Source organism: Pempheris klunzingeri, chromosome 8, assembly GCF_042242105.1.
Source record: "Pempheris klunzingeri isolate RE-2024b chromosome 8, fPemKlu1.hap1, whole genome shotgun sequence".
Classification (NCBI taxonomy): Eukaryota; Metazoa; Chordata; class Actinopteri; order Acropomatiformes; family Pempheridae; genus Pempheris; species Pempheris klunzingeri.
This window is the reverse complement of record NC_092019.1, coordinates 11,846,209-12,074,733: the sequence shown is the minus strand read 5'-3', so window position 1 is coordinate 12,074,733 and position 228,525 is coordinate 11,846,209. Positions and strand designations below refer to the sequence as shown.

The 228,525-nt window shown below is 40.0% G+C and overlaps 10 protein-coding genes across 14 annotated transcripts; 4 read left to right on the top strand and 6 right to left on the bottom strand.

The window, feature by feature from the left end:
* The first annotated feature begins 4,760 nt into the window (after nucleotides 1-4,760).
* Nucleotides 4,761-13,246, top strand: LOC139205121 (protein tyrosine phosphatase type IVA 3-like). 4 transcript variants are annotated; one of them, XM_070835231.1, is made up of 7 exons: nucleotides 4,761-5,110; nucleotides 7,727-8,209; nucleotides 9,348-9,465; nucleotides 9,652-9,744; nucleotides 9,862-9,992; nucleotides 10,387-10,461; nucleotides 11,054-13,246. In XM_070835231.1, the coding sequence occupies exons 3-7, from the start codon at nucleotides 9,370-9,372 to the stop codon at nucleotides 11,169-11,171; spliced, it is 513 nt and encodes a 170-aa protein (XP_070691332.1). In that variant the 5' UTR covers nucleotides 4,761-5,110; nucleotides 7,727-8,209; nucleotides 9,348-9,369; the 3' UTR covers nucleotides 11,172-13,246. The 4 variants fall into 4 exon arrangements, with proteins under 4 accessions (XP_070691332.1, XP_070691334.1, XP_070691333.1 ...); XM_070835233.1 differs by lacking the exon at nucleotides 4,761-5,110 and adding an exon at nucleotides 5,520-5,652; XM_070835232.1 differs by lacking the exon at nucleotides 4,761-5,110 and adding an exon at nucleotides 5,638-5,769.
* A 1,702-nt stretch (nucleotides 13,247-14,948) lies between these two features.
* zfat (zinc finger and AT hook domain containing) lies at nucleotides 14,949-26,228 on the top strand. Its single transcript, XM_070835895.1, has 24 exons — nucleotides 14,949-15,078; nucleotides 15,947-16,105; nucleotides 16,411-16,578; nucleotides 16,871-16,999; nucleotides 17,213-17,326; nucleotides 17,541-17,663; nucleotides 17,785-17,861; nucleotides 18,380-18,465; nucleotides 18,700-18,786; nucleotides 19,089-19,237; nucleotides 19,684-19,775; nucleotides 19,890-20,038; nucleotides 20,133-21,039; nucleotides 21,236-21,362; nucleotides 21,457-21,689; nucleotides 21,789-21,870; nucleotides 22,052-22,171; nucleotides 23,229-23,402; nucleotides 23,614-23,702; nucleotides 24,148-24,286; nucleotides 24,562-24,668; nucleotides 25,285-25,372; nucleotides 25,570-25,667; nucleotides 25,746-26,228. Exons 1-24 carry the CDS (start codon nucleotides 15,060-15,062, stop codon nucleotides 25,944-25,946), a joined length of 3,717 nt encoding a protein of 1,238 aa, XP_070691996.1. The 5' UTR covers nucleotides 14,949-15,059; the 3' UTR covers nucleotides 25,947-26,228.
* Nucleotides 26,229-27,272: 1,044 nt separating this feature from the next.
* Nucleotides 27,273-55,097, top strand: mtbp (MDM2 binding protein). Its single transcript, XM_070835720.1, has 23 exons — nucleotides 27,273-27,339; nucleotides 27,619-27,702; nucleotides 27,800-27,873; nucleotides 28,909-29,057; nucleotides 29,249-29,307; nucleotides 30,138-30,282; nucleotides 30,836-30,950; nucleotides 34,704-34,820; nucleotides 41,104-41,198; nucleotides 41,554-41,620; nucleotides 41,848-41,965; nucleotides 42,501-42,680; nucleotides 44,413-44,526; nucleotides 46,571-46,735; nucleotides 48,594-48,687; nucleotides 48,767-48,925; nucleotides 49,840-49,935; nucleotides 50,116-50,379; nucleotides 50,555-50,718; nucleotides 52,346-52,458; nucleotides 54,174-54,287; nucleotides 54,706-54,771; nucleotides 54,858-55,097. The coding sequence occupies exons 1-23, from the start codon at nucleotides 27,273-27,275 to the stop codon at nucleotides 54,894-54,896; spliced, it is 2,658 nt and encodes an 885-aa protein (XP_070691821.1). The 3' UTR covers nucleotides 54,897-55,097.
* A 10,782-nt stretch (nucleotides 55,098-65,879) lies between these two features.
* Nucleotides 65,880-99,744, bottom strand: sntb1 (syntrophin, basic 1). Its single transcript, XM_070835769.1, has 8 exons — nucleotides 98,884-99,744; nucleotides 88,250-88,490; nucleotides 81,470-81,587; nucleotides 81,210-81,299; nucleotides 78,699-78,835; nucleotides 78,013-78,209; nucleotides 70,502-70,734; nucleotides 65,880-68,336 (listed from the first exon to the last, which is right to left on the bottom strand). The coding sequence occupies exons 1-8, from the start codon at nucleotides 99,428-99,430 to the stop codon at nucleotides 68,244-68,246; spliced, it is 1,656 nt and encodes a 551-aa protein (XP_070691870.1). The 5' UTR covers nucleotides 99,431-99,744; the 3' UTR covers nucleotides 65,880-68,243.
* Nucleotides 99,745-105,214: 5,470 nt separating this feature from the next.
* Nucleotides 105,215-107,085, top strand: LOC139205599 (zinc-binding protein A33-like). The gene is made up of 2 exons (XM_070835861.1): nucleotides 105,215-105,312; nucleotides 105,443-107,085. Exon 2 carries the CDS (start codon nucleotides 105,445-105,447, stop codon nucleotides 106,702-106,704), a length of 1,260 nt encoding a protein of 419 aa, XP_070691962.1. The 5' UTR covers nucleotides 105,215-105,312; nucleotides 105,443-105,444; the 3' UTR covers nucleotides 106,705-107,085.
* Nucleotides 107,086-108,862: 1,777 nt separating this feature from the next.
* LOC139205359 (CCN family member 3-like) lies at nucleotides 108,863-112,441 on the bottom strand. The gene is made up of 5 exons (XM_070835548.1): nucleotides 112,258-112,441; nucleotides 111,612-111,840; nucleotides 111,164-111,418; nucleotides 110,441-110,670; nucleotides 108,863-110,264 (listed from the first exon to the last, which is right to left on the bottom strand). The coding sequence occupies exons 1-5, from the start codon at nucleotides 112,306-112,308 to the stop codon at nucleotides 109,971-109,973; spliced, it is 1,059 nt and encodes a 352-aa protein (XP_070691649.1). The 5' UTR covers nucleotides 112,309-112,441; the 3' UTR covers nucleotides 108,863-109,970.
* Nucleotides 112,442-123,333: 10,892 nt separating this feature from the next.
* On the bottom strand, nucleotides 123,334-133,035 carry LOC139205333 (secretagogin-like). Its single transcript, XM_070835509.1, has 11 exons — nucleotides 132,839-133,035; nucleotides 132,371-132,441; nucleotides 130,899-130,991; nucleotides 127,715-127,804; nucleotides 126,948-127,004; nucleotides 126,465-126,542; nucleotides 125,915-125,970; nucleotides 125,741-125,786; nucleotides 125,527-125,586; nucleotides 124,504-124,572; nucleotides 123,334-123,940 (listed from the first exon to the last, which is right to left on the bottom strand). The coding sequence occupies exons 1-11, from the start codon at nucleotides 132,906-132,908 to the stop codon at nucleotides 123,812-123,814; spliced, it is 819 nt and encodes a 272-aa protein (XP_070691610.1). The 5' UTR covers nucleotides 132,909-133,035; the 3' UTR covers nucleotides 123,334-123,811.
* A 1,097-nt stretch (nucleotides 133,036-134,132) lies between these two features.
* Nucleotides 134,133-200,715, bottom strand: LOC139204954 (F-actin-uncapping protein LRRC16A-like). 2 transcript variants are annotated; one of them, XM_070834994.1, is made up of 38 exons: nucleotides 200,429-200,715; nucleotides 196,125-196,222; nucleotides 175,699-175,749; nucleotides 169,386-169,445; nucleotides 167,825-167,946; nucleotides 166,943-167,040; nucleotides 166,766-166,836; nucleotides 166,471-166,544; nucleotides 166,162-166,237; nucleotides 161,657-161,745; nucleotides 160,581-160,675; nucleotides 159,873-159,959; nucleotides 158,267-158,370; nucleotides 157,545-157,622; nucleotides 156,816-156,892; nucleotides 155,579-155,683; nucleotides 155,317-155,386; nucleotides 153,305-153,386; nucleotides 153,126-153,225; nucleotides 152,726-152,780; nucleotides 148,143-148,315; nucleotides 147,329-147,397; nucleotides 145,942-146,035; nucleotides 145,682-145,780; nucleotides 145,369-145,497; nucleotides 145,114-145,245; nucleotides 144,663-144,838; nucleotides 144,424-144,511; nucleotides 143,973-144,113; nucleotides 142,534-142,600; nucleotides 142,090-142,316; nucleotides 141,759-141,868; nucleotides 141,380-141,628; nucleotides 141,072-141,282; nucleotides 139,255-139,291; nucleotides 138,853-139,128; nucleotides 138,419-138,568; nucleotides 134,133-136,934 (listed from the first exon to the last, which is right to left on the bottom strand). In XM_070834994.1, exons 1-38 carry the CDS (start codon nucleotides 200,466-200,468, stop codon nucleotides 136,756-136,758), a joined length of 4,239 nt encoding a protein of 1,412 aa, XP_070691095.1. In that variant the 5' UTR covers nucleotides 200,469-200,715; the 3' UTR covers nucleotides 134,133-136,755. The 2 variants fall into 2 exon arrangements, with proteins under 2 accessions (XP_070691095.1, XP_070691096.1); XM_070834995.1 differs by having other exon boundaries at nucleotides 138,853-139,125.
* Nucleotides 200,716-201,386: 671 nt separating this feature from the next.
* LOC139205520 (tumor necrosis factor receptor superfamily member 6B-like) lies at nucleotides 201,387-204,576 on the bottom strand. The gene is made up of 5 exons (XM_070835765.1): nucleotides 204,558-204,576; nucleotides 203,344-203,734; nucleotides 202,780-202,950; nucleotides 202,576-202,657; nucleotides 201,387-202,445 (listed from the first exon to the last, which is right to left on the bottom strand). Exons 1-5 carry the CDS (start codon nucleotides 204,573-204,575, stop codon nucleotides 202,211-202,213), a joined length of 897 nt encoding a protein of 298 aa, XP_070691866.1. The 5' UTR covers nucleotide 204,576; the 3' UTR covers nucleotides 201,387-202,210.
* Nucleotides 204,577-207,947: 3,371 nt separating this feature from the next.
* LOC139205385 (tumor necrosis factor receptor superfamily member 11B-like) lies at nucleotides 207,948-227,500 on the bottom strand. The gene is made up of 6 exons (XM_070835584.1): nucleotides 227,432-227,500; nucleotides 218,133-218,360; nucleotides 216,754-216,898; nucleotides 211,532-211,747; nucleotides 209,356-209,580; nucleotides 207,948-209,274 (listed from the first exon to the last, which is right to left on the bottom strand). Exons 1-6 carry the CDS (start codon nucleotides 227,477-227,479, stop codon nucleotides 208,883-208,885), a joined length of 1,254 nt encoding a protein of 417 aa, XP_070691685.1. The 5' UTR covers nucleotides 227,480-227,500; the 3' UTR covers nucleotides 207,948-208,882.
* Between the last annotated feature and the right edge of the window lie 1,025 nt (nucleotides 227,501-228,525).

Here is a 228,525-nt window from a genome sequence, read left to right as displayed (position 1 = left end):
TTACTTTAATACTCTGCCAAACCTCAACATTTTAGAGCCGGTTCTAGATATATTTCATTATCTAGAGAATCACCTGTCCTGTTGTACTACTGGTTTGTATACATGCACCTGTGTTATTGTACTCTGACCAGTGCCTTTACATCTTTGGTTACTTTGATTCAGTGACACTCTCAACTCAACAACACCTCATTGTGGTAGTAGACTAATACCCACTGATAATGAATGCAAACCTCTCTCCTACCACAAATACTAGTGCACAGTGAAAAAAAGAGAAAGCCATTATAAATGTAATCCTATTAATGAACTGGTGGTTTATGACACACCTGATTTTAGGGGGCGCTGTAGCCCCCTCAGCTCTTCCTGCGTGTCTGTTCCAAAACAGAAGGGACGGACAGTGAGATGGAAACTAAGTTTGGAAAGGCAGAAATCTCAGCATATGGTGAAGTGATCCTTGAGTTTCAAGTTTTAATATGTAACCTCCTACATATCCTGCTGCACATGTGTTATAGAAACTGTGTCATGGGTGAGAGAGAATCTCATATATTGCTTCTGTAACAACAGGATGTACGGGGGCATGAATCCTTCACTTTCCTGTCTTTATTCATTCTATTACTGCTCCTATTTCTTCACTTCAGGGTGCCCAGGTAATATACGGTATGCACATTTATAATGTAGCTGGTACAGCATGGTTGTATTGTCATGCTGAAGGCTGGTTGCCATGGAAACCCTTCAGTCTGCAGGTGAAAGTCCTGCTGTCCGACTCTCAGCTTTCAAAACATTCTAATTATACACACAGCAGCTGCTGCCGCTTGCCACATGCTTGACTGTGTGTGTGTGTGTGTATGTATGTGTGTGTTTGTTGTCGTTTGTGCATGTCTGTATGTGTGCTAGTATGTAAGTGTAGGACTTTGCTTCGATTTGCGCCTTGTGAAAGTGTGTGTGTGTGTGTGTGGGTGTGTGGGTGTGTGTTTGTGTGTGTGTGAGTTCTCCTGTAAACATATTTCTCAGGGTGTGTGTGTGTGTTGTGTGTTGTTAATGTGCAAAAAATACACAGGCCCTTTCCACAATTCCTTCCATAGTATGATAGATGATGAGCTATTTGCTTCATGACTGAAGTTTTGTGGTGGAGTTTAGGCTCGAAAGTTTGATTCCTGAAACAGTTTTCTAGAAGTAAAATGTGAAGATCCTCTTTTTTTTTATGTGTTAACACAAAGCAGTATCTTGTAACCATCATCAGTTCCATATGTCTACAGGTTGTGATCAGATCAACATAGTGGTGGTAAAACTATCCAGTTATTCACAAGACAAAAGGGCATTTAAGAAATGTTTGATATATACGAACATACATTTGGGCAAGATAATGTTTTTTTCTGCTGTCATATCAAAGACCCCTCCTTCTAAATTGCAGTCATGTGTAAACTGATCCTCCGTGAGGAACACTGACCCACGTAATCATTTGCTTCCACGAGTAATCTTGTTGAACTGAATATTAGCATGGCTCAGAACAGGAAGCCCCTGAAATATCATTTGATCCGACGCAGAGCATACTGCGGCTTCTCCGCCATCCACTCCTGGCCAATGAGGGGCTCAGTTTTCCAGCATAGTGATGCACCTGCTGCTACATCACGTCCACTAAACACGATGAACCTGAACTTAAACGTTGTATGATTGTGTGCCGTTCAGTCAGTCACTAACATGTTCTCAGTGTGTGTGAAACAGGCAACTTAAGATATAACTGTTGGGAGAAACTATGCTTCCTCTTCATATCCAGTTTCTACTTATTGCTCTGGGAATTACAAAGTATTTCACACTGTTAGTAGTAGTAGAGCAGAGTGCCTGAGGGACAGAATTACAAAATACTGTTGTGGCTGTAATAGTTGATAGTAGATAGTAGATGTAGATACCCTTAACGCTATGAAATAGGCTGACTGTTAATCAGTTATAATGTATACTGTGGTTATCTCACAGTAGCTCAGACAGTTTTTTTTTACCGGAGACTATGTTTGTATTCATCAGACGCAAATACATCAGAGTGAGACGAGAAGCTACTGGGCCAGATTAGTGCTCTTCTATAAAGGCGATAGGAGGTTTAAATAGCACCAATCATTACATAATGCCAAAAATAGCTTACCAAGAAGAATCCAGCTCAACAACTACAGGTAAACACAACTTTGTTCAAACATATGAAGCATGATTCACCAATAAATGTGAAACACGCAAAACAACAAGGTTGTGTTCATTATGTCAAATCTCAGTCAAGTGCTATGGCCATATTATTTAGCCATGCAATTACCGGTGCTGTGCTTAAGGAGTTGTTGCACTGAAAGATTCGATATGAGAAAACAAGGTAATAAATTATCTCTATTCATAGTTACAGCTTTAGTCCAACTATGGCAGGTGAGCCTGAGTGTAATGATTCCTTATTACCGTGATCGTCCCTACGAGCAGGGTTTGGTTTATAAAAAGAACCCTGGATCACTTCCTTGTAGATGTGGTAAAAGGATTGAGTGCTGCAGTCTTTGTAGGTCAGCCCATTGCTTTCATCTGGATACAACCAGCGCCAAAAGGGTTCTTTAGGCTCCTCAAAAAGCACGGGACTGCCAGCTGAGGGTTGACCTACAAGGTGTCAGCTCACATTTCCAGAAACCATTGCAGCGACCCTGTTTAGGCCAGTGCGCTGCTGTTTGTAGCATCAAAACAGATGGTCACACTGGAGCGGACTGTTCCTCAGCAGGGTGAGATAGAGGAAGCCTCGAGAGGAAGAGTATGTGCAGTTGGGGACCAATTACAACGTTTAGACAGTGGGAGGATGTTCCAGCTGTATATTAATTTATATATTACTCAAAAGTTCAAATGTGACAGATTAAAATACATTTAAATGCAAAACATTAAGACTGTAGACACCTTTTTGGGGATTAAGTAGTCAATACATCATATCAATTAACTCCAGTAACTTTAAAAGGATGTGTTCAAATGTCATTGAAATTGACACACAGATTCTTTACACTTTTGATGTGAAAACATTTGAAATATGTGAAAAAGCGAGGCTGCATTAATCGGAAGGGTTTTGTTCGTAAAATGTGCAGTAAAAAGGGCATTCATCATAATTTGCCAAATATGTGATCAAACTTCATGAAATAACAAGTCTTCTGTGTCATCTATAAATGTGAATTTTTCTGTCAGCATTTAAATATTCCACAATATTACAGTCCCTTAACAATAGAAGCTTTTTCCATACTTACGAGGATATACTGATCACCTGTTAGATACTTAATGTAATGCTAATTTGTTTTATAGTTAAGCGCCACAGTAAGTGGTTGTATATATAACTCAGGTAACATTTATACTCTAAACTGGTGAAACAATAAATATAATGAGACTATAATGAGACTGTGAAAGTTTGCCTTGTGGTCTGAGACACAAACCACATCCCACTTTGATCTTTTGTTACATGCTAGGCTACGTTCCCGTCTCTCTCGACACCTGTGCTTTAAAAGTTGCAAAATGTGACCATATTCACTTCCATTCTATGTTTAAAAGTTATTTACAGTCAAACTCTTCATTAAAAGACATCAGGACAAAGTAGATCGTCTCTTTTTCCATTTTGTTCTTCTTCTTTAAGGAACTCTTTACCTGTCTGTCACTTTATGTTTGCAACCCATTAATCACCACTTGTGGCTATATTTACACTTATCATACGGAATAAAAGAAGGTGACATGTCACCATAATGAAAATCAGAGGAGGGATGGCACTGGGCCATGATACAGGAGCCATACGTTTGTCGCCATGATGCATGCAACAAACAGAGTTTAAAGAAGCACATAGAAAACAACTTCGCTATAAGCAGCAGTCATGATCTCGCCCGTCAAATTTAAGTGTGGAAATCGATCGAGTGGTGCTTGAGCTAATTTTAGCTTGCAGGACGTGGTTTTTTTAAAGCTGTGTGTGTGGGTGAACAGTCATGTTAACCTCCACTCAAAATGATTGATAGTGAAGTGAGGCCCCAGCTAGTTCTGCTTTAAAAAAGCTTGTGTCTTTGACAGTCTTGTGACTCTCTGGACTCTCATATCCTTACCATAACCTTGTGTGCAATCGGATAGAGCAGACAACTTAAAACTGAATCCTACAAAACTCCGAGACCCAAAACTGCATGAACATCAAGCAACTATGCCTTAATGGATGTTACTTTTGAAAATGAGTCAATTTTCACTCTTTGGCTGACACAACAAGACACTGGCTTCACACAGTAGTTTGGCTCAAGGAAAGCAGCAACAGCAACAAACCTGTTGCTATTGTCAGTTAAAGAGAAGGTTAATTCCATGAACTAAGACTGAAAGGTTTGACTGGTCCAATCGGTCTGGTAGCTCAAAGGACTGTCTATTTTTATGTGGTTCAGGGAGGGGAAGGGGGGTGAGAAAGGAGGAAAGGAAAACAAGAAGGTCCAGACAGATGTGTCACAGCAGAAAAAGCTCATTCACTTACAGCCTTGCAAAGTCTGCGAGTTACATTTGTGAGAAACATGAACTGGAAACACTGATCTACGTTTGTTTTGTCACTGTGCAGCGTACTATATGTGAGGCAACAAACCTCCCTGAGTGAACCTTGTAATCATCAGCCTGTAGGAAGGGTGAGCAGAGGAGGAATGGTGGGGGACAGCACCTCTTCTTTGCCCTGTGAGAGGGGAGGGGAAACGGGAGTCGAGTGGATGAAGAGGAGGAAGAAGAGGAGGAGGGAGGGAGGGAGGGAGGCTCCTCTCCTCTCTCTCTAAGAGCATTAACTGTAGAGTGTTCTGGTGGTGACAGGGCTGTCAGGGTCAGATGGCTGCTCAGCCTGATTAGACCAGCTCACAGCAGATCCTCAGCCCAGCACACTGCACTGCAACAGCAAGGCAGAGCAACAATCTGCCACACGCAGTAGTCCGCAGTGGTCACTGACAGGCCAGGAGAGCTGGATAGCTCGTGGGGCAGAGCTACAGGTTGTTGCAGAAGGACTTCATTTTCTGCTGCTCGACCATAAGACGTTTCTGCCTCTAGGAGCAGAGCTTTATTGTGGCAAAGCAGCACAAGACCTGATGGTGCTTCTGTGCTTGGAGATGACATTGAAGAGCAGGTAAGATAACACACAATAGCTGTTGTATTTGTTTTGTTGCTGCGAATTACAAAAAAAAACAAAAAATAAAATGAAAAGTATTGGTAGTATTTGGAAAAGGTTCCTGATGCTGTCACAAAGCCAGAAGTATGGCACCCTGCTGTCACAGATTATTTAACCTTTGAGGGCATTAATTTGATGTGATAAATGAATGATGGAGACTTTATACAGGAATTCACTTCCACAGCAGTGCTACTAAAGGCAGTAATCAACCTGATCACATTCTTCACTGAAGCAGACAGACAGGTGTGGACTAGCACTGGAGACTGTTGTTTCCACAAAAATGTGATGTGTCACAGAATCAGCCGCTAGTACAGATACAGCTATAAATACAGCTGCGGGGTGTTCAGTGTCTACAGGGGTTTACTATAACAGGCAGTCAGCTGGTTGTATGTCAGCGCCCACACTGCTGTGGGGCTGCTGCTGCTTCTGCAGGACTTCGGTGTAACTGCCAGTCAGTGCTTTGTGGATTTGCCTGTTCATCCGCCAAACTGTCAACTGAGGTAAGAGAGAAGGCTGGATACTGGCGGCTTTGAGAAACAACTCAATTTTATCTTCTTCTTGACTCGTGATTGCTACAGAAAACCTCCCCTGTGGTTGTTAACTGGGCAGCAGAAGAGGTGAATATACTGTAACAGGATTTATCCTATTAGGGGCCACTACTAACCTGCCTTGTTGTTGTCTTTACTACTAACCTACAAGCTTACTGTGTCTCATTCAGCCTCACATTGCAGGTACTGTAGGAAAGTTTTGGCAGCCTAACGCTGCTCTAAAATAATAGCGAGATCCATTTTTAACTTCTTTGGGTCCTGACCCAGCCTGTGACAGGGAAACAGCCAGGCAGCCAGACGACCAACTGGGGACGCACCTGTTTTTACAAACCAAACTGCGCTCTAAGGTAACAGGGATCGGCTTTACAGTTTCAACTGGAATTACTGTTACCAGCCATTTCCCTCGTGCTCCTTTATGCTTTTATATGTTGTTTTTATATTAGGTCACTTGGCTTTAGATATTAGCTAAATGTCTAAAGTGACCATAGTACTCAGTATCAGAGTTAATATTTAAATTTGTTTTGTGTTTAGATGCTTTAGAGCTTCTTTTTTTTAATGCCTAGTCTGTCTCTCAGTTTCAGTGAATTTACTGTTTTGTCTTCTGTGAGTTCTGTCATGTTGCTTTGTGTGATACTAGTTAGTTTTTATCCTGCTAGTTTTAATTTTGTTTTGCTTGTGTTATACGAGGCTGTCAAAACATTAATTGCATCTGTATAGAATCCCAGTAAAGTCAAATAAATGTTCTTTTTACTCTTTCATTTGACTGGATGGAAAATAATTGACCTCTATCCTGATTAGCGGTAACAGTGGCGGATAAATTCCTAATTATAGATAGTCAACAACCTGGAATAGACTGCTCTCTTCTGGAAGAGTTAGTGAGTAAGTCGGCATGTGATTATGAAGTGTGTGTGTGTGTGTGTGTGTGTGTGTGAGTGTATGTGTGTGCGTGTGCATTGTCAGAGCTAAGGTGAAGAGGTGATGGCGGATTACCCAGAGTGCTTCTGGACTTTCCCTTGTTGTTTGTCTGAGTGTTTGGGCATGTAAGGGAGAGGAGGGTTACATCTTTGACCACCTTCAACTATGTCCAACGTCCAACTATTTGTATGACAAAATATGCCAAATAAATACATTTTTCACAAATCTGATACACATCATCATTACATCAAAGATGCAATCAAAGAACTCCAAGTTTCTTTTGGAGCTGGTTGCACTTGGATGGATAAATCATTGCAGCCCTAATCTGGGAGGACCTGCCCTTCTTAAAGTAGCAACTGAGCTAACTTACCTCTTTACTTTGTTTTACAGTCTGTAAAACTCCAATACGTGGCCTTTTGTCTTAAAGCCTGAAAAACTGAATTAAGATTTACTTCTCCTCTACCACCAGTTTTCAGATTTTCCGTTCGGGCGAAATTTAATTTTGCTGATATTTTGCAGACTAATTTAATGAAACTGTCCATATTTTGTGAGTCACATCGTGAATTAGATTTTCCAGCTCATGCAGCATCTGTCTGCTTTCTTGTCCATGCCATGTAAGTCGAGACACTTTTGTTTACAAACTGCGTAAGATCATAGTTACTCATTCAGTGGACATGCACACAACTGACTTCTCAGACTTACTTGCAAATATCAGTGGTCTTGGTATTTGGCCGTCTTTTGCTTGTTAATTTAAAATCTCAGTTTAAATAATTTCAGGGACCAAATTATTTCCACTCAGGGCCATTAGTGATGGACAGTGATAGTCAGATAGGTGATAGGCCATGAACAATGTTTGATTTTAGTAAGTATACAGTACGCACACACACACACACACACACACACACACACACACACACACACACACACATATAAGTGTGCTTGTGTTTTTCTCTGAGCTGTCCTCCTGTCCTGCCATACGAGTGTATTTGCCATGCAGTATGGCCTCATTGAAATTTCATTTGCACACACTAAGCACACACAAACACACACACATTTCTGTGATAGTTAATTATTTAAACGGTGATTTTTTTTAATGTGTTTTGTACTTTAGAACTGCTGGTTGATGGAGTTTGTGCGGCGGAGTGGTGACTATTGCCACGCCCAACACATTTAGACCCTATCTGGGATGAAGCTACACCATGCACTCCTGCGTCCCTGAAACCTGAAAGACCGTTGGCCTTTGCCCTCTGAACCAGCCAGCTCATGGGGTAACAAGTTGAGCCTCAACACTGAAAGCTATCTGGAGAGCGAAGGAAAGAGAGAGCAACTGAGAGACAAAGAGAGAAAAGGACCAGACAATCAAAGAGACAAAAACACAGAGTTGAGCAGAGAGAGAGAGCTGACACTCTGTAGCCTCCTGGACTATAAGGATACAGTCAGCTGATGGAGTAATACAATACTGAAGATACCAGAACCTCAGGATTGGGAAAATACTTAAAACTTTCTAAATATCAGCAAGTTCCACAAGAGGCAGGAAGTCCAGAGTCTTCTGGAGACCTGATATAAACTGAAGACAAAGCAGCTGGAGCTAAAGGTGAGAGATCATCAGACACTGACTAATTACAGCGATGCTCCAACACCTTTTAACTCTTGCACTTTACTCACTTGTTCTGGCATTCCACATGTGGCTGGTTATACATTGTTTTCATGTCCCATCTTTTCCCCAATTTTCAGTGCTATTTCAGGTTTTATAGAGCTTGTTATGACAGGAAAAACAAAGGCTGAATTTCCCTCATTAAAATCAGAAAACAATGCAATGACAAAGTACATCTAGCATGCTGCTAACATCAAAAACAGAGCTCATCAGTATTTGTAGAACAATTAATTCTGCTGTGTTCTTGGGACGTATTAACCTGTTGCTGCAAAACTTTGCACTGCATAATTTAATTTTTTCACATTTATTTCGTTTTTTGTATGTGAGCACATACCACATAGTTTTTTTTCAGTGCTCTAACAAAATAGTGGCTGTGCATGCCTCAGGAGATGCGAATCATCCCTGAACTTTGATTACTGAAATAAAAATTCCTTCCTGAAATACAATTTTTGTTTTGCATCCAGTATACTGCATGCTGCTAATGTATTAAGTGTACTATTACACTTATTAGACTCATCTTTCAACACTGTTGTTTTCACTCTGTGCTGTGTGAGATTTGCATAAAAGTAAATATGTGATGACGTTTTGACATGTCAGAGTAGGAAAAGCACAGATGTTACTAATAACGGTTCAGTTCTGTTCAGGCGTCCCAGTGAGCCGTGACGGAGTGACAGTGAGCCACCGTGCACAGTAGCAGGACCCTGACACTAAAGCAGCTACATGGAAGCCATCAGTAATTTTATTATTTGCACCTGTGCTTCTGCTGCTGTGACATGTCAAAATGTCTTCTGTGAAAAGGCCTTGGCCTTTGTGTCAAAGACGAAGATGATAGATGATACTTAATGGGCCACAGTTTTTATCTTGAGGTAAGTTGAGGTAAGCTCTTCAAGACCTGATGGGGATTTTTCCAACTTCATGTGGTGTCATTTGTTTTTATCTTATGAACAAACGTCTAAGGACATTAAAACGGTGCACCAAATGTGGCTCAAATATATTACATTGTGTTCAGTTTTTATTTATATACAGCAGATTTCCCCCTGACTTGAGCTTATGACTAACTAACGTCTCACATGCAAAGGTCGGAGGTCACACTGGCCACCATGAACCGTCCAGCTCCCGTGGAACTGTGCCACAAGAACATGAGATTCCTGATCACACACAACCCAACAGACAGCACTCTCACCTCCTTTATAGAGGTAGGAAACGCGCGAGTGTGTGTGTGAGAACTGGCAGATACACATGCACATGAACACACACCTCATGTGTAACCTGTATTGTTTGACTTGTTGATGACATGTGAACTGAAACAATAGACTTAGTTTGTAACTGGCTTAGTTGTGAAAATGTCAGATGTCATGTCCTACCACTGTCGACTCTTTCAGGACCTGAAGCACTACGGTGCCACCACAGTCGTTCGAGTCTGTGATGTCACGTATGATAAAACGCCATTGGAGAAAGTCGGCATTAATGTGGTGGTGAGCACACACTAAGCACACACGAACAGACACACATATTTAAACTTTAAAATTTTTACAAAAACACTTAAAATACGAAGTGCCATAAGCAGTATAACTGTTCTGCTTTTCTTCCAGGATTGGCCATTTGATGATGGAGCCCCGCCCCCCAGTAAGCTGGTTGACGATTGGCTGGGCCTGCTGAAGAAGAAGTTTAAGGAGGATCCTGGATGCTGCGTGGCTGTTCATTGTGTGGCTGGACTGGGGAGGTGAGAGGCAAACTTAAAGAAAATAATACAAATGCATACACCTTATACAGACGCACACACCTACATGTGCACAGCAGGGACTGACATGTAGAAAAACCTGAAAAGTAATGATATAAATGATAGTTAGTCACACTGGTTTCATGTGTCTAGTATATTCCGCACATATGATGACATTGTTCATGTCACTTTGACATTTCTACATTTACAGATACCGGTTGGCTCTGCATGGAAAAATGATTTAACATGATTACAAAACCAGTAGCTGTAACCTGATCGTTCTATTTCTAAACCGCATTTCTGAAAGTTTTTTTAAAGACGCAGTTGTTATTTTTACTCAGACATCAGAGTCAACAGACGTAGACATGACTCTGTGTGTGTTTTTGCATGCACACAGGGCTCCCGTGCTGGTTGCTCTGGCTCTGATTGAGAGCGGAATGAAGTATGAGGATGCTATTCAACTCATCCGGCAGTAAGTACATTAATATACTACATTGTCATCGTGCAATAATAACAAATTTCATGGTGTAAGAGCACTTCATGAATAATAAAGTGCAGTATCTTTATAATAAACTAGAATATTATCCTAGTGCTCAAATAGATTGGCTGAAGCATGATGTCTTATTCTAATACACTATACACAGGAAAGCTTTGAATAATGTGTTAAGTTCTTAACATGCTTTAGGAATACATCTACAAACAAAAATACATCTTTTCTTGGTTTTTCCTCCTCTTTCTCCTCACCTCTCCTGTAAGATGTAAAAACAGTTTAAAATACACAATTACAGCGCAGTAAAGCGTGTGTAGGATAGCTAACTAGGTTTGGTCTTAGGTTACTACTTAAAGCAATTTTGTGTAGAAATTGAAATTGTCGTCTTTTGGTGCCATCTGCTGGCGGTGTCAAAGCAGTCAACATCCTTTTATTATGGATCAAGATCAAATCATCAAGTAGATGATTATAGCAAATGCATATAGAAACACTGAGAAGAGCATTTTAAACTGTAACTCCCATGATTCCCACCGAACAGTGTTTGTCTGTGTGTGTGTGTGTGTGTGTGTTTCAGGAAGCGTCGAGGAGCCATCAACAGTAAACAGCTAACCTTCCTGGAGAAATATCGATCCAAGCACAGACTCCGCTTCAAAGACTCTCACGCGCAAAAGAACAAGTGCTGCACCATGTGAACACACACACCACACACACACACACACATATACATATACACAAACACATGCACACAAACACACATACACAGAAACACACACACACTCTGACATCTTGTACCCCTCAACAAACGCTCTCAGGAATCCACTTACAAGCCTTGTGTCACCATCACAAAACACTAAATATAAGGGCTTCATGAGCTTCATTTGAATGTTTTAAATCAATCTTATCAGAACCCGTCTTTCTTCCTTCGTTTGTAATGATTTCTTGTAAAGGTTATTTGATTGGAATGCTTGCTTCATGATATAGTTCACAGTGAAGAAAGATGTTATGTTGTGTAGCTAATTGCTGAGGCATGTCTGCTTTATTGGATAGTTCTGGAATAGACACAAAGCTGGATCAGGGATAATGTGTTGAGGCTTGTGAATCGCATTGGAATAAAAAAAAATTTAAATTCCATAGTATGCACCTACTGTATAGGGACACCTCGACATATTTGGTGTAAGACTGATTTAATATGATAAAAACCTGTTTTGTTGGCCTTCAAAACCTCAAATAATACTGGATATTTTTCTGAAAATACCACTGAATGGTTGTTGATGTTCAATATGTTTAAACACCCCCAATATTGTCACAATATAAAATTACATGCTGCGTTTCTGTGTTTCTTTCACATTGATTTATGGTCTGAATGTCACCCTTGTGACATACTGTCCGTTAATCCTTTTTTTTTTAAATAACTTATTCCTGTTGGCATCTATTCTGGACATATAAGGGCTCATTTTCATCCTAGCATTTTCTGCATTCATCTACAATCACTATGAAAATCACCTTCAAAAATGCTCAATGAAGCGTTTTGGTAAACGAGAAGCCTTGGCTTGGTTTTGTCACAATCACTGTTTTAACATTACTTTATTGTGCTCAAGTTATCTGTTTACATATCAGTGTGTGCATTATATCATGCTCTGTTTACTGACACTCACAGAATGAAGCGTCTTTGTTAGCAGCAGCTGGTTTCAAGCCAGGTTTAAAGTAGCCTACGTATGTTTATTCAAAAAAGAAATATCAATAACACTACAATAATGATAGATTTCACATTCGAAAATGTAAACTAGTTGTAAATAATATTAAATGAGGTATCTTTATCAGTTTTAATCTCCTAGAGGTCAGTCTGGGTCCCATTCATTGAGAACAAAAGTGTGCAAATAAAATGAAATCATTGCAGGTATTACAAATATATTTTTTATGTTCATGTGTCAGGGAGGAGTTTTCACCTTATCAGCAGCCGATGACACAATCTCTCAGTTTTAATCCAGGACCTGATATGTGGATAAATTGAGTCATTGGTCTAATCCTTGCACAGATATTACTGCGCATCATCACATCTAGGTTACAGTATCTTACGCATATTTTCTTGTGCTTGTGTTTACTTATTCATTTGTATTGTTCCTGAATGTTGCATGTGATCAACTCCTTTAAGCACTTCTTTCATTTTTCATAGTCATAGTTTATTCATTTTTACCCTCTCTCCCCGTGTCCCGTCTGTCTTGTCACTCTCAAAAGAACAGAAAGAAAAGATCTTTATTAATCCCACAAAGGCAAAACTGTCCAATAAAGGCAAAAACACCAAAATATATTATCTAAATATTTTTGTGATTTTATTTTTGCTGATGATTGAGCATGCATTTAAAAAAAAATTGTTAGTAGGTTCTGTGTGATAGTCTCCTCTTCGTCTGTGTTGTAAAAAACATCTTCAACCTGAACTAATGTCTTGAACAACAACTTGTGAGAAAGAAATGAGAGCAGCGGGTGTAAAACAGAAGTAAAGAAGCAGCAGAGAATTAGAGGGGAAAGAGGATCTACCATCTTTATCTCAGAGCTTAACTTTTATAAACCAATTGGCTACAGTTTACTTGTTCATATGAAATGTGTGCGTGTGTTTGTTTGAATATGTGTGTGTGTTTGGTAGTCTTTAGCTGTTGTAAAGCACTTGGACTGGCCTGAGCTGACACTTTTTTAATGTAAAAACAAATGCTGTAAATGTCTGTATGTCTGTAAATTCTTGCATTGTTTAATAAAGGTTTTGTCACCTATATATCTACTAGTTTTTCACCAACTCCTCTGTCTGTCTTACAAACTATGAAACCTAAAATCACAAAAAACACTTTATACTGTAGGCAAAATCCAAGACATTAGTTAAACCATGTTAAGGAGAATAAATGAGCCATTAAAAGAAAATAAATCAGTGGAAAGCAGCAAATTGAATGATCGGCTTCACTTCTTTATGAGCTCTATAATAAAAAAAAGATTCACTATTGTCGCTACTAATGGATTTATAAGTATAAGTATGCACTTGATGATAAACAGTTTACTTTATAACAATACACCATTATAACAACATGAAAGCCTTCATCAGAGAGCAGTGAACGATCCTCAGCAGATTACTCACCTAAAATGACTTCATGCAGCAGTTTCCCACCTAAACCCAAACACTTTAAATCCCTTGCTGTTTATGCAAGAAAACGTCAAAACAAGAAAAAAACATAAATGAACAAAAATGTATTTATATGCATTCACTGCAAATCTTTCCTTACATTCCTGTAACTCATTAATTTGCAGTTAAAAAGTTCTTTCTTCATCAAATCAAGCGTTCCTCATAGGAAGTGGGTCCAGGGCCTAAAGGAGGATAATTCATCCTACTCACGTCTCCTCCTAGAGGCTCCTTTGTACTCCCACACTTCAGTATCGTGGCTAACTCCATTAAGTGAGCGTGCCTGTAAACTATTATGAAATATAAGCAGCAGTTAGTTGTTTTTGAGGTTTGTTGCTGTTGACAAGGGCAGTTCAAACTCAAGCTGTCTCAAATTTGTACAAGTAATGTTTTGAAGTCACTATAGTTAGTAAGAACTATTCTGTCTGGAGTCTGCAAGATAAAAAATGTGTCTAGTCTGTTCTGTACGTCTATTTTGATTAAAGACTTGACAGCACTTTTCCAAATCAGTTATTGATCAGATGATTGGCCTGTAATATTATAATGCATCCTTAAGATTTCATATGATTAAAACATGGAGAATCCACTCCAATCGCTCCAATCTATATAAATACAATGATTTTGCAGTAAATCTTTTATTTAGAATAAGAAAAACTATTTTCAGTACTTAGGTGTCAGACATTTCAGCCATAATTTAGCTCTTGTCCTGCTAACAATCACTTTTGATTTTGCATAGTCTCCTCATTACCTCCACAATATGTTACATTAACTGTATTTTGCCATTTTGTTCCAACACACAACCACCATAAATGTTATACCATAGAACAACTCTATGAGATTCACCGTATTACCCCCAAAACATGTACTAAAAGTACTGAGACCTGCTGACAAATATAAAACAAATTAAAGATGTTACTACAAGATTTTGTTTGTTAAAGTATGTGTTTATGTGTGTGTAGACCACACTGCACCAAAAATGACAACAGCAGCACTATATTGTACACCAACAATGCAATCTATCAATTCATAACAATCTCACTCTGAGTAATATATTTATTAATCTTTTTACCTTACCTCACAATGTGCAATATCTCCCATTTGTGCACTATATAGTTTCTATTTTTATACTTTTTTATTTCAATTCTATCAAATCTTATTTGATCTTATTTATTTATTTTTTAGGAAAGCTGCAGTTCACCTTTCAGCCGCAGTACAGTCCTCCGGCCACAGGGGGCACTGCTCAGCCGGCTGCACTGTCACTGGGTCCTGTCTGCTTCCGCTGGTCGGAAGGATTCGTGTGGCAGATTCGACAGAAATTTCTACCTGCGTAATGTAAAATTACGTCTCTAAATCCAAATTCAGGGATTATATTCAGTCTATATATTAATGTTCCTTTCTTGTTTTGGATGCTGGAGTCATGGATGGACAGAAAGCAGGTGAGAGTTTCAGCGAGCTTCAACTCGAATATGTCTGTCGGGTCTTCATATTAGTTTGGGCCAAATCAAAATAAACAAACGTGTTCAGTTTAAAAGATGATTTTCAGAGTGTTTTACTGTTTTGTTCACAGTGGACAGCTGTTTGTAGGCTTAGACGTGTTTTCGACTGGGCTCAAAGTGTCACTTGATTACTGTTAGCCCCTCCAGCTCAATGATATTAGATTATAAACGAGGAAAGTCAAAAGTTATAGACCTTATTTGAAACGGAAGCACATCAACTAACATTCAAAATCAACGGTGTAGCTCAAATTTAAAATGTTTTTTTCCTCATGGTCACGATTATGATCAGTTTTACAAAAAAGAAAAGCAACATATTACTCTGTTTGAGAAAACTTAACAAGCATGACTGAAGAATTATCCTGTGCTATAAATTGTGAACCATATAAGTTACATCAACAAAATATGAATGTATAATACTATATTTAATACAATGCTGATATTTGATATTCTAATTTAACTTATTATGGGTCTGAGCCCCCCCTTAATATTCAATGCATTTCCTATCAAGAGACCGGCTGTGAATAAGACTGGTGGTTTTCATGAGCCCAAACAGCCTTTTCTGTTAGAGCCTGATTATGAAATTACAGAAACCAAATCAGTGGCTGAAACTCGAACATTTTTTCTAGCAAACATACATGCCACCCTCTGTTACGTAACAGTGTATGAAATGCAAAAAAGTTGCACACTCTCTCCTGTCTTTACTTAATTTTTAACTCTGTTTCATGTGCTCCAACACTCCCTTTTAAATCAGTCAGTTCCCCTCTGTCTGTCACTTAATCTGCCACTTGTCCTCTCCCTGTCTCTCCAGCTGGTTCTGTGTTCATGTGTCGGCTGTGCAACCTCTTCTCTCCCAGTCGCTCTCAGCTGCTCGCCCATTGCTCCCTGCTGCACCCCCAGCAGGAGCCTCCTGATGGCATCATTATTGTTCTGCAGCCGCTTGAAGGAGAACCTGTGGAGACACTGGCAGGTCAGAGTAGTGTGGTATTATTTCCATGATAACTAGCACTTGATTATCAGTGCAAGATCATTAGTATAGTGCTGTATTTGACGCAAGCCTCTTTCAAATTCATAAAAAGTTATCTACAAGAGAATTTAAATGCTTTTTTCAATCTGTTTTCATTATATTTGGGGGATAGCAATGGCATTCTATGACAAAAGACATAGTATAGTGAATCAGGCTTTGGCTACGTGGAAAATTGATTCTAGTCTCTTAGAGAAATTTGTTAATAGAAATCTTCTTCTTCTCTGTTCTGCTATGTTGTTATCGTACAGAGGGCCCAGTGAAGCGAAAACGAGGACGACCAAAAGGCTCTACGAAGAAGACACGCACAGATTTAACAGGGGGCAAGGCTGGCTCCACCCATTCTCCAAAGGATAATGTTCAAAGAAAAGAAGAAGGGAACAAAGAGGAGGGAGACAGACAATATAGTACAAATGAAGGTAGCACTGTTACCATTTTAAATCCCTTAATTCTTTCTTTTCCATGCTGATGACAGGATAAGTATGCATGAGAGAAGATAGTTGCTCAGAGTTGATAGCCTATTTTACAAAGTGTCTATGTAAAAAGTGTAAAAGTTGTGAATATCACCTTGCTGCTTGCTGGCTGAGTGACAACGGACACACAGTTTTATTTGCTCACAAATCATTCTGCTCGTTTTTTTTGGGCAGCTAACCTAACTTTTCTTAAAAGTCACTTAATAGTCTGACTCTACTTTTTGTTTTCTTTTTCTAGGTGAAAACCATGAGGGGATACTGGGGCTGGAATGTAGAGACTGTCATCGTTCGTTCAGCAACAGACGACAGATCCTCAAACACATCTGCCTGAGAGAAGATGAAGAGGAGGAGGATGAAGAGGAGAACAGTGAGGACTGAAATGAACTAGAAATAGAAAAAGTTAAAATGTGCAACCAAGTTAAAAGAGGCCACCAAAAAACAGTAAAGGGTGACCAGAGGGAGCATGTTGGGGGGTTACTATAAGTATAGATTATTAAATACAGAAGAATATAATTTACTTGAATGCATTGTTCTTGTAAATTCAGGTGATTCTGATTAATAAACAAATGATAATTTTCAGGAAGCATCTGTGGTGCAGCAGGAGTTGTGGGCTCTGGGAGTTTGGATCCAGGGGGAGCTGATCCAAATCAAACACAACAAAACTCAGCCAGACCAGGACATGTGAGAGAAAAGGGTACGTTTAAGATCAGCACATGGTTTCATTAGATTACTTCTTACCAGGAGAGAGATTCTCTGCTAAATATGATGTGTGGTGAATTACGAGAGCGAAGATTGTGATGGATGTTTGCTGTGATGGGTATTTACTGTATATCCTATAAGGACAGTAAAAACGTCAGCAGTCAGATAATGTGTTAGTGTTGTTACTGTTTCTTGCTCTCTGCTCGTAGACGTGGGCGGCTCAAGACCCCCGAGAACCAACCGAAGCCGCATCTCCAAAGAAGGAGGCCTAGCAACGGGAAACAAGAAGTCGGTCATCAGTGTTGTTCTGACAGAAGATGAAACACTTCCAGGTTAGTCTTACAGAGCTTGTTTTCAGGCTACTTTTTTTTTTTCTACGTTTTAGCTAACTATACATTCAACTGTTGTAGACAACATATTTAAAAGCCAGATGTGTTAACCTCAATTCAACAGGTGTTTCCAAAATGGTTCCAGTGGAGGACAGTTCGGCACAAACTGCTGAATCTGTGGCCATCCAAGCTCAGCCTCAGGTAGGCATAAGAACACACAGGAACATTGAAAAGTTGATGCATACAAATTTAAAATCTCACCCCTAGCATTATCGAGCCAAAGGGTTTTATTTCCTCTGGTTTTAGATATGTCTCAGATTTATACTTCCACTATATAATAATGCTATATAATAATATAATAATTGTGTATAGAGTTAAATTTTTGTGCTCACATTAGTGAAAATTTACATACATTACTCTGGACAGCGTGTAGACCTTTTTCTAGAGCAATTTATACAGAAACTTCTCTCTATAAAAAACGTTCACAGCCTGTATAGTGATATAAAGCATCCGCTGATGTTGGCTCAAAAGCAAAATATAATAATTTTATAATGCACATTGTTTTAGCATTTTTGCAATTCAACTGAATTTCAAGTGTGATCATTCTGTAAGAAAATGTTTTTCTTACCTACCTATTGTTCTAATTTCTAATTTGAATTGATCTGTGAATCCCAGTGTTATATGGGTTAATTTATTGAGTTTTTCTGGGCCGTCAACAGTCTGCAGTCTTTCAGACTGAGTCACAAGACCTTGCAAGTGAAGCCCCTGCCTGCGAAGGTAACTCTAAAACAGATCAGGAGCCAAGGTAATTTTAATGGAAACTGTCCTATAATTCTTTGTATGTAAAACATATTTAATGGTCATGATAATGAAAAGACTGTAAGTTTGATATAGAAAAACAAAAATGATATAAAAAAGTTTGCGTATAAACTGCATACTGCATAATGTTGTAAAGGTCCTGCTAGTTTCTTTGTGTAGCTTTGTGACCCATCAGTGTTTTCGTCTGTCAGCAGTCTGATCCCTTCGTTTTCTGTCCTAGCTCTAACCCGACCTCCACAACAGCAACAACAGCAGAAGCACCCAGCAAAGGCTTCCAGGAATATTCTATCAAGCAAGATGCTACCAAGTACTGTATGAATATGTTTTTAATTAAATGTATGAATACTAATTTTATTTTATAGAGGGTGTATCTTTGTTTGGAGGTAAAGTGCAGCTGAGTTCAGCTCTGAAGAGAGACATTTGACTTTGTTTTTCCTATTTTAAAAGTTGTCTAGTTTGTTTGCTTCTTGGTAATGTTGTTATCTGTGCAGCCTAGAGCCAGACGAAGAGATTGATCTGTTGTATTAGCAACATAAACAATCGGATATTAGTGAATACAGTGACACTGGCCAATGGTTACATTTATTATTGTTATTCTCTGTCTCCCAGTTTACTCCAGAGCCAGTTGAAGATCTTTGCCTGTGAGTTCTGTAATAAGATCTTTAAATTCAGACACTCACTGGTCGCCCACCTCAGGACACACACCCAGGAGAAACCGTTCCAGTGTCCACACTGTGACTATGCATCGGCCATCAAAGGTAAATCAAGGCTCACCGGCACATAGGAGAAACTGCTTTTGAGTCCACCTAGAAATTTTACCTGGATAAAGAGATTTTTTTTCCTTTATGAGATAGTATAAATTAATGGTGATAGTACAGTTTCTATGTGTTGCTTCATGGGTGGTAGGGGGCTGGTGAGATCTTTAGTCTTAACTGCTCCTTTAAACATATAATCAAGTACCTTTTTAGTTATTCATAATGATTATTGTAATCAATAAGGGATAAGGGAGTAATACTCCATACAAGGAAATTTGGAAATATCAGTAGTTACCAACAAGCAACATAGAGTTACAGGGAGCATTTGTAAAACATATAGCAGACCACAATAACTTCTGCAAATCTTAAATGGCAAAATGATAAAACGTGCAGTTAGAAACTATTTAACATTCCTGTCACTCATTAAGTTACTTCATTTTCCCTTGAAGCCAATCTGAATGTTCACCTGAGGAAGCACACAGGAGAGAAGTTCAGCTGTCAGCACTGCCCTTTCAACTGCCTCAGCCCAGGACACCTAAAGGTACCGTCCTTGATATAATTAGTTACACTGTTATATCCTTAGCATAATTAGTGCTACATGTGAAGCCCTTTTATTATTATTTTTATTTGTAACTCTGTGTTTGTGCCAATGCAGGTCCACATAGAGCGAGTCCATATGAAGGTGAAGCAGCACTGCAGTTTCTGTGAGAAAAAGTACTCCGATGTAAAGAACTTGCTGAAACACATGGAGAAACGACATAACCTAAAAGACCCTGCTGTCCAACAGAGCTACCAACAACTCAGGTTTATTTCACACAATATTCATAATTTTATCCTTCTATCTACCTTGTTTAACAACCACCTGACACCTGACACCTAATCTGTCCATGTTGTCCAGGTTAAAGACTCGTCAGGGCCTCAGACAGCTCCTCTACCACTGCCCCACCTGTAACCGACGCTTTAAGAACCAGCTTGAGCGGGAGCGCCACCTGTTGGTCCATGGGCCCCAGCGTCCCTTCGCCTGCCTCCTCTGTGACCATGCTGCAACCAAGATCGCCGCCCTCACTGCCCATGTCAGGAAACACCTCTTCCTGTACGTGTGCTGTGTGTGTGACGGGAAGTTTGTCAGCTCTCAGAGGCTGAAGACTCACCTGAAAGAAACTCACCTTGAGCTGGACCAGGAGCAGGCCTTCGCCGACTGTATCAACAACAGCTACTATCTGATGCAGCCTGGAGGAGGCATGTGGGAGGATAAGGAGAGGGAAGCCACAGATGAAGGGATGACGGAAGAGCACAGGATAGAGCAGGACGGTGGAGGTGAGAGGACGAGAGAGGAGGATAGTAGAAATGGTGAAGGACAGGAGGAGTGGCAAGATGGGGAAGGTGAGCAGCTGGAAGTAGCAGAGAGCGAAGATGTGGAGCAAAAGAAGGAGGAGGCACCAGTTCAACGTCAGGATGAAGGTGCAGAAGAGGTGCAGATGATAGACGGACAGACGGAGAGAGAAAATGGAAATGCACAAGAGGGTTGTCAAGAAGTGCTCTATCAAGTCATTTCTATGGAGACCACAACTTCCTCTGACAGACGGGATGAAGCAACAGCCGGAGAGAAGTCGGAGGACTGTGCGGCGGACTCACGCACCTCCGCAGCTGAACACCATTCAATAGGAGCACCGCCAGAAAGCGCTCACACCACTCTGTTGGAGCACGGGACTCAAGAAAACACACACCCAGCGGATGAGAACACACACACATCTTCGTCATCATCACCTCGCGAGGAAGATGGACAAACTCCACATTCTGAAAAGGTAAATTAATTCATAAACTATTAATTACTCCTCGTGATTCTTATATTAGGAGTATTGTATTTAAAATGATCATATTATTACATATTATAGGTTAATTCATTTATGTGTCTGTACTACATAACTAATTTTACTTTTACTATGTTGTCCTTAGCTTTGCTTCTGGCAGTCTGACTTGTCCTCTGTTTTCTCCTGGTAGGTGTCGGAGGTTTCCCATCAGAGTGCGTTCCAGCAGGTGTTCTCGACTCTTCCAAAGACTCGGCTTGATATGGAGTCTTTCCAACGGCTCAGGAAAATTTACGGAGACCTGGAATGTCAATACTGTGGTGAGACAACGAAACCCCCTTGAGTTGGCTGGTTTAGTTTTGTCCTGTTATTTTTAGGCTTGAGTGTTAAATCACATTTCCTTGTGCTGCACAGGTAAACTATTCTGGTACAAAGTCCACTATAACGTCCATGTACGCACACACACCAAGGAGCACTCGCATTACTGCTCAAAGTGTAACTACTCATCCATCACCAAAAGCTCTTTAAAGCGGCACCAGATCCAGAAGCACAGCGGCTTGCTGCTGCCTTGTTCGATTCCCGGCTGTAAATACACCACACCGGACAAATACAAGCTTCAAGCCCATTTGAGGACGCACCAAGAACAGGTGAGCAGCCTAGACTCTCCTGGAAAAATAACTCCTATTGGTTTCCCTTGTTGAGGTTTGTGAGATGTATTCATGTGTTTGTCTTGCTGTTGTTTGCAGGGGAAGAGTGTGACTTGTCCTGTCTGCCAGCAAAGCTTTCCAGAGCACAGACTAAAACACCACATCAAAACAGCTCACCCTGGTAAAGAACACACAAATATATCTACACACACAGACAAACACACACCACCTGTTAGTGTTTGTTCTCTAAAAACAATTTCAACCCCGCCCCTCTAAATCACTGTGACTTTTATTAGCATTTGTTCAGTCTCTAAATGTGATCTCATTTTGCGCGTCTATGTTTGCATGTATGTGTTGGACAGACACGCCACCTGTGCAGGGTAAAGGAATGATGGTGCAGCGTGCAGAAAAGTGCCCCTACTGTGACTCCTACTTCCTGAAGAACAGCAGCGACTTTCAGCGGCACATCTGGGCTCACCAAGGTGTGATATTCCTCTGCGTCTTCTCTCTCCAACAACGATCGAGCACATACACGCACCACAAGTATGGAGAAAACACATCTGGGCCCATCCGTGTCCACATGCAGAATTTCACTGCTTGATTAACGTGTGACCTGAGCTTCCATCTGTCTCTCTTCCTCCTGGCTGCCCTCCAGGAGGATGGACTAGACTGAAGTAACACTGCACATGTAGTGGAAGGAGTAAATTGGCCAGTTGTTGAAGCTACTTGAGGAATGATGAGAGCACACACAGAGTCCTCCATGTGCATGCTGCTGGCAGTGTCTCAAAGAAATCTGCCGATGAAGTTATGAGATATGCTGTTCTGTTTTTCTCTTGCAAAGGTCTCTTGGTCTCTGCAAAACATGTGTGACTTTTGACCTGTATGCTAAAATCACAGTACGGCTGACGAATACATGGTTGTTATGCTTTGATGTAATACATAAACCATGTCTACATTAGCGTTATTGTGCAGTGTTTAATCTTGAGGAAGTGAGTTGTTAGTCCCACTCCTCTTCCCCCCAGTCGCTGCCTTACCTTGGTGAACTGTTTACCTTGAAGTTACATCTGTCCTGAGGCTGGTGGAGCTGGCAGACATAAATCCAGCACAGGTGCAGATGAAGGTCTCTGCGAATGTTTTAGTGCAGCTTTCTGCCACTGTCCTTGTCACTTAAGATTTTCATTCCTGCTGGCTGCTCCCATACAACTAAGAAGCCAATTTATGCACGTCTATCACGAGGTTGTAGACTGTTTATTATATTGTCATTTTGTTGCTGTTTATGTTATGTTTTTTTATTAATCTGCAGAAAATGTAATTACAAATTTAAACATTTTGTCCTGTCCTCTTATTTTGGGCAATGTTACGTCAAGTACCTTCATTCACCAAACCACTGTTCTCTGCTGTTTCTTTACACCTTTATATCACTTATATGACTCAAAAGAGTATTTTTAGCATGTTGTTGCTGTCTCATGGTTATTCTTTGTCTTTGGTGAGCTACTGTGGATCTTTCAAATGTGTGTGTGTTTGTACGTGTGTGTGTAGGTTTGAAGCCATACGTCTGCAGTGTGTGTGACTATGCAGGCCGCAGTAGGAGTAACCTGAAGACACATATGAACCGACACAACACAGAGAGACGTCACCTCTGTGATCTGTGCGGTAAAAAGTTCAAATCTAAAGTGACACTGAAAAGCCACAGATTGAGCCACACCGACGAAGGTACGAACACTCTGCCCAGTCAATGATGAGGGTTTTTGTAATAACGTTGTTGTCGCTGATAATTTGCTAGCTATTTATTATTTATCCATTTATTATTATCTATGATATAATTGATTATGTACTATATGTCACAAAAGTGCTGACGGACTAGCAGAAATTTCAGGTGCAAAGTGATGATGAATACAAGGGTAATTGTTCTGTGTTTGTTCAGGAAAACGTTTTCAGTGTTCGGAGTGCGACTTCACCTCAGTCTCTAAGCCGTCGTTGCTCAGACACATGGAGCAACACGCTGAGTTTAAGGTCAGAATACACACACACAGCTTACAGCCTCAATATGTAGAAATACCCCTAATACTATGATATGCCTGTGTGGATGCTAAAATATGAATAGGAAGTAAATAAAAATGTCACTCATCTCCCTTGTGGGAGGATTTAATTTTAATCCAAATCTCCTTTAAAATGTATTTTGTGATAGACAGAGGCTACAAATGTGACCCAACAGTAGTATTTTATTTTTCCACATTATCTATACATGATTAAATGTGACAAAATGAGGCAACTGTGACTCCATTTTATCACTTTGTTGGCCACAATGAAACAACAATGCAGCTCCACCCACAATCAGTCATTTTTTGAATAAAATGATTGAGAAGTTAAGAAATATCAATGCATTATTCTATGATATCAATACATTACAGATATCTCATTTGCATTAACATGTATGTGTTTTCGTTTCCCCTTGCAGCCATTTCGTTGTGCCCACTGCCACTACTCCTGTAACATCGCCGGTCCCCTGAAGCGACACTACAACATGAAACACCCAGACCAGAAATATCAGAATGCCGGACCTGGACTGCCCAACCCTGATTCTCTAAAGCAGCAAGGTCCAATCTGTGCTCCCATACTGTCATGTCTAGATGTTCTTTATAGTCACTGTAGCGAGACAGCACTTGACAGACTTTAATAGCTGTGTGAACTGTTATCTACAGTGTCTAGTTAGTATAAAATTACTCTAAATAGTGACATGCAGTACTCATATAGTATTATCTGTAAATATAGTTACTCTAAGGCAAAATTTGACATGTGAGATTTGTACTATACTGAACAAAAAGTGTGGTCAGGATATTCTAACATAGCCGTTGTGTGTGCCTGTGTTTAGGTGGTATGAAGTGTCCTGAATGTGAATTTGTTTATGGCACCAAGTGGGAGCTGAACCGCCACCTGAAGAGCAAGCACAGCCTGAAAGTGGTGGAAGGCACCTGGGAGGTAACAGTGTACACAAACACAGACTAGACACAGTGAGGAAAAATGCATTGGGTTATTTTTAGTGACATTGCTAGATGGAGGCAATGTTGGTCTTCGGTCCAGTCTGAAACTGTTGGATGGATTGCTATGAAATTTTGTACAGATAGTCACAATCCCCCGAGGATGAATTTTACTGACTCGGGGGATCTCCTGAATTGTACCAGTAGCGCCACCATCAGGTCAAAATTTCATTTTGTCCATTATTTGCAAAACTAAAAACATTACCAACAGCCTCAGCTGTACTTTGTGCTTAGTGCTAATTAGCAAATATTAACTAACTAGTCAATACATGCTAAAGATTAACATGATAGCGTTATCATTGTGAGCATATTAGCATTGCTCACTTGGCTTTAGACTCTTAGTCATGTTTCTGCACCATTATCTGGTCATTGAAAATTTTGTGTCAGATTTAGAAACTTAAAAACTGCCGCCAAAACATCAGAGTTCCTCAGACTCACTTGCTAGCTCAACTATATTAGCATGTAGTATAAGTATCAATAAATTTTACTTGTCAAAGCCAGTATTTTCAGGATTTCAGGATATTTTCAGGATCTCTGCTGTCTGTATACATATCCAGGTGGGGGAGGAGGTAGAGGCCCAGTATATTCCTGTGGAGGATGAAGAGCAGCTGACAGAAGCACCTGTAGCAGCCCTGCAGGATGACGGTAACAAGACCAACAGTGATAAACATACAAACATTGATACCAGACAAACCAACAGACTCAGTTTTTTAAATGTTACCTTCACATGTAATTGGAGGAAGTCCTGCTCATGGCTATTCTTATTTATGTTTGCTATTTAAGTGCTTTAGTATATGTGCTAATGTGATACATTATTATAAATGTGTGTCTTTTGTGTTCAGTTAATATCCAGCAGATCACTGAATTCACTTCAGAGACTCACGACGCCGTCACCTCCATGGTCGCCATGGCTCCAGGCACTGTTACGGTCGTACAACAGGTAAACAACATCACATCACATCACTCAGGAAACCATGAGTGGTTACAACAAGGTGCTGACGCTGACTTGCGGCTGAAGTTGCAGGTGGCTGATGAGCAGGAAGTTGGTAGCTGCAGCAACCAGCTGATGGTGGTGAACGCAGACGGGGGCCTAACCGGTAATCAGGTCATGGTGGTGGAGGACGCACACGGCCTGGAGGCTCTGACAGTCCTCACTCAGGGAGAAAACGCTCACCACTATATCGTTTACGTCCAGGAGCACACTGTAGAGATCAACTAGTACTGCTAGCATTTCAACATAAGGCTGCTGATCCATCAGCAGTGAGAGGATCAGTGAATGTCAGTAGATCAGAGGTAACATAAAATAAATATCAAATATCAAAATAAGCAATACAGTCAGGATTTAGTGAATGTTTCTCTGTGAAATCATGAAGAATTTCCTTCATCAGATTTATTATTCATTCACTTGTTATTATGAAAACAATAAGTGCAATCGTGTGATTATGTGACATATTTTGTACTTCCAAAGTATATTTAAATAAAATATCTGTCCTGCACTGCTTATTGGAGTGGCTTCATTTTCTAAAAAAAGATATCTCTAAATTGTCGATTTGAGTTCAGTTGTTCAAAAAGTTTTGTCAAAAGTTCTTAAATGTTTTCAAATTATGACACACTTTTGAGATGTGAGAGGTGATGTTAGACACTGAAAAGTCACTTACCACCATGGCAATCAATAAGAAGCCTTTTTAGCATACATTTTACAAACATCATACTTTTTTAAGTTTTTGAAAAAGAAAAAACCCAAAATATGTACCGTATGCCCTTTCCTTTAGGTTATTATGAATACAATACATCTACATGCTGTTAAATGATACAGGTTTGAACCTGGGGTCTTTCTGTGTGGAGTTCTCCGGGTACACCGGCTTCCACCCACAGTCCAAAGACAGGTTAGGTTAATTGGTGACTCTAACTTGCCTGTTGGTGTGAGTGTGAGTGTGAATGGTTGTCTGTCTCTAAGTGTCGGCGCTGTGATTGACTGGAGACCAGTCCACAGTGTCCTCGCCTGTCGCACAAACTCAGCTTGGATGGGCTCCAGCCTTCCTTCAACCCTTGAGGATAAGCGGCATTGACAATGGATGGATGGATGGCAAATTTATACAACTACGTGATCTAACACAGAGATTTTCACATAAACTAGGTGTTTATAACGGAACAACGAATAACATAGTCAACCAATTCTGCCAAGAAAGCATATATTAATGCACTCTGTATTGTATAGGAGAGAAAGTTAGACAGATTCTAGTGAATTAAAATGAATGTTTTGACTGTATGACCTGTATGGCCTGAGGCAGACTGCTGTGGTTTCTGAGCAGCAGCAGCAGCAGGTCCATCCGTAGACTGTGGGTCTCTGTGGTAGTTCAGTCTCTGTCCAGTAGGTGGCGGTGGTGGTGGCGGTGGCGCTCTGTGGCCTCTGCATTTTTCAGAAACAACAGAAGAAGAAGAACCGGTGGGAAATTTGACAGTGCGCGAAATCCCGTTGTCCTCAGCTGATCGATATTTCACTGCTAGCAGACATTAACCGTGAATTTACCGATGTTTACAGGACATGGACCGGTACGTGTTGGTTGTGTCTCTTTGCCAAACTGATGCCGACCTGGTGGAGGAGAATAAATGTAAGTTTTAACCAGCTAATTCCCCGTTTGAAGCATATTATACTAACATAATAGCTAACGTCAACGCTGCTAAGCCAAGGTTTGTTAGCCAGTGGTTTATAAAGTGTGTATTTATGTTATCTACTTTCACATTCACACATAGGTTACATTTCTCGAGCTTGTAAGCGTTTATATTATCCAGTCAAAGCAGCTCTACAGTAAACTAAATAATGTGATTAGTAAAAGTTAAAAGCTGGTCTGTTTTAAGTTGTGATGAAGCTCACTTGTCATCGCTCACAGGTCTGGAGCCAGTAAAGCAGATCTATGACAGACTAGTGGACATCTCAACTGAGGAATCAGAGAGAGGCATCTCTTTGTTTCCAGGTATTGTGACTCAGGCACTGAGGACATCTTTCACCTTCAGGCTGTAGTTTTCACACAGCTTTCCTCACCTCTTTCTTCCCTCTGTATGTTTTCCCAGCATGCTCTCTGGGCGGCGGCCCATCAGCTCAGAGGTGGTACTTTGCTGTTCAGGCCTGCCAAGGAGCGACGCAGGTGAGACATTTGGAAGATTTAAGTTGGTTTTCAACATTCAAGATGTTTATTGTCACTCTAGTTGTATAAGTGCAGTCCTGTGAAATTCTTTGGCTGGGAGCTCTGCTACAGAAAAGATACGATAAAGGGAAAAAAATATATATACACATATCAAATATTGCACAGATGAGTGAAATATTGCATAAATGTGGTTTATATTGCAAGGATCTGGACTCAAGTACATATATCTGTGCTTACAGCCATTTTAATTTTGCAAAATAGTAAAAGCTGTTGTCTATAAATATGAAATGTAGCAGAAAATGCTGTTCAAATGATAAATAAAACATTAAGAACTCAATTCGTTGAGCACTAAGTAGGCTGATTTTGAGTCACACCTGGGTTCTTGCTATACATACAAACCAACACTCACTGCTAGACTTTTCTGAGGCAGAAGCTCACCCTCGTGTAATATGTTTGGAAATAATTGCTTTATGTTAGCATACAGTCCTAAAACATTTAAAAAGGTAAAACACAAGGTGACAGTGGAAATGTGCCGGCTTTTAACTCACCTTATCAAGTTAAAAGGTAGAATACTTTATATATCAATGTTGCTGTTGTGGTATTGGGTTAATGTCTTCAGTAATTGAATAATACAACACTTAAAATCTTCTGTTTATTTATTTTTGTTAATACAAAGTGTTTTTCATAGAACCTGCCAAAGCCATTTTATACTGAATGCTGTCAGTAAAATGACAAAACACACAACTTTCCCATCACCATACTTTGCCATCAGATTTCCAGGTAGTGATATTGTTTTACATTTAATATCAATAACTATATAACTATAAATAATATCTACTTGTTTGCTGATCAGCTTTCATGTGAAAGATGCTGATAGAAGTACTCATTTGTTTTGTCCATCTAATCCACTCAAACTAAGAGGGAGATATTAAATTTAAATGACCAAATGTATAAGGATTTTACCATACCAACTGATGATGCATGGATAAAGGAAAAGGAGCTGGTGTTCTTAAATCTGTATCACTTGTGTTGTAGTTTTGCAGCTCAGAGTGGGAAGAGCTGCGGACAGGCCATCAGAAAAATGACGGTGAGGAGGAGAGGCCCACTGCTGTGGGGTCATGTCTCCATTCTCTGAATAATCAGGAAGCACCGGACCAAAGGGCTGACCAGGCGGCACTGACAGAGTGAGTACCAGATTAGATTTTTCTGTTCTTTATTTGAATAGTATGTGTTTTTCTGTTCTGAGTTGCAGGTATGTGACTGATAGTGTTCATTTATGTGAGCTCATAATGAATCGATATTTTCTGAACATATTAAACATGAGCCTGCAATGGGCTCTTCTTTCCGATCCGAACTGAATGTCTTTATTGAACAGGCTGTTAGAGGAGGCTGCAGAAGGACTCCATCTACTGTCAGACAAGCTGCCACCTCCAGGTACTTATTGTTGTGCTCACTCACTTTATTTATTTTACCTTTCCTTAGCAGCTGTAAATCATCGTATCATTTTTTTTTATCTGTCATCCATGAAAATGTTGACTATGTGCTCAGTACAGATGTCATTTTTTCAAAATATCTTGTTAGAATAAATGAGATCATGAAATATATTCAAATTGATATGAAAGCACAATTATTCCATCTATGGTGTCGAATCCGAAATGCCTCCATGCACTACTTCTCAGAGGATTTTGACTGTTATGATCTTCTGTACAGCAGAACTCACTAGTTAGTCGCTAGTACACCAATTGTGTAGTTTACTGAAGGGGCAACAAGTAAGAAGTTAGTTCACTGCACAAAGCAAAGTCTCAAGTTTCCAGTAACAAGGAATTAAAGTGTCTTTACTGGAGCCAAACTCCTCAGCTATGTGACAAGGATCCAGACAAATTTCAAGCAATTAGGATTTGAAAATCTACCTGCTGCAGCCCTGTAGAAATGGACTATAGTACTTCATAAATAAATAAATAAATATGCACTCACAATTGGGAGGATGGCAAAGATTTTTGTAGCACAACACCTTTGTAAGAGTCACCCTCCATCGTCAGCTGGCCCGAGGAGCTGGGGTCACTACGGGCTGACAGATCTTGATATTTAGAATTTTCAGCAGGCAATTGTACCCAGAACTTCTTGTTAAAAAGATAGTGTCAGTGGACCATCCAGCTCAGTTCATTGACCTCTCATGAAATTCTGTCGAAGCATATATATGAAAAAGAAAAGCAAGAAAATGACTAATAAATTCCCCCATGGTTTGTCCCATTTCCTCCTCTCAGGTAAAGCCTTGTTGGATGTGTTGGTATTGGCCTTTGCTGAGCAGTCGCCTGCTATTAAAGACCTGCTGCCTGTGCTGGGAGCCCTCAAACACATGTCCTGCTGGCATGCAGCTAAGATCACTGTAGTCACACAGCACACCAGTGGGTGAGGAGACGAAAAAGATACACATGCATTACATTTCTTGAATTGCACAAATCATATAATGAATATACTTTAAAACAGATTTAATATATCAAGAACCTCGCTAAAATTGCATGAGCAGGATACTTGTCCGTTCACTGGGTTTGTCCATACGCCCCACACATGCAAACAAACACTGTTAGTTCATTGACGTATGATAGGCACAAAAGGCTGATAAGAAATGCAAAGACGGCTCTAAATGCACACATCGGTGTTGTGGGAATTTGTAGGTATTATTATTTGGGAAATGCTCACAGTTCACCACTAGGGAGTGTTAAAACAGTACATATGAACAGGTGTCGCCTTACAGGATTGGATGAGTGGTCATTGTAATCAGTGAACAGTAAACTAGATGGATTAAATTCTGGATAATATATTGCTCTTGTACTTGCCTAAATAAGAGATTTAATATTAATCAGGAATTTAATTCCTAAGTTACTGGAATCAGGAATAAAAGTTTCCCAGGTTTCCCCCTTGCTGGTCATTGATTGGTTGATTGGCTTTTTTTCTTGCCCAGGTGGCAGAAAGCAGCATCCTACCTGAGCGCCGCTCTGGTGGAGCCTGCCGGCCTAGACAGCTGTATCGGCCATAGAGAACTGTGGAGGGGCGGCCTGGTTGTCAGGGAGAAGAAGGTAAGAAACTGGAGCGTGTGTGTGTGGAAAGAAACATTCAGGACGCAGCTCTTTTTGCATAATTTATTTCACATTTGTCTTCTTTACTCAGCGTAGAAAGATGGAAGAGTTAATGGAGAAAACATGAAGTCACTTGAGCAAATACAGCTGCAGCAAAGTCCAGCAGTATTAGTTATTCTGTTGATAACACAATGTAATGGTTACAAACACAGAAGAGACGCTGTTGGTGACACAGGACTCCGGGGTTGGGGCGAAAGGAGGCAGCTGATTAGAGAGAGGAAGCACAGGGATTTTAAAGCAGTTTGTGTTTTTACGTGTACAATATGTGCATGGCTCAGCAATATGATAAAGCTGTTTATTATTAACAAGAAGTTAGGCTACATCCACGCTAATACTACTTCATACACATTTAGAGAAATGTGTATGTGGGTGACAGCTGTTTTTCCTAAGAGAGGAAAGTAAAGATTTATCTGTAAGTCTTTTATATATACTTGTATGAATCTGTATATATGCATTAAAGCACTGTAGGTTTGAGTGATCATTTAAAAGTAGCAATGAGGGGAAAACATCTTATCAGTTCTGTGTTTCTATCTGTGTGTGTGTGTGCTTGTGTGGATATACTGAAGAAGTACTATAGTATGCATAAAAAAAAAGCTTTATGCTTTGAAACTTAGATGTTTGCTTGCCCAGAGCTTTTTATTATGAACATTGTTTTCTGTGGGCTGGAGCACATACACACACGTAGCTCGGCTCAGTGAGAGATGGTGAAGAAAAACAGTGTTTCCTCAAGAACCTTCTGTACTGGGGCTAATCATGGTTAGGAGACCTGATTCATGCCTCAGTGTTTGTTCCTTTATCTTTTTCATATGAAATTACTCATGCAGGGCACAGGAGGCCATAGGGTACATTTTCACATTTTCTTTTAAATTGAGTGAATTTTTAACTTGGTGAGGGATGAGGTTGAATGAATCTAGAGGTATTACTGGAGGTCACTGAGGGGTCATGGGAAAAAGCTCTGTCTTGCTGGCATTACTCCGGCAGAGCTGACCCGACCCAGTTTAGCCCCACCCTGACTCGACCCCGCTCCCCGAGGAGTCGGCTGCAATTGATTATTACTCTGGATTTAGGCAAAGGACAAATGTTAGAGAACGCCTCCGCGCAGTTTCCGTCTGTATAGGTAGGTGTTATCGAGATTGCAGGTACAGTGCTTTTCCTTATTTTTTTCAGGAATTTAAAGTGTAAAAGTACATTTAGATAAAAATAATGGCACTCTACCTCATTCTCTTCACTAAAAAGATGGGTGGGGGGGGTTAGACCAGTCTACATTAAAAGATTCTCTCCAAGCAAGTTTATAGACACAAAAATAATCTGCTTTAAATAACAGTCTATGAAGAGACTTTCCATTTCCATTGTTCTCCCTCATTAAAAAAAACTTCAGAATCTATCAATATGCAAATATGTTGGACACAAGATGTCTTCACAGAAAAGTCCATTTTCAGTGTAAAGCGAATCAGAGATTTCAGCTGATAAATGTGGGAAAAAAAACCCATTGTTCTGTACAGTGATGCTCAAACATCACAATGAAGTAAACATTGTTTTTGACTGGAGAGGGACTTTAAAGAAACAAGTGCCTTCAATCAAGATAAGTTGTCAAAATAAGAAATAAATAGAAGTACGTCAAAAATAGGTTTTTCAAAGGAGGCGGTAAAGTTTTTACTGCTGATAGACCGAGGGTGGATTCTCAGTTCTGATGCTCAGAAATATGAGAGCCCAAACTGAATGAGCATTTTCACGCACCGCCATTTCTAATCATCTGGCAGGATGGTGACGGGTTGAATGGATGATTGCTTCTTTAGATAACATCTTTGCAGCCCGGTACCCAACACAGCACACCATACACACCATTCACAAAGCCAGGTCCATAAAGAAATGGTCTGCCCGGTTAATTGTGGAAGAACTTGACTGAGGCCTGACCTGAACCCCATCCGACACCTTTGGGATGAACTGGAATGCTTCAGTGATGCTCTTTAGGCTGAATGGGAGCAAATCATGTGGCAAGTCTTTCTAGAAGAGCAGAGGCCATTGTTTTGGAACAAGATTTTAAATAATGAGATTTTTATTTTATTTTTTTTTTAAATATCTGGGTGTGCACACACTTTTGGCCGTGCAGTGTACTTTATTTCCTGCTTTTCTGCAAGTGGCCTCACACAATGCCTTTTAGTGTCAAAGTGAATGGGTTGAGGTGAGTTGACAGCATTTTTTGGTTGGTACTCTGGAGATTAGGCCTACTTTACGCCCACTTCTTTCTCATTAATTGGAAGCCCTGGCAGGTGCAGTAGTTTTCTGTCTCTGGACAGAATTGGCGAATTTGTGCTATTCTTTCTCTGTTATTTCTCAGGGGAGAATCAGCAATCTGTTTCAAAGCAGTTTCCCTTTATGTCCCACACTGTTGGTGTCTGTTTGATCTGGCGCCGATTTTCAGTTGCTATTTTATGATCATTTTAGGGGTTAAGTTACCTGATAAATATAAACTGAGGTATCCTAAAAGTTATACCTTTATTTTAAATGTGTTTTTCCGGAAAAAAAAGACAAATGAGGGCATATCTATACTGTTAGGTGAAAGTTTAGGAATTTCTTTAAATAGAAACCTGTTAAGAACCAAACAGTCTTGTTTTTTGCTTTATATTAATTTTTAATTTATATTTAATGTAACACAAAATGTTTTCACAGTGTTTTAAGCCCAAGAGATTCAAAATGCATTTTTTTCTGCAGCTGTAGCTCTACCAGCAATACCTTTCACAGTATACATAACAAATTGATCCACAGATTTATATAGATTGATTACTGTAATTTTTACAAAATAAATTATTTGATTGGTGAATGATTTGTGACTCTGAATTAAAACCAATACAATGGATCCTTATCCTTGTAAATATCCCCGTTGTGGGACTAATAAAGAAATATCTTAATTTGAAAATGTTGAAAAATGTTAAATTAAACTTTTATTGGCTGATTTACCCTCATCAGATTTTTTTAAACTTTAAGACAAAAACTTTTATTGGTTTCCACCTTCAACCCTGTGGAGCTTGAAAACGTTCAGGAGAAGAGCGTCTGGAGTGCCCTGCTTGAGCTGTTGCCACCGTGACCTGACCCCGAATAAGCAGAAGATGATGGATGGATGGTTTCAACCTAAAAAAAAATGTACTATACTACTATACTCAGCTGAATTTTTATCTCAGTCAACTGGCGACGCTATTGCATACTTTACTGAAGTTTTCTCCAGCCATCTTTACTCTGTCTACTGAGCTCGGAGTGTGCTGAGGCAAGCATGCAGCTTCTCCTTCACTAAAGTGACCTTTTTTAAGTTACTGCCTTCAGAAGTGAGCAGGCTCTGGCAGCCAGTCAGTAAAAGCTTCACTGTTGGAGAGAGGTGGAACAAAGGAGAACTCCCAAAGGAATAAAAGCCTGTCTGAGAGCAGCCACCACCACTTTACAGCGGTGTAATACATAGCATAACAACTAATACGTGTGCACGTGTACCATTAACTATACAGCCATGTGACAAGCAAACCGTGACTATATTTGCGAGTTCATTTGAGGACAAAGACTCGCTTGGCCAGTTTGTGCATCTCTGCTCCAACAACTAACGTCCAGCTACAGTTGGACCGACTGCGAGAGATGGTGTGTAATTTGATTAAAAGAATAAAATCACTTGCTTCTATGTGACCTTTTCTCTCTGTGTGTTTACTTCAGTACGTGTCAGAGCTCCGTTTCGATGGATTTTCTCTGAGCTCTCCACTGCATCAGATATCGGGGTCCAGTCTATTGCAAGCTCCCTACACCACTACGGACCACAAACTACAGTCTGAGGTGAGTTCTGAGTTCCTCAGTACCTCTCCTGTCTTTGACCACTAGTGGTGCCATGGAGCAATGAATCCATGAGTGGGTCCCTGTTCTGTCTGTACTGTACATGCACATGCACACAAGGCGTGCGATTCACGCCTTGCCACTAGTTACGCGCTATGCAGGTGGCGGTAACATGCGAAGAAACACAGGGAAGACTAAGACTGCCATCAGGTAAACAGGGACGTAAACAACGCACAGTTTGATGTACTTTAAAAAATGGCTTTGCAAGTGTTTTGTGAGGAAAGAAAAGCATTCAGTGTGGTTATTAGATAGATTAACCACAATATGTTTTGGTGAGAAGCAGTGAATTTCAACACGTTCGCTGTGTTCAAAGAAACGTGGAGACTGAAGAGTTATTATTTGTGTAAGTTCACGTGCAATTATCATAAAGCTGCCGGGCTGTGTCAGAGACGCATCTCATTTAACTTTTCCAAACACCTCAATTAATATAACCTTGGTTATGTTTATCGAGCTTATTTTCAGGAAATTGCACTGTGGTCTCAAAAGTCCAACTGTTTGCCTCATTATTTCTTGTTTCCTCTCTGACAAAGATTTGTTCTCCAGTGTGTCAGCAGAGTGCTGTGGGCCATGCACTTGATCCAAATGTTGTCACTGAAGAAATCTAGTTCAGAGAAACGTAATGCGTTCGAGGACGTTCTTTTCTGCAGCTCGAAAGAAGACGATGAATATGATGAAATTACATCCGAGTGTCCGTGTTCCTACAAACTACAGAGCAGGTTTTGATTGACAGGATGTTGTGTAGATAATGAATGATAATGAATTTTCATTTAGGGAAGAACTGTTCTTTTAACCCCAGTCCAACCCACACCTCCCTTCTAGCTATAGAGTTGAATGAGCTGCACACAGTACCATCTCCTAATGATTTCTGGTGGCTAGAGGGAGATGAGTTCAAAAGGGACACTTCCTGGTTGCCCTTTAATCACACCGAGGCACCTGTGACAGAAGAGCCATCAGCCCGATAAATCAAATGGATTTCATCAGCCAAATGAGTGCCAACCTCTTGTACCTGTGATCACCTTGTAGCCAGCTGTAGCTGTATTCAAATCTAAATTCATCATCTCATCACAGAAGGCCAAAGCCTAAAGAGGGAAATCTGTAGTTTGCATTCACGTTACTTCCTAGATTTTATTCTCATCCTTTGCCCATCCATCTCTAAATACCGTTTTTATAAACTCAACAAAGCTCCCCTTCATTTGGCATTCACTTTTTGTGCTAAGTTGCCAAATCTTTCACTATTCAACTATCTAGCTTTTTTGTCGGATTGTGTATTTTACATTTTTAATGGAGTGGCCCAGAGCTATTTGCCTTGAGGTGATATGAATCACTTAGTGGTACTGAGAAACTAGAGTGAGCTGTCAGCTCGGTGTAATGTCTTCATACACGTGTAGTTTCAGTTAATGTATCAACAAATGACACAGGTGACTTTATGTCAAAACTGTTCCTTTAAGCGCAAATTCATTAAAAAAAAAATGACATTGTTAATCCATATCTTTTTACACTTAAATGTTTCTGTTCTCTTACTTTGTATTTAACCCAGTGATTACAGAACTGGTTTAGGGTGTTTTCACATCTGCCTTGTTTAATGCGGTTTATCAGACCTTGAGGTGTTTACCCCCTTGGTGCAGTCTGCTGACCAAAACAACCAGACTGAGACCTCCTCTTCAAAAAGGTGTTGGTTCAGTTGTCTTGTTCAGTGCAATTTCAAATCAACTCTGGCACGGTCAATTTGTGGTGCGAGCGTTTTGCCTTTTTGGATTAAACCAGCTACCGTAGCCAGCTGCTCTGTACCTTCTCCTTTCATTCATGAACTCTTGTGCGCTCTCGGTGATTCCAGTTCATCAATCATTATTTTCCAGCAGTAGCTTTGCCTCATTTTTAAACTGTATCGTTTGCCTAAACTGATAAATGCAAACAATGTAATAAATGATGACGAGGGCCAAGATCCTCCTCATGTAGTTGTCCTTCCATTGTGACATTGGAAAGTGGTGTGTTAATTTATTTCTCAGACAGAACAACATGAGTTTTCTCGTATGGAAATTCTGACTAATTGCAGAGCAGTTTTCCAAATTTCCAACACAAATTTGAGTCTGCTTGTAAAAGAGTAGACACAAAGTCCAAGCAATATGCAACGCTGTAACAAATTATTCTGCCAGTTGTATTCTTGACCAATTCTTTTGGTGTAGAAAATGTCAGAAAGTAATGAAAAGGAGTTTCCTAGGGTCGATATGAGTTCTTCACATCTTATTTTGTCCAACCAACACTCCAAATCCTAAAGATACGTTACGTTTGTGAAGATGTGAAACAGAGAAAAGCAGAGATAATGCCATCATCAGTTAAAAATGTACCTGTTTTGGTTTTAGACCTACATAAGTAATGGCATTCTCATTAGCCTGAGCTTTTCTTTGTGTTAAGTGCTAATTAGCAAACGTTAGCATGCTTACCAGCTAAACTAAGTCACCATCTCACCTCATCCTTTGAGGCCTTTACATTGCGCCCAATACATGTGCCTCTCAGAACCTCAGAACCTAATTGAGCGTTTGCCCACTCATCATTTTGACACTGCCACACTCTGAGATGAAAAACATGTGTACAGTTTATTACCCAATTTTACCCAGAAGTAATAAAAGCCACAGCTTAATGTTAGCATGTAATAGTTTAATCTGTGTGTGTTTCTTTGGAGAAGATAAACTTTGATTGTGTATTTGTGTGTTGGTGGTGGTTGTGTGCAGAGTAAAAACCGTGTATACTGTCTATTTGTATAGATTGTGTACTCTGTGTGAAACTAGGTCTTTTATAATTGTTGTTATAGTTTAGTTCTGTAATGAGTTTTCTTAGGTCGATTAATATCCATAACAATAAAACCACACTGGAGCAGCATTATGGCCTGATATGGGGTCTATATCACACATGTACACGCACACACACACACACACACACACACACACGGTCTTTATTGGCAGTATTTGCATTAGTATTGAAAATAACCGGTTGAAAGGATGTCTGTTGTGCACATTAAAGAAATACAGAAAAGAATCATTAGCTCTTGAGGAAAAAGTAGTGATACAGTGTAGCTGTTTTTTTTTAATATTGTTTAATATGTTGTGTTTCTCTTCACCATTGTCTGCTTTTGTGACTTAGTATGTGTTTGTATTGTTGTGTGTGCTCATTATTTAGTTAGCGCTGCGGAGCTCCATTGTTAAGTTGTGTGTGTGTTTGTGCATGCTACTGATTTACACGTCTATGGAGAGTGAGATGGTGTGTGTGTTTGGGCGTGTGTGTGATCTCATCAGATCCCAGTACAGAGAAGCAGATGGTGGTGATTGTCTTGGCACACAATTAAAAAAATAACAAACTCTGAGGACAACAAAACTATCACATCTCCACACTGCTGGGATAACTGACTGTTAAGTGACTTACACACACACACACTCACTCTGCCTCTGTAGGCATGGAGGCCACACTGTGCTGTGTGAGCACCAAACCTGAAGTGTTTGTTCAGTGTGATATTTATGAAATCTGCTGCACATTAGGAAAAACCTGCAAGCAAGTACGAAGTCTAGACATGCTTATGTCGCACACTTATAATATCGTTGTCTGTGTCAATGTTATGATATTGATGTTTATTACACAGCTTTGTTGAATACTCTATTCGGATTGGCCAATTACACAACTCCATGGCCTGTATTTTCCGTGTAGCAGTATATCAGACCGTTGCTATAGTCTGATAGCAGAAACGATGATTTTCTTTTAAACCAATAGAATCGTTTTAGATAAATATTTTGTGTCAAATTGTTGATGTCTTTAGAATGAAGCTGTGTAATAAGCTTGATAACTACAGCGGGCAGCGGTCATTATTGCAAAACGCTTCACATTGGGCTCCTGCATCATCCTGTCTGGGTTTGTGTTGCAATAATGACCCTCTCGCTGTACATTATCCCTTACATATCATAATACAGTACATTTTTGCGCTAAATCAGGACATTAGTGTCTATAAAAAGACACTGTTTATAGACAAAATATTGAGATGAGACTCTGCACTAATGTAGCGGATAAAATACTTGTCAGATCAAGTTGCGTAATTGTATTGATGCAAAAATTGTGTCGGTCAGTTTTTTCATAACAGTCCATTGATTTTCAGCACCGCTCACAATGGCGTAATACAACCAGAGATAGTGGAAGAATAAGTGCTACCTTGTGTGGGACACGGAGCTTTTTTATTCTGCAGTGATACTAACAGTTTCAAGACTGAAAACTGTTTCTGTTCAAATTCAAGCGTTTGTGTAAGAGTGCAAGTGAAAGAGAAAATAAAGATTAAAGGAAATGTTGCAAACCATTGTACACATTTTCAAAGCAGAAGGAAACGTTTCTAAATCATGTCACAGTCGCCTTTCTTATTCCTCTAACTCTGTTATTCTCTGGGGATCTGTATGTGAGAAACTTTTTGGTAATCGTGTGCGTGTTCTACACAGATCCAGCTCCCCTACAGCATATTTAAACGTCGACATTTAGTCTCTTGGAGTGTCCTTTTTAAAAGCACCTCAACCCTGTTTAGCAAAGGAAGGAAACCGCTTCACATTGAACTAAATTTTCCGATTTTAACCGTCTTCTGTCCACAAGATTTGTATTCAAACACTTCCCTCCCTGTCGTTAGCACCTAAACCTGCAGCAAGTCATGCATCAGTCTGTCACTGCTGGAAACGTTTTCATTTTTGTCAGAAACATAACAAACGGCCACTACTGCTGGCTGACATTACAGTGTAAAAGAACTTTACTGATGTGTTTTTCAGGGCGTGGAAATATATGTGCAAGATTTCTTTTGTATTTGTGAAATTTGACCCAGTGGGCCAGTGAAGTGTCTTCACAGCAGCCTGTTATATTTGGATGACTGTTACACAATGTAGCACAACAATGGACTGCTAATGAACAGCGCTCACTGTTAAACACCACTCATCTGTTCACAGGGGAAGCACATAGGACACAATTACAGCAATCTGTGTACAAGAAATAACTAAAGATAATGCGTAATGCTCCTGCAATGAATAAATCACCACTGGAATGAGGATGAAGTCACTTTTGCAGTAATTGCATGTTGAATCACCCAGAGTTAAGCTTAAACTTACAAAACCATTTTAACCACAGACGTCAGTTTAAACCATTACAAAGGATGATTTCAACGTACAAAGACAATTAGATATTGGAGGTCTTAATGAAGTGTATGGGTCATCTCTCCAGTTATTGCATTAGTCGGTCTCTTCAATCTTTGGGACATGTGAGTAATAAACTTTCCCAACTCGGAATTCAACCTGGGATCATTAAAATCTTGATCTACTCTTAATCTGTAGGAGTCTATCAGAAATAGGTCGGCACTTCATTCTTCGTTCCAGATCAATAAATTATGAGATTGAGATTTCAGTCTTTCCTTGGTATTCTTATAATTTTCTGTATACGTAAATGAGCAGTTTTTTCCATGTGACCAATGATTTATATATTATTGATGTCCTCGTAACATAATGAGCTCCTTAGATAAGTAGGACTACTACAGACTGTTGAAATGTGGGCCTTTTTGAAGCCAAAGTGAGCTGCAGTGTGTTGAGTACCTGAAGGGTATTCTCAGAGTTTAGGTGTGTAGTAATGCTGAAACACCTAGTCAGGTGATCCATCAACAGGAAGTTATTCCACAACTTTGGTAATCAATTAAGTCATTAATTGAAAAAATGAGTCAAACATGTTGGATGCTTTTTTCTCTTTTTCTGACATTTTATCAACCAAACAGTTAAATTAATTGTTAATGACAGTAAGTGTTAGCTGTAGGCAGAGTGTTTAGGTAATGTATAGTTTAAAAGTGGATGTCTGTGGTCTGTCTGTTTTTCTCTCTTCCTTTCCTCGCCCACACTACCAAAGTATTATTTAGCTGACATTGCCAGTGAAACTCCAGTTGCAACCAAGGAAGATCATATTTCAGGGTCGGTTATATAACGCCACCTCTGAACTGCTTAGGGTTCAGTATCTTGCTCAAGGACACTTTTATCTTAGTTCTCCAACTGATGGATGGTCTCCAACTCCTGAAGCTGTTGCCTCTCAAGCCACTGTGATACTTTAAACTTTGTAGATGCTGTTCTGTGTGATAACCCTGTTGTTTTTTTGTCCTTCATCCTCATCTCTGTGTTTGTTTCCATCTGTCTCTCCTCCACCACCCTCTGTCTGTCTGTCTGTTCTGTGTTTGCAGGTCTTCCATTACTACGCACCAGTTTTAGATTTGGTTCAGATGGTTAATCTGTCAGACCTGCCCTGCTTTCTGATGTCCACGACCCAGTTTGAACTGTATCCTCATTGTTTGTGTGGATGTGTGTTTGTGTGAGTGTATGTCTTTGGAACAAAAGTAAGATCATTTATACCTCCATCCGTATTGAAATGTACCCACTGTTGTGAAACTAAGATTGTATGTTCAATATATTATAGATTGTATTGCGTAAACTTCAATATATTGATAACATGCAGCGTTAGGTACAAACTGCAACTGAGTGACCAAACCTTTTATCCATACATCTAGATTTAAATACACTTGATAACTTAATTCAATAAAGCTTATATAATGCAGCGTCTACTGTTCTTACTGCAGCACCTTGGGAATGTTCCCTTCTCAGTAATGTGTTGTTCCTTCACTACCAACAAACAGAAGCCTGTCGGGGAAGTCAGTGAAAGCTAAACTTCTGTTGGATCAGCTGAGGTCACTGCGTGGAAAGGTATCGACCCCTAAACTGTGCTCTTATATGTACAAATATAAAAGATTTCAGCCCTGACACTTTGGAATTTCACATGAAGTAAATTAATTTCTTTAAAACTTAGCTTTCTGCATGAGAAGGAGATCTGTTTACTTTAGTCCCCAGTCAAACATAAGTCAGACAGTAGAAGATGTGTTTCTTGGGACTCAGGGACTGTGTGTTGATGTTTATCCACTCTCTATCTCCAGGTTGGAGCGTTGTTCAGCCTGTCCTGTACACTCACCCCCATCGCCCAACCTGCAGCCAGCCAACTCAGCTCCCAGCGCTGGAGAGAGTCTATAGCCAGGAGACCAAAGTCCTTACCCGGTGAGACATTTGTTTTATTTTTAAGTCTGTTAAATGGATGACCGTTTGGCTACAGCAGAGAGGAGCCATGCCACCTTCCGTAGGGAAATACTTTTGTAACTAGGACTACACTGATGTAGATAATGAAGCCCTCCATTGGGGAAGCAGGCTCAGAAGTGGGACTGAATGAATTTGGAAAACACTGCTGGAAAAATCGGACAAAAAATCATGAGACAAGATATAACAGATACAGCCATGCCCTGGAGGAAATTGGATTGCTGCAGCATATAGTGAAGGATAAAAATAAGAATTAAACAGGTATATGGTATACAGTTAGAGAATGATATCCACCCATCCATCCATCCATTATCTATGGCTGCTTGTCCTTTGGAGGGTTGAAAGTCCCAGCTGACATTGGTTGAGAGGCAGGGTACACTAGATAGTAATGAATTAGGAGGCATAATACAATAAGTTTGTAAAATATGAAAAAGTGAAATGCGTCCTCTGTCGTGAATTAACTTGTTGTAATGTCTCTCCCTCTGTCTGTGCCCTGTAGTGCCAGACGTAGAGGTGAAAGGTGAGAGCGCTCACTACTTCCTGTTGGTCCAGGGCTCGGACGACGTTGGCTGTGGAGCCTGCAGGGTCAGGATGCTGCACTCAGACAGTCAAATTAATGGAGCGGCTGCCATGGCAACCGCCTCTGGGTTGCTAAGAGAGAAGTCTCTGTCATCATCAGGTATATTAAGCTGTCATGGTCGTATATGTGTGCATTTCTGTGTGTGCTACAGCTACAGCATCTTGGACATGATAGTCTTTGTGAGAGAGAAACTGTTTTCTCAGAGTGCTGCGGGGGTTTTCTGTGCTAAACTATGGGTGCCTCCTTCAGATAAAATCAGCCACCGCAATAGCACTAGCATACACCTGGCAGGGCTCCAGAGAAATGTTTTCCACTAGTAGCACTGAAAATTTTAGGAGCACCTCTTAATTGACATGCACACAACACATGCATATTCATCGGCTTGATTGGAGTAGAAGCCCTGCTGGCTTCATTGACAGAAGTTGTCATTGTTCATCGGGCAAGGCTGTATTTCAAAAACTGATGGGTCAAATACTGCTGGCCCTTCTGACTCCAAAGATTTTCTTGATTTAGGCTACATATCTCTCTTTTCCTCCTCCTCCCCCCTCCTCACTGATTCTCCTCCCTTCTTCCCTCATATCTAACAGCACTGGAAAGTTGTGACTGTTAGTAGATCAATGAGGGATGAGAACCGTGGCTGGTTATGGCTGACAAGAGGGACAGATTTGTGAATCTCTCACTGTTTGTTTTCTTCCCTAAACTAAAAGCTTCTTTCCTGATGAAAGTCCTTCATTGTTCTTGGGCTTTATATGATATTCAAGAGACCTACTGGTGTGTTTCCTCTCGGGAGTTCTTGCTGTTGTTAACATTTTATGCAACCTTCAGGAAACATTTTTGAAAAACTTTTAAATGCAGAGCAAAACTATAAAAAGGTACCCTAACCGCTGCAATGACACAGCATGAGTACAGCACAGTTTTCAGTAAAAATGAAAGTCTTGAGGGTTGTTGCACCTGAACAAAAGCATGAAATATTCAATATACCTTTGTGTCCTGTGCTAGGATAAGGTTTCTGGGTGAGTTTCAAGTCTTTTGCCTGCAAAGGGGTTACAAATTTAATTTGTCAAGCATATGTTTACAAAAAGTTTTGGAACAGCAGTAAGTGGGCATTGGGCTCTGTTATTATACTGCCAATTCAATGGTTCTCAGCGATTTTACCTTGTGATGCCTTAAAATGAAACATTGTCTACTTGTGATCCCTCATAACTTGTCACACATGTCAATGAGTTCTGAGCAATTCCACCCACGACTGAGTTTTTCCTCTCTCAGATTGTTTCATTTCAAAATTTTGAGACTTGAAGAGGTAGAAGTATACAGTTGTTTATGACCCCTAAAGTTTTTCTGTCACCCTCGTCACACTTTTAAGGGAGTCACTATATTCATTTTTAAAATATATTTTCAATAAGAATATTTGCAGTAGGAAAGGTTGAGAATGTAGTAGAATCTTTTGTTGTCAGTTTTTGTCTGCTGTGTTAAAGCAATTTATCCAAAATAGTAAATATTCAGTTTTGAAACTGTAATTTTTCACTGTCTTGGGTGGGAGTTGCCTTTTGGTACGACAGTATTACACATCTGACATGCTAGCAAATGTTGTGATCCCCCTCTGAATATTAAATCCTCATACTACGAGTTTTTAATACAGGTTTTTGTCAAATATTTGAGGTAAACTGACCTTTTTGTGTGAAATCAGTGGAGAGCCCCTTAAACTCTTTGTTGTCCCTGATCCTACTTGAGAAATATCAAAATATTTCTACGAGTTCCACTCAAACAATACACATTTTAGGTTTGGGAATTCTCTTCTTTTTTCATTCACTACTTCTCTGTCTTTGGCCAGGAGGAGCTGTAGGCAACATCCTCTGCCCCCTGCCCTGTCTCCAAGGAGACGGCCTGCTGAAGAGAGAGAGAAAGGTGACCCAGGTTCAGACGCTTGTACTCAAAGAATATCTCAGTAAGTGATACATTTCAAGAGCTCCTGAAACTGAAAACGCATCTCAGCATATATGTTGTTCTGTGAACAAAAAGTAGGTAGTGTACTAAGTTGATCATTATGTAGACACTGCAGAAAATTATAGATTTTATCACCATTTTTGTTGTATTTTAGCGCTATGCTTTTATTAATTGCTTGCATGCTAATGTATGGTAATAACTAAGACAAGCCCCCAGAACAGCACCCTGAGCTCAGTGAGATATGTCAATCAAAATGTTATGTCCCCAAGCAGGGTGGGAACGTGACCTCTCACACAACAGTAGAGGAGAGAGCGGATTTGGGAGTTTTATGGGAGCACACATGCTTACCATTTGTTATTTGATAATTACAAAAAACAAAGATACTTTACACTTTGTGTTGACTTAAAGACACAAGCACACAGAAACGTGGCTGACCCTGCACACTGGTCAGCAATCATTTTTACAGTATGGTGGGCATTATTTGAGAAGGATGTGTTTCCTGAGCCCTCTTTAATTAGTCCTTCTCACCGTCTCATTGTCTTCATGTTATTCAGACTGACATAAACACTCACACCAAATATTAAATGTTTATGATTTGGAGATCAAAAACACATACTGTACAATTTGTAATGTCATGGATGGCAGAACACATCATACTATTTGCTTCACACTAACCGTTAAGTTGATCTGTAAAAACAGTGGCAGCTATTATGATAACTGATGAATACTAAAATAATTTAATCAAAATGATTGTCTTTGGTTTTGGACTGTTGATTTAATAAAACAATCAAATTAAAAAGATATGTCATCTTGGGCTCTGGGTAATTGCAACAAGCAATTTTCTCTATTTTCCAATATTTAATAGACTGAATAACTAAACCATTTTAGAATATAATTGTCAGATGAATCAGTAATGGAAATGATAAGCAGTTGAAACTTATAAAAAAATATGTAATAATTGCATGTAATAATATAATAAAAGATATTTCCTTTAAAACTAGTGAAGCCAGACCAACAGTATACATGTTGCCAGGAGTCCTCAGTCTTGACCCCTAAAGTAAATTAATTTGAGATCAAATGTCACTCTTTATGGTCAACATGTATATCTGAGACAAAGCCAAATGGACTGAAGAGTCGTATCAGCTTTCGGGGAGCTTCCTGTCCTGTCGTCAGTTTGAGCTCTCAGCTCTCTCCAGCCCTCAGCACAGACGGGTGCACAGAGAGAGTCTGTTGAAATATCATTATTTTACAGACACACATAATTTCCCCTTGGCAGGCATAGATAGTGAAACACCAGTGGAGTGGAGCCAGATTAAAGGAAGTGGAGAGAACTTCTTCAGACTTGAGGAAAAGCAATAGGGCTGTTCTTTGAAAAGGCCATGAGCAGGATGAAGAGTCCTGACAGACCACTGCCCTTAATGAAATTCATCACAGTATATTCTCACTTGGCATTAAATTGGGAAAAGGCATGTTCTTTTTAAATTGCAAAAGTTAGAGGTACTGATTTTTCTCCTTATTTTTTTTTCTTTTTTCTCATTCAGATTTTTTAAGTTACTTCTTCTTTTGAAAGATGTATTGATTATTTATGTAACATACTTTCTACTTTCAAGCCAAATTTAATTCCAAAAAGTTGTATATGTTACTAGGGCTAAGCAGTATTACCTCAAATCCTTATCATGGTTAATTGTCACATTTACATTGGTCAGTAGGTAAATGCATGAAGAGGCAGTCTATAAATGCTAGCCTGTATGAATTAATTAATTTACTATATATGCCGACAATAAATGAAATAAAATTGTTGTTGTTCAGGATTACCAACATGCATTATTACCCAGTGCTGCTTCTTTCTGTAAAACTAAAACTAATTAAAGGAGACCACTTATATAATGTTTTGGATCAACCCAATCATTTAGTAACAACCACACAAAAGCAAAAATCCTGCAACATTTTACCAATTTTAACAAGGTTACCAAATGAGCCATGAACTCAATCTGAGATCTGAGTGTGCTAAAACCACCTCTGCTGCTCTGTTCCTCTGTGTCCAGGACAGAAAGAAGAAGCATCGGCCTCACCCTCGATCCCTGTCAATGACCTGAGGGTCATTCTGAGTCTGGCCAGGGAGCAGTATCTCAAGATGATTGACTCCAGTCTTCCCTCTGCTGCCATTTGTATAACAGATGAGCAGGAGAACACGGCCGCCAAGAACCCAGGTATGAACTGAAAAGAGGCACAAAACATGTCTATTCAGTATATTCACATGCATTCAAAGCTACAGTAGATACATACACAGTTATAATGTGTCAGTAGCCTGGTCAGTCTTTCTCATGTAGACACCAGAACCACTCATAGACCCCTTTCTCTACATCATCTTGTTTTTCCACCTTAAATAACACTTTCTTTGACTGTGTCAAATATCCAATTGCTTTACATTAAAACTTAATTGATTTAATGCCTTTTTTGAAAATGCATTTACACTATGTTGGCAGATAGGCAAGAACAGGCGTGGGAGTGTTCATGTATCATTCCAAGATGGAGTTTTACCTATTTAGAGCAGTTCATTAAGACATGAAACCAGATCTATACAAAGTATTGGCCCCTTTAAAATAGCTGAATTGATAGTATATGTGTTAATGTAGGATATTATTTAGATGTAACTGCTAGCAATGGTGGATTTTACAGCCATCCCAGGCAGGAAATATTGGCATTGTCAGAATTTCCTGATATCTCCAAACCCAACGAGGAGGCTAACATCAAAGGTTTTTTCATATTGGCTGCTTATACAGTAATTATGATCCGATGGATATGACATTAAAGCGGCAAACGCAAGCGCATCACAGGATGACAGTTTTAGGAAACAATGCCAGCTAACAATACGCAAATTAAATCAATCTGTTGGGCTAATAGACCTGCATGTCAAGCAGTTTTCATGCCATAAATGCTCTGCATTTTTTGAATAATTATTTTTAGAGTTTCTGCAGAGCATTGTCTGCCAGATTGTTTATTGTGTAATTATCTGTTTGTCTCAGCACGTGTAATTTTGTTAGAATAGACAGAAACAAACCAACACCTTTTAACAGCAAAAGTGGCACTAAAACAGTCCACACTGTAATGGTCGTGTCTTTGTGTGCATCCTTCTGATTTTATATTCATTTCATGCTCTCGAGGACCTCACATAAAGGATATAGTTGAATTTCTTAGAGGTGAGCCCATAAGCGGATGTGATGATGGATGTGAGCATGTAGAGACACACAGTCTAGGGTGCAAATCAGGTTATTTTTTTCCACAATCCTTGCCCACCCCCTGATCTGGAGATGGGAATGTCATATACAGCAATAAACAGCTTCTGCACTCCATTAGGAATGTCTTTTGCATTTATGTATCTGCATCGCCTAAAGGTGTAAATAACTTTGTGTGGGCTGTCAAATCGCTGACGGAGAGCTTCATTCTCTTCATATAGCACACGAACAACCTCAGGCCATTACTGTACATGAAACCCCCTCATTTCATCGGGAACCCGCTGTAAACAGTTTCATCACATTTCTGTCCTCCGTGATAACATAACGTACAATCTTCTTGACAAGAGAAAAAGTGCAGAGTGGTGATATTTTGAATGCTGACGTTTCATCTGTTCAGGTTTCTGGCTGCCAAGAGGCCAGGATAAGTACATGGTGCCCATGTTGTCTGTGCCTATGTACTGGGTCGTTTCTCTGCTGTTTTAAGATATAATGCCACCTGTATCATGTGTTACATGTGTGTTTTTTTTACCAGGCAGTGCTATACCCCATTTCCTTTAAGGTGCTATAAATGCGCATCCATGAGCATTCTAAAACTACTGTGAGCTCCAGCTCCAGCCAAACAGTGGAAAAGCATCTGAGACCATTTTAGGCGTCTCCATATGAGACAACTAAAGCCTTATATACACAACTTAGTATCTTTCTATTCAAACTTAAAAGCTCATTGAATAGTAAACTGATTTTGGGTCACAGTGCACATTTGTGTGGCTGTGGTTTCAATGGAAATAAACCTATGGCAAAACCTAAGCTAAGCTTCCTTGTTTTGCCATTCAAGATTTTCAGACAGTTTCCCACCTCCAATCTGACTGGCCCGAGAGAACCGTGCTCCACAACATAGAGAACCTGCAAAGGAGACGACAGAAGAGGAGGTAAATGAGATTTAAATAGAAATATGACTCTGTTGTTGTTATACTGTATTTGATCTACAGTGCATTTTGTGTGTCTCAGGTTCGGCCTGTTAGGTCCAGGCTCCAGTGACAGTCTGCTGGGTCCTAAAGACAGTCAAAAGGCCTCCCCTGCTTTACTGGATGCCAGAGAACTTCTAAAACACTTCACATCCGATGGCCTGCCCACTGGGGAGCTACAACCACTGGCTATCAATAGAGGGTATGTTTGGTCAGTTCAGAAATTGGACTTTCCAAAGTGTACACTGACTGAAGCCATTTTATTAGGTAGCCTCAAGGTACGACATGTTGTGCATTCAGAGACGCTCCTCTACATTCCTTGGTTGGAATGATTTGGCTTACTGTTGTCTCTATATCAGCGTGAACCACTCTGGCCATTCATCTCTGACCTCTACCACCAACAAGGCATTTTCCTTCAGAGGACTGTCGCTCACTGGACATTTTCTCTTTTTTAGACCATTCTTTGGAAACCCTAGAGATGGTTTTATGAGAGAATCCCAGCAGATCAGCAGCTTCTCAAATACTCAAACCAGCCTGTTTGGCACCAACAACAATGCCACATCCAAAGTCACTTAGATCACTTTCTTCCCAATTCTGATGCTTGGTTTGAACTTCAACAGATCTTGACGTGTTCTTGATCATGTCTACATACCTAAATGCATTGAGCTGCTGCCACATGATTGTCTGATTAGATATTTGCGTTAATAAGCGGTTGAACAGGTATACCCGATGAAGTGTCCTGTCAGTGTATATAAATGACCATATATAGTGTAGTCTAGTAAGCAGTCTCTGTTGTTTTAGGATGGATCTGAATGACAAACAGTTAACAAGGCCATGATGAGGGTTTGGTTATGACCATTAGAATGCTATAGTGAGCTTACAACCTTTTACAGAAAAATTGATTTGGGTTGAAGAAAAAAGCATTACTCTGGAGCAGAGCAGTCATCAGTTAGTGCTAATAATTGTGTGTGTTTTAATTAGTGAAATTTGTATTGGTGGTTTAATGAAGAGAATGTTAAATTGATTCATTTTCTCTGACAAACACTTGATTTGTTTCTCCTCTCTCTCCGTCCCCCACCCCTTCTCTTTTTTTCTCCACATTCTTTTTCTGGTCAGTAATAATGTGTTTCAGCTGTCACCAGACCTTTCTCCCAGGAGAGTCAGCCAGATGCCCTTCAACAAAGCATCAGCGTCACACTACCATGGCATAGAGTACGTTTCTACTAACTATACAGGGGCTGTTCAACTACTGCAGTTTGTATTGTACAGTACAGGCAGCTATGAAAAATGTATAATTAGTGCACGCTCAGACAGTAACAAAGCACATAAGTGTCTATTACTTCTTAATTTATTATCATTATTATGTTTTATTTGTTTTATTTGTTCATCTAGATTCTGCCTGGACAATCAGCGGGCCTTGGACCGAGACCAGGCCTTTGTAAAACTCCAGTCCCGTCTGATTCGGTACGAGACCCAAACCACTTGCTCCAAGGAGCTCTGTGCCCTCCCATTCGCCCTCAGCCCCGCCCCCTCCCCTGCTGTGATGTCAGAACCAGGAAGTGTGCCTGACGGAGAGACTTTGCAGAATGCTGACGTAGCACGATTGAAGCGCAGGTCATGGGACACAGACGTTAGCGGAGGTTATCCGCGCAAGAGGTATGACGGTGGTGAAAGTTGCTCCTCGTTGGTAGCAAAAGGGTGTATGTTTGGATGATACGTTGTCGGGTGGATGCCTGGGTGGATCTTGGCATTGTGGTAAGTGGGATGTTGTCGCTTGAGTGTTAATAATGTTGACTGTTTGTGTCTTTGCGTGTTTGTCTGACTGTTCTAGGTTGGTAAAGTCAGAGAGCAGTGACTCCCTCTGCTCTCAGAGTAGTGGCAGCAGTGGGACACACCCCGCCATCAGGTGTCTACGGCGACAGCCGAGCAGATCCCAGTCCACCTCCTCCACCATCAGCCCTTCCTCTTCTTTAGCAGCAAGACGGACATCCACAGGTACATCAAAAACAATCAACCTTAAGGCTGTCATATGTAAGACCATACATCTTGTGCCCTTGATGGCACATTGACTTCTGTCTGTTTCCATGAATTCAACATGACTTAAGTTGTTGGTATGGAGTTGTGAGTGGAGAAGACACTGAGAACACAATTGACTTTACCCAATATTTATCTATCAACTCTTCTCATAACAAATGTATGTCAAAAGATATAATACTATGTTGTATTTCTGTGGCACACTTTCACATATTATTTATTGAATACATTTAGAGGCCTAAAATTTCTTCTTAAATGTGATTACAGCATCGGAAAGCTACCAATTAAGCTATCCAATTATCACTCTCAAATCCTCTCATATTAGAGAGGATTTGCACATGATCTCATTTCAGTCCTCATCCATACTTTACAGAAATAGATCCTGTTTTTAAAACGGATTCCAACAATGCTAGTCTTTCATATTCATTAGGTGGAATTTCAGAAAACCTTTCTCATTTCTGAATGAACGGAGAGTCACTAAACCTGTTAAGTGCAGTTTATTCTTTGCAAAGAGGAGCAAACTGTAACAGCGTGGTCATGCACTCTGTTAGAGAAGCTCCCAGAACTTCACCAGGCGTTGCCCTTTATTGTCGTAGAACCATGGGGGGTTACCTGCAGACACTTTCATCCTGTAGACCTAATTACACTTTTACCCCTCTTTGTTCTGGCCAGGGCACATCCTGTAACACAACAAAAGACTAGGGCTGTATTGGAAATGGCATACTATACTGGCAGTTTGGATTGAATAGGCCAAAATGTAGTATGTCTTATGCAGTTTGCAAACAAAAGCAAGATCTGCAGCATGCATGGGACCAGTCCACTTCACCTGCTGTGTCCCACTGTTGTATGAACGTTTCTTATTTCTCCTGAGCGGTCCACCAGAAGCTGTTAGTGATACAGTGACCTGAGCCCTCACAACTTGTTTTTGTGTGTTTTTAGCACACATTTACCTTGATTTGTTATTTTTTTGAAAAGATGTGCAGTGGACAACAGGTTCATTGCATCCAATAACGCTGTGATTCAGTGACTTGAGCTCTCACAAATGAAGAGACTAAATATTTCTTGGCAGATACCTGTACTTGTTTTTGTTCTTTTGCACAGGTTGCACTTTATTGTTGTTGTTTTGAAAAGATGTCCAGTGTAAAACAGGTTAATTGTTGTTAATAGGTTGTTGTTGTATTTGTTGGGTTTTTTTTCTTGCACAAATTGCAAATTTTTCTTCTTTCAAAAGGGGGCCTGACAGAAAAAGTTTGAGAACCACTGCTGTAAACCATCTGTCGCTTTTACACCTCTTTGTTCCCTATCTTGCAAATTCCATTACAGTGTGTAAAATTACTATGAAAAAATAAAAATCACCAAGGGGAAACCAATTAAACTGACTGTATTGACTCTCTACAGGGGATCTTTATACCACATTTGACACACATTTTATCAACATTTGTATTTATATTGATATTGTTTTGGTCCATATCAATATAAAAAAGTTAATTTGTTATTTTTTATTTTCCATTTACACTCAGACGTGTGATAGTTTTGTACTGCCATGATGGTAATGCCTCATTATTCTTTTCCTGACATCGCTGCCCAGGTTTGGTGACGCTTTCCTCCGCTGACAAACCTAAACCTCAACAGAAGAAGACAAATCATGGAGAAAAAGAGGATAAAACTGCCAAAGAGTCACGCTCCCAGAAACACAACAGGGTGAGTGTTTCTGTGTGCGTCTTATTTTGGAAAAGATGAAAACCTTAATATAATTATTATTACCTAACATACATTTTTTTCTTATTTGGAAAGACATTCATGCTTTAAAATTGTGATGAATAAATCTTCAAAGGAAAACGATGGTTTATTACAACTTGGGTTTTATTTTTGCTCCTACCATTGGTTCGTTACTTTTCTCAAAGCCACAATGATATCTATCTAATCTAATAATATCTAATATTACAGCTACAAACACCTGACAACGTGTTTGCCTTGGATTTCATACCTAACTGAAAATTTCCATGTATTGCGAATACACTTTAAACAGAATAAGTGACGTGAGGGAGATAAGATCCCTGGTTTGCTAGCCTGCCGTGGTCACTGTAGTCCTGTTTGACAGGTAAAACGGACAAAGCATTGTGTTTAATGAAATAAAATTGCTGATGAAGGCAGGAGGACTGTTCTGTGCTCACGTTGCCGCCTGAAAACAATAGTAACTACGATAATGACGATATCAGCTGTTATCATCTATATATTTCACCATTGTATAACGTAAAGCTATTATATTGGCACACTTCTACTAACGATGACGTACTTATTGTTCCTTATCACATCGCTGCTACTTTTAGCAAATATTTATAGCTGTTGCCACATTCTGATAAGATTTGACAATTACTTTGGTAAAACACTATTTAAACCGACAGAAACATTTTAAAACATTTAAAACACAAATTGAAATAAACTGCAGTTTTCCTGTAATGTTTGTTTCATAAGGTGTGAATTCAATAGAATACATCCCTTCACTTTTGTTAGATTTCTTCTAAAAACAACTCACTCACCACAAACTTTACAGACAAAGACACAACGGCAGACAGGCACACAACAAAACACTCGCTCTCTACTACAAATAAGAGTTGTGCAACAGTTCCAGGAAAGATAAATGTTTAATGTTTTGCATGTGATCACTGTGAATATGTGGGCTGCATTATAATATCGCGGCAGAGGCACTTTAACAACTATACCATTATCATATCACCTGCTCGCTTCCTCCACAGACGCACACACACACACACACACACACACACATCTTTGACGCATTTGTGTGCAGTGACAGAAATACACATGTGCACGCGGACACACACACCTGCACACTTTTTCCTCTGTCCCACGCACAACTCACAATCTGCATCCCGACCTTGACTTGTTCTGATTTGTGATTACTATGCAAACAGGCTTATCATCCAAACCCAAGTACAGGAAAGAACAGTTGGCCCTATTCAGAAATAATGATAGCAGTTTATTCGGGACAGAGATTAAAAGCTGCCTATCTCCCCCTCATGAGACTGAATGGCACGGATGATTCCTCACAATAATTTATGGTTTTTCCTCAGAACAGTCGCTGTGACAAAATTAAAAGCGCATCTATTTATGTCCGGAATGCGTTTTCCCTGTCGACACTACCAGTAAAATGTTTGTATGTTGTACCTGCAAGCTCACAATGGTGGATGTGAAGGTGATTGCGTGGTGGAAAAAAAGGATGTCTCCCAAAGTCAAGACATTTTCACATCCCTTCCTTTTAAAACGGTGCTGCGCTAAAATTTGTTTCTCTGAACCGGGTTAGCGTCAGGTGGTAGGGGAATAAACACAACTAGATTTAATGTTTTGACAATTGTGCTAATATGAAATTGTGTGTCTGCTTTCTTTTGTGTCCTCAGATGCTTCTGGAGGTAGTAGCTAAAACGCTGAAACACCACGGGATCACTGCCGAGCACGAGTGCTTTGAGGCCTGCAGCAAAAGACTGTTTGATATCTCCAAATTCTATCTCAAGGTCAGTCTTTCTGCTGCCCACACAGTCAGCGCCGCTTTCATGTGTATGCTTCAATGCATCCTGCACTTGTACTGCAGTTTTTGACCATATGTTGTGTTTTGTTATAGATCCTCGCAACAAATTAGAAAAAGTAATAGGAACAGTTTGAAGACACCATTTGTCTTTCCTGCTGTTTTTTGCCAACACCCACATTTTCATCTGTTTTCTTCTGTGCCACCTTGTGAATTGAAATCAGGTGCTCTTGTTTGATAGAATATAAACCTGAGGAAAAACTGCATTGCATGCCTGCGAAGGTGGACAAAGTCCTTCACTTAAAAAGTAGCAGTTCAACAATGTAAAAATCCCTCTGTAAAGACCACGTGAATGTACCTTACTGTGTCAGTTTAAATGATCCTGCCCTTCTGTTGCTGGACTCCAGGATCTGAAGACGTCCCGAGGTCTGCCTGACGAGATGAAGAAGGCAGCCAGCAGCAACGTTAAACAGGTAACGCCATCAAATACCAACCATTCTTCACCTGGTTTAGATCCTCTAAACCTGGACTTCCTAAAGGGTATTTTCTGTTACTGTAGGTCATTGACTGGGTGGTGGAGAAGACCTCAAAGAAGTAAAGACAGTCTTGAAGAATAAGTGGGGAAAAAACCTGTTTCTATTGATATGATATGATTTTGATTATGATTTTGTTTTTTTATTTATATTAGGGGAAAAAACGACATCTTGTGTCACATTCCCAAACGATTATAGGAGTGTTTACTTTTAAGCCTTCCTGCTTAGTTTTAAATTGTTAGATTAAGGCTGTTTTAAATAACTTAATCCTTTCATTTAATTTGATCATTTCTTTCACTAAGTCGACCATAAAGTGACATTTTCAGATGTATTTTTATTTATTTTTTTGTTTTTAGCTTGTGTTTCTGTGCAGTTTGTGCACATCTATTCTGATATACTCCCACTGCTCCCAAGCCTTGAAACAGACTAACAGAAACAAACGGAGACAAAATCGACATGGTACACTCTGCTCTGGCTTCAGTCACTGACAGTCCAGGAGGGCTTCGATGTTGGCTTCAGGCTACGGTCGTCTTTTCTTTGTAGCTGTTTTCAAACTTGATTTTTAAATCCTTTCCCACTTGTTCCTTTTGTTTCTAAACACAATAATAATTTTATCGCTTTATAAATGTACATATTTTATCTTTGTGTCTCACATTTTACCGTTTGTAACACAATAAAGTGTTTTGGAATCTTATTTTGTGCACAGTGTAACTTTTCGATTACAACCTGAGCCAGTGGGGAAGTGTGTGTGTGTGTGTGTGTGTCTGTGTTAAGCAAAAAGGATATCGGAGAATGTGCTGTCTCTAAGATATATGTGCTGTATTATCAGCTGTAGCTGTTGTTCCAGGAGTGAAAACAAAGCCAAGAGTTGTGCAGTGTGTTATGCAGTGCTGATTATCCCAGAAATCAAATTTTTGTTTGTGCAGTCAGTACAGACACATCAGGATCGCTGCTAAGATTTCTGGATCCCCATGGTGAGATGTAACCCGCGCAGCCAGTCATCTCACCAATGGCATCATGTTGTCGCTTCTCTAATGCGAGCCGGCTACAGGTTTCTAACAAAAACATTCTCTCCCATGCCAAGATAACATAAAATGATCTACTGTTTGTGAAGAACTTCATAACAAAAAGCTTTAACTTAACAACAGTGGGTAGAAATGTCTTTCCTATGTAAAAGAGGCAACTTTATGCCAAATATGGTGAGGATATCTGATGGACTGGAATAACTTAATCCTAGTAAACCGCTCTATTTATACCCAATCAAATATTAATTTAGTAATATTTTCCAGGAATCTTTATTCTTTACATTTGTTGTATACTTTCCAAATTTGACATTTTTTGCATGATCTGCTGTCCACAGTCTAAAAGACATTGAATAAATTGAACAAAATTTTTTCCTAGATTTAATATTAAATGACATAGTTCTTGACTAAATGTACAGTTACATCACTGTACTGTACCACTGAGATCTAGGTGATTCTCACAGTTCTGTGGAATCAGCCTATATTTAGCATCAGGGTCGGGGTACCATTGCCCTGCTATAACTAAACATAGAGATGAAGGCAAGTGACGCTACTTTCTGTTCAGCTGATGGTTGAGAATCAACATGAGACTATCCAAATATAGTGCCTCTGTTTTTCACAGCAGTGATACTCTGCTTGAGGGTATTAAAGGGCATCTAAACTGCCTAACCTGACATTTTTGGTGTGTCTGTTTTGGTGGGAATGGACTGAGTGTGTATCCATCGGTGTGTAGGAGCACCGCTGAATGTCAGTACGAGTGCAGATAATAAAAGTGTATTATCTGCATGTGCTGGTTGTATCGCAGTGGGCCAACAGAGGAGATAATACAGTTTACACTGCACCTTGTTCATCTGCGTCACACACAGAATGCTTGGTAGAAATGACCAGAAAAGGAAAATACTGTGTGGCTGTGCAGAGAAGGCTCCAAATGTGGCAATGTGTCATTAGTCCTTGGTATAAAGTGATTTGTGTAACCTCGCATTAGCCTCCCAGGATACTTTGTATAACATTTCTGAATTTTTGTAACTTACTAATTTCAAAAAATGACTGGAGCTCCAGGACTTCTGTGGAATAACACATCCACAACTAAATATTCCAGCATCTAATGTATCACATTGCTGTAGTAGATGTTTGTTTGGTTTTAATTCCAGGACCCCAAATGATTTACAGATATGTTCTCCAGGCTCATTAAATGAATACAGCAACGACTAGATGAGTTGGCCATCTGTTGTCTCAGCTTGTTGCAACATGTAAAATAAATGTTATTAATGGCTGTGAGAGGTTCTTGTTCCAGGGACTTGAGGCCTGTCTTTTGACCGATAGAGGGATGAGAAAATGAAATTAAAGAAGAAAAATTAGAAAACTAAGCTTAAACTGATTTATGCATTTAAAGAGGGAAGAGAAGTCAGAGGGGAAAAGGACGGTCTTTTGTCTTATTTATACTGTGTCGTTAGACAAACTAAGGTGTGAAGCACTTTCCGCCCAGTTACCACTCTGTTGCTTGTTTGCCAGGAAAACAATTTAATCTGCGTTTGGAGAAAAACAGAACATCTGTCTTCATGACAACAGGTATAAAAGGCTAATTCACTATGCTAGTATAGTTCCTCAGATCAGTAGTGTGTACTGACAAGCTAATTCATACATTATGGTATTACATTGTTATCAACCTTTTTGTGTAAACCCATCCATCGTCAAAGCCGTTTCTTGATAATGAAACTCTACTACAATGCATCTTCTCAGCCATGAAATCAGCAATAAAAAGCTTTACTTCCTTTTGCATTTGCACCTTTTTCCAGTTTGTAATAGCGCTGGCTAATGACATTTATTTTAAATTAATACTGCATGTACTGACACAACCAGTGTCTGCAATACTGCTGTATGATCTTATCACAGTTGATGCGAACACTGACAAGTTTAGAAGTTGCAAAACAAGCGTAAGTGGAATGAGGGCTGGTTTTTCTGAAACCTCAGTGCCACGTAAAATCACATAGTGAAATATTTATTATAATAGACTAAAAGCTGGGATTTATTTTTCCATTTTCCTGACAAGATCCTGTTTTATCTCCATTTATACTTTTACTCCCTCTTGTTGGTTACTTTACATACCAAGCTTACTCCTAAAACATTTCTAACTGTCACGGCATTAAGACTGAAGAGAGAGCTAAACTTTTGATACTGGAGTGTTTTCAAAGTCCTCATTTTTCATGTCTGTGAGGTGGAGTCACTTAGAAAAAGTGTAAAAATGCTCAAAATTTCAACTTGACAATACCTTTGTCTCAGTTCGCCCACTGTGAATCATTTAAGTCTTTGCATTGACCTTATATGCAGTGCAATATGCAAAATACAAATTTTCACTTATTAGTCTTGTAAATTTTATCTCCCTGCAGTAATGCCATAATGCTGTTTCAAAGCGCCCTCACACTGTTGCACTTGTAATTGTGGTGGATAATGCTAAATCCCTTTATTCTATTTTAATTTACGTTTTATCTAAAAAGCCAACTTTTTAATTATTTAGTCATTAGTTCTGAAGTCATTACACCCCCTAAAATCACACAAATATTACAGAGGACACGACCCTCTCTGCTATTCCTCAATGCAACTTACTGAATGTTTTTGTGTAGGTTGATGGAGAATAATTTAACTGACATAAGGTAAAAATATGAACCTACATTGTAAGATTCATTGCTCAGACTGGGTGTTTCAATAAGAGGCTTCCTGTATTGTTATCAGAAGGACCTGCCGTTGTCTTCAGGCAGCCATGTTGATGTTTGACCTCACATGTGAGAAACACTTCCAAAGCGATGATTGATACTCTATACCTTTTACTGGAACAGTAATGAGCTGAAAGTTAAAAGAAACTGAAGTCCCCAGAGAAATAGGCTGACACAGACTGCTGCGTTTGTACATTTTATAGAACAGTAATTAGTGTTGAACAGACTATAGGAAGCCACTCTGACAGCCTCAGTGTGCATGTGTGTGTGCGTTTGATTTTGTGTGTCAGTGTGGGTAGGTGGCTGATTTTGTACGAGTGCATCAGTGTGTGACAGTGCTCATTTTGGTGACTAAACCAGTAATGCAAAAATAGACATCAACAAATGTTTTAGAAGGCTTGATGAAAATGAGGAACCATTAAGTTAAAATTACAATCATGATTGCCATCTAGCCCGCAAAGCCAGACGCCATCTGTGCCGAAACTTCCTGTGAGACGATACTGAACCGGCCAGACCGTGACCAGACAACTTTTCACCCACTTCTGATATGCAGCTGTAAAGGTTATTATACTTCATGTCTCTCTTACTTCACTTTTTGCTTTTTAAAAAAAATAAACTTAATTATTATTTCTAAATTGTAACATAAAATAATAGTTTGACATTTGGTTAATGTGCTTTTGTCCCCCAGAGTTAGATATACATCTAAATATGCTACATCCAGGAGACAATTAGCCTAGCTTAGCATAAAGACTGGAAGCAGGGGGAAACTGCTAGCCTAACTCTGAGGTAATAAAGCCAACACCTCTAAATGTCACTTATTAACACGCATATCTCACTTACAAAAACAGAAGTTGTATAAATATTGTGTTTTTATGCAGCGGTTAACTTCTGATGAGCTAACATCAGCTGTTATTACCAGACTTTGTAACAAGCAAAGTGTGTCTTAAACTGTGACTAAGCTAGGCTAACTATGTCCCCAACTAGGCGTATCGATTTTGTGGTGTATCTCCACGTGTTCGTTCTGAAAGCATAAATTAACATCATCCTGGATCTGTCCAGCTTCGAAAAGGACTCTGAGGAGAAGATTACCCCCGGTGTTATTTTCAACCATCCATTTATTACCATTACCATAACAACTCCCAACATAACTCCCGGTAAGTATTTGTGCGTGTGTCTGTCTTTACATACTTTCATCGTGGGAATCATGCAGCTGTAAACACGACTTTTTCTTCTCTTGTAGCCGTGAAACTTTGACGAAATCTGCAGAAGCTGAAAGCAGCCCATTCCAGCCAGCCGACCCCAGCACGAGCTAAACCCCTGACCAGGGCACCAGGCAGCTCCAACCAAAGAGATCATGATGAGGACCCGTGATAATAAGTGAGTGTCATGTCAAGTTGGGCAAAATGGGATCAACGACGTGGATGTTCGACTTTTGCTGCAACACGGACGACATGGAGAAGCGAAACTTTCCACCAAGGTTTTGTAGCAAAACACCCGATAACTTGCTCTCAGATGTTTTGCTACAAAATATTCATAGATCAAGTGTTAGTATTCTGGAAGCAGGCTGGGTAAAAGTAGTCATAGCTGTTCCAAACGTCCATGCTCAAAGGTGGAGTCAGACACTATAATCATTCAAATGTGGATAATGCCGCATGCTTTCAGACAATCTTTCCTCAAAGGCATTCAGAGTGCTGCCCTTATTTATACAAATGGAAATTGACAGAAGTAATCACGTGACGACTGAAAAAAGAGCTCTAGAGAGGAATTCAAACCCTGTTTACTTTTAACTCCTAAGTGGCTGACTTGGCAGCATATGGACACCTTGCAGGGCAGCATGGTGGCTCAGTGGGAAGCCTTGTGGCCTCACAGGAGCAGATTCTGGTCTTTTCTCTGTGTAACTAGGTCTATGGGCAGGCAGCACACAGTGGGGTTTATCAGAGCTTTTCACTGAAAACAGTAGCCTGCTGTGGTTATAAACTACACTGAGGAGAACTTTGAGGGGGAGCCAAAGCATCAAAGTTGCAAACATTGAAACCAAATTAATTAGCTGAATGGCGCTGATACCCTCTATGCAGCTGAAGGGGAACTACAAAGTTGGCGATAATTCTCTGCACATTTGTCACTCCAAACAACACTTTTTACATTACACATAATCATATATATATATATATATATATGTGTGTGTATGTGTGTGTTATCTATGAATAATCAAGCTACTTTTGTGCGGATTTTCCCTGTTAACTTGTGTCATGCCCTCCCCCCCAATGCTCCTTCTGATGCGTATTACCGCAGTGCATCCTGCCAGTGTCACAGTGAGGGTGCAATGATTTGCTTTGTAATCTTGTCGTCACGTGTCTCCTGCATGTGTACCTGTCCCCTCTCTCTGGTTGTGTCAGATCAGATATCGTCTGCCTGAGGTCGTTTGGGATGTTCGCGGTGTCTTTCTCCCTCCCACATTTCATTAGCATACAAATTTTGACTATAAAAACTGATCATGAAAGAGGAAACTCAGACAAGTTCACATATGACAAGGTCCTGGATTTTACATGAACCCTGTGCATGGTCCTGGTCCCTGCTTATCAGGAGGGAGGTCCTCTGACAAGCATGCTGGTCCAGTTGAAATCCTGCTCTTATGATCAAATAATCTTGTAATGACATGATGTTCCTGCGATGCTTGAACTGAACAGAACATCACCGCTTAAAACTCCCGCTGGTACTATTTTCACTGCATTGACAGCATGGTATACCTGTGGAATACCAATACCTTTCACATGTGCAGGAAGGCAACACACACACACACACCCACACACACACACACACACACACACACACACACACACACACACACACACATTTATTACACATTTATCAATCCTTGTCCTTGTGTGCACAGCTTCACGTGACAGACGAGAACACAAAGAATACTCTGCCAATGTGTGTGTGTGAGAGAGAGATGGGGGTGCATTCAGGGGTACTGTAGGGACTTGGCAGTGGCATCCTGAAACATTCCTTTCTCTCAAACACACACACACAGACATACACACACAGAGTCCTCACCCCACGTCTCTTTTATCATCAAGTTCCCAGAGACTGGTACTTTGTATTTGTGTGTGTGAGAGAGAGAAGGAGAAGGAGAGGGGCGGGGGGGGGCACAGTGTCTCCCCCTCACTGCCAAAGACAGTGAAAGGGTAGGTTGTGTACAGTCAGCTGGAGCACATAGTTTCATGATATGAGGCTGCGTACGTGTAGGCCTATAGGTTACGTGTGGGCGATTGTTTTTGAGAGTAACAGAGCTTAAAGTACAGCGCTTGTTAAGTGGGAGGGTCACGACATCACCTCACAAACATGCCTCCGTCTGTCATCTGGTGTTGTAAAACAATGTGTCCTCCTGTGTGTGTTTGCGAGCAGTGTGTGTATGTTCCTGAGAAGGTTACTCATCCTCTTCTTGTTTAATAACACATAATAACGGGGAGGAGATGACCCAGTTTCTTTCTCTTGCAGTACCTACAAAGTAAGCTTTGTCTTATTGTGAATGTTTTCACCCAGTCTCACTTATAACACATAAGAGACCTGCTGTGTCTGAGTTATTAGCTCAGATATCACACTTGACATACAAAGTGGTCCATGTACTTACTGCTTACTAAATAGCAAAAGTGGCATTTTTAACTAAGCGAGTAAAGTGAAATAAAACGCTGTGTTTTTGAATTACGATATACAATATCAGGATTTCTATGAACTGCTATAACAATACAATAGGATATATAAATCTGTCAGCGCTGTGACCGTGAGATAATGCCTATAGAGAAAACTTTTATTAATTTTAGCTGACTGATGAGTCATTATCATTATAATTAAACCGAGCCAATTAAGCTAACATTGGCAACTTTGTATTAGCATGAGGTTATAGTCTGTTGCTACCAAATATTGTGCTGTCAGTTCTCGTAGCTTTAGTTTATGCTCAGTTATTTTTAGCGACAGTTAACTAACTTTAAGATAGCGTTGCTAGATGATAGCCTATGAAACACTTTGTGATCTGCCACACTTATCCTCATGTATTCATATTTATGCTGCACTCTCTGCGGGTACTCCAGCTTCCTCCCACAGTCCAAAGACATGGAGGTTAAGTTAATTGGTGACTCTAAATTGCCCGTAGGTGTGAATGTGAGTGTGAATGGTTGTGTGTGAGCCTGTGACTGACTGAATAATGGACGAATATTTTTAGTAAAGTATATATGGTATATAGTAGAAACTGGATCTTTGCACTTACCAGAGAGTGAACAAAATAATTTCTCAAAATGTAAAGCCATTCCTATGACATACAAATAGTTTTACAGATAACCTGATATTGTCTAATATTTGTTCATTTTGTGGCAGAAGAAATGGAAATTATCATTCTGAGTAAGCATTTTTCTAAGCTTTGTATTTTGGAGTAACATTTTCATCAAATAAACTGAGTGTATGCTATGTGCTTGGCACTAAACAGTATGCGGGCAAAATTAATGACTAGCTGGTGATCATAATGGAGCACGCAGCAACTAAAGAGCCAGATATTTTCCCCAGAAGTTGGAGGAGACCAAAACAGAACTAAAAGAGAGTTACTTCTTTAAATGTCTTTGAATATCTTACTTTTTAATTGATTTAATTAATTACTTTTTTAAAATTAAGCCTTATGCTGTGTAGCCTTAATAATATTAAGTGCTAGTTACAGGTAGTTTAACTTGTTAACTGTGCAGCATAATGAAAGACTTCAAGCATGTTTTATGCCCATTGTTACACTCTGAAAGGCCCAGTCCGTCACTCAAAACTGGCAGCTTGGAAAAACCTTGAGCACTTGAATTATGTTCATACACCTGTAGACAGCTGGACAGCCCACAGTGTGACAGCTGTTTAGCCATGACTAGCTAACTAGCTGTTTGAGGAGGCTGCCCAATGCCAAGTGACACTTCAGATAGTGTTACAGCAGCAACTACATTATGAGAGTCATGGTGTGTATCACATTGGCAGAAAGGTTTAATGTACCTTGAGTGAAAACCTTGAATAAGCCTTTATGAATTTGATCAGAATGAGGACGATGAAGACTTAACAGATGAGTTTGTACGGTTGAGGATTTTTGTGTGATGCTCGTAGAGTAGAGTGAGGTCCACATGCACTCTGCACCTGGCAAGCTAAATCTTTTTTTCTTTTCAAAGACCTAGAGCGAAAAATGCCACAAGGAGCCACCCACAAACTGAAGCACAGTGATGTGGCCAAGTGGTCTGTTGTTTTGGACACATGTACAGTAGGACTGCTTTTTAAAATTTCCACCATGAACTGGAGTTCGGAGTTCTGTGCTGTAGAGACATGGGTTGGATGACTTGGTCCACATCTGGGACTAAATACTGAACTGAAAAGAACACAGCCTGGGCAAAACCTGCCAACCCAAGTCGGTCATGCTTGATATTTGTGACATGTCACCAACCTCATTGTTGCTCTGCTTTATCTGTGTTTCTTGAATTCCAAACTAGATTGAAGTAAGGACCAAATGGATGTAAGTTTCCCTTTCTGCCTCTGATATGTGCTCTGTATCTCTCTCTGTCTTGCTCATTTTCAAACAAAATATAAAGACTTGTGTGTGTTTGAGAGAGAGAGAAAACATGCATGATTTCTGAACATATGTCTAAATCCACCTTGCTTCCTGTCCAGTATGTTCTGGTGCCAAGGGGGTAATTTCTACTCAGGAAATGGACGACAGTTTCCAACAGATTATCGAGTAGTGTTAAATGCATGTTCAGTTGAAATGGTACTTGTTTGTGTGCTTTCCCCTTCCTCTTGCTGCCCACTTTTACTCTTCCTCTTTTTGCCTGCCATGTTCTCTCCCTCCCCCATCACTAACACAGTTTTGATGTAAACTCAAGCACATGAAGCTGTACATGCTACAAACACACACACACACACACTCAGAGAGGCAGTCCAGTACCTGTGAGGACCTGCCACAGAGGAATGCAACAGGGGACTGAGCCAAGGATAAAGCTATTCATTCAGAGCCCCTTTTTGTGCGCGCACACACACACACACACACACACACACACACACACACACACACACACACACACACACACACACACACACACACACACACACACACACACACACACACACACACACACACACAACAAACAAACAAAAAACCTTTGCAGAATGTATTTGCATGTCACTGAGAGAAGTATCCAGTGTGTGTACATGAACACAACTCTGGACATTTATTAGCTCACACACACAGTTTGTGGCTGATGGCTAATTGATCTGGCTCTGTTCCAGCCCCTCAATGAAAAGCTGACAGTCCTTGTCAATATGGCCCTTTCTCTCTCTTTTGCGCTTTCTCGATGGAAAAGCTGGCTATTAGTGAGCATGCATGCTTGTGTGATTGTGTGTGTTAAAATTTAAACAGTAACAGCGTTGGTCCATTTGTGTGTGCTTTTAGGTCTTAAGATGGTCACAAACACAGCTTTCTGTCTGTCTCAGAAGGAGAGTGGACCTGGAGAGTTTTTTGCGTGTTTCTTTCACATGATGCAGCAACCGCTGTGTGCCGACGTTTACTGTCCCACTGAGAGTCTGACTTAATTCAGTAACGACCTGAACAGAAGGGAAACGGTGATAAACGCAGAGAGGTGGGAAAATCTGCCGGTGAACAATGTCAACTAGTTAACAATGTCAAGAGTTATGACCGTGTTTGATGTCTAAAGGCCTCATTTTCAATAACACGAACGTGCTCATCCATCCATCTGTGCGCGTGCGTGTGTGAGAGGGAGAGAAAGGATGCGAGCTCATTACCTAGCAGCCAAGTAAACAATGTCAAAAGAGTTACGATTGTGTTAAGCTCTGCCTGAAATCCAATTAATCTCAAGCTCCTCAGCTAAAGACACATGAATTCTTTCTGCTGAGCTGGCCAATAAAACACTTCCCAAATCAAGCTGAAGTGTCACTAACGCTCAGTAAATAAGTACAGCACATTTAATCTCAACTGTCTCCGAAATAAAATAGTGCCTGTTTCTGTCGCGCTGTAGCGAACGTGTGTTCACAGAGTTCATTTCAACTCTGGGGGAATAGAGGGGAATAGCGTAACATTGTACTAATATCATAACAAAACATAATTAAGTACCAGCATAATTGGCAAACAAAATGTAGATGTGATTTACATCTTAATATGATTGAAGTGAAATTGAAACTCTCACAAGGCCACGTTTTCTAAGCTGCTTCTGCTGATTTGTATTTGCTGTTGATGAGAAACAGATAAATAATAAATTGAAGACAATAAAAACAAACTCACCATGTCACCTTTGTTAAATACATGATTTATGTGCACCGTTTGAGTTAAAAACTATGCTTTGTCATTCTGAGTGACAGTACAGTAGCTGCCGAAGGCATCAGAGTTTTCTACATATCAAAGCAGCCTTTTCTCAAAAAGCTTCTCCCCACTTGAGGTTATCAGTCAGTGCTGGATTCTTAGCTGAACAACAGTGTTACAATGCCTGCACTATCTTTTAGTATCAACAAAACGGATGATATTTGCTCTACAGTGTGGATTACAATGTGTAAATCATTGTTCACAGTGTGTGTGTGTGTAAATGGTTATTGGAAATGTGTATGTGTTGGATATAAAGGGGAGAACAAAGTTACTGCTGGTTGAGTATTTCTGTGCTCACAACTAAAAGTAGTAGATTGTTGCTCCACCCCTACGATGTGATCTGCATGATTAAGTTCTTTCAAAATTTCAATTATTTTCTTCTCAGTCGTCTGAAGGCACGGGGAAAGACCTGGCAGCCAACCATGTTAGAGACAGCGCTGTATACAGATTTGATCAGCTGAATAACATCCAAAAAGATAACGACCTGCATGACTAAAGCGGGATTGAATGATCCCATGATCGCTACCTTGCAATAATAAAAGGATGAATAATATTTGACTGGGTGATTGTGGCACCGTTTGACTGAGTTTCAGTTTTCAAAATGAATATTAGAAATAATCATGAAACAATCATGAGTAGGTCACCGTCCACTCTTAAGTAAAAGGAGGAGGGTCCATTAAATATAAGGCTATGGCGAGTAACTGGTTAGCTTAGCATAAACAGTGAAGGAGAAACAGCTAATCTGGTTTTGTGCTCGGATACATGGCAGATTATTTCTTGGACAGGGGCAGTGATCGTCTTTATGCTAAGCTAGGCTAACCAGCAGCTGTAGACTGTTCTCTCAACTGATGTCTGACAGACTTTGAGAGAGATTCAAAACATTATCTTATCAGATTTATCTGTTTACAGACTAGCTGGCTACCTGGTTCTGTCCAAATTTATCTAAATCTGCCTACTAGCACAGTGCAGATTAAACAAATGAGATATAATGTGTTGATTAGTGACCTTTGGAGGTGCTGGTAGTTTGATTTTGTTATCTCTGGACAGAGCCAGGCTGGCTGTCTCCCTCTCTCTGTTGCCAGTCATTAAGCGAAGCGAAGCTAACCGCCTGCTGGCTGTAGCTTCATATGTAACACAAAGTCATCTAACTCTGCAACTAAGTATTGCTTTTAACTATATTGTCAAAGTGTGTTTATCAAGGTATTGTGAGCATTGCCTCATAGTTTGGTACTTTAAAAAACCTTAAGAAAAAACTGAATCATATGCATCTTTATCCTTGTTGTGAATGTAATGTGAATGAATTTCTGAGAAAACTGAAGTTGATTAGATCGATCAGAAATACATGAGTAAATGCTGCCTGGATCTGTTGTGGACAAGCTATACTTAAATACATGAATCAGGTATGAGCTGTTTCCTGTTTTTGAGTTATGAACAATAGCCTACATGAAAAAGCATCTGAATGCTTGAGCCAATGATAACACGATGGCGGTTATTTGATTGATATCTGAATCAAAACGGACTTCAGATCAATGTCAAAACAGTCAAACACTGAAATACTTTAATCACTAGATGGTCACTGTGTGCAACCTGTTAAAAGAATACTGTGACTCTTTGAATTTGAGTCAGCTGTCACGTTGATGGAAACTGTGCAGGCGACTGTGCCTCCCAGTTTCAATGATGGATGCTGACACAACTAACAAGACATTTCAGGGAACGCTAACAAAGACAAATGCATAAAGTTTTTCCACAGTGTGTCAAGTGTTTGGTAAAGAAAAATGACAGAGTAAGATTCAGAATGTCCTTTCAGAGCTAATGGTGAATAAATTATATAATTGGTAAATGGAAGGCAGTTTGCCATTACATTTTGATTGGATTAAAAGTGAATTCATCTCAACCATGCTGCACAAGTCCTGTCCTTCCAACCCTGGACGTGACAGTAATGCCCAATCTGCTCCTTTAAACATGTCCCTCTGTCAGTTTGTATCATCCCTCTGCTCCTTGTCCTGTTCATGTTTTCTTCTGTGGTTCTTCAGGCAACACTTCAGTCCATGCAGCCCTGAAAGGGAGGGTTTATCCCAAAAAGCCTGTCCATTTGACCAAATCTGGATTGGTTTGTCTGGGGTTTCTTTAACTTGGAGTTGGAGACCCATAAAAGGCCAATGACCAGATAGAAGCTACATTCACTCAACTTGGGACCCCGACTGAAGGAGCTTGACGTGGTTTGCTGCATGCAGGCTGCAGAGAGGTGGAAGGACAAGGTGGATTTCAAGGAGATGACATGCCCCTTTAGAGAAGTCAGGCCACTAGACCCAGGCGGGAGATCTTAGCAGAGAGGAAGGAGTGGAGGATGAACACGATCGGCTTCGGACACGAGTGGAGGTCCAGTTGCTGGAGGAGGAAGGGAAAACAACAGAATTAAATAGTACAACGAGACAGAGTAATGCAAAACATGATCAGGGCAAAGCAGAGACAATATGATTTAAAGATGTGAGTTCGTCAAGGCAGACGGGGTGACAGAAAGAGTGAGAGGTGTGGGACGGAAAGAGTAGAAAGACTTTGCTAAGAACATGAAACCATAACAAATATTCAAAAATAACTATTCAGTCAACATAGTTCCCCGTGAGGGAAGGATTAGACGGGCCTGGTTGGAGCTTAACACTGTACTCACACACAAACACCACATCCCTGTGAACAAAGCTCTGTTCATAGCCTGAATCAACAGAGGGTGATTTCACAGGTACTATGACTCACATCCTCTTCCTGAAGCCTGTAGGGAGATTTAACCTATAAATTCACACTTAAACTACTGTTTTGTTGGTCAGATTTGACATGGAGGAAGTTTTAGAGGCTACCTCATCACCAGCAAAGTCAGTGCAATGAAATCTGAGCAGACTACAACTTTTTTTTTTTTTTTAGCCATGCTAATGCAGAAGCTTTACTTTCACAACAATGTCAGTTGAGGATCCCCTGACTTTTCTTTCGGCAATCCCATCAGCAACATTTTGTGGTTCAGCTAATAGTCGTCGAGTGAAATTTAGCACAGGTATTCACTTTCTCCTCAGGATGAATTGCTATAACTGTGGTGATCATTGCATCAATTTGTCCAATACTTTGGTTTATGACCAAATAGCTGCAAAAATGTGAAATTAGTATCAGCCTCGCTTGTGCTTTGTGTTTAATGCTTATTAGCAAATATTGGCATGCTAACACCCGACACCAAGAGGGTGAAAATGGTAAACAGTGCTTTGTGCTACAAAGACAATGCTAGCATACTGATTTTAGCGGATACACTATGCTTTGTTGAGTGTGTATATAATTTTTGTTTTCCAAGCCATAATCAATGGTTTATCTTGACCCGAGCTCCATAATACATTTTCTGTATGAGGCAGATAAACTGTCAATTGCTGTGATAAAATTAGACATACATAGTCCCTGCCAACTAATGACAGTGTAGTTGACACTTTGAAAAAAAGCCCAACTGATTCTGCTTTCAAATGTTGAGCTAATGAGCCATCAGCCACATCCGCAAGTGCCTTGGGATTTTCATAAATCCTCCACAATGGCTGTGATGGGATTCAGAAATGTTACCGACACCAAAATCTGTTCTGCTAAGGTAGCCAACAGAGGGTTTTGAATCAAAGCTCCAAAGTCGTTGCTTATTTGCCTTCAGCATAATCTGAGCAGTCAAACACAAGTGTATCTGACAGAACTTTTATATGCAGTTGGACGTGGAATGTTATACAGACTGTTCGAGGCGTAGCTATAAAAAGTCTGAGTTTACAATTTCTGAATCCCATAAGCCTAGACAGTAAATATTTTAGATGTCACTGTCACTTTACTTTCAGCATATAGTAAATCACAGTGCTGTGGCTTTATGAATGATGAAACATCAATGTTGTTTTTCTGGGTGAAACCAGTTTGTATAAGTGCCAAGGGAAGGTAATAAAAGAGCTACCGGAGCTCATCCCCTTGACACCAACATTGATATTCATCAGAATTGTCAAATAAGATCAAAGCGACTAACAACTGAATTTTTAAAAACAGAAGTGATGAGGATACTGTGCAGCGAGAGTGGTAGTGTTTGCACTTGCAGTTGTTTTCAGGTAAAAACATCGATTGGTCCTGGACCTCCACACAGTGAGCTGCTGAGTGGTGTTAACAGATTAAAACTCTTACAGTAAGTGACAGGTTATTTTTAAAGAAAACTCCACTCTCCAACGCCCGTTAAAACCAATGACTGTGTGAGGGTTCGTTTCATTTCAGGAGTTATTTTGTGATGAAGTGCTGCAATTACTTTCTGCTGTACCATTTTTGCTCTGCCCGTCTCTCATATAGTTGTACTCCAGTTTGTGTTTTGCCTTATTTCCCAGAAGGCCCTCTGAATCCCCCTGAGAATGGGCATGAACTTGTTCTATTTCCTGTGACTAGTACAAGACCACAACAAAGCAAGCTTGATACTGAATACTTATTTTTTTCTTTTAATCCATCAGCACGAATTGTCTAGCTACATTTTCTGTGTCACAGCATAACGCTTTAAAAATGAAAACACTCACGATCTCCCCCTCCTTCCCTCCAAAGTCAAGGAAGAGCATGCGGACGCCGTCATCTGAGGACATCTTTAGTTTTTCGTAAGGGTAGGAGAGAAGCACCCGGGGTTTGGTTGGTGTGTGAGCTCCTCTCTCCTCCCCATTCTCCCCCTCATCTCGCAGTTTGGGGTCAGCCAGCACAGAGAAGCCCTGTTCGTAGTGAATCACCAGCCGGCACTCCTGACTCCTGTATAGACAACCTGTATGATAAATAGACAGGATGTTTGAATTTTTGATTATTAGATAACAAGATGCTCATGAACAAATCCTTTTCTTTTCATTTATCCTGCATTAATAATGTTTGGATGACAGGAATAACACTTAAAATGCTAGTCAGAGTTTGAATCATTATCGCGGTTCATGCATTATAGAATAAGAAATTACAATAAAAGGTAAAAGTTAGACTCTAAATCACGGACATTTATGTAAATAGCAGGACGACTTTAAAAGCAAATTGTTGACCTCAAAAGTGCATGTCATCCCTGTCCTTAGAAAACCTTTTCTCGTCTTTACTTTTAGGGAGGATATACATTACCTATTGTCTAATGACTTAAGTGCCAAGTGTCGGCTTGCATCGGATGGGCAGGCGCATTCAGTATGATTAATGTGTTACGTTACTAGGTTGGATGTTTGTGCTTCATTAGCTCCGCCAAGGAGGCCATGTTTCCTGTGCCATTTGTTTGTCTGTTTGTCAGCAGGATTACAGAAAAAACGCTGGACCGTTTTTTATGGAAGTTGGTGAAAGGGTGCAGTGTGGGCCAAGGAAGGAGCCATTCTATTTTGGAAGCAACAGTATTGACTAAATTGTAACACCTTAACATACAACAAATGTTTTTTTTTATGTTTGTCTCATAATTTTGGAAATCTATCCAGACAAATACAGGCTAGTGGTTGTGCTTGCAGATTTGCATATCATAGAGGACTGGATCATTGGCTTTGGTGTAGGTCTGCGCTCTCCTATGCCCTTCTAGTTTCCTACAGTATGTTATAAATATAAAAGACGAATTACATCGATATGCTAGTTCTTTTTTCATCTAATTCATTTGATACAGGTGATCATGTGGCTAGACAAGGTGCAAAATCACAAAACAACCAAACATTGTGTCCAATGCCATAACATGAGACATTCAATACATGAGACAGCTCTTCCACATGTAAAATAAAAAAATCAGTAACTTGTTTTTAAATACAACTTGCTCAGAAGCATTAATTTTGGCTACAGTATTTTATAAGGACAATAATGTAGTATGATACATGCCCACTGACAAATACGCCAATTGATACATTTTGAATATTGAATTTTTGGCTGCTTTTACTGTTCAGAAGGAATTTACTGTCTCTTTAGATGAGACGCCTCTTATATAGCATTAGTTTTAGCTAGATGAACCGAATAAACTTGCAGCTCACTATAGATTTATAATACTGAAATATATTCTACAACTTTCACAACTGATTTCTCATCAATACATTAGTTATCTATCAAAGGGACCCCCGGCGCTGTTCCAACTCATGTCTCATGTCTATTACACATTACGACTTAAAACATATCAGTGACAGACTACTCTCTTTACATGGAGACGAACCCGCTGACAGCACAGTGTAATTTCTCCGCTCTACAGTACAACATTTCTCTTCTGTTTCTCTCCCGCTCTCTTCACAGCATGAGTCTGGCTGAAAGCCGAGTGTACTATCTTTATCTGCTCTCCCAATTTACGCATCACTTTCTCCCTTTAATGACAAACCTGTCTCGTCTCCACACAGTGTGATCTAGCTGCATTTTGTCTTTCACCGCTTTGACGGCAGAGCGCCCCCCCCCCCCCCCCCCCCCAAGCAGACACGAAGACTGTGTGCTGCAAAACTTCATTTCCAGCATAAGCTCCTCTCTCTTGAGGACATGTGATCTACTGAGCGACATGTTTGTGTGACAAAGAGAGAGAGAGAGAGAGAGAGAGAAGAGAGTTGTTATCTTTCCATTGTTTGCTGACAGCCTGAGCAGGATATGTGTGTGTATAGCATGTACAGGGAGGGGGAGTGTGTGTTTACATGTGTGTGCAGTGAGGGTGTGTGTAATGCCTCTGTGGTGGTGAGGAAAAGAAGTGCATTTGCGTGTATATATGACAGAGAACACACACTCATATATGCATCTCCATGTCTCTCTCTTTAGGGGGTTTCAGAATACCTATGTGTGTTTCCATTAATGTATGTGTGTGTTATTACTCTCTGTGGCGTGCTTCAGTCTCTCATGTGCGACTATCAACAGGCAGATTCTCTGACTACTTATCCGTGTCGTCAGTCAAGACACGCTAATCACCACATACACACCTAAATCCCTTCCTCTGTCTTCTCTTTATCTAAAGGCGATTATGAAACCAAGGTTGGCAAATGTGTACGCAGTAACACACACACACACACACATACCACGACTATGGTCAGACACAATTTGCATATAATTCTTGTGTGTAATTTGCCCTGCGCAGAGTAGCAGATGGATGAGTTGTATTTCACAACAATATAATCAAGTCCTAGAAACACATGCCAAATTGATTTAGTGTATTTTCTGTTTTAAGCATTTTTGAAAACCCGACATTTGTCCCTCAGCAGAGAGATAAAATAAAAAACACTCACTGTGACATAACTTTTCACAGTCACAAGCACCACAACAAAGGTGGGCCATATTAGGTTTACTGCCACTTAGTAGCAGTTGTACTGTAAAGCAGTTGTATAAATAAGAGACCAAACTGCAAGTGTGCTGATAAAATAAAACTGCAGATTTATTCATTACATGAAGGGGAAACTGTCAAAAATAACAAAAGGAGCATAGCTTTAGTTCAGGCAGAGCGCTGAAATCATCAGCTGCTTGACTATCAGCTGACGAGTAGTGTCCAATCATATACATGCAGGTGTACTGCGCATGATGCTTCATGCAATCGCAGTTGGGTTGGCTGTTGCAGCTCTCTTTGCCACCTCCTCTTTCTGCTTACTGTATGTGCTATATTTTTAGCATTTAATATTCATGTATCTGTTTGTTGAGGGGGGGTGGAGGGCCGGGGTATACTCAGTCAGACCAAATTCTTACTACGTGCTATGTGACCACATCGGAAATCATAAGCATTTATAGATGTTATTGCAAACTTGATGGTGCAGTGAAAGGCTGACCATCATAGAGAGGGGGAGCATAATCATTTAAAAATGGGGATAACGGCACACATTGTCAGACAGCTTGATTGTACACGTGAAAAGTAGTGAAAAAATAAAGCTAAAGGGAGGCGTTTATGCTCCGGCTCCTTTGTCAAACTTGACACAGCCAATTAATCACAGCGAGAGGTTGGTGTGAACGTTGGACGTCACGTCACAGAAATGGTTCCCCCTTAATCCAACGTCAGACGGGTGTGGGGGCTATTCAACCATCCGACAGTTCTGATAGAGCATGCTGGCCCCTTAATGCTTCCCAGCAGAATCCTTGTTGCTGCTCAGATTTTCTGAGACCACCCACAAAGAGCACAGCGCTTTCCACGAAATCTCACTGTATAGCTGTTTTCTATAAGAGGTCAGTTTCTTTACGTGTCTGACTGAACTCTCTTTGTCAAATACAGATAAACTGCTTCAAAAGACAGAAACATCTCTCTTAAGCTACACTGTAATAGAAATATCATGGACATTTTCTCAGTAGTTGACCTGTTACACAATTACTATACTGTTTTGTATTGTATCAATAATCTATTGTGATACACATTATTCTACATGCTATGTTGGTATATTGGAGATGTTTGGACCAGTGTGGGTTGCGAGTGTGGGTTTTAGACCCTTTTTTGTCAGGAGTAGAGCACTATATAGCAGTAATTTCTCCTGCCCTTATCACACACTAAACACACTAAAACAACAGAGGGGCGTTGATTACAAGTTCATGAAGCAATGTTGATAAGAGGAACACTGTGAATCAAATAGAAAAATGAGGCACAAAGTCAAATATACAGTGTAATATCCCCAGAACCCTGAAGAGACATCCCATTCATGATGAAAAATGAGTCTCATAATGCGTAATGTTACTCTAATGATGTATAAACAATCTGGCAGGACAAATGTTTCCCTAATGGCATAACAGTTGTAAATGGGGCAAAGAGTGCCGGGTCTGCTGTGTTCAGGAGTGAAAATTAGAGCTGAAACTTTACTCTTCTACCTGAGAGCCTTGATCTGCAGGGCAAGCAGGGTTTCCCACCAGAATACACACACAGAGAAAGGGGCTTTTCAGGCTGAAACAAAAGCCCTTCTCTCTGCCTGACGGTGAGTGAAAAAGACAGAAGGAGGGGCAAAGAGTGATAACTGAGAGACAGATAGAGGAACTGACTAAATGAGGGACAGACAGCGACAGTGAGAGAAGGGAGACACTAACTCTGTTACCCTCACGACAAGTGGGAACGCTAAGAGGTTATTAAGGGACAGAAACTCTGCTTTCACTGTCATTTGTCTTAAACTGGTAAATGACATTAACAGCAGGTAAAGTACTTAATATTTTGAAACTGCATCCTGCTGCATTAAACCCCAAGTGCCACAGCAGGTTACAAGGTTAATTTTCCACAAACACAGAGGTGGAATTGCTTTTTTAGAGTCCTCCAAGTCATTAAGCTGTTTACTTGTTCATTAAAGAGACCCAATCGACCTCTAAGACAATTGAACACGTCTTTCAGCTGTCACCTTTGACAGCGTTAATGAGAAGGCTGGTTGTGTGTGCGTGAAGAAAAAGATGATTACTGGCTTTAAACAGATCCGTCTGAAGCTGGTCATAAACTAATGTTTTAAATCTGTGGCTCAAACTTTATTCTTGACCCTGGAAACAGCGGTTGATAAAACAATGTCAACACGAGGTTCATTTAGTAGTTCTGGGCTCTTTCCAACAGCTGGTTAACATTGCTCATCATAAAGACTGTCACTGCACACACAACCCCCTTAAACCTCGACCGACTTGAGGTTTATACAGAGATAAAACAAGAGAGACATCGCGTGTTAATTAGTGAGCTTTAGAAGTGCTGGACGCTAGATTATGTTAACTCTGGACCACGTCAGACTGGCTGTTTTCCCAAGTTATGAACTCTCAAACTATTTCCTCAAGATAGAAAAAAAACAAAAAGTAAACATGAACTTCTTCTGGGCACATGATTGTTTTCTCAATTAATGTTTGAATATTTTAAAAGATCTGTTCATATTCTGCTATGTGAAACACTGCACAGGACTGTCTGATTCTTGATGACTTGATTAAGGCCACAGTAAGGTGAGACAAGCGACTGAACTGAATACGGGGAGAGCAGATGTGCGAGAGACATGAATGCTGCGACTACAGGATCGGGCGCTACCTTACTCTGCTAATTGCTCAAAATATCAGTATAACCTCTGAAAAGTTAATGTCACCTTGGACATAATAAGAAAAGAAAAGACAGCAGGCCAAGTGGCAGGGAAATTTGAATTCACAGCTGAACAAATTACTTTCCCCTTTAAAGTCCGCCTAAGAATGGCCTGCTGCCCGGTGAGTGACTGAAAGTTGATCTATCTTCAGAGCAAATCTTTCTCACGAGCCTCGACGGTGAATAAACCATCAAAATGATTTATCAGAATGTTACACAGATAAACAGCTGACAAGGTCGGTGCAACAACTCCTCCAGTGGCAACTGCTGAAAAATGAGTGCATGCACTTTGTATGCATTATCACACTCCTCGCGGAAGTGTAAATTACTTTTCTACTTCCATAACAACAAACTGAAGGCTTGGTGCTTACATCAATCTGTTTCTGAAACGCTACGGGATCCATTTCAGTCAAATGTGAGCAATAAATATCCAAAACCATTCTCACATTTTCTTATGCTTTTGGCCTGTGTCACTGACCTGTATCCTAAATCAGTATTACAGGATCAAATTCAACTTGCTTTAGCAAATATTTTTAGCCGTGGCTCTATGGATGGTGACGCCTGTCTGTTGGTCCACCACTTCGGTCCAAAATGAAAAATCTCAAACGCTATTGAACTGATTGCTGTGAGATTTTGTGGATGCATTCATGGTTCCCTGAGGATAAAAGATTTTGATAGAGTTTGATATTGTGTGACATGTGATAACTATTGGAAAGACTGCAATTAAATTCATTACAGAGGTCCATGTCTTCATCAGGATGAATTTTAATACCTTTGTTGAACCTCTGAGAGTTCATGTATTTTCATCATCATTTGGTTCATAACTAAATACATGTAAAACCACCTCTGCTGTTCTTTGTGTTTAGTGCTAATCAACAAATGCTAGCATGATCACATGGTAAACATTAGGTCTACAGGTCCTAAACATTGTCAGGTGAGCATGTTGCCATGCTGATGTTAATGTTTGCATCAAAGCACAGCTGTGCTTAAGTAAAATCCCTGCACATCTGCACAGGTGTTTTCACTTATCCTACTTATCCTGGCTGATTGGGCCTCTGCTCAGGCTGAAGGTGGGTGGGTAATATTCACATAGCAGGGGCTTTAACTTTAGCTGTAGCTCAGATGTGAAACCAACACATAATCGATACTGAGCACCTTGTTCCAGTCTAGACATCGTTTTGTCATGGGATTAAATAAGATGTCCTTTTAACATTTACATTTCCTTGCTAGCCACCATGACATACAAAATCAAACACCTTGGAGTGTTAAATCAAAATCGCGCTCTACAGATGGGAATGAAGCCTTGCTATGCTGATCACAGTGTTACATTTACACCTGGACTGGCGGGTGAAGACACCATTTAGGGGGTGATGAATGATGTGGAATCAACGCTGACAACGAGGATATATAGTGTCGCTGTCGTGTATCATTTGCTGCTGGATAAACAATGTTTCGTATATGAGTGAAGTCTGAGGTGAAACTTAATTCGGCACGGGGTTATCGTAGATAGAGAGAGGAGGGAGACCCAGGGGAGAAATGCAGTTCCCAGGACATTTTGTGCTCGGAGAGAGAGGGAGTCAAAGAGAGAGAGATGGGGGGGGGGGGTTCTGTTCGAATTCCCTGGACGGCCAATACCCAATGCCAAACAGTGCGCACACACACACACACACATACACACGCACACACGCACACACACACACACTAGAATAGCATTCCTTTCTATAAATAGCAAGTGCTTTGTCCACATCTTCCATATGGCTGTCAAATTATATTACAACCCCTCTTCTATCTTAGGGTATGACTGGACGTGGGAGTCTTTATGTATGTATGTATACATCTTGCTTCATGCACTGGATTTGGACTTTATTTTAAGGCTTACAAGACCTCAGGCAGTATTTCCCCTTGCAGCCTCTTAAATCTCTTGCTACAGCATGCCTGAACACGTCTAAGGAAGCATCGCAGAATGTGTGTTCCTGTCTCTGTTTTCAGCATCTAAGTGTGTATGTTTCTATCTTCATCCAACCTAAAAGGTACTTTGAGCTAATAAATCAGAACATTAATGTGTTACGTATCAGTACTCACTCGTAGTGACTTCTTCAATCATCTCAGCTGAGGCGTGACATCCGTTGACTATGTGTCTGGTCCACAGGGACAGATCCTTGGTGGTCTCTGCCCGGAACAGGTGAGTCTCGATGCCGAGTCGTGTGCCAGTCCGAGTGGCGAAGAAGAGCTCTGTGCCCGAGTGAGGCGACCCCCGATCAGGGCCAGAGTGGACCAGACTGGATAAACACATACAAACATAAACTGTCATATAGTATATTGATTTTTTTTAATGACTGAGTGAGGGAGTGATTTGGGGTACAGCCACACTAACGGCTCTAAGGAGACTATGGTGAAGTTTGTTATATTCTCATGCTCACAATGATGATACTAACATGCTGGTGTTTAACAGGTAATGTTTATTGTATTCAGCATTGTAGTTTGGCTTGTTAAGATGCTTTGCAACATTCAAATTAGCACTCAGCACTAAGTAGGTTAAAGTGACTAAAAATAGAGGGGTGACTGTAGTACAAGTTTAGCCTATTGTTTGCCACAGTATTCTAGGAATCTTTTCTTTTTAAGATATCAAATCTGCGATATTTAAATATCAAATTTTGTATTGGTTTCAAAATCTCACAACATAACAGTTTCACAACTCCAAACATATTTCAAATATTATACAGCACAAGTATACTGTGTGATGTCTGTACATATGTTGGTGGACCTACCGTGTTGCTAAAAGTGGATAAGTGTGCGCAGGACTCTGCCAGGCCTCCTTGCCTCGTGGGAGACTGTCATACAGCAGCAGGTCTTTCTCTGTCACTACCACCAGCACCGGTTTCCAGCTCTGCTTCTCGCTCTCTGTCTGCAGCAGAAACAGATAAACAATGAGACAGGGAAGCTGTCTATTTTCTATACCCACGCACCCTGTGCAGGGCCTTGGGGGACTGCTGTATTCAAATGAAAAACATGTATTTCTTATTGAACCGTTGTTGTCCTAAGGGTCAAAAATGACCCGCCACCATGTGGCAGCAGAGAAAAACCCCTGAACGCTCTGAGATGACTTGTGTTGTGAGCAGCGCTATACAAATAAAATTGAATTGAATTGATGAATAACAGGTTGTTTCATCATGCAAACTAGATTTGGGATTTAAAATCCAATTAAGCTGCTTTATTTTAGGGGTTTAGTGAAGGGGGTCATTTTTGACCCTTAGGGCAAGGGGAATATACAGAAAGTTAAGACATCACAAGGGTTAAGTGCACAGATTCGAGTGTGTAAAGTAATTACTTTAAAATGATTACTGAGTCTGACCAGTAGACCAAAAAAGTATTAAGTATTTATTTTTACGGCAACATTGTCGGATTCTTAGAGACGTTTGAATTTAGTTAATAAATTAACTTTATTTCATTGAATCAACATTAATTAATCCTACAAGGTTGCGCATATTGAATTGGAAACAACCTCAATTAATTTGATTCAAGAGGATGTGATGTACCTATGCTCTCTTTTATTTGCCACAAATAGTGAAACTGTCCTCAGGTTTTAAGATGAAAGCAGGCAATTCATCAGAAACAGCAATGGTTGTGTACCAGTGAGATGCTTCATGGGACTGATGTTGTATCAGAGGGATGGTGTGTGTGTTTAATATGTAAAAAGACTCAGTATGTACTCAGCAGTGGGTGTAGACCAGTCTTCACCTGTTAACTTAATCCAGGAATGGATATACAAACATTTTTTTTCCACTCTCATTTACTGTTCTGGCCCCTCGCTAGAAATGTGTACGTTCACTTCGCTGTACTGTGTACCCAGTGGGGAATTGGCTAAAAATAAAGGTGGCTGGTGTGCAGGTGGACTTTCTACGCAATTGCTTTTCTGTTCCCCCTCTCCCACCCATCCCTCCTAATGAGCAAACCTCTCACTTTTCCCTCAGAACACACACTGTTAATCTTTTAACTTTGAGCACACACACTCACACACGCACATACATGCGCACACACACACTGCCGGGTATTTCATTTTACAGTGCTCCATAACTATTCTCATAATGAGAGCTTAGCTGCAGCCCAGACATGGAATCCTAAGCTGCTCTTTGAAGTTCTGCCTCAGCCAATCATATCATGGGATTTAGAGGGTCAAGGGTCGGCTTTTTAACATAATGAGAATATGTTGCTAAGTAACAGTATTGTACTGCATTTGAAGGATCAAATATTGGCAAATTCATGAGGACTAAATTAGAGAGCTTTGAATGTGTGTATGGACATGTTTGCACAGGTGTGTGTGTCTATATGTGAAAGAAAGCGTACCTGTGTGCGTACAAGATTGTATGAATTTCAAAGAAGTGCGCACGTGTGTACACAAGATATACACAATAAAATGATATGTATGGAAACACAGGTACCTGTGCACGCACACACATATTTGTAATTCTATATCCAGATTGCTGTAATGCATTCCTGAGCTCATAGCGTTAACCTTAACAGTCACACAGACAGCATTGTCCTGAACTTAAACAAAATATTATATTAGTATTTCGAACTCTGTGACAGAAACAGGTCACAGCAGAAAACATATGAAACACATACTGCCACAACAGTAGTAACTGAAGGGGGAGGGGGCATTTACTTTAATATGAATGCCTTCCAGGAAAGATTGTCCAAAAGTGTGCATCATTATTCCCATATTTAAACGGTTTTGCATTCATCCTCTCTCTGTTACCTCACTTTCATGTGTGGCTGTTTGAAACAGGCCTAGCCACTAAATAAAAAAAAATTAACTAGGCTACTCATAAGTGAAGATAAATCAGACACAAAATCTTAAAAATGTCACCTATGTCTCAAAAAACTAGCAAATATCTTTCGAATGCACAGCTCTTGGCACAAAAAGAAAATCCTAAAACCAAGTCTTAACCTTTATAAAGTCCTTTGAAGATAGGAGGGCCAAATAAAAAGTCCACATTTTCCAAAAAGGGTTTGGAATATGACATTTTTAAAGTGTAAAATTCAAACTGGGCCTCACAAAAAGATAGAAGAGCACACACTGCACATATGCACCTACACACCATAGTCACAAAATGGTAATAAGAGAGAAGATACCCCATTAAAAATGTGAGAAATCTAGAAGCATCAGTGTCACACACACGCACGCACACACACACACGATTGCACAGTTGGATTTTATAAGGCATTTACAGTCCCTCTCTCTCTCTCTCTCTCACACACACACACACACACACTCCCACCTTCCCTGCCAGCCATCCAAGGTGTCGTATCTCTTTGCTGCCAGCAACCCCCGTCCTGGCTGTGTTCTGGATGACCTCTGCCAGCGCTCGCTGTTTGGGAATGACAGTTTTTAGGATAGATGATCATTTCGGATGCATTAGATTCAAAGCAGCTCTCAGGAGCTGAATCATGGCCACAGTATGTGATCATTTAAATATCTAATTCAAATAGTCACATTGATGGGAAATTACCTCTAAAGTCAATGAAATCAAAGACAGACCTGTGCCAGTGTGGATGTGACAGAGTGCATGGCAGAGAACCAGGACAGGGCAGATGGTTGGTCTGGGCACCGCAGCACCACGGTATGCCTGGCGTCAGGGGAGTGCAGCTCAAGTTGTCTGGAGGAGGAGATAAGAAAAGTTAAAACAGCTTTAACCTCTCTGTTATCATTGGACTGGTGCTAAAACTTTTACAGTTTCCAACCCAGGATGAATAACTTTCTTTTGGAATATTGATAATTTATTTCAAGCCTAATCAGGCAGACCTCATTTGACTCAGTTTAATCTCAACCCAAAGTTTTAGAAACCAAATGTTATCCATTATCCTCAACAGATGCTCGTTTGTCTCATTCACTTGAGAATGAGCCTTTGGTCATGACAATGAAATGAAGTGCATTGAAACTTGAGTTTATTCAATTCAAGTCAATTCAAAACACAAAACGGGCATTGCTCAGGCATCCTCTGTGGGCCATATGACACAATGCTGTCTCCCACTAAATTTCCATAACTAATCTCCTTATATCATATGGGAGTATTTCTTGCCTCGAGAGAAATGCATCTGTAGGATGATTTTCCATCTCATTGAACGGCTCTTTGATTGTGTGTTCAGTGAATATGAATTTTAAAAAGGTACATGTTGGCTTTGCAGTGCGTAAAGCGGTGCACTTTTGCTTCATATTGTAGCATCAATACAGTTAATGTTCACCCGGCATAAAACCAGCAGTAAAAATACTCCGAACAGGTATGCTAAAACAAGTGATTGAGCTGTATGTTTTCCTTTTCTGAAAAAAAAAAAAAAGACTGGTTTTAGAGGACAGGGCATTGTAACGATTGTTCAGTGTGGTCATGCTGAGATTTGGCCATGTTTGAAGAATATAAAGTATAGTAGCTTGGTGTGTTTGTCCCAGGAGCTTTGAGCAGTCAAACATCACAAAATATAGTAACTGAATTTAAAGTGAAATCATACTCTTTTTTTAAAAAAAAAACAGCATTTACAGGAATTAAAAGCCTTTCAGATGAGACAAAAACAGAGAGATTTCAAAATGCGTGTCAACATAGAACTATTATACAGTGAAATGGGACAGTACAGTCACTGAAATTTGCTGTAAGAGGCACCTGGGGCAATTTTCTGGGAGTACAAGTTCAGCTTCAACTCACAACATGAATGGAAATGCATTCTTGTTGCAGAGAGTTTACAACTAACTCTAAAACAATCTAGCAGTGTTAACAGCACCCCACTGTCCAGGTGCTCCCAGTGATTTAAAATAGAAACTACTCCAAAGCCAGGGTGGTTTCAACTCTCGCAAACATGCTTTCTTTGCAGCTTTCTTTATTCGCACAGCACACACCGGGGACCTGGAAAAGCCCCGGTGAATCTGATGAATCTGCTCTTCCATCAAACCCTCAGAGGAGGGAGAGACCGTCTAGATCTGCTCCAGGTGTTTCTCTCGGTTAAAAATACAACTGCTGCCTGTAAAAGGCAAGTTGATTAAGGACAGGCCAGGGGAGGGGAGAGGGGGAGGAAGAAGGGAGACTCCGGGGCCAGATGTGCATTTGGTAGAGGAGGTTGTTTCAGGATGCTGTATGTTTTAGCAACAACTTGACTCCCAGGAGTTATACTAGACCTAGAGGAAGCTTTATACGGCGTGTTCTGGCCAAGCCATGGAGTGGCTTTGGGGCTAAATTAACCATCTCTTGCATGCACGTGACAACGCGCTAACATGGGGAATACCTGGGAGAACAGCACATGACCTGGATGGCCAGGCGATGGACTTGAATATGTGGAATTATATAAGTCTGGTCCTGCTTGAGTGAAGATCAATCTCTCACTTGATCAAAGGCGAGTTGTTCTCACGGGATTATCTCTATATACATAGCTAATATGTATTCAAAGTTGGTTGGTCGCTTCTAGCATAAAAATGTGAGTCATCCAGTTCATTATTTGAACTCTGTATGCACACAACAGTTCCATGAAGCAAATGTCTTAATGCCAAAATGCCAATTTTGAGCCAACAATAAATGTGACAATAGTGTTGAAATGCTGATGTTTTGATATAACAAAACAAAATATCAGCTTATTGGAATTGAGCTATTAAAGTTGTGTCAAGGGTGATGTTAGAGAACAAGAAAGCATGGTTAGATTTCACGATTAATCAAGTTAATCATTTCTGCCCATCCTGCTTTCTTGGCAAAACATATCGCATCCTTGAGGGATGAGGTCTCCAAGCAGTAACTTTATAAATGACATCTGAACATTTTCCTTTCAAAGCTATGTAACAGCATTTTTACATAGCTGAGGACAATAGATAGACAATAGATTTTTAAATAGATTACTCTTATTGTTCTGGAAATGTACCAAATCAAAACTAGCCAGACAGTCTCAAGTAGAGTTTAAGCTTTTCCCATGATTTTAAATTGATTAATTCCCAGGGATATATTAACCTACTCTTTTCCTGGGATTCCTGAGATTCTGAGTCTTATGCTTTACAATAATTAGTACGACAACAACTCAAAGTACACTGTCTTTTAGGCTCAAATGACACAACACTAATCATTCAGAATAGTCTCTTCCTCTGATTTTCAGCATATCCTCCCAGTTTTATGTCTGAGTGGTTATATGGAAGCATTTGATCATCTTGTGATCCAAGTTTATTGGAATCTGTGATGGCAGGGAAGGGTATGCATCACATTTTCTGTTATCTTTTCTGTTATCTTAGTTTGTTAGTTATTTCAGGAATGGCTGCATTGTTTTCAAACATTTAGCTGAAATGTGACAGTGATTTTCCGCACTCGGCGCTCAATTATTCCTGCTTCAATCACTCATCATCATCATCATAGTAGCATCACAGCATGCAGGCATATACCTGATCTGGGTGAGAGGAAATTGGAGAGAGAGTGAAAGCCTTTACATCCTTTCAGAAGCTTGTCAGGGTTAAACTGAGCTACTGAAGAAAACGTTCGTACTGGGAGGAACCGTGCTGGTTCTGCCAAGAGTCATCTCAGCCATGCATATTTTCTGTGGATATGCAAGTCTCACACAGTCTCAAGGATGTTACCTCAGCAGTGATGCACACTAATAGTGACAGAAGAAAAGAGATAGATTTCATTCATTTCAGGTGCCAATTCCTTTTTCCCCCTTCTTGTCTGTTTGCATCGCTCTCCTCACCTTTTCCTTATCTTTGCTCCTTAACCTCCTTTCCTGTTCTTTCTCAATTTCTTTTCCTTTTTCTCCTCCAACCATTCTCCTGTCATCTTAACCAGATTCTCCACACCTTCTCATAACATTTTTAATCAACACTGTAAATGATAAGAGCGTAATCCTATCAATTTTTTATTTAATCTATCACCAATGACACAGAAAGTTGAACTTTATGTCCTTATACAGTGTGTTACAGTAAGGTGAGGAGGATGTTATATAGTTGAAAATAAAGATAAATCAAGTCTTCTCGTCTCCTTCACTTTTCTTTCGTTGTCTTTTATCATCTCTCGTCATCGCTGTACGTGCCCTGCCTTTCCTCACATCCCCCTCTCCTGTCTGTCTTTTTAGATTTACACACAATTAAACAGCATCTGCTGAAATGAAGAGAAAAACCCTCACAGGGATGCAATATTGCACTGAAAAAAGATAAGCCAGATTTCCCTGTCACTTAACATAAAGCCTCTTTAACCATTCAGCTCTGAACCCAAAACAAGAAAAGCAGAGAGAAGGTTTAGTCTTGCCCTGCAATCTTTAACTGATGTACATTATCCAGGAACACCATGATGCCGAGAAGCCTTCAACTATCCAGTAAAATATGAGTTTCATGGATTAAGCATAACAGACCACATTTGAACTTGGGTGTGCTCCCATTTAAACATTTACTAAATACTTAATAGTGAGTCAATGAGGAATTTGTCCTGGCTATGAGGATAAGGAAGGAACTTCATAGAAAAAACATGCTGGTCAAGGTAAATTTAGCTAAAGACTTTATCTGTGCTTGTGAATCTGCCTTCCAGCTCTATCAAACCACAAAACACAGCATTATCTGTGTAAAGCAAAAACTCGCCTTGTCACTAGATGAGTTATTGACCTCAATGCCTGGACTGGCTGACCAATAAAGTCAAAAGTTATGGCCAATAAAGTGAATGTTCAACCCTACTGTGCTCTTAAAAAGGTTTACTACTTCAGCTGAATGTTTCACCAAACAGTCTTTAGACATTTTGCAATGTATGATTAAATCGAATCCCACATTTAAAGGGAAAATCTGTTAAAAAACAAGTTCATGTTTTCATGAAAACATGTTTTTTGTTACACAGATTCATATCAAGAAATAACTAGCCAACCATAGCATTACATCCAGCTCTGTCCTCACTAATGTCTGCAAACACTTTTAATGTGTTCAACATTTTCTGTCCAAACTCGCCCTTTTAGATCTGCTGAAGGTCAAGATGACCATGGGGGGAGGAATCTTATTAACAGGCATGCGGTCGCCCACTTCCTCCGTCACACATATGACACCATCATAAGGAGGAGACCATTTAAAGACCAAGCCACTTGTTGGAAGCATTGCTCACTCCGAGGACTATTAGGCAAGTGGATAGGCTAGCAACGATAGCATGATGAGGACCTTATGGTGTGTTCTTCTTTATCAACTAATTGTGATGCCCTGTCTTTAAGCCAATAAAAGTGTATTTGCAAAATATAGAGTTCAACATTTTGGGAAATACACTTATAAACTTATTTACCGCTCTCCTGTGGAGAGCTGGGAGGACATTAGCTTAGTTTAGGATTGGAAGAGAAGGGAAACAGCTAGCGTGTCTCCATTCAAAGATAAACAAAAGAAAGACACCTATAAAGTTCACTAACTAACTGGCCTAATATATAATAATTTCTAAAATGTAAAACTGTTTAGATTGACCTTTAAGATCATTATTTCAGCTGATATAGTGCTTTAATGGTGCATATGTCTCTAAAAGTCGGTGTTTAGTAAACATACTACTCTAGCGGAGGAATACAGTACATCATTATCAGAGATGGGGAGGAATGAAGGGACAATGGGGGACCTGCAGCTCATTTTTGCCCACCCACCAGGTAAGCTGGGCCATGCTTGGGGCTCACAATTTATCTCTAAAACGTTTTGTTGCAAGCTGTAGTGTTTCAGATAACGACAAGTCCATGGCAGTGTGCTATGTGATCACACCCTTAGATCCCGCCAACCGTTGGGCAATAAGATGCTTTCTCAAAAACTACAAAATCTACACAGAGTGGCCTCAAATCCTGGTCAGCATTTTAACTGTCCTCAGCTGCATCTCAAACCTGAAGAGCCACGATGGTGCTCATACTGCCACGGGCAAGGTACAGAGAATGGCTCCATGGCACAATCTGTCTATAACTGGACACATTTCCAGTGAGGAATAGTGACAACTGCATTTCCCTCTGTCAAGAATAATGTACTTTTTCAAATCTATGTTTTTTTCCCCATTTTGTGGGAAATAAAAGTTTTATCATAAAGGAGAGCCGGGCAACAGAGAACCATCTGTTCGGTCCATGCATGATGTTATTATTTTTCATTTGGTTTGTTGTACTGATTGTTTGTGTCTGTTAGAATTTACATTTCACAGTTTCAGCTTTGAGACATCTAACAACGTCTATACAGACAGAGGAACGTTGAAATCACTTTGCTCACTGTTAAGACTTGACTTTGATGTTGCCGCCATCATCTGAACCTTTGAAGTTTGGTGAGGTTCAACTATCTCACAATTTTGAAATCATACATATGCAGAGGGGGACACACATGGATGGAGCGGAGGGACGAAGCAATGAAGAGACACTGGGAGCTATAGTGAGAGGAAAAAAGAAATAAATCAAGAGGGAGACAATAATGGGGAGAGGATGGAGATAGAAAGAGAGAATTGATGCAGCCATAGAGGCAGATAACAGACGAAGCTGGGAACACGGACAGAGAGATCATGGAAGAAAAGAAAGGGAGAGGACAGTGAGAAGATAAAAGGGGCAGAAAAACACAAACAAGTAAGAAAGAGTGAAAAACACCAGACAGGAAAGAGAGAGATGATGAAAAAAGAAAAAAAAAGGAAAAGACAAGCAGCGAGGGAAACAACAGTCAGGGAGAGACAGAAGTACACACAGACTGTGACACCAAAAAAGTAGAAACAGAAAATCACTTTCTGCTCGCATGCTGTTTGATTGGGCCATTGTCATATTACCAACCAATTAACTTGACAACACCTCCTAAAAGAAGCCCCCCACTGACTGAGAATTATCTGTGCGCTACTTCAAACGTCTGTCTTTAAGAAAAACTGGAAAAAAAATGAAAAAGCGCTTTTGGGTAATCCCTAAAGGATAGCAGAGAAAGGCGGCAGACCCAGGGGGAGACTTTTCTTTTGTCTCTCTGTCATACTGTTGAGTTGAGGATCAGAGAAGAATTGGTTAACCTTTGCTTGATTAAGGTAACCATCTTTTGGTTGTTTGAACTTTGGAGTATTTGCCAGTGACACCATTGAAGCAAAGCCTGTCAGCTAGTTTGGGCAGTCAACTCGAGTTCACCACTACAGTCACATGATTCACTTTCCTGCTACATATAGTTAACGCACCCTTTTCGTAATGGCTGCGTGCTTGAAGTCCAGCTGAAATCTGAATTCCCACTTTTATGTGTAAAGCAATATGAGACATTATGATAATGGTAGACAAGGGGAGCAGAGTGACTGAACATTCAAGAATGTTCTGCTCAGGAATGAGGATGTAGACATTTTTAATGGTGTGTGTGTGTGTGTGTGTCACCTACCTGTTCTCTGGGTCTGGTGTGGTCATGGCTCGGGTTACATAACACATTTTTAGTGGTATGCACCTTCTGTCGCCCTGCAGAGACAGGGAGGGCTGGGTGGGAGGGCTCGGAGGGTCTAATGAGGGGGAGGTGATGGGAGGGCTGCAGAGGCGGGGGGACTCAGGAGGAGGCGTTTCCCAGCCGATCTCTGACACGGGGGAGCCCCTTTTGACGTAGGGTGTGGCCTCGCGCATGTATTTCACTGGTCAGATAAGGAAGAGAGAGATTTCCGGTATACAGGATTGAACTGAGACTTGGAAATAGTACATTTTGTGATTTAAATAAACTTCAAGTTTAAAGTATAATTTACCCCATAGTTACAGGTATATCAAATCTTTGATTCAGTAGGTTCCTGCAGCAGTTTTTGGTTCAATTATTGGAAGAGCAACACACATAGATTTCTAAGTCGCTAATGCAATAGTGAAAATAAAAACTGCAAAAAAAACTCCCAACGTTACACTGAACATTATGCTGTAAACCTTGTTTTAATAAATGCTTAATGAAACAAGGAAAATCTATGCTTAATTATGTATTCATATTTACACAATTTACAAAACCCACATTCATAGAATTCAAACTGCATCAAAGCCAACCGCATTGAGCACTGATGTGTTTTGGCACGGGCATTGTTTCAACATCATTTAACGCAGTCGGCAATAAAAAGTAGAATCCGTGTGTTTGACCTTGTAGATATCTCTCGATAGCACACCCATATTCAGAGCTTATCAGAAGCAATAAAAAAATGACACCTTCCCGTTTATGAATGCTCACTCTTTTGGAGGTAGTTTGTCTAGATAACAGGCCAGTGGAAGGATGTGGGGATGCCACAGATGTTTAGACACATAGCAGGAATAGAAACTGTTTCATTATAGCCCTGCTGAGGCATTTGGTAAGTATTACAGACTGACATGGGGCAGCAGATTGAAAAGGTAACTCTTAGCAATATCTCTGTGCATTAATGATGCTTGAACTTGAAAGGCCCACAAAGGTGTGTGGGAAGTCTGGAAACTTGTCTGTTTGTCATTTTTGACTTCAGTAACAGACGTTATGACTATGAGTCTGTTCACTAACCTGCGATCGATCCACTGGTTCAGGTTTGGACAAAAGGCTGCATGGATTTCTTTTAAAGTATCATATTCATATCAAATTTATTTAATGAATTTGTGTACAACTTGTTATTCTACCACTTAAGAGTATTCTCCACAGTCAATTTAAGATGATAACAGCAAATGTCAAAATGCAGATAGCCAGAACAGATTCGGGTGGCTCTCCACCTCTCAGTTAATTTATTAAAATGTAAGCATTCATGCTTCAACTGTGCGGATGATTAACACCTTGTCTCTGCTGCTACAGACAGGCAGTTTCAAGAGAATTATCATCCTGAAAACAGAAAATTTCCTGGTAGGAAAGTCACAACTGATGCTGCAGAGTCCCTCTCCCATTTCCAACCGGTAAAACAGAAAGCTTTACTTGTAGATGTCAAACTCGGAATCACTGGAGGCTTGATAACTATTTTAGATTCTTCATGTTTTTACATTTGAGAAGGCGGAGAAGACAAGAGAAGACAGGGCACATGTTTCAGGGAAACACAGAAATGGAGAGGCAGAGATAAAGTGGGTACTTCGTATGCTTTCTATGTCCTAAATGTTCTGAATCCATGGTATGCACTGGATGTTAAATTGGCATATCCCATTGTACAAGCCGTGTATAATTGGCACATGGCTGGTGGCATTTATAATCCAGCAGGCTATGTGAACTATTCTTGGGAGACGCACTATAGACCCCATTGAGACTGTGTAACAAGCCTAACCACCACCAACCTGTAGGGGAGAGATGACAGGCTGACACATAACACAGAGGAGGACACGGGGGTGAGCTGAGGGTGTCCTCAATGGACCTTCAGTGGCGATGTGATCCAACTGCACAGTAGAATAACCCACACAGTCAGATCCGATTAAAGGGCTGAAAAACGGCTGATCTACTTGTTAAAACGCATCATAACGAGGTGCAACACAAGTGAATTCAACGGGCTGAAAATATTGAATCTGCTGCAGTTGGATGATGACAGCCTTCTCTGGTTTTGTTTCTTAGGAGCCATGCATTTATGTAGGATGCAGATTTGGAGAAGAAAAAGCAACAAGGTTTTCAAATTTCAGATAGACTAATGCAAGTACAAAAAGATACACACTCTAGCACACACACTGTCTGCTCCATCTTCTGTGCTGAAAAACATGACGAAGCTGCAAAGAGACAGAAGGAAAATGCTTAAGGTCCACAAAATGTGAGTCCACTTGTGTGTGTGTGTGTGTGTGTGTGTGCCACTGATAATCCATCATCACTGCAGGACTTTGGACCCGACAGACACACACACACGCACAAGTAAGCATTTTCTACCATTTAATTAGTCTCCTGCTATCAAATGAGCTGCTTCATTTAATGATAGTGCCAAACAGTAGCAAAATCACAACACGCAACATTGTACTTAAAGTGGTGAATCGTAAGATTTGTTCAGCTTCATTTACAGTTATGTTTTAGGGGTTACACCCTTGTAACACAGCCAAGACATTAAACATTAGCTGCTGTAGTTACACAGTAGTCTGAGATGGACTTTCCGACAGTCCCTCTGTATCACTATGTTAATTAAAGCATGATAAAACTGTGTCACTATACCAACCTTATCTATCGTTTAGTGTTGCAGTGGTGATATCAGTGGAGGAAAGGTGAGGGTTTTCTGTTTTCTCTAAGCTTTAAGTTATTTTTTTTGTTTTTTGTACCAAAACAAGCAGTTAAAAAACGTCAACTTTGGCATCTTTTTTATATTTCAAATCTAAATTGAAAACAAATCAAACACAATTTCACAAAGTGTTTAGTGGGTGATTCGTTTTCAGTTCACATTTACAGATTGGATGGAGGAAATGTAAACTCACTTTACTGTGCTCAGAAATAAAGCTGTTAGTGTTTCCAGCAGAGGGGAAAATAAATGGGGTGGAGTCCATGTGATCATTACGCTGGAAGTGTGTAAATGTGTGTGAATTCCCTTGAGTCACGTTTCTATTCCACTACACGGCCAACTCTGCTCAGTAACCTCAATAGCACGATAAGAACTTGAAGTCTCCCGCTACTTGAGCCTTCATTTGAGAGCAGCTGGTTTGTCGTCACATAAGTCAGACCAAAAGATCCAAATGAGGGGCTCTCCCATCTGTCTGATTTTATTTTCCATTTTTCTGGCTTGTGCTTGAGTCAAAGTGAGAGCATGCCCATGGAGACACAACTAAATCTCTTTCACTGTGAACCAATAGCTTGCTGTTACAACAGTCGTGATGCAGATGTTGTAATGGCAATTTATCACCAAAGACCAGCTGTTTAACTCAGCACTGAAAATGCCGTTCACTTCCATCGATGACACTTAAAACTGCACTCAACCCCATTCACTAACACATTTTCCAAATGAGGCAATTCATTTCTTCAAGAGCCTTAGAGCTCATTTCTCAGTTGTGTCTACCATAGACATTCACAATGAATACACACACACACACACACACACTGCTCTATAACATCAGGTGTAATTACTACATCTGTCCCATTGTGTCTTTTTCACTTAATGGTCCTTAACAGTATTCAATGAGGTCTGAAGTCATTGGACTTTCTACGATATGCCCCATAAATGGGGATTCTTATTTGGTGAGAAAATGCACCAAAGGAAAAAAAGAACCTTCTCTCATTACGGCTTTGGGAGAGAAAGTGGAGGGTTAACACTGGTAGAAGCTGGAGAGAGAACAGAACAGGGCAAAGAGCTAGAAAAGAAGAAAAAAGGGTCCTCTGATTGCAGAATGAAGGCTTTTACTCCTCGTAGGCACTGAGCAGGTAGCTGGATACAACAGCAGTACAAAAGGCCTTTACAAATCCACCCTGAAGGCATCTTTTTGTAAGATTTGGACCAATATCTCAGAGGTCAAATATCACCTTAGCTGAACAATGAACAGTAACTAAGGCAGAGTTCCTTCTGATGGAGGGAATTTGACAAAAAAAATTTGAAATGTGTGTGTAGGCAGAATTACTCATTGACACTGATCTTCAAACTGGATGTCAAACAGTTACTTACTACATGCGAGCTCAGAAGTTTAAACAAGTATAGAAGATGAGGTGTGAAACAGGCACTCACTCAACAGACATTAATCTAATGAAAATGTTTTCTATTTTTCTACATTTAATTTCAACATGCCGCTGATGTTGGATAGATGAAATATCAAATATGAGCTCACACTATCATGGAACCTGTAGATTAAAGAAAATGACCAGCAGACTTCAGGTCTTCTGTAGAAAGTATATAACAATATATTGTTTTGGCTGTACATATGGCCATGACTATGAACGTGGAATACAAGTAGTGAATTCTGTACACAGATGGTGAACAGAGAGATGAGTAGTGCTCATCTTATTTAAAAAGAGTGCTGAGGCTTAAATTCCTCTTCTTTGGTGTGATGTTTTTAGGGCTGTAAGTAAGTAATAACTTATATTACATTACACTAATTTAACAGCTAGTACAAAGTGACTTACAGTTGACTATTTGCCTCCTCAAGAAATAAATAAAACATTGTGTTCATCCCTTCTAACTAAAGAAAACTACGACTTCATTAGTTTGTTATGTAGTAGTATTTTTAATCGGCAAATGGTTAATTAGTGTAGTACAAGAGCTACTGTACATGTCATCAAAACTTTAGTGCATCACCCTAATAATCAAAATGTTATGCATATTCACTTCATCCATATTTAAACTGCACATAGATCTGTCATTGCATTTCTTCAATGTTTGCTCACAAAAAAAAAAACGCAGTTGCAACTATTCCTAATGCTGAAAGGAGAGGAGAATAATACTGTAATGTAGCCTCCATAAAAAGAGAAAAAAGTGAAAATCACTGTACTTTATCTTCGTTACGATCAGCCTGTAAACCTGAGATGTTGAGAGAGTGTTACATGTTTCAGTATTTCCATAGATGGCAACATAAAGCACCGTACATTCTCAAAACCACAACCACAGAAAGCGTGAAGGCAGTTGACTCATCTACAGCGACACACCAGAAGATTCACCAGAAGTCACTACAGCGGCGTAACGCTCTAACAGCCTTCTTATAACGGGTCGATTTCGATCACCCTGTTAAATCTTTTTCTTTTAAATTCCCAATTTAAGCTTTGAAGTAAAGAATTTAGCCACTGTGGGGCAGCTGAGTTTTATGATGGCCCTCACAGGAAAAAAAACACATGGTACAAAAACACAATGATTACACCTGGAGGGGAAGAGAGGTTTTTGTTGTCTGCGACAAAGCCAACAGGAAAAACAGATGAGCTTCAGCTCTCGGTGTCTGCTTTTGTTTTGGCTGTGTAAACATTCACAGAGGAGAGGAATGAATGATTCAATCTATTATCCTCACCACAACAATCACTACTCCAACGCCACAGTTGTTATTATCATCACCATCATCCGCTCTGAGTCAGACTCCACAAACAGTAGCGGAGGAGATGATAGTTTCTCTAATGACATAAACAGTCAGCTGGTAGACACATCGACTCTCTCTTTCTTAATTTCTTTACCTCGCACACATTCTCATTGTTCTATAGTTGTGAGGACACACGTTGACATAATGCCTCCCCTAGCCCCAAACTCTAACCTTAACCATCACAACTAAATGAGTCACCCTGACATTAAATTAATTCTAATGTTAACCTTAAAACCAAATCTTAACCCCCAAAAGGCCCTTTGAGGTTGTGAGGACGGGGCAAAATGTCTTCACAATGCAGGAACGTCCTCACAACGATGGTTTAAAACCAAAATATGTCCTCATAACTATACAAAGACATGTGCCTATAGACACAAATACACACTCAACGAGATACACTGAGTGCAGCTTCAGTCTAGACCACTCTGTTGATGACTAAACTTGATGACACACGCTGCACACATACTCAAACACACACACACACTCTGCATCACACTGCTGACAGCAGCACATTCATACACACTCATACAGAAACCCATCCAGATGTCAGGTGATGACAGGTACGGCTTGTTTAGGGATCATCAGGAGGGCTCAAAGGACACTGTCTCATTTCCTGCCTGCTGAAGAGTAGCAGATGTTCTTCATTGTGTTCTGACTTTTAGTTTACTCTGCTTTCATGTTTAGGCTTTTCTGATCTTGTCTTGACACAAATATGGTAGGTATCAAGGTCAAGGTACCCTTGGGCTACACGCACACATAGAACATACAGTATATACAAAAAAAAATGTAGAATAGAGTAAGATTAAATAAATGATAAATTAAATAAAATAACTAAGGCAGCTATTTATATACATACATGTGCCCAGGAAATAAATATGGAATATATACACATCAAGTCACCTGAAAACAAAATGTGTGATTTGTAACCAATGCTTAAATCTGACATTAGCGTATATTATGTGATTTTAGTCAGCAATATCAACAGTTGCCAGCTAATGAAGAGCCTGCTGTTCTCTACTGCTGTCCGAAATCAAGGACGTATCGTGTCAACAGTGACAAAAGTACAAGGATACCAAGACAACCTGTACTACTACACATGAGGTCTGTGAAAATCAGTTATATCTCTGAGCAGCCGGCCAGCCTACACTTCATTCAATAAACAATCACACTGGTACATTCAGCGTAACACAAAAATGTTTTGTAGATGAACAACCTGATCTCTCCTTGTGTGAGATAGACATCATCATTTATCTCTATCTGGCTGTAAAACACACAGTAATCTAAATATGGAAACTATTTTTACGTGTTAGAAGACAACCCAGTTTTATTTTTAAACACGTGAATTGAATTACATATTTTTCCTAAGGACTTGTTCTCTCCTCTTTTTATCATAACCAATTGCTCCTCGTGCATAAACTAAACTCAGGAACCCCACAGTTGGACTAAATGTTCCATCATCATTACATAAACAGCAATCCAAAAATGAAAACAAGGACTGACACCTGTAAAGGTCTTTCATCCAGAGACTTATGGAGTTGTTTACCACGGGCATCTAAAAGGATCACGTCTCCTAAAGTTGCCATCCGGGGCATCTCACAGGTTCTCAACACCATGCCCTCTGTGTGTCTTTTTGAACTGAATCTGCAACAGCACACACTTTTGGATAGTCTCTCCTCAGAGGCATTTGTGGTGCTGCGTTAGTTTTTACACACAAAAAAAGCAATTAGTAGTGTGAAGACTGAGAAAAGAAAGCTTGAGAGAGCAGCTGTGCCATACCGGTACCCTGAAACTGAAGCAGCTAAATCACATTCAGTCATCGTAATTTAATTATTTACACATTATTCACTGTGTTTGTGTGACATGTCAACATATCTTCCACAAACACAGAGCAAAAAGTCTAAGCATGGCCTTTTTACTGCTGTAACCTACTGTAATTGGATTATTAACATTAGGCAATGCTCCAAGTGGCCCTTGTTTACTCACCCACCAATTGTTAGTGTTTTTCTTCTCAGATCTTTCTTGGTTTTTGAAATGCTATCGCTGTTGTATGCTGTTAAAATGTGCTTATTATTGTGTTGCATTTCAAATCTCTGTTGAATTTTATTGTTTTGGCATTATGCTATGCGTTTTTAACTTCTGTGGAAGACACCTTAAATCTACCACTGCACATGAAATCCATCCATTCATTGCCTATACTGCTTATCCTTAAGGGCTGCGGGGGGGGCTGGAGCCAATCCCCAGCAGACATTGAACAAGAGGTGGTGTACACCCTGGACTGGCTGCTAGTCAATCACAGGGCTGACATATAGAGACAGACAAACATTCACGCTCACACTCAGACCTACATGCAATCTAGAGTCACCAATTAACCTAACCTGCATGTCTTTGGGCTTTGGGAGGAAGCCAGAGTACCTGGACAAAACCCACGAAGGCATGGGGAGGCTGTTCTGTGCCTCATAAATAAAACTGCCTTGCCTTACAATGTACTGTACAAGCTGTACAGTATAGGGCCAGTACAAACTTGAAGCTATATCATTATGCAAGTATAACCATTATTTGTGTCTAACCAATTATTTAAAGCCAATATTTGTGTTGAACCAATTTTTCACTGGACCTCAGTAATAGCACTGGCTGTGGTTGCTAGGAGCTTTGTGAAACAGCTGCAGAACCTTGATTGATCCCCATAGAGAAATTCACTTTTGGCTTGTCAGACGACATGCTGAGCCACAGAACAAAGCCAGCAGAGAGTCTGCGTCTTGCTCAGGGGGCAGTCAAAAAAAGTCGATGCTCTCTGACATGAGGGCTCGCACCGTGGTCCTCTGGCTGCAGAGCAGTTTTTGACCAGCGAGTCAATGTGCTTGCCCCTGTTACAGCCTGCATCTGGCAGGCGTGAGCAGTGAATTTGCTCTTCACCCCCCTAATGAGTTTCCAAGATGGCTCGTCAGTGCTACAGTAAAATACGCAGATTACAAACACGCACATGCAAGCTGTCCAGCATACACACTCACACAAAATGCAGTGCACTGAACACACACAGTAGCACACTCCTATCCCATGAGATATGTACTATCTCCCTTAACAGCTGAATCAGATGTTTCCTCCTCATGTAATGTGTCTTCTTCTCTCACATCTTAGAAGGTGGTTTACACCCAGAAATAAACAAGGGAAAGTATCACTCATCTTTAGACTTTACATATCACTGCTCGTGTTTTTTGTTTTTTTCAAATCAAAGTTTACATGCTTGGTTACGTGTTAAGCACCTTTCACAACAAAAGATCAATGAAACTCAATTGAAAACGCATTTTGCCACTTTGCACTCGTCCTCTATGATTCACTGCTTTCTCAAATGCAAATGATCTGTTAAATTGCAGTTGTGATGAACTTGTCTCTCTGTTACCCTTAAGTTAACCCTCGCTGTCAACTTTTTTTCAGCCTCTTAGCCTCCCTCCTTAGCTCTCCTTCTGTTCAGTCTCTTTCTATCTCTCTTCCTCATTAAATTCACATTTCAGTCCCATCTCTCACTCTCCCCTTTCCCCTTCCTCCTTGGCTGCTCCATTCCCCCTCTCCCTCTTTCTTATCTCAGTTCGTTTTCAGCAGGGACTTGCTTTTTCCTCTGCAGTATAGCCCTCGTGTCCCCCCGGGAAGGATCATCACCATGTTTGCATGTGTGTGTGTGTGTGTGTGTGTGTGTGTGAGACAGTGAGAGGGAGAGCGAGACACACTTTGTTCTTACTATCTTGAGTCCAAGAGTCCTCACAGGAACAGGAATTTTTAAAAAAAACTCAGAAGTGGGCACTTGTGTGCAACATTTTCCGGTGTGTAAATCCATGTGTATTTGTGCCTGTGTATGTGTGTGTGTGAGTGTGTGAGTGTGTGCATTATTAAGAGGGTAAAATGATGCTCATCCTTCCGAGTGGAGTCTGCCTGCCATCAGTCTGATTTTCATCTTCACTTCTGGCTGGAAATACCAACTTGGCTGCACTGCTTATGTGGGTGAGATGAAAGTAAGTGTGTGTGTGTGTCTTTACCTATGTATCCATGTGTGTGGTTGAGTGTGATTATGTGTGAAGTGTAGAGCTGGATTTGTTTGAGTGGCCTTGCTTACAGGAGAGCATGAGAGGAAGACAGACAATGTGGGTTCGACCTTGCATGGTTCTTCCTTGGCACCTCTGGTTGTACAATAACTGTTTCTTTAGAAATTTGAACTGTTCTTTTGTGCAGCCAGCCACTCACATCTTTCTCAATTATGGAATAAACCTAGGATGGCAAAGTTGCACTACATGCACGATTAAGTAGAGTGTCTTCCCTCTATCTTGCTGTAAATGAAATAAATTTGCAGAGAAAAAAAAGTTTCACTTCTCTTAAGTTTGGTACCATGGGAGAAAATGTGTGGCTGACTTTGTAAATGAGTAAGAAAACTGATTTGATGAATTGATGTATGAATAGCATAGATGGTTCAATAAAAAGACTGTAGCCTTTTCTGTCTCAGGTCTTGTTATTAACCAAGACCTCCATTCTGTAATGGAAAATAAATCACATCCTAGAGCAGAGGTTTTCATTCTCAAGGCGTCAACACTCAGAGCCCTGCAGTTTTTCATTCTGCTCGTCTAATCAAGGAGTGATTTATACCTGGGATGCAAAGTGAATGCAATCAAGTGGCAGGTAGACTAGAAAACTTGTTGCACTTTGTGTCCTGCTGACCACTGACCTACTGGATCACATGCACTGAACAGCCCAACACCTGTCTAGGATATAAGCAGCCATGTGGAATAAGGAAGTCCCACACAAGATGATCATATTGGTAAGTGAGGTCATATCAGGTCTCCATATAAATGAGGCTGAACATTTCCTCCTAACACAGAATGACCTTGCTTAAACTGAGATCTAACACTTTGCTCTCATTTCCCCAAATACTCTTCACAGCTGCTTCTCTAATTTGTATAAACACAAGCACTCACATTCCTACAATGAGACCTTATCTTGTGGGAGTTCATCCAATGCAAAAGAGCATGCATCGTATGGAAAAAGTTTAGGAGTCCCTGACCCTTACTTTAGATCCCCCACTGTTTCTTTCGCACAAAGCCTGTCCAGCCTGCCTACCTTCCAGTGTCACCTCTTTCCCGGCCCGTTTCAGCGCCTGCACAGCCTCGTCGTGGGTCGCGTCCCGCAGGTTCGCGCCGTTCACGGTCAGGATGGCGTCCCCGACGTACAGAGCCTGGGTCTGGTCCGCTGCGAGCCCCTTGAATATCTTACTGATGAGGATGGGCATTTTATTCTCCTTCCCCCCTTTGATGCTGATCCCGAGTCCCCCGACCTCCTGCTTGGTCACCTTGACGCACCGCTTTCTGTTGGCGATCGCCTCGGGCACTCGCTCCGGGAGGTCCGTGAACGCTGTGCGCACAGTTTGAGGACCATTGTTGGAGTTGGCGTTATTGTTGTCAAGGTAAGATCCGTTCGTAACGCAGTTGGAGTTGACATTGTCGTTCACGCTGTCGTTGACGCCGCTCTCCTCGCAGCTTAACGTGAGCGCTTCCTCGTTCAAGTTGACCAAAACTTTGTGCCACCGCTCCCGCACCAAAACCTCCACAAATCCACTTTTTTGCACTCCGGAGGCACCTGAAACTCCCGTCGCTATTACCACCGCCATCTTTGGAGCATTTCTTTAAAATGACATGTGATTTTGCTCCCAGCACGCTCTCACACATGAACTTCCACTCCGTCTCCTTCGCACTCAGGCTGGACTTTGCCCCTCCGAAGTTTTCTCCGGGACTTGTCAGGCGTCCCGTCCGACCAGTCCGAGCCCTTTCGGCACTAGCTGCCCTCCGCTCCGCCTGCCCGAGATCCTATCTGCTGGGTGGAGTTTGCTCCCCCCGCCGTCAGCCGATCCCATCTCCAGATCCCGCACGCACTAAAATTGCTCATCATTTCCCCTGAACGATTGAAACACGTCAGCCGATGCAGAGTTTAACATCCGCACAAAAATCCACTTATTCATCCATTTTACTCTTACCATGCTGATAATATTACAGTGATAAAACTGTGATTAATTGATAAATTGATTTCTATGCTGGCCTCAACAGGAACTTAAAGTCTATATCGTGAATGACGCCATAATTGGATTTTGAGAGCCATTTGGCCACATGGAGCTGGATAAGTGACAAAACTGGACACTTTTCATTAAAATCACAATCGTAAAACGTGGTTTTTAAATATAAAAGATGTATAAAGAGTTTCCAGTCTACACATGTCCAGGGAGCCCCTCTCTGCTGTACTTAACCGCGTTCACGCTTCAGACGCGAGGCCGGTTACGCGCGTATAGGAATGCGTCTGTGCCTGTTTTGATGTTTCAAAGGGGAAAGAGAAGGTATTGTCAGGAGGCTGTGACATGGAAAGACCCCCCTCTGAAGCTTTGCCCTCCATCTCTATTATTATTATTATCATTGCTCGGGACATCCTCACGGCCCTGTCAATCCTACAGGCTGGTGAGAGTTCAAGTGAGTGAGCTCAGACCGTGAGGGTGCGAACAGTGTCATCACCATAATGACTGGAGCCGCAGGGTGCCGTCCTTCACGGGGATGACCCGGGTTCAAGACCTCTGAGTGACTGACAGGGAGGCAGAGAGAAGATGGAGACAAACGCCACAAGGCAGCTCCACTCAGCCACCAGGACAGGAGGATGGTAGGGGGAAACTAACCAAGCAGCTGCCGTGACTCCAATGAGGGCTCCGAGTGCATAGAGGCGTTTTGGATCCAACAACACTTAGATCTATAAATACGTATTTTCATTTAACAGCTGTCACTCTGTGAAACATGGCATCCTGCCTACATTAGACGACTGAGGAGAAATGTTCTTCATACTGATCTATAAGAAATGTAGCACCGACATCTGCTGGTCATGCTTTAAAATTGAAGTCTGCGAGGGTTCCAGTCCCCTCTGGTAAACTATACTCAAGGGATCGTTAACACTGAGTGCAATCAAAATAATAAACAAATAGCATTAGAATGTCTTTTAATTTAGTTGGACTAGCTTTGCACTCATATTTCTGTATTGATGATGATTTGTGACGTGTTGTTTTTGTTGTGTTCATTGGGTGTTGTCCAGCTCTGGTGCAATACAGATGATTATATTCTAATTGACACATCTAGCACAACAGGAACTCATCTTAAAAACTGTAGGGCCACCGACACAAACTGACTGAGCATCTTTTTTTTTTTTTTTTAAATAAAGGTGGTCTGGTTGAGATGTTTCAGTCAAACTTCACTAATTTGTGTGTATATAGATATAGATATCTATATATATACCTCTCTCTTTCTATATGTGTATCTATTTCTATATACACATACACAGGCACAAATACACTGGAAAATGTTGCACAGAAGTGCCCACCTCTAAGTTTTGTACTTATGTTCCTGTGAGGACTGATGGACTTCCAGATAGTAACAGCAAATTGTCTCACACTCTCCCTGTCTCACTGTCTGACACACACTTCCAGGAGTCTAACATATGGAGGAGGTGTGGGACACCAAGATATGTATAAGCAGCGCACAGTGTTAGTCCTCTTAGCCAAACCCTAATGCTAAATATTGAAACGTTAAATTTTAAGTGTACGTTTTTTTTGTATGTGTCCTAAAATCAAAGAGACCTTTAAAGAAATCTACAAAAAATGGAAAAGAAAAGAAAACTGCTCTGCATTCTGAGCTTGGATCCCTGCCTCATCTGTGGGTCTCACCAACACACCCAGTCTACGCACTAGCTCTTAGATTTTGAGTCCAACAGACATAATTAATCGAATTGTGTAATCACAGGAATATATAGCACAGGCATGCTGTACAATGTAAGAGCCCAGCTTCCTCACTTCTCCGCCCTCTAAACTACATCGTTGCAAGTGAAGTGCACCAAAGAGGGGATTCGCTTATTTATTTTGAGAAAGAGACTGAAACAGAAATACTGAGAATATTTTGTCTTAATGAGGCGAAGGAGCTACAATTGATTTTTACTTTTATATGGAAATGAGCCATCGGATGAAATGTACATTCTTTGTTGTGTTAATAACCCCCAATAACAAACAAACAAACAAACAGAGAATGCAATCTTATTAAAGGTGATGGTATTTAAAGGTAGTTAGATGCCTCAGGCTGCCCTAACACACGGTGACTACACACTTTTTTCATTTACGACAGGGAGCAGATGCAGAGAGAATTATGTTTATACACACTCACACATGGGTTTGGGTTGTTGGTCTATGAACTGGCTTTCTGGAGTAATTAAAAATGGGTAGTGTCATGCCCAAGAGCACTGCGGCACTCATGTTACATGAGGAGGTTCAAGCTTAAAATATGGGGATGATTTACTAAAATATTGTGACCTAATTTCATTCTGCTTACATAAAAACATGCTGCATGACTTCATCCCTTCACCTTTATTACTTTCCACTTGAATAATGTTTTTTCATTTCCTGATTTCTTTCCACTGTTTCCACAAAAGCTAAGAGAGGTTGTCAGCTGTTGCATACAGAAGAAACCTTTTTGGCCTTTGGATTTAAAAGGTGCCCTGCTTTCTTGTAAACAAACAAAATGATAAATGCACTGAACCCATTTCCTTCCTCATAAGGATCATTTGTAAGGCTGATTTATTTTTGCTAGCTTGCAGTCTTCACTTGCACTTTGTTGCCTTTGTTGTTGGATTGCTACACTTCTTTGCTCCTAACCACCAAAAGCTGTCAGTGGAATAGTGTACTGCCTAATGTCTCTAATCTTTCTGCTTGCTCACGTGCATTTTGGAGTTGGAGGTGTATTCTATGACAACGTGCAGTATGGTACATTATGGTACAGTATGGCTGGAGAAGCAGCTGCACCCCCATAATGACATTAAGCAAATGTGTGTTTTTGCATCCCCACTTTTTGATCAGACAACAGTTTTTAAATGTTTTGGGAAGTCTAGATCAAAATGTTGCTGCTATATATAGTATGTGAATGAAAAATTTAATTCCCTTTCCTTACCTAAGCTGCTTTCTCATATAAACTCCAATTCCTGGAAAATCCTGTCCAGAGTTTCCCCCTTCACACATGCGGCACACAACCATATAGTCTATGCACACAACAGGGGACCGTCTGTGTTAGATGTGCTACAACCTACTGAAATACGAGGGCTGCAAGACATGATGCAAAAGTACACTGTGGTTATAATTCGGTGTTTCTAAGTGTTTACCTGAAACTAAATGACTTATTTTATGAGAAATCACAGTAGCCCTAGCTTCACAGCGGAGTGTTCAGGCTCAGTCAGAACTACACTACTGTGGTCCAAACAAAATGCTGGAGAACTATATAAGATACAATAACTAACTACGTTACTGAGCCCTGAATATCTGTGTGGTTGGTTTTCAAGCATGAAGAAGTTTACCTTCAGGGATTTCTGCTAGAAAGACTTTAGGAAATCCAGTGACGTACAGTACTAGTCGTACAAGTATGAGACATACAAGTACTGTATGTCCAAATAAGTTGAGTAACTTTGCAATTTGTTGTAGCAACCTATGAAATATGCATTACATATACTTTAAGAGCAGTTTTATTGGTCAATATTGAAGGCTCTGTATTGTAGGAAATGGCATTATCAGGTGTTAAATAAGAATTTTCCTGCTTACCTCCCCTTGCCCATCACTAATCATGCTCCCACCACTATAACCAGGCACCCACGGTAAGCACTATGTCCGTTGTAACAGGTTAAATATGCCTAAACGAAATACATAATCTCAGTTAAGCTGCAATGGCTCATTGGGGCAGGTACAGTACTCAGATAGGCAGATGCAGTAAAGGGTATGTTTCCAGTGCTGTTCAAAGCAGAGTCTTAACAGGCCAGAAGGTATCACATTGGACAAACAGTAAAAGATCATCAATAGACTTCCTGCAAAGAGTTTCCCTTACTGAGATCAAGCTATCACAACAAACGAAGGCACAAATTACTGCTGTCCCAAAAGCTGATTACACAGAGACCACTGTGTCCTAGACCAAGGAAGCATGGCAGGAGGCTCCAATACATCAATACCATAAATGTTTATTATTTCTGTGCAATATTAAGACTCATTCCATGCAACAACTGACTGAATGTATAAGCACCTTTTCATTGACTACATAAGCAATTTTTATTGCTTTCATACATAGAGTTACTGTGCATCCATCTGAGAACAGGACTGCCATGGTATTACAGTTTGTAATGGAGACCAGTGGCTCCATATCTTAAGTAGTTCATGGGATTTATGTGATGATTGATAGTCACACACACACAGTGACTTTCATTGTTAAGTAAGTCAAACATTTGGTGACTGTCTTGGCTGGGGAAGCTCCTTAAGGGGGGTTAAAGATGCACAGGGAAACTGGCCATCCTGTCTGTGTTGAGAAAAGGAACCTCTATCAAGAATAGTCACGGTTTTGGGTTTTGTATTTGTGCTTTTCTACTGTTTTGTTGATAGCAAGCTAGCTCAAACAACCAAGACAAACAATGAGTGCTCACCACTTCCTGGTTGTCTCCTGAGCAGGGGGCGGAGGCAAAGGGCTAAGGTGTGTCTAAATGCCTGATTAAGAGCTCCAGGAGCAAACCATTAAGATGGGGGGGCAGTGTAGGCAAACAAGGCTGGTATATGTGATTATTTGAATGCATGTATGTGTTATTGATGAATGAGAGGAATATGTATTTATGTAAATATATGCTATTCATTCTTTATGTTCTATCATTGTGTAGTATTATGTAAATATCTAATGTGGTATAGTTTTGGTCTCACCTGACTGGTTTTGCTTGAAACTTGAAATTTGAAGCCACCATCGGCCTATCTGAGACTGAAAAAAATACAACTAGCAGTCAGTTAACACATTCTGAAGTTACCATACCAGTACGTAAGCACATAAGTAAGAAGAGGGGAAATCAATACATAGCTTCATCTTTATGATCTGTATGTGTTTTAATATATGATCTTTAAAGTTCAGCATTAAAAATCAAGTGTATATAATGACAATCATAAACAGTGCAGTTACATCTAGAGGAACATTCATGCTTCTTTCCATCTTAAGGGTAAAAACAAAGAAATTAAACAGCTGTTTTGCTGAAGAATGAATATTTGTGCAGTGATTCATTTCATTTCAGTGCCACTGGACTATCTCTCCTTTCAACTTAACCCCTTCAGGATTAGAAGCTTTAGAAATCATCAGCACAAGTTAACTTGATTCAGAGATAGATTTCCTTTTAATATTTGAGTTCTTCAGTGTTATCACACTGTGACACACAAAGCTGATTAAATTGACTCTAGTAGCAGTAATTAAGGGTTGAAAAGGCTCAACTTTTAAGAGGTTAATGTCATGCAGGAAGAGCAGAAGGGCGGAAATATTAGTCAGAGGAGGAGGTGCTCTGTTGTGCCGTTTACAAAGAAATGAAACTTAACATCGTGGCTCTGTACAAATCCTATCAACAGCAACAACAAAGTTCACTTTTTCCATTTTGCCTGTAAAGAGCAACAAGAACAGATCGTCTGCGTCTAGTAAGGTGAAGTTAAACTCCCCTTTTAATTTATATATACTTGATAATAGCCTGATATTGTTGAATATTCAGATTAATATTCATCTACATAATACATGTTGACACATGACTTCTCCTCTCCTCTCCTCTCCTCTAGATATGGCCATGGCCAGCAGTTTCCTGTCTGAGGATCAGTTCATGTGCTCCATCTGTCTGGATGTTTTCACTGAGCCTGTTTCTATTCCATGTGGACACAACTTCTGTGAAGCCTGCATTAGCAAGCACCGGGAAGGCAAAGAGCAGTGTCAGTGTCCACTGTGCAACAAGACGTTCAACAAAGACCTCAAACTTTGTGTCAACACAGCATTCAGAGAGGTTGTGGAGAATTTCAAGAAATGTGAGAGAGACAACGACAATTCCTCAGTCAAACCAGGGCAAGTGCCATGTGACTGTTGCCTTGGGAACAAGATCAAAGCATCGAAAACCTGTTTGGTGTGTTTGACCTCTTACTGTGAGACACACCTAGAGCCTCATCGGAGAGTTGCCACCTTAAAGAGACACAAATTGACTAATCCTGTGCACAACTTGGAAGACAAAATATGCAAGAAACACAACAAGATTTTAGAGCTCTTCTGCAGGAATGACCTGACAAGTATTTGTGTCCAGTGTACAGAACATAGCGGTCATGAGACAGTGCCTTTAGATGAAGCATATGTAGACAAGAGGGCGTGGACGGGGAAGAAAAAGGCAGAAGTGCAGGTAATTAAACAGAAAGGTGGCAAAAAGGCTCAGAAGGCAAAAGTGGCAGTGCAAAACAAGGCAACAGGCAAAGATGAATCGATAGCGAACAGCGTGGGGTCTAATCAAATGCAAGCTCCTCACATTTGGTGGATTCCCATTGATGTCACACACCAATTCAACCAATGTTTCTGTATCCCTGAAAACATGGGCTTTTCTGAGGGGAGACTCTTCTATGAGGTTCAGGCCAATGGGAGGAGCAGCTGGGATTTAGGAGTAGTCAGAAAGTCGAGACGAAGGAGGAGGACATTCACTCGTCACCCCAGTGATGAAGACTGGATCATAAGGTTGGAGAATAACACCAGCTGCATGGCTCTACATCACGACCCTGTCCACTCCTTCTTGATAAGGAAACCTGAGAGGGTCGTGGTGTTTGTAGACTATGATAATGGATTGGTGTCCTTCTTCGATGCAGACACTGAAATCCTGATTTACTCTTTAACTGGCTGTAAATTCAATGAGGGAATTTTCCTGTTCTTTTGCCCTACAGAGGAATGTAGCTGGGCACAGAGACTACGAAAAAAGATTCAGAAGATGATAAAATGGTCACATCTTTCAGAGGTCCTATGCTGGTTTATCTTTATGGGCATTTTTCTGATTTTGATTTGTATTGAAATCTGAATCCAGCCCAGTTCCTGGATGTTCTGGAAAATCAAGCCATGTATAACTATGGTGCTGTGCAGACCTCAGGTCAGTTGAACTGGAAATAATGATATAATTCCTTCCTTTGTAAAGGCTTTTTGATTAAATGCATTACAGTTGCATTCTTATTTTTTTTTTATCCATTTTAGCATGCATTTTTGTAACTGAATGAATCACATACATTTAAAAATCATTTTCAAATCATTAAATGAAATATTTTCTTTACAGCGGTGGATTTACTTGCAGAGCCAGGGATAATGAAATGTGTCAGGAGTTCAGGAGTAGTGCGTGTATGCTCATTTTTCTATTTGTTGTTGAATTTTCTGTATTTGATACACAAAATTAATTTTACATAAAAGTTTTCCTCTTCTGTGAAACATTGGTAGTGTCATCTCTGTGTCATGAAGGTACCACTTGGTTAGCGTGTGTCTGCATGTTCACTTCCCATACAGTGTTGGAGTGCGATTTCACATTCATGTCTGCACATTAAGATCACTCTAATGAAGATGGTGATGGAGGCCAACTCAAATACACCACTAGAGGGAGCAATCTCCCTATCCCTCATATCCTGTATGTTGCCTGTACCATTCAATTAAGATAGAGACACAACATGTCGATGAAGATTTTGTTCAAATATTTTATTTGAGACACATTTTAAGTCTTTATTTGTTTTTTCTTGTTTCCTGTTTTCCTTTTAAGTACAAAAGTTAAAGCATTAATACATAGCTGCAGCAGAGTTACTTACTTTATATTTACATCTATAGGATTACAAACTGCCTTAAATATAAGAGAAGAGCAGTATCTTGGATGGATTTCCTTTAACTTAGTTATGTATAGTCGGGCCCCCCTCAGGATTAAATAATAATAACTTCAGTGTTTCCCTGACTTTTCATCTTTCACCATCAATTCATAATTTTCATGTTTTGTTTTTGATGAGATTCTGTAAATCTAGATATTCCCATCAGGCTTGGCTGCGCTTTGTGTTGCTAATGAGCAGATGTTAGCCTGCTAAATTAAAATGGTGAACATAGTGAGCATTATACTGTATCTGCTAAACATCAACATGTTAGCATCCCAAGATTAGCATTTAACTCTGCAGCATACATTTAGTATTTATTATTAGCCATAATATCTTCAAAAACTACCACTATGAGTTGCCAAAGTAAAAAACACAATATTGTATGTCAAGTACTCTAATAGCTATTTAGATCCTCATTCTGGATCGAAGTAGTACAGACAGAATGACAGACAGGTGGACAGACGGACAGTTATTGCCATTTCAAGACCACCTGCCACCAGCATGGCTAATGAAAACCAGACAACACTCTTTTTGGTCTGTCTTTTTATGTTTTCATTGTTTAGCCTGCTCTTTGACTTTAACATATTGTATTTAAAGAGAATGCACACTAGAATAACCTCCAAGATCCAAGATCCACAAACACCGAGTGACATATAACATTACCACACACCTCTGCTCAACAGACACCGTAACATAGCTGTAACCAGATGTGTCGACCACAGTGTGAATCGTCCACTGATTCAAGCTACTGATGAGCTAAAGTTTCCACTGCAGAGCTATTTTAGGAAGATGTAGCAATCCCACAGGGGATAACAGGGTTTTCCACTGTGACCTCCTAGGTGGGGTTCAGGGAGAGAGGTCAAAGGGTCACCACCCACTGTTAGTAGTGGGGCTCGCATAGTTTGGTAACGTCTGGATCCCATGTGATAACATGAATGTCCTGAACTGTTAAAAAAGAAGAGGTTCAAGTTTAGCCCGGATAAGTGCAGATGTAGGAAAACTTGCAAGATGTGCGTTCATATCTAGAAAAACTGATAATGGTATAGAGACAAAGGGAAATCACTATTTAATTCTTATGTGGTTGAATAAATCTTAATCATTTTACAGTATACAGTAATATATATGTGTGTGTAGTGCATTTTTAGTGTCAGATAACAACTGGCACAAATTTGACTGACCTCCACTGAAAATTGCATTTGTAACCTAACAGTGTGACAGATAAATAGATAGACTGATTTTAGTTTTGACTTTAATAAAGACACTGATATTTTCATACAAAAAATACACATTTATTTTCAAACAGTGAGCTCTGCAGAATTATTCAGACAGATACAGGAACAAGCAGTGTGAAGTATAATTCAAGTAGTAAGCAAACAATACCGCATACCAATATATACAATTCATGTTTACATTGTTACCGATTAAAGCTGTGTATTTGATACACACTCAGTCACACAAGCTATACAGCAAGTATTTACAAAACCTTTGTCATTATAAAAATAGCTGTTGTTTATGTGCACTACTTTTAACAAAAAAAAGAAAGAAAGAATATCCAACCTAAATAAAACATACATTTGCATTTTTTGATGCGAACACACATTATGCATTTTACAATGAGGGTAAGATTTCAAGCAGACGTTAGAAATGACACTAAGTCACCACGGTGACCTGTCTTTCATAGGTTGAGCCCTTGGTTTGGACCAGGTCAAAGTACACAGTCCAGTTATTTCAAAAATGTGTCCTATAGTTGAAAAACTTGGCAGTGCTGTAAAAGACAACATCTTCTTCTATAATCGTTTATTTCCCTCTGCCTTCTTGCTGCTTTGTCTATTTTATCAAAGCTACTTGTTCCATTATATATTGCTAAAGCTCCCCTTCTCAAAATGTAGGCTGGACAAAACACATCATATTTTATGATCTTTGTCTAAAAAAAAAAAAAAAACTCTAAATGATGCCTGACTGACCAACCTACCTGGTAGGAAGGCTTCAAGCAGCCGTGACACTCCTGTAGTTCTACACCACTCTGTGACTGCACACCTTCGTACTATCTGACCTCTTGAATAGAAGCTGTTTTAAGTTAACCTTCACAATCTCCTCCTCCTCTTCAGAAAACTGACAGTTGTGAATGGTTGGTATCATGCTCTACCTGATCTCCGCAAGAGGAGAGAATCAGTATATCACAATGTTTAAGTGCTTTTATTCCACTTAATTATGACACTTATTTGTCCACAGGATGCCAGTTTATAGGTCTATAGATTGTACAGTTTTATGACTATTGTACTGTATATATTATGTTGTGGACAGTCCTGTATTTATCTAAAATTTAGAGTCAACACAACTCATATTTTATCGTGAGGAGAATGCTATTATCTTTTAAATCCAACTCAAAGGAGTTCTTGGATTTACAGACAGAGTCATCAGCTACAGTCTTTAGTGACTTTATGACCTATAACCTCATGCCGCTGTAACCCAGCTCCGATTGCTGCCACACGGCGTTGTCTCGGGGGCAGTTGCTGTGGCAGGCACAGGTCAGGATCACCATGACCGGCCTCCTGGTGGTTTTACCGTTGGCACACTGGAACTCCACCAAGGCGGTCTTGGTTCTGTGGGGGGTACAGCAGCGGCCGTCTGTGCAGGAACCACAGTAGCGAGGCTTGTAAGCCTGGACGCTGGTGCAGTTTTTATAGGAGAGGTGGACTGCTTTGTCACTTCTCACCATCCTCTGGCACTTACTGCCTCTCTGCAAGGAGAAAGAATATGTGATCTTTATGAAGAAAATCCAGCTGACTCTAAAACACAGTACAGTAGCTTTTGTATTCTCATGCTACTGGTGTTTAATTAAGATAAAGCAAATGTAGATACTCCAACATAAAGAATGTGGCATCCACAGTGTTCCAAAAATGACCCCAAAAGTACCTTCAGTGCAAGCTGTGCCAGCTGCGTCTGATCCTGCTGGTCGTCACAGGGTCTGATCATACACAGCCTGCTTTGCTTCACCATCTCACACCGACGATTCTTATTGGTGACCCTGGTGGACACCCCCATGCCGCAGGTTTGAGAGCAGGCACCCCACTCTGTGGTCTGTTCGATGCAGTTCAGGCTGGGGTCCCAACCGTCAAAGCCCACAGTTTCCTCCTGACGATAGGCTGGAGGAACACACAAGGTGGACAGACGGTCAGAGTGGAGAAAGAAATCCCTGTGTCATTTAGTAGAAAAGATACACACTTCAAAAAAGGAGACTAAGCTGTTTAGTAAAATGAATGATAGTATAATATTAAGTGAACATGAAAACACTTCTTAATACCAAACCCTTAAAGGTTTAAAGTCATATTCTGGCAAAAAGCTAGTGGCAACATGATCCTTGACTGGATTTAACTGACAGCACGGTGATGTATCACATCACTGTTTCACATTCCAGACCAAAGTGACAACACAGCTTCTTTCCTCTGTGTTTCCTCCTCCTTTCACAACTCTTACTATCTCTCTTTCCTTCCTTCCTTGGTTCCTTCTCCCTTTGCCTGATCAGGTCAGAGAAATGTACATAACCTTTTAGTGCCTCACACTGCAGTGGCAGAGAGGTCAAAGAGGAATGTATACGGTCCATCTCGTTTAGTCTCACGCTGCTTTCAGTGAACTCACCCGCCATGGCAAAGCCACCCAGTGCGCTAGCCTCAGCCTGGGGCTCACACACCCACTTCTCGCAGCACTCTCCAGGCACCTGGACCCTGCGTGGCATGGGGCAGTCTGGCCCGGGCAGCATCACGTCCAGGTTGCAGCGTGGCACACAGGCGATCTGCCCATCGCGGCACATACACTGGTACTTACAGCTGGGGAAGAAGGTCTGGCCATTCTGATATACAGAACCATCCAAAACACACACATCTCCCTTAGGAGCTGGAGGAAGGAGACAAAATTGCAGAAAAAATTGCAGTGTTTTCAATTTGGTTTTTATATATGAAAAAAAATCCCTATTTCACAAGAAGTCTTGACAAATATTTGACATCAGTATTAACATTTGTATTAACAGAGCATTTCCATGTACTGAACATCCTGTATGCAGTGTTTGGGAATGTCATCGGCCACTCACCAGCACAGATGCCAGTCTTCTTGTGGATATCGGTACCGTATTCACACTGAAGCCCTTTACGAGTGTCACAGGGGTTCATTTCAGAGCAGACCTGCCCTTTCTGACGGGCACACACCAGGCAGCAGGCGCAGTCATCCAGGATCAGGGGCACCCCAGGGAGACACATGGGGGGTTCTTTAGGGCATTGGCATCTCCGAGGACACACCTGGGACCAGGCTAGTGTCAACACCTGGGTTGAAAATAAAATAAATCGTTGTTGTACGTGTTGTTGAAAGGCTTTTTAACTCCAAACCAATCAGTATGACTTGCTCTGGATTAGATTTTACATAGTAATGTATGTTTTTAGCAAAAATAAAAAGTCCTCATCCTAATTCTTACAGTATATATAAGCTGTTAAAGACTTTGTAAGGTAATGTGATTGTACATATCTTGTGAAAAAAGACATAACTTAATGCTTTGTAATTATACAAAATAGTAACAATATTAATAATAGTAATAGTATAATAGTATCAATATTTTTGTTTTTACAACAAACTGTTGTCATTATCTTAAACCTTTTCAAACTGAAAGGATCTGGCATTACAGTATGGGATCATAACATAATACAAGTCATGCAGGGACAATCAGCTGCTGTTGTAATGCCTACCTGTGCGGTAAAAAAGAAGACAAAAAGAGCTCTTTCTGACATATAGGCCATCTTCCTGTTAAGTAGAGCAGAATCAAAAATATCTGCAGTCTCAAAAAGTGTTCAGTTGTCTTTACTGGAGCTGATTTGAGTCCTTTGGTTCCGGGCTTGAATCTTCCCTCCTCTCTGGCTGTGGTGTAGCAGAAGGTTGTGATCTCTTTGTCGTTCTGGCTCAGGATTCAAGAGAGGAGGACCTTATATAGCGGAGCTGTCCTGCTGGCACCATGACGACAAACGGGAAGGAATGTTGGAGCGATCGCCCAGAGTGTTGGAGGAAGACGAGAGTCACATTTTATTGTGAGATCCTGTCAAAGAGGGTACCATAAACATACAGAGGAGGTTTCAGCCTTTAAAATGTAACATTCTGCAAAAAAAATATTTAACCAATTGTGTTTTTTAAATATATAAATGGTATTCAAACAATGTGGTAACAATTTATCATTGTTAATCATTGTATATTATGTACATTTGTTTGTCATTTGCTTACAGAAAGTTTTTCCAATTGAAGTAATGCTTATTGAGGATTCCCTTTGCGGCCCAGGATGTTCATGTTAACACAAGGGGCCTGGAGGATCCCTAACTTTGGTCCCACTGACAGTGGGTGGTGACACTTTGACCTCTCTCCTCAAACCCTACCTGGGAGGTCACAGTGGAAAACCCTCTTATCCCCTGTGGGATTATTACTGCTTCCTAAAATAGCTACACAGTGGAAACTTTGGCTCATCAGTAGCTTGGATCAGTGGGGGGCTGACACTGTGGTAGACACATCTGGTCAGAAATGCATTATGGTTTCTTCCGAGGCATGTGGATGGATTTGGGAGTGAAGCCGACTGGATCCCTGAATAGACGGGGTCAGAGTTCGTAGAGGGAAGGAGTGAGGGGGGTATTTGTGTGAGTGTGGTTGTAAATTAGGGTATGTTAATATACGTTTGTGTTTTATGTGTGTGAGAGTATCTATGTCTCATGTTAGCTGGACATTAATCTATGGTATTATGTTACAATACATTATATAAAAAGGCATTAAAAAAAAAAATTGCTTTATTTAGTAAGAGATTGAGAGTAAAACTATGAAATGTAAAATGCAAATGATAAAACTTGATGCTGTGTGATATAACACATAACTAATAGCATTAATTTTCTTTAGAGGTGAACAGAACAATAAAACAATATGTGTAGAGTCTGTTCATGTCTTACTTTGGCGCCCCTATCCCCCACAGTAACACACAAGCTGCTCTGATTCTCATGATTTTCTATAAACAAGAATTTATGCTATCAAAACAATGCAAAACAACATGAAAAAAAAACAGAAGCCCAGTGGCTTTAATTATGACTTCCACATGCTAATGGTTTTATTTTCACTGCCACACACGGCATCGACTAGCTAGCTAGCTCCATTATAGTTGTACTTATTTCAGATGGCGGGCCTAAGCGACTGAGGAATATATGAACCCAAATCCAAGTTGCTGGAAGGAACAGACACATTGTTGTATTCATTATTTTGAAAAAGTTGACAAACAAAACAACAATAATACCGAGGAGGACAAGCCAGGATAAGAACAGTCTATTTGTTTGGCTCTGGTAAATGCTTTGCTAATTGCAATGTGTATGCCAGTGGTTTGTAAGTTCAAGAGCGTGATCAACAGGTGCCAGATCCGAAAAGGTTTGAAAGGGATGGCAGAGTGATGGATTTGGATGAAGACAATAGCATTTTGTTAGGAGTTATCACTAAATCAGTGGTGTGCATATAGATGCAAGTTGCAGTGTCCCCACCAGCTAATTTAATTGTACTGGTTAAACTCTGTATTGGCATACAGATGCTAGTTAGAGCAACTTTCCCTTGTTTACAACCCATGTAGTCCAAGTATTTGATATATCCACGTGTTTTTGTGACACGCATTTAATATAGGTTACCAGTACTGAAAGTGAGATCGGTTTCCACTCTGTGTTGACCCAAACGACTCTGTGCTGTTAATATGTGGTTAATGCTGGACTAATTTTTTAATTCATGATCCATTTATTGAAAAATAGGCTCACACATAAGCTCCTTTCATAGGGTAGGTACTGATGAATAAACTGTGTCATCACAGTTCAATGCTCAACATGTTCTGTTCTCTATCCTATTCTTGCTATTTGACATGTACCATTTGGTTACGCCCATGCTACTGTTTTATGTATTACTGTATTTACTGTCTGTTGCTATAGCGATATCTTGTTCTCAGCAAAGTCAAACATCTAAAATATGTGACCTCTTAACAACTACCACACCAAGCCAGCTGTTTTAGATAACATTTCTATGCAGGTTCCAACTTTTACCCCTCCCAGCTTTGTTCCTTCATCAGTAAAAGATGTCACCTCCAAACATCTGAAAGAATCGTTGGTCTGGACAGTCTATAAACTCCACCACCCAGTTTGTGAGAAAGAGAAAAAAATTGAAGTTAAGAACTGCTTTCCAACTGACTTGTGATTCCAGCGAGTGGTGCGTAGCTCTGCCAAAATCTTGATTCAGGGCTGTCCAAACAGTTTGCCAGTGGAAGTTGAAGAATGTCAAACTTCACAGGATGGTAGTGTTTGCCGACTCTGTGTGGATTTCTGCTCCTTTACTGCTTCTGCTTTGGTCTTTTTCAAGCAAATTCTGCCTCTATTCTGCTGCCGAAGAGAAATCAGAATATGATACTGCGCCACAGGTGTTTTTCACAGCTTCTGTACACACAATAAACTAAGGATCATGTGTGGATTGGCTTTTTATAGCTGATATGGATCAGAGTGATATAACAGTGAAAATGTTGTGCCCAGATGCTAATTCTATAAATGAGTTAAAACCATCCCTCCCAAATGCTTTTATTCTGAAAAAGGCTTACACTTACTGTATCTTTACTCCCCTTTTTTTGGTTCCTTTTCTATTTTCCCCTTCCCCACTTTTCCCCATATTGTTGCCCTTTATGGCTCTGAGCTTTTCATAATTAGATAACTTAACATCACAACACATCTGAAAGTTAATAACGATTAAATTCTGAACATAAGCGACAGTCCTAAAAAGCAAATATATATTTTCTGGAAGGCTTTTGGTTTATTTATTATGTGACAGCTTGGCACGGTATGGCAAAGTTTGATATCTCCCAGGAGTGAGGTGGGAAGTCTGCATACGCACATTCCTGGTATCTGTGAAATATTTCCACTCTACTATAGAGAGGAGAAAGGAATATATGGATGAAGACAGACAAGCAGGGAAGAGATGAAGGAATGAGAGGAAATCAGGGATGGAACTGGAGAGATGGAGTGGGCAGCGATGGAGGGATGGACAAAATGACATGTTTCTTTTGTCCAGAGGGGGTCTGTGGTAGGACCAGTGGCTGTTGAGATTAGACACTATTTATTATGATCACACTCATCTTTTGTTTACCCCCTAAGTGCACTTCATCCTCCAGTGGTAGGAAACGTTTCAGAACCACTTTAAATTGTCACAGTCTCTTCTAAACAAAGTCGGTAACAGCCCTTAACTAACAGTCTGCCGTCTGCTTGCTAGCTGTTGGTGTTGTTGGACTCTGCTGTAGGGCGTCAAGTGGTCAGGCCACACAGTCGGTGTCCTCACTGAGAGCTCGCCGTGATTCACTCAGAGTTTACAGCCCAACATCGAGATTGTTTTCACAAATCATACAGTAACATATGCGGTCAACAGTCTGTGTGGCGCAGAAGGTGGAGGATTCAGTTCACAGCTTGGAACTTAATGATAAAAAACATTTAAAAAAAAACTTCACATTATATTCTGCTGACATGCATTATGAGCAGATATGAAAGGTTTCTAAGTTAGTTTATGGTCAGATTTCGGCCGTCTTGATTCGTACATTATGGGCCCTTTCTTGATTAAACCAATGTAGCTGCATTAATATTCATTCATTTAGATGACAGATGAAATTTGCTTTGGGGATTTTTGGGAGGAACATTTTAGTCATTTACTGTTGTTAATGGCGCTTTGGGGCATATATGTAATCACGAATTAGAGACAGACAGTATAAGCTCAGTTCAGTTCAGTTCATTTATAATTAAAAAGTGCAGTTAATCGTGGCAGCAAAACAGTTCTGTCAGTTGTAGTTTATCAGTGATTAAAACTTGGACAAAAATATCATTTTATTACAATTTAAAACAAAAACATTATTAAAAGTTGTACGACAGGGACCTGCCATATATCTGTGTGTAATGGGAAGTGGACTATTAAAATCCCGTCAGTCTAATACAGGTCAGATTTTTGGTTGCATTCATTGTATGATTTGTTTTCGGTACAGCAAGTTATGTAGTTATCATTGTTTCATTATAAAGTCTGTTGCTATTTTTCTAATATTCTTCATCAAAATATGACATTTGAATATCTTACACTAACTCTTTAGTTTGATAACTTAACCGCAAACACAAGTGTATGTGCAAACAACCAGCATTCGACCCCTGAAAACCATCTGGGGCGAGTCAAATTAGGAACAAACAGTTATGAAGTATAGTGCAAATCTGGCAAAGTGACTGGCTTCTCTGTAGGAGAATGATGTAATGACAGGCACAGACTGCTGTTTGTAATAACTGCGTCTGAGCATTACATACACAACATGACAGAGGAGCTGCTTAATTTCCTGCATGACATCATATTTTTTTTGTCAGTTTCATAAAGATGATTAAACTGAACATACAGAGTTCAGTTTGGGTGAACGGTCTCTGTGAGATGTGTTTTTATGCATACCACAGACTATTTAATCTACATGTCTCCTCAATGTGTTTTTAGTGCGCTGCTGAGTCACGTGTGAAGTAAATCAAAGCGTTTGAGCTCCAGGGATTGGAGTGTATTTGATCAGTGTTTCTCCAAAGGAAACCTAGACAAATAACTTGAATAATTCCACATGGCTAAAATAGCATTTCCTTCAGTACAAACATTGTTTTTTTCAGGTCGTTAAACATTGGCCTCCAGTCTGTAGGCATGCATCTCCACAGCACACTATTACTGGCTTATGGTGTATGTGACGTCTGCTGAAAGGAATTTTAATCACTGTTGATCTGTCCATTTTGTTGGATACAAAATGGAAATGTCAGCTTAATGGCCTATACAACCAGTGAACTAAAAAATTGCAGATGTTGCTGCAGGGATTGTTTGGAGACAGTTTGGATTCAATTGGGGGTTCATCTCAGGCTCTGGTTAAGTTCAGGGAGAGGTGAAAGGTCCTCAAAAAAGTGGCTGGGTGTCAGCATAGGATTATTTGCCCAGGACCACACACTGGAGGTGCAGGGAAGAGGTGCGTGTGGTAAATGCCATTGTCAAAGTCTCCCTGCCACTCTTTCTATTTCCCCCTCTAACCTGTCTCTTTACCCTGCTTTCTGTCATGCTCATGTCAACAGTCTACTTTACTTCCTCTGCAGATCAAATTGAGTGCTCTTCATAATTTCAATTTTCTCTCCAATTGGCAGTCAGGCAGTGGGTTTTAACAGCGTGGGAGGCCACCGCAAATCTCTCACTTGGGGTTTATTTGCTGTACGCCACCATACATGAGCTGAGACACACCGAGACAGAGGCAGATGTGTCTTATGGTGGGTGGCGGTGGATAGACACAATATGGAACTTCCACTAATAAAACACACACTATGGAAACATCTCAGGATGCCTTTCAAGAGGATGTCAGAGTCTTTATATTTCTGCCAGGGTAGACAAAACGACCTGATGGTCTGAAGTGAGTGAGAATTACTGAAAGGTGTTGATTCAACACTAGTGTTTGTAATGTATTAAGAGGATAATGATGATTAAGATGTAATGTATTAAGATGGTAAGATGCCCTTCATATGTCCATATGTTTAGCTGTTGGCAGTTTCTTGTGCAGATTTGAATCTACGTAAGTCAAGAAATATCTAAAAAGATATTTTTGAATATATTTTGAATATGTATTCTCATGAGGAACTTCTAAGAATGGGAAAAAATTCACATACATCAGGGCTAGATTAATAAATCAGCTAACTCTTCACACACTTATCATTATTGTTATTGGCACCAATGGCCACAGGCTAACAAATGAAACTCAATCTCTCTCTGCTCCTCTGACAGGACACCCTGCTGAGTGTTCACAGTTTGTCATAGTTTGCATCCACAGACGGATTGCATCTGTTCCACAGTGAGGTTTGTTTGAACTTCTTCTTGGTTGAAGAAGTGACCACATGACTGCCACTTGGAGGAGATCTCACAGGAAAACAAACTCAACTTTTCAAATTTATGGCCACATCTTCACAGGTTTTATTTTTAGCAGTGAACAGAGAGCACCGAAAAACAGGACAAACCCGGGGAGGTCTGACTGGAAAGACGGAGCATAAACATTTCATCCTGGAGAATCAGATCACAGCTTGAATTTTGCTTTTTGGCTAATATTTCTATTAAAATGAACAGTTATCACTGAATTTTTCATGGCCTGTTAATCAATTTATACAAGACGTTTATGGAATAACTTTCAAATATGTGTCATCTAAAGTTTGTTGTTAATTGCTTGTATCAAATAAATTCAATTCTTACTTTATATACTTACTTATCTCACCTAATTAAAAACTTTAGCAGAATAACATGATGTCTCCTCTGCCAGATGGTTTGCATCATTACGCACTTTATTCAGTTCCCCAGTACTGGTTTGTTTGTTTAGGGCTATGACAGTGGATCTGCAGTGTTTGTCAACCACAGGAGACCATGTGATTTGTACAGAAAAGGGACGTTAAGAGAGTTAGGAGACTTGCGTCACACTTAACAAAAGGACCATGACCACACATTTTGCATTATTTACCCAACAGCATTGTAAATACAGGTTCCTTTTATGCAGATACCAGTTGTAAGTGCTGATGTGCTGTGTGACGTACATATGCACTTTATGATCGCTAGTGTTGTTGGCACCCTTGGCCTTCACTCTCTTCTTAGTTATTACTTCTTCCTTGGAGCACAATGTAACATTTTGTTCTGCAAGATTTGGCTTCTCATTTATCAAAAATATGATCAGATATCAGAAATACAATAAAACAGTATTGTAATGTTAAATTCGATATATTGTTTGCTGCTACAAAACATTTGAAACAGCAGTATAATATGAGTGGAATCTCTCTGTGAAGCGTCTCAATTTATCAGATCACAAGATCCATTGTAATCCATAGCGAGAAAAGTGAATTTGGGGCAATTTCAAAGTAAATGAAATGATGACAAATCTCTTGAAGCTTCTCAAACAACATCAGTAGATTTAAGAGCAGCAGTTGTTGGAAGAAGGTTTGTTGTGGACTTTCACATCTGTCTACATACTGCATGTTATTTTCTCTTGAATTAGGACAAAAGATCATTTAAATTGTTGGCACAAATCTGAATGAGTTCTTGTGCCAAAACATATATTTTTCCTCTGACTGACCTTCTGTTGTAAAGGTCACTGAGGTGCTCAGCTGAAACCATGGCAACCAGTGACCTGGGAAATCCATACATTGTGAATTATGTTTACAATTCAGCTTATAGGTCCCGTGAACTGCATCACCGCTGGCGTTTTGGGAATGGGAATGTTAGGTTTCACCTAGGAGAGGGACAGAAACGTAACCTTAAAGAAGGGCAGAGGGAAACTTTTAAGGGTTACAATTTACAGCACTTTTCTTATTTGTTGTTTACTTAGAGAGAATGCTCTGGAGCCAGAGAAGAAAAGAAGAAAAAGAAAGAAAAGACATGGAAAAAGGTACCTGGGGGTCAGTCGTCTGTCCCTGTGAGGAGCCTGGTGCCAATGGCCTTAAATTTAACTACTCATTGTTGCAGACAAGTGCACCAGCTTCATGCAGTAAAGCAGCTGTTCTGTCACAATGGTTGTAAGATGTTAAGCTAAAGTAAGTGTTATCAGGACAGGTAAAAAACAAAACAAAACACCTACCCAATGTACCTACCTACCTACCCAAGTGTAAAGAAAAATAAACCAAAAACCAAAAATATTTTAATGACAGGTATGAGCACAACAAGTTCACACTCACTTAAAATTCCAAGGTACCACAGTTTATTCCATTTTTTTTAAATGATATTTTTAACCACAAGTGCAAAAAAACAGGCTTTCATTTGTTCTGCTGGGATTTTCAGTGGAGAGAATTCACTCACTATAATTAGCTTTGTTTGTTTTAATTTAATCGTATTGTATTTCCTATATTATCAATTGTAATCAACAATTGAATTCAATAACTGCAATGCATCAGTCTGACTACTAGAGGGCAGCATTACGCAATGTGAACCTTAAATGATGCTCTTTATGGAAGGGAGGGGTTTTTATGAGCTCTCTTTCTCTCTCTTACACACACTCACACACACACACACACACACACACACACAAACACACACACACACACACACACACACACACAATTAGTTTAACAGATGCACCCTTAATATTAAAAGGGCCTCCAGCAAACACACCAATATTAGATCAACAGGTGTTACATTAGGGGTCTGTTCAGGTCAGGTGTTGATTATTATCCTTCAGTGTTCCTTCAGCAGTTTACAATATTCCAACTTGTGTCTCACGATAGAGTTCAGTGTATTAATCTCACCAGGTTCAGGTGCAAAATCTCACACAAAAATGTGCCTAGTTTTATCTTTTGTTTGTTCAATATCATTGTCAGCTAAATGGTTCATTCATCAACAACACACCAGGAGCAGTCAGGGGTGTTTCTGTTTGAAGAATAGTTGCAGAGTAATAGCAAACAGAGAGATTTAACAAGACATATTAGCAAAAATACATTAACATGAAATTTGAAAAGATAGTCATCAACAACATTTTTGACATATATGGATGACATGTGGACTAGACAGGGAGTTGAATCCAACTATAATGTAGTTAGGTTAAGCTGTAGTTAGGTTTTCCATAACCTACCAGGCTCCAACGACTCCTCAGGCTGCTTTTATTTTTCTAGCTTAAGACCTTAAATTAGGCCACAATGCAAACAAATTTAAGAGAATTAACTAAGACACTGCAACTTTGACTCAGAAAGAATTCACACTCTAAAGGTCGTCTGACAACCACTCCTAGACTAAGTAGGCTACCAGTGAACACAAAATTAGGAGTTATATACTGATGTCCTTTACAAAAGGTTATACACAGTGTGCTCTTTTGTTTGGCCATGGCTTACCCCTTAATTTATCATGGTTTTGCATCATTTGTGTTGTGTTCCAGCTAAACCTACAACAGATCATTCACTACAGTTATAAAGCCCCAGGTGAAGCAATTGTTAACATGACAGCAATGGAGCGCTACTGAATAAAACATTACTTAATAATTTTACACACCCCTAACTGGCTGATAATGTGTTCAGGAGCTCGGAGCAATACGGCTTCAGGGCGGTTTTACTGTGACGCTACATCACTACTGCATGAATGTAAACAGTTTTGTAGAAAATTACAACTGGCTGGTACTGTAGAAGAGATTATTGCAAATGGATAGAAGGGAATTAAAGACAAAGTAAATATGTTTTTTTCAATTGTAAGAAAATGCTCTGTTGATTCTACATTTATTAGAGTGCTTCAACTCTGATGATGAGAAATATCAGACGGCATTATATTGAAACTCCTTGTAACTGTTAAACATGCAGTGTTAATGAAGCCTGTGGGGAGTAAAGCTTTCAGCCTAAATGGGAAACTGTTTGTTTTGTAGCAGCTGTGTAGCAGCTGCTCTGCCCATACAAATACACGCAATCATAAGCCCTTCACTGTACAGCACAGTATACACATGCAAACACTCACGAAAGTGTCCTATTTTCTGTATATAAACACACTGTGTAAATTCTCTTTTTTATGTCTGTAATTGTGCCTCTCTGTTTGATGGGAGAACAAACACACATACACAAATACTATCTTTGTGAGGACCCTCAGTCCAATAATGCATTCTCTAAACCTTTCCCTAACCTTAACCGAAAGCTATTTCTAACTTCCGTCTTAACCCTCAAACAGCCCTTTGAATTTGTGAGGACCAACCAAAATGTCCTCACTCTGCAAGTGAACTGTGTGCTGGTCCTCACTATGTTAAAGTACAAGAACACACACACACACACATCAAGCCAGTCAAACCCAACACTACAGCTTTGTGCAGACTCTAAGGGCAATCGGGTGTTCTGAGGCAGAGTGAAGCTTTTAGGTAAGCGCCATTAGCTCCCTTTTAGTGGCCGGAAGGGTTTCCATCTACTTAACCATGTTTGTTTTCATTCTCTGGCTTCTACTTAACAAACAAGGACTCGCCCTGTCAGCTAGTTGCATCTCACAGTTGCAACAAAAGTGTTGCAGTGACTTGTGTTACAGTGCACCCGGTGGAGATGAAACTGCTCACTTCAAATGTTTAGGCCTAAGGTCACGTCTACAATATCACGTTTGTATGACCAGGAGCATTTTCTTCTCTTTGAGATGTTTATGCATTTTTTGAATTAATCTATTGGAATGTTTATTCAGTAAAGTCAGTATACTCTCCCTCTTTGCTGGTGACTCATCACTCTCCTGAAAAATCATTTGTTTAAATAAGTTTGAAGAGGATATTTGATGTGTCATTTTTATTAATTTTCTTGCATTCAACCAAACACCATGTGCAGCGTGATAAAGATGAGTAAATATGCTTTTTGACAATGTATCCAAAAGACACCAATAAAGGTTATGCAGGTTTTAGTTTGGGATCATTTACAAAATTATTCAGAATTTCTACAGAACATCTGCTCTTCTGTAATGGATGATACCGTAGATATAAGTTACACTTACAATAAGTAAATAGTAATTTGTAATTACATTTCATTTCTAAGATTTTTAAATAGCACAATTATGATTAGTGGTACAAAATGAATATTTTAGGAATAACACTAATACTTCCTTCTACTTTATGTACATTTCTATGATCTCATCAGATCAAAATGTGAAGTAAGCAAGTTAAACATGTTAATTAAGTTTCAATCCTGTTTGATACATTTAAGAGTTTAATTTCTATAATTTAAAAAACACTACAATGTTTCATTACAGTACCAAACAAGAGGAAAGAAAAAATCATATGATCAACTGCCATCATCTTTTTATTTACTCAACAGTGTGTTATATTAAAGTTACAACATGCCGTACTTCAATTGTCTGCAGAGAAACATGCAAATGGCCAAATAATGGCCAATGTATTCGCAACAATCTAAAGAAAACTATGCTAACAGCTTCACCGACTAACAAACTGATAAATACATTACAAATTTGACAGCACAGATGTTTTAGCCAAAAAAACAGTCACATCTCACATTTTTCTTTTAGCCTTCAGCATGCGCAAGAAGCACTGCCATTTCAAGTCACAGACGATGTACAGTCGTATAATTTGTTTTTCATCACACAGCACTGAATTGTGTTTCTATCATATTCAGGATCAAGCAACTCCTTAAAAATATTGACCTTAAATCACCCAGTAATCAGACTGATTTGGAACATACAAACAACACTCTGACATTACTGACAACAAGATTCAGTGTTTCATAATATCACAAAACCCGGCAACTAATCTTTAGGTTTGACTCCCAGACACAGGGCAAGCTCATTTCTCTGGATCTTTCCGTCCTTGTTGACGTCGCAGTGACGCAGCAGAACTGCTCGCAGCTTGTCCAGCTCAAGACTGGTGAGATTGGGCTGTAGAAGACAGAGGAGGGGGGAAGGGAGAGTGGAGAGCCAAGACACTGTAAATGTGCAGCACACCTTTAATTAAGTTGTTTCTGTCAGCTTTAGTTAAATATCAACACAGTGCTGGCATTTGACAGATCTAAACCCATCAAACTCAATTAACATCTGCTTTTTCAATAAATCAACTTACTGGGAGACAAGGTCTGCACTTAATAAACCCTCAGGCAGACAGACCCTTGTTTCATCAATGTCAAAATCGCAGGAAATGCCCATCATGATTTCCCAGAATAGTATCTTCAGCGTTTTTGTATAAGACTATCACTCCAACATTCAGTTCACAACAATATGACACAGAGAAGCAGTGAATCCTTACATTTGGTACGATTAGGTCAGAGAATCGATCACATTTCTAATTGTTTCAGTTGTATAAAGTTGTTCATGACAGGTTCTCAAAAGTGTTTGCAGGAAAGGCAGGATACGAGTGCGAGCCACAGCAGTTCAGCGAGGTGTGTTCCCAGCCCAATATCTGAATGTCAAAAGGCATGTTGGCAGCACGCATGTTGGTTTCTTACCCTGACCAGCCCCATCATGTCTTTGACAAAGCCATCCACTTCAGGACCCTCCAGCGCTCCTGTCTTACTCTGAACAGGAAAGAAACAAAAAGAGAGAACAAGAAAGAATAAAGGTGACCAAAACAAAGACACAAAATGTTCACGAAGTCATTCATTAGTCTTCCTTTAGTGGGCATGTTCTTGTTTTTGTGTAGAATGACTTTATATCCAAGCTAATTGCCTGAGAAACCAAAATTGACTGACAGCCAACAATGACACTTACTTACAAATCTTCTCCAAAGTGAGTGCAGGCAGAATAAAAAGGTTTCTAATGAGCCATTAGTTCATTCACCACTTGACATCATAGACAAGGTCATAAATGTGATTTTAGTTGGAGAAAGGGAACAGGGAAAGCTTATCAGTGACTCCTGATAGGAATTACTGACTCCTATCTGGAACTGCTCTGTGAATGAGCCTGACAGAGTTAACTCACCATCTCAGAGAGTGACTTGACAACATAATGGGTGCTTTATCTTATTGTGTTTCATTACAGAAGTAAGGGAGATAATTGGAATCACTGTTGCTGTGCCTCCTCTTCTGCACAACGCCACACATTATGCAAATTTGAGAGTGTTATTGGGAATGGAAAATGTTACATCTGCCTCAACTGGAAAAATATCGATTGGTAAAATAAGAATTACTCTCATTGTGTTATCGATGAATGCTGTGCTTTGACATTAAATAAAAAGACACCCTGTGTCACATTCTGATGAAAGTGACCACTACGACCACAGGCAGTAGTACCTGTTATACACTCAGCTGTTGGGCAGCTTTACCAGGGATACCAGAGGGCTGGTTTATTTCCTGCAGGCTAACTGACCATTCACACCTGCAACCTTTTGGTCAGAGGAGGTTATTCCTTCAACCAAAATGCCTAAAATCCACATTCTACCAGCAGGGCATGCCAGTAATTAGCTTTGATATGATGAAATTATGAAATAGCAGTCATCATCTATGTCCTAACTGATATATTACTGTACTTACAACATCATAATGGGCAAAGATCTTGTCAAAGTCTCTCTTTCTCTCCCCTTTACTGCAGGCCTTGGGAAAAGAAGAGAGGAGTTGTTAAAAATCAAGAATATGGGGGGAAGACTAATTAGATAAAATTACAGACGGTGATTTATTGAACTGTTGCAACATGATTTACCTTTGTATTTTCATTTAAAGAACAAGATACATACAACAATAGACTTACATCCATCTGAAACTGGAGGAGGAAATTCTCTTCTAAAGCCAAGATTCTAATTGAGAAAGAAAATCAAATTTTACTAGAATAGAAGTTCAAAGAAAAAGACACGTACATTTGTATTGTGTAATACAGATACAATCACAGTTGACAGTCATCTTTATCCTACTGTTTGAAAAGTACCTGGCCAAGTCGTTCAAATCCAAACAGCCATCCTTGTTTTTGTCAAAGATTTTCATCTGCAAGAAAAAGGGGATTTACTGGGGATTTAACTTCAGCCACTCTCTCCGTCTTCTGTGTTGCTGTAGTTATCTCCTCACGTCACCTGTGACCCCACAGCCAACTCATCATTCGATCTGACTTTGTGCACGACCCAATCTCCTCCAGACTGAAATCTATACACTCGTAGGAATGGGCTGAGACTCTGCGTTAGTCAGACGGTTTATAACTACACAGGCTGCCTTCTGTGTCACCCTGTCTGCAGCAGCAGCACACAAAACCTCAAAAGAATAATATCACAAGTGAAAAGTCCATCTGACCAACTGTTGTTTCATAATGTTTTCAGGACAGGTGTTGCACACACTTTGTTTTCAGCCTAAATGTAAGTATCAAGTATGGTTACCTAACTACAGCCAGACATACACTACAGATGATTAAGTTTTACTGAGGCATATGTGTTTCTCTGTCTCTTTCTGTATGTGTGTGTGTGTGTGTGAGTGAACTGTTTCACTACCATTGTGTCTGTGTACTCCTCCAGCTTATCAGATGACACTTCCTTGTGATGCTGTTGAAACAGGTCTTTCAGGAAAGCCTAAAAGACAAACGTTCATCACATTTTTAGACAAGAAAAAAAAACAATCAAATCCAAAAGGGGATAGAAAACAATTCACTAACAACAAACGACACCTAATTACTGCACATTGCATTATGAAGTGAGGAAGAGTGGATTCCAAAAGAAGAGGCTGTGACAATAAATATCAAATGAATTACTTAATTCTATTGGTATTTATCTTGAACATCATAATTTGACAACACAGTATTTTCAGAATCGGCCAAAAGTGTCTATACTAAAGAAAAAGATGTTGTCAAGGGCTGAAAAAGGTCAAACATCTCTGGAAGTAGTGGCTGAGGGTTACAGTCATTCTCTGTCAATGCCACCGCTATTGGATGCTCTTTGAACAGAAAAGAGACATTTTGTTTGTGTTGACAGCCTTACCTTGAGCTCCTGTGCTGATATGTAGCCGCTGCAGTCGACATCATACTTCCTCCATATCTACAGTGGCCAGGAAAGGGCAAATGCTTACTAGTGTCGAGTGGTTAGCAGTTAGCAGTGCTGTTCTGTTGTGTTTTATAATGTGACATTCATGAGAAGTGGAATTCACTGTAACAGATGAAATTCAGATGGTTAAAACCAACCAACTTGTAATTAGGGTATTTTCTGAGTTAAAAAGAAATGCCATAAGTGTTTTCACCACTGCTTAGACGAAGAATCAAAATGTGGACTGGTCCCAGTCATGTTAAAACTGATGTGGGGATGTGAGGTTGTTGAACTACTTCCTCCTACATGTGTTGCAACACAATACAGCAGTCTACTCTGTTGTTCAGTCTGGTTTTACCAGATTACTATTGGGCAGGAACAAGTTTATGTGTTGCATGTTACTTGCCATTATCATTAACTTAGAGTTTATCTAATGCTCCAGCTCCTAGTTTGAGTTGTATGTTCAAAATCTATTGAAATAAAGCTGGAATTATTATTATTGGTGTTAAAACATAATAATCTGTTACTCTGGTTCTTTACCTGTTGTATGTTGATCTATTATATGACATACTTTTGGGTTTCATAAAATATTCACTAACAGATGAACGTTGCAGTTTCTCCAGATATGTCTTAAACCATCAGGATAACAATTATTGGTGGTAGCACTCATCTCATGTTGTCTTGTCTCATCTCATAGTAATGTTTAGTGCAGTCTGTGACCTTACCTTCATGAAGTCAACACTGTTGTCCAGAGGAGCTTCTCTGCGGAAAATTAACAGGAAGTGCTCATCCTCTGGGAGGATCATGTTGGCCAACTGGAAAACAAGTCAGAGGTCGGAGCAGAGTCCAATGACTACATAGTGATGTTCTGTGAAGGTTTTCATCTTGTTAAGTCTTGTCTGTTTTATTCTTGGAGAGAATCACCAGTTTAAACAAGTCTGGTAATGCAATCTTGTTCAGATCTGAGGTCCGTTTTTATTAGATCTTTTCCTGCAGAGTTAATGGATCCAATGAAACAATTGACAATGAGGCCTGTGGATTATCCTGACAAAAAGAGACTTTGCTGTTGAGCTTTTAAAATATATATATTTTTTTATTTCCATTCATCTTTATTGTATTAAGGTGGCAGCAGAAGTGTCAACCACATATATCTTAAGCTCTACAAACTAAAACTACCTGCATGGCTTGAGGGATAAGTAAGATTTTATGTTTCATACTGTACGCCAGCTCCTCCTGGCTCCTCTCCAGTTCATGTTGCTCTTCTCTTGCCTGTCCTTCTTTAATAGTATCAGGCCTCCATTAGCAGATTAAACTGGTCCCTCATCATCAATCCCATAAAAATACAAGATGATACTGCGGCCATTAGGATCACGAAGCTGGAGAGTATTTCAAAGTCAGAACAAGCGCAATGCACCAACAGTGACGCCAACTCCAGAAGTGCGAGCTGTTCAAAAAAGAAACGCAGATCAACATAAAGTCTTTTCTGTATGTTTTCAGACATGCATCAGTTGAATAGTATTTATTTTAACATTTCCATTACAATTGACCAAAGTTTGATGTCTGCAAATTGCTTGTTTTGTCACACCAGAAGTGCAAAACTCAAAGAAAAGTTTTCCAAGAGTCACTCTTGGGAAAAAAAGGCATTCGGATAGCAGCTTCAATCTCCAGACCTCTATCAATTATCAGCTTATCAATATAGAAGGTTGCTGGCAAGAAGGTAGAGACCCTTGCATATTTGCTTGCTTATATTGTATTTGTTTATGTGCAAATATAACAAATCTTGGGATTCGACAATACACAAAACAAAGTGCAAATGCATTTTTCTACTCTGACAGTGAGTGAACACCAGTCATATCTTACTGTACTAGAAGAGGAATTTCATGCAGGAAATCACACAGGAAACTGTGGCTTTCTGATAGATTTGCAAACTTCCTTCCTAATGTCCAGAGCAGAGGAAGCACTACATGCAGGAACTGCTTTACTTGAAACGGTCGGTAGATACATATTTAGCGTCTCTACTTTATATATTGTTTATTTATTAAGATCCTACAGCTAGTCTTCCTGGGCTCCACCTTTAAAAATACATTTAACATATACATTGAACATTTCAGTCAACACAATTGGCAAATATAAGACAAGATCTTGTAGATAAGATAACATTACAATTGTAGGAGTACAATTTCAATATGGTATGTAGATGAATAAAAACCCCACTGATGATTCTGTTTCTTTTTGGAGAGTGTACTTTGCAATGTGATTGTATTTTCATTTTGGGCTGGTTTGTTTTTTGGCTTGGGCTCTTTGGCAATAATAACTAAAATCATGAATACAGTGACTCCTCATGCTCTTCATTTAGCTTAGTGATACTTTCCTCCCCCTTAGACCAACTTCTGCCAAGATGGCAGTCAGATCAGCTGGTGTTGTTGCTAATGCATATACTGTAATGTCATTAGCGTAAGTATGTGAGATAAATAATACATAAAAATGGAATATATAAGTGGGCCTGGGCATCTCCCTTGAGGAATTCCACATTTCACAGACACACTGTCTGAGTAATTCTCATTAAAAAGACTAGATAGCTTTCCATCCATGGTCAATAACGTTAAATGTTGCCCTTAAATCTGATTAATAGGTCTGCTCAACAGTTCATTTTGTTGTTCAGATCTCTGTACCGGTCATCTGTCATTTGTACATTTACTTGTACATTTACTACTATTATGCAAAGCCACTATACAAAGAGGTCTGGACACACTGTTCCTGCATCAGCTACAGTAAACCCGTGTCTTCAACAGGCCATTTATTGCAGCGGTATATTGATTTTTTTCAGCTTCATGAGTAAAAGCCAAAGACTTTGGAGTCTGTGGGTGCAATGCATTAAGGGATTGGCTTAATGAATGTTTGGTTTTTTTTTTGGAATGAAAGAAAATGCACTTCATTATTCTGATGAATTGCAGAGGGAAGACTGAGAAGGCGATGTCATCAAAATCTAACTTTAAATTTCTGGGAAACAGCAGCAGCCTGTTTATTTGTCAGTCAAGTTTGATGTAATTAAACTAATTGACACAATTAAAAAGCCATTTGAGAATCAATCTCCCTTGATTACAAACAATTTGTTTGGGATTTTTGAGAGTCCTATTTGACAGTCAAAAATTATCACTAGGTTATTCTCCATTTAGAAGAATTGTTTTACCTTTTCAGAATTATTCACACTATATAGGGTTACATATATAGTGTGTGGTGTATATATACACTAGATAGTTAGATGTTTAATTGGGTAAATGGTTCAATTGTTGCTCTCCTTTGGCTGTCTCTTTACTACAGGGTGGATCAGTGTGACCCTCTGTAGCAAAGGAAATTGGTTTTCTTTCTTCTTGAGATTACATTAATGTCATGGATACACAAGATAAATATAGAGAGGGTGGAGAAGAGAAAGACGATGTAGAATTAAGAGGAAGTTTGCATTACAAGGTTTTCAGTGAGCAGATAGTGACAGAGAGAGTGACAGAGATGGTGTAGATAGAGGAAATTGACCTGTGTAGTGTGATGCTGGATGTTGCTGAACTGCCACAAAAAGTGCACTGTAGAGCAAAACAGATCCATGTTTTCTAATTAATGGTAGATGAAGGGCTCAGTGTATTGAAGTGAATTCCTCTAGGACAACTATTCACAGTGTTTCATCTCCCCTCTTGGCGGCACAAAAAATAAAACACATACAGACACAAATAAACACGTAGAAGGACAAAGGATATGACCGAAGCTGTATCCCACATTTTGTGTCCTTGTCATATTTTGCTATAAAAAAAGTGTAATAATCAGTGCTTCACTTAACTATGGAGTACCCTACTTTTAGCACAGTATGATGGAACAAATGGTCAAGTGAATGAGGGAGACACAGAAATCATGTAGTACCTCCTGAATCTGTAGTTTCCCATCAGCAGTGACATCATAGGCAGACATAAACCTTTGCTTCAGCCTCTGGACTCTCTCATCAGTCACCTTCTCCTGTAGAGATGCAATCGATTAAAGCCCCAAAGCCACTTTTAGAAATTCACAACTTGTATTAAGCTGATCACAGATATGATGATGATATAATATAGGGCAAAATAAAATGGCTTATACAGTAAATTGAAATAAAAATACAACTTATGGCACATTACACTGACAACTTAAAATCAGCACAAAAATACTTGAAAATCGCAGAAAAGAATCATATTGAAGGACACATATTTCACTGGCTGAATCACAGTTATTTTAGGCAATGTCACCATGGCTACTCCTTTGATCTTTCGCTGCTTTCTCAACCCCAGGCTAACTGTTCGTAAAGAGTTTATGTAGCTCACTCTCCTTGCCCTATTCCTTCTCATACACAGAACAGAGAGTGAGATGCATGATTTTCTGACTTGATAATCACATTTTCTTCTCCTATGTAGACCATATTCTGTCTGAACCAGAGCTCAGACTAAACCTTGAAGCAACTGAGGGTGAGAACATTGTCAGCCGTTGAAATATATTTAGCAGCAAACTCTCCATCACGGCACTGTAACTATAGAAACCTGTTGATCTGTGATGCTGAAATCTGAATCATTGTTTTATACTGTGCAGAGCACACAGTCTGTAGACTGCAAGGTGCCAGACCCGTGCTCATTAGAGAAAGACAAGCATTCATCTTCAGCATCACTGTCCTATCAGACGCTCATGTTTGGCGCCAGCTATCTCCTGTTGCTAAGCAGAAGTTTTAACATATTGACACTATGTACACTGCATAACAAACTCATGTATACTCTAGGTTTTGCTAATATCTTAACCTTACAGTGTAACACATGCAAATACAATCATTTGCATATGAGCAATTAATAGCAAATATTGTTGGTTTATGCGCGAGGAATCTTGATTATTACTGGATTTGTTGCACTATAAAGGCACCATTTGTTAAATGTCACAAAATGTTTCATCATCTGAGTAGAATATAATAGAATTACTGCCCTGTGCTTTTGTAGCTGGAGAGAATTGCACAAAACGGTACTTTTCCTGAGGAAATGATGATAAATGATGGACTGCAAACATCAGAGGGACAAAGTGACATGTGGATGGTGGTCTGTTTGTTTTAATATCCCATTAGTATCCAAGGGAGTCCAGTCACACACTCAAGCATACACTAGGAAACTAACTAGTAGTTGTGTGCTCATTTGGTTTTCCTTTATAACTTGTCAGTGAGAGGGCTTCCGGACAAGTAACAGGCTTTTCCTTTGACAATGACCAGACCTCTTTAATTGTGTTGTGTGTAATATCCTTACAGCCACCCCACCCATCCAGATAACTGCACAGAGGCAGCTGTCCACCCAGCAGAGACGTGCTGCAAAGTCCAAACAAAGGTGACTTACCTGTGGACCCAGTCTCTTCATCATGTGGCGAAAAAAGTCATCGAGCTCTTTGCCCTCAATGTAGCCATTATCTGTCAAAAAAAGAAAAAAATCAGTCTTTATGTTGCATGTCCAGTGAAACAAGTGTAAATTTTCCACAAGATGCAAGTACTGAGTGAAAACGTACAATGAAGTCACTCAATGACTCTATCACTTGTATCAATCCCCTTGCAGACATATCTGCATATACTAATCTTGTTGCATTGTGTACAATGTCATGACAATAAAGGCGCTTTCACTTTGACTTGACATGGGATACATAAGACAAATGACTTCTTTCAATACTTTATGTAGAATTTTGCTATATTCAGACAAAAAAGGTATTTTTCAATATTTAACATAAGGATTTAAATCACTTATTGCATCTGAGACTCACAAATTTGTGACCACAAATGAGAACAGTATTTTACTTTGCTGGAATTTTCTCACCATCTGCATCAAAGTGTTGCCAGATCTCCAGAAAACCAGCTGCATCCAGGTTGTCAAAAGCACTGTCCATTTTGATGAAGAAAAGTGAAGGAAGTCGTTAACTTTAACACATGAAAACAGACTGACAAACTGTGATGCACTGTTCAATCCCCTGCTTGGTTGACATATGCTCTTTCCGACGTAAAAACCACACCTCCTCTGTGTGAAAGACAGAGAGAAAGACATGTGAGAGAGAGAGAGAGAGGGTGAGAGAGAGAGAGAGAGAGAGAGAGAGAGAGAGAGAGAGAGAGAGAGACTGTAGTATAGTATTTGCCATCTGGTGGCTGTATGGCTACACTGCAAAGCAGATCTTCAATAAAAGTTGCAAAAAAAAAAAAAAGAGCGCAGAGATTATGAAGCCTGTAAAATTATTTTAATCAATATTAATATTTGCATGAGGAAATGTCCAACACCAGCAGAATGACTCAGTGAAACATATTGATCCGTCACAAAATGGAAGAAATAATGTATCAAGACCGAAAAAGAGCAAACATATCATTTGTATTTATGCATTTTTTTTCTAGCTCAAGGAAAACAGTCATTGTTTTGCATCATCTTTTTTGAATCATAATGAAAGTAACATTAACTTGAGTCCACATAATAACAAATTAATACATACAAATAATTAATAATCTACATTTATGAACATAATGTACATGTGAGAGGAAAAACAACAAAGGATCAAGACATCACCGGCCATGGTTTGCGTTTTTATTCCAAATAAGTTACAAACAAACCCCTAGTATAGTAGTGCACTTAGTACCAAAACAATATAGGATTTGCTGTGTTCACATAGGTGTGTGAATATATCACAGTGTGTATATTACATATATACACACACGCACACACTTCTACATGTATGAAAGCACATATATACATACAGTACAACTCACAGCCACATCATGCAGTCACACACACGTAGACTTGGGAGTCTAGACTCAATGCTACTGGTTATTTTCACTTTCTCCACTCCATGCACCAACAGAAATGACGTGGATGTTCATTTTTCAGGAACTGAACAGGAAATCGTCATCAGCCTTTCACACAACTAGCTGCTTCTGACGTCTCTCACAGACGAGTGAAAGACGAAGCGGGTGTCTGTATAATTTCCTCTTATCAAGAAAATGGCTAAAAATGTGAACAGATTACAGCGCACGGCCACATGTGTTTGCTTTGAACATAGGGGTATTATTTTTTTGTCTTGGAATACCTTTAGAACAAAAAGTGAGTTTTTGTTACTGAGACTGTAAATCAGAGGAGTTGTTGACATCAGAGACAGATCAACTATATACAGCAGGAACAGTGTTATTTCCAAGCCATGATTAATTAGTGACGAAGATGCAAAATTTTGTCATGATCCTACAGACAGACATTAATAGACACCATAAGAAAAGGTGCACCAGTAAGACCTTTGGCCCTGACTTGAATTAAACTCTTGTACAGTACAGTAAAATACAAGCTGTGCCCCTTTCACTGCGCATGAAGAACAAAGGCTAGTGCACATTTAAAATTCACGTTGGTGCACAGTTTGGCACACAACTACTACATAGTCAAAAGTAAAAGTACTTCCACAGTGATTACTGTTGATATAATTAAATATTAGTTGGATCTCACATACAGGTGTTTAAGGGGTACATTGCTGTGCCACCAGACAACTCAAATGGTTCTATGACTGCAAAACTGGTTGCATAGGAGTTCAGACTACTGTGCATTGACAATATAGCACCATATCCTTTAAATTTAAACATTTGCTTGCTTTGTCAGGAAAATATAAAAGAGAATTCGATGTTTCCCAGTCATAATTACAACTTTATTGGTATTTATAAAGTTGAAAAGTGGTGATCACTGTAACTCCAATATGACATAAATGCAGCATAATGTTATGCAAAGGTCAACAGTCAAATACTTAAGGTTCAACCTGTAGATAGAGGAATGAGTTACCCCCAAATCTCAGGTTTTTTAGCTTTGCCAATCAATGATCAGATTAATGATGCTTGCTGACTGTGAAGCAGTGTGAAAAGGGCATTTCTTGCTCTTAAAAGACAAATATAAGAGGAATCGGCCTGAGACCTGTGTTGTTGTTGTGTAGCATCCGGATCCTGAAGATGCTACATACAGAAAAAAATGTCCAAGTGGTCAAAATACATCTACTTTCACTTCCAGTTCACTTCCATTTCAGAATCTGCATTCTCAATTATTATTATTTTTTTTTTAAAACAAAGGCGATATGATCATCAGCTCCTTAAAGGTTGAATTTCAAAGAAATGTCTTGTCTCGCCCAGACGGGAAAGTGAACTGAATCTGAAAACCCTGAAGGTCAAAGTGTGTAGGAGATGCTGAGGAGAAAGAGTGTTTGAAGGTTGGAGTTCCCTCAGTGTCCCGCTTTTACACAAAGATCAGACTGAAGAGGCTAGTGTCACAATCGGGACCAAAACAGCTACAGAAATGGGAAGCGAATGACATTTTCTCCATGTTACCTTCGAGCCAATTATCTATGACATTCCTCTTTTTAGATTAGTTCTTTGCTGTCATTGGACCATCAGCACACCAGGGCAATATTAACAATTCTAAGTATGTTATTAGAAGTGAGGGTCCATCTGTCTTTAAGAGCAATTCAGAGTCTGCATGACTGTGACAAACGTTTAATGCTCTATAGTCTCATTTGTTCTGAATAGCACCAGCTAGAATGAAGATGTTTTTAAATAATTTTCTTTACAGAAATACAAACCCATAATGTTCACGATAGCACTCTGTATTGCATTTTAAAGACAGACACATACTCCTCTCTCCATAAACAGCGTAAAAAGACATCTGCAGTTTAAAGGTATCATGTCTAAACACAGAGAACAGTGTTAGTTAACAGTGCGGAAGCCTTACTGATTCGATACTGTTGAAGTTAAAGTGTACCACAGTCCTCTCAAAGCAACACTTCATATGGTCACTCCAACTCTCTCACACAGACACACACTTGAGTCACTTGAGGGTGTCTGATATAGTCTATATACGAGTGACTTGTAGTTTCACGGTCAGGCAAGGTACATCAAATGTGTATTTCTGATTTATGGTGGGCTGAGATTCTCAGCTGAACCTGTATTTTCCTGAAAAAAAGGATGAATTGCATAATGGATTCAGTCACCTCTGAAGTTTGAAAATAGCATATAGAAAAATCTATACAAATATATTAAAGGAAAGCCATCAGGTCCTGGTCTGGTTGTATGTTTGGTCAGTTACAGTACAGTGATCCTGGTATTATTGTTACATGTGTTTGGTCCCTGGGAAACAAGCTACTGCAACAAATAGTGACAACACGTTAGATTATTAGTTAAAGAAAGAGAATTTAAACACACACTCGTAATTTCACAGTCTCTCTCTGTCTTTTGCACAAAAAGGTCTGCTGTTTCCTGAAAGCACTGAGTCTCTTTTTTAGCGATTAACTAACTTAAATTCGGGTTTCAGTATTGATCACCCTAAGAACCATTTCCTCAAATCCTGAAAAGTTTATTCCTTTAGACACATTAGATTTTCACCTGACAGCAGAGAGGAGGAACAAAAGAAAAGTTTGTGAGAAGGAAGCTCTTAGGAGACTTAGCACAGTTTGGTTTACTAAGTGACAGGATGTGACTGAAAAAATGAATGAGGATATCCTCCCTCAAGTGTTTATATCAACAGCTTCATCATAGATAACCAATTTAAGGTTGAAATTACTACCTGATACTACAGCAGGTCTTCCTGCGAACCAAACGTGATTTGTACTTTTGTACAACAGGTACAACCTCTGGAATAAACAAAAACTGATTGGTTCCCTTTCCCCTTAGCTGCTTTTCTACAGGAAAAGTGTGAAGCTTGTCAACAGGTTTCTGCTGTAAATGTTTTCTCACTCATATCAAAATAAAGTCTTTCTCTGCCTCCTCCCCAGAGTCTGATGACTTCTTGCCCGCTGCCTTGTCTTTGTCTGGGTTTGGAGATTGGTCCTTGGACTTGATGGAGCCATGATCCTCAGAGTTGCTGCGGAGAGGCCTGGGTCGCTGAGCAGAGTCTGCCCCAGATCCCACCCTCGCTGAAAAGAGAGAGAAGATGCACATGAGAGTAAGTGGCAACAATGCTAAGAGCAAAGGGATGAGTGGAGACAGAGAAGAAGTGGGGGAGAGGAAAGAAAATAAGGAGAAATTATTTTCAAATATGTTTTGATACATTTTTTAGTATGTAGTTGCTGTTTAGTATGCTGTTGAAATACATTAACTAAAAGAGGAAAATCGCAGCATTAACCAAAGAGCAGCTTCAGTAGGCTGAATAACTAGTCTGCAATCTAGAGATACTAGCAGTGTGCGTATATAAATGTAGCGGCTAAATAAACAGCTCAAAAAAGGTTCAGCAAATGTACTTAACAATAGATAGTTAAAAATTAAAGTATTGGAATTAAAGTATTAGTATTTATATATCGACCCTGATCCTATCTTTGTGATTTCATCAGTATATTCCAGGAGCCCTGCTTTCCCTTTACACTACAAATGACATCCAGTCGGGAAACATGGAGATAAGACATAAGATAATACTATAAGGACATCTTGGTCCTGTGTCCTGGCTTCTCTGTAATGATGGTAAATGATTCAAAGAAAGTGTTGTTGATTTGCACCTTGGCACACAGTGTGATATGTACTGTATACGTACTCTTCAGACAAGAGGAAGAAGTGCCCATAACATGAAGGCACTAATGTCTTTTATTTAAATTTAGTTTTAAAGCATTATCAAATTTGAAATCATGAAGGTTGTTTCCTTGGTGAAAGTTGTCCAAGTTTCCCTGTAATGGTGCAGAGGTTGTGAGATTATACTAAATGCACACAGGCAGACAGAAACTACCACCTCTAGGTCTCTCTGGAGTCATTAGATATGCACACTAAAAACAACACAAATTGTATTAAACTTCTATTAAGGGTCCACAAAACAAAGAACCAACAAACCAAATAGGCAGTGGCTTAAAAACAAATTCTTATTTGCCTGAGAGCAGGAATTATGCTCACAAATCAGGTGTGCTTACTTCTGTCAGGCACCCTGCAGGTAACACTGATAATGTGTAGTAAAAAAAGAGAAGTGCACCCACGAGACAAGGAAAAAAACCCAAATGTAAACATCACAGAGAGGGAAGCATAGACAGGCAAAAATTCACCAAGCTGCCTGCCTGTTACATAATAGATAATAGATGAAAGGCAGCGGGACTGAGTGAGAGCTGTGACCTGAATCTATCAGTCTGTCATCTTGTACATGTCGACAGACAACAGGCAGCCGCCACAGGAACAATGTAAACATATAAGAGACCACAGGGGAAACAAACACGCCGTCAGATCCTGACAGTGACATCAAACATCAGTCGTGTAGGGGAAATCTGCTCCGGTCAAAGGAGCGAAGGAGAGAAAAAGGGAACTGCTGATGTGTAAGATGTTTCACTGCAATTGAAAATCTTTATTTATCAGCATGCACACAGTGGTAATTAATGCACCGTGTAGAGACATTCCCAGATTTTGACAGACAGGTGTTGGGACCCACCATCCTGAGTGGTTTTGTTGGCAGAGCCTCCTGACTGCAGACTGTTCTGACCCTCCTTGTCTTTCTCTGACTGCATCCTCTTCAGTGTTGGAGGAAGAGCTGCGACCTTAGGAGACACACCGCCACTGCTTGTGGGATCGGAGCTCTCATCTGTCAGTAAAATCACCAGGAAACAAATATCATCCATTTAAAACAACGGTCTCATCTGTCATACAATTTTGCAACAGGGTGAAATACGCGTACAGAGTTAAGTTGTCTATATTTCTGTTTCTATTCATCAGTGCAAGGTGTAGAGAAAATACACCTCACAAGCACAATGCAAACATAGAACTTCTAACTGTTTAATCTAAAGTCAAAGAGCACTCAGCAAAATATCCACAAAAGATGTGGTTCAGGAAGAAAAAGACAAGCAAGATCCATCACTGTGACTGTACCTATGCTCCTGCTGCTGCTGCTGCTGGTCCTTGGCTTCTGTGGGATGCTTGGTCGAGCAGCCAGGGCAGGCTTCGCTCCCTGTGGCACCGGTGGTTTGGGACTTAATGGACCTCCAGGGGAACTTGAGGAGGACGTAGCCCTGACACGAGGAGCTGGGTCAGGCTTGGTCTCACCACGAGTAGGGGTCTTCTCTGGAGAACCAGTCGGAGGGTCTGTTTTACTAATGGAGCCGCTGGGGGACCTGCTTTCTGACATGCCGCTCTGGGGCTTGGCTGCTGACATGTGCAAAAAATACAATTAAATAATGCACACAATTGACAGTCAGCTTGACCGTTTTGAATATAAAGTTGCTCCTGTCACTCACTTTTTCCATATTCATCTCAACATTTAAAACAACTTACCTGTCGCATTGCTGTCAGGCCTGTCAGGACTGGAAGACTGGAGGAGACACAAGGACAAAATACTGGATCACCATATGCATGAGTGCAGAATCGTAAAAAAAATTCTTTATTTTTTATTTTAATGGTTTACTCAGTTTTATAAGGTGGAACCTAGTCTGTACAAACACTATACAAAATGGTAAGAACCACCTTTTTGAGTCTGATTTATTTTACACATTGTAGTTAATTTTACATTCGTTATATTTCTAATTTCAAGCTTTTATTTCACCAGTGATTGGGGAAGTGCAAAGGTAGGATGTGGAGTGTATATGCAACGCTGCCACTCAACACAGGGGGGCGCCTTTGTGTTAGAAAATGCCTTTAATACAGCTCAGACATCCAGGCTTTGTATAAATGACCTGCTTTCTGAATAGCTCTCTCCATTTTACCTGCTTACACAAAGACATGCGTGCACACACACACACACGCACGCACACACACCTGGAAGCCAGCCAGAACAAGCAGATGGCAGGAGAGGCTTTAGTGCCACTGATACAAGGTCGGAAAAAAACCCTAATGCTGCAAACACTATAAACCTCTTACTGAGTGCGCGTACACACACACACACACACACAGAGACAAACAGACAGACAGACAGACCGACACACACACACACACGCACGCACACACACACACACACAAACACACACAGTCTGCAGTGCAGGAACTAGATAGGGACCAATAATACATCTAGTGAACACACACTTACAGGTGTCAACACCAACTTATATGGCACAGATGCGCAAATGAGCACAAATAGTACACAACATACTGATACTGTTACTGCACTCCTGGGATATGTGTTATCTCCCTATTTCTGTTCCCTCTGAATCACACTGGGACTTATTTCAAATTAAAAAAAATACTTTTTACGTTTTGTGCTTTTGAGGAAATGAACAAGTTAATGTACAAAAGAGAGCAAAGGAGATGTAAGAACTGAGAGCACTTTTAGTTTAAGGCATTTAAGTGAAATTGGGGATTTCAGGCAGGTGAAATATTCCCACAACATTTATGTTCTGCTGTGAGTCATGATTTGCATATCAGCTGTCTTTCTTGTCTTCATTCTGTCCATTTACTGTTCATGCTTCCATCACCTTCCTCCCTGCCTCCCTCCCTCCTCCTTTCACCTTGTTGTCTGGCAGAAAATCATGGTTATTTGCGTTTTTATGTCAACACGTTGACAGGAGCTCTGACTTGCCTGAAGACATACAGGCAATTTGTGTGTGTTCTCCCAGTTGGAATCCAGTTAGTGAGTGTTGAGCAAAACAGCTGTGACAAGTGGAGACTGTACAGCACTCACAAAACAAACTAAAATGAGTCCCTACTTAAACAAGCATCTCTATCTCGCTGCCATACTGCTATTATAAGACCTTAAACCTTTTTTTGGTAGTTTATCTCTAACTGTCACCTGATTGTGACATCATTAGCCAAAAATAGATTTTCCTGTTGCTTTCATGGCTTAAATTTAGCTTAAATAATGCAGTTTCTCTCTTCTGTTTTACTTAAACACCCTTTTTTACACTCTCAACTCCACAAATAGAGGTCTAGACTTCAGTACAAAGGTGATCACTACAATTTGAATCTCTTGCCAAGAATGCAATTACTAAGCTTGAAATTTTATATTACATTAATTCTATATAAGCATATTTTGTCAGCTGCTTTTTAAAATGTTATTTTGTGTTTAGATTGGTAAGTCAGCTTAATCATCTTCTCCTTTCAGGTTTAAATCAGGCACAAGACCTTTCTTTGTGCTTACTTTCTGAAGTACACCACCTCACCTTGTGTGCTCTCCTTTCCTGCTTGGCCTTCATCTCTGCCAGGAGGCCACTGCCCATCATCTGCAAACCTGGGTACCGCCGGCCTCCCTGGGGACTGCCCCTGCCGTCTGAACTCTCCCAGGGCTCGTCTATGGAGTCTGGCGTCCTCAGCTCCTCTGAGCGGTCTGAGCTGCTGCTGTAGTCTGTGGGTTGTGAGCGGATGGAGGCGTCTCTGTAGTAAAGAAAGGGATTATTAGTGAATCAGGTACACTGAGACTGATTTATTTAGTTTGTAATGTACTGTGCTATGAGAGAAAAATGATCTATACCTGGACTGGGCTGGGCTCTTTACTGCCACCTTTGGAGAGGAGGGCTCCTCAGGGATGGTGGAAGCTGGTGTCGAGGCTGTACCAGAGGCTGGAGGCGGCGCCTGGTTTTTCTCTGACTTATCCGATTTATCTGATTTATCAGATTTATCAGATTTATCGGATTTTGAAGACCGTTTGATGAGATTCAGGAATCCTCCTTTACTCTTTTTCTTCTCTCCATCCTGAGATTCTGAACTCTTCAGGGAACGTCTGAGAGGAGACAAAAGGACAAAAGACATAACATGTCTAATGTATATGAAGCCTAAGAACTGAGTACAGTAAATTCTAAGTACACTTTTCTCTAAAGAAACACATACTGTAAATAAAGCATTATGCCTACTTGGAATCCATTTTGGTGACTTTTGTAGAGAAGAACTCGTCCACGCCCTCATCCACCCTTCCCATGAGGCCATTCTGCTCCCCATCTTGAGATGGAGCACTGTTAATTTGCTGAAAGAGGAAGTTGAAGAATCTCATACAATGTCTGGACTATCTTACAAACAATTGATCTAGGGTTTCCCAGCATGTGACTATTTGTTATCTAATCAACTCATGTTTGGTGTCAGTACTTTCTGTTTAATTTTATCTTGCAAGTGATTGAGAGCAAGTTTCTATTGGGGCTACCGGAGTCTTGAACTGAACTTGAAAGATGCCTGCAAAGCTTTACTCACAGGTACTTTGCTGGAATGTGTTTTCTTGTTCCGGCGGGGTCGTTGTTTGGTGAAGTGCTGCAGCTTTTTTTCCTCTTCAGACGGCAGCTCCACCATCGCTCCTGGCGAACGATGCTCCAGTTTTGACAGGACCTGAGACGGAGTAGGTGGTGTTCGAGATGAAGTTGAAGTGTCCTCCATATGGATAGGGACGTCCTCCAGGGCCTTGTCCAGGTCAAACTCCATCTCTATAGGTTGGAGGGTCATTAGGAGATTTTTAATTAGACAAACATTGATATTTTAAAGTGTACTTTCACCTGTCATCAGGTTTAAGCAGCATCAGTAGTGACCAAATACAGAATGATTACAACCAGCCACCATAAGCCATTACATTTTTAGAACTTATAACATAGCTTAATGTCTTATAAAATAAAGTGAATATAATAGATATAATATATTGCTTACCAAAGGCACGAGACACGGGCCGAAGCATTCTGCTGTGGATGCTCTTCCTCTTGGATTTAGGAGTCATCTGAAAGAGGAGCAACAGTTTGATCAGCTCAAATTTGTTTCACTGATTTTTATTTATCTCATTTAAGGCTGGTTGATCTTTCAGTTTGATATGCCAAGTTTGTTTTTCAAAAAGAAACATGAAAAACAATTAAAAAATGACATAGATAAATAAGAAAATGCAATAATGTCAAAAATCACACTGTTTATCAACACTGTGACTGCTGGATCCTGTTTTCCAATTTGGGATTTTGTCCACAGTTTACGTGTCACCAAACTAAACTTTATAGTCTGCCAGTTTGCACGATATTTAATCAAAACAGTCTAAATATAATGATTAATAAAGGCAGTTACAGACATGTTGACCTACAGATATACAAGAACTTCTTATGTTTAAAAGGGCACATTAGCGAGTTCAAAATGTAAAGTGAGAGAATTAGGGCAGCTGTTGGGCTTATGAATGAACATTAAATAATTCCACTCTCCTGACACACTGGTAGATTATAAACACCCTAAAACATGTTGCATATCTTGATCCACATTTACAAGGTGCAGAAAACAGTGGAAGGGACACTCAGTGGAAGGAAACAGTGCAATGTGGCTGGATGCATTAAGAAAAATCTAAACTTTCAATTCTTAGCATTCAACAGTGTAAAATATAGATGAGTGAGTGAAGAAGTGATAAATAAATGCCTCCTCCGATACTGGTACTTTGTAATAAATCACAAGGATCAAATATCCAAATACAGGAGACTCTTTGTGCTGTAGAAAAGCACAGGCAGGGACACTGAGCAGAAACAGAAAAAGGACAGCAAGATGAAAAGAAAGTGAACCGAGAGGAGAAGATAGAGGGACAGTCTAGAATTACTTACACTGGTGCAGCACAAAATCTCCATGGAGCAAAGGTAGAGAGAGAAGGAAGAAGAGAGGAAAAGAAGATTGAAGAGGAAGAAAGACAACACACAGTAAAGCCTAGTTGAAGACAAAAATGAGAGAGATAGTCGGGACGGCCTTGAACTGTAAAGGTACCCTTTTTTTATGTAAAGCAGGAGAAAAAGTAGAGGTCAACAGAACAGAGAGAGATATAAAATGAAAAGAGGAGGAAGACAACATTAACTGTTCATCACAAGTCACATACGTCATTATATCCACATCAAATCTACATAAAGATGATGTAAAAAGTGACCATTCCTTGTCACAAGACCACTGAAAGTTTCGCAAAGGTTAGATGAGAGCAACCGCTTCTTTATAAATATAGGCCTGATATAGTTCAAATCCACTGCTTACTGCTACTGTTACTGCTCTGTAAAGAAAATTTATGTTGATTCTTCCAACCTACTGGCCTCCATATTCACTTACACACACACACATATCCGCTACACACACAGACCTACCATGCATGTCTCTAGATCATCCAGCCTCTCAGCTTCCAGTATCTCATTTGATGCCCGTTTGGGAATCTTTTCTTCTGGGACGTCCAGATCCACTGACTCCTGCTGCACCAAGGGGCGACCTCGTCGGACCAGATGGTCTGCCTGGGAGGACGAGAGAGGAGAGGAAACAGGCAGCAGAGGTGAGGTCACGGGAAGAAGATACGGGCGCAAGGACGAGGAGAAGAAAGAGGGAGCAGAAAAGCATGTGGATAGCAAGTGCGAAGAAAGGTGAACAGAGAGATAAGGATTATACTATATATGGCTAAATACTGTTACATCAGTGGAAATTTGAAAAAGGCTAAACAAATGTGTGTAGCTGAAAATAAGTTACAGCAGCTCAGAGGGGTCAAATCAACAGCCACTGTGAATGAATCAATGAGACACCTGAGAGCTGTGTTAACTTGAATCTTACCAGAGTGAGCTGGGAAGTGGAAAGAGTCTCCAAAATCTCGTCAACAATGCGATCGGACAGGAAGGACGCGAGACTCAGCTTCACCTCACTGACGGAGAGACAGAAAGACAGTGATGGTTAGCAGGACTGTGAGAGGAGGTATAAGGCACAAAGGACCAAAACACAATCACAGGAAGATCTAATTTGGTTATAAAATCCATGGGTAGATGTACATACATAAAATATTATTCAACACACACCTGATCTTGTTGATAATGTCCACCCCAGACTGCTCCAGGAGGGTTTTGGTGACAAAGCTTTTGGGTACGACCATCTTGGCCGAGCTGGCCTTCATTAGCTCTGGACGCAGAGTACTCTTCTTCATCACATGGGGACACAGAGACTCTGCCGTATCCAACATTGATTCCAAAAGAGTCTGGAGGAAGTAAGGATGAGACAGACATTAACGTGTTTGTGATGAAGGGTTTGATTAAAGCAGCTCCTGGCTGAATGCTCATCTAGTTTTTAGAATCGCCAACAATTATCTTCAACTTTTAGAGGGACAAAGACAATTAAGTATATGTGACAGATATTTATTTCTGTTTATGTTCACATATTTGTCACACACTGATTCTATTAATATACTAAATACTGTTTATTTAATTTGGTTACATGTTCTATGTTAAGTGTTCATTGGTGTGATTACTCCACCTGCAGTTGCTGGTCCATGACAGTAGTCACCTCCCCAGCCATAGACTCCAGTTTCTCCTGGATGGGTCCCACAGATGAGCTGTTCACCTCCTCTCTGGCAGCTGATCCCAGGTGGTAGAGGTTAGGGAGCAGCTGTGGGGTGGGGGGGCAGAGACAGGAAGACTTAGGTTGGATATAGGAATCAAAGAAAGGATGAAGGAAACTACTGGAAAGACTGTAGATGAAAAAAAAAAAGGTCAACGTGTTCGTCCTCACCGTTTTAGAGTTCCTGGCATCTTTGATGAGGCTTTCTGCTGACCTGACGTCCTCCAAGATGGCGTCCGTCTCCGAGTTTCTCAGAGAGTTCAGGTGGTCCTGCACCTTCACACAAATCCTGTCGATCATCTGGAAGACAAAAACAATGTATATATCTATATATGTGCATTTTTTAAAAACTAAAATGAGCATAAATGGATGTACACTTACTCTAGATTTAAATGATATATTAGTTCTACTATATTAACAGATTAAGATACAAAAACATACAGATTATGGTGCATTTAGTGTCTGTATCAGTTTGTTTACATACCTGTTGTGTGGTTGTGGTTACGATGCCCTGCTGCAGCCGATATGCCTGTTCCTGTAAGTATTTTCTGGTTTCATGGTTCCTGTACAGATAATTCTCAATCTGGGGGAAAAAAACACTAGGTCACTGTCAAGATAATAAGTCAAACAGATGATGTTATTGTTGTTATAAAAGTTATTGTATATCATATATTTTCTGCAATCCTGTAACAGCATCAAGAGACAGCTGGAGGCCTGGAGAAGCAATGGGAATTCTTAATATACCTTTAACAAGGCATCCTCCGTTTTCTCCGGGCTGGCCTTCAGAGCCTGGGAGGCATCGATGATGGGGATGGGCATGAAACGAATAGTAAAGTTCCTAATGGGCAGACAGCAGACATTATTAGAGGATATTATTCCACAGTTATGGTAGTTTATATTATAGAGGAAACAAAAGAGACATATGTACAGAGGAGATGTACAGAAAAACACAGTATTTCAGTACACACAAAGGAAAGTGATGCATTTGAAAACATGTTACTCACACAGTAAAGATATAATGAAATGCAACCACATGATGTTTCTTAATACATTAATTTACGTAATATGCATATGTGTGTGTGCATTAGACGGGTCCCAGCCCCTCAGCTGCTCTCACATTGGTCTATTACAGAGCAATGAACTGGCGCCATTGGAGAGGTTACGGATCTTGAAATAGAGGTCACCACACAGTATTGATATACATATAATTATATAACGGAGGAGGAGAAGAAATGAAAGGAGAAAGAAGGAAGATGCAGCGGAAGGGAAAGCAAAAGGCACAGAGATGAAAATGAGGGTGTTTGAAGGCCAAGAAAAGGCAGAGTATGAGTCAGATGTTGACGATTTTCAATCTCAAAGGTAAACTGATTCATCTTTACTCAGACATGCCTGGCTTCTATGATAAACACACACACACACACAGTGAAGCACGACGGCAGGAGACATGGGGCCATTACTAATGAAGATTTGACTTCTGTATGAACCCGTCTGCTGTCCTTCTCTCTTCTCTTGAAGTTGCTGATCTGCTGTGAACATGGCCTCCATCACCACCCTTTAAATATGATCCCTTTCATTTTAAGACTGCTACAAAAATTCTGTTTCAACGCGAGTAGAAACAGAATAAGGAAAACAACAGCTGGAGACTGGTGTTGACAGAGGCATATGTTAATAAAACATGAAAATAAAACATGCTTGGAATTATAGGAACTGATTTTTTTTCAAATTTAGTTAGATGCACATGACATTTCAATCTTACACAGAATATTGAACATTCAAATCCACAGACAGGGGAGACAGTAGACAAAACTCTGATTTATTCAGTCTCGACTTTCTCTTCTGCTCTCTCTTCCTTTCCCTTCCTCAGCATCTTTTCTTTTGCCATTCTTTCTTTGTTGTTGTATTCCCTGTGTTCATCACTCTCTCCCCTTCCTGGTTTCCTTCCTCTCATCTTCTCTCACCGTAAGGTTTCCTCCAGCTCAACACAAACGCAAATGACATCTGGGCTATGCACACATTCATCCCTTCAGCAGTTTTTATGCAGTGCACCAGTGCATGTATGAAGTTAGAATAAAGGTATCATAGGCTTACACACACACACACGGTCTACACAGATACAGCCAGAGCTACTCACTTCTCCAGAGCGGCTGCTACATCCTGAAGACCTTGAGGGCTGGTGTTGTTCTTATCCCAGATCACAGTCCTGCACATAGAAAGTTAGAACTAATGAATTCAGAGAGACGATCTACAGTATGGACCTGTGTTGTGTCAGATATTTTTTACAAAAGAATGCAGTCACAGAAGTTAATTCAATTTCTTCCAGTGTTCCCATTTAAAGGGATTTTTCAAAATAATTGTCCTGTAAAAGAACACATTTGTGTGTATTTCAGAGCATGCAGGTTCAAATGGGAACGGGATTAAAATACATGCTGGCAAGATTTGTGACCACTATATTATAAGGCAACTCATATATATGTACCTGAACTAAACTGTACGGCCTATTTGTATTCTACTTCATTTTACTGGTTAATACTTAGACATTATATGAATAATTTAATAAATTGTTTAAAACACTTTACGTTTTAAGTAGGGATGAACGTTTATTAATGCAGTTACCGATAACTTTAATTCTTTCTGTGGGCCCATAAGTGGAGGCTGGTGTATAAACAGACCATGAAAGACAGTAGAGTAAAATGCAACTGTAATAAAATAAATTTTGTCTTCATGGGAGAACTTACAATGAACACTGTAAAATATGAATGTATTTGCAAACAATTTCCACTTTAGTGTTTTATATTATATTTTTATGATATTTATATTTAGATGTGTTTTATATGTTGTTGCAATGCATTTCTGAAGTACTTTGAGTTGCAGAGGAGCCAGCAGAAGGTCAAATTTATAATTGACAATCGTGTGACTTAGCCTTTGAGCCCTGAACTTAAACTCACCTGAGTTTGGAGTTGATCTGCAGTGCCTTGGCCAGCATCTTGGCTCCCATGTCCCCCATGGCATTCCCGCTAATGTCTAACCTGGTGAGTGAGGAGTTGCTGCCCAGGGCGTTCAGAACAATGGTCAGGTCACTCTTAAGTCTGGAGTCTGCTAGAGACAGAGAGGTGAGGGGCTGGGGAGGGAAGAATTGAGGGAGAAAGAAGGGTACATGTGGGGTGGAAGAAGGAGAAGAGGAAAACAATGTTGACAGAGGTTTATATTAGGAAAACAGGGGGCGAAATACAAACCTATTGTGACTAATTGTTATATCTGGTGTGGTTTTGGCGCTGAACAGGAAAGAGGGGCAGTTTTTGGTTTATCTGCCACCTGCAGGCTCTTCAATAGAGTCAAAATTGATGAACTGCCTTCTTCTTCTCTGTGTTTATTCAGCTTTGGCTTCACCAGCAAGCTTTTACAAAGAGCTTTCTTGGCTCTTGTTGTACATCATGTGCCAACCTTAACAAAAGCTATTGTAATTTATGTCATTGAGAGCTTTAATATTCTTTAGCGCAGTGCCAGCTTGTTTTCCTGTCCAAGTGTCCTTGAAATTATTCACTGCCCATGGATGCTTGGTTTCCCTGTTTCTTCTATTTGTGTGGCTCAATGCTGACTCTGTTTTTTCCTTCGCCCACCCTGTGATCTTTGGCAGTTCCTTAGAGCATGCAGTCAGGCAGGACTGTCATAGCTCACAGTAACTTTGACACCATCACAAAAGTGTCTGATGCCTTTCGAAATCAATGAAAACAATTAAACACATTCAGAAGCTGTGCAGATTCACTTACTGCCTACAATTGTAGCTAGACTATAGTTGCTACCAAGTAATTAATCCCAAGGTTTTTCTATAAATCTTGTTTTCCAAAATGGCCTGTCCTTTAATTTCACATTTTGCAAATATTGCACCACAGTAATCATAGAACTCTATGAACCTACAGAAGCTGGTGACTCAAAAGGGCAAAACCAATTTAAACATTTATCAAAGGATCAGGTGGATTTGCAAGAGACTTCTCTAAAATGTCAGTGTTAATGCCATTCAAAGCTCCACAGGGCCAAATAAAAATTCAGCGCCACATCAAGCGGATTTCTTTGTGATGAGAGTGATACGAGGGTTTACAAATGTCCAACAGTGTCCGTCTGTTCATCAGAGTGAGCTGCTTTATGTTGGATGCCATTTACACAGCTGGAGGCTCCTTGGGGCCATCTTCACAAAACATGCTGAGGCTAGAAGTAACTCCTCATTGGTGGAGTTAAGAGAAACTCTGTCCTAATTTTAGAAACCCTAAATTTTTGGTTTAAGAGTGATTCACTAAGCATTTTAATACTAAAAGTAGCTCATAAGTCTGAAAAATGTTTTAGGTAGTCCAGCCATAACCACCTGAATCCACCAACAAATCGAAAAAATCCAAACCTGAGCTGATACAACTCTGTACTACTTGGACGCTGGAAAAATGCAGTATGCAGCACTGATGAACTTGAAATATCTCAGCTACTGTATATGTGAGAATTATTCCTCAAGGCAAAAATGCACTCCTTAGTAAATTCAGTCATCAATTCTAATGATTGATTCTAAGTATTGATGCAGTAACACAGATTTTAAAATGGACTAACTGCATTTTAATGTTGTAGATGGATGTGGTTTACTCCCTTTACACACTGGTTTAATTTGTTGTGTGTAAAATCTTCATGTGCAAAGTAAGGTTGTGACAGTAAATGTACTAAATTTACTTTCCATTCCTGCTGCATTCAACCCATGAACTGCAGCAAAAATAAAGAAGAGACGATGCATCACTGAATGGATTTGCTTTGATAACTGATTTTGTTGGTGGATTTGCAGCTAAATGAAAAAATAAGAAAACACATGACCGCACTTCATGTTTAGCATATGTGTCAACTGGAAGTCACAAGAAAATAATGGCTTCTTTGTGTAGCATTTCACGCAGGACAAAATCCATATATGAGTAGGAGACTCTCACCCCCCCACATGAATTAACACAGATGCAAAAAAATACATCTACACAAGAAATACTCCCAGAAAGGTCTGTTAGCTAAGTGTGTTTTCCTTTTGTAGCTCCACACCTGACTGTTCAAAGATCAAAGAAATCAAGAGATTAAACCCAGAGTTTACGACTTAATGTCCTTTGCCATAAAAAAGAAGTAACTTGTGTAATGAAAGATGTGCGAGTTGTGACATAACAAGTGTTTCCCTCTAATGAAGGGGAGTGATACAGTGGGTTTTTTCCACAGGCAGATTATTTTGCACTGCAATGTATGTGTGTGTGTGTGGAGGACTAACATGAACATAAAATGGTTATAAAAGCAGAAGATTACTGTTTTTATGTCTTGTCTGAGGATGTAGAGAGAATTATTTACTGCCTCCATGTGCTCCTGTGGGGCAAACATAAAACATGCAAATCTAAATAGGCATAAGTTTATGGACCAGTAGCCAAGATGGCTAATTCTTTCTCCAGTGATGTGAAATGGAATCAACATCCCTATAACTGCACTATTTCTAACAGCTTTGCGAGATTAAAGATGAAAACCTGGACTAAATATGTCCTACTAGCACAGACAACCAGTGCAAATACCATCTGGTGGTAGCAGTAAACGTAGAAGAAAGGAAGTCTACAACATCTCAAGTAATTACAGCGCAAGTCCAATCCCTCCACATGGCTGAAGCAAAGGACTTTGAACAGCTACAGCAGTTCAGATTCTCAGCCCTCATTAATCATTAAAAATTAGAGAATCACTGCAATGGGTATGCATACTCGTCTTGTTTAATAAAACCAAGGAAATGATAAATTGTAACCCAAGACATGCAAATGAAAGAGATCTTATTCCAGAGACAAATTAACCTATTTAATGTATGCCCATAAAATTATGCATTGTGTTTAATATTCTGATGAATCTCATTCATTCTGAAGTGTGTTTTCAACAATATAATACTCTAATAACACTAAAGAACTGCTATTATTACGGTAAGCAGGAATAATTGAGGTTGCACAGTCAAGCTAACTGACTCTCTGTGCTGCTTTTTATGATAAACTGCTGGCTAGAACTTCATTTTTATTGCACAAATGGGAGAGTGATATCAATATTCTCGACTGATTCTCCTCAAAATTTTCCAAAATGTTTGAAGTACGCATTTAATGAGGCAGGCGTACACCACCTCATGAATGAAACACAGACAGTTTGTGTATCTATTTATATTTTGGCAGCCATAAGGTACCCCAGGTCTTACTGTCTGGATGCAGGCCAAGACTCAGAAACACAACAAGGTAAATGTGCTGCCTGGAGCTGTGTCACGCGCGCTGTGTGCGCTTGTGATTGTGTGTTTTCCTGGCTACACACAGGCAAAAGAGGAAAAGGTGCATCGCTGAATAAAATTTAAAACTTGTTATCTCTACAGTGCAGACCTTCACTTACTGCATCACCTTTTGCACGTCACTGATTACATACTGGTCTCTGACACACAGTGAGACAGGAAAACATGCACATACTGTGAATACACACGCACGCACGCACTTCACATCCCAGGTCCAAACAAATCCATGCACCAGTTTCTTTAATCAACAAATCCTTCTCCGAGATCAGCTGTCCCATGTGTGCTACGAAAATCTTCCAAAAATCCCTTCCTGCCTTTATTTATTTATTTTTTTATTTCTTACTATACTGCCCTACTGAACATCCTTTGACCACCTGTAACCTCTTCCTATCATGTTTTACGACCCATCCATCAAGTTTTTATCCCACCTGCACAGGCAGATAACAGCTCATACATATACGCCATCTTCTCATGCACATAATGACACACACATACTACAAGCACCAAGAGACCAATCCAGCAGAGAGCAGCTCAATAGGACCATCAATCTAGCACACCCGCCACTGTGGGAAACAAAAAAGGGCAGGCACTGGGGCAAAATTTGTTACAGCTCCTGTGATGGAGAGAGATAAGATGAGAGAGATGGATTGAGGGACAAGGCAGAGGTGAGACAGCTTAAAGCTGGAGAACCTTCCTTTGTTTCCCTGCAGGTTTTGCAGCAATTGAAGAAAATGATTACCAAGCATCTTGTGAAATTGAAACAATGTCCCCCGTAGACACTGATGGACACCGGGAGGGGAAATCCAATGGCTGGAGGAAGTGTAGAAGCTACTGCAAGCTATCAACTCTGGGCAATTCTCTAAATTCTCAATAGAGATGGTGATCATCAGCTGACAGCAATACGTAAGGTAATAAACAGCTATGGTACTTTATCCACCTTATTTATATGAGTGAAATAGCATGAATACTTGAGTACAGCTCTCATAAACCACATGGTTTCAGTTGAACCTGATACTTTATTGATCACTGTAGGGAAATATATTCACACCACCCTCCAAAGGAGAGTTCAGAGGTCAGCTGTAGAGCAGCTGGTGCAGATTCAGTGATTTGCTTGATTTGCTGGATGCTGGCTGATTTGAGTCATCCGTCTGAAGGATGTTCTCTGTCACCACTTGGCTACTGTCACTCACAAAAGCCAGACAGAGAAGGAAATTAAAAACTCACAGACTCCTCTTCCTGAATCATATGGACCAGGCTGTCCAACACCGGAGCAAGGTTCCTATGTAAAGCAGGAGAAAGAAAGGAAGAAATAAGCATCACTGACATAATAATTACGCTGAGAGATCCATCTTTTGAAAACTGCACTGTACAGGTTAAGTTATCCCGACCCCCTCACTATACTAAGAATGTAATAGTGTGTAAGATCAGACCCTGACGTATTTGATGGTACAGTAACTTATGTTCTGAAAACTGAATAGCAGTCTTTGGTCATCCTCAGCAGATCAAGCTAAGTCACATTAAGCTACAACCAAACCCAACCCAGGCCGAAACACTAAGCTGCCCCTCACAGCCCCCTACTGAACACACCAGCTGTGCACCCTCTCCTCCCCTACTGTGTTCTTACTTGGACTTGATGTTGTTGAAGTTCTTCCCCAGAGACAGGTGTCTGATGGATCGGTTCTTGGCCAACCATACCAGTAGAGTGGAGAGGTCCGAGTCCAGGCCTGGAGGTAGAAACAGAGGTTAGGGTTAGGGTTGAAAAGTAGTTAGATGGTACAATATGCATAGAAGCTGCTATCTTACCATTGTCAGAGATGTCTAGGCTGGAGATGTTTGGAATCTCGGCAATACAACCTTCAAGGATCTGAGATCCTCCTGACCGCAACTGGAAAAAACGGAGACAACATTTTAAACATACAAGCTACAGTACGTGGGGCAGTGTAAAGTATAGTCTGTTCATCTAATGTGTTAAATGTTAAATGTTCAGTGCAGGTAATATGTGGCTCCTTAATTGTCTGCTGCGTAACTACTAGAATAAGACAGGTTTTGGAGAATCCAGCACTAAAAAGAATTAACATGAAGGTCACACTGCTGCCACTAATGCTTGCATTGTACAAATGTTTGTACAAATTCAACAATACCTGTGAAAAACAACAGGTCATGTGGTTTAATGAAAACATAAGCGTAAGAAGATGAGACATGCATTCAGTTTCTAAGCACAGACAGCTAATCAAAGGAAAATATGCAGGATAGACTCAGCAAGAGGAATGTGTGTTTGTAAATGACGGAAAATAACAAAGATTATCTAGACAGCGGTTGGATGTTGCTTCTAGTTTAATCTTTTCATTTTGTGTGAAATGCTGATGCTGAAAACGAACCAAGAAGAATGGAATCAGCAGAAAATATCTGCCAAAACAGACGTGCAAATAAAAATGAGGAGGAATGAGATATGAGTTAATTATTATGAGGGAGCACATTGGTACTTACACAATGGCCGAGCTTACAGAAGCATTAGGGGGAGAGAACAGCATGTCAGAGCCACGCCAACAATTACCAGCAACAAAACACACAGATGCCTAATGATCACACTGCCATTCAAACACACACCCACCAGTGACACATTTGCACAAGCACATGTGATGGGAGTCATACACAGTCCTTATTTTGAATGCCGTCAGCCCACTCAGAGCAGTTTTGGGCTGCCTCCTCCAAACGGTTCATTAAGACTTCAAAAAAGGACGGAACACATCATTTGCGCCCGCGGCTTCAGTTTGGGAAGATTTCTATGGGAATCTTGAATTGGATTTCCTGTGTAATTTGTATTCATGTGTTATCTTTGGCAATCTCATTGCATCTGCAGCAGGGCTGCCTTTTTCTGTTAGTGCAGGGGAGGAGAAGGTAGAGCAAGGCGAGGAGCTGGTGTGTGTGTCTGTGTGTGTTGGTGTGTGTGTGTGTGAGAGAGAAATGTGATGAAACAATTAGGAATGGATACTAAACCCGACGCCCTCACCCCCACCTCTCTGTTCATCTCTCCCCCTCCACCCCCCACCTGCAGTCTGCCAAGTATTCCATTATACAGCCTCTTAGCAGTGTCCCTTGTCAAATGGTTTTTGGAGTGGATTCTAAAAGGCCTGATTGCAATGGATCAGTATTAAAAACCACACTCACCAAACTTAAGATGACAAAGGTACTTATACAAATGCTATAAATAGCAGAAATGGGGAGATCACTGAAAACAAAATGAACACAAAAGTAATGCCACATGAAAATTCACTAGTTGTAGTCTTTGGATTATTCAAAGTAGCTTTCAGTGTATTTTGCAGCATTATGCTTAAACTGTGCTACCTACGTACTGAACAGATTTACCTGCACTATAATCAGTATCGCTATGCTCCATATTTAATTTACTACATCTGTGGGATTTAGGATTTAGGGGTCCACACTCCTCTGCAATTTCATCTCTAATAAATGTTAAGGGCTTCGACTCTACAGTTGTCACAAGACTTGATATTACAAGTGTGTTAGGAAATAATCACACGATTTAGTATAAATGTCGAACATGGATTCCTGCTTGCTTTGCACACAGCTTGACAAGAATTACTGCAGTGAGAAACTGGAAACCTGGAGTTGTGCATGGTATGCATGGAGCTCCCTCCTACCCCACCTGCTAAATATGCATCCTGACCAACCAGGAAAAACAATGTTTCATTTCGATCCTTGTATAAATGCATTTATTGTAAAATATATGTATCTTGACTTAAAATAAGATGATTGATGGGGGAAATGTTTGGGCATTGCACCTCTGCCTGTCTTACCTCACAGCAGCTGAGGTCTAGAGACACGTCCTTCAGATTGAGGTTACTGGCCAGACCAAGCAGGAGAGCTCTAAAACAATGTTATCAATTGTAGTTAAAAAAATAAAAGCTGTCAATGTCTAAACTCCAAGTAATAATAATAATAATACCAATTTTAATAAAAAACATTAAACCGCAGCGTCTCAGTTAGTGTAGACAGAGCTGCAGCAGAAGCAGGAGCTGCTCCTCAGACACATTAAATGTGAATGAATCGTTCTCTCACTTTAGGGCCTCTGGCGGCAGCTTGGTTCCCGACACGTTGATGGAGCTGAGAGACATGGCGCTGCTGAAGAAGTGCTTAAATGACGGAGGCACCTCTTTGCCTTTCCTGTAAGAGAGCATGGAATAAAATAATGACTTGAAATGCAACATGTCACCAGCTTTTAGACAAGTGTATTTGATTCAACACCACATGAGACTCAGTGATGCAGTTCCTTTAGGCGCCCTGAGATTCAGGTCAACATTAAGCTTTTAGTATTCTGGCCAGTTCTTAAAAGCCTGTGCCACATTTTGGTTTTTTTCTACCGTTTTAGCTCCACGAAACAGAAGGAGTCAGGGCGGATTTTCACAAAGGAGAATCACTCAAAGTCCCAGGTATAACCCTTACGCACTAACTACCCCCCCCTTGATGAAGTCCTCAACTCTCTAGAGACACACTGTAAAGAGAGATAATGGGAAGAAAACTCCACCCACCACCCATCTGTTACACACAAAATCTGCCCACCACACACACAGGCGCACACACACACACACACACACACACACTCCAATTTAAACACACTCGAATTGCACATTTATCAACTCAACTGAAGAGACGAGAGGTCCTGTAGTTCATCTTGTCTGTAATAGCATGCTGTCACCAGCAGGTGTCACACACCAACACACAGACAGAACTATCAGCTTAAAGGAACTGCTGTAACATGTCTGTCATGTCAACATTAAGATGGGATGGACCATCACAGATAAACATCAGTGGGTTTGAGGGCTAAAGCTAATTTTAAAACAAGCACATGATGGATGACAATGTATATATTTCATATTAATTTTTATCATTAAAATAAAAGAGACGTTTGGGATGCAACTGATTTTTATAAAAAGAATAAATGTGATGTTGTTGATTAAATATAGATGTTGTTTCAACTGTGATTTTCAAATTTCTCTACCTTGATCTCCAACTGCAAAACATACATTACACCTTTATGAAGCTGTATATTCTTTTAAAGAAAAACAAAATCACACCAAAATCAGATCTAAAGGTAGAGAAATCCTTCTTTGCTATTCTTCTCCATTGTGTAACTGTTATCCCCTATTGTTGCGTGTGCTGTACATTCAGTGGTATTTGGTAAAGCTTAAAAATGCACTCTTAATCACTAAACCTTGTAAGATACAGGTTACAAGAACAAATGAATGTTGTCTCCTGATTGTCAGGTAACTATTAGTGCAACACAGATATGCCTTACCTGTGAGGGAAGACACTCTTTGACACGTTAAGAACGGAGAGGTGCTGGACCGAGCCTCGCAGCAGAGCCGAGCAGACCTAGAAGATACAAAGAAAACATCACAGTAACATCTACGCGGTATAAACTGTATTGTCTGATTTGCTGTTTGCCATTTAGAAAAGTGCTTTAATAATGGATACGTTTGCTGTCATTCTGTACATGTTCCAACTCTCACTCTTCACCTCTGTGCCACAATGCATAGGACTGTGACAGAGAGAGAAAGACGGGAAGTATCCATGTTTGGAGGTGTGTAAATGTTTTTATATCTGGCTGTACGTGAGAGACAGAATATGATTTAGGAGCTAATCAATATCTTCAGTGACAGCCTGACAGCTGGCTACATCTCAGACTAATCAATAAGATGTATTTGGCTCCCAGACCCACATCAATATATCACATACAGTATTCAGACCACTCTGCGAACACAGATTGAGTGGGTATATAAACTTGGATTACATTCTGTACAACACATGTATTAATGGCTAACACTTCATCTTACATTGCAGTACAATGAGCTACAGCTCTATATTGTGTCACGTGTTGGTCCCTGATTTTGTACTTTGGACTGTTTTATTAAAAATGTGTAACCCATTATCATATATCTCTTCACCCAATTGTATGTTCATTTAGTTACTTTTTTTCTCCCCATGAGCACCAGGCAGGATATCATACTAGTACTTCCTGACTCACCTGGTCCAATGAACAGTCGGTGTTGGAGAGGTCAAGGGTTGCCAGGCTGTTGGGCTGACCCAGGAAGTGGTAGAAATGCTAAAAGTAAAGCAAAACATGACACACACAGTTACATAGTCATACAGGGGGGAAGAGACCTGTCTTCTTCAGGATATATTAACACACTGATGTCTATGATGTCTTTCCTGGTCACATTCATAATTTCCCATCATTCCAGATTTCCCGTATCGTATCGTATTTCAAGCATCATCATTTTTATCCAGGCCGTTGGATACCGAACTTAAAATATCTTTGTAATTCTACTGAAGTGTTCTTTCTTGGTCAGGCACAATGACCTGGAGTCTCTGCAGCCAGCTGGGACTCGTGTTAATTAGTGAACTTTAGAGGCTGATGATGCCAACCTCTGCAGCTGTATGCATCATGATTTGTTGTCCAGCTACAAATACAGTGCATCACTCTGATAGGTAAAGGTGTGATTGTGTGGTTGACTAGGTTTACATTTTTAACCCCACAGTTAAAGATTTTGTCTCACATCCCTGTATTTGTTTCCTGAGTTGATGCTCCCCTACAGAGTGACATGCTAATTGATTTATAACAGCCTGGAAAAGCCCCCACACAACTGTAGATCTGAACTGTTTCAATCAATTAAGTGCTATTGATGGTAGCTCTGAGATGGATTAGAAACTGTCTGTTTGTGTGTGTGTGGGTGTGGGTGTTTGTACCTGCATGTCGTCTCCTCGGAGGACATTCCCTGAGAGGTCCAGATGGACCAGGCTGCTGGGGATGGACGGGTTGGCACTCAGTGACTGGCAAAGGCTGTTCACCCCTAAAACACACACAGACACACAGACACAGACACAGACACACACACACACACGCAGTGTCAGCATTATCACAACCCTCAAATCTCCACTTGATGTTTTGACAGCATATTGGAGGAAATAGCAGAGGATATGAGCTGTGGTTGAAGACAGGAAAGAACAGGATCAGAATGCAGAGTGAATGCATGGAAAGTGAAAAGCGTATGCTTTCTCACGGTTTTGTAAATGTGATGCGACGCCTTTGTCAGGGTCACGCTATGCTAAGAATTAAGCATTTTCCCTTTTTTATGTCATAACATATCAAAATAATATTGACTCTCCAGTTAATGCTTAACTTGCTCAAATGCTTGTTCAAATACTTACAATGTATTTGAAAGAAAATGAGAAAATAGGTGAGTATTTATGTATTTGCATGCATGGCTTTCTATTGCACAATGTGTGCGTCAAACAGACACGTGACCCGTGTCACGTCTATCACATGGCTGACACACTGGACTAGCACTTGTCCTGACTCTGTCCACCAGTAAATCGAGGCTTGACTGTCAAGTGACTGATCTGACAGAGCTACACACATAAGAAGAGATGGAAAAAGGTGTGATGAGGAAAAAATGAGAGAAAAAAACAGAAATGCTTTGATGCAGAAATGCTCAGAAAAGATGATGCTTGAACATATTCAAGTTACATTCAACCACAATTAAAATTCATAGATCAAATGTTGAATTACGAGCTTCATCAAACAAAATCAGCACTCAATCCTCTACTTTTTCTCTAAGCGTGGGAGGCTTCTGGGGCTTGGATTATGGACTGGGCCGTCAGCTAGATGAGCAGGGCTCAGTTTAAGCAGTGAAGACCTCTCACTAACCCTACACTGTGAAATACGATAGCTCTTTATTGATTGCCTGAAAGCAGAGCATGTTTACAGTGGCTCCCCAAAGACAGAGCCTGGTGCTGGAGCATTTACTTTGGGTGAGAATCGAGAAGAAATTTCACCAGCAAGTGATTGTTGACAGCAGCCACGTTTAATCTAGGAATTATGACAAGAACTACAACAAATCCTCTGTATTTTTATTTTTTTTTTGTACAATCACCTCCTTCAAAGCCTTTAATCAAACACTCCGGAAGGATTTTTCCATCATGCCAAAAGGTTACAACTCCATTGACTGAAGTGGTCTAGTATGAAGCATTTATGCAAATGAAAACACGCATACTGTTTCCATACTGTCTCTCCCTCTCTCACTCAGTGTTAATATTACAATAATTAAGTGTCATTAGCATCTCAGCAGTCGGTGTGATCAGATTAGTGGAGGATGTGAATCACATCTGATCACAGGGGAGCAAACAAATTAAAACTCAAATAGGAAATCCAGCTGATCGCGACATAATATTTATATATCATTTTGTATTTCAAACCATTTCAACCAACCCTATTTCAAATTTGCAAATGCTTTCATTTATCATTCACCTGTTTTACGAACTGTATTAAAAGGACAAGGGGGGCAGCACATACCTTTGGGTGATAATGAGGTTTTGGAAAAGTTTAAATGCTTGAGCCCCATACGAAGTTTGGCAAACTGAGCACCCAGGGAGGAGACACCTGAAGCAAGATACAGGAAACAGAATGAAACTGATTAATCAAACGTAATGATTTTCAATTTGGACAGTTTCATTTTCATCTGTAGTAATCAGCCACAGTGACTAGTGAGCAGACAAAAAAAAGCCTAATTTCATTCAAACATATAAAATGAGCAACATGTAAATGTCTATTAAGGCAAGACGACAGAACTTTGTGGTACATTTTACATGAGAACAAATAGGCCACTGATGACAGAGCCCTTAGAAATCTGTGGTGTGTTTACATGCGACTGCCTGAATATTTGGTGGAATGTATCTTTAATTCATGTGTCCTGGATAGACTGAGGGGCCTTAGGATAGATGTGATGAAATATTAAACCTGTTGCACTCACTGCACTGTAACAAGTACAGCTGAAGTGTCGATGTTATCATACTCGACACATGTGGTCGGCTGTGGTCTATATGGAACACAATGACATGGCAGGAGAAATGTGACAATTAAATGTTGAATGTGTTCAATATTTCACTTTGACAGAAGAGTTACCTTTGACACCTGATGTAGAACAGAGCTTTTTAGAGCAGAGGAGAGAGTATAACAGACCAGACATGAATACATCAGACTAGATTAGAGCAGATATTGTACCTCTGTCCTCCAGTGGGTTGTTGGCAAGATTAATGGTGGTGAGTCCTGAGCTGGGGTTATGGGCCAGGGCAGCAGCTAGCTTCTGGGCAAAATCACTGCAGAGTGTGAAAGAGTGTATCCATTATGTGTGTATGACCAATTTAATCTATACGAGATACCTATCAAACAGCTTTGGCAACAGATAGGGTTGTGTTGCAAACTCTGTGCTTTGAAGGGCTCCGACTGAATTATGATGGTACTGCTGAGTAATGATTCATGTTAAATCAATAACGCATCTGGGCGAGAGTGAGAGTGTGACTAGGACTAAGATATTACTACAGCTTGTTCAAGTCCAACACAATAGTGACAATTTACAAAACTTCACACAGACGTTCGCTGCAGGGTTTTATTTTGTATGGTCTGTAAAATGTTCTAAAAATAAAAATAGTTGAAATAAAAAAAATAGTATTTTACATTTTTTTTTTTTTTTTTTTTACATCTGAAATGTTTTATGCTATTACAGAAAGAGTAAAGTTGTTTTTATCAGTTGAAATGTGAAAAGTGCCAAACCCGAGCAACATAGATACCCTTTACTTGCCACAGCAGAAAAGAAGAGCAGAACAAATGTGAAAAGAAACCATTTTGACACACCAGAGTAGGAAAAGAATGATTGTAAATAATAAAATTAATAATGGCTGAATTCGATTTAGCTGCTTCAGCTTCAGGGTCCTGGTATTGTGCGTGTTGGCTCATTCTCACATTTTCAAACATCATAATGCAACAGGGTGAGATAACTTCAGCTATAGCGCTGCACTTGTTATGATATTAGGTGCTTACTTTCACAAGGCTCTTCCTTTCTAGGAAATGCCAACATCTTTCAAACTACACACCCCAGGTTTTTTTTAATACAGGCTTTTTTTCTTGTAACCTCCAGTCCAAGCTAAATCGATTACACTTCATTTTCTCACACTTGACAAAGATGTGCCAGGGCCAGAGAAAACATTACATAACTGTTACCATCATTACCAGTTAATTGCCCTTGACATGTAAAATTAGTGGAGTGGTCCTTTAATAATAATTTAATGACATTATCTCACGTCTTGAGTCCTGCGTTGTCCAGAACCAACTCCTCCAATCGACTGGAGCGAGACACTACCCGAAGGATCTGCTCACACACATCTGCAGACTGAAGACACACATACACAACACAGAAAAACGTTTGTTATACGTAATCTTGCAAGTAGTATAATTTTACCAAGACAGAAAAGGATAACAGTGTTTGTGTTTGCTCCATTAAACAGATAGTAAGGGTGATATGAAAGGTGAAAGAGGGATATAATGTTACATATTATGAGTCTCACACTCACAACAGCTCTTGGCTCACTGATCCATTAATCAAAAGCATGAAAAATACACTAATTAACTGAACAAGCTCTGAGGCTTAAAATGCTCTTTTATCTAGCACAGCACTGCTTGGGATGAAACATTCAAGGTCACAGGAATAATACAGGAATTTACTTTTGGGACACATGATTCCCATGAAGTGTTCTTGAGAAAACTGCGGTGAAACTACTCCGGAAAGTTGTTCATTTATGCTAATTAACGCTGCACTGCAGACTAAAAAAAAAGGCATACAAGTATATTCTGTCTGTTTCACTTAAAGACAATCTATGCGTGACAAAGGGAGACTGGGGACAGCAGACTATAGACACCTTAGAGGGAGGAAAGTTGTCTCGCTTCTGTGGTCTCAACACCACAGGAGACGGAGTCAAGGGAGAAAAAGCACTCATATTTAGACAAAATTAAAAATTCAGCAGTTGGACGTCCATGCCCTACCTAGATGTTCACTGACCCAGTTCACTGTGTGCTGCGTCATACTCAAACACGTAGACAAACACATCCTATTTGCCTTGCTCCGGTTCTATATCCTAAGTCTAATTTTTCAACACTAATTAACTGCCCTGATCATAACATAAACATTTTCCATCATGATAACAGAACTTTACTGGACCATTGTTTTGCTGTTATTCTTGGTAATTGACATTCCTGTTTCACTCAGCCAGCAGCCTCAGTGTGGCCAAAACACTGGCGACATTGTCCCACACTGTTATCTACAGTGAGGGGGGGAAAGACAGCGGAGAGAAAAGGACGGAGGGATAATGGAGAGAGCAAGAGACAACGAGAGGGAAAGATGGAAGAAAGGGACTGTTGTTCACATGTTTACTCTGTGAAACTGTGAATATTACAGAAGAAGAAGAATGATGGAGGGCAGCAAGGGTTGACATATAATACAGAAAAAAGTGATAAAAGGGTAGTGAGGGATGAAGTAAGAGAAAAAGAGGGGAGAGAGGAGTCTGTCAGAGCATAGCAGAGAGAGAGAGAGAGAGAGGGAGCACACAAAGGAGCCTGTATTTTCCACAAGAGTCACAATAAAACTGTTGGGGACGGCACAGAGACACGGTCAGCATGTGCTCTGCACCATTTACCACTCGTTTAATAAGAGCCTTGTCATGCTGTGCTGTTCTGACCCTACATCTTGCTGAAATATGACACACTTTCACACATGTACACACACACACATGCTGTGCGATCGGAAGGGCAAGTCCCCTTACTACTGCCGTCCTCCCCCCTACTTCTCCTCCTTTCTCATTTTCGGCTCAGCATCTTGATTAGACCACAAGACAAACAGCCTGATTGAACTGGGGATGAGCAGCATAATCCCTCGCTGTGATAGCCGGCTGTATGAGTGTGTGTGAGAGAGCGTTTGTGAGTACATGTGTGTGTTATACAGTATTTTCTAGTCCACTGCACTGAGAGATTCAGAGTTTGACTGAGATGGTAAGACTGTAATTTAAGCATTTTAAGTTTCACGTCTCCCTCTAATTCACCTTTTCTTTTTCCTCTTTCTTCCTGCTTTATCCACAGATGTTCCTTTAGATATTCCTAATACTACTTTACACACTTGGACAGATACAGTAGAACAGGCTGATGGGAAGTGTTGGCCTTGAGTTGAACTTTTGCATGTTAGATGATTTGGCAGGAACATCAACTGACTTACTTCTAGAAAGTGAAAACTAGTTTCAAGCTGGTTTCCCTTTCCTGATTCATCTGGCATCTCAGTTACACTCTGTCCACTGATCTCTCAAATGACCTTTATGTTCACAGTGTGTCTCACCATCCGCACTCTCTCACTTCCACTCTTATTCTTCTCTCAAACATGTTATTGTTTCCGCTGGCATTGAATCAAAAACAATTCAAAATCACCCTCCATGGCACATCCTGGCACCCCTTGTTTCTCCAGTGTCTCCATTATCATCATATAAACATAAACACTGTGAAAAGTTTCCTTAACAACACCAAAAGGAATTTATGTTCATCAAAAAAGTAAAGAAAACACACACATTCACAAAATCTGTATCTTTGCATGGAAAAAAAAAACAAACACAACATGACCACTATCCAAAACACAAGAAGTGATATCTGACGCTGATGACCAAAACAAGGTATCACTCAATAAAATGTTAGAATAAACACATGCCTAAAACATTACTAATACAAAAGCCTTAGAGTGCATTATAACACACACTAACCTGAGATAGAAAAGACACCCCTCAGACACAAGGTGCACATTTACCAATGTGAGCATTTGAGCCCAAAAATGCACACGGCATGGGTGATGGACAGGATTTTAAAATTCAAAACAAAACATTGTCTGTGACAGAGGCGGGAGATAATTGTTTGGACTGAGGAAGCTGCGTGTGGTAATTGGTGAGACTGAGTGAAGCCCTGAGACAGAGAGTTGGTAATAGAGTGCTGCAGGGGGGCAACAGCCTGAGACATTGAGCTCCATTGTCTCGTTAGGATTAAGAGTCTTATCACACGAGAACATTGGACTGATCCTCAGTCAACAGACAGGAGGGGAAGATGGAGGAAACAAAGGAAAATAATTCTGTAAAGGCAGATATGTAGTGTAGAGCCAAAGCACTGTTAGGCAAAGGTAGAGTGACAGAGATGTACAACAGTAAATGCTGTTTTTGTTTGTCAGCACCCTCAAAAAACGGAACAAAGACCCAATCAAGTTCCATCAAAACTAGACCCGTGTTTCAGACCACATTTTGACCTTTAATTAATGCCACTTTTTAATGCCATAACACAGTAATACATTTCAAACCTCTGTTTTTCACTGGAATCCTCTTGTTCAACTATCAATACAAATTTTTGCCATGCTAGCAGTGTGGCTCTATGGTTTTAGTCTCAGCCTGTTGGTTGGTCGGGTCTGTCAGTCCATCCCAGTCCAGGTCTTTGGTTCAGGCTCAAACATTTATTTATGGTTTAATAAATACCAGAAACATAAAGACATTCCCATCAGCCGCACCTATAGGTTTGTGCTTAGTGCTTATTAGCAAATGTTAGCAATCTAACACACTAAACTAAGATGAACATGTTGAGTATCTGCTAAACATGTTAGCCTTGTCATTGTGATTAGTCATTGGTATGCTGACATTAGCATTTAGCTCAAAGCACCGCTGTGTCCAAGTACAGCCTCACAAAGCCCCTAGCATGTCTGCAGACTGTCTTGTTTAGGCAATGATTCTCCATGTTGTGGCCAAATCAGCTGGTGTCTGTGATGGCCTGTCACTTGAAATATGGTTTTTGACAGATGGACGGACAAGGGGAAGCAGCACCGCCCAAGCCCTCATCGCTTTTTATTGCATGAGCATAAAAGCACCAGCAAATATTGTATGAGACAAAGCAGAGAGCACAGGGGTGGCAGTTTAGGACGGAAGCGACATGTAGGACCCGAGTAAGAGAAATAGAGAACAAACTGACAGACAGACAGACAGACAGATACACATTTATCCATCTGTTTTAAGCCGGGATTCTCCGCACTACTAAACCCCGAGATAGGATTAAATCTGGGTTATTTTGCCATTTTGTGGCAGCAGACTAACGCTATATACTGTTTATCCCACATAATCTACAGTGATGTCAGAAAACCTGTAGGCACACAAAAGCACTACTGCGATGGAAAATTAAGAGGAAATAAAACTATCCACTACACGGCTTCGCTGAATACTATACATAATACTATATATTCTGATTGGTCGATTACGGAATTATATGGCATTTTAGTCAAACTGCTGATACAAAGCAATGTAATAAACCGGATAATTTACAGTGAGCAGCATAAATTATCATCATTCAGGATGATTTAAGAGCCCTGCATCACTCTGTCGGGGTTCATTTTGCATTAATGACTGTCTCACTGTACATTATCCCTTACTTAAATGAAAGGAGCTGGTGAACAGAAAAGACCAGCATGAAGCCTCAAGCATGGATTCTCAAATAGACTCTCAAGTCCATTACAAAAAAAACTTGTGAGCATGTGGCCTGCACTGACTCCCTGCCATCTATTCCAAAGCTGAAACGCCATTAGCACAACAAATAGAACTGAGGATCATCTAGTCTGTGGTCCTTAATGACTTTCTATCCCAAGACTACAATAATTCTATGTTTGGGCTCCCCAAACTGAGCAGACATGATTAGTGAGCCAAGGAGAGGAGGATTATTATTTTTTTTTGAAGAAGAAAAGGGTACTAACCAGTTTGTAGTCCTTGGTGGAGAGCTTGGTGAACCACTGGTTAAACTCCAGGACTGCTATAATGGCCACCAGATCTCTGAGGAGGAGCAGACATGAAGGAAAGAAAAAGGTCATAGCTGCAAATATATATCTTTATTCAACACCAATTTTGGTTAGTAGTGACCTCAGTACATTTTTACATTAAGACTAAATCATGCCACACCTGCAATACCTCTCTCTTCTTTTAGTAACAAGTGGCCTCATCTGTGTGCAATTATGTTGGTGTCCTTCTGTATTATCTTTTTATTACTTTTCTGTGCCAGTGCTGACCTGTTCTCCAGATGGCTGAAGTCCTGCAGGTTGAGTTCTCTGGTGTCTTGTGTCAAATAGATGGTGTCCACATCCTGGAAAGGAAAAAAGGATACAAACCATTAAATAACATCAAGCAACTGCGCAGACCATATGAAACAAAAGCAGGAGTGACAGAGAAAAATCTTGAGAATAGAGATGTGAGAGAAATTGGTATATCAGTGTATTCATATGTAGCAGTTTTATGTCATCCAGCCAACAGCTCACACACACAGTTGAAACAGAATCTGTCAATACAGCATAAAACAATACTGACCCACTGCACTTCTTCTCTGTAAGGCATCCCCAACCAGTCACAAACACATCTGTACATCTGAGAAAACCCACCTAGGCAGAGAAAGAGTGAGACACACACACACACACACATCACACAACATTTCAGCAATGGGATGAAGAAGCACACAGCAATTAGATTACTATCACAGACTCCTACCACAGGGTCCAGGTTCAGCAGGCTTGTTGTTCTCCCACAGAGTCTGCAGAGAGGTCAGCCTGTCTGGAGGCTCCATGCAGAGCTTCTTCATCACTTTACTGAGAAGGCAGATTAAATCATCATTTAGTCATCCTAATTGTAGCCGGAGAAATTAACTGGTTAAAGATTTTGAAACATGCAGCTCCAGGCTACTTTCTCACTACCTTACTTGCCAATGGAATTTTTCCAAGTAGGAGGCTACAGAGTACTACATTTACCAAATGCAATCAAGCCTCACAATTAATTCTCCTAATGCACAAAACAAAACTTACGAAACATTAAATCGAATGAGCTCAAAAATACAAACTTCACTCTCTCTGTCTAGTCAAAAGACTTTGTTCGATGTTCGGTTCACAAGATAAGATTATGCAAGTTCATGGTTTTACATCTGTGATCATTTCTGCATTCATATTCATGCTTCCTGTTCTCAACAAACCATTTAATGACATTCACTTCTGCATTACAATTGATATGTGGGTTTTTGGATATAAAATATAGTGTGCTGTAGCTGTGACTTAGAGATCAAGTCAAAAGTGTCCGCTTGCTGTGTGTGTGTCAGTCACATAGTGCTTGTTGCACCCGGTTAAACTCTGGGTGTCAAATTTTTTAGAGGATAATTCAGTAAATACATACAGCATAGCATGCAAAATCAAAATACATGTGAACACACATGAGATCGGTTATAGAAATACTATGAAGTGCACTACACCTTTAGCAGGATTGATTCAAATCTGTGAACATCTGTGGTACATTTAAAATGCAATCACTCCATGAAAAGCCATATTAATTGTTAATTGTTAAAGTTGTGTTACACAATCACACACACACACAGCTGAAACTCACCTCGGTGGTAGACCGGGACATATCCTAAGCAGACAGTTCCCTATGTGAGCGACCACCTCATTGACCTCCTCTGTAGAGAGCAGCTTCAGAGAGAAGGAGCCACGCTCGTATTCTATAAACAGCTAAAAGGACACATCACTCATTAGTGAATGCACGGCTTCACCCTAACCTGCTTCCACCATAGTTATACTTATTTAGATTTTGAAAAAAGGAATTAATCATCAATTAGTCTTTACTCTATTCCATCAACTGAGTAAGTCTTGTTTTGAAAAATGAAATCTGTGTTAAGGATAGTTTTCTTATTCTATTTTTTGATATTCAGAGTATCTATCCACTGAATCAACTCTGCAGTAATATCATTGACATAATGAAACTAACTGATACATCTATCCACTCAACCACATCACAACTAAAGATTTAATGGCATTTACCAAGAGTGGCTGACGATTTCAGCATTCACTGCAATTATGTAAATGCTGATGTAAGGCGATACATTCCTCCTCTATAGGCCAAAATTAACATAATCTTAGCTGATGCTTATTAAACACTGGAGACCATCAGTCAGGATATTAAGAGGACTGACATCTCCTGAGATGAGTGGAAGAGAGGTTCAGCTGCAGGAACATTGTGGTAAGTGAGGGATTATCATATTTTGTAGGTAGATCCTGTTGACTGACAGCTAGCTAGAACTGGTCAAACAGCCAAATGGGAGCTTTTTTCAGATGGGAAACATCTTCTCCCAAGAAATCATTTCTGGTCCAACACGTGTTTTTTTTTGTGCCTCATATATTAATGATTTTTTAAGGATCATACTTGCATTGAAGATATTTACTCCCCATCTTCTCAGTTTAGTCCACCCTCTACCCACTATGGTCTCTGTTGTGGTTATCCTTAAATTAGAGATGTTGGGTCAAGTAGCAAACATTACCGCCTCACTGACAGTAAAATTATACTTCAAAGGAACATAAAAGCTAAATGTCAACACAGTTTATGCTGAACTTAGACGGTGAACCGTGTGTAACAGTAATATACAATAGTGGCATTTATTTAATCCTTTGATCTAAATGCATAAAACCTGCATAAGTATATACTGTGTGTAAGTACATATATTATGTACAACATCAGACAAACCTGTTTTACCTAATTAAGTACAAATATAAGGTCTTATCTTTTGGAAAACACATTAGTTAGTTGAGAGGATTGTGGCCACATCTTCTCACGTCTGTGACTCTCATGTCTGTCAACTAGATGGGTCCACTACCTGGACCTAAAAAATGCCTACAACTTAATGTATTGTATCTCATTTCTTTATCCAAACACGAACAGAAATGTAAAGATGACAGTTTGTGGTTTTAGGCAGGGTTGCATGCTTTAGATGGACGGACTTTGGGGGTAGCGAGGCAAACCCTTTCCCTTTGGTTCCAGCTTCATACCTAATGCAGAGACATGAGGTCTAATGTTTAGATCTTTGCATCTACTGTAACTCTTGGCAAGACATGAAAATGTGGAACCATTCATTTAATATTGACATTGTTAATCATTGCTTTTGTTGGCTCTGTACCTGTGTTGGCTTGTTACAAGCAATCCCCTGGATCTCCAGATAATTAAAGGAGTGTTCCACCTGAAAAAAAGAGCACAGAAATCACCATTAAAGTATTTACACTGTGTCATACATAGACACGGCATTGTAACATCCAACAGGTCAGTTGTCAGGGACAATGAAAGCAATAATGAAGGATTATCTGAACTACATTAACCATGGTACCACACCTTTTCTGACCTACTTTGAACAACAGGCTGCTTCTGACAATTTTCTCAAGAAAGAAAAAAGAAATGAGTAACAAGTAAAGTAAATGCACTATTTAATCAGTGGATCAGGTTACTGAACTTACATGTTAAGAAAACGTATGCATGGCACTCTACTTGATATGACATTTTTTAAAGTTATTTATCAGAGAAAGTTTAAGTGTGCACATGGGTGCAAATATTTGTATGAATGAATGTGAAAGCGTGGTGTCCATGTGTGTGTGTGTGAGAGCACAAGTTTCTGTGAGAGTAATAACCACAGTCTGGCACAGTGACTGTCTGTCTGAGGAATGTGTAAAAATATGTCTGTTCCATAATTAATAGGTAGGGATACAGTCATTTCTTTTGTCTTTCTCAGCTCCTGTGCTGACTATGCCATCACTCACTCGCACGTTTTTTTTAAAAGCACCATTGGACACATTCATAGGTTTAAATGAAAAATAAGGGTTTGAGATGCCGTCACTTAATTAGACAAAATCTGTTCTCTTATCCCATTTATCCCAGTATATAATCTCTACCAGATGAGTTCATTTAAAAAGCCAACCACTCTTGGATGCACCGTACATTTTCTTGCTTATTTGCAAGAAAGCATTTGTTCCGAGTTGCACATTGGTAAGACAGCACAGAACTGAAATGCTTTTTTTCTTTTCGGTGTTTATAATTGGCTTTCTGAATTGTTTGAATTGAAAAGAAAACGCTTTCAGTGTTGACAGAAGATGGAAAGTAAATGGAAAAAGGCCTCTTCGTCATTTCTCTAATCACATCCAAAAGACAGGCTTTTAAAAAAACAAGCCAGGCTAAAGTCTTATGTCTTTCTGTTTCAAGAGAGCACTTCAGGACAAAGAGAGCAGCAGTCCGTCTTTCCATACCTAAAAAGCAGTAAAACAGATATCTTTTGTGTGAGAGGGGGAACCTGTGAATATAAATGCCTACTGCTTATACGGAGCACACAGCTTTCATGCACTCCCTCTCTAACTCTTTCTAATTCTTCTCTCTCACACACAGACGTACGGTAGAGCGCCTGAAGGCAGGCCACGGAGCGAGGCCAGACTATTCCAGGTGGGCACTGTGTTCCTGAGGCTTGGCTCAAAGATGAGAGAAAAGGAAAGGATAAGCAGACTGTCTGTCTACTGTCTGACTACAGTATGCATTGTGTGTGTGTGTGTGTGTGTGTGTATGTTTATTTCAGCACTGCCTGTGGTTACTTACTCATTTTCAGTCTACAAACTAGAAATAACTCCACAAAAAATTCACAGTAAGTATTTCTGTATTTATGGTACGCGAACACACGCAAGTAGAAATCCAAGCTCAATTTTGTATTATTGTTTTTAAGCAGGATTATGTGACTGAGTAAATTATATGTTCTTCCTTTTAGAAAAGACATGTTGATTCATTCAACACAGGGATGCGGGGCTTTAGCTGTTACAGTCTTACTTTATCTGGTATGACCAATGGCTTACATTATGTTGTCTAATTTTAGTAAACTTTGAATAGATGCTACCATACACTGGCATCACTAAATCATTTTGCTGTGTTAATTACTCTTTTCTACTTGTGTTACTGTTACACTATGTTTGTAGTGTACTGTAGTGAACTTTGAATAGATGCTACCATACACTGGCATCACTAAATCATTTTGCTGTGTTAATTACTCTTTTCTACTTGTGTTACTGTTACACTATGTTTGTACACTATGTAGGGCATATGTATTTATACCAAACAGCACTCAGCACCTTAACTACAACTTAGCAGCTCAAACTCAGTAAGATATCGTCCTGTAGGCAAAGTGCAAATAACTACAATACAACTAAAGATGGAGCAAATAAAACAGCTAGACCTCCTTCAAGACAAAATTTATTTATCAATCACATAGGTCTGGCATACAGGCTGGTGCAGTACAAGTACAAGTGGTGCAGCAGTCTACAGTATATATAATGCGTTGATTTGTGTATCATTATATTTGTAATAAACAGTGTCTGAGTCTAACTTGAGCAGGGTCAACCAGTTGATTTTTATACAGCCAGTAAATGGCATGTTAGCTTACTGAACTGAGCGCCAGCCAATGACAAGTGAGCGCTCTGATAAATATGAGCTCTAGCCAATGGCAAGACATCATGCTGGGAGGTGTAGAGAGAGGAATCAAATGCCTCAGCGATTGCATCGTTCACTCATTCGTTCACTGTCCGTCTGTCACTTCAACCACTCTCTTCCTCTTTTCTTTTTGTTGTATTCTTGTGGACAGTGCAGCTTTGATTTGTGTTCATGCTGAGGACGATCTGATGTACAGATTAGTTTTAACTGAGAACAGACTGTGGCAGTGAGCTACAGTATGAGTGTAAAGTTAAGATATAGGAATTATTGCGATTTATAAGCATTTGTCTGTTGCTGAGGCAGTTCAGAGACAGTGTTTATGTTTACTTCATGGTTCTATGGAATAGTTTGCATTAAATTAAATGAGATGTTCTGCATTGTTTTACGTCTAGGTATCTCAGTTATGGTGCTCAATGTGATCCTTTGTTACAGAGAATCACGAAGCTTTGGCATAAAGCACAAAGCAAATAGAGATAAAGAAACAATGTAGAGGTATGTGAAATATACCATAAAAAGAAGCTGCAGAAGAAAAACAGGCAAAAACAAAAAAGGAGCGACTGATGAAAGTGTGAGACAGCATGTGAGTATGTTTGAGAAGAAGCACTGACCGACTGTAAAGGCCCTGCAGCTTCTCAAAAGGAGCCAAACCATCAATCTAAAAAACCCCCCTACACCCCACGGACACACATAGAAACAAACACACACACACACACACATAGAAAAATCCACTGAGAAGTGCATGTGAGAGCTAGAGGGGGATTTCAACAACTATCAAGGGAAGATAAATACATAGAAAGGTGTTTAACTGAGGTTTACTGCTACTACAATACAATAAGTTCAATACTAAGGCATTGAGCTCCCTTCAGATGAGCATTACTGACGAAATCCCCACCTACTGATTATTCTCAAGAGTGTTTTTGATGCGTCTCTGGGATTCCAGACAGAGATGCATCTAACATGTGATAGATCAAACACACAGCCTCCAATACCTTCAGACGGCCAGAAGCACAATTCAACACACAGCACTGGCTCAGTTTTGATTCAACAAAAACAGATTTTAGCAGAAAACTGGAAATCTGAATCTGCAGAAGACACATAAAGTCAATAGCTCATGTGTTGGAACAGAGAGCAGAGGCAAATCTTCATTTGCAGTTGACTCATCCTCACTGTAATATAGATTTCACATCAAAAAATCAATACAATGAGAAATACTGTAACCGTCAGCTATTTTTTTTTTTTAACGTTGTCAAGCTTCATCTTAGAGAGTAGAACAGACTCAGCGCTTACACAACTGACGGCCTGAAGAAGTCATGTAGGGTTTCAATAAAGTGGGCAGTAAGCATATCATTTAACAATTACAAAAAAATCTGGGGCCTGCAGTCTCAAAGTTGGAAAGGAATGATTTTGGTAGTGATGGATTAAGTATTAAAATGATAAGTCAATTAAATGATTATTCCATCAATCACAGTAACGGATTCATCCCTTAAAACATTAAGTGAGCAAAAATTGCAAACCTTTCCTGGTTCCAACTTATCATATGTGAGGATTTACTGCATTTGTGTCTCTTTATTCTAAATTGAATATCTTTTAGTTGTGGCTCTGGGAATTCTTAATTTTTCTGACATTTAACAGACTGATTAAAAACATCTGTGATTGTGACTAAGAATTCTCTGTGAGAAAACCAAACATTAATTACTTTTAAGATAAAATTCATTAGATTCAATTAGATTTACGACACTGGAGGTTATCTCTGCTGACCTTTGGCACAGTGGCGAGTGGGGGAGGAAAAACAGATAGATAAAGGGAAAGCGACAGGGATAAAAAGAGAAGGAAGTAATCTGGATTGTTGAAAAAGAAGGGGAGGATGAGAGTAAGAAAGCTAAACAAACGGCTTAAAGGAAAAAACGGAGAGGGGAGGAAAGGTGATCTGTGGCTGTTATCTGGCTAAGCAGAGCAGGAGGAGAAAGTGATCGTCCTGCAATAGAACCACCTGAAGCCAACAGAGGAGGGATTCTGCCTCCTCTGTGGAAAAAACAGACCCAGACGGACAGACCCACTTCATGATTCATCACCTCACGTGGGAAACAGTAGACCTTACAAGAGCCTCTCACTTCCACAAAATCAAACCTACAAGATCCAGCTTCAGAAAGGTCCATAACGACTCTGAAAGCAAGAAGAGTAACGACCAAAGCAGGGAAAGGAAAGTACAACAGAGAGGTGTAAAGAGGTATAGAAAAGGAGACCAAGAAAATGAAGTGAAGAAAACAGAAAGAGATGGACTGAAACATGTAGTTGAAGAGAGGAAGGCTGTTCTTCATGGAGCAGGTGTCTTATCCCTTCAGGTCAGAGGAGATCACACACATAGAAAACTGCCTGAGCCAGCTAAATAAACAAATCCTGGGCCTTCAGCTCATAACACTGGAAACATATGACGTTATGTGAAACAGCATCAGCGCCATGTTCTTTATGGACTCTTCTTCCCCCAGTAAACCAATAAATCTCTTTTCAAGCAACCAATCAATCTCCTGAACTGTCCCTTGAGGCATCCTATTGACTGGAAAGTATACAGCAACTTAAGGGGCAACTGTTCAATATTTCCTGGAACTGGTACAAGATATGATGTTACATTAGCTCATGACTTGGGGAGAATACTGTGCACTGTTACTCTTTCCTTACAGGAGGATCCTCAGTCCAGATATTGTATTTGAAACACTGGTTTGCTGCGTGTTACCTTATACAATCACAGCACAACATACTATATATTGTTTTCAAAATTTTGCAGAAAAGTTGACAACACAACATCATCCCCAGGGCCAAAAATGAACTTTGAAAATCGAATTTTAAGTCCTTAAAATGCTCAGAAAAAAAAATGTGATCACTGAGATTTCCATGACAACTGGGCTACATTCATGCAATACGATGAAAAGCACCAGTGCAGCGACAAAATGATAAATGAGGCTGTTTTGGCAACTGCTGTTTCAAAATACAAAGATAATCTTTGCAACTCTTTCAGGCAGTGATTTGTACACTAACCGCTCTGACACAGGTATTTCTTTGTGCACATTTTTATATCCACTTCAGGATGCATTAGTCAAAGGGTTTATTTCTCCATGCAGTATCTGAACTCATCGTCTTTATCGAGTTTTTTAACTGATTTTGGATCTCCATGTCTCAAAAGCTAGCAGGCCAGAAGCAACCAGCGAGACACGATACAGAAGTTTAAGTCTGATGTGAAGTTTGATGTTGACAGTAGAGACAGTTATAGTTGTTGAACTGGTGCTGCTGGAAGTTTTAGGAAACATCTGCATTGTATTACTGCACTGCTGGTTTTTATGTGGTAGTGGTGACAATGATGCTGGTGAAGATGATGACAGTTGTTTCATTACTGGTGATGGCGCTAACAGTTCCCATCTGCGCTGCAGCTGCACTATGGCAGCGCTGTTCCATGTTTAAAAACAAAAAAAAAACAACAGGCATGTTCTACCAGCTGTACATTTGCAATATAACCAGACACATACACAGCTACTACTTTAGCTTTAATGCACATTGTTGCTAATCAGTGAAACCTCGTAACACCAAACCAATATGTGGATCATATTCTGCCACAGTTATAGTGTGACAACCACATATTTAAATAATCAGATCAAGTTTTAAAGGTTAAATAATGGCCCCTTTGGAGAAAAAACACTAAGCCTGTAACATTAGAAAACTGGTTTTACGGTTTAAGTATTTGTATGACACTGACAGAAGGAGCCGAATTCATGGCATTTATTCAATACAACTGTTGTGTCGGTCAAAGGTTGTGTTGGGGTTGCAGGGAGATTCCATTCTGAAGCATTTACTGACATTGTAATTCGGGATGAATTTACGTTCAGCATTAGAAGTATTTTAAAATATTTGCTTTTTTCGCACGGCATGCTAGTATTAATTTTAGTTCCTCGAGAAAATGTTGCATTCCATTGAGCTGCTGGTCTTACCTTGGCGGGAATGCGTGCAGTCAAGAGGTAGGCTCGGTGAGACGCGAGGGCCTAAGAGAGAACAAACAGAGAGAATAATGAGTACGTAGCCGTAAATATACACTGTGCACAACCAAGGCCAAGGAAATGACAAAGTACATGGAGAGCTTTGCTGTTGACTCATCGAGATGAAAAGGCTTGTGACTCTAAAACATCTCAGTCAGAACGAAAAGAGAGAGAAAAGATTTAGGAATGACAATGAGGAGGACAGATTCCTCTTTACTTGAAAACAAACATAAAAACAGTGACATTTATGGAAGCGGTCGGTCTTAACCAGCAAAACCCACTGAGATGCTTATTACTTGTAGCCAAAATGCTTTAGTTTTTATTGGACAGCCCCCTGTGAGTGGGGCCATCATACAGTGGGTTAGTGTCTTTTTCTTCATATCTTATGTGTTTTTTCTGCCTGAGCAAAGTGAAAACAAACTGATTATTAGAGCACACTATCAGGATGAAGCTTGCTTCTGTTGCTACTCAGCGAGAGAAAAATCAAGACTTGAGGAGGTATAACTGGAATGCAAAAACTTGACATTCCTATCCAGACGAGCAGCCTTGAAGGGTTTTTTCAGATGGTTTGCCACATAATGTGAAAACTATGTAATGTGCTATCATTAACAAAGACATCATCATGCATTGAACAATCCAAACCTTGAGTTTGTTGTAGTCTCTATATTACATGGGTGGATATGAACATAACAACATGAACATCTATAGTACCAAAGTGGATTATCATAGTGCACCATTACATTTTTCCAACAGAAGAACAAAGGTCAATGCAATCAAAAAGTCTGACCTTTAAAACTAAAATAAAGTTCAACATCTTATACAAATTAATGCTACAAAAGCTGAAAAAAAAGGCTGTGGTCTCATGCAGGACAGTTAAGGCTTTTATTTTGACACTGGATTTTCTCCCGTCTGTAATATTTCAACACACCCAAGTCTGACATTTGAAACAATTAAAAGGACACCGTCATCTACCTTCTTCACCAAAACCATCCTGGCAGGCAAAGGTATATAATATGTACCTCCATCATCATAGCTGAAATCTCATGGCCCTTGTAGCAAGCCATCTCCTTCCTTTCACTCACTGCCAGCACACTGGAATAAAACTATACTGCCACAATGTTAAAAAAGCTGCCCACACACTACCTCACAGGTCCAAGAGAAGCAACTGAGGCCTGTTGGTTTTTAATGCCACAACGTAAAAATGAAGAGTAATAGCAACAAAGGAAGAGAAACTGTCAGGGAATGAAACACGGAACGTGAGAATAAAATAAAGAAAGAGTACATGAAACCTGCATGCAAAGGCAAGAAAGGAAATTAGAAACTGGCAGCAGGGAGATGAGACGGAGCAGACAGATTGATCTGAGGTGAGACAAAACTGGAGAGAGGGTTTGAAAGCAGAAGATACAATAAAAGTAGTACAAAGGAGGGAAGCGGAGAGGGAGAGCACAGCATTACTAATAAGTCCTAGATAAACAACGACTGGCATGAAGGGCAGCGAGGGAACGAAAGCAGAAAAAGGAGGTGAGGAGAGAGCATAAGAGAAAACAAGATTAAGGAACGTCTATGAACTGTCGCTATCTTTTTGAAATATGTAAAAAAAAAAAAAAAGAAAAAGAAACAGGGATGAGAGGTGGGGGTAAAAAGGATGACAGTGTCTCCCAGCCCTCTGTGGCTGAGCTCCACAGGCAGGGTGTGTGTGGTTTGATGTGATGGAGGCAGACAGGCAGGCCTGTGTGACCAAAGATAACCTCTCCTAAAGAGCACCAGTCACCACTGCTATGCCCAACACACCCTCTCTCTTTGCCTCAGTCTCATTTCTGTACAGTAGCTCTCTGCGACGTGTGTGCAGGTATGCTGGTGATGGAATCGCCTGGTTTTCGCTGTAAAAGATAAATTAACAGTGTAGGTAGATTATCTCCCACTTTATATGGAGGTGAAATCCAGAGTGAGCTTGTTGGTAATAATCCCTCAGTGCACAGGATCACGGTGTTGATGTGTTTCTTTTAATGACAGCAGTCAATATAACAAATGAACAATTATTTGGCTGTACATTGAACTAAATATCGGAACATTTCTTTTTATGACAATTATCCACAAAGTGTGCAGCTTTTGTCACTGCAGTGAATCTTTCTGGGCTTCTGGAAGAAGATTTACAGAGACGTCAGAAACGTCTGGCCCATTTATCGAGATCCGCATGCAGGCTCCAAGATGGTCTCCTTGCAGCCTATTGCGGATGTTTGTCTTGACCTGCAAATATAGTAACTGATATTTGCAGAATTATATTAATTAAGCCCCTAATATAATGGTAGGGGAAACACTGCCTGATGATATCATCTGGGTTATTTTGGACCCGTATTAGAGACTAAAACTTGGGGTATCTCGATGTCATGCAGCGACCCAAACGTCATTTAAGTGCAAAAATAAAGGCTATATCATTAAGACACCCACATCTCAGGAATCACTTTGGTAAGATCATAGCACATAAAAACTACGGTCAAACCTTTGAAAATCAGTTCCAAATTGTAATAAGCAGGAATTATCTTTCAGTCGTGTTTTATAGTATTGTATACAGAACAACAGCAGAGCAGCGGTCAGTAAGTATGATGGAGTTCTGCAGTCCGTATGATCTCTGAAGCATTTTATGGAAATAAGAGTTTGGCTGCACAAGAAACCTTCCTGCTTTTTTATTTTCCATCGAGGGAAGCCCTGATTGTGCGTGGGTGAGCAGTAAGTTGTGGTTTTTAGTTCTTAACAGTGCACGTGAAAAACGCCAGGTTTTATCAAAAGAATGGCACACATCAGTGGATTTCCAGGAGCTGAATAGTTACAGCTGCAGTCACACCCAGTATTGACTAAGAACATGCTGACTCTGAGTGGAGGGGAGGCTACCAACTGACCAGTCTGTCTTTTTTTGTCAAGTGGTAAATTATTCAATACTTCCAATGCATTAAAGGGCACAAGAACATTTTTAGGACTGCTTGCCAACATGAATAAAGTGCAACTTATAACTTGTTCAAACAGTTTTAAACTCTCTTAGCCTCTCTCTTGGATTTCCCTTTAGTTTTTCATCTCCCCATCCGTCTCCTGTCAATGCATGACTGCCCCTCTGAACTCTCCCAGTGCTCTCTCCATCTGCCCTTTTGAGTGGACAAAGCCATAACACCCTTCTGTTTTTGACCCACCCCTCCTCCTTTCTGTAACTACCCTGGTACCTCTCTCTCTCTCTCTCTCCATCTTAAGTGAATTTAAAGCCTTGAGCCTTCCCATCAGCCAATGATTTCACAGCCACCACCATCCCGCCTTCAGCTCCATTCAGCCAACCAGATGGCAGCAGCATCGGAGCATGTCTACAGACCAGAGAGAGCATCTGCTATTTCTCTCTCTCTCCCCCTCTCTCTCTCTCTCTCTCTCTCCCTTACACAAACACACACACACACACACACACACACACACACACACACACACACACACACACACACACACAGGGGGGCTCCTATACAAGATAACTGCCACAGGCTCTGAAGCACCATTTGTCTACTTGGCCCGCCACACATGACACACACACAGACATGCCTCACACACAGACACACACACACACACAATTTCTGAGCCAAAAATCATTTTATTATGAAAAGACTGTTTTGATGCAATTTTCTGTTCTTTTTATTTCTCTGTATTTCAAAAAGTTAAATAATATCATGTTTAATGAATACTTAATAGAATATACAACACACTCTATTCAAAATAAGTGTGTGTGTGTGTGTGTGTGTGTGTGTGAGTGAAAGAGAGAGAGCACTCAAATCACTGTATTACCATTCCCAGATTATCTTTTTTTCTGTCAAACTGTCAACTCCACCTACTTCCCCCTCAACTGACCCAACCCACATGTGCAGACTCACACACATTTTATGTTACTATGGCAACAACTAGCTCATACTGCACACGCACACACACATTTGTGAATACATACACACATACACACAGACACAAATAGTGATAGACACTCACTAACATGAAAGTAGCACGCTGCAGTGCCAAGCTTTGCTTGAGAATGTCAATGAGTTTTCACCCCCCTAAACAACACTCACGCTGGCCTACAGTTATGGTGAATCTCTGTAGGAACCGAAGCAACACAGAGCAGTGTTTCATCTGCAGTCATTCAGCTGTGGAAGCCCTCAGCCACAGGAAATCTACCCCCATGAAAAATACTTTTATTCATCCACCATGTCCTGGGGTGCATTCACACTGAATTATAACCTTCTATCACATTTCACATCTAGTCCTTTAATTTGGTTTTGTGTGGGGGAGAACAATGTCCTAGAAAACTCTGATGGCACCGAAAAACATCATCAAAAATGCTACCTTCAAATGTTTGACCATCTTGAGTTATGCTTGATTCATCTTGCTGAAAATTGAACTAACACTAAACAAGTGCCTTGCCAAATGAACTGAATACACTTCTTATGTATTATCAAGTACTTGCAGCGCTCTTAATTGTCTTTTTCCATGAAAAAAATAGTTTGATACATTTGCTTTTTTTTAGCCAATATTCATGTCAGTCATTTACAAAGCCAAAGGCAGGAGATGGTTAGCTTAGCTTAGTTTAGCATAAAGAATAGAAACAGGAAATAAACCAAATGTAACTAAAGCTCACTTATTAACTTAAGGGGTTATTTGCTGGACCATATCCCTGAACACTTCCTCCTTCCTCCCAGTCTTTATGCTGAACGAAGCTAACCATTGCCTGGCCATAGTTTCATAATTAAAGCACAGACATGTGAATTACATCCATCTTCTCCTCTCATTTTTAGCAAGACAGCAAATAAGCACAGTTCCCATAACGTCAACCTATTCCACCTATTCCTTTAAACTATTACTTCCTTTAAACAGATGTGGCTTTAATACTTCTACTAAAGACATTATGTGGTTCCTTTGTAAATGACTTACTAAATAATATGGTTGCCTCTGCTGTGTATTATTGCACACTGAGCACCTTTGGATTGAAAAAAAACAAAAAACAATTTGAACAAAATCACCTTGGGCTCTGGGGCATGGTGAGGATCACACCACAGAGATTTATTGATAGGGAATATAATCATCCATTTAATCACCAATACAAACAGCACAGTGGAAAAGACACATAGCCACAATTACATTCATCCCCACACTGCTGCTGACACAGGGTCTTTATTGCATAACTAATGCCAGCATGTCCTCCATGTGTACGTGTGTCTGTGTGCAACATTAATGAGTCATGATGTGCTGGCTGCAAACTAAAACTGTCAGCGCAGCACAGTAAGAATGAGAGTATTTTTAGGGCTATGCAGAAAAGAGAGAGAGAGAGTGTGAGAGACAGAGAGAGACACAGAGAGAGAGAGAGGCCATTGAGACAAGCAGAGTGGACAGAGAGCAAGATAGCGAATGAATAAGAGGAGACTGAAGGGCAAAGCAAGTGAAATGACTTCATAGATTCAAAGTGCTGTTTTGCTGATAAGGAGCTGAGATTTAAATCCAATCAGAGGGGATGATATTTAATGAAGGGAAGTGTTTAAAAGCCGTTTCATCTCTATTAAAACCAATGCTGCTGGGATGACCCCATCTTAGCTTTTAATACGCTGAAATCAATCAGCTCACCCCGGATGCAAAGCAGTGGATTTCTCTCCTCTCATCCTGCACATCTTTGCTTTTCCATCCCATACTCGTCTTCCTTAATCTCTTAATGTCCTCATCCTTCTTCGGCCCCATCCCCTCTCGCTGTATTTTTAACAACTGCCTAAAAACACACTTGCACTATGAGATTATGATTTCAGAAGGTTTCAAATGATCAGAATGTTACACCAGTAAAACTGTATGTATTCTATTTGTGAGACTTGCACAGAAAGAAGAAAAACTTCCAGTGTTTCCAGTGTTTTTTCTTCCCCTGCACTCTTGCTCTCCGTCTTCCTTATCTCAAATTGGATGCCAGGTGGACTGCACCATGAAGAAACTGTACATGAGTTATAGTCATTACACAACGTACTAAGAGATTGTAAAATGTAACCTGAAATATTTTGTCTCCCATTTCTTTCATGTTGTGTTTTCCTCAGTGCCATCTTGAAAAAGATTGTTGCCTTGTATTTACAGTACAGTACATATAAATATGCATGTGTTGCATGTGTGGTGCATGTGGTGCGTGGGTGAATGTATTCAAAACAGTAGGCATGTGTATACATAGACGATGAGACAATGAAGCAGAAGAAACACACACACACACACACACTGCCCTGCTTTTATCTTTGTATAATCAGGGATGGTGTAACTCAGTGTAAGAGAAGAGCTCTCCAGGCTGCTGTTCAACAGGCTAACATACAGCAGCAATTATACAGGGCAAAAATACTGTGAAGTATCATTACCAGGGTAGAGGTCCTCAAAGGTCTACTCAGTTTTGGGGAACTAAAGCCCATTCCGCAACCACAGGGGGCATTAAAATGGCCCACTATGGTTTGGTGTACCACAGTGATGCAAAGAAGATGCCACACCACACTCCTTTTTCCCAGATATCACAACCCCTGACACTGCTTAGTTGACAATGATACATTAACATTAAACCAGGAATTGTACCTCTCACATGGCCATAAATCCATCAAAACATCCTGAAAACACTCCTCAACACAATTTAAAACTGTTAATCCCCTCAGCAGTGGAAGCACATTCTTCTGTTTTCCTGCCATGCGTCTGTAATGGGAATTGGCTCAGCAGTCAAAGATAACCACTTATCTGCGATGACAGAGTGGGAAAACCTGACACAGGAGAGATCGCCATGGTGGGATCTGCTCTAAAGGCCAAACTAAACTTAATCTTGTTCCAGAAAAAAGCTTCCTAACCTCTCTAAATTCAGGCAGAAAAATCATTTGTTTTACGATACATTGATTCTCAGCTGCCAAGACAAGCTGCTGACAGTGCAGCTGAGGTCTAGTCCTGAAATGTCTGCAGACTCACACTGCGCCAAAAACCACAGCGAAATGCGAGTATGTAGTACTCTTTCATAGTACAGCATGGTCCAGTGATAGAACAGCTAACATAATATACAGTCTGGTGTTCCCTCTGCAGCTTCAGACAAGACAAGATCATGATATAACTGTCTGGACGCTTCTGCAAATAACAACACTATCCAACACAACAGCCACCTGGCAGTGTGGTGATCTACCTGCAGCATCCTTATATGGCAAGTACAGTACACAAATGCTTAATAATGTAACATTTTCCTAGCAAAGCGTCAGCAGATAGCCAAGCTGCTAATTACTTTGTCAGGATGCATGGCACCTTTTCTGCTCCAAATGATGGATATCCCATTTTGGAGCAAAACCATTTTCTGCAGCGCATATCCTCCCCACGCTGCTCCAGCAGCCAAGGAGCGCATTAAAACACAGACATCAGTTTTCTTTTATCACTGCCCTGCTCATCATTATGTGTTTTACTGCTCAGGAGACGAACGTGGTGAGGAACAAAAGGCGGCTGACTGTGGTACTTCCTGAACAAATTTGATTGGTTGGTCTCATCAGACCACAGCTGCAGTGATCTTCAGCATGGATAAATGAGGTGTCTGATTATGTTACATTTCATGGTTTAGTTCATTCTTTTCACTGCTGCTGTAGCTTGTTTTGTTTTCACTGTGAATACAATGTGTAAAGTGAATATACAGAATGTGTTCAACAATAAATGAGACACATACAATGTGAGCTTGATTAAGATATATGGAAACACTTTTAAAGCAATAAAATTTCCCTTCAGCAGCTGGCAATTTGTCTGATGAATGACGACAAAATCTTTTTTTTACAATCAATTTAATGGACGTTACCATATACATTATCTCTGCATGCTGCCTGTGTGTCATTGCCTCACTAACGAGCATGAAGTATGCAGTCAACCTCCCGAATGTAACTTGCACAACAAAGCTGAAGCTGGCCAAGCGTTCAAAGGGCCAGCAAAGGGATTAAATGGTTGTGCTTTCAGATTAAGATTATAGTCCTGGTTGGCAAGACTCCCTTTAACACTAGATAGGTATCATGGTTTTTAGGTACCGAACTCTGGTGGGAATGATTGCGGAGGGCTCCTATTAGAACGTGTCAGCCTGCAGGGCGTCCTCTAAGAACCCCATGTGTGTTTAGGTTACAGAGATAAGGAATAATCACAAGGGTTCATTCATTCATCAGCATGCCAGCCAGACACAATGGGGAGGAGGTTTGTGTGTGTGTGTGTGTGTGTGGGTGTGTAGCTATGTGATGGCGAACCAAGGTTTCTGGGTAAATAGGATATTGCTGCAGACCACAGGGATATAAGAGTGAGACAGAGAAAACGAGAGAGAAAGAAACAGAGAGCAGAGGTGGAGAGATGATTATTTTTACAACTCAAGCAACAAAGACAACCAAAGTGGAAAACCTCCTTGAACTGAAGTGCAGTGCTTTGTTAGGGGAAGACAGACATACACAGGTATGACAGCGAGACGGCGAGAGAGAAAAGAAGAAAAAAGCCTGACAGAGACAAAGGCAGAGCGGGGAGAGGGGAGGAGGGCGGGGGATTTCGTTCTGGGCTGGAGTTGGCATTACCCATGGTTTCCCCTTGGAGTGGGTAGATAACATCACAAAGCAATAATGACATACACACAAACACACACAGTGCTGAAGACAGATTTCAATGATAAAAAAAAAAAAAAAAACAGTTAAAGTGATTTAGATCATGAATATTTAGCCCAAAGTTAGTCAAAGGTCATCTCATAATTAGATGTATATAATTATATAATCAAAGTAAAAATGATCAAAATAAGAGAAATGATTTAAAATAAAAAATAAAAAATTTAAAAAAAGTAAGTTAATTAAAAAAAATAATTAAAATTCCTGTAAGTACGCTAATGGGACCATGTGCATGTCAGAGGAATCCGAAAACCTGAGAATAGGGAAAAGTACCTTTAACTGTGTGGATCCTGTTCGGACAGGAAACAAAGATAATTTTCAGCCAAGAAAAAGAATTTGTAAACTACAGAGGGTAACTTATCTAACTACTGTGATGATCGCTGAAGCTACTTCAGTTCACTAAATATAGTAAAAACTTTATAAAAAAACTTTCACTTCACAAAAAATAAAGGCAGGCACTGCTTTTGTGCATGTTTCATCCATTTCAGCAAAACAGTGTTGAGGAAATGTGTGATGCCTCATAGTTAGGCTCATAAAACCCAATCTCACATATTGCTGATCTGTCAAAATCCACACTCGAGGTGAGCACACCCACGCATGGAAACATGGACACAATGATTGCACACAAGACCCAGAACACAGTGACCTGGGAGGTTAACAGGGTGTGTTTGTCTACTGCATAAGATTTAAACTCAATAATTTCTGTATAGTGTTTGTAATAATGACAAAAATAAAGCAAAAAAAAAATCAAACAATTAAATTAATTCATATAAAATAGAACAATGGAGGAAAAGGGCAACCATAAAATCAGTAATGCAACATCAACTGCAAGGACACCGTTAAAACCAATCATGCAGCAAAAACATATAACAGCACTGGTAGCGAAGTCAGTGCAGTCATTTTGCTGAGAGTGCATGTGTGCCAACATTTCTGTGACAGAGTCCTTGAAGCCAGAGGCAAACTGTCCGACATCATACACATGCTTTCAATGTCCTCTAATCTGTATTGATCTGGTTTAAAACTCACAGTCTCTATAATCCACAAGATTAAAATATTGGTTTAAAAGAGAAATTCTCATCATGGAGGCCACCAAAATGACAGGCAAGCCTCTGTGGAAGAGACACATTATGCAAGTTGTTTTATTTTCGTCACTCGGGCTTCAGTGTTTAGACGTAAAACTTCCCATTGATTAGACCTGACTGTTTTTGGGGCTCTTTACTACGACATGGTGCACAAATGCTATTATCATCCAATCAATGCTGACTGTTGCTGTGACCTATAAACCCCATTCAATTACATCCAGGGAGAGCAGACTCACACTGTATCAGCCAGGCCATTGCACTATAACACTCAGCAGCCACTTTTCCCACAGTGATCAGGACTCACAAGGGACAGGACCAGTCAGACTCGTTCAGCATACTCATATGCAGCAAAACCTACACCAAGCAGCAGATTCACACCAAAAGTCAAACTAACACAGTAATTACTGTCATTGAAGCAGGAAAATAATTCAAAAAGAGCTCCATGAAGAAACAAGACCTCATTTGCCCCATTTGATACCGTGGCTGAAACCAGACATATTGACAGCCAACACTATGAGATTATAAAAACCAAACCTATCAAGCCAACGACCTGAAACAGGATCAGTTATATTGCTCAGACGTCTGAGTGACAATGACCCTGACCTGTGAGATAATGAAGATGAATGACTGTGGGCAGGGCGTGCATGGAGTCAGGCTATGTAGCTGGTTGATATCTCTCCAGGGAGACTTTTGCAGGACATTGTGGGCTGGAAACATGCTAAGCCTGCCTCTAAAAAAAATCCTATTCAGCTTGGTGGAGAGTAATACAACAGAGACAGTGACTGATAGACACTCAGTGGACGGACTACGCGACATAATGAGCATGTTCAACCTTATTCTGAGGATGACCACACTGGACATGGAGTTACTCAGTGCATACACACCACTGTCAGATGGGGAGTCATTTAGAATAAATATATAACAGAAATAAAAACACACTTTGTGGTGAACTTTGTGTATATTGTTGCGTTAAATAATGAAGAAGGAATAATACATTCTTGAAATAAAAGAGACTTACTGTGAGAAGTACACCTCAAAACTTTCAATATATCATTGATATATTTCTTGAAGTGTTGTTAATATACATATGTTATATACATATGTTGATATTTTTCCATTTTGGGGTTACAGACTTTTTTCATGCATAAATCTAATAAAGCTAATAATAAAGGGAAGGCATGTGAGTGGCAAGGCCTAATGTAGCTAGTGAGTGTATAGTTGAGACCATGTTGGCTAATGCATTCATGTATTTAATGCATTCTATGAATATTTTACACAAAGAATGTATTTGTATTGTTCAATTTTACTCTCTATTTTATTTATTCAGTGAGAATTTTATTTTTCCTTTGATAACATTACTGTGCAACATGCTCTCTTTTCTCAGGAAGTCACAGAGAATATTAATGCAAAAGAGACCCTATGAATGGTTTGTTTCTCTACAATTTCAGGGAGGTTATGCAGTTACCGTGTCTAACTCATTGCAATAAAGTGCTGAAAGTGCTGAAAGACAGTCCTGGGAAGTGTGGTCCTCATCCACTATACAACACAAGGCAGAGATAGACCCAACACACACACACACACACACACACACACACACACACACACTGAGAACCAACTCCACAGAATTCCTCCTAATTAACCAGCTCATTCAGTTGAGTCTGTGAACAGAAACCAAACCACTCAGGACAAGACTGAAAAAAAGACAGTCTGATAGTATTATGTGAATGCACAGTGTTGTAATTAGACTCCCTGACTAACCTACACTTGCATCTGAATTCAGCCTTTTTTGAAATGCAGTTCTGGATGAGTTGGTCACAGTATGACACAGCAAATCAGCCTCAAGTTGAGAGGAATGACTGAAGTGTTTTAAGGTTCCTTCATCCTATTTAAATGCATGAGGAGATAACACGCTGCTCTGTTTGAGATGAAGCAAAGAAGGGTACCTAACGAGATTATTTCAGACTGAGAACACTAAACATTTAAACATATCAACATTTGATCTGTGTGAGCGAGGAAACAAGCCATCACTGATGTCTCACAGCTGGATAGACCTACACTTACTGCCACCTCCAAGACAGACGGTAAATTCAATTCTCACCAGGGCCAGCTGGGACTTTTCTGAGGTGCTGTTCGTTACATTTCCCACCGCTTGCTGCAAGTGTGGAAGATTGGAAACTGTAAATTGTTCATTGTTGCAAAGACTGCTGTGAACAAGGCGAGTTAATGAAGAGGGATTCCCAAAATCACATCCAAAAACACATCAACAACATTCTTTAGTTTTGAGAGGTGCTTTTGGTCATTTTAAACTCAAACAGGGCTGCAACCAATAGTTGACCGATTTAGCTAATTCTATGGGTCAACTCATTCACTGATTCCATCTCCTAAAATGTGAGGATTTTCTGCTATTCTCTGAATATCTTTGTGTTTTGGTCTGCTAAACTGACAAACCAAGACGTACAGTATAAAAACGTCACTTTGTAGGGCATTTTCTTAAATCATTTAGAAGGTACGAATAAAATAGATGAATAATTTGCCATCATCATTGTCACATACACTCTTCTTTTTAGGCTCCAAACTAAATGTTGTCATCTGTTTCTACAGAACAATTCTGAGCAAAACTGAATTGTTAAGCTTAAGAGTGAAGAACTGTTTCAGAACTGTAGGCTAAAACATCACTTTAAAAATGCACGTGTTATTGTAAATGCAAAAGTCTAATCTAGTCCATTTGACACAACACAAATCACTGAAGACAGCACTACAGTGGACTATACAGCCACTGTATGTACTCAGCAGGGAAACAGTGACCTGCTTGACACATTCTTTCTGCTCGGTTAGCTCTGAATTTCACCCCAATTATGTTAATAATCACCACAGCACTATAGAAGAAAACAGAAGAGGACCTTGAAGCAGAGTTAACTATCTAATAGACTCCATGATCATCTACCAAACAACATTATAACAGTTTGAACTCAGGCTGAAACTGAGTTAAAGTTCATGTCCACTCAACTAAGCATAGGTTCAAATGTACAGTGTACATAAAAAAATGATTCCCAACCTCAAGAATGAAAGCAGGACTGTAAAAAGATCTATTTAGGAGGGGAAGACCCCTGTGAGGTCACTGTGGTTTCGTCAGACTGCTCTGACCACAAATCTCAAAATACATCCACAAGGCCCACTGAACAACTTGAAAGAAAAAAAAAAAAGGAAAGAGGAGGGAAAGAAAGATCATGAAGTTGTCTGTCACAGAGCAAAATGAAGTCCTAAACACGTTTAACTCTCCACTGAAACAGTGACCATACAGACTCTTACTGCATCGAACAAAGATTTCTGTTCCTTATTTCCCAACGCATCTACTTCTGTTAATACATAATTATAATAATTAATATTATACAGCACAAACAGCACAAACATCACACCTTTATGGTGGAGTATCTTCCTCCAGTAACTGTATCTCTCTCTTAAACTACTCTTTTCCAGTCCCTCACTCTTACATCATCATTCTGTGGCCTCAGGAAAATATACAGCTATATATAGCCAACCAGAGCTAACAATACTTAAGGTGTAAACATAGCAAAAAATTCTAAGCTATTTTTAAAACCTCTCTGTAAAGAAAGTGGCCACATTATAAACCACTTCAATAGCCTACGGCAAAGACTGGATACCACAGTTTATTATCAAAGGGAATTTAAAATGTGAGGGATACTTGCTTGGTAGCCTTCCAGTAAGAGGTTTTAGTACCGCTAACAAAAGACACCAGTATGGGTTTCTATGAGAGGGCATTACAGGTGATCATCAGGGAGTACTGAACTGGATCACTTCCATTTTCTCACTATACTTAAGAACAGACCTCGACGTTAAAGAAAAGGAGAGAAGGATGGTGAGAAAGACAAGATTTTAGGTTTTGGTCTGTTCTCAGATGTAAGCATGGGAATACATCACAGTACAATAAGTCCCACTAAGGTGACCAGAATTAAGTGAGACATAATACGAGTCTTGCTGAAGACACAATATTTGTACAAATGACAGCTATTTAGGCTTGACTATTCTTTTGTTAAACTTGGAAATGGCCAAGCTTTCTGTTGGCACACCACTGAATTATTCGTACAAAAAAAAGGCAATTGGTTTCTTCAAGGCTGTAATCAGCTGAGTCATGTTGGAACAAGCCGCAAGTTTGAGGAATCTGACAGGGAAAAATACAGAGAGGTCACACCAGTGACACTTTTAAAAAGCCACACTGCAAACACTTCAATCAATTTATTACTGATTTCATTTGTCACACAAATGTTGCTTATATTAAGTGATATTAAGTGGTAGCTGTACGGAGACAAAAGATGATGAAATGACAAATCTGAATGTGTGGTCCATACTGTTCTAAATTTGCAATTTCCAAGCATATAAAAACAAATCAAGGTCTAAATCGAGACACTCTGAGAGAGATTCATGGAATAAAGTACAGTCAGTTGACTTGAGGACTAAGAAACAGAAATATAGAGAGATGCTATGACACTATGATGCGCTGTTTTTCCCATTATTTAGCTAAATACCGTTTCTTTGTGAACATTATGTGGCTAAACAGGATTAGGACTGGGATCATGTTTTATCATGCTGTATTATTCATCCTACTAAAAATTAGTATCCATCCATCCATTAGCCATCATTTTGTGTGACGCAAATAAAAATGTATGACAGATCATTCTCCGCAGTGTATTGTAAACACGTAATGTTAAACATTAACAGAAAACCATGTAATCAAAGGACACGTTATAAGCGGTAATTTTAAGAAACATGTGAATGCTGACATCTAGGACTCTGATATCCTGCTTCATCATCTTGAAAGCGTAAAATAAACCTGGACTTCAATGATTAGTGTAACTGGCATGGAATGGCATGGCAGTGAAAAGAAGATTAAAATCTGAGCTACTCTAGATTTAACTGTGTCGATGTGCAGCAGCTTTGTTTCACCCCGTCATCTGTGCAGTGTTAGTGCCACTCCCGCACACAAAAGCAAACAATGAGATGCAATAAAGCAGTTAACTATTGGTGACAGTCTCTGGCTAGGACAGACACACACCCATACGCTTTCATTTATTCACACCAGGAGATCAAGAGGAAGTCTGACACTGTGCCAGTCCTCTAGTATCATAGCTTTAAATGGGAGCCAAGGATCTGTGAATGAGTAACACTGCTACATGACTAATGGCAGGACAACAAAAAGCACCATGATCTCCAGGTCTCCAGGTTGACTCACAAGAGTCAAGTTGTTCTCCTATTATAGTAGTGGTTTTTTATTGATATTTATAGGTTTATATTGGATGATTTTCATTTCTGGATTATGTTTATTGATGAAGGCGTTTTTTTTTTTTTAACCTACTGTGCCAATATTTTATAATTCACACTTTTTAGAATATTTGAACATGGCAACAGCAGTAGGTTTCTGGCTAAGTGCAACTAAAACACTTGGTTAAGGTTTTGAAATATAGTGGATATGACTACAGACACATTTAGGCACAGCGGTGCTTTAAGCTAAATGCTAGTGTCAACATCAAACATGTTCAAAGTGACAATGCTAAAATGCTGACCTTTACAAGGTATAATGTTTACCGTGTTCACCGTCTTAGTTAAGCATTTTTTCTTGCTAACATTTGCTGATTAGCACAAAAAGTGCAGCTGAGGCTGACGGGAATGTGTTTGGTTTTGAAAATAGTTGTTCATCAATCAAAGGGTTGGGGAGAAATAAAAAAAAAATTCTAACCAGCAGCACTAGCAGCACCTCAATCAGGACAAGTGAACAACCACTCAATGTAACTTTTCCTGTTGTGCAGATTAAAATAAAAGAGTTGAACATTGTTGTTTTTATTTCTTATCAGTTAATGTTTTTTTGCCTGTATTGCTGAAACATGTAATACTTGGCTAAATTACATGTTTTGAATTAAGCTGAATTAAGAGGGTCAGCATCCAGGATACACCCTCTGGGGACTATGAATCCAATTATATAGCAACACAATTACCAATTCTATACTTGTACAGAAACTTTTATTGGTGCTCTATCCTCTCTAGCATTACACTGTGATGTGACCGATCACATCTGTCTGTCACACTGTAAACGTTTTACAGAACACAGCTCTTTATTTAGGATTCTTTTCTTTTCCCCTCCCTCCATCTCTCTGCCCTGTACTCTACGTTTCAGTGACCATTTTTCTCTCCCTCCTCCTCCCATCCTGCCTCTCCTCTGCTCTCCTCTTCCCCAGGGTGTGTTTGATGGCCTGATGTTATTATCTCTACCTCCTTCATCCCTCTGTCTTCAAAGGACAGAGATGACTGTATCTATCAGGCTTTAGTGTGCTTAAGAGACGCCTTGGGCACTGTAGTGCTCCACTCCCAGTCTGAGCGACGCTCGGCGGGAAAAAGTGGGGAAGCCTTGTGTGTGTATTTGACAGACAAGCAAATTGATAGCGGAAATATTCCTCCCTTCATTATCTGTGTACTTTACACAGCAGATAGGTGCTCTGCATTGTCTGAAGTAAATCAAGCTCTCCACTATATGAGACTGCAGTAAGCTGACATGGGAAGCTCCATAAATATCAATAAATAACATTAAGTCTGGACTGTAAATGACAGTGGGAGATAGATGGGTTGTATGTTTGACATTTCAGGTGATTTACACTTGGAAATGCCACACTAAGAAAAAGATATTTTCATTATAACTTATCTACCAGGCAGGTAGATGTATAATAACGGTAGACTGATGCTAAGTTTTCATTTCATAGTGGTTTATAATCTCAAACTTAAATTCTAATGACGTCAAATAAGACAGTGATACTCCCTATAAATGTCACACCCATGGGTGTCACACTCTCAGTCACAGTAAGCAGACAACAGAATTAGTCAGTCAATTAAATGAGTCACTTTTTATCTCTTATTAGTCACATAGGTTACTCCATTAGTCTCCACACAGCAGCGCTGCTCATACTTCTGTTACTTAAGTTGCTTAAGACATCGTCACCTGTTACTAAAGATCTGCCACACATCTTGCCCTCCCTCCTTGTTTTTTAATCTTCTCAAACCTCTAAATCAGAATCCCTTTAATAATCTCCAGGGGGAAATTGCTTTTTGTTACACACAGCTCCAAAAGAATAAGAATAAACTTCAAACACAAAAGTAATAATAATGATAATAATAATAATGATAATAATAATAATAATGATACAAATACAAATACTTAAACACACACTACCTACTGTATTACCCCCTGACCAATGACCGCACTTCATTACAGTTTCATTTCCCGCATGATCACGGTTTTGTAATGTTTTATCTTCATTCCACATGTTATTTTAAGGCGTTTCTTACTGTTCAACTAATATTTACCTTGACCATTTCATTGAGATTGTGTTATCCAATCCACTTAAATGAGGACCCAAGGAAGTGCAGTGTCAAGTGCATGTTCTTGAAGTCTACGGGACATATTCATTAGTAGAGCGTTACTAATGCCAGAAGTACATTCTGCGTAGTGTATTGAGAGGGGATCCCTATTATCTGTTACACTGCCGAATCTCTCAGGGACCACGGATAAATGAAAAGCTTTTTAGCTGATGCTGATTGTGGCACATTCAGGGTTACTTAATTTCTTATTTCCTAATTTATCATTTTAGTACCTCTATGATCATGTTAAGAATAAATTAAACTAAAAGACACTGAAGCTAAAACTGAGAGTCTGAAGTTATTATGTTAGAATATAGATCTCAAATATTAAAGAGGTACTGGTTATTTAGAATTGCACTTTGTTAAAGCTGAGGGATTTGCAACAGAAATATCCATGTTATTTATCCATTTATATCCATTTAGTCCATGTTATGAGTCAAGCTCCAAAAAAACACTGGATCATATACCTCCCATAATGAAACTTAACTACTGAACAATATGACTCTGGTTTTTACTGCAGGTTTTCATTTAAACATTTTATGATATCATCAGAGTTATTTTTTAATTTATTCTCACAGCAAAATGATCTTCACCTGTAGAATCAGCAGAGCGGCCCTTTGACATTTTGCTGTATCATGCTCCAACACTTGTGTTTCCCTTTATTGCCAACATCTGATATCAAAACAGCTGAAGAATGTATTGTTATTTCTTCATGTCTAACATTAGATACTATAACACTTGCAGGCTATGAGTCCAGGACATGTTTGTGTTCTCTCTGAGACACTTCCTGCATAATCTGCCTCTCAAACGGTTTTTCTGCAGAACAACAAACAGTGGTTTATTTGTTGAGTCCGGTCAAGCAGAGCGTTGATACAAACTCACCGAGTCATTCTCATGCTCTGGATGAAATACCAGAACCACTCTACTGGAATTCCTCACTTCCCAGTACTCACTCCCACTTCTTTGCATTGTTTAATGTGTATGTGCGCACTACTAGCCTCTGTTTCCACCTCCCACATGGTGACATTGCTATGATAACCACGTCAAGACACTTTACCCCAAACAAAGCACTTAAATGGACTGGATTTTTTCTGAATGACAGTTTCAAAACTTAAATCATTTCTGCATCTCACACCAAGGATCATTGCCCATATTGGTTTATAACAGTGATGGCTCCAGATTCCAGCAGTAATGACTCGACTTCGATAAATGATTACATTACATAAATTGACAAGTCCAATTTTCTTGCATAGAAACTCTCTCTCCTGCTGCTTCCCACCTCAGCGTGCTCCCAGATCATTTAGACAGTACAAGAGATGGGAAGGTGAAGCTCATCATTTCTGTCTGTCCCCTCTCTCTCTACTTCTGTCCCTAGAGGACATTTTTAAGGTCCTGCAATAACAACTGGCTAGGTATTAAAGTTAAACCTGCCAAGGGGGTCTAGCTGATAGTTCTGTTGATGTCACACAATATCATCCCTGAGAGCAAACAGCTTGGCTATGCAGGTTTATTGACAAAGATTGTCAAACTTTCTCTTCTACCTAATATCTATTGACTAGTCCAGATAGAGTTGTATAACTTAAAGATTCTCATTCCACTGAGAGTTGTTTAACTAAATGGCTTTTGCTATTTCCACCCAGAGCCACACACACTGCCACACTGATTTTATGAGGGAACTGTTCTGTCTTAACTATCTCCAGCTTCTTATCTGTTTTGAGCCCAGAAAGAGCCAATGTACATTTTTAATGAGCTACCAGGTATTAATTATTTAGCATTCAGTGGATCTAGTGCTCCGTGGCCAGCAGTTAATGGTCTGAGCAGCTATGCCCACCTGGCCAATAGACACACTGATATGGATACATAGTCGGAGGTGTGACTAAACAAATCAATCATCGTAGTGCTGGGACAATGTATTCAACAGTAGCTGCTGCTTTTATTGTTTTAGCATCACTTTTAATTGAAGCTAAATAAAGACCTTTGAACGCGACAGTCTAAACCAGAAATGTTCAACCTCTGAGGTGCGCCTCGCGGGAGGCACAGGGAGACACGAGGCATATTCTGCTTAGACGTGTGCCGTCTGCTTATTCGTGAGACGTGTATGTCAGTGTTCTGAAAGCAACGGGAAGACAATTATTGTTGTTTGGCCCACTGATCAACAAAAGGCACACAGCTCATGCAGGCAGTTAAGGTACTTAAAAACCATAATTTGCATCAAAATCACAGTTGTATGTTGTATATTCAAATTTTCATGATCATGAGAATAGGATTTAATATTTCAAGTGCTTCTTGTTAGAGGATGAGTTCACTATGTCAGTTTCACACATATTTTTGATTCAGTGTGTACGCTGCGCACGTCATGAATGAAAAAAAGAACTTCAGAACTTTCTGTGAATCATTACCTTTTTAGATTTTCTGTATTGTCAATGAAATCCAGCGATAATCATCTGTACATTCTTCAAGTGCATTTCAAACAAATACCGTTAATGGTGCCGTTTTTCCAAAGTCTAAACAAATACAGGCTAAAACCTAGAGCTGAGGTTGTAGCCCACAATGTAATTTACTGAATCCATGGCCCATTTCCACATTTGATTCTGATTCAGACAGCACTAAATCATTAGTCTGTCACATCTCACAGCACTTTCTTGTGCAATTTGCATAGGGGTCTTAAAACCTTGGCATGCACATACCCTACAGAAAAAAAATCACATGACCCAGATACTGTGAAGTACACTGGCAATCATTTATAAAACCTGCTTATAAATGAGCAAAGACTGAAATGCTGGAGGGAATCTCATCTCTACATCTGAGATGATTCCGGTTCCACTTGAAGTGAATGTGACCAGCGGGACTGAGAGATAACGATGCACTTTGGAAAGTTTTCCCAGTACGACATAACTATTGTCTAACCCTACCCTGTCTGACAGAGATTGAGAAACATAAGCATCACCCTGAGCATCTCCTAACTTTCATTTGTAGAAAATCACCCCAGAAATTACCAAAGCACATAACAGAACTCAAAAAGACAGAATGACAAAGTAATGAAAAAATTGTCTTACAAGGGCTGAAGAGAGAGAAAAGCTGGGAGGTTTTGATGTTCTCAAATGAAAAATGTAAGTTTCAAGAGCAGAGAAATGTGGGACAAAAAGACAACGATTTTGCTCCCCTTAATGAAGAAGTAGCAGCTTGAATTGAGCAGCAGTTGACTCACCAAGACTCTGTTCTCCGTCTTGTCTCCTTTGATCTCCAGTTTGACTCTCCTCCTCAGCGACAGCTTCACCTTCCTCCCCACTGCATCCCTCACACTCTCTGCACACGGAGGAGGAGAGAGGAGATTAAAACAAAATATGGAGAGACTGAACGTGGGAAGCATCTGTGCATTTCAATAGAATGTATTGATGAGAGTGATTCAATTACAATAATTAAAAGTAGTAACTCCCAATATAACAGAGAAGAGAAGAGAAGAGCTGCCAATTGGTTTATCATGCACTACAAAAAGTATCTCTTTACTTTGCAGGCTCTTTCTCACAAAGTCTTAAAACAGATCAGTGCATTTCTACCACAGGGGGAATAATTCCCCAACACATCTAGGGCTTCCTTCTAGTTTTCATGAATCCCTCCCACTGAGGACTGATCTATTTTTTATAATCTATTATAATTTTTTAGAATTCTTTATAATTTCAATAATCGCTGAATCAGTCATGACATTCAGCATGCTGACAATGCTGTAATACTAGTTGTATTCACTTCCAGTCACTGCAAGGACAGTGACAGAGGTAAATGATACAATGTTTCATTAAAGCTATATAATGAACAGCTTTGGGGACTGCTATTGTTAGCCTGCTAGCCATGCTATCTCCTGCAGGTTATGTTTACAACCCTGCCCACCCTATTTCCTGTACCCCCTGCTTTTGGCCACATTGCGCGAGTACATTTAGAGTAAAAATCTGGTCTGACTGCAGTTTATGCCATGCTAGCTATACTTTGCTATGGCTAATGTTAACTTTAGCATGCTAACATGCTCACAACAACAATGCTAGCATGCTTTGGGTTAGCAAGTATAAGGTTTTACCATGTTTACTAAGTTTAGTGTGCCAGCATGCTAACATTTGCTACTTAGCACGCACCGCAAAGTACAACTGGGGCTGATGGGAATGTCTTTACGAACTCCATTATTGAAAAAAATCAAAACAATTTTGACCTGATGGTAGTGCAAAAAAAAGGATCACAAAAAAGTTCACAAATGTGCATACAAACTGTCATGACACCCATCAAATAGCTGCTCAGATATTTCAGTCTAGCTCTAAGTAGTGGATCAACCATCAGCACGGCGATCAAGAATTGCTAAAAATGACAAATATTTGTTGGTTCCAGCTTCTAAAAGTATTTGCAGCTCTTCTGTTTTTTTTTTTTTTTATATATATGAATAAAAATTGCATACATCAGGGTTTTGCACTGTTGGACAAAACAAGAACATTTTCCATTTCTTCTGACATTTTAAGAATCAAACCAAACAATGAATTAAAAATACTCAACAGATGATGAATCAATAATGAAAATAATCTTTTGTTAAATTTTTGTGTTCCACACTGTTCAGATCGATTGTTCACACCCAATAGGAGTCCCTAGCTGCTTATAGAGCAGAACTGGGTCAGCCGCCTCTCAACGCTCCTCGTTCACCCACCACACAGCAGCTGATAAAGTCTGCGCACGTGTGTCTGAGACAGAGAGGGATTCTGTGTGTGTGTGTGTGTGTGTGTGCACACATCTGTGATGGCATGCATGTATCCTCGCCCACGGGCTTCTTCAAAACCGTCATCACATCAAAGTGAAACTAATAATTAGGCAGAAGTGCAAAGTGATTCATCTGCCAGCCTTGCTAAATAAACTCCACTGAAAATGTGCAGCATTTCCTTCTGCAGCATTTCTAATAACTACAGCCTGAGACACCCTGTAAGTCACAGAGACATCTGTAGAGGGTTTCTAGACAAAATGAAACCTGGTATGATTTAATGAGCTTGGGCAGTTTTTGGTCCTAGACAGAAAAAGCTCCTGACAGACTCTCATATATCATATATCATTTTTTCTAATTCAATTTTTCTGCCCATTCATTAAAACCATGACTGGGGTCAAGATTTTACTTGCCAGCTCTCCCACTAACTGACCCTCTGCCAATCCAGATTTGTTTGTTGCAGATTAGAGCCGCGGTTTTTGGATTTCACTCTAGAGAGATGCTCATTTACAATAAGTGCCAGCAGGATCACAGGGACGAAGACCAAATTGTTCACTTGTATCAGTTGCTTTGCTCTGCCCCCCTAATCAATCTTAACATTTTTTCCTCAAAGGTCTCTCTAGCTTTTGATAATCTCTCCCCCACACAGACAGGAAACAAATTTACAGGCAGCAATAAACAGATATGGAGTCTCAGGTGAAAGTGTTCTCTCAATTTTCACACAGCACGACACCACTGAATGCTCAAAGACAAGTTTAACGGCCTGTTGAGCTCCGTCGCTTCTTTGCCTTATCACCCTAAGTTTCCCCGACATGATATCAGACATTGTTCTGTCTGTTTCTCTCTTTGTTTTTCTTCTTGCATCAAGTGTCTGAGTACGTGTCAGTAACATATTTTCTTAGCACACACACACACACACACACACACACACACACACAGTTGCTTTAAGTGTGCACCTTGCTAGGTCCCATAAAGCTGTTACATGAATGCTTTTGCATCCTCAGCTAATCCTATACTGGCCATTAGCTACCAGAGCAGGCACATGAAAGAAAAAAAATGTCTAAATAATTCCTCCAATAGCAAAACCACATTGTAACATTTTCTGCAACTCAGCGGTGAAAAGTTGTAGTTTGTCTCAACATGCTGAAATTCTTTGTTTGCACTGGATGCCAAGAGTGATCTTGCATGATTCTGAATCACCCGCACCAGTGAATGTTTCAAACAATGGCTGGTTATATAGTCATCCAGACACCAAACACCACATGACAAAAAGATCATGACAAACTAAATTCCCTATGTTAAGAGTGCAGTGTTGGGCAAGTTAGTCAGCTCAGTTAGGAAAAAGTCTTGGTCTAGGGTCAGAAAAACCCTGATGATCCAAAACACTTTTTAGTACAGAGAGCTTGAGCTTTTTTCTGGGACTTTAACCTCTAAAAATTGCGTAGACCCACTGGAGGGTCACTTGAAATCCAAGTTCAGATTCCAAAATGTCCAATGTTACCAAATCTGTTAGGTCGACTTTTGCTGAAATGTGTGTAAAATGATGACAGCTAGGGTATTTCAACTCTTAAATTTGAACAGTTGCCTCGGTGTAAACACTGTAGAGCTTCAATAAAGAGCTGGAACAAGCTGATACAGAATTTGCAACATGTGATACCATCAGCCACAGAGGAATAGGGTGACTTTAACAACCTTAAAGCTGCTTAAGTGAAAGCAAAAGGTTCCTACTGGATGTTAACGTGAACATGCTGAAGAAGATACTATGCTGCGTGCACTTTACTTTAAGAGGGAGGAATTCCCACAAGAAACTGAAAAAATTAGCACATTTAAAATAAGACAATAAGGTAAAATGAGAAAATAATGTAAAATAAGAGACAGACGGGTTGAAAAATTGTGTGACTCAATGGATGAATGAGTGCCTGACCAAGTGACTCCGTGACTAAGCATTTTCCTTTGCGCCTCATCTGCAGAATGCACTTTAAGTGTCTTTAAGAGGTAAATGGAGCCGGAGGATCATTGTAGGCTCGTGTGTGTCCACAAGAGACGGAGAAAAAGTTTGCGCTTATCCAACATTACACTGAGGTGTCAAAAACTGAGCTACTTTGCCAAACAAAGAGACCCTGAGCTTGAGCCACACAGCCTGCAGGACTCTGAGGTATGTCCCCAATCAGTACAAATAAATCACAGGGAACATGGCAGCCTTCAGCCCAAAGGACAGACCGAAGGCAGGCTACCTGCTATGGACCATGGGAGAGAATAATCCTGTAAGTTATGTGCAGAGGGATGACAGGCTGGCCCCTCTCATCCAAACTATTCAGCTTTTCTTCCAAATATAGGCTGCAGCCCACATAACGTAACAGTAAAGCACCCTGATCAAAACAGCAGTGCTCCATGTATACACAGCTTTACAGCCTCACTGGAGAATATATCAACAGCCTGTTTATACTGTAGAAGCAGGCTGAGCTAAAAGCTGTTGAGTTTCAGTAATCCCACTTTATAATTTTGGAGGAAAAAAAAATACTGATTATCACAATAAGAATTCCATAACAAACCCCCCTGTAGGTAGATGGATTGGATACTATCAATGCTGGCCTATAGGAGATAATCACATTACTATTGTGTCCCAGGCACAACAAGCATGGCTGTGTAGTACGTTTTACTGTATCAGTTCAGTGAGTGAGGAGCACAGGCACACAGTGAGTTAGGGATCTGATAGAGGCAGTGCGATCAGTGATTGTTCCAGTCTGGACACATGGCCACAAACGATCCGCGTCTCTTCTTACCCACAAGCTCTTTGGGGACCTCTGACACTTCTTCGCTCATTTTGCTGAAGATAATATCCAAAACAACGAGGAGAGTTCAGTCAAAACATCCAAGAAGCCTCAAATGATGAGGGAACACGGAGAAGGAGAGACAGAGAGAGAGAGAGAGAGAGAAGTGTCAGGTGGTGCCGCCGCCGCCGCCGGTGCGTCTCTCCCGGTTACATGCTCCTCTGCTCCTCTCGCGGTGTCCGGACAATGTATCCGCGTTTTCCTGTGCGCATCTCTTCTCGGTCTCAGCAGCGCAGGAATCAGAGGCTGTGTGCCGGAGAAAGAGTAGGAAAAAATACCCCGCTATAGTCTTCTTAAAATCATGGTGAAACCAGGCAGATTGTGCTCTTCGGGGAGATGAAAAGACCACCGCTCACGCACATCCTCTCCGTGGCCGTGGCTCTACCGTAAAGCTGTCGGTGATCCAGCTCCAGCCAATAGTGGGAACCGGGGCCCCTCCCCGCTCGGTGATGCGACAGCCAGGGAGCCGCTGTGCTGCCGGGGCGCTGTGGCGTGGTGGAGGTGGTGTCAGGCTGATATTAATGAGCAGGCTGCACTAGCGGCTCCCAAAGTGGGAACCAGGGACCTCTAGCGGTCCTTCAGGGGTCCCACGGGTGCAAATCCTGTGATTGTGTTGCAGCACAGGAAGGTGCCCAATAGGCAATATAGCCATTACAGAAGAGTTTAATACAGGCCTACTATAGCAAGCCTATAAGAAGGTCTCCATTAAATCACACCTACGAGTATAGATACACTCTAAATGTATGTGGGAATATTATGGGAATGTGACAGATAGATGTGCTAGACAGAGGAATTCTCCTGGAAAAATGAAGAACAAAAAAAAACAGGAACTGCACATATACACTTGTATTTTAACACTAGGATATCACAAACGCACAGAATATCACAAAAGTAGGCCCAAGTCTTCGACGACACATCATAAGAATGTTTTTATTAATACAATTTAAACAAATTTTCAAAATAAAAAAACCATAACTAACAATAACGACAACAAACATCAGAGGTCTCGTCACACTGAGGCCATGTCTAGCTGTGGATTTGTTTGGGATCCTCGACGTTCCAAATACACACAGACTTTACAACTTTGTAAATCTTGTTCCTTATTCTAAAATTATTTTCTTGAAGAAAAACAATAAAAGCCAAATTCCATGATGTGATCCTAACAGTCAACGTGTGAAGTACACCAGGACAACGAGAGACAGGCTGCAGTCACTTGTTTGGACTGTGCATAGGCTGTTTTTATTATGAATTATGGAGCAAATGTTTGAACATATAAAATAATACAGAAGATCTCAACAGGTCACACTCTCTGGTTGGGTTTGTAAAAATGTCAGTATGTGAATAACAAAATGTTTCAGGCTACAAGTAGTCAAAGAGGTAAGAGGGCGACACCTTGTGGTGGTTTGGTTAAATCACATCCACAGGCTGCCGCTGTGCTTTTCTTGCTTGAGATGGTCACAACCACTTTGGACTATAACATGTACTTTATTTAGCTGCTGCAAGCTTCCAGGTTAATGTCACAAACGTTAACAAAACGTATAAAACATAAGTTTCTACTAAGGCAAAGAAAATAACATTTTTATCCATGAAACATCACTGTGTCAGCCTTAGAGGCTCAATCAACAGGCACATAACAAAATATGGTAAAATACTGGTTTTCAAATGGCCAAAAATGCCAAATTGGAGAAAGAGGTATATATTAAGCTGTATGTACCATGTCAGTCTTTTATACAACTACACCACCGTTAAATTACAGTTTGGGTTCTGCTGCTCAATCTCACTGAGTCTCCTCCGTAGTTTTTCTACCATGGAGGTGAGATGATTATCCCTCAGCATCTGTGGCACCTTAGTCAGCTGCTCCACTGTAGCCAGAGCCAGCCAGGCTCTCATCTGATCCAGGAGAGGACCCCTCTGTTTGCGGACAGTCGTGCCCCTGGTGCGCCTCTCCTGTCCTGACTTGTGCATGTACCTGTGTGGTGGAGGGAGATGATGGTCTATTCGGGTCTATGTATTGTGTGGATTAATCGCTGGAGGTTGACAAGGGGCAAGAATAAGAAAGAGGGTGGGTTTGATGTGGGAATCACAGAGTGTGAGCTCACCTGGTAACAATTTTCTTCATTTTCGCCACACGTATCTTGTGCATACTGAAGAACCCTGAGAGGAGGGTCCGGAGCGCCTCTCCTGAGAAAGAAAGTTGCACCGCGTAAGTTTGAAATCTGAACTTCAAATTCTGCCATAAAAAGTAAAAAAAAAAAAAATTGTATGCATAGCTAAATCAATTCTAAAGGGTCCCCAGAACACACCTTTATCGGCGCAGGTGCCGCAAACTGTGTCGGTGTGAAGTGAACCGGGCAGGAGCTCAATCTGTCCGCTCGGACATTTCCGGTGATTTACGCACACATCCAGCGCGGACAGTGAGCTGGAGAAGGAGCCATCGGCGCACTCTTCACAAACGGTGTCCCTCTCCGGCGTGCCTTAAGAAAACAACAGTGCATTTTGGGTCATTACAATGCTTTAGTAGTGGTTTCCAAACTCTTCATGGATTTCTACTTTAAGTCCAATTGTTTAAGGGCAGCTACTTCTGTAAAATATTGAGTGATTAATGCATTTTCTAAATAGTTTTATCATTTATCCTTACTTGTTTCCAAAGATTTAAAAAAAAATGTGGACAAGATCATTGCTGTTTTATTCATTAACGCGCCCTTTGTGAACAAACATAACCATACAAATTCAGAATATATCATTTCCTCCAGTGAGAAAAACGTGATAATGTTCTATTTAAAACTATTTCAGCATGTAACGCTGTAATTGAAGCACATTCCGATTACAAGTGCCCCTTAGTTAGACAAGAAGTCCCTAATAAATACCTTTCGTTTGAACACCGTATCCAGGTTTGCACTGTGAGTGTTTCATACAGAAATCACTGGTCAGGTAGAAGCCCTCCTGGCAGCGGCAGACCCTGTTACTGACCGGTGAGCACTCCCTCTCCACCTCCTGGTTCTCAAAGCAGAAGTTGCTGCAGTACAGACACCGAGACAGGTAGTTCCAAAACTCGGTGAAGTGGTCGTCGCTGCACGGTGCGCACTTCGTGGGCGTGGTGGCGGTGCAGTGCGCGGCCATGTGGGTGCCGGGCGGACATTTGTCACAAGTGAGGGTTTCACCGCTGACCGGGTCTGTGTGCTCATAGGTGGGGGCGGACTCCACCGCTGACACACAGCGGGGGACACCAGAGAACAGGAGCAGCACCGGTAGAAACAGCTGAGGAGGGGGGGCACGAGTACTGTTAAGTTACTGCAGCATTTATGTTTTAATGCTGCTGCTGCTACTTCTACTGTCACCTTCACTACAGCTCATTGTACAGGCCAGTGATCGTGACACTACTACTGTAATACTGCAGCCAGTTCAACTGCTGATGTGATTCATCTTTCCTGGAGTAAAAGCGATACTGATTTCACAGCCAAATCATGAAAAACAGGAATCTCACAATGACACCAGAATGAGGAGAGACAAAAGTTGAGATCATGGTGTTATTCAACGCAGCTGATCATTTTGTTGTATTTTTCAGATGAGTTGAAAACTAAACAAATCACAGAATCACAGCAATGTAATGCAAATAAGGACTCAGTGAACTGGAAATGTGTATGTTCAATTTCACATTTGATTGGAAATTGCCTAAATCTTGATCACTGTATCTGATTGTACTATCTGCAGCCTCATTTGTCTTACAAAGGATGGTGTTACTGTTAAAAGCTGCTCAAAACACAGGTTACAATAACTTTGCCAGATTTGTTTTCCATCAGTGCACTTCAGCTGTATTTTGATTCTCTTAGCCCATATAAATAAAATGAAATGTGATTTGTTTCTTCGTAAGACAACCTGTGACTCCTCAGAATAATACTGCCTTGTCTTTTGTTGATCTAACCTGATATTTGCATCCCACAGTGACTGTTCAGGGTCCACTAGAGACCAGAATATTTCTAATTTGCAGTCAAAGGTAAGTTCCAAAACTGTTCCACTAAAAAAAATTAACTTCTTATTGAGTGATAAGGTTTGATAGCATATCATTAGACAGAATACTCACCATGTTGATGATGTGCATGTCTTCGTTTGTGTTTAAGAGGGTTTGACAGTAGGACCAGGTTCAATATATGGCGTTGCTGAGGGAACTATCGTGGGCGTTGTTTGGTTTTGCGGTGAATGAGTTGTAAACCTCTCCTCAAAAGGTTAACTTCCACATGCAGAGCCAAGTTGAGTTTTACATACGTCATGTGAGTGAAGCTGACGAAAAGCTTTTTTTTTTTATTAGATCCAATAGATCCAATAGATCAGGCTCTCTCTCTTGTCTGTGAAAATAAGATGATATTTCCACTCCACAAAACCAGCTTCTCATTTATTGGAAATCACTCAGAATGAATTAAATTTGACACCCAAATGTTCTCGTGGACTAGACATCCAATATGTAAAATCACATATCTTAAACTTGCTCTTTCTCCGCAGATATTTTCTGTCCTGCTCGACTAAATTCAGTCAAGTAAAGACAAAAATGGTCCCACTAAAGATTCAAAGAATATGAGATCTAAGATCATCATCAGGCTATAAGACCTGTAATGATTTTGTTTACATTTTGCTTTATGTGTTGACTGACACTGAAATCTCTCTTAGGTTGTCAGATGAGAAAGGGCTTTTACATAAACACTGCATCATGATCCTTGAATTGTGTGTGGTTTTTGTAATGCCACTAAATGCATAGCCTACAGTGATTTCCCCCGGCTAAGACTTTAAGTTTATATGAATAAAACGTGTAAAAATTGATATGATATATTGATAACGATTTACCTACATGAAATTAATATTTATCTAAAAAAAATCAATAATATATTAGAGTTCATGCTCATGGTTTAGGAGTTAAATTTTAAGGAATTGGTTTTAGACTCTAAAATTACCATTGAAATTCCCTTTGCTGTCATTTGTAGGGCATCTTGGTGATAAAAACTCAGAATATAGATTTGTTTTTGACGATTTTCTGCTTTCTGGTTCTTTTAAAAGACAAAAACATCTGTGTTAAGTCAAATTTTGAACTCATTTGAATGTTAGTCAGTGAGTCTCTGAAAGAGAGTGCCAATGTGCTTATTAAGCAAAATGGAGATGATCTGTTTTAAAATACTGTAATGAGTCAAACATATATCTTCACATTTGTACCTCATCTCCTCATCCGTTTCCTCCGAATATGAGAACATAGTACGGCCATGGTGGGGTGTGTTTGCAATGATTAAGAATGAGTCGGTTACACTCCACTCACATTGTGGGTCATTTGAGTTGGAGAAAAAAACACCCTTAATCTCCATTTTACTGACTTTTTCTTTTTTTGGTCATGATCTTGAACTGTGAAATGTCTGTGCTCATTTTGTGCTCAAAGATCTACAAAGTTTCTATGAACTCTCAAGTGATTTACATATTCTGCTTATAGAAGAAGTACAAGAACATGAACAAGAAGCCAGATGTGGTTTAATGCTCAGAAAAGCCAGTAAGATGACCTTTGAGTTTAGATTACTGTGTTACATATATTGTTAAAGGTCAAGAATGAACGTCTATGCTCAAAAATGCTTCTTTTGGAAGCAACCCTTTCATGGGTATATGTTTCAATATAAGTGCCTAAACGATGACTTTTGGTACCTGTAACAAAACAGTAAAAAAAAGTCGCTTGTTTCTTCCAAATACAGATTTGGATATTTGGTGCTAGAAATACATTTGATACCAAGACTGACGGGTCATTGTGTCCTGAAATATTTACTGTTTGATGGTCTGTAATGTTCTTCTTCTGCTGACTTCATGTGGGTACATGTAAAGATATTAGTGATAAGCATAGCAAATGCAGTGAGTCAAACTCAAAATTCCTTTCAAAATATCCCAGGCAGACACTATCACACTCATATGTGATGTGGAGGAAGATGTTTCAGAGCCAGAGGACAATGATGATGATCCAAGATGTTCAGTTTTCTCTGAGGAGGATTCAGAATAAATGAGGCCCACAAGGTTTGGCCGGCACTTAGACATAAAATTGGCTTTTGAGCCCTTTCTTTCCTCACCCATAGAGAAACCCAATGTGGAATTTTTGAACCTTTACCTAACCTCATCCATCTCAAATGTTAACTTAACCATAACTTTTTCAACTTTACAGATAAATGTAACCATTTCAAGACTGGATTCCTCAGTCTTCGCTGTGCAAGAAGCTGAAGCTGAACAGCCGGACCAGAATCCAGTTCACCAACAGTTGCAGGACATGTGTGATGTACAGAAAGGCAAAAGGTGTCAGCACTGCAGGTCTCCCTAAAGGACAAGTAAAACCATGACTGCTCACCACATGTATAATATGCACACAATATAGAGTATCGCAAATATATAGCTGTAAAAGGAAAGTCTTGTACACATTGTTGAAATCCTACAACAAACAACCATCAAACAATCATCATCAAGCATTATCATAATGAGGTTTTTAAAACTCTAATGGCGGTCATTTGATATTACAGATTTGTTTGTAACTTGTATTGCCAGCAGTATATATGATGCAGTATGTTCATGAGTCAGAGGTCAATGGGAATTATGGATGATAGTGTTTTACAGTGTAAATGGGAAAGCCTGCCACAGCTCCCAGTTGATTCAGATCATATCTCGAAGGCAGGGGCCATGTTTTTACCACTGACGATTAATTTGAGAACAAAGGGGCAAAAAGCCAAGTTAGAAATCTTGGCATTTCAATAGACACAGATCTGAGCTTCAGCTGCCGCATAAAGGCAATAACTAAATCAGCTTTTTATCATCTAAAATGAAGAACAAGAATTAGAGGTTTCATATCAGACAAAATCCAGAGAAATGGATTTGTGCTTTTGTTTCCAGCAGGGTGAACTACTGCAGCGGCCATTGACATTAAACTTCAGCAACTTCAACTACTAGTAACTTCAGTTAATGATAGAATAGATTTTAATGTGCTGCTGCTTGTTTCTAAATCCCTCAATAATCTCTATCCAAATTAGTTTCTGATCTCCCTAAAGGATATTAACTCATCAGGGCCCTTAGAACTTTTGGAAGCAGTCAACTGGTGGTACCTTGAGTCACAAACACTAATGCTTTTATGTCCTCTGTTGCACTGAGGCAACTTACAGCTTACTACTGCACTCTGATTTATATGTATTTCATCTAATTCTAAAATGTTATTTTGTTCTATCTTGTAATATTCTTTTTTATTGCCCATGTCACTCTAATGCTTTTCTTTGCCCATGTAAAGAACTCTGAATTGCCTTTGAGTTGAAATGCTCTGTACAAATAAAGCTGCATTGCCTTGCTAAATGTTGTTTTGAACATGAGAAGAGATCATATGACAAAAGTAAAGTTTTTGAATGTCTGCCAGTGTCTGATTTATAAAGAAACAATGCATTTTTACAAACTGATTTTAATCAGATCACTTGACATTAGCATTCACAAGTTACACAAGCTTAAAGGGGACCAGTCAGGCATATATACAATAAAGAAAAATACATTTAATAATATAAAAGTGATAAAACAAAATATAAAACAAATATCACTTCATGAACTTGCAGCATTTGGAATCCAGTATTTCTGTTAAAGTAATAAAAACAAGCCTTTACATACTCAGAAAGTAAAATTATTCTTTTAAATAGAAAACACATTGCACTCCTTTGTACATTCATAAAGCTGACAATTAAAAAAAATTCAGATGAGCTTTCCTTGCCAGCAGTCCAGAACAAACCAACAAACAAAGGAAAACCGTAGAAAATACATGTATTTCATTATGAAACCAAATCCTTCCTCTCAATCAGCGAGAAAGCAATAATAATAATAAAAAAACACAACATCTGCCAGCCTATCTTCCATAAAATAGTGTGCTATTTACATCTTAAATAGTTTTACATTTTTCACAGACTCTGGTCAAAAAGTTCCCAGGAAATGTTTATTATATGTTTTGCTTGGGTTTGCCAGGAGTGCACAGATGCATGCTAGTATCTTTAATTTCTTTTTCGGCTTATTAGATTCATGACTGCAGACAGATACTGTAGACAGAAGGTAAGGTTATTAGCATCCCTTGTTATCTCTCAAAACATCCTTGTTTTTATAAAATCAGACAGGCAAAGAAGAATTTACCTTCCCATCTTGTCCTTATATTACATTTAGACAAAATACCTTTAGGCACTATATGTGTAGCTTGATATCTCTTGACGATATCTTGAAGACCTGACTTTATCATGTGACCTTTGTTTGCTACTCTTTCACATACATTTATCTCTCCGCTCACTAAGTGTTTGTCTTTTTATGTCTGTGTTTACTGTCTGACAATGCATTCGTGTCTGTTTATGCTGATGGCATATATTCCTGCTTGTAACTCCCAGTCCCCTATTCGTTTAACGGTTTATAAGCCTTAAAACACTCATCCTGCAGCATACTATCAAACATATTCTCATACATCTTGTGTGCAGAGGTGGTTCCTATGATGCGGCTGATCCTCTTCAGGCCTTTCCACAGATAGCGGGGTGCCCCCTGGCTGCGCATCACCCTCAGACTGTGAGACAGAGCTTTGGCTAGATCCAGGTCATAGTTTGCTGTCTTCCAGAGGTGAAGAAGCTGTAGGATGTACTGCCTGGGCAGGCAGGTAGAGACCACAGCCCGGACATCCTCCTGCTGAACTTTGACCCCCGGCAGGCTGTTGGTGACCTTTAGGAGGTCCTCTAGGGTCAGGTTTTTTAGGCTGTTGCAGCGGGATACTTTCCTCTCACAATGGTTCACACCTGAAGGGACAAGGTATTAATACTCAAATGCAGGACTTGTACAAGAAGAAAGACAAAAAAGTGCAAAGGTTTTGTTCGTACCTTGTATGATGCCATACAGCTTGTCCTGGTCTTTGTTCTGCTCCCTCCACAGTCGAAGCAGCTGGAGAACCTGCTGCTGGGGAGAGCAGGCCTTCTTCAGCCTCTCCAGGTTCTTACGATCCACCTTTCGCCCGGGAAGACTCTCCAGGAGCCGCTCTAGGGGCACCGAGGAGAGTCGCAGTGAAGGGAGTGACTGGAAGACCGCCTCCTCACAAAGGGTCACATCTGGAGTAATAATGAAAATATAGATAAATACATAATTAACATTGCTGCAGTGGGATCTGATGGATTAAGGCATTGAGAAATATGACATATTCTCTCTATTACGAATGAAAAGATGACTCATAAGCAATAAAATGTAATATACATTTTGGATATTAACTAATATTAACGTTAACATTGCTGTGTTACTAACACCAATGACTAAGTTCAATGACGCAGTGACACTTCACTCTGTGTTAACATTTCCACTATCCAGTATTATCCAGTATCCAGAATGAGAGGGAAACTTGCTTTTACCATATATTGGAACCTGTTTGATCATAAGCTTAGTGGATGGTAGAGTCATAGCATTATGTAATTGGACCAATTATCAAATCAATCAAAAGCTATTCTCCACAGAGCTTTCATTCATGGTACACAGGTGATGTTTAGACTAGGTTCTGATTACATGGTTTGGTCTTCGTACAGACCCATCAGTCTATCATCTGGCTGGATTTGTTTATATGTGTTTATGTGTGTGTTATGACTTGGCTTGTAATTTGACCACAGCAGAAACAAGGATTTCCTCTCTTTCTGTTCCCCATTCACAGCACAGAACCACCATTGACATCAGTCTGCCTCGCCAAACCAAACTGAGCCCATCTGTGTTGCTCTGCACCAAAGCAACCAGAGCTATCCGGTGACGGCGCTGAAATGTGCTGCGATGTGCTGCCCAGTCACACTGCGACACACCAAAACTGTTATATCATCACATGGCTTACATTTCTGCCTCACCTTCCTTATAAGGCAAAAGTATTTTTGTGAAGAGCAGGGTTTCCTTTTTCAAATTACGGAACCTGCTTAGATGAAGCTGCTTTTGATACGGGCAATCTGACGCTGTCATCACTAATAGTATGTATACCCAGAACAGTCAAAGCTGAAGATGATGAGAAAACTGTCAACATGAACTTACAACTTTCATGTTATAACGTGTTTCTTATTGACTTGCAGAACTTGAGGGACACCAGTAAAGAAAAACGTTTAGTAAAACCGATGTTGGTGTATTGTGATTGAGTTTAATGTGAGGAGGATATTAGGCTTCTTTCTCAGATGTCTGGATGTAAGTGTGGCTTGCTCTTATAATTGACACTGACATCCTGGCGAATTCTCCAAATCACAAAGCAACTTTCGGAATCCCGACTGCTTTCAATTTGAAATTTTTTGTAGAAAAAAAAAAAACTTAACTGTTCCAGGATCTGCTGCAGACAAGCTGTGGTCATGTAGTTCGCAGGAAGCTAATTTGAGAATGAATGCTTGAGGAGAGCATCACCCTCCCTGAGGGACAACAGCTTTGTGTGTTTCCTTCTTAGTGTGATATGGAGTACGCATGAGTGTGCCAGGGTCTGTACATCTGCACGTGTGTGTTCTTCACTGACTGTGGTTTCTCAGGCTCTGGGAATTCAGTGCCACATTCGAGACTTCTCCTCTCAAGCTAATTGTCAGCATCTGTCATACTTGAAGTCTGAGTAACAAAGAGTAACCAGCTCGCCTTGTGTCTGATTTGCGCTTGACTCAGTTTCCTCTGCTATTGTAGTTCGAGGATGGGACAGTTAAAAGAGTAATTGATCCATCATGGGTCATTATGACAGTAGTGCTGTAAACATCCCATTCAACCCTTTGCTTTGGCTTTTGGCTCTTGTGTTGGGTTTTCAAACATGCAAGAAATTTAGAAAAGAATGGAATCTGGACAACGAACCTGACCGAGGAAATCCCCTGCCATCAGGAATGAAAATGACCACATGACTGAAATAATCCAGTTCTGACTGATTTTAAGTTGTTGACAATTGAGGTTTGCTCGGAAACATCATCTTGTGTGTGTGTTTGCTGTGTGTACCCCATACAAACAATCTCTACCCTGACTCCACCCTGCATTAGTCCTACTGCAGCGTAAAGTTACAGAGTGTATATGCCTTACCAGTGTGGCACAAGGTGTGATGCTGAGAGCAATCCAGTGTTGCTGTATTGTCCGGAGTGCCACAGAGGCTGTCTGAAGTGGACGTGCCCCATCTCAGTGTCTTTAAGGCCCAATCTGAGCAGTTCCTGTGAGGCTTGCACGGCTCGGTAGAGGAGTCGGTGGTGGAGAAATGACCAGCGGGACAACGTTCACACACAGTGTTGCTCACCGGTGTACCTGGAGGAGATAAACACCGGATGATATATGAATTTTAAGAAAGAAAACATGATTTTGAATTTACACAGTTTTAAATGATCACTAACTATGAGAAAATACTGAACCATACAGATTTTTCTGAACTTTTTTTAAATCAGAATTTCAACTTTATTATCAAAAGTTTCATCTCACACGTCAGCCACTTTCAGTGCATGATTGTAATTTGTGACACATACTGTAGCTGATTTCACAAAGTACCTGATTTGACAACCCATCAGGACGACAAATGACTTGACTCTGACCGAAATGAGTCACACTTCTGAGTGTGTGTTTTCGGCAGGGAGATACCATGTAACAGTGGATGAACATGAGCACTATTACTTTGACAGCTGATAACAACAATTCAAGGTGATTTGTCCACCGATATTCAGACGGTCAAATCAACTTTTATTTCATAAAAAATCCCAGATGATAAAATTGAGTCATTAGATAAAAAAATAATTCACTAACTTCTCTTTTATTATTAGTTTGTGTGATTATTTCATCACATAAAATGTTGCCCTACTTAGGTAATGATGTCACCTATTTATTTTACCTGATTTAACTTATCACGTTTTAATGTTTACAGTAATATCTTAATAAATTTTGACAAATTATAACATTATTTTGCAGTTACCATGATATCGTTACAGTAAACCATAACAACTTCTGGTATATGATCTGCAGGATGAAATGATAATATGATTATCTCCATGTAGTGGAACTAGTGTGGCAATCACATCCTTATTCTTATATTTAGTCCTAAAGCATAGAAGTGAAAGTGTGTAGGAGGACGAGCCGTGCTTATGTCAGATTTAACCTTTGATTAGTTTCCTGCTATCATGGCACAATGAGTTCTTTCTTGAAAACATTTCACCATTTATGATAAAAGCATGAAACCGCTGATACACGTACAGCGACGCGCTAATGTTTCCTGCTCCTGTGATGACGAAGCATCCACTGTGCCTGCATACGACTGTGTCAGCCTAACCATAGTATGGTTTCATGTGCTGTTACATTTTTTTTTTTTTTCTCAGAATTTCCTCGGTCAATGCAAAATCTGCATGTTAGCACTTTACCATTGTGAGAAATAGCTTTAGATGTCATTTCAAGCTGAGGTTCTAGCTCAGCTGCTTAAATAGACACGGATGTATTAAATAACCAATGTGGCTGGACATGCAATGATTAAAAAAACAGCAGTTTAGCAGTTTAAGTGCTAAAAGGCTTATTGACCAGTAGGTAACTAATGAACTGGCAACCAAGTTGATTATCTATTTATCATGCAGTTATTTTTCAAGGAATAAAGCTTTTCGATTGTGAGGATTTTTGGCTTTTATTCATTTAAGAGAAAGTAAACCTAATAATGCCTTTCATACCTTATAATTATATATCTGGCCCACTTCCAGGCCCAGGCTTTATTTTATCATTATTATCAGTTTTTAGTCTTGTTGTATCTGTTGTTCTTTATCTGACTTTGTTTTGTCTATAAAATTTTATGCTGCTGTCTAGGTCGGGTTTCCGTTAGAAACAGATTTCCAACTTGAGTGGGACTTACCTGGTTAAATAAAAGTTAAATTAAAAACTTAAAAACTATTAAAAACTAGTTGCAGCCCTAATATAAATTAATCACTTGCATTGTTTCATTTATTCATTTGTTGTTTCTTTCTTGGATGTTATATCGAATTGTGCCTTTTTAGATAGAAAGACGTTAAATCTTGTGTTCAGAAAAAGAGAAAGAATGACAACTAGAAACAGACGAATCCAGAGATCGAGAAGAGAGGAACTGAGTCATAAAAGGCATTTCTTCTTGGGAGACCAAACAATCAGTTTTCTAACATCCATTTGTTTAAAGGCCTAAACCACAATTCAAGGCATTACATAATAAGTCCTTTAGTCCAGGGAGGGGAATCCCCTGAAATTCTGTCTTGTGTCTGCAGAGGTTGTTGGAGGAATTTAAATGTAAATGTTGTCTCATCTTTGAGTGGTGTCAGCACTACAGGGGTCAGATAATAACCAGAATCCATGGAAATTGTTGCTTCACCTATGCAGCGGCTGGATTCTGGTCTCAGGTCTAAGATGAAGTCATGCGAAGCGTAGTGCCAGTTTGTATTGCGGCTCCAGCAGAAATATCATACTCTGTTCAGTGGAATGTTGAAATTCAGCACCAACCTCTCTTTAAGTTGCCCACAATCACTACTGACGCACCAAGGAGAGAATCTGTAACCAGACATCCACTGTGATAATGACACTCTCGGTTAAATCTGGACTAATAATTAACTGCAATTGGTGCTGTGTTGTGATGAAAAGGCTTGGTCTTGGAATTCAATAGCTGATGTTGATGTTGACTCAACAGTAATTCCTGACAAACATGCAACATGGATGACATTCTATTCTGTTACAATCTAATTTCTCATTGTGTCTCATTCTTGTGAACGGGTTTGAGTGCTGGAGTAAGAGATGGGCAGTCGTCGAAGATCTTAAAACAAAATTTCTTTCCATTCTTTCATTCTCCATTTCCATTCTTGAAAGAATTAATCCAGTGGCAGAGTGTTTTCACACAATGACTACGTTAGCATACAATGCATCGACAAATTAATCTTTATGGTCGTCAATATATTTGCTGTACTGATTTCTAAGAGGACACACAGCTTCAGGGATGCAGGGGGAAGGTTATGCAATTTCACTGAGACAAAACAAATACACATACAAAACAAAAACAAATAATCTGTCTTTAAAGTTTCCTCTTCAATTATGCGATAAAAATATGCATAATCATGTATGAAGAGGAATAAATGATAAATCACTTTACAGAACGGCTAACGTGAGTGTTAGCCCTTTGTCATTCCTTAACTGATGAGTATATAACTTCATAAATAACCACCTATTATATTATCGTTTGTTTCACTGAAATCAACACCAGCTGATGTATACCAGTAACACAGTATCATCTCTGGCAGAACCAATGGTGTGTGATTTATTATGATCTGGTATTGTGGTTGAGACGAACCAGGGGACGAGAACACAAAAATGTGAATCGCATGCACATGACTAATATGTAATTGAAGATCATTTAGAGCCACCATGAAAGCAAATATGAATTGGTCAGCCATCTTCACTCAAATAAAACCCTTTAAAATAAACATGACATGATTCAATCAAAACTAAACTGACAGATAAACTACATACATACAGTGTATAGAGGAAGTGTGGTTTGGAATCAAGAGTAATACGTCACATGACCCACAAATAAAACATTTCTGGTTCACACAGAACACACAGAAATGTTAAAAGTGTTTAAATGACCACATGATGCTGGCAGACATGCGTCATTGTGTGAGAAGCTGTAACATCATGGAATATAAAGGAAACACGTGGTGATTACAGTGACAGAAGTTGTACCTCAATGGAATTAAATTGATGCTGTTTAACAATTACTAAGATGACGCCATACACAAGCAGCTGGTGGTGTTCATGGAAAATATAAAGTGACTCACCCTTTTCCACACTATTACAACATGAGGATGACTTTTTAATCTACTGTTTCCTTCATCAGTAATCTGACATCATGATAATGTTGAACAGTTTTTCTCTGCTGAAAAAAAAGACCCTTAAAAAATGAACTTAATATAACTTAATATCTCTTGTCTGGTATTCTCAATCAGTTTTCCTGATCCAAAAACAATAATTTCTTTGATTAATTTTGATTTTAAGTGACAAGCCACTGCAACCAGTTATTCAGTGTCTGATAGCCAATGAATATCAAAAGAGAAATTCATAGACGTGCTGTGTTGAGAGAATTGTTCGGCTAGGGTTGTTAGGAAGAGTGTTGAATCTTTTGCTACAACTTAATTTTAAAGGATAGAATTAAGACATGACATTAATGTGTCTTAATTCTATATTGTCTAATCTGGAACTGGAAAGCATGTTGCATGGCACACACTGACACACATAGCCAACATGGTGTCAACTGGGAGCAGACAAGAAAGACATGTGTAAATGTGTGTTTTACACACACAGAGACACACATACAAAATTACTATTCATAACAGAACTCTCTTTGCCTCTCTTTGACATGTATATCACAGGCAGAAATGAAAGAAATAGGCTACTGGCCATGTCATATTTCTGTTCTTATTATCAAAGATCTGTGCAGCTTCAAAAAAACTCGGTGTGCCTGTGTGTGTACGACCAGACAGACAGAGTGAGAGAGACCAGTTCTAAGAAAGAGTCATAAGTCACTATAGAGAAGAAAAATATTGGTTCGGCGAAAAGAGACGTCTGCATCTGGAACAGATCTGAATCACAGAATCAGAGGAAGAGACAGAAAGAGAGAGAGAGAGAGAGAGAGAGAGAGAGAGAGAGAGAGAAAGGCTGCCAGGGGGAGAAAACATCTTAATGTGAAAATGCTGATCTGTAACTGATGTGTGTCCCTGCTTTGGCAGCATAAGGTTTCCTTCCTAACATACCAGTAAAGTCTATGTGGAACTGGACTGATTTGACATGAATTGAGACAGAGGAGGAGTAAAGCATGAGAAGATTGAAGGAAAGATAGCATACACGTTGATTCAAAAAAAAAAAAAGATAACGATATACATACTGCAGTAAATAACAATGTACACACATCGAAACAAACACACATGCACATATTTCCCCGTGGACATACACACACATGCACTTTTCTTAAATTTAAGTGAAGTTTAAGCTAATACGACTTGATTCTCATATTACTCTGAACTCAGCCAGTGCTTCCTTCCAAGTCGTGTGCTGACTGAATTCCCAATTTGATTTGGTTTTAGTAACGGATACATACTTTACTAACTGACCTCCAATCTAAATCTGATTAACATGCTGACCGGATCAACAGAAAACCCACAAAATAACTGATTGTCTTGTTTATCAAATATCTCAAATAAAACCAAAGCAGTCTGCCAGTACGATCACCAGTACAATAATAATAATGATAATCTTTATGTTAATCTCAGTCTTACCAAAAGCTGTCACGCCGTAGCCAGGTGGACAGGTGTTGTGTGTGATGCAGAACTCCACCACTAGATGAAAACCTGGAGCGCACTCACACAGCTGGTCGTGTGTGCTGTTGCACTGCTGCTTCACAAGCTGCCTCTCCTTACACACCTAAACACAACAAACCACAGTCACGCATCTAATGAAACTGTGCAGCTGCATGTGCACAATAGCATTCAGTAAAGGTTCATTTATTCGTACATATATGAGACAGAGAGGAAGGTACAAACATCTTTACTCTGAGGGAAGATCACTCAACCACAACAAGCACTTTCTTTCTTAGTAACAGCAATTGAAGTGGTTTCAAAAAATGATAGATGATGTGGCAAAATGTAAACAAACAGTACAGTCATGCTTCGAAGGAAAAGGAATAAGTGAAAACCACAAGAGTGGACAAGCTGGAGGATGAAAACATTTAAGGGATGTTGAACTTAAGTGGAATTCCTGACCGTGATATGAGTTCAGATTTGATTGATTCACTTCAGTCAAGGGTGTCCAAACTCCGGCCCACGGGCCAACTGCGGCCCGTGGTCCAATTTTCATTGGCCCGCAGGAAATTCTAAAAATGTATTGGAATACACATGGAACTTGCGCTGGACTGTATTGTACTTCTTAGTCTCACCGCTAGGTGGAGTAACTGTCTTGAACGAGGCAGCTTCTCTATAAAATGAGTAATAGAAGAAGAAATTTGCTACAGGTGACCCAAAATGGCAGAATTAAGGAAACGTGAGCAAGTGAGCAAGTGAGTGTAGAAAGTTTCAGACGCGGTGTGCGATGAGAGCACAGCTAATAACTAATGACGATCACTTTTGCATTACGGAGGAGCTGCTTGATGTTAGCAGTCTAAAGAGCACCACGACGGGTGAGGATGTTTTTGAAGCTGTGCCTGGTGCAGTTGGCATGATGGGACTTAAATGGGACAAGCTGTGTGGAGGGACGACGGATGGGGCTCCAGCTGGGACAGGAGAGCGCAAAGGAATGGCCTCTACAGTGTCCGCCGAGGGGCAAGGCAAAGTGGAGGTAAGGCTGTTGATTCGAGCACCAGGGCTCTTTTGCCAACTTTAATCCACTAGAGGTGAGGCGATATACATCACCTCTAGTGGATTAAAATTAGCAGTATAGCTCACTTCTAGTGAGTGGCCCAGCCCTTTGTATGTTTTTCTGTATGTGGCCCTCACTGACAAAAGTTTGGACACCCCTGACTTAAGTGTTAGTAGATACACAAATGCACAAAGTAGAGAAACGTGTCTGAAGGAAAAATATGCAGCTTAGGGGTCTATTAAGAGGAAAACGGGGGAGAAGCAAATCTTAAGAGGATGTGTAAGGTCTTTGGCCTCATACATACCGACGTGCAGTATTGGCATGTATCTCCCCAGTGCCAGTTCTCAGCAAAGTGCCTCTCAGGACAGGCCTGACACTCTGTGGGTGTGTCAGCAGTGCAGTGCTGTTTCACGGCTGTGCCAGGAGGGCACTGGTCACATAGAAGTAGGTCAGATGTCACAGGATCGCGGTACTGGTACTTTGGCACTACGGCCTGCTGCTGGAAGGCCCAGGAAAGAGAAGCTGTGAAGAGCTGCAAGAGAAGGAAAGTAGGTTTAGCACTAAGTCCACAGCAGTGACAAAATCTCTAATGAAACCCATATCGTGCACAGCTCCTCTTTGGCTAAAGGTCCACATATTGTTTTATTTCAGAGCACTTGCCAACTCAAAGCTTCCAGTAAGAAAGAGTTGAAAGAAAGGTCAGAGCTGTAAAGTTGAAGCTCCTGGTGGACACACAGCCCTGAAGTGATTCCCTCTGCCTTACTGAGTGCAGTCAAAAGAGAAAATTCAGCAGCAGTTACATCGTTACAGATTATTGCACAGAGGCAACCTTTCAAACAACAATGGTACATTTTTAATCTTTGAATGTTTGCAGGAAGCAATATTGTCCCTTTGTGTTGCCTGAAATCATGATGCTAAATACTGAGAGCATGATTATATTCTGACCATTAGTCTTGATTAAGGGATCACATTTATTTTATTGTTCTTTTGGCATTGCTTCTCAACATCTTAACTGTTTTCCAGAGCTTTTAAATGAATGCAGATGTTTCAGTCATGCCAGTATTCTTCACATATTGAATTAGAATAAAATGTATGACACAGGATTGTAGATAATAATTGTGCAGCCCTGTGTTCTCTGACCTCACCAGCAGTCTCCTAACCATGTCAGCAGCTCTGTTAGATAGGCTGCTTTGTAGCTGGAAAGCATCTGACGTGATTCAGTGCAGATCTACAGCAGTTTAATGCCGCCCTAGAACAAGAGCACACCACACCCGTATATCTTTTCCCCCCTAAAAGCAACTCATCCATATGGACACACTGTAAAGTGGGTGGCAGTCAGCAAGCCTCTGAGACGGACATATGTAGAAATTGCCTCAAAAACAAACCCATGTATCATCGCCTGAGCAGCAACTGAAAAGCTTCGGCCAGACCTAAAATCTAAGATATCAGTGAGCATCACTGGTGAGCACGTTTGACATGCAGCCATGCAGCTGGTGGAGACCACATGCGGACCAGATGTCACACATCTGGCTCCTTCTACCCTGAAGTCCCTCAGCCATTGGCTCTGTGGACTTTCCCGTTGGCCCAGATACATCCTCTCTGCTTGGACAAACTAACAATAGGCCGTCCTTGCATTGTGTGTGTATGTGTGTGCATGCTCGAATGTGGTTTTCTGCTTTTCACCATGTTTGTGTGTGCATCTTCAAAAATGAGTGATTTCATACAACAAACAACTACAAAACAATCATGTGCGTGCAGGAGTGCACACATTGTAGGAATGGTGTGTGTTGCTGCGTGTGTGTCTGTGTGTGTGCATGTTTGTTGGTGTTCATGTCCAATTACCGTCTTCCTCAGTGTTGGTCTGTGTGCTCTGCGGTCTCCTCTCCTGGCTGCTGTTCATAATGAGAACTGCTGGGCTTTCCCCATTCACCACCAAAATACAAAAAACTCGCCCACTCTGTTCTCCAGTTTACCAACTACACAACATTGTTCTCCTTCCTGTGTGTGTTTGCAATTACCCCCTCTATCTTAAAACTTGCAGCCACAAAACACAATAATTCTGTGTGTGTGTGTGTGTGTGTGTGTGTGTGTGTGTGTGTGTGTGTGTGTGTGTGTGTGTGTGTGTGTGTGTGTGTGTGTGTGTGTGTGTGTGTGCGTGAAACAAAAGGAAAGAGTGAGGAAGAGAGTTATTTTCAGTGTGTGCTTGTGCATCTCTCATTATCTATTATATTACAAAATGTTTGGCCACAGTAGCCTTTTCATTAGAAACCCATGTGTTTATACTTGGTTGTGTGTGTAGAGGAGACAGTGTGCAGCAGCACTGCTGTGTTGTCCCATCTTCCATATGTTAACGAACATATGTGCTTTGATCTCCAGTTCATGTATGTGTAACTGTCTTTGTGTTCTCCCTGGATAATTTCTTAAACTGTACATATATTTGTTTTGAGTATTTTTGAGAGTTAAAAATCTGAAAAGATGCACTGCACAGAAAGGAAAAAAGTTTTTTTGTGTGCTATTTCTGTTTCCTTTTGCAGTAGAGGTCATTGAAAAATATAGTAAAAATAGATGAATGGGTTTTACACACCATAATAGAAACCTACGCTTCAAACAGCGTGGCGAGCGCAGCGGTTTTCCCGGCAAAACCTATCGACCTCTGAGTACAACATTTGGTGGAAGGCTTTCATCCACATCGACTGAGCAGTACAGTACCATGGCTGCATGTGTTTGTTTGTAGCATGGGTGGCCTCAGCAGGAATCAAAGCCATAATCATAGTCTTGCTCTTCAAATTAAGAAGTGTATATACACACTATTAAGCCGTGAGACCACATCCAATCAATTTAGAAACATCATGAGGGTGGAGTGTACCGAGGGACTGACAGAGGGTCACCTGGTTATGTGCAAATGTGGGTATGGTTACACTTGTTGTTTTGACTTAAATTTTTCATTCAAGTCAGGGTGAGTTTACTGGCAGCCTGGATCTTCAGTCATGAGAGCTGAGCAGATGTGGAAGTGGTCTGGTCCGTATATGTTTTTCATATCCTTCATACAGCACAGTAGTTTGGCTAGGCCTCAGCTAAATTATACACAGTACTGTTCAATAGGTAAAATAAAATGGCAGCACATGCATGCTCAGTGATGTTGCTTTGCATATAGTGATTCAATGGTTTAATGCACCCTCACACATCTTACAGTACATCATTCATTCAGTTTGAAACCTTTTCTGCTTGACACTCGTTCTTTTTTCTGTCCCATTTTCTGTTAAATCTGTGCAAAAATAGCAAATGTAACATGATATCAAAAAAGGATTTCATCAGTGGCGAAGCATGCAAGCTCACACTGAATGCCGTCTGGAATCAATCACTTTTACACCTAGCCTTAAGTTGGATCAGACATCTCTCGCATTTAGTTAAAAATAATGAAATTTTAAGCCAAGACTGAGTATGTAGCTTTTGGTCGAATTATCTTGGATATGCTCTCTATTAGTCGCCAGATCTTCCTGTCCTACTCAAATTGAATCCAGCTACATCTTCAAACTAAGGTATAGACATGAATATGAATTGTATTAAATGATTCTGTTATCTAGTCAGGACACTCTTCAGACGGAACATCACTTTTTGAAAGCAGTAGCTTTCTGCCACTTACGAAAGGAAAAACTGTCAGCTTTTAAAGAATTTATTTATCGGGAAGATGTCCTGTGGTGTGAGTGTGAGTCCGTCTATCAGCAGCTAAAAGAGATATTGAACTCTTCACCCTCCTTGTCCCCTTAAAAGCTGCCATCTGACGACATCATGGACGACCGCTGGAAACCCAAATTACACAGCAGCTAGAGGCCACTGACAGCCATAATTATACTGTTAACATCATCAGAGTGAGGCTCAGTGAGAGGCATATCCTACATGGAGCACAGCCAGCTGAGTGCAAAGGATGGATGAAGGTATGAAGGTAATGATGTCCCACCTTCCCTAAGCAAGATGTCCTTGAGCAAGGCAGGGCAGCTGCTCTGTAAATGACTGTAACTGAAGCTGCATGTGAAGCTGTATGTGGAGCAGCTTGTCAGAAAATACAGGGTCACTAAGTTGCATTCCTCTGAATAAATGGCTCAAATAAAAACACTATATGACTAAATCAGTTTCATCTGATACAGTACAATCTACGCCAGTAAATCCCATCTGAAGTGAGTGGAGAGAAAAGCTTGTGTTTGTGCAGTGTAAAGGTGGTCACTAGCAGTTCCTTAACAGAGAACATGTTTTTTTAACAGATGTTATCCTCTTGAGTGAAATAAACAACGGCACAAGTGTATTCCAGTCTGTAAAGTGTGGTGATACTCGAGGCCACGCTGGAACGAGGAGATGGACCACGCTTCCCTCAACAAGCAGCACAAGCCAGACACTCAGAGAGTCAGACGTTTACTGGCGGTGGTCACAGTTGTTCACACAGGGTTATTTATCTATCACTGCGTTGATCTCTTTTGACCAGGCACACATAATATCTGTGACATTCAGTGAAATAATTCTTGAAATAATGCCAGTCCTTTGGTGAGACAGGGTTTATAAGACTTATGAGGGTTTTAGTTTTTCTGTGCTTTCAAAAGCACATTCATAGTGAAGTGTAATCATGACAGAGTGCTCCAGTGAAACAGGATGAATTGCACTTTGAGCGCTGCATGACAGATGGGCTGGAGCGTCATAACTACAGAGCTAAGACACCTGACAGAAATAGCCTGAAAAATGATCACACATGCTTTCCATTTGAGCTAAGGAGCATCATCTAAGGATAACGGGTAGGTAGCAGGCTTACTGATTTTAGACACATGGGGAAAACTGGTTAAATGATTAATACTGATTGGAGCTAAAATGCTTTTTATGAGAAGCATTGCACTGAAGATGCTGCAAATATGCCAAACAAAAAGGGAAAGTCACGATTTGTTTTCATATGTACAAGAGTAAATGTACAAGTTGAAATACTAAATGTTCAGCAGTGAAGGCAAAGAGCTTCTGCAAGCAGACAACAACTTCTGTGATTTTTCAACCAAAATCAGTAAAACACAGTTCGATTCTGAAACAGTAAACGTGTCCTCCCTTGTGTTGTTAGTGGAAATATCAAAATGCTTCCAGAACAAATTAGTTGCAGTTTTCAACTAACCTCCAACAGATATGGCTGAGTTACAGTGAGTGAGGAGCATAGTGAAATGCAAAGAAACAGGAGAATCAGAGTTTGTGGAGCCTGAGGTCAGTTTTAAATTTATGGCATGAGGAGAGGAGACATGGCACAAAGGGACCAAACCACAATGCACCAGCTTATCCACCAGGCACATGGCTTCAGTTAACTGTAGAACGCAGGTGGTCTGAGGGGGGATTCCAGCTTTTGGAAGTGTGTGTGTGTGTGTGTGTGTGTGACTATAGACTCAATGGTCTTTTTTTCACTCGTACAGACACAGTGAGACACTATGGTATATCACCACACACTAATTCATAATCTTTGAAATTTAACATCGATGACCTCAATAACACAACCGTTGCTCACTCCTTACAGCTATCCCATCATCTCAAACGAAAAGTTCTTCTAATTTTGAATTTGCTGCTAGAAATATTGTGATAAAAATCAAATACTAACAACATTTTAACTCAGTGGGTCAGTACACTGAACTCAGCCAGTCAGTTGTTGTACTGCAAACCAAGCAGAGTCTGTGGATGCAGTTTTGAATTAAACTGTACATTAAATAGATAATAAATAATCAGCATCTATTTCAATGATTGATAAGTCAAATCCTTTGTTAAGCAAAAATGCCAAATATTTATTGGCTCAAGCATCTCAGATGTGATTCTTTCTGATTTGACTGATGAATAGGTCAGTTTGGGCTTTGGGGACATTTAAAATGCATATATATAATTTTTATTGACATTTTATTAGCCAACCTTTTGATTAATTTATCAAGAAAACAATAATAATTGTTGGTTGCAGCTCTAATCTAAAGTGCATTTACTCAAGCACTAACTTGAATGTCATTTTTTGCCACATTATACTTCTGCTTCACTACGTTTCATAGGAGAAGGTTGTACTTTATACTCCACAACATTTGTGCTATATTTACTAGTTACTTGATTAAGGTTTCAAATACAGAATCATATGATAAACTTATAAAATATGATGCATTGCTAAAGATTAAACCAACACTTTTGGTGTTTGAGCTCTTAAAAAACAAACATGGTCACATTTCAGACAACATTTCAGAAGAGTTGTTAGAAGTTCCACCAAAAAGTGAGAGATTTCCCATTTAATCTCACATGGTTTAAATAAAACAACAACAATTTGATGCCCAAATGTATCAAATTATGAAATATTTGACTAAAAATCAAACCTTAAAGTCCAAGAATTCATTCAAATGTGTGTAGCAGAGCTTTATTTTTCCTTATTGCTACATCATTAATGATCTCACAACCTCCCAAAGTTGTATTTTGACTCCTTGGCGGGGGCTTGACCTCTTGATCTAAACTAAATGACCTTCTGTTTGAAGTACCTACAACTCAACCAGCTTTAATGATGCAGCCATGAAGTATTTTTACAGTGGGGTATTGATGGGTCTGATCCTTTTTCCACCGTTGTGTACAACATGATAACTTGGACTGATATCTGAAACCAGGTATTTACAAAACTAACTGCATTTGTCTGAATACTAACTATGCATTTGCGAAATATTTCCCTCGGCTGTAAATAAATCAAACTCTCGTCATTGTTTAACACATCTAGTGCAAGATAAACTTTCACTACAGAAATTAGCATCAGATCAGTCATGCTGTTTTTAATATGACTCACACGGGTACAAGATAAAACAGAGATGAAGCCTAGTGTGACTGTGACACTAACACAACAGCTGTATCTCTTTTGCCTGCTCTCTTTCTGCTCTTTGTGTCTGGTAATCACTCCTCCCAAACAAAACACACATACACACACTTCTGCTATCAGTACTGTTGATGGAAAAGGGGAAGTTAGGTGGGAGGAAGCGACTTTCAGAGGTGAGCGCTGCTTTCTGAATAAACGTTTGTACTTGTTTGTTTAAAACATGTTTATTCTGTACCTTCACACACCCTCTTCCCCAGTGTTTGTCCAGAAAAAAAAAAAAAAAAGTTTTACCAAGTGACTGCTGTGTAGTGTCTTCTGTTTGCCTGTGAACCTGCTGCAACGTTTAGGGAAGTTGGTGTAGCTAATGCCAACGGTAACAACAGAGTGTAAAGGAGAGGAGAGATAAAGACAGCGCAGATAATAGATACAGTATACTCCTGCATACGGATGAGTGGATTATAGGATATGGATGGTATGCAGACCAGCCAGCCGTCTGATTGGTTGGCTGCTTGACTGCCTGTTGACCGCGCAGACTAGCAGAAAAGATAACATAGAGATCATCCCCAGTAGCATTATTGTTGCATCATTGATCCCATGTTGAAACATGTGTCCTCACATATACAACTGACAACATAACTTAAAGCATAAAGCTGTTGCTGTTGATGTCTGGTCCACTGACATCATCCTGGGCAAGGATCCAAACAAAAAGTGTGTGTTTTCAGCAGACAGGACTTTACCACATGTGTCAGAAACATGCAGGGGAACAGGAAGAGCACACAGGTGCAGGCAGTGTGTTTTACTGCAGGTCGCCAAAACAATGTTTTGACCAAAAAATTACAGAGTGCCCCTTTAACATAGAGTTACTTAACAGACAGACTGAGTGGATGGCTGATTGGCTGGTTGACAAATGGATATGGAGGATCCAGAGGGGTGCAGATTGACTTATTGGCTGGATGCTGACAGTCGAGACTGACTGAGTGGTTGGACGACTGACTCATTACTTGGCTAAATAGATGCTTGTTTGGCTGGCCAAGTGACTGACTGACTATCTGGATGATGGATAACACAAAAACACTACGTCAGGAATTGTGAGAACAAAATATTTGCCTATTTTAGGTCAAAAGTGTGGACTGTGCTGCATCAAGGGAGATGCTCTGTATGCACTCTGTATGATATCACATTAAGTGGTGGCACAAAGCACACATGCACTCACATGTATTTGTATTTCACTGCCTTGTGCGCCTCCTTTACGCACAAAGAAGCAACACAAATTACAAATAAATTACTGGCCTACCATGCACTTCACAAGATAGGATCTCTCTTTCTCACACACACACACAGACAAACACATGCAGGCCACACGGACTGATAGTGGGTCCAGTGTTTTGTAGCTTCAGTGTATGATTTGTTTCTGCCCTGATACACATCTGTAAACTGACATATGCAAAACCTGCAAAGGTCCCAACACAGAGCAGCATGCAAAACACACCAAAGGAAAGAACTGCCTTCAGTCCAGAGGCGTAGATTTAAACCCTTGTGAAGCGGTGTAGAGCAAATGAGTGTAACGACAGAACTACGGTAAACACAGTCTGCTGGCAACACGCCACATCTGTAGCTATACAGTATGAAGTTTCACTCAGTTCACATGTGCCACAGTAGAAGCAATGAGAAAGTAAAGTAAACCCTGAGTCATTGATGCAAACCGTTGATCTCGTTTGAAGGTTTTGTGGGCGTGAGTATTCACAGCAGTCAACTCTAGTTCAATTCTATTTTCAAATCCTGAATTATTAAACCGATTAAAACTGTCTCATTTTCATAAAGTCTAGGAGACAGACATACACTAGATCCAATACTTTCTGTCATGTGTTCTATGAAGCTACAGGAGCTGGAGACATTACAAAAATATCTTACAATATGATATAATTCACCACAAAAACGACACAAAGGACAGCCTCAGAAGTCACCAAAAAGTCAATACCGCCTTTCCATGCATATGTTGCAGGGCTGCTCTATGGGACTGCATTTTATTGTCGGGTGTTGTTTTATCTACACCCTGTACATCATATTCAAACTATGTTAGCTCTAACAAACAACCGGGTTTAGGCATGTTTGCCCCCCATTCCCTGCTGGTACTTTACTGCAGAAAATCTATCCCAGTGAGACAGAAATCCCTTTACCCAATGAAAATGTCATGCAAATACATATTTAAAAAGTAATGAAGGAAGGAATTCTACTTTACGTTAACTTTTAATCCGCACACACTCAAACATGTGTGTATGAATATCACTTATACAGCTTTTGTATAAGAAAAACTATGAACTATAATAACAGTCACATGGCTTTACAGTTAGATCACATCTCTTGATCCTGACATCAGCTGCCACCAAAACGTGAAATCTGAAAACCTGACAGCACACCAGGGGACACTGGGAGGGACTGAAATGCACAGACTACTAGCTGGCACCTGTGATAAGTTAAACTTTACACTGCACACTGCAGACGTACACTCAGAAGAAGAAAAATAGCACATGATTAGAAAGTATCTTGCTTTTTCTTGGGTGTACATCTTGACTACGGCGAGTGCCCATACACAACTGACGTCTCTGAAACCGCGTGTAGCACAATTATGATCCATGAGTCGCAATAATCCCTCCGAAAGAAACAATTTAAAAGTGAAATCAAATATCATCTCTGCGGTACGAAGTGTCCCTGTGCTCCAGCGGACCGAGAGGAGAAGAGCTGCAGAAACTCTGGCTACTCACCACTATCAGTTTCATGGCCGGGTTGGTTTTCGCTATCCGTGCGCTCATCTCCACTGCGTAAACGTGAACTGCGGTGTGATGGGGTCTCTCCATCACAGGTCTGTTCTTATACAGAACACCGAGAGAGAGAGAGAGAGAGAGAGAGAGAGAGGGACAGAGGGGGGAGGGAAAGCATATGCCCACCCACCTCGTTACCCAGCGCACAACCCTCTCTCTGTCTCTCTTTGTGTTTCCCTCTCCTCCCTCAGTCCTAAAAATAAATTGTTGCATCCTCACGAGTTGCGCTGCGATTACGCAAAGTAGTGGATGGCGTGGGCGACTACATGGAAGAGGGTCTAAGAAGCGTCCAATGATCATAAGATGATGTGGATTCATTCATGAATTCAATCAGATTTTTAAGCTTTTCAAATATTCCCTGAAACGAAATAAAACTACTAACAATTTCGAAAGTGTCTCTCTTTGGTGGTGCTTATTTAGAGAGAAAAGAAATAGTTTCTCTGCTCAACATTTTCCTCACTACTGAAACTGTGGTAAAATTATACAGTAAAGTATACAAGTAAAACTCATCAGAATCAGCTGTTACCATTTGTCTACAATGTCTATTCTACAGTACAATTTACTTGACAACCAGTCTGTAACACACCCAATGTGTCAAAAGTGGAAAAAAAAAAAAAAAAAAGTTTGATAGCGTGAATAAAGAAACATTTTCCAGAATAAATGTTTTTAATCCTGGTTTGACAGCATGTAAATACAATGATTGGCAGCTGTTTATTTGGACCAGCCAGAATCATTTAGTTAGACCGGTTGTGCTTATTTGAACATCTGCTGGTGGAACTTGGAAATGTTGTCTCAGTGAGGATGGACAACACTCTACATGTGCTAAGAAGAACTGTTTCAGGAACCCGATCCATGAGGTCCAACAATCATAGACCGAAATACAGTCTTTATCAAACCATCTTGGACCATCACAGCTTCTGTCTGGTGGCTCCCAAAGCAGAGAACCTTATGGAACATGCTCCGAGTTTATTTCGCCTCACTGCCGTGCTGCAATATGTTACAGCATTTTCCATAAAATGCATTTTTTCGTTTTAGGT

What these genes read in the sequence shown, in the direction of transcription:
- LOC139205121 (XM_070835231.1), top strand. Translation starts at nt 9,370, where the DNA reads ATGAACCGTCCAGCTCCCGTGGAACTGTGCCACAAGAACATGAGATTC. An exon ending in AAGTCGGCATTAATGTGGTG is followed by an intron (nt 9,745 to 9,861) that starts GTGAGCACACAC and finishes CTTTTCTTCCAG; the next exon opens with GATTGGCCATTTGATGATGG. An exon ending in TGTGTGGCTGGACTGGGGAG is followed by an intron (nt 9,993 to 10,386) that starts GTGAGAGGCAAA and finishes GCATGCACACAG; the next exon opens with GGCTCCCGTGCTGGTTGCTC.
- LOC139205333 (XM_070835509.1), bottom strand. Translation starts at nt 132,908, where the DNA reads ATGGACAGTGCTTTTGACAACCTGGATGCAGCTGGTTTTCTGGAGATC. An exon ending in ACAGTGTTGACTTCATGAAG is followed by an intron (nt 127,005 to 127,714) that starts GTAAGGTCACAG and finishes TGGCCACTGTAG; the next exon opens with ATATGGAGGAAGTATGATGT. An exon ending in TCCTCCAGTTTCAGATGGAT is followed by an intron (nt 125,587 to 125,740) that starts GTAAGTCTATTG and finishes TCTTTTCCCAAG; the next exon opens with GCCTGCAGTAAAGGGGAGAG.
- LOC139205385 (XM_070835584.1), bottom strand. Translation starts at nt 227,479, where the DNA reads ATGAGCGCACGGATAGCGAAAACCAACCCGGCCATGAAACTGATAGTG. An exon ending in TCACACCTTGTGCCACACTG is followed by an intron (nt 209,581 to 211,531) that starts GTAAGGCATATA and finishes TTATTACTCCAG; the next exon opens with ATGTGACCCTTTGTGAGGAG. An exon ending in GCTGTATGGCATCATACAAG is followed by an intron (nt 209,275 to 209,355) that starts GTACGAACAAAA and finishes TTGTCCCTTCAG; the next exon opens with GTGTGAACCATTGTGAGAGG.
- LOC139205359 (XM_070835548.1), bottom strand. Translation starts at nt 112,308, where the DNA reads ATGGCCTATATGTCAGAAAGAGCTCTTTTTGTCTTCTTTTTTACCGCA. An exon ending in TCTTCTTTTTTACCGCACAG is followed by an intron (nt 111,841 to 112,257) that starts GTAGGCATTACA and finishes TTTTCAACCCAG; the next exon opens with GTGTTGACACTAGCCTGGTC. An exon ending in GGGTGGCTTTGCCATGGCGG is followed by an intron (nt 110,671 to 111,163) that starts GTGAGTTCACTG and finishes GTGTTCCTCCAG; the next exon opens with CCTATCGTCAGGAGGAAACT.
- LOC139205599 (XM_070835861.1), top strand. Translation starts at nt 105,445, where the DNA reads ATGGCCATGGCCAGCAGTTTCCTGTCTGAGGATCAGTTCATGTGCTCC.
- sntb1 (XM_070835769.1), bottom strand. Translation starts at nt 99,430, where the DNA reads ATGGCGGTGGTAATAGCGACGGGAGTTTCAGGTGCCTCCGGAGTGCAA. An exon ending in GAAAGAGGTGACACTGGAAG is followed by an intron (nt 88,491 to 98,883) that starts GTAGGCAGGCTG and finishes TTATCTGACCAG; the next exon opens with TGAAATACATGCGCGAGGCC. An exon ending in GAGGGAAGGAGGGGGAGATC is followed by an intron (nt 68,337 to 70,501) that starts GTGAGTGTTTTC and finishes TTCCTCCTCCAG; the next exon opens with CAACTGGACCTCCACTCGTG.
- LOC139205520 (XM_070835765.1), bottom strand. An exon ending in CGGCACCTGCGCCGATAAAG is followed by an intron (nt 202,658 to 202,779) that starts GTGTGTTCTGGG and finishes TTTCTTTCTCAG; the next exon opens with GAGAGGCGCTCCGGACCCTC. An exon ending in ATGAAGAAAATTGTTACCAG is followed by an intron (nt 202,446 to 202,575) that starts GTGAGCTCACAC and finishes TCCACCACACAG; the next exon opens with GTACATGCACAAGTCAGGAC.
- zfat (XM_070835895.1), top strand. An exon ending in CCATCCAAGCTCAGCCTCAG is followed by an intron (nt 17,862 to 18,379) that starts GTAGGCATAAGA and finishes GGCCGTCAACAG; the next exon opens with TCTGCAGTCTTTCAGACTGA. An exon ending in TCAGCCCAGGACACCTAAAG is followed by an intron (nt 19,776 to 19,889) that starts GTACCGTCCTTG and finishes GTGCCAATGCAG; the next exon opens with GTCCACATAGAGCGAGTCCA.
- LOC139204954 (XM_070834994.1), bottom strand. Translation starts at nt 200,468, where the DNA reads ATGAGCGAAGAAGTGTCAGAGGTCCCCAAAGAGCTTGTGG. An exon ending in CTTGTAACAAGCCAACACAG is followed by an intron (nt 167,947 to 169,385) that starts GTACAGAGCCAA and finishes GTGTCCTTTTAG; the next exon opens with CTGTTTATAGAATACGAGCG. An exon ending in AAGAGTGTCTTCCCTCACAG is followed by an intron (nt 155,684 to 156,815) that starts GTAAGGCATATC and finishes GCTCTCTTACAG; the next exon opens with GAAAGGCAAAGAGGTGCCTC.
- mtbp (XM_070835720.1), top strand. Translation starts at nt 27,273, where the DNA reads ATGGACCGGTACGTGTTGGTTGTGTCTCTTTGCCAAACTGATGCCGAC. An exon ending in GAGACCAAAGTCCTTACCCG is followed by an intron (nt 41,966 to 42,500) that starts GTGAGACATTTG and finishes TGTGCCCTGTAG; the next exon opens with TGCCAGACGTAGAGGTGAAA. An exon ending in CACGGCCGCCAAGAACCCAG is followed by an intron (nt 46,736 to 48,593) that starts GTATGAACTGAA and finishes TTGCCATTCAAG; the next exon opens with ATTTTCAGACAGTTTCCCAC.